General features: G+C 39.5%; 3 protein-coding genes across 3 annotated transcripts; all 3 read right to left on the bottom strand.

Moving 5' to 3' along the window:
• Nucleotides 1-50,307: 50,307 nt before the first annotated feature.
• On the bottom strand, nucleotides 50,308-59,555 carry fzd1 (frizzled class receptor 1). The gene has a single exon (XM_088006036.1). The coding sequence runs from the start codon at nucleotides 58,475-58,477 to the stop codon at nucleotides 56,831-56,833; it is 1,647 nt and encodes a 548-aa protein (XP_087862162.1). The 5' UTR covers nucleotides 58,478-59,555; the 3' UTR covers nucleotides 50,308-56,830.
• A 5,406-nt stretch (nucleotides 59,556-64,961) lies between these two features.
• cdk14 (cyclin dependent kinase 14) lies at nucleotides 64,962-240,452 on the bottom strand. The gene is made up of 15 exons (XM_014986276.2): nucleotides 239,429-240,452; nucleotides 232,669-232,700; nucleotides 189,859-190,104; nucleotides 176,513-176,607; nucleotides 175,898-175,977; nucleotides 164,484-164,578; nucleotides 161,896-161,958; nucleotides 149,647-149,770; nucleotides 140,769-140,889; nucleotides 134,453-134,546; nucleotides 120,905-120,968; nucleotides 114,802-114,850; nucleotides 108,544-108,683; nucleotides 103,049-103,199; nucleotides 64,962-71,102 (listed from the first exon to the last, which is right to left on the bottom strand). Exons 1-14 carry the CDS (start codon nucleotides 239,520-239,522, stop codon nucleotides 103,084-103,086), a joined length of 1,413 nt encoding a protein of 470 aa, XP_014841762.1. The 5' UTR covers nucleotides 239,523-240,452; the 3' UTR covers nucleotides 64,962-71,102; nucleotides 103,049-103,083.
• Nucleotides 240,453-242,185: 1,733 nt separating this feature from the next.
• Nucleotides 242,186-251,787, bottom strand: LOC106917357 (pituitary tumor-transforming gene 1 protein-interacting protein). Its single transcript, XM_014986252.2, has 7 exons — nucleotides 251,543-251,787; nucleotides 250,575-250,621; nucleotides 249,781-249,889; nucleotides 248,448-248,553; nucleotides 247,207-247,272; nucleotides 244,925-244,971; nucleotides 242,186-243,523 (listed from the first exon to the last, which is right to left on the bottom strand). The coding sequence occupies exons 1-7, from the start codon at nucleotides 251,661-251,663 to the stop codon at nucleotides 243,474-243,476; spliced, it is 546 nt and encodes a 181-aa protein (XP_014841738.1). The 5' UTR covers nucleotides 251,664-251,787; the 3' UTR covers nucleotides 242,186-243,473.
• Between the last annotated feature and the right edge of the window lie 36,571 nt (nucleotides 251,788-288,358).

Below are 288,358 nucleotides of genomic sequence, written 5' to 3'. Positions count from 1 at the left end.
AGATTTGGAGAGCCAGAGTTAAAGATCTGGACTATTTCAGCCATGTGTACTGTATAACCTACAATGTTACATAAAATATTCAGTCTGTTCATTTGATATTTTAAAGAAAGCTGAAGTAGAGTTTCATGAAACAAGCAAACAAAAAAGTTCTGGAACTGTCTTTGTTCCAGCTGTCCACCAGCAGTGACCTTGGGTGAGTTTAATTGGTTTCCGCTGGTCTGCTTTGTAGCAGAGGCCGAGTCTCTCTGAACCTCAGCCAGATCTATTTGGCACCCCAACCCCTTCACTGACTTCTGTTGCCTTGCAAAGGTCAGATGGATTAACACATACCTTTCAACTCCACAGCGGTGCAAGTCATGGCCTCTGTGCTATTTCCAGTGTCATGCATTGCTCCCATTGTCACAAGGAGCCCTTTGAACACACTCTGTGAGAACCTAACACCACAAATAACTCAGAGAACTGTGTGAGAGGTGCATCACATGTAGACCAGTCCTGGATTTGCTTTATAAAATGTTTTCTTCAGCTCAAGTTAAGTAGTAAATTAAATAATTTAATTAAATAAATAAATATTTAATTTAATTAAATATTTAATTAAATTAAATATTTAATTAAATAAATATTTAATGCCCTGCATAAACTGATGAGACACTTTTTTTTTGCTTAAGTTGCTTTGTTTAAATCAAAGTTTTCTGATCATAACACAGTTTATACGTAGATTAAGTCTGATAAAGGAAGTACTAAAATTTGTGATATAAAAATGAGATGAACTATAGTGGAAATCAAATTTTAGATATTATGTCTTACAAATGGATTCACATCTGACAAGGATGCTTCACACAGCATGAAGATGAGGTCCTTTTGGGTGTATTAGGAGTATGTTGCTTTAAACATCCACAAAACCTCCTCCACAGTAAGGATGTAATGGTCTGTCCTGGTGGATAACGTTTGCTAGTGCTTCGCATAGCATGTTAGCAGCATGCTGGCAGTGTCCACGGCACAGGCCCTTGGGAAATGCCTTAGCTTCGTTTTTATGAATTTCAAAGACAGGATAGACGCGCAACTTCATGCTGGTGTGGCCTGATCTTCCTGCACTTGTAGCTACATCCCAAATGTTCCAAGAAAGAATGCATGTGGGTTTTCCAGATGGTGCTGCTAGCATGTAGCATAGACTGAGTGTGCAGGAAATGTATCTTGTGAATTACCAGGAAGAATCCTTGTTGGCAAGAAAGACAACAAACATTCTAAAGGCTAGAGTAGCATAGAAAAAGATTTCCCTTCTGAGCCCTCTAATAAATCCTGTAGGGAAATGGGTAAAGGGTGATTCCAATTTTCACTACCTTGAGCGTCTTTAATATGTTCTACTTTAACCTTTGGGCATGCGAGACTCAAGAGATACAGTTGATGTCGCCTCGGGGTCCATGCGGACCCCGCAGAGGCAAAAATGACACAGTTGATGCTGACGCTGGGAATGGAGTGGGTGGTAGCTGGGCTCAGGGTCCGAGTGGACCCTGCCAAGGCGAAAACGACACACTTGATGCTGACACTCGGGGTGGTAGCTGTGGGGGTCTGAATGGACCCTGCCAAGGCAAAAACAAAACAGGAGCTCTCACATCGCAAGCAACGAAAAAAAAATTGTACTACTACATCCTACAAGCCAATCTGCCGCTGTTCTGGTTCATATTCAATGTGATACACACCATGTCACCAAACAGCTCAATGACTATTTGTGACTTTACACAAACACCAGAGTTCATGTTAGATGGAGTCACGCAGCTGACTGAACACAGTTAGCTAGCTACCTCCACTGTCCTGACTGTAATACAGTGGAAGCCAACCTGCCACTGTAACGGTGGTGTAGTGCAACACAAAACACAAACACCAGAATTCACGCAAGATGCCGGCATGCAGCTGAGTTAACACAGTTAGTTAGTTCCTGTGTGTTCCTGGCTGTAACACAAAGTAAGCCAACTTGATCCTGGCTGTTATGAACTAACACCACCACCATAACACAACAGTTATGCCAAGGGGAGTCTGATATACCCCCACCGTTGCACACGAGGGTTAAAAGTTAACATTCTTAAAACCTGGACTAGATCATTAATTTCTGACATCTGCCTCTTCTACCACAGACCCACTATACTGATTTTGCCATAAAAGTCACACAAGAAGTACAATATCAACAGGATAAAACAGAGCACCTTTGCTGTTTAGCCTGTTACCTGCTGAAAGTCTGGCTGTCTCTTGATCTTTTGTGGCCTGAATGATCCAGGAAAGTTTCCATTCATATAGATGTTGCTGGGGATTTGGATTCAGGTGTTTACAGATACACTGTGTCAAGGGCTGCGGCCGCCACCAAATACATCTTGTGTTAATTACTGCATACACTTCAGGGATGTTGCTGTTGTACATATTGATGTTTGTTTCTGTGGTTTCTCAGTTCTGTTTTCTTTTCTCTCTTTCTGCTGGTGGAGAAGCAGACTTCTTGTTTTCTTGTATTCTCTCTACCCTTCGTTCTCTCCTTTTTCACCCTATACATTTTTTGCCACATTCCTTTCCTTTTTTTGTTTTTTTCTCTTGCTTTTCCGCCTGATTTTGAAATAAACCCAAAGCAATTTCTAATAGAGTTTTTATGTATATATCAAATGGAGCATTACAGTAAATTTGTTGGGCTTCTACTTGCCACTCAAACAGATCTGAGTGTCCTGAGTGTTTTACATCTCTTGACATTGTGCTGAATTATACATTAAATTGAAAGACCTGGGTCTGTCTTTAAATACTGAGGCTTAGGGAATCTCTTCTATTTTTGCCTCATAAGACCACAAAACTTTATTCAGCAACATGAATCACTATGTTCACTTTGCTGCCAGAGGTACATCACCATGCTCCAGGTATAATTTCAATTTCCTTTATATACATTGGTTTTAGGTCACTATTATTTTTGTATAATATCCTCTAACTTCTGTAATTTATATAAATCAAAAAGGATTGAAGACAAGAACTGAATGTGTTTCCTTTTCTAAACTTTTGTTTTCTAAAGTTGGTAAAAAAAATCTATATGAGTTTGAGCTACACAACACAGCACTTATTTTGCAATGTGTTCATTTAACTATTCACCGGCATTATGTTAGCCTTTAAAGTTGCATGCAGTCTGTGCTACGGAACACCAAATGAATCAATTCTTAAAAAGATTTTCTTTTTCTAGAAGATGTTTATTTCTTCCAGTAATTTCAATATGGTCAGATACAAAGCACTCTTGTACCTTAAATAAAATTTCTAATATTGAGGTAATTTTTGTTTCGTCTCTTGGTTGTTTTCCAGCCGTCCTTGTAGATATTGTCACAGAGAATTGGAAAGGCACAAAGGTGGAGAGGAAAACCAGCATGTACTGTAATCTATCCAAGTGAAGCAAGCAGCTGAACTAATAGATCTGCTGCCAGATAGACAGGAAGACTGGATAAGTCATTCAGCAGCTGGGGGTGGGAAGAACGGTCTGGAACTCATGTAAGAGAATAAATACTTCCTTTTGCATGTTTGTTTAAAGACAGCCTTTCATAAAAAATCTGTACACACTCTACTTTGAGAGGTAAACTGTAATGGAGATCAAAGAACATTTAATTGATTAAAATGTGAGTTTCTCATGAGCCTTGGTTTAGCATTTTAACCTTTCAATAAGTTTGGGAATGGAATGTTAAAGGAACACTTCAGGAAATCCCCCTTTCCCTTTTAGTTACAACTAAGATAGTTTGAGTTCCAGCAAATGCATCAGTAATTTCCAGATGAACTGAATATCCCTTCTGTTGCAGCGTTAATGACAACAGTGTGGCATCAGCTGAATTCAATTAAATCCAACAACTACACTTACACTGCACCTTGACTTCGAGTGACCTCTTAGTCTTTAGTTTTTAGGCAGGAGAAAGAGTGATTAAGATGTAATCTAACTTCAAAATATGTAGCCTCTTCAGGAGGGCTCATGTGGTAACAATTCTAATTTATTTAGTACAAACTGTCACAACTTGTGCCTAGTCTTGTTTTCATATAATTCAGTTGAATGTAAATGTTCAGTATTCCACATTTACATTTAGTTAAAGCTTTCAGTAAGTCAGGACCCAGAGGTTTTGGGGCATCAAAGTACTTGGTTTTTAAATTTAAATAATGGATCCTTTGTTTTGCGGATCTAGTGAACACTTACTGCCCTGGCTACTGAAGTATTTTGTGGAGTTGCTGTTATTTTCCTGGGGTTAGCTTTAAGGACTATCCTTAAAGCTATCTACCTAAGGATGCTCAGGTGCACTGGAGCACTCTTATATCCAACTCCTTTAAGTGTGACCATGCATCTCAACTGGAAAAAGATGGATTGCTTCTTCTAGATTTGGGGTTACTCTTTGCCTCAATGGAGGAGTTCAAGTCCTTGGTGTTTTGTTCACAAGTGACAGCACAATGTAAAAGGAGACAGATGTATATGCAATCTAAATGTTACTGCAATCTGTTGTGAAGAAAGAGCTAAGCTAACAAGCAAAGCCATGGTGGCGACAGTGGTAGGAGTTTGTCCTGTAATTGGTGGGTTGCTGGTTTGAGACGCTGCTCCACCTGTCTGTTCTGCAAGACAGTTCACCCACCTTACCTGCTGGTGGTGTTCAGAGAGCCTTCTAGTGCATGGCAGCCTCACTTCTGTCAGACTGTGTGTACAATGTAGCTTGCCAAGCCTGGAGTTCTCCCTGCAGGTTGTTCAAGCTGTCCTGTGTTTCATCCACTTGTTTGCCACAGCACCCATCTGCCTCCATCCTGATCCTGCTGAAACTTTTGTAATGAAAGTTGATACATCTAACACAGTCATTGCTATCACACTTCACCAACAAGAGTGGGATGGAAAGCTCCACTCAAGGAAGCTTTGTCTCACTCAGAAGGAATATTTTGAGGGCGACTGGGAACAGATGGCGTTCACAATCTGATGGATTGTCTGATAGGCCATTGGAACAAAAGAAGCCTTCCTGTTCTGGACCGACCACAGGAACTGGATATATATTCAAACTGTAAAATAACTGCGTTCCAAGTAGGCTTGTTGAGCACTTTTATTGAATCTTACAACGTCCATCTAATGAATGCTAAAACAAGTTCTCTCTCAAGACAGTTTTCCCATATCACTCTGGACCCTAAGCCAATCCTTCCTGTCCACTGGTTAGCACCTCCTCTTTCTTGGCCTCTGGAGTCGTCCAGCTGTGCTGCCCTGCTTGCCAGTGCCTCATGAGACTCCTGCTTGTCATCTTTACATTCCTTCCCAGTGTGGTCTAAAGGTTTTGATCTGGGTCTTCTGGTCTGGGCAGGACCCACAAACTCCTCCAAAGGACACTCTGATGATCCTCCATGGGTCAGGACATCATTCAGGTTGTTTCTGTGCTTCCCATGTGAAGCTTAATTCACCTCAGCTATATAAGTTCTCTCTCTTTCTCTTCTCTATGCCATTCCCACTTCATGTCCAGTCTGTATGTAACACTGATTCCTTTCTGACTCTGCTGTCAGTGCCCAGGGTGTTATTGTTATTTGAGCAAAGTGCTTTTTTCTCCCTACCCACCACCAGCTCGTTTGGGTGTAGCCAGCATGGCACATCTTTCTTAGTAATCCATGAATCTCGCCCCACACTGTCTGCCATATTCACAATGAAGTCATGAGACAGAATATCCCTTCTGTTGGGACATGCAACTAAGACGATCCAGCTGCAGAACCGAACCCAAGAAAAACTCAAAATAACGAAGCTATAAATTTCTGCAGAACCGTCTACCACAGCACTGTGTCAGGATCAATCTCACCAATTAATGAATTCATACATTGATTAATTTATTGCATTGCATGAATATAATCACTATGTGTTTGTTATGAGCTGTTAAAAATCTTACTTTTGATCATGTAAAAAGCAATTAATAAGAGCAGACAGTGCCTTTCAGTCCAGAGAATTGTTGGTTCGCAAAGACAAGCACAGCTTTCCAAGCCTCTGATCTGTTGACTGATCTGTTAGACTGGGAAATGTGTGCTGCCACAGCAACACACACATGCTAGCTAAAAGAAAATCTGCACGTCAAAATGTTGAGGAGAAGGTTATAAATTATAGATCAGAAGCACACTGCTCCGAAAGTGATAGATTTTTTTTTCTGCCATCATTATTCGGAGCCATGAGAATAAACTTGTGCACATAGTTACGCATTTACACCACATCCATCCATGTTCAACAGTTTTGTGTGTACAAAGTAACACATGTACTGACTTTTCTCTGAGAGTGATTGTCAAGCTTTCTGTTGTAATGCCCAAACTTCCAGTTCCAGTCGTAACGCTCTTCAGCCATTGGAAGAGCAAAGAATCCCTTTGCATAGGATGAGGCCCCATGTTGCTCTGACCCCAACATGATGGAGTCAGTTTGGAATCCATCTGATGATGTAATTTTTAAATATTAATCGACTGATAATTTAATGAGGTACTCTGTACTTGGGCAGATATTTTTTTAGTCAAATAATTTTTTACTCTTTTTTGAGTAACTTCTTAGATGTCCACTTTTTGAAGTGCTGCTACTCTTTCTTGAGTACAGTTTTTGGGTACTCTACCAACCTCTACCCATAACCAACTTTGTCAGAAAAGTAGAGAAATATTATATTTCAGCATAAAAACTGGACCTGCAATGTGAAAATACCACCCTGGTGACAATGTATATCTTTGGTTTATAGATAATTGCTTTTCAGAATTTTTTTTTAATAGCACTTTCTTGGTTTTCTATATGTTGCTTTATGATGGTCTGTGAAAGGCTCTTAAAGTAACCATCCTTACTTACCTATTTAGGTTTATTAGAGAATTATATTATGCCCAAAGATGACTGTCATAATGAAGCTATCATTAGATATTCCACATTTGAAAAACTCAACCAAACCACCTTTACCTTACTTCTGCAGCTCTACACAGTTTTGTTTTTGTTTTCATAGCTCTAGTTTTTACTGACAGCAGAAGCTATTGCTCACTTTAAGTCAACCACCCACACATACACAAGGGCGACCTGTAATCACAGAAGACAGTGAAATGGCAGGGTTGCATTCTTCTTGCCCCGCTGAGCAGAGCAGCAGGAAAAAAATGTCTTAGATCACTGTTCACTGACATGTTTAGCTGATCTGATAGGAATCCACTGATAAGAGAGAAAAGATGCAGCTTGCCTACATCCCCGGCTAACAGTGTGAAAAAAACAACAACAAAAAAAAATATCCAGGCAGGTTTATCATAAACAACATAAGCAGGCCATGCCAGTCCTTTAATGGCTCTGTGTTTCTGGATGTTCTGATTACACGTTCTGTGCTGTTCACAACAGGAGAAACTTCCAACCTGTGTGAGATAAAGCCAAATGGCAGTCAGGGGATGGTGAATGATTCAGTGTGAGTATATGTAGGTACATGCAGAGTGTGTGTGTGTCAGTGAAGAGGTGGAGAGCAGGGCAGGGCTGGGAGTGGTGATGGGATCTGTCAGCGCAGTGAGACACAGACAGGGAGTCAGAAAGCTGCCAAATGAGACGTGGCTCCGCGCCGTCTCCCCGGTCCAAATTCCAGCTAGCTTAGATTGTTATCAGATCTGTCACCATGATCCAGAAAGACGGACCAAAACTCACATAGAATGATGTAGTTTAACGTTAAGATCACCTAAAACATCATGACTTGTAATGAAGTACTTATTAATTAATTTGAAAAAAAATAAATAAATAAATAAACAAATATATATATATATATATATATATATATATATATATATATATATATATATATATATATATATATATATATATATATATATATATATATATATAAAAAAAAAAATTCCCTTCTCACCCTCCGCGGGTGGTCTCTTTCATCCTCTGAGCTCGGGTCCTCTACCAGAGGCCTGGGAGCTTGAGGGTTCTGCGCAGTATCTTGGCTGTGCCTAGAACTGCACATTTCTGGACTGAGATGTCTGATGTTGTTCCTGGGATCTGTTTGAGCCACTGCTCCAGTTTGGGGGTGACTGCCCCGAGGGCCCCTATGACCACAGGCACCACTGTGGTCTTCACCTTCCAGGCCTTCTCCAGTTCCTCTCTGAGGCCCTGGTATTTCTCCAGTTTCTCATGCTCCTTTTTCCTGATGTTGTGGTCACTTGGTATTGCTACATCCACCACAACGGCTTTCCTCTGTTCTTTATCCACCACATATATATATATATATATATATATATATATATATATATATATATATATATATATATATATATATATATATATATATATATATATATATATATATATATATATATATATATATATATCTTATGCACATCATTGTTCTTCACCATATCAGACAGTTCAACCACAGCAATAATCTTCACCAATGATTCACAATTTATACAAATGGTAGTGTTTGGGTGATATTTATGTTACTAGGGTGATTCACCAGGAAGGTTACCATGGTAACTTACTCTAACATGCACTGAAACAGGTTATTTTCTAGATAAGTGATAAACACAGGTGAAAAATTTCACACTTGTGAAAAAGTAAACACACTAAAGTAAACACACTTATTTCCTGTCTACTTTTTGCCTTTCATTGCCAGGCATCCTAATGAATTATTTTATTGCTGTCTTGTATTATTTATGTTTGTGTTGTTTGGTGTGGGTTTATTTCAAAGAGCATTTTTGATAGCCAGGGGTGAATCTGAATGAAGGATGGCTTTCACAAACTGTGCAAGAAGAATACTGAATCACAGCGATGACATCATAGAAAGAAAATCCTGGGTCAAAACTCACCCAGGGTCTGTCTGTGAGGCAGGGGTCATGACCTTTGGGGGTCAACTGACAGTACCTCTTGGCTGCAACATTAGGGCTGCCATGTTTACTCAAGTTTTAAGAACAACAGCCTGGCCTCAAAAGCATTGGAGACCAACCCCTCAACATGCAACCCTACTGATAGATTAGCAGTTCAGTTTCCATAGTACTGTCCAATGTAATTAAATATACTGTAGAAAAGTAAATGTGTCTGAGTTGTGAAGCTCTGGTAAAGTGTGGTGGTAAGGGAACATTTGCCTCAAGCTACAAGAAACTTGAGTATAAAAAGAAATCCTGGAAGCAAAAAGGGCCTGCGTGTTTTACAGGGACAGTTATTGCAGCTGCACAGCATCCTGTTCAGTGAACACCATGTTTCAGATTGTCTGTCAGACTAAACCAAAAATCTTTATCATGATACAACTACAGCAAAGGTCTGAAAATCAGCCACTGCTCTGTTCTGTGGGGTGAGAGAGGACTGATCAACCCACCCGCCAGGTCACAGCTTGTGGTTAACAATAACTACCCCACTGTTGCCAATTTAGAGACTTCATTGCTATATTTAACAACTTTTCAAAAGAAAAAAATCTCATAGAACGAAACTGGAATCAGCCAGAAAACTGCAACCGGTTCACCCCTAGTTATTAATCTAGATTTAAATAGAAGGCCTCAAGGATGCATGTCCATCTGTTTATCCCATAGAGTATGAACAAATGTATAACAGAGGAGGAGGATGTCATTGGTTTTCTTGAAAAAATGTTTTTGTTAAACTGCAGAAATATAAAATAAATATTTAAAATCTGCTTTGATGATGTCCCATGGCTTTAACAGCCTCTGGACTCAGACACTGACTCACCTCAAACCAAAATCCAACCAGAATGAAACAGAATGAACCAGAATGAACTATCTCTTCTCCCGTATGTCAGGAAAAATAATGTCCATCTTTTGTAAAGATCAGAGTTTTCTGTCCTTGTGTTTCAGATCTCTATTAACCCATCAATCAAAAGCTTTTCTGAAACCAAAGAAAATACAAGGTTCAAAACAAACACACCTCATTCACCATCTGATCACCTTCATACATAAAAATAGATTTCAAGTGAGAATGTATGAACTGGTAGCTACACTGTAAAAAAAAGTCAGTAAATTTACGGTAAAAAACGGTAAAAGACCAACAATTTTTGACCGTCATATCCAAAAACATTTCATTACTGTAGAAATTACATGGAACTACCGTAAGTCGAAACTGCAAAAAAAGTCAGTAAATTTACGGTATGAAAATTGTGAAATACCAACGGTTACTGACCATATTATCCAAAACATTGTGTTGCCGTAGAAAATACATGGAATTACCATAAGTAAAATACTGGCAGTTTTGGTTGAAATACTGCATTTCCAAAATATGATAAAATACAAGTAGTTTCGATTACCAGAATTTTATTGTATTTCTAAAATACAGTAAAATACTCCAATTTCAAAATACGGTAAAAAACTGGCAGTTTTGGTTGCCAGAATTTTATTGTATAAAGACGGTAAAATTCTGGCAACCACAGCTGCCAGTTTTTTACAGTAAATTGAGGCCTTTTTTTTTTTTTTTTTTTTACAATGTAGCAACAAAGAAAGCACTTAATTATAACTCACCATATGGACAGACTGAAGGGAAAAGCAAAGATCTTAGCAAAGTAAAAAGGAAAAAACAAAAAAAAGAAAAAAGGTAATCTAAATGTATGAAACAAGCAAGGCCAACGGATAACTAACTAATTTAAGGAGTTAAAACTTTGCTGAAGAGAATTGTGTATGGTCTGCCAGTTTATCCTCCATGTTTAATCTGAACCCTCAGAAACATTTGAAACACATTCTAATGTAATGTTTAAGTCATTGCTTGACTCATTTTTCATTTTCACTGAGGTGAAAAAGCTTTGCAGACCAACCTGATCTTTTACTCTTCACAGGGCACAGTGCAGCGCTTTAACAAAGTTCGGCTCCTCTTCCTTTTCCTCTGCAACTCATTTAGTCCAACTAATTAAAGGACTGTGTTTGCAGCACAAGGTTAAGTAAAACACTGTAATTCTGGTCAGGCTTAATTCCTCCCCCCTCTCACTCACATCACATTTGCCACACACAAAGCAGCAGTTAACCACTAGTGTGTGCACGGTCGCTACCCATACACATTCTCTGTGGTTACGCCACTGCACACTATAGCTGCAGTCTGGTCTAGCTCAGCATCCAATCAGAGCTTTAGCTGCACAGAGTTCATTTTTCCCTGCTAACAGCAAAAGTGCACACTCAAATACACAACGCGTTTGATAGTTATTTACAGTAAACTGTGTTACACAGTGATACCACAGTGAAGCAGAGTCATGGTGATGGTCAGGCTGGTCCTGACCATCGCAGAAAAGCAAGCTGCAGTCAGAGTTTCTGTTTTTCTATTTTCACTGTGGAAGGACAGAGAAAAGAGAAAATAAGGCTCACTTCATTGTTCTTTGATTACTGGCTGCAAGGTCTGTCTGGCACAAGTTTCATCATCTGTCTCAGTTGGTGAGAATCTGTCAACTCTGTGTACCTTTGACTGTGTTCTGTAGATAAACTGAACTGTGCATGACAAGACCTTATGGGGCAACTAATGACAAAGTGTCAAGATCTGCAACACAAATAAGAAATTAAAATGTTTGAGGACTTACAAAGTCACTTCCTACATAGAACCACCTGAGTCGTATAGCGTTTCACCTTGTCATGTTTAAAGCCATGCATGAAAAAATAACCAAGAACAAAACAAGCAGTTTGTTAAGAAAGTATGGAATAATAAAGAAGAATGAAACTAGATATCAGATAATCAGCTGCTGGGTTTCCTTCAACTGGAAACGTCTTAAACCAACTTGAATAATGAACTGAGCTTGGATCAGTTGGAATGTACATGCGATTGAAATGATTTGTTCGTAAATTGGCTTGAGACAACATTTATTGTGAATTGATGAGATGAGATATAGATAAGCCAAACTGAAACTGAACTGAAAACATTTTAAACATAGAAATTGTCTCAGTATAATACATGAAATGAATCAACATCTCAATATGAAGATAAGGAAAAGAAACACCTTCACAAAATATGTGAATGCAAGATGTGTATATATATATATATATATATATATATATATATATATATATAGAGAGAGAGAGAGAGAGAGAGAGAGAGAGAGAGAGAGAGAAAGTTGTGAATGTACAAAGCAGTCAGCAGGTGAATGAGCCGATGATGACGCAAAGATGCAAACTTGAGCATCAAGATTCTGGATGAGTAAAATTTTTTCTGAAAAAGAATCAAGGATTCCATTATATACAATTTTATTATAAATCATCAGCTGTAGCTGGAGGCTCACTTTGCAGTAAAACACACAAAATCATAAAATAAGCTACAGCTCCTCCCAGTGACGGCTCTTACAAGCTTCCTAAGGGGAAAGTGTGAGCAAATCATGCAGGTGTTGTCACTCTGTCATCACATTAACATTCTTCTGGAAGACTTGTGTCAACAGGCGGAAATTCTTCGCCAAAGAAGAAGAGAAAGCTCAATAAACACAGCCCAGCTGAAACATAAAGAATTGTAATAGAAGTAAAAATACGTGACGCTGAAATACACAGGACACACTCATACTTATTTTCTTTATATTATGGAGTAAACAAGTAAAATGTTAGAGAACAAAACTTTAATTATTAGAAGAAAACAACATAATATAACGTAGTAATAATAATTACATATTCAGTTCTATGTTGGTGGAGCTGGGAAAAGGCCTGGAGACCCGGTCCACTTCACACCACAAGACCAGGACCAAAACAATGTGTTGAATTTCTGATTAGGCTGTTTTCTGTGGTGAAAAGTTAATGGACTGAAACCTTCAGTCTGGTTTGTTGGACTTCAAATTGTACCTGAGAACCTAAGAAAAAGGCACTCAGGAGTTCTGCAGTTAAACGTTCAGCTTCTTCAGATGTTTCACAAAAACAAACATCTTTAATGAGACTGATGAGACTTCGACAGTCTTGGTTGCATACAGTTTCTTGAGCTGCAGTCATTAGCAGTGCTGTCTTGTGGCCTGATATTCTAAGTTTGAATCCTGGCCAGCTTCTTTTCAGAGGGAAATCTCAGGTAAAGACATGAAACACTTCTACATCCAGCAAAATGGTTTAGTAACAGTGTCAGTTTTAATGAGCCATTTCGATAAGAACGGTCATCAATTATTCATTAGCAGAGATGACTTTTAACCAGGTGTATTAATAACAGACTGTAGCAGCTTACTATTTTAATAAAACAATGCCAAGAACAAGTGATGGGGACATTTTTTAAACAGGCTTTTAAAATTTTTTATCTGTGAGGTGGTGTAGTGAAGTGTCATGACAGCATCAGCAGGCAGTTCATGTTTCTTCTTGGTGGATTTTATTTTAAGTTCTCACCTGCTGAAATGTTAATTCTAGTTTTATACATAATTAACAGATGAACCTTAGTAGCTATTAGAAAATCAGTTCAAACAGCAAAATCTAAACCAATAAACAGAAATAATAATTAATCTAATTTAAAAAGGTGTACTCAAAGGAAAACATGGCAAGCTTAGGATAATCTAATTTTTTAAATGAAATTGTTAGAAAGTCCTACTCGCCACAAGCTTTTAATTTTAAACCTACAACTTGTTAGTTAGATACACGGCAGGATCTAACTAACGTGTCCAGGCTGCCCAGATGCTCGGATCTACATTTATAGCCTATTTTTATTTAGATACATCAGAAGTGATTTTCAGTCAGTTTATGCTTCCAAAATGGATGCCCAGGTCACATTCTAATGTATCCATGAGCATAGGCCCAGATCTTCACCCTGGCCTGCAAAAGTTCAAAACTGATAATTGATTCTTTGTTAGGGAAAAATGACTGACAGTAACTGAGTCTGAGATAGTGTTGTGCTGAATCATGTTCTGTATATCATCACAAGCCGTTTTTATGACAACTAATCCTATTTCATTTTGATCACTGTTAGGTTGAGTTTTTATTAGAATCTTCAAATGATTTTTTTTTTCCCATCTAATCTCAACTTCTGACAGCTCAGAAACTTAATTTTACATTTCAAAAATGTGGCGTAGCCTCAGTAGTGATGTGCTACTGGAGTGTCATGCAGACCCAAAGTAAGACTGAGTCTTACTTTGGGTCACACTAGTTCAGTTAAATTTCTGTTAAAACACTTTAAACTAACCATTACAGTAACATTTCCCCTAAAGAGCACCATAAACCTCAGATTGCTCTGCTGGCCCTGAGCAGTTTATGTAAATTAAGATCATATCAATTTCTCTGTGTGAGTCCTTTAAACTAACAAAGTGGAAGCTAAGGAAAAACTAAAATTATCCTGGTTCTGGTTAACAAAAACATGTGCAGACAGGCACACAGAAATGACAGATTTCAAAACAAAAACCTCATAAGAGGAAACATGAGACATGTTGGTGGCTGCATTCCTTTTTGGGCTCCTGTTCATGCAGTCGACTGAAAGCTTTGGATGTTACGTTATACAGGCAGATCCAATATTATCATGTCGTGAGAATTTCTTTTTTATTCAAAATCAAATAAATGTTTTTATTTGGTAATCTCCCACTTTTTGTTACTTTGCATTCACAGCAGAACAACTGATTTTTGAATTACAAAAGACTAATCCCAAGTGACATAAAAGAGCCAATGGAAAGCCTACTGTTGTACTTTGCTTTTAAGACTGGAGGTGTTACAACAGTTAAATCCTCCTATGAAAACATGAAGACAAAAGCACAAAGCATTATGGCTGTTAATAGAAGCATTTCGTTTTGCTTCACTGCAATTTTCTCTCTTCATCACAGGTGTTGTATATCTATGTCACTAGTATGTTTCAGTTGTGTTAGGATTTAAACCTACTCAAGTGGCTCAACATGTTGACGTAGCCATGTTGGGTCAGAAGGTCTACTGTGGGCTCTCTGAGCCTTATGGAACAACAATCACTGGATTTTTGGTATATTTATTACAATAATGTAATGTTTCAATTGTTCATTTTTGTGTTTTTATGATATAAAGCACTTTGAACTGCCTTCTTGCTGAAATGTGTTGCTGAAACCTTCGACTTATGTAAAGGTCATATAAATTGGGACAGAAGAGAATATTAGTAGATATTATAATTTGACCACAGACTGTTAAGTTTACTGCTGGTTTCCAAGCTAAACAGTGTGTGTGTGTGTGTGTGTGTGTGTGTGTGTGTGTGGGTGTGTGTGTGTGTGTGTGCAGGAGTGTGTGTGTTAAATTTGTATTAAACATCATCATAGAACCACACTGTGACCCTGCACCCATGGATGAACTATCCCTTTAAACAATTACAATTCACTGCTAATGACTTCCTGTATGCTATCCAATGGTATGTGATATGTGTTTATGTAATGTTTATGTTTAGTTGGTGGTAACTGTCAGTACAAAATAAAAGGTCAAGTGTGGTTGGTGTGTCAGTTTGCCACACAGACACTTTAGCATATGCAATTATTATGCTGACATAGTTTGAACCTCACTTCAGTCTGTGTGTGTGCACGTGTGTGTGTGTGTGTGTGTGCGTGAGTGTACGTGTGTGTGCGTGACGTGTTGATGAGGGTTCACTGTGGCTTTGGGTGTGTAGAATGGGCTGTTAGGGTGGAGAGGGCCCTGCTATGCTAAAAACAGGACAGAATTTTTGCTTCTGAACTTGTGACCTTTCAAATATTTCTAATATTTTTAAGTGAAATTTCAAAACTTACCACAATTGTCATATTAATGATTTAAAATCATATAATATATAAAAGTGATGGAGTCTAGCTTTAATGTTGGGTATGTTAAAAAAAATAAATAACTGAACCGTTTCAGTTTGCAAAGTTGAGTTATAAATATTTGCGGTATTTTATAGGGTCTGTTAAAACTTACAGTGAATATAAAAAGTATTCACCCCCTTTGATGTTTCAGCCTCTTCATTGCTTTCAGAAATCAGTGATGAGCAACAAATTTAGGCTGTTCGACAAAAGAAACACTAAGCTCCCACAAACCTTTGCCTGGTGATGACGCCATTCAGCAGCTGGATGCAGAGACTCTCCGTCTCAGCAAGTGAAGCTTGTAGTTCCGTCAGTGTCGTCATGGTGACCTGGTTTCCTCTCTCACTAGTCTACTTCTGGTATGGTCACTCAGGTTGTGAGCATGGCCTGATCTAGACAGATTTACATTTGGCCCATATCCTTTCCATTTCTCGATGATGGTTTCTACTGAACATCAGGGGAATCAGCCTTAGGGATTTTTTTGTTTCCATCCCCTGACATCTACCTAGGTCAGTCACTTTAAAGGGGAGCAAATATTTATGCAGTCACTTATTTTGTGTTTCATATATTATATTTTATTATCAATATTTTATAGAACTCAGTTTTCACTTTGATATTTAAGATATTATTTTTGTTTTTGTAATTTTCTTTTACAAAAAGCCACGACATGGTGACAATTCTAACAAATATGTAAAAAAAAAAAAAAAAGACATTTTTTAATGAAAGTTATGTACTGCAGCTTTAATAATCAACTAGTAAAGGGCAGCATGTGGAGAGCAGGATATGGGAACCAGCAGAGCATAACACATGAATCCAGATGTGTTTTGTTTCTGACCCTCAGTAAAAACAGTTCTAGATATGCCATCTTGTGCTGCACAGTGGAAAACAATATGAACTTTCCTCTCTACCTGGGTTTTTTTATTTTCCGTCTACCTGGAACTCTGTGTGCTTCCTTTTTCCCTTGTGAGAATGCAGAGAGAGCAAAGAAGCAGAACAAGCAAACAACTGAAAACTCTGAGGTGTTCTTCAGACTTACTTCAGTCTTTTTTAAGTGTGCATGTAGGCTTCAGTTGAGGTTTGTTGTTATGCTCCTGAGACTTTAAGCTCTTCATATTCTCTGTCTATTTATCAGTGTTGTAAAACAATCATTTATCCACGAGAGTGCAGCAGGTGAGGAATGTGATTCAAAAGCATTTTGTATAACTTTGAGGGCTCACAGCATGACTAATTCAGTGTATCATTTACGGTACATTCTGTATTTTATCTGATTCAAGACCCTCGACTTTATTGTGGCATGCTGTTCCTCCTCAAAGTGGATTGTGGGTTTTCTCCTTTTCATGGCCATCCAGAGACCTGATGAGGTATACTGAACATGAATGAGGAATCTGTGTGTTTGCTGAAAAGAATGCTGGAGTTTACTCTAAATTACCTGAAAAGATTTTAGACACATAAAGCACCAGCAATGCTGCAGCATTAACGGATTGTTCACAAAGGGTCCTGATTATTTCACCTGTTTACTGCTTTTCCGATTTTAAATGTTTTGTGCCTGACATTTCTGGGCTAAAAAATCTTGGCTGTCCTGAGATGTTTCTGACCGGTCATGTGTCAGTTTGTACTCACGTTGACAATGCTGAATTTCTATAATCTGATCATAGTACAGAAGAAAAGCTAGTTATGTTACTCCAACAAATGTACCCTCAGGACGGCACTTATAGTTCTCTGGTGTGATCATGTTTCATGTCATATTTTAAGAAAACATCCTGGTTTAATCAGAGATCAGAACCATGACAAGACAGTTTCTGTCTCTCTGATGAATACAATGGACTTCTTACAGCCTGTAGTGAACAACTCTACTGTAAAACAAAATAAACGTAACTATTTGCGCTGCTGTAATTTCCTCTCAAGCTTATCTATTTACAGTATATTTTATATCTGTATGCTGTGAATGTGTGAAACCAAAACCAAAGTCAAATGACTTGTTCCTGCACATGTTGGGCCAACAAAACTTATTCTAATTCTGAACTGAATTTTGATAAGATACTGGATTTACGTGGATTCACGGAGAGGTGAAATTTATCCGCCCTTCTCCCTTTTCATCAAAACAAAAAGCTGGTGCTGCAGGTCGCCACCAAACTCACAGCAGCAGAAAATGATGCAAGGCTGACATCAAATCCTGTCACGTCTGCTTGATATGAAAATCTGACACTTGTTTTCTTAAATGAATGTGAATGTAGTTCCTCAGGCTTAGGTGAAGCTAAAATATAATTTCCAGAGTATTTTGGGTGCATGATGCTACACACACACTCTAATTCAGACACAGTCTGCGCCTTTTCTACACGATTCGGCTCCTGAGGTCCACAGTGAGTTTGGAGAGGGCATAAACAACATCAAGTGAAACTGAATCCTGGGCAGAATCTAGGACAAGCCTCTCCCACAGGAAGCTGCATTGGATAATATCACTTGAAAGAGTGAAACCATCATCCGACTGTACATCACTTATTTTTCCAGCCGCTTCTGTACTGTGTTTCTTACTCCAGAGTCTTTAATAATTATTTTCATGAAGTAAAACCAGCTCTGAAAGAAGCCTTTCGACTGGATTTGCTTCTCATATTGTTTCAGTTTTACCTGCTGGTGGCGCTAAAACAAATCAGATCTTTGTAATCCCTGGTAGCATAATTCAGAAACTTCCCTTTGCCATGCTGCTCTAACAACAACCTGTGGATGTATACGCTCCTGCCATACTGACATCACCCATGATGACTGTGAAGATATATTTTCGACTGAATTTGACTTGAATAATTTTGCCTTTTTTAGAGATGCATGTCTTTCAGTGTGTAGCCATCCTATCCCAGGTGTTAGGGTCATGATTGGATTCAATTTTTTAATTCAAATGGTCTAGAGATTATGTTTAAATTATTAGACTAACAAATAAAACATTTATGTAAAACATTTCTGTAAGGAAATGTTTTGGTTTGGTTTATGCCTGGCATTTTCTTAAAAAAAATAAATCTGAGAAATATTGAAAATACACAGACCAGCATAAACCAGGTCTGTTTATGTGCAAATATGTGCAAATATGTACATATTATGTACAGTGAATTTTATAATAAATGTTTGCTCATTTTGAATGGATTCAGAATTCCCAGGACTTGTGGTTGTGATTCTTTACAGAATTTTTTTTTTCCCTCTGCAGGTCGGGGATGTCGTATTTTGGCTCTGCCTCCAGTTTGACCTGAAGATGGATTGTTGCGCTGTGACATGGAGAGCTGGGCCCTGAGGGCTAACACCATAACAGACCTGCTCAGACCTTCACTGGAGATGAAGGATCACACATACCACAGGCGCTGCTGATCTGCTTCTGCAGACAGAAGAACCTCCCAGCTTCCGGCACTCACTCAGGTCAGCAGCAGAGCTCAGCATGTAAACACACGGAGAGGACAGAAAGTAATTATACATGGTAACAAAGACATGGTGTAATTAAAGTGCAGTTACAGTAGGGGAAGTCAGCCATGATCAGCCTAGAGCTACAAGCTCTTAACACAACATCCTGCCTGTAGGATTATGGAGTCATCAGGGTGGTGGGTAACATTCCTGCCTCTCCACACACACCGGGCCACAGAAGTCGTTCCCTCTGTGTGCTGAAACATCCACCCTCTGCTATGTGATAGGGATACGTGTCAGTGTAGCGGCAGGATGAAAGATCATCACATAGTATCCACAACTCCCGGCATTACAGGCAGAGGCCTGAGAGGCGTGAGAAAATCGTCTGCCGAGCTGAGCTGCTGTTGGAGACGGGCAGTAGCTGATGTGGTGCAGCAGCTGCAACCCCAACCTTAACCCTAACCCAAGCAGGTCACTGACCTTTCCTAGACACAACTGCAAGGATTTAACTCTAAGATCCAAAACACACCGGATCCATTTTAGTGTCCGATCCGACAGAAAATCGGATCATGTACAGTTAATGGAGCCTTGTCACTAGTGATTCCTTGTGACTGCGTCTCCAGACCGAGGTAGACCTGAGGTGTGTTTTGTTCACTGCAATTTAAGGGGAATGTCATGAGTGAGACAGGAAGTGAACCATGGTGGCAAAGTAATTACAACTAAATTATTTTACTCACAAAACAAGCCTAACTGGGGTAAGATGTCAGAAGAATAGGAAAAAAATGAGAGAGTGAAATGGAGATCTTGTTGGAGCAACTTTCTGATGCTCCAATGGATGGAAGAATTCACTACATCAGAACTTGTTCATAAAACGTGTCTCCGTCTTCCCATTTGCACATTAACTCTTTTTCGGAAAAGCCAAAACCAACCTTAAGCAAACATAAAAAAGTTTTTTGTGAAAAATTAACCTTTTCTAATGCCAAGCTTGAAGAAAACCTTGATGGAAGTATGAGGTTGAATCACATATGAATTATATAAATATATGATTCATATATGTTTGATTTCAAATCTTAGTGCCTTAATATAATTGCAAAGAGTTTTTCTGCATGTAACCTACTCATTGTTTGGATGACACCATGTGCAACCTTTTGTTTTCTTTTTGGTTTTTGCTTTGTACCAACTTTTTTCACACTATAGTGGCGCTGGAAAAGACATCCTGAGTCACTCTGTAGAACCAATCAGTTGAGATCAATTTGGAATCTATGTAACACAATCTGTCTGTATTGGACTGAAGTGACTTTTCTTTCCTGTCTTGATGCAAAGCACAAAAGACAAACTGTTGGGAACTGACACTATATCAATAATTAAAATTGAATTACATTTTTTTACAGCTCTAACTTTATTAGGCTACCTAACATCATGGACCTCAGGATGGAAAGGCAGTAAATTCAAAATGTCCTTGTATAATGGACGATTCAACACCATGGCATATCAATGCATTTATCATTTGTGTAAATCCTGAAGCCTGATTTCTTTTTTAGACACGTAGTTGAGCAACAGGATAGTACAAAATTTTTAGATGCTGGTTTTTATCTCCAAAACAGTCAAAAATCAAGGTGAAAATGGGCTGTAGAGGAGCATAAAGCAGTATTATTACATGGCAGAGTGCCTTCAAAACAACATTAGCTTGAGAAATCACAGATCTTCAACTGTCTGATAAACCTATTTTCACATTGTGATCAGAGAAAGTTGCAGGTGGTCACATGATCTGTTTCTGGTGTAGAAAATGTCTCGGTGAGCAGTTCGGGTGTCTGATCTCAATTCCACCCACAGCCCCCATTGTTCCACTCGTCATCATGAGAAAACAGCAGTTCTAAATGCAGAAATGTAACCTGAGTCAAAGGAACTGCAGTGTGTGCTCCACTATGAAATGGGGATGTGTTTTGAGAACACCGCTTAAATCTGAGAGGGTAATCCTTTCTGCTTTACTGTGGGATACATTCAACCTAAGGTTGGATTAATCCCCCCCCCCCCCAAAAAAAAAAACAATGCTATTCATGGAAGCGTTCAGTATTTTATATGTGACAAACTGTCCAAACACTTGTTGGTGTTGTGTTCTGTGTTTTTCTGTGTAGTTATTTTGAGATTTTCTGTGTTAAGTCCTGTTTCCCTGTGAGTCTCTGTCTTGTCCTCCCTGTTGATTGGTTCCAGCTGTGTCTAGTTTACTGATTACCCTCCCTGTGTATTTAAGTCCAACTGTTGTCTTTGCCTCTTGCCGGATCCTCGTCGAGTGTACGTCTTGTGTTCATCTCTGTCATTCCCGTTGCTTCCTGTGCGGCCCGTTTGAATTCTGTTCCGTCTGGATTATTTCATTATTAAATCATCTTCATCTTCATCCTGGGTCCTCCCTGCGTTCTCCCTCACCACCTCACTTATACTACAAATCATGACAGTTGGAACAATATGCATACAAGCAGAATGTTCTTGTTGTAAATCGTTTTATAGTATTCAGAAGTTGTTTGTAAATGTTATGCCTTCTACTCAATGTAATTCCCAAGTGACCCAAAAATCAATCAGTAATTAGCATTTTTAGTCAGAAGTATAAGAGAATAATTTACAATCTACTAAACTGTTCAGTCGTGTGATTTTGATGAGCGGTTGATGACATGGCACAATTTCAGATGGATGGAGGGAAGTAAAGTGTCAGTGAAGTCAACCCTTGCAGAGACTCCATTAGATCAATACAATACAAAAATACAAGAGCAGAAATGAATGATTACGTTGGGTGTGACCTGTATCTCAAACAGTTTGCGATACAGGTCACCAGGTGGGTTCAGAGCATCGGTACCAAACGGCTCCAGGATGACTACAGGTTTGGTGTTCACCATGGCGAGTGTTATTTCTTTTACTATTTTATAAGTGGAGATGCTAGGTGCTAGCAGTTGTGGCTCTAATGTCAACAAACAAGGAACCCTCCATAAGGGCGACATTAGCCTCCTTTTTCTTTGGAGAGCAGATCCTCAGCTCTCCATCTGTATCTGCGCTCTCACAGTACAGCCATGTAATGTCACAAAGGAACCTATTTAAGACACAGGAACAACATGGAGCCACCTGCCAGAGGACGCTTTAAATCAAACATGCATCACTTCGTTCCCACTGATGTGTGGGTTTACCCAGCTATCAATTTACTTTATTTTGCATGAGTGAAAGAAACATGTGTGGGCAGGGCATGAAACCTGGCTCTAACCCAGGGAACCACATCCTCCTAAATCCAGCCCTGGCTACATGGTCTTATTTATGCTACTAAAATAAATCATTTTATCTGCAATTTCACTTATGGATACAAAATCATGGCCCCATTATCAGTTCAATAAGTTGAGCAAAATGTACCAAAAATGTCTTCACTGCTTGTAGTTAAGTAGTGACTTGAATCACGCAGGTTGATACAGCACATCGAAAGGGTCATTGGTCTGTGTGTATGTTTGGGTTGGGGGGGAATCAGCATATCACATGACAGGACTTCCTCCAGCAGGAGATAGCCTGTCTCACAAACCACTCGTCTTTGTTTAGGCCCCTGTTCTTCAGGCTGCATCGCTAAAGTCTCTTTCTGCCACTGACTAATTCCAACACCTGTTCACTCAGCCCAAACAACGGCAGGCAGACAGAGAGACAGCAGTAGTCATGCACAGACAAGCTCTTACTCCTATCAGGATGAACTTTGTGACAGAGAGTAATGTACGTATCAGAGGCATTTACAACCTCAGGTCCATGTGACGGGACAGTCTCCAATTTGAATGGGGCTTCAGAAGTAAAACATTTTTTGGTGATTTATTCAGTAAGCTCTGTCAGAAGTAGAGCTACCAGATCGAACTGCTCTCTACGACAGGCCTGACCTTCATGTCATTTGAAACAGTAGAAAATAAAATGAAAATTAAAAGTCTGTCAACATTCAGGTAGACCTGATTTCTGCTCTGGTCCTAACCATTGTTACTCTGACAAACAGTATTCCTATATCAACAAACAGTCGATAGAATCATTAATATTACCAAGTCGTGCAGCGGTGCATGAAACACAGAGGTAGTGAATGGAAGCAGCTGAAAATATCAGATTTCGGTACATAATCAGTCCGTCTTTTACTGGTGATGGTTCACCTGAATTATAATTCTGCAGCTGACATATTACTCTGAAGATAATATATTTTCAGCTCTGAAAGCCTGTCTGCAGCAGGGTTAATAGTTTTGGGTTTTTAACTATATTTTAGTTTAATTTCATTGTGACGATTTATTCATTTTTAGAGTGTGTTTGCTAATTTTTATTAGTTATTATTGGTTAAATAATAACTGAACTAAAACTAATGTAGTTTTGGTTTGGTTATTATTACTTGTAGTTTTACTCTTTTCATACTTTGGTTAATTTTTAGGAGCAGAATTCAAAAATGTCAAAGTATTGCATTGTGATTATTTACACATTGATTGGGTGATGAATACTCAATAGAAAATGTAACTTCCAAAAGTCATTACTGTTGAACAACCAACTGACTAGAATTTTCTCCCAAATTTTGCTGTTGACATTTTGTGGACATAAGTGCCACCAGGAGTATGGGGCGCCATGATTTGCCGACAGCTGACATAAACTGCTTGTGTGGTAGACCTTTTTTTTTTTTAATTTCACATCAGTTTGAAAGGCTGATAAATACATTCAGAAACATGAAAATGAAGGATATTATATGTGTAATTTCAGTACGTTTTAGTTTATAAATGGGCAACATAGTTCCAGTCCATTTTTGTTTATTTCAGTTAATGAAAATGTTTCTCAATTTTAGCTTTCATTATTATGTTAGATTTAGTTAAATGTAGTAACCTTGGTATGATCAGAACTTGACAACCTGCCATTTACCCAGTGAAATGGGAGGAAGGTCAGAAAGCTATAGTTTTTATAAAGTGGTAATGATTCCAGGCCTCTGTGACAGGAAGTGACCTCATAAATATTTGTTTGTTCACCATCCAGCAGGGCTGACTACATATCCATTAACCTCTGGCAGAAATAAACACCGTTCTGTGTTTTGTTCCCTGTTGCTGATTCACAAAGCAAACATGAGCTGGATGATTCTCTGCAGGCTTCCCGGCTGTCCTGCGTAGACCAGTTGCCTTCAGGGAGTAAAGGCAACTACGGTTCTGACATGTACCGTCTGCTGGGACCCAGCCATGAAGGACTGAACTCCAGTATAATAAAGAGACCAGTAAAACAACAGTATAGCATTCTGAGATCATGAATGCAGTACATTCATGATCTCAGAATATACCGCATTAAGCCACTTCTGGTTCTAGAAGGAAGAAGAGGAGGAGTTTCAGGAAAGGAAACTCCATCTTCTCTTTGTTGGTAGAGAACCTGCACCATGTTCAGAGGCTGTAGTCCTCCACACCACTGTCTTGGGTTTGATTTGGTCTCGGGCAAAATGCTGCATCTCTTCCCCTTCTTTCTCTTCCCTAGTTCCTGTGTATGAACTGTTCAATAAAGGCCGTTAGTACCTTGAAAACCTTAAAACAAAGGGAACTCTGTGATGTCAGAGGAAGTATATAACTGCCAGAGGAAGGACTTCCTGCCTTTTCTGTCCATAGTCATAGGTCAGACAGGACTTATGTGCCTAGACCTACCTAACCCCCACTTTCTTTGCTAGTGGAGAATTGAAATAAATATTCAGTCTAGTCTTTGAGCACCCGGTGACTGTATCCTGGTCAAATGAATAGGTCATGACCCTGGACAATTTATAATCCTGCAGAAGGAGTCTTTGAGTTATACATTCTCTGAGCAGAGATGCTGTCTCTGATTCTGTCTCTGAACTGATGCTGATGCCACTACTGTTGTGTTGGAAGCAGACAACACAGCTTCACACGACTGGACTACATGGAACAGGCCAAGGGCACTAGACTGAGCCAAGTTGGCCTTTACAGCTGCTAGCTAAACAGAACCACCCCTGCTTTCCAATCCGAAGCCACTCTGTAACGTTCCTATTGTTTCTGCCAGTGGTGCTGCCATGCCGGGGCCTCCTTCGTTCTCCGCTACGCAACTCACTGAGCACTGCAGATTTTCCTGTTCCAAAGAAAATAAATAATTTTGGATAAAAGAATTTAAATATTGTTTTTTATTGTGTATTTGATAATGTTTTTTTGTATTGATAATGCTTAAAACTGTTCCAAACAGAGTAGGCCTAGAGCAAGCTGGAGCTGAGCCTCAGTGATTATTCAATCTGCGTTCTAATGAGTGGTTTGATTCCTGACAGGCCTGTAACCTGAGCTTGTCAGTTTTATTTGTATATTTTCTTTTCTCTCTCCCATCTAAATAAATAAAATAGTCTTTAAAATCATGCAAATGGTAGGTGTGCTGATGCTAAAAGTAGCCCCATGCTCCAGAGTTTCAAAACAGCTTTCCTGCTTGTGGCACGGACAGCCATAATAGACTGCTGGCACTGGTAAACAATTAATATTGATATTAGCTGTGCTTAGAATACTCACAATGCTTAGAGTGATTCCTAAAAATCAAAACACTATAGCTTTTTGTATCTGTTTTAAGTCAACATCTTGTGAGTGTAACTTCTTATAAGATGCCATCTTGGAAAACTCAAAGCTAAATTAAATCCATCATGCGGTGACTGGTCAATTAAGAATCAACTGTCCAAAAGGTCATTGATTCCTAATTCAGCAAATTCTTTAATGAATCATTATTTGGTAACACTTTATTTGAAGGGGGTTGAATAAGACTGACATGACACTGTCATAAACATGACATAACACCTGTCATGAACATGAATAAGCCTTCATGAATATTTATGAATGTTGTCATAAAGTGTCATTTGGTAAATTATGACACTTTTAATACAAAGTTGACATTATTCAAAATGTCTTTGTTATGACAACTTGACATTAACCAATAAATCATTACTGATTAAACTTTACCTTTAATAACATAAAGTTACCTAATTTTTAAACTGCAATCAGTAATACTTTTATAACAAATTTATATCAGTTATATCAAACTTGTTATTCATCATAATAAGACTAAAAAATATTTGGCAGTTATTTCCTGATAATGAGGTTGCGTCCCGTCTTGGTGACTTTGATTTAAATGACTCATTTTGTTACTAATTGCTTTTGGCACTCATTCATAGTTATTCATATTCAAGCATACCAATTGTTGTACATTTGTACATTCAGATTGATAAAATCAAAAACTCCTCGACTCTTCGTTGTTTCAAAAGGCTAGTTTCAAACTTACCGGGTGTTTATTTTTTCACAGATCGTTTTACAAAACACCTCAGAATTGAAAAGAAGCTGCTGTCTGGACTTTGGCTGAGTCATAGCAACGTCTTGTAACTTTTCTTTCTTTGGCATTGACTCCTGCTGTGTTTGGAATCATTTGTGGTCTGTTAATGAGCTTGTTTGAACCATTTATCCATCCATCGTCTGTACCAGGTTTATTAAAAATAAACATTTTGTAAATGTCCTCACTTATTTTCTCTTTTGGAAAATGCAAAATATCCTTATAGGGGTGCAGTATCATGTGTTTTCATTTGATAGCACAATCAAGTAACTATATAACTTTCTGTTGTTAGAAGATATTTGACTTTGCATGACTACCATATCTGATCCCATAAAATTTGCCTCTGCCTCTTTAAGAACCGCTCATCCTCTCCATCACAATAATGCGTCTCCATTCCACCAACTGATGCCTTTTACAACAGTTCTTAGGAGTGTCTCTCTGATAAGCCCATCAGATTGCAGTTCCACCAGGTGTTTGCTAATTGCTGCTGCCACTAGTCTGTGGGAGCTGACTAGTGGCAAGGGAGGGGTGCATTTTGGGGCGGAAGTTAGACGGGGGTGAATAGGCGGCATGTTGTATAAACTGGCTTTGTAACTCTTATAAAATCCAATATGGTGTGAGACAGACAATCAGTGAAACATTTTTTGCTCCTCTTCCTTCTTCCAGTGCTAGTTACAGAAATACACCGCTCAGTCAGAAGTAACCAATCAGAGACAGGAGGAGGATCTTAGTGCTGCCAATCATGCTCATGGACGTTGCTGCTCTCAGCTTCCCCTTCTCTCTTCTATGTTACAACTAGTTCACCACAGCAGACACTGTCACGAATGTTCCAGCTAGTTACAGCACTGTTACAGTTTTCCTGTAACAGTGACATGTTTCTCCACTATAAACACATTCACAAAGTTGATTGACAGTGCTAAGCCCCTCCTCCTGGCTCTGATTGGTTGTTTTTCACTGGGATTGCATTTTTGGAGGGGGCAATAGTAGCACTGGGTGGAAGTGGAAGAAATTTTTACAGATCATCTGTTCCATATTACACTGTCACCATGGTGACACTTTTAACAAATATGATTTGTTTTTTTTCTTTTTTTAAATAAAAGTTACATACTGCAGCTTTAAGGCATTCCCAAATCGTTGCCATGGGAAACTGAAGTATTTCCTATAAACATGCATAAATTAGTCAAAGAAACACTCTGGGTGTGTGTTTGATGAGGGAATAACTTTATGAGTAGAGAGTTGGGGTTCAAACTAAAGTCATAAATCATCTGCATAAACTGAAACACAAAGACCTCTGATTGTTCCTGCTGGTTATAGGCACCAGCCTCCTCATAACCCTTCAAGGATAAGCATGGATGGATGGATTTATCTATTTTTGGAACAGCTCTATTACTAACTCATATGGTCTTTGGGAACCACTGGGTGTGCCCATGGGGCCCCTGGCGGTGCCCCGGACTAGAGGAAGCTCTTGTTTTTTTTTTTTGCCTCATTTAATATGATTCAAGAGGAGATAAATACAATTCAACAGTTTTGATATTAATAAAACTGTTGAAGTTAAATGGGGTTAAATGTGGTGGAGAACGCACCAGGATTTCAGAATTGAAGACGGTCTCCGCCTCTTCCTAAACTCAGTGTTGAAATCTTGTCTGGTGCTCTTTGGGAGGAGAACACAAGTCTGATGAATAATTATTCTTCTAACAGCACAATAAGTCTTCATAACAACAGGTAATCCACTTAAACATAACCCTCAGTATATTATGGTCTGTGCTGATATCCAAATTAAGCTCTGGGATTTCCTCTCTGGCTTGGGGAAACAGATACCTTTCAGGGGTGTTAACCTGCCCTGCAATGAAAGAATGGGCTTTCTTTGTTGGTAGAGGGAAAGTGTAGGCGGCCACAATGCAACTTCAACATCCATTGTTCCCTTTCTGAACAAGAGTTACTAATTTTTTCCCTCAGAATGGAGAATGACATGGATATATGGATGTGGGTTTAGTTTGAAAACAGTGCAGGTTCTGCTCCTGTCTGCCGCAGTGGAGGAGTTCAAGAAACTGAAATGAAAAAATATAGCTCTTAATTTACAGGTACGTCTGATATTCAACTATCACCCATGGAATTTAAATATGGATCATGAGCTTAAGAACATGACCATATTCTGTTCGACTAGAGAACTTCACTGAGCTCCAGCTCCTACACTGCATGGATAAAGAGACATTTCTTGGTTTTCCTGCTTAACCTGTTTCCTCTGTACTGGATAAGTTGGAATGATTTTTAAAATCAATTTCCAGTTTATTTCTTGATTTACTTCTGATATTGATTGTTTTTTTTTTGTTTGTTTGTTTTACCTTATGGATTTTTTTTTACAAGAGACAATATCCAGAGCTACTTTTAGAGTAGAAAAAAGTGAAATATTAATCCTGAAATGCCAAAAGGTGGTGAGGTGAGAAATGAAACAGAGTTATGTTTAAAATAGCCAGTGACAGACAGGTCTGTGGAAAACACAGTCCTGCAGCCCCATTCCTTAAGCAGAGTGAGATTTATCTGGGCAGAGTGAGAAAGAGAAGAAACACATCAGACTCACCACGGATGCATGAAGGTTGGTTCCTGTGGCATGTCTCTGTGTTATGGCACAAAAAGCTGAAAGAGAAGAAAAGAGGTCTTACAGTCCCGTACTATTATCAACGTTTGCATCTATTCTGACTCCGCTTGTGTGTGAACATCCATCTAGATTATAAACACACATTTAATGTTCAAATATCCAATAATTTTTCAGTATATGATATTAATTTAACCAAAGTAATATTAGCAGTTTCCCCTAATCAAAGTGTGTGTCCAGGATTAAGAGCCTCAATACATGTTATGCTACATCACACACACCACCCCAGCAAGTCATCCTTGATTCATCTTCTGATTCATCTTCTGATCTTCTGATTGTTGGACTTATTGTTGAAGTTCAACAATAAATATTGTTGGACTTCAACAATGCTTATTGATGTGGAGTGGACACCTGCCTATTTGTAGATTCACCTATTCATGGATTTTTCTGTGGAATAACTGCAGATTATTCTTGGAAAAGTAGACTAATTTTTAAATTCTAATTCAAATTTAAAAATACTTTGCTGATCCAACAAGAAAATTAAATAAAATAGAGAATGCATAAAATATATATTTTAAAAAATGTAGATTAGGAAGCTGAAATTCCAAGGTAAAATGCTGCTTTACATGCCATTGGTTGGGATTTGCAAAGCAGCCAATCCAGGAGCGGTATTCATTTTACTTTCCTCTGATGGGCTGAATCCCAACAGAAGAAATAAGGAAGACTGTAGATATTAGCTTCTGCTGTAGCGCCAAAAACAGTCTCCATTTTGTTTAATAATGATTATAACAGTATGTTAGGTGTTTGAACTAATAAAATAAGCAGCTAAAAGTGATTTTAGAGTGAATCTCAAGCATCTTTGGATTTCAGTTTTGCGGGCCGTAATCCTAGTGTTTACCAAAGGTCCACCTCATATCGACACCCGCCTAAAGTAATAGTGATTTTTTTCCAAAATTTCATATTCAAGTGTGCAATCTTTTTATAGGTAAAGAGTGATAAAGCCGTGATAAAACTTATTCGGCACCAATATGCCAAATAAGTTTTGATGTAGCAAACCTTTCTTTGCACAGGTGTGTCTGTGCGTAGTCAAAGTCCAAACCTCCAGTTCAGAGGGAAGGTTATAGCGCCAGAAAATTACACTGATAAAAATGCTGGTTAATTTGCTACAAAACAATAGATGGAAACATACCTAGTTCACTTTTGTGTCTCTTTTCTTGCAACATTTGAAGTTTGCTCAAAATTTGCAAAAAAAAAATGGATGGAAACATACTCATGGTTGAGTTGGATGGAGCAGGCATTTGCACCAGCAACCCTGTGGTCAGAGAATAAATGCCTTTCTTTCTCATCCACTGCTGCTAGGATCCAGTATAACCTTTTCAGACGAAAAGTTAAACAGAAGAAAACAGCTGAAGAATCAATCTGGTCCACATTAGGTAACAATGCCCAGTGTGAGTGATTTTATTAGTTTACCTCTCAGACTTTAGTCCAACAAGACCACAAAAGTATACATTCCTCCTCTGCCATCTCTCATCTCAGCAAACAAGAACTGAGCAGTAAAGTGCTCTTCAAATGGTGACATCACACTGGAGCTATCCATGGAAACATCATGAGGATCAAAGACGGTAAATAAACATAAAAAAACAACATTGTTGATGTTTTTCTCAATTTTCACCTTGATTAAAAAAAGAAATTTCATATTCAAGTCTGCAACCTTTTTATAGGTAAACAGTGATAAAAGCTGATTGTAACCAAACAACCTGCCAGCAACTCTACAGGCAGGTTGAGCCTCACAAGCAACACAAACACACACAGAAAATATCAGTTAGCTTTGGGGAACTTGTGAGGGATTATCAACATCAAAGTCAATAGAAATGTCAGCCTGGCTATCTTTGGAAATGCCAGCAACCCTTTGCATATCCGCATCACACTGCTGATACCTCATCCACACACACACACACACGCACACACACCCCCACACACACACACACCTATACACACACACACACACACACACACCTGCCCCCAGCAGAGGAGGTGATTAAAGCTGCTCTGGTGAGTGCGCCTTTTGATCTCCAAACATGCTGGAAAGCACTTAGAGGCAAAGCCCAGTTAAGCAGCAGATGACATCACACCCAGTCAGGGTCCCCTGAAGCCCCTCGGGGCCCCTCCCTCGAGAACTATTAAACAGATTAAACGGATTAAGCAAATACAGCCAGCTACAGTTGGTGTCGGTGCTGAATGTATTAGTGGTATCCAGAGGTTTTCAGGTCATTTGGATGAGGTACATGGAGTCAAGATATTAACAAGGATGTGTGTGTGTGCGCATGTGTGTGTGTGTCTGTGTGTGTCAGAACACACAGACACACCATGATGAATCACCATGGTTACATTGACAGTATCCACAGCACTGCTCCAGTTTATCAAGCTATGCAGGTATTAACTTTTTGCACAGATCTCTGAAGCTTCTACGACAGCACTGCAGTCAGGTGAATATATGTACTTTAACTAGACGGTTCTCCAGAACACACCCACTCCCTGCAAGAGCACTAACACACATGGGTTATCTTGTCTCATGAAATACCCTCCCCACTGCAGATGTACAGTTTTCATTCAGGACCATGGTCTCCTGTAAATAAACTCAATCACCTGTGAGGTGCAATGAGGTGATCTTGTGAATTAAAATTTTTACAGCTAATTTGCATTATTTGCCCTAATTATAGTGTTGTTAACTTTCTGTTTGCTTTCCAGAAGCTACATCTGGCCTAGCAGATGTAGCTAATCGTTCTCTTTTTCCTGCTATTAACTTTTGATAGGAGGATAAAAATTCTTATTGAAAGAATTGACTTGGATCCATTCAGCAAATTTATGTTAGTAATATCAATTTACACAACTCTATGGCTAATGGAAACGCAGCTAATGAAAGTCAGATGACCTGTATCCCCTCTTTAAGGCCTTTACAAAGAGTCCTTTAATGTGGAGCTGAACTTAGTGAGGGAGACATCTAGAGAACCTGAAACTGAAAATGTCTTCAGAACATTACCACATGTCTTCTCCTCAGGAGTAGCAAAGAACAAAGGATTTCTGTCAGCCTGCAGCTTCCTTAATCAGGGAAGTGGATCAAAATGAAATGGGTAAGACTAGAAATTCCAAAAACTGAGAAAGCTTTGATGTGAAGGACTGGAAGCCTGGATTCCTGACACTGATCATAAAACTGAAGTTGAAGCGTTTTTTTCCCGCCACACAGGGAGTCAGTGATGCCCTGATGTCTGACCTGAGCTGCTGCGGCTCCTCGGTTGATATGGAAGCCCACAAGGCCTTCAGGAGGACAAAATTAACCTGAAACAGATCTGCTAGATCTCATTTTCTTCAGCCTTGTTTAGGCTACGCTGAGAAGGAAGCTTTGCTGACCTCTGACCCTACTTCACTCATCTTCATTCACAAAGCAGTAACAGGACACTGCTGACCTGCTGGGTCTTTTTTAGGGACCTGTGTCACCCCAGGGGCTACCAAACCCAACACAGCTTGCCTCTGCCTCCTGACCTTTTGACCTCCCCTGCTGCCACAGTGCACCTCTAAGGCCAAAGAGGAAACAGAATTAATGATTTTGTTTGAACTTCCTGTCTCTGCCTTAAACCAGAACCTTGCCCTGTCTGAGACATCTGAAACCCAGAACCCAAACACACTTTGATACGAAACATGTTGAGCTCGATTCTAACATTCACATCCACCTTCTCATACTGTACAAGTCATTTCCCTCCAGCATCCATGTGTGTGATAAAACAATGCAAATACTGAAAGACATAAGCAATGAGGCAACAATCAGTCTTGGAAAGGCTAACAGGTTATTTCCAAAGCAGTTTAGATCCATCATTCTGCAGTGAGAAAGAAAACATTGTCAGGCTGCTGCCTGCCTCCCAGCAGACCCAGCTCAGAGACAGGATGTGATGCTCACTAGAGGTCAAAGGCCCCTATGGGACCATCAGAATAAGACTCATCAATATGACTGGTGTGGTAAATATAGGAACATGTCAGCTGTTATAATCTATGAGCTTTGGGATGTTTAATGTTAACATTTCATTTGCTTTTTAGTAAATTTTGATGTTAAACTAATGAACTGTTAACTGATTGTTTCATCAGCCCTCGATGTCCTGAGTTTATTTCACCTAGTGGCAGCTGTTCCTACTTTCAGTGAATCAGACTCACCTGTTCCTTGTCCCACTTTTCACTTCTGTCTGTATTTATACACCAGTTAAGTCATTGTCTGACTCTCTGTTGTTCACCTTCCATGTTATTTGCAGGGTTTTGCAGGTTTTTTTCCCTTTGAGTTTGTGAAATATTAATTCACCTCAGAAGTGTGAACTTGAGCAGTGTGACATGTAATCAGTGTTGGGATGTAACGAAGTACAAGTATTGTGTTTCTATATTTAAGTACATTTTTCATGTATGTGTTCTTGACCTAAGTAGACTTAATTGTGGGTACTTTTGACTTTTACTCCACTACATTTTACAATAAGTATCTGTAATTTGTACTTCACTACATTTCTATAAAGTGTTACGTTACACGTTACATCCAAGTTGCATCATGCTTTATTGATTTGTTAGTTTGAAAGTAATCAAATATTCTGGTACCATCTTTGCCTCCCTGAAAGCATAAACTTCTAGCTTTCAAAAATTCACAGTTGAATCTAAAAAAACATATCAGGATAAGTTAAAGTTGCTAAAAGCTGTCTGACTTCTGGGTGTGAAATTGATTTAGGATAGTGAAGTTTTATGTAATGTCACCAAGCTTGTTGAAATTGACTGTAATAAGTAAATGCACTTAAATTGTTATAAGCTAGTGTGAACTGACCAGTAACATTGATTACTGCGGTTGGGGCACATGGAGCGCAGCGCCTCCTGCCATGAATGTCCCAGGAACGTTAAACTCCACATCCTGGTTATTGAATTAATATTAGCGCCATCTGAATGATCTCCATCTCACATTAACATTTACATTCATATTCAATAAATTAGAATATGGGTACTGATGAGGCTCGTTTGTCAGATTTTGAAAACAACTTAGGCAGGTATTAAACATATTTTTCATTAGACTCATAGTTCTGCATCAAGTTGTTTTCATTAGCTCTAAACAACAAATTATCATCACTAACAAATAAAAGCTTTAAAACAGTTTGTGGAGAATTAATGTGTATCATGTGTTTAATTTATGAGCTGAGTTACTGAAATACATGAATTTTTCATAAATATTCTAATTTATTGAAATTGACTGTAGTTAAGGATTGGTAGAGTGATGCAGGTCGTCCCTGAAGTTCTGATGCAGAAAATCACAAATCTAAATCTAAACTGTTACAGAGAGTAAACACAATAAAACATGGTTGTCTATGGTTGAGAGATAGTGCCAATAATAGTTCAAGATGCAAAGATTAAGTGATTAATATGATTCATAGACATGAGACTTCCTCGACTGAGGAGCTGTGAATAGATGCAGTACTGGGGTAAGCTTTAGATGAGCTGGTTTAACTGGTTAAATCCAATCTGTTGAAAACACTGAGCTGGTCTGTCTCTAAAGATGTCTGCTTCAAAGTGAAACATAAGATTTAAACAGATGCAGACTGTCCTCCCTGACCTGCTCTTCCTTCATGGTTGTAGTGATCTCTATTGTCCTACAGTGAAGTTCAAAACATAAAACATTGTAACATGTTTCTCAGCAAATTCTCAGGCAACTCAGAGTTCATAATTAAATCCAGGAAAGTGGAAACTCATAAACTGCCAGTGTGGTTTACAGTTCAAGTGACTCTGCCATGGCAGCGTAGCGAGTGCTGGCCCAACTCTGCCTAATTAAAGTGGACAATAAGGAAGAGTGGCTGTGGGGTGTTCAAGTGCAGCCAGAATTATTTGAAATCCGCTTGTGTTTGTTATATTGGCAGAGTGGGGGGTTTCAAAAGGTCTTACAGACATCGAACATAACTTCAGCGGAAGGAGAAAGAAGAGGAACTGTGACTGTAAATTGTGAAGTACATGAGGCACCATATAAAAACAAATCTGGTTTAAATTCTTTTGAAAGAAAAAAAAGGTGATATCATTGTTAATACACTAATCAGTGTGTTATGTTTAATGGAATTTGTTCAGATCATATAACCCCTCCATGCAGAATCACACAACGTAGCTACTGGGTCCTCTGCTTTAAAGCATATTTGTGAATGACATATATTTTGTACTAGACAAGGCATCCATAACTGTACATGCTGATGTCAAAACTATTTACATAACATGAGTCGCAGGCTATTTCAGAGTGGGACAACAAGTTAAACCTGATTGCTTCAAAAACAAAGTGTATGCTCAAAGGTTTGATTTTTTTCTGGCCAAAAACAATTAATATACCAAGTTAAAGAAGTTAAGTCATTGGGTGTTGTAATAGATGAAATTCTTTTATGGTCTAAACAAATTAATAAGGTGGTGACTAAAATGAGCAGAACTATCACAATAATCTGGCATAAGGCGCATTTTATGTCTCTGGAAATAAGAACATTTGTAATACAACTTTTGGTACTGTGTCAACTTGAATGCTGTTCTGCTTTTTGGTCAAGTGCTTCGAACAGACATCTGGATAAACTGAGTGGTTTATCACTTAGCACTTGGATGTCATTTTAAAACTAATGTTAATTTTATGTGTCAGCGCCTGTCCTGGGTGAAAGTCCGTGACAGACTAACATGTCTTCTTTTCTCTGTGCATAAAATTTGAACCGTTTAGTTCTTCTCATAGTTGTTACCCACCTACAACAGACATTTTTTAATACAAGATGAACCTCTATTATCACTTTCACATGACCTCTGCCTCGAACCAGCGCTCTGAAAAAACAGAGCTGTTTCCTTTTGGAATATGTTGCCTTCTGAAATGACATTGATGGTTGATCATGGAAATGTTTAAAAAATTCTTTGAAAAGCTATATTGGAGAATGATTTAATATTGACCTGATATAATGTTTAAATTTACATTTGTAGTTTGTTATTGTTGCACTTATCTTTCAGTATATTTTAAGTTCTGGTATGGTTGAAAAGGTTTGTGTGGTGAGGTATTTTCTCATGTCTTCCTGTAATGTTTGTAAATTATTTAAGTAGTTGATTTGAATTTTATGTTTAATTTTACTTTGTTGGTGTCTTAAGAAATACCTTTATGTCTTTTTAAGAATGTTGATAATGGACTCTTAAAGTAAAGCTGACATGAACCCCAGAAATAATACTGAAGTAGAGACTAATGGGGATTCTTAAATAACCAAATAAGTAAATACAAATACAGTGCACACCCACCTATTCATTCATTATTAGTGCTTTTTTTTCCTGACAAATGTAACTCCAAACTAGTTGTGGAAAATTTGCCTTTTGGATTTTTGGAAAACATTCCTGAAATATTCAAAAGAAAAATGTAGCTTATCGAGTTAAAACACTTGGAGGCAAAGCTACTCTACACTTAGCTGGTGTTTGTGAAGCAGCCGGTCCAGGGATGTATTGTAACAATTTTCTTGATACATCCAGGAAAATACTGAAGGGGTGCAATGATGTCACGTGAACAGGCTTACCTTACAGCTGGACGATTAGACGCCACAGTTTTCTGTAAATGCTCTGATGTAGATATATGGATAATTGGCTGGTTGAGTGAATACAGAGATGCACGGCTGAGATACGGCCCCATCGGCCCCTGCATGTCTCAGGTTTCTGTAGGGGAGAGATGAGCAGCCTTTGTTTCATTGTCAGATTGTAAAGTCAATGTTCCAAACGAATGCTGGGCTAAGAATGTCTTCATACTGTGTAAATTAGCACATAAATGGGAATACGTTGATGACCATTTCTCTTGAAGAATGTGAGCCAAACTGAAAATAAAAAGGAAGGTATTAGAAAAGAAGGCCTTGATGGTGCCAGTCTGGCTCCTTCTCTGTTTTCTCTTTTCTCTCTCCAGGCTGTGGCACGCTTCTCCTCAAAACAGCTAATGATGGCCTCATTTCTGGCCGAGATTTGGAAGGAAAGGGAAGCTGTATGGGCCTCCACAGAGAGCTGGTTATAATACTGGGACAGCGCTAATAAACGCTGGTGCTAGCCTGGGATTCCACTTCTTGCTCCTCCTCTCTGCTCCCCACAGCATGAAGATGGGCTCCAGAGTGCAGGGCTAGAAAGAAAAAAGTGTTCTCCAACAGTGATGGCAGGCACTTAAAAAAAAATAATAAATGCCGCTGTTTGCTGAAATTCACTTCTCCTTATGTGTTATGATTCTACTCCCCTTGACAGCTGTTCTGTATAAATCAGAACAGTCACACTGCAGATTGTTCACTTCCCAAGTCTGTGATGAAGCTGCCAGCCACACTCTGGCACCGTCTCCCGCTCAGGCCTCACACTGTGTTAATACCCAAACAATCCATCTCCCGCCATCCAGCGTCTTCCTGCTCGGCCAAAAGTCATATCTGAGAGAGACAGCTTTTTGAAAAAGGCATCCGCTTTTCATTTCAGCCCGCCGTGTGGATCGCTTCTGAGAGTCCGCCAGCATCCAGACCTGCAAAACAAACCTGTCAGACATGTGGGAGATTTTGTGCAGTGCTCCATTTTTCATTTTAATTGAAAATTTAGATTGAAAATTATATTGTTTGTTTTAGCACAAAGTTGTTGTTTTTCTTAAATATTTATGTAAGATTAAGGTGGATAGAGGTTTTATTCCCTATGATTAACACAATTATTATTATGATTATAATAATAATCCATTCATCCATTTTCTGTGCACCCTTGTCCCTTGATGGAGTTGGGAGGGTTGCTACCAACTCTACTAATTATAATAATAATAATAATAATAATAATAATAATAATAATAATAATAATAATAATAATATATTTCAATATTATATTATAGTAATAATATATTATTATTATTATTATTATTATTATTATTATTATTATTACACATTATTATTATTATTATTATTATTAATGTATTTCAATATTATATTATAGTAATAATAATATATTATTATTATTATTATTATTATTATTATTATTATTATTCTTAATAATAATAATAATAATATATTTCAATATTATATTATAGTAATAATATATTATTATTATTATTATTATTATTATTATTATTATTATTATTATTATTATTAATAATAATAATAATAATAATAATAATAATAATAATAATAATAATATTGTGTAATAATAATAATAATAATAATAATAATAATAATAATAATAATAATCATTCTACACCGATAATTGATGAATGCTGGTGGAGATTATTATTATTATTATTATTATTAATAATAATAATAATAATAATAATAATAATAATAATAATAATAATAATAATAATAATAATAATTATATAGTGTTGGTGGAGCTCACCACCACTAATTTTTTTATTGACTTAATTGCTAGGCCTGCAATTAATCACATTTGACTCAAAACCATATTTCAACAAAATAGCAAAAAGCAAAATTTTTAATTCAAAAACCCTTTTTTCTGCTAGATTACTGAATAAATAGGCATATGAGCTCAACAACAAAGGTTCTTATTGTTTTTAATCTGTTTTTCAGATTACTCAGCCATCAAATTGATGTACAGTGCTGATATACCTACAGTCATATTCACTATGCATTCTAATTTAGAATTTGTCAGATTAGAATTACCTTTTGAAGTTGAATATAATTTCATATCTTTGTGTACTTTTTATCCAAGTTGACTTAAAAGTGAGCTTTTATTTTTACAGGTCAAGCTACTGAACTGTACGTTTGCGATGCACAGATACAAAAAATTGGGCCAATGTGTATATCAGATAGTAATACTGCTGTTATGACAGTGTTGACCAACATCATCTTTTTTGATTACTAAATTAATCATCAGAATAAATTATATACTACTCAATTACTAACATAATTATTGACAGTCCTAAAAGTAATACCATATTCAGATTTTCCATGAACCCTTTGTATTAATATTATGTCAATATTAATACAATGTTAATGCTATTAAATGAGTCAGATACAAATTCAAGTTAAAAAATATTTTTGAAGTGAAATTAAATAAGTTCATGCCTACCAGGAGTGTAACCATACACAAGGATCATAAAACATAATGGGTTCGCAAAAATGAAAAAAAAAAGAAAAAATCTTTTTCAGAGACCCAACAATCCCTTTGTAGATGTATTGTCACAACTTACGAATTGTGTTTTAAATGACTCAAATTCGTTGTACGTTCATTATTTTCAGGCCTATATTCTGTCTTTGTTTTGGTTTCCATGTTTGTCTCAAAACAAGGTGGTCCTCAATCTTTGAAAATGTTCTTTATGTCTTCAAAAATATAATATATTTAAATTTCTCCACCAGCATTCATCAATTATCGGTGTAGAATGATCCAATTGTGGCTCTCAAATCTAAGGTTCTTTGATTTTGAAGTGAAGAGAAATTATTTCATTTCCCCTTTAATTTGTTTGTTTAATTTGTTTATAAGAGTGCTGTGCAAACACAAATGTAATCTAAGCTGAATAAATTGAATTAGTGATAGTGGTAGGAGTGGTGGGTCAAATGTTCTCTATAACAAGAGGAGACACACAAAGTCACACAAAAGCAAATTCCTCTCAGCTGTTGGGCTAACGAAAGATGAAGTACACATCACTTGTGGATTCTCTAACATTTTCTTAAATACATAATGACATGATGGGTGGTGTCATGTTTCTGGGTCTTCATGTGGTTGTCTTAGGTAAGACAATGTTTACCCAGAACCTTATGCGTGAAAGAATGTAGAAAATTTTTATTTTTACTTAGAGTGGAAAGAACAGAAAATATGCTTTATTGAATGTGCTTATGGCTTACAGTGTAAAGATGGTTGCATACCGACCACCTCACTAGCTGCATTATCATTAACTAATTGTGCAAGTTGAAATTATGAAAATAAATTTGCTTAATTGTAACGTTTTCAATAAAAAAGTTGTTGTGCTGGGAGGATGTGGTTTTCAAGGCGTATCAAAATAGACGTATTTTGTAAAACTCAAATGGAAGCACTTTTTTCGCTCACAGTCATGTGATCAACAGTCAGCTGTTACTACTGTCAGAATCTGTGAAGAAGATGACAGGAAGCAGTAGGAGGATGATGATTTGTTTTTGGGTTGGCCAGCTGCTCCACCAGAGCTCTCACAGCGTCACGCACGGCTCGTATACGTGGCGAGACGAATTGTCGCTCCAACGCCTGAAGAAGACGCCGACGTCTCCTCTGATTGGCTAAATAATGAATATACTTCATGTAACTTTTTACATTCATCCCTGCCATGATTTTTAAGGACTTATTGTGTCATCAATCTTATTCATGTGTAATTTTAATTAATTTATTTAAAGGGCAAAATTGTGTTTTCTTGATATTAGCAGAATATTGACAAATATTTGTGCACATTCATAATGAAACGCAGCTACTGTGAGCGATCACATGAACCTGCTTCCATCATTAACCAGTGATGTTTTATCACCTTGAAAAACCTAAAGAAAGTCACATCTAGTCTGAGAAATGGGGTGCAGAGGGTGTGTTCTCCTTTATGGTATCGAGATGATTATTAAAACATGGGTTTCCTCTCTGATACTGTAGAAGGCGTGTTGTTGATGTGGGATCTGTCTGAGGCGATGGAACCCAAAGGTGAACTTCCTTCCATCAGCTCCATGTGCAGGAGAACAGGCTGAGCAATCCTAATGGGAAACACAGGCCTGGGTATAAATATCCACTCTGCAGTGTTCCTGGTAGCGTGTGTGCAGTGCTGAACGGGAGAAGCGAGGCAGCGAGCGCGCCAGCAGTCTGAAGGCTATGGTGAGCGTAATGAGAACCATGTTAGTGGGGGTTTGGCCTGGCTATATGACTCATCCCATAACAATGCTGCGTACCCCCAAAATGAAGTGTGGGGCCATGCATTTGATTAGTTTTAGGTCAAGCTTTGTGCTTTGTGTACATTATGAGCAACTAGTAATAAAAATATAACACAAGAATACTTTACATGGATTAGCACAATAAAAAACTGGAAGTTTTTTTTATAACTGGACTGGCTTATTTTAATTTTAATAATTGGATTTATGCCAGGGTGGCACAGTGGTGCAGTTGGTAGCACTGTTGCCTTGCAGCAAAAAGGTCCTGGGTTTGATTTCCAGCCTGGGGTCTTTCTGCATGAAATTTGCATGTTCTCCCTGTGCATGGTGGGTTCTCTCTGGGTACTCTGGCTTCCTCCCACAGTCCAGAAACATGACTGTCAGGTTAATTGTTCTCTCTAAATTCTCTTTATGCATATGACCAGCATAAGGAGAATTTAGGCTGTTTGTCCCATCTGTCTCTGTGTTGCTTAGCAATGGACTGGTGACCTGTCCAGGGTGACCCCACCTCTTGTCTGTTGACCTCTGGAGAAAGGCACCAGCACCCCTTAATGCCCCCACTAGGGATAAGGGTGTTGGATGATGGATGGATGGATTTATGCCAGCGTTGGATAGTGTTATATTCCTACCCCTAACCTTAACCAAAACTAAATTCACCCAATATATCTATCTTATGACCTTCAAACAGGGGGTCTGTCACATTAGAATTAATCTTTGGTTCCCATAGGGCCCACTGAACTTCAGAAGCTACTAAAAATACCTGGAGAGGTCATAAAGAGGCAGTATTGTGTGTCTTCCAGGCATATAGTGCCATTTTATAGCACTATTAAGCAACTAAGTTACCTTCAGTTGTTATAAAAGTAAAATAAAATATAACTTAAAAGAAATCTGACTTTGTAGTTTAATGTCTTGAATGTGGGCTTCTGTCTCATTTAGGCACTTCTGATTTTTCTGAAAGAATAACATATTAACATGATGTGAAACTCAAGAAGGTTAATTTTACCTAATACTGCCCCTTAAATTAGGTAATATGAATGAGCACACACACACAAATGCATGTGCACGCACACACAAGCACACACACACACACACCTACACACACAAACAGTATATCTTTCTATCATTACAAGAACTTTGCATTGACTTCCATTAATTTTTAGTCATTTCTAGAGTCTAACCCTAACCTGACCTAAACTCCATACACACCTTAGTCCTAAATATAACCCCTAATCCAAAAACAGCACTCCTTCTTAAGGGGCTGTAAAAGTTTATTGAATTGAATGAAGTTTACCATGTGGAAATCTTTCCGACAAACATGACATGAACATTTTCAGTAATCTACCTTCAGCAACAAACTAAGCTAAGTAAATGACTTCTTTGCTGAAGATATTCTGACAGATACTTATTGCTCAATCTTTCCATTGGAGACTGAATAATTCATCTTAAATATCTGCATTTTCAAGTGCAACATAAAAATCTGAGTCGGTTCGGTCATAGGGAGTTACTGGGTGTCTGGCCATGAGCAGCTTTATATTTCTGTTTTAAATCAGGCTTGAGGAGATTTTCCAGGGTGTAGTTTCCCTCGGTTTCCTCCTCCCATCTGTTGTAAACTCAGCAAAAAGACATAAAAACATAATAATACAGGCTTTGAATGACATTAAAACCACACAGCACACACGTTACTTTGACAGGATGGGGATTTTTTTTCCAGTAGAGAGGCCCTGACGTCAACCAGTATGGAGCCGAGATTCCAGCAAAGACTAAATTGCTCAGGAAACTTAGAACAGAAACAGTTCACCATGAAAAAGTATTTACTCCCTTTTTGATTTTTTTTGGTCATCCTTAAATGTTCTGGATCATCAAGCTGATGGAAACATCTATCCAACCAGACTATAATTTCACCCTAACCATTATAACCGCCATCAAATCCCTGTTTGACTGCCAATCAGTCTTTTATAACACGGCGGCTGAGTTTGGGCTCACTCTATTTTACTACTTCACAGCACAAACAAGTGCATGTCTTAAAAAAAGCTTGGGCCTTCTGGGAAATTTGAAAACTGACGTCAAAGCGACTGCATAAAGGCCATGAGTGGAGAAAATGAATTAATCGCAAAATGCAATTCTGTAATTTGAGGAGTGTGACTCATGGAGATAAACGGAGGAAACTGTGTTCCTAAAATAGAGGATGTTACTTAACAACACTTTACAGGATTATCATCTGCAAAACATTTTGTCTCTGTCTCACTTCTACCACAGAGTCCATAAGAACAGCAGCTCAGATAAAGCAGAGACAGGGACTGCAGCCCTCCTGTCCTCATGCTGAACTTAAAGGCCATCCCTCTACTCATGGCTGTTATCTGTTGCTGCCTCTGAAACAGTCAGGGTTGAAAATGGCCACCTTCCATTACCAAATTTCACGCTTGCATAGCTGCTTTCAGCTGGAGCTGCAAGACACAAAGAAAAGGGAGTGGAAAAAAAGGGATGTGGAGCTCTTCAGCTTTCTTTTGCCCTCGTACTTTAAGAAGCAGTGATGGTGTAGCTGCACTCAGCCTCCACCAGGCTGGAAACAACCAGACTTTTTCAGGTCATCTCTGCAGGAAGAAAACTTCAGACTGCATCTAATGTTATTTTAGAGTTCTGTTGGCCTCGGAAAAGACTAAAACGTATGGAGTTCCGCACTTATGAAGTTCTGTATTTTTAAAATCATGGTAAAAAGAACGTGGTGTGCTTCAGAAGCTGTGTTCCCATTACTAATGTGCAAAAAAATGTTGTCAACATTTGGCTAATGTCGAAAAAACATGACATGAACATTTTCAGTAATCTACCTTCAGCAACAAGATAGATAGTTGCTGAAAGTAGAAACAATCTACAAGAAAGTCAGAAATGTAAGACCTTTTTGCTGAAGACATTCTGACAGATACTGATTGCTCAATCTTTCCGTTGGAAAACACAATTGCGGTGTTTCCATTAAATAACATGATTAAAGACATAAATAAGTTGGTTCATGTGATAAGACATTAAAAAACATGCAGTACCATCATCCTCTTTCTATTTCCTGTCATCTTCTTCTTTGTGGTTTGCGACAGTAGCAATGTCTGATTTTTGATAATGTGACTCGTGTGATGAGTAAAAAGTGTTTCCATTGTAGTTTTGCTAAATAAACCAATTTTGATGTGGCCAAGAAAAAAAAACACCTTATCCTAGCACCAAAACTTTTAATCTATTTTTTAAAATTATGTTTCCATTATGCAAATTTATTTCTGAAATATCAAACTGTAAATTATATGGTCAGTGGAAATGCATCTAGTGACAGACTTCTTCCATAAGTTCAGAATTATTATTTCCAGCTGTTGTTTACATCTGAATTTACTGCGTCTGGCTTCATGTTCCTGTCATGATGTAAAAGTCGGATAAAATGCGACGTGACTGTTCAGACTGCAGACGCTTTGAAAGCAATCGGACTCATATAATAATAATAGTATTTTTCAAACAAATACTACAAAGTGCTTTACACAAAAAACATCAATTAAAACAACATAATAAATGAAACAAGAAACAAAAAATATACCAAATCAATTAAGATATATATATGACAAAGTGAAATAATAAAAATAAGAAAGAAATTCAAATATTAAAGGCCTTAATATAAAAGTCAATTTTAACTAATGATTTAAAAAAAAAGACACTGAAGAAGACAAAAGGCCTTTATAATATTTATTTCTAGGATCTGATTCAGTTCCACATAACAGATCGGAGATTTTGGCGAGTAAAAAGATATTGAACTTGAGACTCACTTTTTCTGCTCTGTGAAGTAGCCTAAGCTTTTAGTTTATTTGACATGCTGAGCATTAAGAGCCTTGTTAATCAAACGGTTCTAATAGTTTTATGTATGCTACATTTTCGTGACATTCTCATTTTTAATTGGATAATTCAACAACACTTGGAAGTGGCCCGTTTGGACCAGAATGGTGTCAGGATTTTTTCTCCCAACAAATAAGTAAATGAGGAGGAGTGAGTTGGTTCTGAATGCATGTGATGGAACAGCAACACAGTGCTTTACATGTTTTTATGAATTATGTATTTGACTCAGTGGTTTGATAAATATGACCCCCATTACTGCGTTGACCCTGTAACTGATCCTGCATTGAGAGCTGCTCTCTCTTCTCAAACAGCAGCATAACCAGAGTTAACAGTCCTCATTACGATGCATGCTGCAGAATTGACAAGTTCTCCTGAGGGACAGCTGCAGAGCGTTCCTCTGCTCCAGATGTGTTGGAATCTGCTGACATTGGCACAGACACAGGGCCAAGTATTGACCCTGAGAATCACCTAGCCTCACCTAAATTGTAATGCAAATGAAATGAGAGGGAAAAACAAGCTTTCACATGGAACTGACAGAAGGAAACGGATGAAACAGAGGAGCATGTGAACGGTGCTGATGTGACTCCTGCAGCAGGCGGTGACACTGGTGGGCGTTTGAGTGAAAGACAGCGTAAGAAGTGTATGAAACAGCACATCAGTCATCCACAGGTGGAGCTGTGCAGGTGGTGCCAGCTCATTTGATGGGATGCTGCTGCTACTGAGCAGAGTGGAGCTGACCTTCAGGCACTTTGAGATTCAACAAGGAAAGGTAAAATGGAAACCTCTCTTTGGGAGGAGATTCTTTCTTCATACAACATTCCACCAAATTCCAGGAAAATTTGCCCTTCACATAACAGAACAGACATAAAACATAAGATGGGAGAGATTAATATGGAAAAAACAAACACACTAGTGAAGGTTGACTTACTTTGTAATATAACCCGCATTTACTTTATTTAGCTGTACATTCAGAGTTTCCATTCGATGCGTCAAAGCAAAACAAAGGAATGTGTTCCTCTTTAAATAGCACAGCTCACCCAGTGTGATTCAAAGTGCTTTCTAGAAAACAAACAAACAAAAAAAAAAACAGCTCCAAAATGCAAATGAAGCGCCAGCAAAAGGAAACATACCTACAGATAACAGCAGGAATACGTGCACTTGGTTTAGAGCAGGGGTGTCAGACTTATTTTTATTTTTGGCCATATGAGAATCATAAATATTCTCAAAGGCAGAACATGTCAGCCTAGACCTTCTGGATGAAGCAAAGCATGGAACAAAGGTTTTCACCAGGTTAGTGACTCGTCCTTATGCATCATATAGAAAGCAAACCCTCCTCTTGTGCTGCTGGATACTACTTTGATAAACATGGAAGTCTGTGAGAAGAGAATTAGCCTAATTAGCAAGCGGGTCCTCATGGTAAACCTCTAGAGATGGAAATCTTTAGACAATCTCTGTTTCTATTTCATTAGATTTCAGAAGGCTATAATAAAATCAGTTACTCCCATAACAGATTTGTTCATATGTCTTGGAAGAAATCTAAATAAATAAACAGCTACTTCTGCATATGTGGGATTGTTGGTTCACAACGGAAGCAAGCCGACCTTGTCATACATGTAGAAACGGAGCGGGAATGTTTCTGTTTCAGTTCTGGCTGTACACAAAGTAATGACAGACATGGAAATCTGTGTACACAGGGGCAGGCTCAGACATGGCGCTCTTCTTTCAGACGACAGAAGCCTCTTTCCTTTTCTTTTAGACTTTTACTTCTCTACTGGTGGCAAGGTTAGTTCAGGTGAAAACAGAAATTCATGGAGAGAGTCATACTCTGTGCTGTAATCTGGTTTAGGTTGCTAGACTAGTTTGGTTTAGAGACTTTAATAAAGTGCAGCCTGAGGTGATTCTCACTGAAACAGGAAGAATGACATATGTTGGGGAAAAAAACACTCTACACATGCTTTCCACAAGATAAGGTTTGTTTTCTGTCTCTGAGCTGTTTGTGTCCTGAAGATTCCCTGAAAATCGGATTTTGTCTTAATGTGCAAATTCCCTCCATGATGACATTTTTCTACTGCAGGGGTCATGTGAATTCTATCCGGATCTATAATGAGATAATTACTCATTGGATTTTATTTGGCTGAACAACACCACTTCATGGAACAACTGATCTCTCTCTAAAGTGCCTAATAAGATGATGCTCTGCCATGTAAATCACTGTAAAAATGTAAAAGTAGAAGGAACAGAAAAACAGTGGTTTCCAGGGGCAACAGTCAGTCTATCACCATGAAGAATCTTAGAAACATTTATCCACTCGACCTTATAAAATTCAACAGGTCTATCAGATTGTGGAAATCATCTTGCAACAATAGGTTTGGCAATTCATGAACAAATGCTGAAAGACGACAGAATGAATTTAGATCAAAATGACCAAATCGAGGCACAGCTTGATTATCAGGGAATGGTCAAATAATTGTCAGTCTCAGTTGTTTATGAATACCTGCCTGAGGATTAGGTATTAAATACAGTAGATGAAGGATTAAGTTCAGCACTGATATTCTTGAACAGCATAAATATATAAGTTCTCTCCAAAATAAAAAAGTTTAACAAAAGTAATTCACCCTTCTACTTGAAATGCTTCAGTTGACCAACTCACTATGACAGTAATACTCAATTGAGCTACTAAGTTAAAATGAAATACTAATAATCTACCAAAAACAGTAAAAGTGAATTAAAATAAAACCCAAATAAATGATGTCACAGTTCAGTGTGAACCGTTTGGTTTGGGAACCTCAGCATCCCATCTTTGCTCCTCACGAATGATTTGGTTCTGTTGACGTCTTCGGTCCATGACCTTCAGCATGTGGAAGAAATCCACAGCTAAGAGGAAAGCAGTTTTGTTGCGAGTCAGCTTCTGTAAATACAAGGCTGTGGTTCCTGATGGAATAAAACATGGATTGCTCCATCTTGGTTGGGCATCAGTCCCTCAAGGTGATGAGTTTAAGCGTCTTGTTCACGACTGATTTTAGGGTAGAATGGGGACAAACGGATGGATTGGGAGTTCACCAGTAACATGGGCGCTGCACCACTCTGCTGTGATGAGCCAAGAAAATAAGCTCCTGATTTATTGTTCTCTGTAATGCTCACAACAGAAGACCCAAAATTTCAGCCAGCACACAGTTTGAAGAAATGAATGGTTTATTTAGAATGGGGTATATTGGATGACCAGAGGGACCAGGAACCACTGAGAATGGAGAAACAGGATAGTGGCTAGTAACTTAGTGTCAAATGTTCAAATAAGAAAGCCACTAACCTTCTCAGGAAGTTTAAAGGAAGCTGAGGTAGGTCCTTGGTTCCTCAGGGAAGCTGTTTTGACCAACCACCTCCAGGGGTTGGTCATCACAGCTGGGGGGAAAAATTCAGGAGAAAACTGAGCTCAGATGTTGACAGGCTGAGGCAGGGTCAGAACTAAAGAGACAGATAAGTTTATCTGGGGGGTCAGGCTGGAGTCCAAGGTCTGGGCACAGAAGCAGGTCAGGCTCTTGAAGGCAATCCTAGCAGACATTTCCAAGGGGCGAGGCAGAAGGTGAAAGTCAAGAGGTTGAAACATGGTCATGTCCAGGGAACAGAAATGAGTAGAGTATCCGACATAGGCCAGGCAAAGCAGGGAGATCCAAAAGGCAAAACATGGTCAAGATTGTGGTCAGGCAAAAAGAGGTAACGCTGGATATCTACTCACACCCAAGGGCTTTCAAAAATCTGGCACTGTCTGCCAGTCTGAGGCTGAATATAACAGTTGGTGAGCAGGTGAATGGAATAAGCCTGATTGCATTGCAGTGTAGTGTGCAGGTGGTCCAGATGAGCTGATTGCAGCGGTGAGGGCAGAGGAGGGAAACAGAGCAGGCAGACAGGCCAGAATCACAACATTCTCAGGTAACACTTTATTTGAAGGGGGGTGAATAAGACTGTCATAACACTGTCATAAACATGACATAACACCTGTCATGAACATCAATAAGCCTTCATGAATATTTATGACTGTTATCATAAAGCGTCATTCGGTAAATTATGACACTTTCAATACAAAGTTGACATTATTCAAAATGTCTTTGTTATGACAACTTGATATTAACCAAGAAATCATTACTGTTTAAACTTTACCTTTAATAACATAGAGTTACCTAATTTTTAAAGTGCAGTCAGTAATACTTTTATAACAAATTTATATCAGTAATGATTTCTTGGTTAATGTCAAGATGTCATAACAAAGACATTTTGAATAATGTCAACTTTGTATTAAAAGTGTCATAATTTACCGAATGACGCTTTATGACAACAGTCATAACTATTCATAAAGACTTATTGATGTTCATGACAGGTGTTATGTCATGTTTATGACAGCGTCATGACAGTCTTATTCAACCCCCGTCAAATAAAGTGTTACCCATTTTCATTATAATAACTTAAATGTCTCCTGACAGTCATGGTGAAGGCACTCTGAGAACAAGGGTGTAGATCCCATCTACGGGGGGGACGGGACGGGGTTAAACAGGAAAATTTCTTAAGACCAATTTTGGGGGGGGTCAGCAAAGTTACAGTGAAATGTAACGTAAAATGTGTTTTAAAACTTTTTTAAACCAGATTCAAGCCGCAGGACCAAAAATGACTAATAATGCACATCAAACATGTTTTTCTAAGTAAGCAACCTATTGAGGAAAACAAAACAAAAAAACTAAAATTCAATTGTTGCTTAGATACGAGTTTTTTTTTCAGTCTAGACTTTTCCAATATTGGGGGATATGATGTGGTTTCACTGTTACTACTGAACTGTTTGTGTCAGCTAGCTCCCATGTTATGTTAGAGTAGAATAAGGGAGAATTCCCACCAGCTCCATTAAGTCTGTTTTAATTCAACTCCAGTTTGTTTGTCTACAAAGCCACGTGTGGAGGTGTGAATGGACAATCGAGCTCTGACGTGGACCAAGAAAGTGAACTCTGGTTCACCTACCAACCTACCAAGTGGACTCAGGTACGGTTAGAATGCACATGTGAATGCCAAGTACACTGGAGACCGCTCCAAAAGCAGGAAGTGGACTGCAGCGCAGTCAATTCCCTAAATGATTCTTGGTGCAGCGCCCCTACAGGTAAGGGGAAAACAGGTTTTTCAAAAGGTTTGGTTCATTAAACACAGTGCAGTGTGAAAGACAACCACACCAGCTGAAAATATAACAAATGTTGGTCCATAGTCAAACCGAGTCTACATCGAGTTCCTTTAAATATAGACTAAAAACCCACCTGCTGAGTTTTGAAACAAACAGTGAAACATTAATCAACATTCTAATGAGTAAAGATGGCACCTGTCCAAATATAATGCTTCATTTGCTGATTGTGTGCTATATGATTTTATATTTTTATGATGTACTGTAAAACACTTTGAACTGCCTTGTTGCTGAAATGTGCTATACAAATAAACTTGATTGATTGATTGATTGATAGTCTACTAGACTATCAGACAAGCATGTGAAGACTAGCATGTTTTCTACCATGTGTGGAGACATACTAAATCAAAATAAGGTTTAAGATCATTATCTTACCAATGTTCCAATTATACTTCTATAATGGTAAATGCAATGTGTGTAAAAAGAGTCTTTTAATATAAAAAATCAGACATTTTATTTGATCTTGAAAAAGTTCTTGAAAATAAGTTAAATCTCTCACTTCCTTTTGTCAGATTGTGAAGTTTTCTACACAGAAGACAGACATATTTTTTCAGCTGCATATAAAGCAGGACATTTGTAAAACAACAGAACATGTGACCATATTCTGATCAAAGAGTAGAACCAGATGTAAGGATTCTGCTGCGATGAGCACAGGAGTGTTGATCTGCTTCAGGGTTCAACGTTTAACAACTATACTGTGCTGCTGTCACAATCACAGAGAAACAGTCTGTTCCAGATGGCCACATGTTAGCCTCACATTTCTATTTACAAAGCAACTGACTCAGTCAGTGTTGTTGTGTGAAACATATGTTCCACATCCCACCCCCCAAGGTCAGTCTTCACAGTTGTCAGATGTCTATGTTTGTGACAGTCCATGTCAGGAGTTGTTGGGGTAGTGGTGATGTAAAAGCTGTGAAACAGTTGAAGAGAGCAGGAACAATGGCTGTGGCAGCTGATGCCTCAACATGGCGGCTTTAGCAGGCTGGAGGCTGTTTTTAACCCTGAGGCTCTACTGTGGCAACACATAAGGTCTTCTCTGGAGCAAGTCACATTCCAGAGCTTTGGGAGGCATAAGGTGTATCACCTTTGTTGTTCATCTTTAATTTATTGACATAAGTTACACACAAAGGACATCCCTCCAATGGCGTATTAGGACCATTGTAGACGAAAAAAAAAAACAGGAGTACGTTTTTGCCGAAAAACAAAGACATTCTTGAAAACACGTGGAAGCTTCTTAGTTCCAAAAGTCAAAGATGTGCGATGACTTTTTTTCTTGCAAACTTTAGACTTTTCAAAGTCAGGAAAAAATGTCTGAGATTAATCTGAAAGTTTCTGAGTTGTTGGGTATTCCTTTTGTTTCTGTCAACCACAGCTTCAATTTACAGTCATAAGTTTCTGTGTCTTCTGGAACACGGTGACAATAAAATTTTGGATAACAGCTGAGTGATAAGAGCTGGTAAATCTCTAAATGTTAAGTCTGGTTGATATATGGAAAAGCAATGTGGTAATTGCAACAAAATGTTTTCTTTTCAGTCATATACATTTAAAGAGATTTTAAATTTCTTGCCAAAGAAATGCATTTCTTCAGACTGCAGCAGTTCAGAGGGGAGGAGGAAATTGATCTTTTCAGAGATTACTTGTTTCATGTTGTTCTGTCACAACATGGTACAGTTTTAACAAATACATAAAAACCATATTCTGTATCAGGGTTACATACTGCAGCTTTAAGTGGTTTAAGGTCAAGAAACCAACAAAGTAAACTCCTATGGCTCCTTATAATTTGCTATTTCAATTGAAATAGAAACAAACTTTATAAGCCGGTTACATTCGATTAGTAGCTGCCTCAGTGTTTAAGTGATGTGTGTTAAAGCTGCAGTATGTAACTTTTAGTTAAAAAAAAAGCTTTTTACATATTTATTAAAATTATAATTTTTATTAGACCGATAATCTATGAATAAAATCTAACTCCTCTGCCTTCTCCCAGTGCTCCCAGTATTAACTGCAGAAATACACCACTAAGTCCAAAACAACCAATTAGAGCCAGGAGGAGGGGCTTACTGCTGTCAATCAGTCTTGTGGTCATCCCCTCTCACTTCCTCTTTGCTAAGCGTCAGCTGATCCACCATTGGTACATTGAGCAGCGAGTACTGCTCAATGTACTCACAATGAGTTTTTTGAAAGTTGTCTTTAAAAAAAAAAAGACATTTTCAAAAAGGACAACTTAAAACTTTGAAACACTTTGATACCTTTGTAATATTGATGTTTACAAAAAATTATGTAAAATATTACTTGTCAAAATTCCATTCTTTCTAAATAGATAAACTGCTAAAACATGAATGTTACAGTGTCTGCATTTGAAAACATTTGTTCATGTTCATTTTTAATCCAAAGTTGTTAGAATTAGGTCACAGAGAGCCACTGCAGCTGCAGAGCCCCTACACTGACCGAATGTAGATCTAAGAAAAGTTTAAAGGTTGTTAGGTTTCCTGTCAAACACTAAACTCCTTCTATAGGAACCAATTAATCACCTTTACGATAAGGCTCAGCCTGGTGGTGTTTGAAGCAGCAAAGATTGTTGATAGGTGAGCTTATGCTGTCATACAGTCTGTTACACAGATTGTATGACAATGTAGATAGAACAATGTCTACACCGTCGTACTATCTGTGTAACTCTAAGCCAGGCTGTTTCGCTGTATGAAATGGAGCGTGTTTTTCACTTGATTTCCTCTCAAACCAACTTCTGGAAACAAAAAGGAATTTGGGTTAAAAAGCAAGCCCCCCTTAAAAAATAATAAATTCCAATCTTTACTGTCTGCATAGTTGAAAGTTCAGCAGCACATCTTTCATGTAAAGAATTTCCTTTTCCTCGCCATTCCTCTGCAGCTGCTCAGAGAGAAAATACCAAGAATGCTCACTGAAATCAGCTCGTCCAAGCCACATATTAGCTTCATCTGAAGGAATCTTCAGAGCATAACAGACATATAAGGCCGATTGCTGTACTTCTCTAACAGAAGAAAAGACATTAGACAAATAGCTCAAAAGTTGAACTGGTGAGTTTGTTTTTTATTTATAAAGAAATCAATGTAGTGTGTGCTTATATAAGATTTTTTTTCTATAAATATAAAATGTTCTCTTCATAGCAAAGGTAATGAAAATTACTTCAAAGCCATGACAACTGTAGATACGTCAAGACAAAAAAAGAGTTCTTAGGAATCGGAAGCACCGTGTGGAAGAGAATCTGACAAGGATACGCAGTCTGTGTGTGTGTGCTTGTGTGTGTGTGTGTGTGTGTGTGTGTGTGTGTGTGTGTGTGTGTGTGTGTGTGTGTGTGTGTGTGTGCGTTTGTTTGTAATACCTTGTGGGGACGATTTTCCTGACATATACTACGTTGTGGGAACCAATTACTCCTCGTGGGGACCGGAGCCTGGTCCCCACAAGGGGAAACCCTGTTTTTGGGTCAGGGGTCAGATTTAGGGCTAAGGTATGAATTGAGTTTTGGATAGGGTTAGGGTTAGGTATGTGATGGTTAGGGTTAGGAAAAGGGTAAAGGTAAGGTTTAGACTGTAGAAATGAATGGAAATCAATGGAAAGTCCCCACAAAGATAGCCAGATAAACATGTGTGTGTGTGTGTGTGCGTGTGTGTGTGTGAGTGGCCACTCTGCATTTCAACACAACGCTTCCTTTCTACAGTGGAAGACATGCAAGCTGCTGGCTGCGTTTCAGTCCTGCATTGCAGCCATGTTCTCCACAATCTGCACCTCACCGACAGACCTTTGAACACCAACTCAAACATTCAGCTTCCAAGTAAAAAACAAGGTTACATATTCATGGATCTCCCCCACCCTCACCTCCACCCCCAGCCCCACCCTGATCCCTCCATTACAGCATCCTGTTTACCCTCAGAGACCCACTATCCTATGGACAACACACATCTCAATAAACTGTCAGAATATTATTTTCCATGGTGGATAAAAATGAAGAGTCCTGGTGTTTATGTCCCTCTAATGCATCATCATGTGGCGCCCACAGCCTTTCACTTTGACCCAGAACGTTCTCAGAGCCTCGTTACCCATAAAATAACGCAGATTACATCCTGCAAGGCCAGCTGCATCAATAATTCTGCTTGGATTTACCTCCTTACAAATTAAAATTGCATCTAGCACATCTAACATTTTTCTATCATTTTTAGCTACATTTGTTTTTATGTCAAATAAAGACCCAGAAAGACTGCAATAAAAGCTCTAAGATCCAAAAACTTAATGGTTTACTTTTTTTTTTTGCTCTAAAAATAGTTATTATGAAACCACTCCATATTATTTTTCTTTAGATGTTCTGTTAATTATTTGTACAACTGTCAAAAATCTCCAAAGTTTGACAGATATTTGATCATTTCTCACCTGTGAGTAAAACCAGCTACTTTTACTCTTTAAATGAGTTTTGCAGAGAAATTTAAAGCATCTGCTGCTTCTTCATTTAATTTCATCAAAATATATTAATACTCTAATTCTGAGCTGTGGAGAAATAGATGTGAATCTGTGAATGATCAGGTTTTATTATATTAAATTATTAATTAACGTGGGTCATTTCACACCATCACCAGTTTCAACCCTTATTTTGGACCAACACAATCACTTATTAACGCCATTTTGTACTTGATAACTGTTTTACAGGTTAACTGTTATGGAGATATATAGTCAAAAAACTCTCAAATCACACATGTACCTTTGTTGAATCGAATATCCTCCTCTGAAATCTTTACTTTAGGGTTGTAACTAACAGTTATTTTAGTAATTGAATATTCTATCGATTATTCAGCCAAATAATCGATTAATCAGATGAAAACGGGCCCATTCTGCAGATTTTATCTTTTTAATTCAATTATAAATTTTAGAAATAAGAAAATAAACACTTACTGCATAAAATGCAATAACAGCATTCCTTTAGTGAATACTTGATCATTTGGAGCAAAGGATGAATTTCAAACATCAACAAGTGGAAAGTTCAGGCCTTTCAGCTGGACTGAACATCCATACAGCGCAGGGCCGATCTGGTGTTATTTATTAAGATTAATAATTGGACAGCAAGAGTTGGTTGAAAATGTTTTTTCTTTGTTTTTTAACCTGAAACTGCAACTTGAGTTCTGTGTCAAACATACTGAGACAGAAATGGTTTTAATCTGAAATCCAAAATATAGATTATTTTGTGCTGTTTACTGCTCTGAATATGTTATTCATTTAGGAAATGGTCTATGAGTCTGTACACTCTACTTGAACGATTAATTGATTACTAAATTAGTTGATCACTATTTCAATAGTCGATTCATCGTCATTAACCTGATTAATCCTATTAATCGCTTCCAGCTCTGTATTTCTGTATTCCCATTTATTTTGGTTGCTAACCCCATTTGAGTCAGTTGACTCAATAAAATTGGTCACATCATGACTCCTGACCAAAACTAAATAACTTTTTGCAGATCGTTTTAATTAGAACCGCTCCACCACATTTCCTTTGCCGGCCCGATTTATCACCAGTTGAAAAAGTTCCACAACAAAGGTTGCAAAAGATGAAGTTATTAAATGACCAGCAGCTTATTAAATTGATCAGTTACTAGCCTCTCACAGTAAGCAATAAATCAGTTGACCACATGATCAATTAAAATCAGCTGGATAATTTCCATTCTGATAATTAATGTTTTTTACAGAGCAATTCTCCTCATAATCCGTTTCATTCATGGTCTCGGTGGTGGGTGGTTTTTATTTCCATTTTGTTTCTTGGTTTTGGTTGGAGGCTTTTGGGGGAGAATATTTCAAATATCTTCCAGTTCCAGTATTAAGTGTTCTTTACTAAATTAAAGTTTATTGATCTTTGAGAGGGCAACCTTGCATTATTTTTGCCATTATCATTCTATTACTTGAAAATGGTCTCAAAACAACATTATTGTTTATCATAATAATTTCTAGGGCAATTTATCAATGGCCACAATTTGCCTACGAGTCACATGATTTTAATCCTTTAACATTTTTTATAAGTTCCTTGTAGTGACATCTAAAATCCCAAGGTGTCTAAAAAGCAAAATTTAAAATTATTCTATTTTTACCTTAGATCTCCTAAATATGTGGCTAAATGTGTCCGAAACTATTTCCAATCCCAAATCCCCTTGTTTTATTTGAATGTGCTCTGAAGATTATTTTGCTCAGGTTTGCTGTATCTCTGTGGAGGAAGGCATTTGGCACTAAGGATTCCCATATATGCAAAAAAAAAAAAAAAAAGAAGAAGAAAAGAAAAGAAATGACAGTGAAAACCGTCTTGATTCAGAGCCGGAGCTCTGCAGCAGAAACCTTATTTTCCATTTGCACGGCAATAAGAACTTCTTCTTTTTTTTTTTTTTTCTTTTTTTACTTACTTTAACAGAGGAATGTTACATCTGCAAGGGCCCATAAAATACACTGTCCATAACCATCTGTCTCAGTGACTCCTGATAAAAAAAATAGGAGTCATACACCGCACCGCGTTTCTTGTCCCAGGCGGCCAACGCGAGGCCTCAGAAAGCATAAGCTGCTTCCTCAGACACAAAGTGCAGCTGGTTAATCAGGATAAGAGGAGGCCACGAGGAAGCACTTGGGTTTCACGGGACTCTTCTTAGAATAGACCCTGCACTCGCTCACAAGTACTCCACCGACCTACAGACACAAACACTCTGTGTGAAGTACTCCCATGGGTGTCCACAGTAAATCGGGTCATGAGACAGACACCAGGATTCGCTATGGTTAGCTGGCTTTTTGTGATGTTTCTCCAACATATCCAAAGATGAAAAAAAGATGGACTATTTTTTTCAGCCTTTAAATACAAATATATACTTTTAAAAAAATCTCACAAATGTGTATGTACAATAAAACAGAGCGAAGGTCTTTGGCGGGTCCAAAAAACAGGAGAGAGTTTGTGAAAAGCCCGTCACACTGTGGTTTCGCCCTGCTTGCTGTTGGCCAGTCTTGTGTAAAACCTCCGCCATGAGTTCAGGGTCTTCCCAGACCAGATCCAGAAGCCGGAAGTGATTCCCACTATGAGAGTCATGAGATACTTGATCATGAAGACGGTGAAGTCCGGGCTCATGTTGGGGTGGTTCTGGATGGGGCACGGCACGGCGTACGTCTTACATGACTGGCTGACCCATGTCCTCTCCCACTGCTCGCGGAAGGCCTGCTCGTAGAAGTAGCAGGCGATGACGATGGTGGCCGGCACGGTGTAGAGCACGCTGAAGATCCCTATCCGCACCATCAGCTTCTCCAGCTTCTCTGTCTTGGTGCCGTCGTGTTTCATGATAGTCCGGATGCGGAAGAGGGACACGAATCCGGCCAGGAGGAAGGAAGTCCCGATGAACAGATAGACGAAGAGAGGCGCCAGGACGAAGCCTCGCAGGGCGTCCACGCTGTTGATGCCCACGAAACAGACCCCGCTCAGCACGTCTCCGTCCACCTGGCCAACTGCCAGGATGGTGATGGTCTTTATGGCGGGAACGGCCCAGGCTGCAAGGTGGAAGTACTGGGAGTTAGCCTCGATAGCTTCGTGGCCCCACTTCATCCCGGCCGCCAGGAACCAGGTGAGGGCCAGGATGACCCACCAGATGGAGCTGGCCATGCTGAAGAAGTAGAGCATCATGAAGAGGATGGTGCAGCCCTCCTTCTTGGTGCCCTGCACCACAGTCCTCATCTCTTTCTCAAAGCGATCATTGCAAACCACCTTGTCTTCCAGTAGGAATCCAGCAATATAGGCGATGGACACCATGGTGTAGCAGCCAGAGAGGAAGACTATGGGCCGCTCTGGGTAGCTGAAGCGCTTCATATCCACCAGGTAGGTCAGCACCGTGAACAGAGTGGAGGCACAGCACAGGATCGACCAGATTCCGATCCAAATTCGAGCAAATTTCAGTTCCTCCTCGCTGAAGTACATTATCCCATGAGACTTCTTCAGCTCGCACGGGGCGCCGCAGTTCTCCTGCCCCAGGAAGCGGTAGTTCAGGTAGGGGGGGACTACGAGGGGCCCAGGGCACCTGAACTGACCGTGTGTGGGCTCGGGCGGAGAGCGCGCGGTGGGGTAGTGCCCGGGCCCCTCCGGCTCCGCGCGGTCCGACATGTTCTGGCCCACGCACAGCTCGCCCGCGCCGTGCACCGGGAACTTCTCGCACGCGAGGCTGTCGGGCCACTGAAAGCCGAACTTGTTCATGAGCGCCTCGCAGCCCTGCCGCGCGCGCTCACACAGAGAGCGGCACGGGGGCAGCGCCTGCTCCAGCACCGTGCACACGGGTGCGTACATGGAGCAGAGGAAGAACTTTAAATCCGGGGAGCACTGCACTTTCACCAGGGGGTAGAACTGGTGGACCTCCAGTCCCGCATCTTCCTGGTTCGTGTGGCCCAGCAGGTTCGGCATGATGGTCTCGTTGTAGGCTATGTCTGTGCACAGCGGGATGGAGATCGGCTGGCAGAATCCGTGTTCCGGGATAGACATTCCTCGGTCTCCGTACTGAGCGTTGACCCTGAAGGAGGCGGGCAGGATGAAGGGCAGCAGAGAGACCGCCGTGCGGAGCAGTCCGTGGAGCAGCATTGCGAAGAAGGATCCGCGGCACGACTTTCTGTTTGTTGGGAATAACTTGACGTTCCCTCAGCCTCAGCAGCTTCCCTGAGCGCTTCTTTGTTGCCGAGCTGAACGCAGCGTCTCCCCGCGGTGCTCCTGTCCCCGTCCCTCAGCTTCTCATCCCGCGGCGGGGGAGATAAACGGAACAAAGATCCGCGATCCTCAGCAGCAAACCCGAAACCTTCATTTAAAATCCTCTTTGGAGCCGAATGAAGAGGTTTCCCTTCCAACGCAGGAGCCTCAGTATTCCGTCTGCACAACAGAGTCAGAGCGCCGATCAAACCCTCTGCTCTCTCTCTCTCTCTCTCTCTCTCTCTCTCTCTCTCTCTCTCTCTCTTTCTGCCTCCGTCTGGTTAGAGCCAAATGCACGTCAATGCATGTCCAACATCCACCGAGCCCCTTCAAAATAAAAGCTGTTTTACACCGAAGTCCTGCTAGATTTGATGGTTCTCTTTTATTAAGGATGTTCTCATCAGAAAGCAGTAACAGAAGTACTTATTTGAGCTTCATTTTAAAATACAACATATAAAATTGAAAAATATACAGTTTCATAAAATATATATTTTTATGTGGTCAATGAGTAAGTAGAAATTATAATTTTTGTGCATTTTTCTTTCCCTAGAGCACACACACAAAATAATAATAAAAAGTTTGCAAATGTAATTGCATTCCAAAAGAAGCCGCTGATGCTTTGACCACCATGGCTGTAGATGCAGCTGTTTCTTCTGTACAGCTCAAAAAAAAAAAAAAAAAAAAAATATATATATATATATATTCTTTGCATGTAGCCCCTCTGACTGGGAATACCACAAGCAAGTGGTAACCTCGATGAGGTCACAAGGAAAGGAGCCACAGCCAAATACCTCCAACGAATAAGGCTGAGAAGCCAGCTCAATGGCAAGAACAAGATCCGTCCAATAAACAGCTATGCCTTACCAGTAATCAGATACCCTGCCGGAATAATTAGCTGGCCAATGGAAGAGATGAAGGCCACGGATGTTAAGACTCGGAAGCTACTAACCATGCATGGAGGGTTCCATCCCAAATCCAGCACCCTGAGACTGTACACAAGCCGTAAGGAAGGAGGCAGAGGACTAGTGATTGTGAGAGCCACTGTCCAGGATGAAACATCCAAGATCCATAAATACATCAAGGACAAAGCCTCAACGGACGATGTGCTCAGCGAATGTCTCAGGCAATGGGGAACAGAGGACGAGGTGCTGGAGGTACCATCATGGGAGGACAAGCCCCTACATGGGATGTACCACCGACAAATAACTGAAGTGGCTGATATCAGGAAATCCTACCAATGGCTGGAGAAAGCTGGACTCAAGGACAGCACAGAGGCCCTCATCCTGGCTGCACAGGAACAGGCCCTAAACACCAGAGCAATAGAGGCTCAGATCTACCACACCAGACAAGACCCAAGGTGTAGGTTGTGCAAGGAGGCCCCTGAGACAGTCCAGCACATAACAGCAGGGTGCAAGATGCTGGCAGGGAAAGCGTACATGGAACGACATAACCAAGTGGCGGGCATAGTGTACAGGAACATCTGTGCAGAATATGGACTGGAAGCCCCGAGGTCAAAGTGGGGAACACCCCCAAAGGTGGTGGAGAATGACCGAGCTAAGATCCTGTGGGACTTCCAGATCCAGACAGACAAGATGGTAATGGAGAACCAACCGGACATGGTGGTGGTGGATAAAGAACAGAGGAAAGCCGTTGTGGTGGATGTAATACCAAGTGACTACAACATCAGGAAAAAGGAGCACGAGAAACTGGAGAAATACCAGGGCCTCAGAGAGGAACTGGAAAAGACCTGGAAGGTGAAGACCACAGTGGTGCCTGTGGTCATCGGGGCCCTCGGGGCAGTCACCCCCAAACTGGAGCAGTGGCTAAAACAGATCCCAGGAACAACATCAGACATCTCAGTCCAGAAATGTGCAGTTCTAGGCACAGCCAAGATACTGCGCAGAACCCTCAAGCTCCCAGGCCTCTGGTAGAGGACCCGAGCTCAGAGGATGAAAGAGACCACCCGCGGAGGGTGAGAAGGGAATTTTTTTTGTATATATATATATATATATATTTTACTGCAAAACAAGCCTGTCTGTTGCTGTATTCTCATCTCAGTCTGTTCTCCTTCTGGGATTTCTCTCATTGAGCTCAATTTCTCCCAACAGGAGGCAGAGTTGTGAACCATGACATCGATTTTCTGAACTGTTTTAGAATGAAGCCATTCAGTCTGTGTTGACTATTCTTCCAAATACTAAACAATTAGTCAGAGAAAGGAATGTTTAAGACATTTTGTTAAGATTTCATGGCCCTGTAATCCCTATGAGGTTGTTTATGGCGCATGCAGTTTTTGGTCAGCTTCATTGAGCCGATGCATTACATAAGCCACTGTTACATGTTAGCAATACATAAAACATATACAACTTGAACAAGATGAGCATGAATAAATAAAGGAAACATTTGGAGAAATAAATAAAAGTTCCTCAAGTTAGTCAAAATTAATGTACAAGAACAAGTGTGTAACAGAAAGATCATACGGAAAAATGCTAGAAGATACTTTCTATCAGTGAGTTCCAAAATAAGACAACATAATGTTCTGTAGAAACAGGACTGTTACAGTAAATCAGTTCAAATTTTCCTAAAGTCAATGTTAAAGCTATTAGTTTGATGCAGCCAATATCAGTCAACACATAAATTATTTTAATTACTAAATTAATTTGATGTTTTTTTAATTATTACATTCCCCACCCCCAGCCCTATAAGACATGTGCACAAAACTACACTCACTGAGTCTCTGCAAACAAAAGCCATTCTCTTCACATCTACTTCCTGTTTACTTCTGTCTTACTTTCTCCAGCTTTACAGCTTCCTCTCTGTCTTCCTCTCTCTTTTTGTGTCTATGTCTTTTTTACCATCTATCATTTTGTATATTAAATCCATCCATCCATATTTTATCTGACTGTATCCAGGATCTCATTCCTTCAGTCATGATCTGTGTCTCATGACTACAGCTAAAGGTTGGAATGTAGACAGACTGGTACAGTGAGCTTCACTTTTTGGTTTCTTTACCACAACATTAGTGGAGTGCAGGCTCCAATTGCTATCAGTCTCTTCTGCCATCACTTGGGAACCAGGCAAGGCCAGTTTATTCATACAGCAACATTCACACCCCAGGCAATCCAAAGTGTGTTACGGAAATTAAAAATTAAGCATAAAAACATTACATTAAAGATGAAAATGTTTACAGTTTGTTAATTGGACGTTTTCCATCCTGATTTAAAGGAAGCAACAATTTCTGCTCCTCTCAGGTTTTCCGCAGCTGAGGAGAATAGAAACTTCACCCGGTGTGGCTCTGGTCCAGGAACCAAGAAAGAAAGAGTTCTACAGAGACCAAGTTCTCATATTCTTCTGGTAACTCAGAAATGTGTTCTGGATCAAAACCAGTAGTGCTTTACTGGCCAATACAAAGCCTGTCCTTCTACACACTGAGAGCCAGAGCAGATATTTAAAAACTTTTGTAATCTCATCCATTTTCCTGGTGTTGGTCAGAACTCTAGCAGCAGCACTTTGTATGCCAGATTAATTCTATACACACACCAGTAAAAAGCAGCACTGTTTCTTATTTTAAGTCAAGCAATGGATCAGAAATACTTTCATGCCCCTCTAGTCACTCAGGCGATCACATGAACATGTTGAGCTGGTCATCTCAGATGTTAACTCTACTGAACATTTTTTTTCTAGTAATTTTATGACTTCCTTCTGGTAATATACTTTTTATCCAGCTAATATTATGACTTTATTCTCATCATGAAAAAAATAATTCTCTTAGTCTTACCTCTGCCGTTGTTTTCATCTCACTGTTACAAACATCTCCAGCTCCATCAGCTGCCTACTGTGTTTTCACCAGTGTATACTGGGCTCCTTCTTCTACTGGGTTTAACAGGCAGCCTGTTGGTTATTTTGAGCTCTGCTGCCACCTAGTGATCGGAGCCTTGTTTAGTAGTCAAACATGAAAAGACGATAATAGTTGCACAGTGGTGCGGTTGGTAGAGCTGTTGCCTTGCAGCAAGAAGGTTCTGGGTTCGATTCCCGCCCCCTGTCTTTCTGCATGGAGTTTCCATGTTCTCCCTGTGCATGCGTGGGTTTTCTCCAGGTACTCTGGTTTCCTCCCACCGTCCAAAAACATGTCAGGTTAATTGGCCTCTCCAAATTGTTCCTAGGTGTTGTGTCCCACATGTGTGTCCTGTCTGTCTCTGTGACAGACTGGCAACCTGTCCAGCGTGTACCCCACCTCTTGCCCGGAACGTTAGCTGGAGATGGGCACCAGCAAACTTCCTGACCCCATTAGGGACAAGGGAGTAAAGAAAATGGATGGATGGAAAAGACAATAAACCCCCCCTTCATCTTACGCCTCATCAAATAGCATTTGCTAAAGTCCCATTCCTCCCGACAGAACTGTATACTGAAGACCAGTCTGCTTCTCGGCTGATGTCTTAGATGTTGTTTCAATATTTTCACACTATGTTCTTTCCTCTATTTTATGATGATGAGTAAGTCTGCAAACTGTAAGTTTGCTTTTATTTTGCAGTAAGCCTTCCTCCTGCCTAAATTACCTTTCAGTCCATGTCGGTACATTTCACATTTGGATAATGACACTGTCGTCTTCACGTCATCTTGGTTTTTGTTCTGCACATTTTGGACCAAAAGACATTAATCTTTTGGTCTTCTTCGTGATTATATGGTTTTTGGACAACCCCATCATGTCCATCCTGCTTGAACAGAAGAACACAACAACTTGAAGCATCTGCAAACTGTCACCAGGATCAACCAGACTAGAGCAGCTCCATGATTCTCATCCTGATATCTTGGCTTAATTTCTTTTGAAACACACACCTGAAACACACCAGAAAGCAGTGTGTTTCAGGTGTGGCCTTAAAAATGTTCTTGCTAAGTTTTCTGGCATTAAGCAAAGAAGAATAATTTGATAATTCTAACTGACCTAAAAAAAAGAAGCTTGATCTGATTTAACTTCAGATGGCGAGAGAACAATGTGTCCGTGTCTTTGTATTTTGTGTATGTAAATATTTGGTTTCAACTCTACATACAAACCAGTGTGCACATTTAGAATGAGTTTAGTCACAACTTAGTAACAAGCTCTATCAGAAATTACATTGTGATTTAAAACAAATATTATTGTGTTATTTTCAGAACAGTTTACACGAGAGATGTTGAAGGAGGGAGAAGTGTAATAGGTAGCTCATAAACTTAACAGCGCGTTCCAATAGGCAGCAGTTGCCCTGCTACCCTTTGAAATTTTCCAGTTGGGAATTTTCCACTGAAGCAAGGAAGGCGTGCAGGACGGCTGCACTGCTCACAGCTCAACCCAGTGTGAGAGCTCCTGTCTGTCACTTTAAGATCATGATGCCATTTCATGTAATGAGCCTTTGCACCAGGATACTCAGAACCAAAGAAAAATCAGACAAAAGATGGAGAATGCATGAGTCTGTTCATGCACAGAGAAGAGAAGAACCACACCTTCATCTGTCTGCCAGAGACAGAGGAGAGCTGCATACTAACAGAGGAATGCTAGTTTTTACTTGGACTCCACATGTAGAGGAGATGCAGCCTAACCTGTGTCATTAACACCAGCTGGGCTCTGTCAGAAGGATCACAGCTACATGACACAGCCTACATGTAAGGAGTCATGTGCAGATTTCAGAGAAATATTTGTACCTTTACTAATGTCTATAATGTACCTGTTATCAAATGTTTTACTCTCTTTGTTTTTCTTTCCTATAAAAAGTACTCCTGGTCCTGTTTTTTTGTTTTTTGTTGTTTTTCTGTTTCCTTTTGTTGTTCTGAACCAACAGTAACACAAGGCGGTTCATTATGAGCCTGGTTCTGATGGAGGTTTCTTTATCTTAACAAAGGTTGTTCCATTCCACTGTCGTCCCATGCTTACTCAGACTGAGGGATTATTGAAGTGAACAACGCGACCCAGTCAGCTGGACTTCCTTAGACACCTGGCTTACGTCGTGCATGTGGAAAAGTCTCCATCAAGACGTCTTTTAATGTCCAAATGATACTGAAAAGGGAAGTGTGGGAAGTTGTCTTATTAAAAATGTAGAAGAGACATCTATGTCACATTACAACGTGCAAAAGATGTTAGCATGAAGGCGTCTGTTGGTATCTGAAAGGAATGGTCACTGAAGATAAACAGAAAAGACAGATTTTCTAGCCCCTTTTTCCTCTGGTATTCATACATTTAGCTCCTAACCTTTAGCTCCCACCACAGATTCTTTTCCATTTTTGGAATTCCAAAAGGCCAATATTACTTCCAGTCAACAAAATACATGTTGGTCAAGTTCAGATGACTTTAAAAATGTCCCATCTAATCTCTTTGTACAGAAACTTTAAATCTTTTCAAAAATAAAAGTCTGAATTCATAAGACCCTTGAAGAATTTTATTTCAGGTAAACAACATTAAACATTTACAGAAGGACATTACATCTTCCATAATAACATTACATAGAGGTTGTAACAAATAATGCAACAGCTATCCTAAAGTATACAATATTATTTCACCCCATAAAGTGATTGGCGACTCCAAACCACTTGTGAAAGGGATGTTTTTGTTCGGTTTTTCAGTGCAGCGTAGAAAAGAAAAGCAAACTGCAAGAGAAGCTTCACATTAAAATCTTGCAAACACAGATTTATTGATGAGCACAGCCAGGATGCATGTCAGAGCCAACCTACATGTTTATTATAGTCAAACCACTTATGTCCACGTGATAAATGCCAAAAATAGAGGCCTTTCATATATATATATTTATAGAAATATGTGTTATCATACATGACTTTTCATTAGCGCTAAGGAGACTCTTCCAACCCTGTTTACCACCATAAACTAAGCTTCCACCTTTGATATTTCATTTTGCAGTCACAGTGTTAAATATGCAATACCACCCCTTTCACTGGACCTTCTACAAAATGTATGAAGAACATTCCTGTTTGAACAGAGTTTCAACTCTGCCCACGTGGGACTTGAAAAGTTTTACAGCAAACTGCAGGCTGCAGAAGCTCCGGGAAACAGTTGGGGGGTGTTACGAAGCAACGCGCAGCACATGGAGAGCGTGCTCACACAGGGAGCAACATAGCAAAAATAATTATTCTTGGCTAATACTGCCTGCAATCCCTAAAGCCACTCGAGGCTGGGCAATCTTAGCGCAGCTCGATGGTATTAACCCTCTTCTGTCACGCTGCTTTAGTGGCATTACCCACCGCCTCTCCTCCCCTTTTTCCTGCTGCACAATCACAGCCTGCGGGTGACACTGAAAAGCTGAAAGATAACTTCAAGTAGAGCAGTTCTACCAGCTCCCCTCTGTCCATGTAAGGGTTCACATCCAGGGATGAGATTTACATTTGTGAGGAAGCCGGCCGGCATGCTCTGCATCCAGCCGAGCGAGAGGCATGAATATTTATGCGTTTATTGTTTAGGGAAAGCCAGAGAGTAAAGTGACCATACAGGCAATTTTTATTTAAAGTGCATTTTTTAAAATGCTGCTGGGTAAGTTAAGCCCATCATCCTTTTTTTTTTTTTTTTTAAATCTTTTTTAAACCTCAGAGGTTCGACTCTGTGGTTGGAAAAGCTGGATTGGAACGGAGTCACAATAAAATGTGTAAGTGCCTCATAAAGCCATCATTTCCCTGTTATTGGTTGGATATTCTGACCTATACGGTGTACTTGGATGTCATTTACAGGAGAAACAGCAGTCGCTGTAATCAACCTTACAAGCAACAGTCTCAGTCCCACCATTTATTCCCAACAGCTCCAGTTCAGCGCTTCAAATGTCAAACTAAAAGAAAGAAAACAGGTAAAGTTATTAAGTGGAAAATGGCTTGTTTGGGCTTTTATTTCTGGTGTGAAAAGGTGAAAAGGTTGTGGTTTCCCCATTTATTCTCTGTTTAGCAGCCTGTTACTGGATCAATATTGAGTGGGTCTGATAATTCCTCAATATGCAACATTTTTTCACATCTGTGATGCATTTGACTTAACTTCTATTTTTAAAAATCCTCTAGTTGAAGTCAGAAACAAACAAACAAACAAACATGTTGTTACTTTAAATGTATCACTACAGGTTTGGACAAACTTTTCTAAATGATTATTTTTTTGGTTGTTGCTATTATGAATTCATGGACTGTATTATTGCCATACAAGGGTACATAAGCTAGTAGGGATGGGCCATATAGGTATATTTCTAAGGTATTTATTTTGAATGCTACGTACCAATTATCAAACAGACTATACTTCACTATACTGACATTACCACCAACTTACTGTTTCCACTAAGGTAGAGCCAGAATGGAGGGTATGTATTTTAGTCTGAGATCTTGACCTGATCACAGCAGATAGATCAATAAATAAGACTCTTATGCATCATTATAGATTCTTGGTTAGTTTATCCATCTCATGCTGCACCCTCCCATCACCAGGAAGGAAGGAGACTGTGACATTTGGTTTAATACCAAAGCATGTCATTAGCTAGATTTGGGATATCATACTTAAAAATACAACAGTGGTTTGGATAGAGAGAACTTTTTACTGCAACAGTTGCATTAAGTAACCTTTTAGAAAAAAAACAAACGTTTTAGTGTGTTGAAAGTGGCGTTGAAAGTAAACTACACTGTAGCTGGAGCTGCAGACGCTGCAGAGCAGTTTCTACTGTTAGGTAATACAGCTGTATTACCTGGAATTGTGTGTATGTGTGTGTACTTGTTTAGCTATCATATTTAGGTCCATTTCTGGCATATTTACTAACCTTTTGAAGATTAATGGGCCTCATGGGGACCAAAGCCCAGTCCTAATATGGAGGACCCGTTGTTTAGGGTTAGGGGTTAGAGGTGTGATGTGAATTAGGTTTTGGTTTGGGAAAATGTCTGGGTTAGGCTTATATGCAGTTACTTAAATGAATGGAAGTCAATACAAAGTCCTAATGTGGGTTGAAATACAAACTTGAGCGAGTGCATGTTATTGTGTGTGTGTGTGTGCGTGTGTGTGTTTGTGTTAGAGAGGAATAGGAACAACATCTACAGTATCCATTTGTCCGTGGCTTTAGATTTGCAGCCTCATGATCTCGGCTGTTCAACAGTGCAGGGCCGTTATTATTGTCTCACTTGAAACGGACTAATAAAAAGGAAGCCATTAGTTTGATAGTACTTCACAATTATCACCAAACAACTACTCTGTAATATTCAAATATCTTTACACAAAAAGAAAAAAAAGAAATCTTAGCAATAGAAAAACTCATTTTAAACATATTTGCAAATGATGTTACTTTATATAGCTGAGCTTTGTTCAGTAGAAAGTTCCAAAACATCCAGGAAAATATGCAAAGTTTGGGGGGGAAGACATCTCATCTCAACACCCTCAGGAGAGAGTATGTTGGTGGTCTAGGGACGAGTCAAAGTTATGCACAACCTTCGCAGCACAGGCTCCACATAGACCCATCCTTCACACATTTACTTTGTCAAAGAAAACTCTGGTGTAGTCACAAGTCTTGACTCAGGAACAAACTGATACAGGAATCAATATGGATCGATCAAATTTTTTGGCATGTCAGAAAACTTGGAAGATGGATTTTTCAGAACTGGATCAAAACATACAGTGAAGCTTTTCAGCCTATTGCCTTGCTGCTTTGTCTTTATGTACATTAGCTCGTATTCTCAGATGGAAGCACTGACACTTGTATTGCCCATGTTTGTTAAGCTCAAACCTATGTTTCCACCAGAGCCGTTGTGGTCCATTGGAGTATTGCATCTAACAGCACTTTACGCTGTCCCTTCATCATCAATAGGTTCAACACAGATTGTTCAGGAGAAGCTTTCAGGTTGCAACATCAAGATCTGGTTCCATCATGGAGGTCCACTGACGCTGCCCAACCCAATGATAGTGTCCCATTTAGAAATATTAGACTACAGGAGCCTCATGTTCAAAGGGTGCAGATGATTGTCTATAAATTAAATAGAGAAGCATCAATATTTGACCATGACAGTGGAAACGTCATGGCTGCTGTGGGAGTTTCTATAAATGATAGGCTGTTGGTGAGAAAGCGTGCTGTAGGAAGTACCTTGAACTCCACTGTTATTATTATTATTATTATTATTATTATTGTTATTAGTTATTATTTTATTATTATTATTATTTTTAAAGGCTGTGGTAAACAGCACAGTGTGAATACAATATTGGGACATTTCAGTTTATTACTTTAATATTATGCTCATTAAGCCTCTGCGCACCAAACATTTTGTATTTGTTGCATCATCAGCGATTTGACTGAGTGATTACTTCATTTGTTTAAAGGTTAAATGAAACATCAGAACATCCTACAAACTCACAAAAACTGACCTGAAACATTATTATCTATGTACAGATGTAAAAACTACTATAAACTGTTTAAAAAACACCATCAGGTCACATTAGATTGAACTCAATAATCTTTTAATTCCATAGGCTGCCTTCTTGATATTGTCAAAAAGCAATAACTTTTAAATTGTTAGGATTAAAAGCTGAAAACATGAAAATTTAAATGCATGTCAAAAGGACAACCTGTTTTTCGTCTAAGAGTAGTTCAATCCAGTTTTACTTAAATATTGTAGAAGGATTTTAGAGTTGCTTGTAGTTCTGAATTCCAGGAGAGGACAAGCCAAACATCCAACAACCTGCCTGCTATCTGCTCAGAGAGTGAGCCGCTGATTGTCTTTTCCAGTCAACAGAGACAAGGCTGAGGGAACCACAGCCGAAATCACAGCTGGTTCCAAGAAACTTAACATGTAACCCAAAATGGAGGTACCCTGTTCTTTCTCATGATAAGGCTGTTTTCTGGCTCCCCATCATCAACGTTTCCCTCCGCAGTCTCCTGCCTTCATTTACAATAACAATGTGTGATAATGTTACTTTAACAGGTATTCAATTTTAACAGGTTTTACAAATCAACCTTTTAATCATTACTATCATTACTTATCCAATCTGTGCTTTTTTGTGCATCTATCTTATTAAGGAGAATCTCCAAATACCCTTTTTTCAATAAAGAAATAGTTTCTGATAATTCCACCTGCAGGGTAAATGGTTAGCTACAGTGGACTCCCAGCTATTTGCACTTGTGTATTCACTAAATTCTGGATTTTTCTTTGGAAGTATTCACATATTTTTCCATAGAGACTATCTAATAATAATAATAATAATAACAATAATAATTAAAAAAAACAGATTAGGAAGTTAAAATAACTTGGTTCAATGCTACCTGACACACTATTGGCTAGCATTTGTGAACCAGCCAATCCAGGAGTGCCATTTATTTTCCCAATTATGCCAAAGAGTAAAGATAAGTTAGATTATTGTTGACAGCTTCTGCGTTAGAACTAAGATGGTTTCCACTGTGTGTATAAATGCACGTTAAGATATATTTGGTGTTTGAATGATAAAAATAGGCAGATGTCAGGCTTTTCAGAAAGACTCTCAATTATTTACGGATTTCATCTATTTGTGAGCAGGTGTGGTCCCTAACCCCTGTAAATACTGGGGTCCTCTGTTTTTGGTTCAGCAGGAAATCCGGGCAACTCTTTGTACATGAGACCACATGTTTTTATGTTCTTTTATTTGGAAGAATTGGGCAGCTTTATCAGCTTCCTTAAAGAAACTAGCCAGGTCTTTTTCTATTTTATATTGACATGCATGATGTAGAGCAAAAAAAATAAATAAAATAAAATAAAACAGCAAAGCTAAATGTTTTAGGATAATTCCCTTTTTTTATAGCTGCTACTGTCTCCTTAACTCCCGGCAACCTTTGAAAAAGAGTTTTTCTTTCAGAAATATTAACCACAAAGACAAAAGTGATTCATAACATCACCAGGAAATGGGTACATTTTACAGCGACTGGTCTCGATTTGAAATATGAAGAATGAAGGACCTCCAACATGGCTGCCAAGGGATGTGTTGCATCACTTTAAAGCTCTCATCATCATCATCATCATGTTTATTGTTTTTTTCTCTCTAAAAGTCCACAAATCAGAGCTGAACTGGACAGAAATGAATCAGAATCCTAAGGACTCCCTGTGGTCGTCAGCGTGATTGGACTGAGCCTCCTGAATGTGTGTGTCTACAGGGAGAGCTTCCCTGGTGAGAGCCGTTCAGTGGTAACAAGCAATAATAATAAAACTGTCCTTTATATAGTTTCTAGATGATTACATCATACATACAAATATACATTCTTAAATAGGAGGCTAGTTACAAACACAAAACACAATATGTAGCGATAGTAAAGTTCTTTTGCTTCTACTGTGACAATGATATATGAGTTATTGGAACCTTATAAAAAGTAAACAAAACTTGCAAATAATAGTTTGAAATCTTAGGTACCATTCAAAATGCACACCTTTTCACTCACCTTCTGATGCATGCATACATCACACATACACACACACATACACACACGCATACATTTTGTGAAGGTAATAAATAGAGAGCTGGGGGTCTTCTCGATGTCACCATCTTCATCTTCACCTTTTCTTTTTTCACAGCAGCCACCTAGAAACAGACAAAGATATGATACAGTGTGTGAGTAACACACTCCAAACCACTGACAGTGTGGAGAAAACACACACCACACATGCTATAGTTTGTTCTCATGCTACAAGGGGTTTCACATGAGCTAACTGTGAACTTCTGCATGTGATGCAGAAGTTCAATTGGCCAGCTGACAGATAATCTGTGTAAAGTTTGATCTCCTCCACCTCCTTCCTCTGCTGTTGCAGTCTGAAGAAATGCTCCACTCCTGACCAAAAACAACCAATCAGAGACAGGAGGAGAGTGTTAGTGTTGTCAATCAATGCTGCTCAATATCCTAATGACAGAGAGACAACTTATTGTTCAAGGAAAACCATTGATCCGCTGACATAGGTACCCATGCTAACTAGCCTTAGCATTGGTGGCAGGCTATGTTGTGGTGAATCAGCAGAGAGCAAGAAGAGGGGATAAGCATGAGAGTGATTGACAGTGACAAGACCCTCCTCCTGGCTCTGATTGGTTGCTTTGGACTCTGTGGGGTATTTCTGCAGTTAGTACTGGGAGACAGCAAAGAACCTCAGTTTCTTTCCCAGACTGTGTGTCTGGGGAAAAAGAAATGCCTCTGTCTGAGAACAACAATTAAATCATGGAAACGGTCAAACAAATGTTTTGTATGGTGTCGGGACATAACAGCCTCCTGATCATCAACAGCTAATGCTATTTATAACCTTGATAACATTTGACTGATTTAGCCATTAGTGAAAAAATGCTCGTTTAACTTTACTAACACAGTTTACATATCGCCCTGCATAACTGGACACTGCCAAAAGATTAATTCATCAGTTGCAAAAACATGTTAATTTCTAAAATAATTCATTTGCTGTTTGTTTTTACTGGAAGAAAAGAAAATAACACAGCAGCAAACCCAGAGCAGAGGTGTGATGTGGCAAAAAGGAGCAGGAAGTGGTCCAAGAGAGATCAGAGGATGAAGAAGAGAAGCAGGGAGTGTAAGCAGGAGAAGGAGTTAAGGATGTCAAGCTGGTGAGAGTGAGGGATTGGGGGGTGGAGAGGATGAAGAGGATGAGCCAGAGAGGAACAAGAGAAGGAGTGATCAGAGGAAAAGGAGGATGAGTAAGAGGTTGATGTAAAGGAGGGATCTGCAGATTAATAAATAATACCTTGCCTCTATCTGGTCTGTTTCCTTATCCCCTCCCTTCTCCCTTCTCCCCATCACCCCCTCAAACTGTCTGAGGATTGGATTCTGCCAATCTTTGGTAGTCAGCTCTCAGCGAAGCAGTCCATTCCACATCAGGAATCCCAAACATCTGGATGAGTGCTCCTGTAGTTTACCCACTCCAAACATGAGCGTGTTTTATATTGGTGCATGTGACCATGAGAGAATGTGCTGCTGGTGTCCAGAGAACATAGAGAGCAAACAAGAGGCAGAAGATTTTTCATTTGGAACAGGAAGAATCTGAGAATCCTCGAGTCTGTTAACGAGAATCTAGTTCAGTCCAACAGCTGACCAGTTTAGAAACTAGAACAAAACCATTCATTTCAATGCATTTAAATTTGTAATTCAGTAAATATTTAAAAGACAAATATATTCCATCAGAAGATGTTCCTTCTGAAGGAAGTAAATCGACCTCTGACCTGATTTGGTTGGGAAGGTTTAAATACGCAGTCCAACTCTGGCACTAAAACAAAGCAGTTAAATGTGGTTCATCAAAAAACATAACCCTGTTTAAACAAAAGCAAATGTAGGGAGCGCACTACAACACAAAGCATTGTGGGTAAACAGAACCAAACCAAACCCAGATGTAATAGGATAGATGGGGGAAAAATGCCCCAAGTCAACGTAAGAAAGTGGCATAAGTTCTGACATAAATATGGACAGATGAGAACATGGCACAGCCTCTGCTGTGAACTTCATAGCAACAATGAAGTTTTCCAATTAGCAGAAAAATGGAGGCTGTGGGATTGACCTGTACAGGAAAGCAGGGAAAAGACTCTGCTTAAGATCAGCGTTCAAGAGAAGTAAAGAACAAGTTTGCTAGGCATGAAGAACTTAAACTTCCCCAAGAAATGGAAGAAATACATGAGTTTGTTTGAAGAACTGCATTCTGAATGCAAACTCAGACTGTGGAAAAACCCAATCTGTGTATTCAAAACATGACGGGTTTACCCAAACTCTAAACAAACAAACATACACGCACGTACGCGCACACACACACACCCACGCATACACACGCACGCACACACACACACACACACACACACACACAAACATCCATCCATCCATCCATCCATCCATCCATCCATCCATCCATCTAAAGGAAACATCGGTACTCTCACCAAACCCCCCACAGCTCCACTCCAACAGCAGCAGCAGATGAATAAATGTTTCCTGTATTATCAAGTCCAAAACTTAACAGGTATGGACTAAAGGTTAACAGGCTGCTGTCAAACCAAGGCCTGCACAAGGGTGAGGAGATACAGAAAGTGTGTGTGAGTAAATGAATGTCATCAGCTCCCTCTCCACACTGTCACACATCCTGTAAAGCAACAAGGAGTTCCTTGTTTCAGAAGGATTTGTCGGACGAAACATAGATGAAGGCTTCCGCTTTCTCGAGTCAAAAAGCATTTATGGGGAGAACGCATGGTGGAGTGGGGGGGTTTATGCAGATGGAGTTGGTGGGTGGGTTTTGGGGTTTTACTGATGGCTGGCCTATAATAGAGATGGAGATCCTCTCATCCGGAGAAAGAAAATCTTTAAAAATCTAAGTGTCAAAGCACAACGATACAACAAATCACACTAAAATGAAGCAATAATCTGTTTTAGAAATGTCTTGCCCAGATGACTGACTCTCAGACAATACAGCTCGGTAAATGTTTGTCTCAGGGTTTAGTTATGGGATGGATCATTCTCATGAGACATCCAGCATTTAATTATCGCTCTACCCAATTATAACCCAATCTTTCTTCAGAGCTATCAGTCACTGCAATCAGGTTCTTTTACTTCAGAACCACATAAAAGTTAACTTGTTTTCCTTGTGAGAATCATTTATATTATGTTGAACTGAAAGAAAGACGGAGCAGAGCAGAGGTCATAAACACTTTACATTCTTTGGTTGACACAAGTTTAAATTTAGGTAGTTCACTTACTCGAACCACTCAGTGTCTCGTGGATAAGAGTTTAAACATGGATGGAAAGATAGAGCATTCCAAGTATAAATATATGAGGAAAAAATCATCACCCAGAATTTAGAGAATATCAGTCTGCCAAAATTCAGATTGTTTCAATGGCTCATAAAAGCACCATTAGGAGAAAAAAGTTTGAAGTAATCTCCTCCCAACATGGTGGATGTTATAGCAATAGTTTTCGTCATCTGTTTGAAGTTTGCAGATACTTTGCACTAGTTTAAATTTAAGGTCTAAACTCATTCAGCACCTTGATCCTTTTTTTTTTTTTTTTAGACATTTTGTTGGAAACTACAGCCTTGCTGCTTGCATGGCTCATTTACAGATAATCTCATGATCAACTTTGTCTTGCCAGGTGCACAGGCTCTGTGGTTGTAAAGCAGCCCAAATGCTTCAAGTTGGGATATATATTTGTTGTGAAATACTTTTTTACTTTTCAACTTTTCACTACAAATACTTATAGCATTTGTAGTGATACTGTAGTGGGTATATGTCTCCACTTCAGCTTCTGCTGGATAATACTTTCGCTTATTAACTCTTCAAACTCAGATACATCATTCTAGACTTACCACACATTTAACAATCTGATGTGTTTTTCAGGCATGGTGTAACGTATGTCCTAATGCTTCATAAAGGTGTGCTTACAGTAGTATTTACAGACTGGTTGTGTATTGTGGTTCTTTTTTAAAAGCTAATGTAGCAAATGTGGCTCTGATTGTTGTGCAATCTGAAAGCTGTGGCTTCAGTTCCAGCTGCTTCCTGACAAATGTTGATGTGCCTCTAGGCAAGGCATCGTACACCATGCTGCCAGACGTTAAGTGATCTGTGTATCAGTGTATGATTGTGGCTCTAGTGTTTGTGGTCAGTAAGAACAGCAAATGTTCTATTTAAATTCAGACCATTTAAAGTTCCATTCCTTACCTTCACCTTCACCCCAAACCTCTGACCCCTGACCCTGCATTCTACCCACATCATGTCTGATCTTGTCTAAAGACTCTGTGTGAGGTCTAGGCTGTCCCTACCTCACCCAGAATGCCAAGAACTGTGAAAGTGTGCTGATGATGTCTTATGATAAGACATCATCAGCACACTCATAGTGTAGTGCTATGAGTGAAGCACTACACTGCCAGGTCTCAGTAAACATAAGAGTAAACATATCTTATTTAGAGTACCTGCCAACATTCCTTTTTGTTCAGCTTCGTCCTTGGACATCTGGCCTTGGACTTGACTTCAAAGCTATGTTTAAGAGCAGTGCACTCTGCCACATCTCCAACAAACTCTGCACTGTCTCTGTGGTGTGTGTGGATGATGAAGGAGAGTTGGCACAAAGACACAGGAAACGCTCCAGTTAACTGAACTCCTTACATTTGTATCAGCTCGGTTATCAGCATTAAATAAAGCCAACAGTCGATCATATTTGAGGATTTTTGCAGGAATAGAAACTGAAGTGCTAAAGTCCATCCAAAGAGAAAGACACAAAGTACCACTACGGTTTGATCATCAGTAACTGGGTTTAGAGTTTGAAACATTAAACAATGCCCTACTAACACCCTAACACTGAGCTTGTTAACTGGCTGACCGGATGCTTCCATTGGGTTGTTGGTTGGCTGACTGTAAAATGATAAAAACTTCTTGAGTCAGTGGTTGGGTGTTTGGCTGCTTAACGGGTTGAATGTGTTAAACTTGATGACTTGTTGGCTGGTTAGTTTATTTGATTTACTGACTGATTTGTTGGGTGGTTGATCCATAGCGGGTTGGTTGTTAAGATAGTTGGTTGACTTGTCGGCTGGTTGTTGGTAAGCTGATTGACTTGACTGCCCCACAGCAGATGTGGCTATTATACCGTAGCTTGCTACCATCAGCATGTGAATGTGTGTGAATGGGTGAATGACTGAATGTAGCATGAAGCACTTCGGACTCCTCCACACTTGGTATAGCACGATACAAGTACAGGCCATGTACCATTTGCTTTTCTGGTTGACTCATTTTCAAGTTGAATGATTGCCTGTGAGCTGAGTAGTTGGATGGGAAGCCTAGTTTCAAACCAGTTTACTAAAAGTGTAGCAGCTGATGCGATTATTGAGTATTTTTGTATATCTACTAAGCAATGTTGCTGCAGAAAAAAGAAATCCACATAAATTTAGTTATAAAAAGGAAAATAAGCACTTGGCTCCACGGCTTGTGTGCTCACTGGCTCTCTGTACTCAAACACAAACTCTTTCAGTGTTCTCTTGCCTCAGTTGCCTCGGTCTGAGCGTGAGCCTTTAAAGCGAGCGTAGACTCGATCATAAGTCAACGCTGCGCTGCATGTTCATGTGTTTCCTATTATCCTGCATACTGGCAACTTACCCCTTCTGTTCAGTTTCTCCAGAATCAGTATTAATTGCTAAAATCACAAAATCCACTAAGTCTACAGACACACATACACACACGCGCACGCACACACGCAGACACACATGCACACACACGCACACACACAGACCCCTCCCACATTCCCCTCACCCTTCCACATACAAACACTAACTCAGCAGCATTTGCAACTGTAAATCTAACATTCAAACACATTCCTGCCAATGCTCTCTTACACATTCTCGACCCACTGAGACTTGGCTCTTCAAGTGCAGGTGCAAATTATGATACACACATTCCTGCGTGTGTCGAGGCTTCAGTGGATACACATCTGCTTGAGAGGCCCCTTAAATGTGAACACTGCAATCATCATGCAAAGCTGAGCAAAACTTCAGAGCTACGGCTGGATGGACAAACTGTGCTACTTTGAGTTAAATATCTGTGGCATGTAGTGATATAATTGTGGTCCTGCAGAATATGTGTTTCTAATCTTGATGTTTCTCTCTCTCTTCTCAGGAGAGAAGTTTTATGAAGTGTTAAAAACTGCTTTAAAAGGACAAGATTTTAATTAACAAATCAAAATGAGATGAAATTATTGGGGGGAAACAACATTCAATCCATACCTTGTCGTACCTGTTTATTCACTCACGGTTGCAATGAACCTGGTGACTGGGTGAGAGGTGAGGTACATTGTGGACAGGTCACCAGCCAATCACAGCCCATAACATAAATGAAGTCCAATTACATTTGATTTTATTCATGTGGAAGGGTGTGATGGGGTGGAAATATAGTGAATGAGACTTATTCCTCCTGTGTGGTTCAGAGTGCATGTTTCCAGCAGATGTAGATTCTTGACTCCTGGCTGTTTAAGTTTAGTATCTTGATCTACCAGGAAAATCTACAAGCCAACAAAAAGTGAATGAATGACAAAATTTTGCATCAAAATTTGTCTCCTTTCACATAGAAGCTGTATAATTATTTCACTTTTAAATATTTCAATAATGTTATGGCTGGTGTCATAAAGTGCTTTGCTCCTCATACTGTAAGTACATTTGAGTGTACAGTCAGTGATTGGTGGATTCACAAGATTGGAGGCAACAAATTGGTGGACAAGGCGTTTAAGAATCGCTGTAGTGGACTTGCTGCCATCCATCCTCTGCTCATATCCTTAATTTTAGCAGAAGAATGAGATATTTCTGTTATGACTGGAAACATGAGAGCATCCTTACAGCAAATAGCAAATAGAGAAAAAGAAGAGAAGCAGCCTGACAGCTCCTGTCAGGGCCTCTGATCAAGTATGGTAAGAGATACAGTGGATATTCAGAGAAAGTAACATTTTCTTTGTGAGCCAAATGTAAAGAATATATAAAAGTTTAGTCAGAGTTAATATGATCTTATAGAAGGTGCTGCTGTGGAACACAGGATGCCTGGGAAAGCCGGTCTCTGTTGGTGAGGTATTCTGAACAGAGTGTAACTCTGCACAATCCAGGGCTTAATTTAAGTTATGGGTGTAATTTTTAAGAGTTGAGTCCAAGGAAGACTCATGGTGTGTTATATGGAGCACTGTCAGATACTTTTTCAGCTGTTGCTACCTTACTATACCCAGTTGAGGTTGATCCACAACACAACGTTTCCTCCACGGTTTGGTGGAAAGACTATCAAACCATGAGTCTCACTTTCTTTCCTTCTGCTACAGCTGTTTTGCATCTCCTCTGATTAGTTCATGTGGTTCCTTTGTCATTTTCCACCTCTGCCTAAGTATTTATGCTTGGGTTGTTAATTGTTTCTTGCTGGATTCTTCTGGTATTCTGCCTGTGTTCCATGACGTGCTCTTCTAGCGATTCCACACACACGCACACAAATGCACACACTCTAAAGTTCTCCTTATTTCATTCCTAAAGAACTCTGTTTTACCACAGTCAGTCTCTGCACGTGAGCCCTTATTGCTATGATAAAATTCTTCTATATGGAAAAATTAGGTGAACATAAAACGATATGAAAAGTACTTCTTAACTCTTCTAAGTCCAACTTTTAAAATGCCATTAAAAGCGGCATGTAGATCTGTGAGATCAGATAACACACATCAGAAAGCAGTTAAGTCATAAACCTGCAAAAACACTCTGACCTGCATCTGGTGCCTCTTTAATCACAAATCTGGACAGTAATATCCTGGACTAGAGAGTTCTCAGAGATCATTAGTAATCTCTGTTGGTTCTCTGCTTTCCTCCAAACACATGACGGTGAGGTTTATTCATCTTCCTAAATCACGTGTTTGTGTGCGTAGTATGGAGCTGGGACCTTAAAAACGTTAATTTTGATTAAGTATTTACTTGTATTTTAACATTTAAAATCTTAAAACAGTTAAGTACCTCTTTGTTTAATATCCAACAATTCTTAGCCGGAACCTTTGCATTGTGTTCTACGTTTCTCAGATGCGACATCCACAAACAGCGATGGACTATAAAAGTACTTCTCTTGGCCCTTCTCTTGGATCTGTTGCAATATCATTGTTAAACCACCTTATTGTATTACACAAACCATAAACAGAATACCACAGACTGATTCTCTCCCCCACAGATCTGATTAATAAATAAAACTCATCACTCAGAAGTTGTACTAGGTTACTGTCAGCAATTCCCTCATATTCAATATGCCTGTTGCGTTCATGGTGTCCACAGTCAGCATCAGCTGCATTCATGTCCGCTCACACTTCAGATTAAGTTCCCCCACTATCTAGGTGTGTGTGTGTGTGTGTGTGTGTGTGTGGGGGGGTGTGTGTGTGTGTGTGTGTGTGCGTGCGTGCGTGCGTGTGTGTGTGTGTGTGTGCGTGTGTATGCGTGTGTGTGTGTGAGTGCAGCTGACACACAAACGGTCCTGCATCACCTTGTTAGAAAGCTGTGGCTCATGCGAACATTTGCTCAAGAATTCATTTTGCAACTTTTCTTTCAAACACCACATCCACTTTGCAGATGAAGAAATTTGCCAATTCTGAAGGAAGGAAAATAAACATCATAAAATATTCATACCCAGTTGAAGATTTTACAAATCCTAATTTACACCGATTAATATTTAATAAGGCTTGATGTATCTGAATGGAAGAGGTTTCTGAAGATTTGCAGGCACAACTACATTGGGGAATTTATTTAGTAAATAATGGAAAAGTACTGCAGTGGGAACATTATTCCCAAGCTAACAATTAGAAATTATGATGACCATCTAGATGGGATCACAAAAGGGAAATATTTTCCAAATATTTAATGTAGAAGCAAATTAAACAAACTGCCTGGTCGTCTAAAGACATTTCAATCATGGGTGGAAATCAGAGTCGGAGGGGGTCCAACGCCCCCACCCCCACCCCTCCTAATTTTGGAAAAGTTTAGAATTACCCCCCAAAACAAATCATAGAAAACCTTTTTATTCAAACAAAGAAACAAAAAAGAAACAAAGGACGAAATAAATCCGTCATTCATCTAATAAAAAAGTAAGGATACATTTTTAGGTCCTCCCCCTCCATTGTTAGAACAATGGTTTAGTCCAATATGTAGGAAGAGCAACAACGGGCTCAGTCAGAGAGGAGCTAGATGTGGGGCTGCAGCACAAACAAAAAATCCTCCAGTAAGTAAATACTTAAAGCATCAATGTTTGGATTCTTAACAGTAATGAACAGGCTGCCCCTGAATTTGAATTTTAGAAATTAGACTCCCTTATTAATATATAGTCCAGTTAGCAAAACAACTAGCTGTAAAAGCTGGTTTTATATATAACAGTAGGGATGTAATGTTATACTTGATTCAGTTTTGGGGGACACTAACTGGTACAGCAGGATAAAAAAAACACATGATACATTTTTTGTCTTCTTTAATTTCATGCAGAAAATAATCCTTAGAGAAACAGAACCTGACTGGGATCTGTACTGGGACCTGCCTGGACAAGCTGCTGATTGACATCACAAACCCGTCGTTTTTAGGAAGGCTTAATGGTATTAAAATGGATACAGTCCAACCCTACTGAGCATTCACCAGTACTGAGGCATGAGGCTGCTTGAACCCCAGGGAGCAAATCCCCTCACTGCACTAGAAAATCAGTGTGATGAATAGATTTGCCTTGCAGCCAAACTGTGACATGGTTGTATCTCCAGATGAAGGCCTGAGAGCCTAGTGGGCTGATCTAGGCAACGTGGGGACAAACAGCCTGCTGATATTAAGGTTAGTTTTTAACTAGCTTGAGCTTCTTGGTTACATTCAAAGCTCATTTGGAAATCATGTAAGGGTTAAAGGACACCATGATAGTGACGGGACTTATGGCTCCTTCTTGCTTCATTGAAGGGAACCGAATCTTCAGAGTCTGTTCACTTCAAAGAACCGTTCAAATTTGAAAATGTAAATTTTTCTAAGAACAAGCTATTTTACCTGTCATATAATTATTTATATTCAATTTGTTTTTGTGGGTGAAGTTCACAAAAAAAGTTAAATAACCTCTATTTAATAAATAAAGTATGTTCTTGCAGAAAAAATATGGTATTTCACAAAATATACATTTAAAAACATAAATGTCAAACACAATAAAAGTGTTGTATTAAAAATTAATGGGTTTATTTTTCCAGGGGCTTTTGACAGGCAGAATTTTTCTCCAGCATTGTTTCTATTAGGATTCCAGTTTCGGCCAAGCTTGAACCAAGTAAACAATCAACATAAATGAAAGCAGCTACATTTCCATGATCACCATTCATCAGTCTGAGCCGCTATGCTTTTTGAAATGGGCCATCTAAGCATGTTAGCCTCCCTTCATATCAGAGTGTTGGGGCTGCTGTTGGTGGATGTGAAAGCGGTTTTATTGAGGCCTAAATGGCTGCATTTAGTGAGGAAATCAGCTTGAACACACTATTCTATTTCTGTACGTTCTCCTCTCTCTTTCTAATGGGATTATAGGCAAGTAGAGACAGAGGGGGCATGGCACATAGAGCCAAGTTAGCTATTTAGAATGGGGGAGAGAACATGAGTGAGAATCTGCATTTTCTTTAATTCTTTCTGTCTGTTACAGTACCACACATACACACATATGCATCCACGCACACACACATCTTTTAGGAGAGGGTCTGATACTTAGAGGGATATGAATACTCTTATATGTGCAGTTTACAGAGGATGGGAATATATGGAGCTGGGCCTCAGAGGTTTAGTTAATTACGGCCAGGTGGGTCAGACCGGACCGGACTTCAGCAGATAGGATTATCTTATATTGTTCTTTACAATACCAAGGTAAGGTATATTGATAGTTAAATGCGAAAGTGCATTATTTATTTAAGACAATCCTGAAGTATGTCACACTATTGACTATGCTATCAGTAGCCACGTTTCCATTGACCCCATACTTGCGCGATTTGACATCTCAAAAATAAATTTGCCTAATGGAAACACGCAGATTTCAAAGCTGTCTCATTTCTCGATATGTTTTGGTGCTGACATTAGTTGTTGTTTTTGACCAAATTGAATTGGGTTTATTTTGCAAAACTGCAATAAAAACACTTTTTACACATTGTACGAGTGACATAACGAACTACAGGATGTTACCACTGGCGCAAACCATGAAGAAGATGATGACAGGAAGTAGTTGGGGGATTATGGGATGGCGTGTTTCTTTAATGACTTATTGCGTGAACAAACGTATTTCTGTGTGATTTTAATTTCTTACTTAATGGAAACAACACAATTGTGAAATTGCGTTTTTTGACATGGGACTAGAGACAAAGTTTTGCATACATTTCTAATGGAAACGCAGCTACTAATGTATCTATTTAGGGCAAGAAATAACTAATGAACTGGTGCACCATGTTTATCTCATTGGATAGGCATGTAACTAAGATCTGGATGTTAGATTGTTGCCTTTTCCAGAATTTGTCATTGCTTGAGATGGACCATTGCCTTGATTTTCTTAATAAATATCCATAGAGGAATGAGACGACCTGCTTCTCCTTCATCAGAAAGAACACATACGAGAGCACATATGAGAATGAGGCATTTGACATTTGTAACCATCTTTATCAGTAAAGCACAAAATTAAGCCAGAATCTACTGACAGAAAGCATATAATTAAAGTAAGATTTACCTATCTTATCAATCTCTGGCAACCGTACTGTTTGAAAATTATGATGATGGCATTGAGAAGTAATGTTTTTGTCTATTTTTTGTGTGTTTTTGGAATATGTCTATAACAGTCTTCTGAGCTGAATAATTTTCTTTTAATGATAATAAAGGGCAGATATTATAAGTTTATATTATTTCTGCTCCTTTTCTTTCATGGTTCATTTTGGTTGTTACGTGAAATATTCATATTTATTATTGAGTAAATGAAATAAAAACAAAAATCAAATGAAATGAGTTAAATAATATAACATAGCTTGTTCTCACTGGTATTTTTATTGTGTGGTCTAACTAGTCCATCCAATTTCCTCTCTGAAAATATAAGCACCCCCCCACTCCCTCTGCATGTGGGCAAACCTGACAAGGACTCTCCCTTGGTGTAAACAAGAGGGTAAAAAAATAACTGTTGAATCTATTCATGCAATTATGAATTTCTTCCATTATTGTACACAAAAAAAGCAGAGATTACACTCTCCTCATTAAGTCTTAGGGAAGAGCTATGCAAAATGAGATGGGGACGGTCATTATAAGTCTGTATGTAATTAGGCAGTCTGACCCCCGCCTCCCCACCAGCTGAACATTCCATAATCCATATTCAAATGCAGCCCTGGCACAGAAGCACACGGCTTCACTCAGTTCAGCCTTCAGCTTACAGCTGTAGAAGCGGGTTTTTGGACTTGGAGGAACTTGGATAGCAGTGCTGCCGTGTCAGTGCTGCACCTGGCTGACTTCCTGTGAGATCCAGTGGCAGCAAGGAGCCGTCATGAGCTCCACCCCCACTCAGAGAGCGCTCCGCGTGCCGCTGCTGTGCGGCCTCGGGTTTCCAATTCTGTGTGATGAAGATTTAGTTCAGCATCACCCCCTCTGGAGAACACTATTGTCAAGAGTATTAATTAGCCTATTTTGTGTAAGTATAACGATCTGCATAGTTTAGTTAATTTACGGGGCATGCATAAGAATGACGGAGGAGGACTGCAGAGGAGGATATCTGCTTGGGAAATTTGTTTCATATTTACATAATTATTTAGAAGCTCCTGTTGATGCTGAAGATGATTTTTTTCCTTTGGATTTAATTTATTCCAAAAAGCATGTGTTTGCTCAGGGATTGTGCACAGGGACTCAGCTGGTTAATCAAGCATATGTATAATTCATTTTCCAAGCATGAGGTCTGGCACTGAGGGGGCTGTGATGAGCATTTCTAAATGGAATATTTTCACTTTCTTCCTGTGAGTTAGAAGACAGAGACTCTATATCAATAGAGCCTAACTTAAGCAACATGCTGCAGCATTCAGCCGCGCTTCCTTATGTCTCCCACCTCCATCACCACACTCCAGCAGAGATGTCCTAAACAAAGTCTGAGACTTCTTTTACAAACAGTTAGATGGCTTTGACCTCTAAAGACAGTAATGTTGCTTTCTGTCAGAGCGGGAGTCTGCAGCACCAGCATATACAAATGTAAACACAACAAAAAAGAAACAGAAAACTGAATGATGTCTGAGAACCTGTACTAAAAAACAACAAAAAGCAAAAAACCAATTGCTGTGCAGTGCAGCACCATAACCTGGGCTTTTAGTGATAACAGCTTGTTGAGGTGCTGCTACACCTGCAGTTCAGCATCAGCCTGAAATTAAAGGTGGGTTGAAATTTGCACATCCGAGCCAGAAATAATAATATACAATGTTATATTATTATATTGCAGTATGTAACTTATAAAAATATATATATTTTTGTAATTGTCACCCTGTTGTGACAGTATGAAACAGATACTATGAAAAAATGAGCTCCTCTGCCTTCTGCCAGTGCTAACTAGAAACAGCCAACCAGAGCTAGGAAGCAGGTCTTAGTTCTGCCAATCACAGTCTTGTGTGGCGTGTGTTGTAAATGCTAAGGCTAGTTAGCATAGCCACTGATTCGTTGAATCGCTGCGATGTAATCTGCCTTTTTTCAATATGAGTGAGATGAAGTCAAAGGAATCATAGATAAGAAATTATTCAAAGGAAATCTGGAATATTTTAAGACATGTCTGACCTTTCAGTAAACACCAGACAGACTGAATAAATCACTAGAGCTCAGTTTTAACCTTGTGAACCTTCAACTTCTGTTTGGAACATTCTGGATCTGAAAATGGTAATCTAAGATTTCATTTATCTGATAAGAATTTCAGCAGGGCAGCTGCAGGGATGGATGAGAATTTAGAGCATCCCAATTAAAAGCACTAACATTAGCACTGCATTGGCACAGGGGGACGTAACACGAAACCAAAACTCACATAAAACTCGTTTGAATTCCAGACAACAATGTTAAAGTTGTCTAGATGAAATGACGATCAAATTTAAACAAGCAGCTGTCCTGCAGCTTGCAGTGCAGACCCACACCAACATGCTGCATCCCTCAAACTGCTTCATACCCATCAGGACAAAAGTAGGTCAGAGCTGACTGGATCATATGACACCACTATGAATATTACAGTCATGATGCTGATGTGTTTGTGTGTTAGAAGCTGGTATCAGGAACGTTTAGGGGCTATTTGTGTCTGATGGGCCAAGCAGAGGGAAAGTGATGGAGAGTTGACTTTGAATCCTTCCCAAGGTGTTAGGATTTACATAAAAGAAAATGCAGAATGTTTTCTCTCTGGGTGAGGAAGACAATGAAGCAAAGAAAAAGAGAAATAAGCTAACGAAATCATTAGATCTTCCTAGATGGAAACGGAATAAAAATGTGGAGCTTTTTGGGGATAAGGGGCTGCTGGGTTTTATCCTGAACAGGAGGAAGACGCTCCATCCTGCTGAGAACAGAGGCATGGCTCTGACTGGGTAAACAGCGTAAAGGGTTAATAAGCCTCCAAATAGCCCCCGGTGCTGGGCTTTCCAGGAGTCCAGGCTGAGCTGGGTTGCTCCACCCCCTCCACACCTCCCAAACAGCACTCCTTTCTGCCCCAGAGTGCTGGGGCTTTAAGTCTGTCTCCCAGGTAACACACACAGTTGTTGACAGACAGGCAGACACACACACATTCCTAATAACAGGCCCCGCGGTGCAGAGAGCGATGCAGGGCCTTGTTAGCCAACAACCAGCCGTGAAATCACTGCACCGTACTCCCACCACGATGAGTCAATCTATACCTCCTGTTTCCCCTTTGTTCAGGCCTTTAAGTGTGTGCGTGTGTGCTGAAGATGAGTGTGTTTGCTGGTTTTCCTCCAGGCCATGCAGAGCTCCATCTTTGACTAGGCTGGCTGCCTTTGTTTCCACTCCTCTACTGCTCTGTTCTGACACACCTCATGCTGTGCATCCTAAGCACAATAACAGAGGATTAAGTTCACTTGCCTGACTTTAAATGAGTAGATCTTCATTGTGTATGTCTCCGTAAACCTGTACCTCAGCTCAGCTCAGGTCGATCTAAAACAGCTGTTGATATGTAAGACAAAAAGCTAATCATGTTCAGTCAACAAGGAAACATCTTGACTTTGGTCAACATGAGTTTAGTTGAATGTATTTACTTTGATTTCTTCAATGTCTAATTGCTTTGGCTAAAGTAACTTGATGTTATTTATTATGTGAACCAACCTTGACACAGATTCACCAGAGAATCCCCATGAATAACTGGAGAACGCATCCAATCTATACAGAACCAGACATGAACCTTCCATAACCCACCACAAGAATTCAGTGATTTGGAACTTTTACATGAAGACTTGTTTCTGCTCTTCTTAATGAAGGCGTAACCACGCATGGTGGTGTCATGGTTCTCACATCGGTTTGTTACCATTTTGTGGATCCAAGTGGGAAATCTAAAAATTTGGCTTCAGAAAGCCCTTTTTTTCCCTTTGGTGAAATCATGCAGAACAGTTTATATTTAGGCTAGAAAACATGAATAGAATTAGTTTTGCGTTGGTGGAAGTGTCAGTGCAAAAAGGTATTAAATACACTAAGCATTTTCACCATGAAAATATGGTAATTCATGGAATTATGCTGGTTGTGCATTTTGTTTTGACTCTATTCAGAACATGCAGAAAAAGCTTTTCTACTCTGAAATAGATTTTTGATAGAGTTCCATTTGTCCTGATGATATTAACTTTGAAAAACGTGTTCTCCTCCTCACCTGTGGTGGTGCTGCACCGAGAACCACTGAAAGACACAACATGGAAACCTGTGAAGAAGACACTGAGCGCAACTTCCTTTGTCAGGAAATGTGGTAGTGTCAGATTTTAGAGGGTGGTAGGATTTGTTATTTGGTGAAAGACAATGAGCCATTTTTCCTGCTAGCGCTATACCCATGTGTTTGTTTTGAAGCACATGGGTGTTTGTAAAATCACAAACACCCATGTGTTTGTGATTGTACAAATCACAAACACATGTGATTTGTACAATCACATGTGTGATTGTACACTTGTAACTTCTTGCTTTTGGAGCGGTCTCTGGTCCGCTTGGTGTTCACATATCTATTCAAACTGCACTCAAGTTCACTTCAGAAGAAGTTTGGGTTTGGGTTTTTAGGCGAACCAGATTTAGCTTCTTTGGTCCACATCAGAATTTGAATACACATTCTCACCCAAATGAAACTGACTTTTTAGGCAAAGGAACTAGTGTTCAGTTAAAGTGGACTAAACAGGGGTGGTGTGAATGCATGCTTAAACTTAGACTGTGAAACTAAAGCATTTTTGCTGTAAACTACAGAACTTGTTAAACAGCTAATTATCAATCTACCTAATAGTTCCGTTAGGTAGTTTCACTTGACTACAGTCTTCACATCATCCTAAATACTGAAATTAATGCAAATAGATAGCAAATGATTAATAACAAGCTTTTTCATGCAGCTAACTGGTAGTTGGAAGGTAGAATTAGTGGTTAGGATGTTCCTACTCCTCCCCTATTATTCAGTTTCCTCTCAGGTCTAGAATATTTGGCTTTATGCTGGCACCAGGTCTTTGTTGAGCCAAAGGAAAAACTTCTTTTCATCAAATGTTGAGGGTGGGTTAGCTCCAATTTAACCTGTCTAAGGCCAACACAATTAAAAACACTAATAGACCAGACACATGGTCTAATGTTTTGTTTTGAGTTTTAATATCCCCTGTTATGAAGTGAATAACGGTGAACTGTGCTTCCAGTTAATTTCAGCTGAATACTCTTTTGATAAACCCTATCAAGCCTCATCTCTACTGATCAAAGGTCAGAAATAGTGAATATTTTTTTATCAACAATGTTCACAAAATGCTTTTGAGTCAGATTTATAGATTGGGAAGTTGACATTAGGCTGAATGCAGGGCAGCACTGGCTCTAAAAAGGTTCTGTGTTTAAATGATTACAGGATTCCTCTTCTGAATGAATTTGCATGTACTCCCTGTTCATGAATAGATTCTCTCAGCGGACTCTGGTTTCCTCCAACAGTTCAATAACTTTACACATACTGGTCTCCCTAAATTGCGCGTAGGCCTAAGTGTGTGTGGTATTTGCAAACGAGAACAAAGGCAGAACAAAACAATGTAAAGCAACATGGAACGCTGAGATGAATGTTTGGAATCAAGAGTCAGAGAGGAGATCTGACAAAATTCCTCCACTTTAAATGTTCTTTGATAGGTTTGTTGAGGGAAGAAATACAAAGAAACTCTGAAGTTCACACACTTGCTTCTAGTGTGATGATGCCGTACACACACAGGAGCAACATAAACACCTTGTGGGTTCTTTTATCTGTTGGAATTCTTTACAGAATCCTAGTGAGTTCCAGCATCGTCTCAGTGAAGCTCTGCCTCTCCCCGTAACGCCAAAGTTCTCAGCTCCGGAATTATGCTAACGTATGCCGGCGAAAGAGGAGGGGCGAAGGCCCAGCTTTGATAAGTCGAGCATGGCGAACGTGAATGAGGCAGCGACAGGCGAGGCAAAACACACATTCATTCCCCTCACAATGCCGAGCAGCACTTTTAATTAAACCTTATCCAACATGATGAATAATGCAACAGCTTTCGCGCAATCCTCCGTCTCTTTTCTGTTGCTCACCACTCTGTGTTCAACCAGCCTAACCAGTCACATGCATACATTAAGGCAGAAGAATGGCACAGAAGAAAGGCTCTGCTCTCTGTGCTGCAACATAATGCGTAACAAAATGTTTTATAGTTTTGCCAACTGGGAGAAAGTGATGTGCTTATTTGTGCTGCAGGTTCGGGTTTTGTGATGTCAGACGTGAGTAGGAACCTGTACTGCTGTTCTGAAGAGAGAAGCAGGAAGAGCTCAGATCACTGAGACAAAGTAAAACATAATGTGCTCCTCATGGGCCTCATCAGATCAGACGATAAACAACTAACTCCACCCCCAACCTCCATCCATCCATCTACCTTAGTCTATAGTCATGGAGACACTCATGAAGGAACAGAGACGAGGAGGCTGGGAGGAAGGGTGAGGGGCGGGGGGGGGGGAGAAAAAGGAAAAAGGCAGCAAAAGAGATACTCAGAGCATTGAAGAGTGAAAGGATTGCATGGGAGAGTGAACCCATTACAGGACAGACTGGCCAGGGCATGGGAAGACATAGAGAGGGCTGTGGGGAGGTGCTGGCTTGTATTTAGCCCTGAGGGGATCAGGCGGAGCGCAGCTCTGCCAGGGAAACCTCTGGCCTCAGAGTCTTCACTGTCACAGGCAAGCAGGAGGCCCATGCAGAACAAAGCTGCAGTGTGTCTGCAGAGCTGATTAGAATCACATAAGACCTGATGAGGCTCTCGTTTTTACCATTAAGCTGTTTGGTCTGATCAGTCCCTCCAGACATGTCTAAAATCCCCCAGATATTCTGCAATATATCAGCAGATCCTGGATGTTGGGAGGACGGCTGTTGCCAACACGAGGAGGGGGTTTTTTGATACCAAAAGCATTGATCTTCAATGAAGTGATTGGACACAAATTTCTTAAAAGAGAGATTATGTGTTTTCCAGGAACATAGTGCACTTGTGTAGTTTCAGACACTCCACCTTCAGCACATCATCGTAGCAATGCCCCTGTATGATGCCACTCACCACCATTGTTAGTAACGTTGGACTGAGAAGTTGTTGTCAGTAGGTGTTTGCTAATTGCTGCTGCTGCTAGTCTGCAGGAAGTGAGGAAGGCAGGAGGGGAGGGGAGAATGAGATTATAACATGACATATACTCTCCCCAACACTCTTAAAGATCTTTTGATCTCCGAAAGTTCAATAAGACATCCAATGCCCCAACATGCTTAACACTAGCCACTGTTGGTGGCTAGTGTTCATTAGCACCTCAACAACAAGTAGGGAAGAGAGAGAAGTCCCGGTTCGGGGATGGGAATCGAACTCGGGACTGCTGCATCAATGACAGTAGACTTTGCATATGGTGCACCTGCTCTACCACTGAGCCACATGATGGTCTGTTTGGTGTTTTTGTTTAGTCTCAGTGAAGAACTGAGGTGAGCCGTACTCTGTGCGAATAATGTGACTTCTATTGATACTTCTTCTGAACATAAACGCACATGAACAGCTCCCCTGTCGCCATTTGTGGAACAAACCTAAAATGATCTAAAGCAGTGTTTCTCAGCTCTGGTCCTTGTGGCACTCTATCCTGCCTGTTTTAGACACCTGATTCAGTTGATTGCAGTTCAGCAAACACCTGTTAATTGAAATCACCTGGACTGAAGCAAGAAAACAGTTAAAGCATGCAGGGCAGTGTGCCACAAGGATCAGGATAGGGGAACACTGATCTAAAGGTAAAAGAGTACAAATTAATGCAAATAAATAAACAAAGCAACACAGTTTCAGGGAATAACTATTTACAAGTGTCAATGTTTCTCACATAACTGCTGAACTTCTAGGGCCACAGTGTCTTATTGAAAAAGCCTATTTACAGATCCTGCTTTTGGTATTCACCAAGTTGTCAGAGGGTGAAGGCCAATCTTTCCTGCTGGCAGAGTAAGTACACTTATCTCACTGCAGGGGCAAGTCTACTGAATACAACTTCAAAAGTGTATTAATAATCATAATATTTCCCTTCAATCTCTCTAAACTCCAGCGCTCTCCTGTAACACTCCTGCCTTTCTTGTGATGACTTTCAGCCTGTTCTGCTCCTCTCCCCCTGCAGTGTGTGCTCACGTACACTGGGCCCTGTGTTTGCAGGCCACTCGCTCTCATACAGGCCTGCAGTGTGCCGTTAACATGCACACTCAACTGCAGGAGAATAATTTGCGAGTCGTGTCCAATTCAAATCGAGTCAGTCTCCTGCTGACTTCCTACCTTGGCTAGCTGATGAACTCTGGGATAATAGATGTGGTGCTGAGCTGTGGTCACAAGACGTGTGTTTGGAGCCAGCAGCCAGTGTGAGGTACAACGTGACTTTGCTGTTACTGACTAAACCTGCAATTATTTCTCCTGAACCTGAGATCATCCATTTGAACTGAAGAGTCATAGCATTATGCAAAAAAGCACACGAGAATATGTCTGAGCGGTGGTGGGACTATATTAAAAATTTTAATCAAATTAATTGCAGATCTGTAATTAATTAATTGCATTTTAATTGAAAAATAAATATTGACAAAACAGGCAACATTTTTAGTTCAAAAACTCTTCGCTAGTAATTTATTGAATAAATAGACATTTGAGCTTAACAATAAAGATTTCTACTGTTTTTCATCTGTAACTTAGGTTCTTCCATCCTCAGATTGGTTCAAAGTTCCATTATATCCATTGAGCTTTCCAGTGTTTCAGGAATTCCTGAGCATTATTCGAACTTTGGTAGAAATGTGGACTGTGGATTCTGACGTTAGCGTTAGGGACGTCTGTGCTGCCGCTTCATGTTCAGCAGTGAGATGCTAATTTTAGACTTTTAGCACAACTTGAAGATAACAATAGTATTTTCCTGTGTCCAACAATTTCTAGAACCAACACTTAACCCCCAGTGGACCAAGGGAAGCAGCTTTGTCGTCCTTTGCTGTTGACTGTGGATGTTGCTAGTGCATCAGATTTATGGGCGTACCTGAAACCTAGATACAAAGGGTCCGGCTCGGTACTTTTGTATGTTCAGATTAATAATTAATTGCATTAAAATTTTTAACATGTTAAAACCTATGTATTTAATTAAACAACATGTATTGCATTAAAGTCCAGGCCTTAATAAGAACTCATCCAAACTGCACTGAACTGTCCTCTTGCCTCAGGTCAGGCAAGAGGACAAGCTGTCAGAAACATCCGTGAGAGATGCTAACCTGTTAGCATTACACAGTTAATCTTCCATGATGCAGATCTTCTGTTCCACCACAGCCCAAAGATGCCCAGCTGGACATCTTTCTGGTGACTGAAGAGGGCAGCGTGAACTCATTGTAATGTTCAACAAGATACCTTTAGAATGTGTGAGCTTTGTGACATTATGTATCATCGTGCTGTGGTCAGTGGCATTCTGGGAACCTTAGAAAATATTTTCCATGCCTTAACACCAAATTCTGACCCAACCGTCTGAATGCTGGAAAGAATTTTCCAGTTGGTTATTTGTCCAGTTCTAGTGAACTGTGGCCTCATTTACCTGTTCCGCGATGGCAGGAGTAGTATCTGATCAGCTCTTGTGTCTCAACCCTAACCTAGAGTCCCTCAAAATAAATAGAGGCTTAGTTTTCTACTAGGGATGCATGAGTTTAGAAAATCTTGCAGTGGTGATAATATTGGGGAATTATAATATTGGGGAATTATTATCCCATTATCCTGGATGATGTTATCATCCAGGAGAATAGATGATATCCTGTTTCCTCTATGTATCATCTGTTCTTCCTACACCCTGTGACCTTTAGCATTTTGGGCACTGTTAGTTATGTCTGCTGTGAGCATCTGCTGCTGTAAAACTCTGTCCAAATGGCTAAATATCATATTAGCATGAAAAATGCACGTTCAAAACACTTGTCATATAATAGCCAAAAATGATTGCACTTCAAACAGTTCTTTGTGATACGAATATTGCGATAATGATTTACTGGTGGTACATTGTGCAGCCCTGCTTTCCAGTGGCATATTTTTTCTATCATGTCAGGAACACTCTCCTGCTGTTTATCTTGGTACTTGGCAGGTAGCTGAAGAACCACCTCCTACCAGCTCCTTCTAGTAAATCTTTCTCAGGTTGGCTGTGTCCTCATAACACCCTGAACCGAGGCCATGCTGCAGAACTCAGAGCTCTTTAGGTTCATCTGGTGCACGTCTCCATTTCGTTTTGTGGTAGAGACTTATTTTGATTCTGATTGCTTCTTCGGTTTGAAGCTAGAATTTTTTTGCAAAAAACAATGTAAACCAGTGTGTTGAACTTTTTCTTATTTGTATGCTTTGGCATGATGAACCCTTTACATAAGAATCCTTCTCTGCATGAAAGAGTGTTAGTCAATTCCAGATTTTTTCTTAAATAAAATCCTTGAGAAAATATTTGCTAATAGAATGTGTGAGTGTCTGAACTAACAACCTGTTAGAAGGGTTTCAGTCACAGCACTGAAACATTATTGCTGAACGTTACTAATGATATTCTCTTGGCTTCAGATAATGGACTAATGTCTATTCAGGTTTATCTAGATCTCAGTGCTGCTGTTCACACAATTGCTATTAAATATTCTCTAGAATGACTTGAACATAAAGGTGTCAATGGAACAGCTCCAGGCTGGTTTAAATCTTATTTGTCCAACAGATTAGTCCAGTTTTGGATTTTATGTTTAAAATAAATAAATAATCAGCCTTTATTTATTTTAAACATAAATACTGATTATTTATGTTTAAAAGTAATTAGTAACTTTTCAAAAAAAAAAAAAAACATTGCACAACCATGAATACACTATAAACAATAAACCTTTCAGCCTAATTCTATCCGTTCTGCATATTCCTGTTTTAACTTCCCTCCAATGGCTCCCTGTCAAATCCAGAACAGAATTTATGATTCTCCTTCTCACACATAAAGCCCTTAATAACTTAATATTTAGTTCCATAATACATCAGAGATCTGATTGGTCCATATGTTCCTAACAGAGCACTTTGCTCTCAGACTGCAGATTTACTGTTGGTTCCTCGAGCTTCTACCAGCAGAACGTAAGGCAGATTTTCTGCTGTAGAATCAGCCCCCAGTTTTAGGCAGACACCCTGCTTACTTATCAGGCTAGGCTTAAAATGTTCCTGTTTGGTTTAGCTGTAGTTCCATAGAGGTATGTTATCCTGTGGTATTTCTGTAGTTATGCTGCCAGAAGCTTTGACCAATTTGAATATAAAAAATGAACTTGACTGAATTGTTTGATAACTAGGATCAAATTGACTTTGTGTAATTAGTTGTGAAGCGGCATATTATAAGTGAATTGAATTAAAATTTTATTAAAATATTTTCATTCATAGGCAAGGATAAAAAAAATAAATAAAAACAGTGCATGTCTTTGCTTTTCTGGTCCTTGAAGCCTGAGCGCTGCCTGCAAACACACACCAAGACCTCCAGCCCACACAAAAGCCCCTCAGTTTATTCAGACTACTTCAGCAGCTAAATGCTCACTGGACAAAAGCTCTGCTGTCCAATCGCCACTTCCTGACTTGGATGGGAAGATACACACGGCTATGAGATGTTGAACAGAGGCAAGAGTCACACTCATGAAGTTCATGTGAAGAGGCCGAATATGTCAGGAAAAAAATAGAAACAAGAATCACTGGATCATTGGAATGAAAAGGTGTTTGTGTTAATTAGGAAACATCTTTATTCCAGACTGCATGTGTCTGATTTGCATGGTAACTTTCAGGGGGAATGGACTAATTTGTAATATTGTTTTCAGATGTCTGAACAGAAAGTTTTAAATTCAGAAGAAAAAAGTCTAACCCTATTTTAAAGTGAATCATTTCCAAAATCATAGCTGCAGGCCTGAAAGATTTTTTTTCTTTCCCTGTTTTGAACTTTTAGCCTGAATCATTGAAGAAACTTTCCTTGATTTTGACAGTAATAACTGTAATTCAACTTTTAGAAGACAAGATTAACAAGTGAAACACTGACAGTCACGTGGCTTCCATCAAACTGCCATGCTCCATCACTGCAGTCGCTAGGAAACAAACATCAACTAAAGTTTCTCAACATAATACAATCTTTCAGAAAAATCTGGAGGTGGTCACTGTGATGGACAAAATGAAGCCACAAATAAAAAAATAAAAAAACTACTGATGATCCCCCATGTTGCCTGTGGCACAGTGATTATTAGCATGCTTCATTTGATACTCTGCTGGGCTGCTGCTGTTAGAGGAGCTGTTGGACGCATCACATAGGAAGGAATGGCTTTTCTTTTTTCCTTGGAGAAGCAAAAAAGGAAGGCGGGACGTGAGCAGCACTCATTAGGGGAAGCCATATGGTAGAAGAAAGAAACAAAAATGATGGCAAGATGGGAGAGATTGAGGAACAAAGAGATGGACTTCTACATTTCTAGAAAACCTAAGTTCACACTCCAACTTTGTCAGATCATTAACTGACTGTTTTAGAGGTTTTTCTTCCTGGCTGTCTTGATTGTCATGGCTGTGCTGTGTTGTGTACAGGTTGAATATAATACCTGGGAATGTAGCCTCTCTTTTTAAGAGTGAACACATTGTTTTCAAAGTAAACAGGGACTCTTGTTCTTAGCCTTGATGCCACTGGCTGTGTGACTGAGGGAGGGTTGAACGAAATTGACATATTAGCCACTGTTAGCTGTGGAAACATGCTGAAATGCTGTAGTTTTGAACGTGCCATGACAATTTACGTACAGTGTTTTCATTACATCTGGGTTTTCCCTCATTGCATGCAATAATCATTCTGTATGTAAACTTCTGATTTTGAATATATATTAATGAATAAGTACCAGATGTTTTCTTTCTCTCATTATTGTGTCATTTCTCATCATGTCAAACAAGAAAACAGTGAGTTCCAGGTGTGGAAGCAAAAAGGTTCCACACATGGTCAGTCAAGTGTTTGCTGATTCCAACTGACTAAAAGAATAAAAAATAAAAAATAAAAATTGGACTGATTTAACTCCAGACGGTGGGGGAAATAAAGGTTTATGCATATTTTTATTCTGTGTATGTAAACTTCTGGTTTCAACTGGGTGCCTAAATCTACAGTATATGCCTATGGACAGCTATACAGCACATAATCTAAAAGCATCACTTTCTATATCAAATACATGTGCTGGTGTATGGTTTATGTCAGGATGTAGCTGGATGTCAAATATTTCTCTCTTGCTGTTGCATCAGTATCAGAGGAGCTACTGGGAGAGAGACTCTGCCTCCCCTCTGACTGTGATGGAGTGTATTCATCACATGCGCTTCTCTGACCTGTCAATCAAAGCTGTCAGCAGAGAGACAATGCACAGAAATGATTTGATTTATTTATCCTAAGTGCTTCCCTGCTAATCTTATGTGCTTGGGGCTTGAACAGACATAATTACTGTAAAAAGAATGATTTGTGTAATCACAACTAGTAGCAGTATTTTGCCTGCAGCAAAACAACAGCAACATTTACCTGATCTGCTGCCCTGCTAAGAGCTTTGCAAATCAAAAAACAAACTTATGGAAAATCCACCCAGAGCTAATGTGCATGAAGCAGAATCCGAGTCTGAAATAGACTCCATTTTTCTGTGATGATGCAACGGCGAGTCAGAGCTGATGTTGAGAGAGTCCTGACAGTTTCCATCATGCAGAGGAGAGGTTCGTTTTCACTGCAGCTTGATTTGAAAGTCACGAGTTTCAGGTCAGACACTCAGTCATGACTCCATCATGGTGCTTCAGACACACTGAAGAGGCTCCGTTATTCCATCACCCCAGGATTTAGCCTTGTCCCACAAAGTCTTTTCTATTACTTCAAACAGCAAATTCTATAAGTTCTCTCCACTGTTTGCAGCATCCAATAATTTAGTTATTGATGTTACGAAGTGGGCAATATGGTTGGAAAACATATCACAATGTCAGAATTTCGTATCAGTTGCTATAGATAAATATTCATTTATTATTGTGTTAAATATCTGAAATAATGCCGAACTTTTCTTGTTTTCTCCAGTTTCCTCTCTGGATATTTTACTCATTTTCTGTCACTCATACAGTTATGAGACACAGTGGCAAATCCTGAAACTGCTGCTGTGCAAGTGTCTCAACAGGTTGTTGCTAGGTAACTGGAGCATGTGAGTTAATCGTTTAGCTGTTGGCAGAGGAAAGGCTAAAGCATTTCCTCTGCCTACATCCTCCAGAATGTTCAGCAAAATTATTAAATATTTTATTGAACCTATTTTCTATTGATATTGATCACATGTCTATTGTGATATATATTGTTATTGATTTATTGCTCAGCTCTAATAGTGATGTATCATTGTACATATTGGTAGGTGGGATGGGTGAACAAAAGTCTTTAAATGAGCTCTGTAAGTTCAGTCATTCAACCTACTCTTCCTCACAGGAAGAGGGGTTTTCTTCCTGAGAGGAAGAGCTCGGACACTGTTCATATCAGATTACCACTGAAACTACAGCCAGGCTGGACTGCAAAGCCTCATTCAAACCAATAATGTCCAACAGCTTTAACATTCCAGTTTCTCCGTCTGCATCAGTTTGGGTTGCAGGTCTAACATGATGGTGTCCTTGAATACACACAGTGTAGGGTTGCAGCTGACATCCGAAGCCTTTGCAGAGTTTCCCGTTGAAGACAGGATGAAATGGACGCCTGGGTTACTGACAGGCAATGAAAGTGTGTTTCTAGACGGCAGTAGGAAAGTAAAACCAGCTGATTTTACAGAAGGCTCTCAGTTTCTCAAGGCAATGCCTCCGGTTATCTCCCCCACCTCACCTAACCCACACCCCACTCGCTTCCCACTTCCCTCCCTTAGGCTCACAGCAGGGAAATATTTTAAATCGCTTTGTCCTCTACCCAGAAAAACTTCCTGACAGGTCGTTTGGTGGACTGCACAAATCTGTTTCTTCTAACTACAGAGCTGAAGTATATTCTGCTTCTGTCTTGTTGACTTTGGAAGTGCGGGGCAGTGACAGCTTTAGTAGGCAGACATCAGTGTAGAAATACCAGGGGACAAATAGTGCTTTTAGTTTCAAGAGAAATGGTTCCAAAGCAATGAAGCTTTCCTGCTTTTTATCTTCCTTCCTGCCAAAACACTACCGTCACAGAGAGGATTCCTTGGGCTGTTGTGTGTGTCTGTGTGTGTGTGTGTGTGTGTGTGTGTGCGTGTGTGTGAGTACGTGGAGAGAGAAATAGCTGTCTCCTCTACATTCTGGACAGTACGATCTCGTTTTGCCTGTAGCTGCTATCTTCAAAGCGACACAGTGATGCTTCAGGGCCGGAGCGTCCCGACAGCAACCTGTGATGGCTGACTGCACCGACTCCCTGTACAAAGGCTGCTGCTCTGTTTGAAGCGTGGCCAGGTGACCAGAACAACACACACACACACACGCGCACACACACACACACGCACACGCACGCACACACACACACACCCCCACACACACACACACACACACACACACACACACACACACACACACACACACAGGACATTGTCTTCAAGCCAATATAAACCCAAGCTGCACTGCAGGTGTGGAAATGTGCAATTCTGTTTGATAAAGAAATTCAGTTGTCCTAAACAAGTCTTGAACGTGCTCTCAGTATCGCTGCATGAATGTTCTCCTTGCTCCATTCCCTGTGTCCTTCTATTCTTGCTTCACTTCCTCTTTCTTCCATTTTCCAGGTACATGCCAACAGCCATTCCATTTTAAAACAAATTTAAAGGAGTGAGAACGCACCAAAGCTAAGTCAGGAAATGTCTGGAATTTCTACAAGACTATGAACCCTTGTGAACTGAAATTTCAGTCACACATGAAATATGCTTTGAATGCATCCTTGAAGACTGCAGTCAATGTTCTGCTTCACATTAACTCATTTTAAACATCACAATGCAGTTGTAAGTGTTGACATAAAATGCTAAAGTCAGTTTAATTTAACTGTCATGAGGACAGAGGTGTTCTCATGTAACATCAGTGTGACTGATAAGGCGTTAACATCATGCCCTGTCTTTGCTGTTTGTAGCTGTGTTTCCACTGACCTTAAAATTGTGGAAATTGGAAATAAGAAAATAAACTTGTTTGATGGCAACACAACAATTTCAAAAAAAGCATGTTTTCTGATCAAAAGTTTTTGTGCTAGAAGAAGATTGTTTTCCTGCTGTATTGATTCTAGTGTATTTTGCAAAAGTGCACTTTTTCTGCATTACATAAGTCACATGACCGATAAGAAGATGTTACTACTGCTGCAAAATATGAGGAGGGTGAGAGGAAGTAAAGACAAATTCATATTAATTGCAGTTTTGTTGCGTTTGTCCAACAACTCTGACTCATCTCTTTGGGCTCCTCCTCTGAGTTGCAGTTTCTAAGCTTTGGAGTTTCAGCCTCACAGAGCAGCCCTCCCCTGTCAGTCCCCCACTCACCTCCTACAAACTAGCCAGCAGCAATTAGCAACCACCTGGTGGAACTGAACATATGCTGAGCTCATCATAGGAGCTAGTTCTCAGTGTAACAGTGGTAAAAATAGAGGAGCCATGTTGTGATAAGGTAGAGTTTCAGAAAGGAGTTTTTATAGAGACAGAAGCCCAATTTTAATGTTTAATTAAAAAGTCAAATTTGTAATGTAATTTGTATTTGATACATATATAGCATTTTTATAACAACCTATGTTAACAGTTACTTGACTGTGCTATAGAACAGCACCGTGTGACTGGAAAGCACATAATATCCCCCTTTTAATAACTTCTTGAGTAAACAAACCTATTCACCGTTTCATGCATTTCTTATTCAATAGAATCACTGCAATTGCAAAATTGTGTTTTTTCGACTTTAGCAGAACATCAGCAAAGTTTTGGACACATCTGTAATGGAAATGCAGCCAACACTGGACACAAATATTCATTTTTCTAACAACTCTAATCAGGTTTATTGGCACATTTTGCTTTCAAAATAAAAGCTCTTAGCCTGCTGTTTGGGCTGGCAGACCTCTGACTGTCTGAGCGGGTTTCATGCTTTGTCATGCGTTCTGCCTGTGAATGCTGCATCCAGGCCCTCTGTGGTGAAGTGTGCTGGGGCTCAGTGACAGGGTAGCCGTCCCTGGCTGTGTGGTCATGGAGTGGACTGGTGGCGGGAGCTGTTGCGTACCCTGAAAGCCACGTTGCATCAGCTAATCTTGTGAATAATGTAGAATCATGAATAAACATAAAAGAATGCAGAGAATCACTGTAAAGGAGACCTGTCTTTTCTTCGTTTCCTCTCCTCTCCTCTCCATCCCGCCTCCCTTTTCTGTCCACTCCTATCTCTTTCTGCTCGTCTTTTTCTAAACCACAAAAACCTTCTTTCTTTCTTCCCTCCCTGCCAAAATCAAACACTCCCACCAGCCTTCCTCCCCCCATTCTCTTTCATACCACCTTCAGCCTTTTCTCCTCCTCTCTGGCCACAGTGGTGACAGACATTGTGCTGCTGTAGTAGTGCCGTGTCTCGGTGCGGCCCGGCCGGGCCCGGCCCTCGCTCTCAGCTCAATAGAAGCCCAGGTTTCCTCAAAGGCAGCCATCCAGCCAGCACAAAGCCTGCCCACTGGGAAAAGACCCACAAAAGAAAGGGGTGGAGGGATTCTCGCCGTCTTTGCTCCGTCTGAAGCGGCTTGCCTCCACCACCTCGTATAAATAATACAACACTGCCTCAACAACAACAATAAAAAAATAAATAAAAATAAATCCTGCACTGCTCCCACAAACCCCTGCCTCCATTTTCTCCGTCTTCTCGCCGTTAGTACTTGGGATTTTATCTGAGAAATTTCAGGAACAGACCGCTGCCTTTTATACAACACATACTCTTATTATTTCATCCATGGTCGGCAGAAGCTCAGAAAGACGCAGCTTTCAAAGCACAATTGAAAACACACAGCAGTTGGACATAATTGACTCTAAACAAAACCAGTTCAGCTCATTCAGTGGGATGAAGAGTTATCTTACAGTTCTTTGGGTTTGTAATGTGTGCTTTCTGGGGTCCATTAAATAACAAACAAAAAAAAAACACATTAAAAATCATTCGAATATATGACAGATTTAATATGCATAGCAATACAAATTAATTCTAGTTCATACAAAATGTTAATAAATTCATAAAATATACAATAATTAACCATTTGAGCTCTAAGAATGTTAGTCCTAAAAACTTTCAACTTCTTTTTCAAAGCTGACTTCTGTTCAGTTTTAGTAAAAGTTGATGGTAGAGAGATTTGTTGCACAGTAAGTAAAGGTGCGTTTGGGAAAATTAATTTTTGCCTGAGGACTTTGAAAACGTCCTTCAACTGCATGTCTGGTGACACAGTCATGTGAACTTATATTGTTCTTGAACAAAAAATAAACATTAACTTTGAAATTTAAAAATGCTCCATGTTGAGAACAGCTGTAAAGCTAACACCCTACCATGGTGCAGTCAAGATTTGAATGCATGGCATTTACTAATGTCCTGCACGAACAATTAATGCTAAACGGACAGCTTTATTCTGCATCAACTGAAGTTTATCTGAGGCTGTCTTTTCCAAATAATCTAAAAATATTCAGGCTCAGAAAAACATCTAAGTTTTTACAAGTTTAGCCAAACCTGAGTGTACATTACTACACCTGACCGAAACAGTCAGGTGTAGTAGAGCCCAAGTAACTTAGCTTCTGCTACTTGTTTGATAAGTGTTATTTATTGAAAAAATTAACGTTGGATCATATTTAAGGGACTTCTTTGAGCCAATTACTAAATGTTTTGTCTTTAATGTAGTTAATATTAACTTATTATCTAAAACCAATTGCTCAACAATTCCCAAGTCATTGTTTAAGGTAAAATTGTTAATTTTGCATATTATAAGAACTCAACAATCAGAAGAAGAGTAAAGTTTCTGCTTGAGCTTTGGTCTGGTACAGCTGTGAGTATGGGTAATCTGTCAGTGTGTTGATGAAAACGAGAGTGGAGGGATTAGGCGGCTGCTCTCGCGGCCTGCCGGCCCGTTAGCATGAGGCCGGGACAAAGAGGCTGATTTCAATGGGAATACAGCAGCTGAGAGGACACGGCTCTCTCAGTGGGGTGACTTCCACCTTTCACACAAACACATAGAAACTCCATTACCCTCCACATCAGGGAACACACACTTAAGCATACCCAGTGGAATAGAGGTATATTTTGCAGAAGCTGCAGTGAAGAGTTGACGTGGCTTTGCACCTGTCAGTGATTATATAGATAATCTTCTCCTCCGCCCAGTGCTGCTATTAGACCGTCCATTATCCCCCACATGCCTGGCTTCCACGCCCCGTATTACATGCAAATAGCAGCTCTTTATCCAAGCTGTGAATGAAAGATCCATCTGAAAAGAATGGAGCTCCCTGCTTTCCCATCAGACCCAAACCTCCATCCCTTACTGCCTTCCCTTACAGCTTCAGTGCAGAGAGCACAGATCTGATGACCCAGCTGGGGCCCAGAGGGGAGCAGAGGAGTGACTTGAGCCCCACTGCGTCACTGTCTGCTTTAAAACACGTCAGGTTTAACGGAGGTTACACCTCATTTCTTTTTTAAATGTTGAAATGTCAAGTTGACTTTTTTAATCAATTACACATTATCAATCAACACTGCAAATAAAAAGCTATGGAGAGCAAAGTTAATATAAGTAACAAACAACACCGATAAAATGACAGGAGCTGAGTTTTCATTGACTATAATTGTGCATAACTGGTAAAACAAAAACAAATTTGCTTAATAGAAACATGGCATGTGCATGGGGTGACTGTGGCTGTGTGGGTAGAGTAGTCGTCTTGCGATCGGAAGGTTGTAGGTTTGATTCCAGCTTCCTTCTGCCACGTGTCGATGTGCCCTTGGGCAAGGCACTTGACCCCAAATTGCCTACCCATCTGTGTATCGGTCTATGAATGTGAGCGTTTGTGAGTGCGAATGGGCGAGTGTGACTCTAGCGTAAAGTGCTTTGAGTGGTCAAAAATGATTGGAAAAGTGCTATATAAGTTCAGTCCATTTACCATTTAAAAACCTGACATTGTTCACTATTATAGTTCTGCTGTGCCATTTACCAAGAAACTTACCTTCAAAATAAATAATAAAATCTAAACACAGCTGTGGGTCCTCTGAATGAGCAGTATTTCAATCTGTACAAACACTTTTTTTTTAGTTTTTGTACAAAATACAGGTTTACCACAGAGGTGATGTAGTTTACGTTTGTGTGTTTTGCTGCAGCAGACCTCTGTATGTGTGTGTGCGTGTGTCCATGCTAATGAGCACATACCCGTCAGGCAGTCATGTGCAGGATGCTGCCACAGGTCAGTGCTTGCTGCCAGATGATGCCTTTCCGTGGCTGTTCTTCCGTGCGCACACCTGTATGCTGTCCCCGCTCTCTGTCTGCAGCTTGACATTTGGTACAGTGAAGATAGAAGACACTGCAGGGGGAACAAATGCATGAAGATTAGACACGAGCCGGCTGGAAGCGAAAAGCATTTTTCAAGCAAGCATTTGAAAAAAACATCCATCCATTGTTTACACCTGCTTGTGTCTGCAGGGTCACAGTGGGAGGCTGCTGCATTTCACCAGCAATCATGGAGGTAAGAGGCAGGGAAGAACCTGTATCCATTTAACCAGTTGTGTTGAGACTGAAGGGAGAAACTGGAGTACCCAGAGAGAACAAACTCCATGGAGAAAGATCCCCAAACCCAGTATGACTTAAAAAAAACTTGACTTTGTAATTGAACACCTTGAAACTGGGCCTGTCTCTTTAAAATTCATATTTTTTCTAAAACTCCTCCTTCAGGAAGTCATCACCACATCAATCCTCTATTAACCCTTTAGCAATGTTTTTACCAATATTTCACTGAGAAGAAACTCCTGTAATGAGCTCAGCAGATGCACAGCTCCGTCAGGTGCTTGCTAATTACTGTTGTCTAGTCTGAAGGAGCTGAGTGAGGGAGGGTTGCTCTGTGAGGCTGAAGCTGCAGCTCTGAGGAGAAGCTGTGCCTCGTAGACGGGGCTAGATCCATCCAGGCGTTTCGCACAGCTGAATGGTTGCATTGGAGATTAAAGGATTTTACAGAACAAAGACACATTTACTCATTAAATCTTCCAGGGGTTTTGTTTTCAGGTTGAGCGGCCGCCCCATACATAAAGAATATTAGTCTTCAATGGAGCTGTCCAGAGTTTGATTCTCGACTTTAGGACTTTTCCTGCTGAAAATGCTAGTGCCAGAAAAAAACTGAAATGACACTCATGGTGTCATTTCATCATTCCATCTATTAGGCTCACAGAAACATGGAGCTCATAGTCCATCCGTCCATCTGTCCAGTGCCTTCTGCTTATCTGAGTTGGGATCTCAGTAGTAAGAGGCCAAGGTAGGAAACCCAGACATCACTCTGCCTAGCAACACACTGACTAAATGTGAGGGATCCCAGGGCGTTGCCAGGGCAAAAGAGATATCTATTCCCTCCAGTGAGGCCCGGGTCGGCTCCAGGCTCTCCTCCCACAGGTAGATGCTCACAAATCCTCCACAGAGAGGCCAGGAGATGCCTGAACCCCTCATCTGATTCCGTTTGATGTGGAGGAGCAGCAGGTCTTTATCAAGACTCCCTGGGAAGTTTAGCTCCTCTGCCTCTCTCAGGCAGAGTCCATCCATCTTATTTCAGCTACTAGTGAGGAAGATTTGTTCTGATCATGATCCATGTCTCACGGGTGTAGTTGATGACAGTCTTGTAAATAAGGAGATTTTCTGTTTCTGTCCTGTTCTGTCCTCTCTTTTTAATCACAACAGACTGGAGCAACACCAGCTCTACTCAAAACAATGTTCCTCATCTATCTCCATTTAATGATTACGTCCATCTGATAGAAATCCAGAACTGAATTTGAATTGAGCTGAAATGAGAGTTTTCTGGATGATAAAAGACTCTAAGTTTGAGAGGTTCAGCTGATGAGAGGAAGGCTTCAGGGTGTCCAAGAGGGTCCAACAGTGATCTGGACGGTCTCCTACTGTCTCCAGAGCAGAGAGTGCTTCAAATAGACAACAGCATCACTGATACGTCAAAGATACCCATTTATTTGCACCTGTTTAATCACTGCTTCCTGACTTCAGCTTGGAATTTCCATTTGGGAGAAATTGATCCTCATCATTCACTGTGAAAAGAGCTGATGTTCTTCACAAACTTAGAGCAGAGGGACTGGAGGAGTTCTGCTCTCGGTCCACATCAGTTGATCCTCATCCAATAGGAAACTACTCTTCCTATTGTTATCCCAGGCTTAGCATTCGGCCCCTCCACTCTCAGACACCCACTCTGTCACACTCCGATCAAAATGAAAATGTCACAGTTCAATCCCCAGAGCTCGGAGCTCAAAGAGGTTTATGGTTTCAATAAAGCAGGCATTGTTTATGATAATCACTCTGGGTTACATGATAACACATAGCGGGGAAGAGAAATGAGAAGATTATTTCTTTATGGAGAGCATGAGACATTTACTTGACTTTATATTGGCCTTCTTTAAACAATAAGTCGGTTCATCTGTCTGCTTCACATGAAAGCAGTCAGACAACCTCGGATGTTTCTATTGGCTGCTGGGCAGTTCAGAGAAAAACAACTGATTCTTCTTCACTTCTCCACCAAGATGCTAACATCATGACTTGGCATCATGTCCCAGCATTCATCATAAGATGAATGCAGAAGCCTGGTTAATAAATTAGAAATTATTTTGTTGTTCTTATAGGACAGATTCATTCCAGCATTGTGATCAGCAATCATTCAGTGGGCCGCAAGTAGCTCTCGGGCCACACTTTGGAAACCCCTTAAAGATAGCAACTGTCTTCAACATTGCCCAACACTGGATAGAAGGCAACATGATCAGCTAAAAGGATTTACAAAAAAAACCAAAAACAAACTTATAGATATGTTGTAATAATGCTGTATTTTTAATAACTATTATTTCTTACATAGAAACTCCGACCAAGATTTAAACACAAACACCTATGACTGACAAATGATCAATTCAACTCAGTTGATCAGAAATCATCAGTTATTTTAGGTTTTTGTTTCTTTCCTCTGAATTAAAATCCATTTGGAACATCAAACTGGATGTTTTCTTTGTGTTCAGGTGGAATAAATGACTACCTACAAATAATCACTTTTAGCAGATCTTTTTCCTCTGTCCCACTGCTGCAGCCACTTCACCATTTGAGTAATTAACTAGTTTTTAATCTCACGTTGCCGTTTGTTTGAAACAATTCAACACATCCATCTCCACAAAGAGGCAGAGGGAAAACACAGGCACGAGGTACTTTGGTTTGATCCGTTCCCGTCCTGGTTGTGGGAACGGTTTTATTCCTCATTCTGCTCTGCTGCTCTGCCTGAAGAGAACACAGTGAGATGAAGGCAGAGCGGGGAAAACAGGAGCGAGTGAGCATGACAAAAATCTAAATGAGCCATCTCCTTCCTGCCTCTCTGTCAGTGACCGCTGTTTTCTGCTTCTTTTTCAACATGACAGCCTGCTGGGAGCTGATAACAGGATTAATAATGCAGAAAAATCCTAATCGGGGGGAATTAAAAATGGAATTCTCCAATTAAAATTACCACCCTGTCAGTGGTGGCACACTCAGGTCTGTTGAGCTGGCTTTTCACTGAGCTAATGAATAACAGCTTAAGGGATTGCTAATGTGTGTGCGCAGCGTGTCAAAGAATATGGATAGGTAGTCATATCTGACTACTTTGATGCAACAACCCAATTCTGAAGGATTAATTGAAATAAAACCTGAATATGAAGCCGTGGCTAAAGCCTCTAACTTGGAGATTCAGAATGCACAAGGGAAATGTGCCTCCAAACCCCAGGCATGCTGAAAGCTACGAGTGGTAAAAGCTAAAAGCTGTGTGTTTCTGAAATTTCAGAGCCCTGGCTTATTTAAAAAGAGCCTCAGTGTACTTTTCTCTGGGCAAACAACCAGTCAAGAAGACAGAAAATCAAACCGAGAACACTTGGAGGAGCCAGCAGAGGACCGGCTGGGCTTACTGTCCCAACGGCATCCGCATGATAAGACCGGCTTTCTGTGCATGATCAAAAAACAAGCCCAGGTTGCTCCTGGCTGTCTTCCTCACAGACAGACAGACCAGTACAGAGTGAAGACTCAACACAAAAGGAAAGGACTGTACCAAAGCACAAAGCAGGGGAGAGAAAGAAAAAAGGAACAAATAGAGAGCAATTGTGTGACTGTCAGTCTCTTTACCTGCTAACCCTGGAGCCAAAAATGATGCTCAGACAGAAATACTAAACGCCAAACAAAATGATCCACCAGGTGGTTACTCAGCTCTAAGATTTCAGTCAGTTGGACCAAATTCATAATCTGTGTAGCTTTCTAGCTGTGTTTTTCTTTTTTTAGTTCATGAGTTCAGTCAGGGCTGCACAGTGGTGCAGTTAGTAGCAGTGTTGTCTTGCTGCAAGAAGGTCCTGGGTTTGATTCTTTCTACATGGAGTTTGCATGTTCTCCTTGTGCATGTGTGAATTCTCTCCAGGTACTCCGGCTTCCTCCCACAAACATGACTGTCAGGTTGATTAGTCTCTCTAAATTCACCACAGGTGTGTGTATGATTGTTTGTCCTGTTTGTCTCTGTTTTCCCTCATGGCCGCGATGGCATAATGATGTATGATGATGAATGGATGGAGTTCAGTCAATCAGCCCTGTTTACATGTAGAACATTGAAAGAAGGGAGGGCTAAGACAGAATCAAGGTGGACTTTGGTGAAGTGCAGTACCCACAATTCATCACTGCATGTGATGTTTTGAATTAAAAGGCATAAACATGGCAATGTTCACTGAGCAAACTGTTGCAAAAAAAATTCTGTTTTCAAATGTGAAGTACTGAAATAGTAACTGTAGCAGTGTGAATGAATGCTATCAAATGTTTCTCTTTAAAGAGTCATGAAGCACATTTGAACTGTCTGTAGTAACTCGGTTTTTCTCTGGTTTATAGAAAGTAGTTTTAAAAATCAATATTCAGCGGGTCAGCGTCTCTCGATGATTCCTCTCCTGAACATGCTGCCAAATCTTCCTCAATCCAGGAAGATTTGGTGAAAAGGAACCAGAAAACCCATAAAGAAGTTCAGTCCCACTGGGTCTGGCAGGACTGATCACTTTGTGGAGATAAATGGTTTCAATTGCACATTTGTGTGCACTTTTGTGCAAGATACCTTTTTTTTTTTTTACCTTCAACCTGTCTCCAACTTTCTTTAAGTCAAAACCTCTTTTGACGTTCCAAATCTGAGGAACGTGAGGAACCACCAGACCAGAACTGACAGTCTGTGTGGCGTCCTGGTTTAGAACACCAGCTGTTTGTTTTCCCTACCAAGAAGCACCTCAGAACCAAAGTCCAGTTGTTTCTATGAGTGACACAACAGACCAATTTTAATACTGACACTAGACGAAAGTGGTAAAATCCTGGTGAGAACCAGAATCCATGTTTGCTGGTCATTAGATTTGTAAGTTCTTCTTTAACTCAGTCATTAGTACATTGTCAATAGTATGATTAACAATACATGTAATTTTATATTTCACTGATTATTTGTTTCCATTGATTTTTCTTACTGTATCTCAATAAAACTAAATGTTGAGATTATGAAACTGACTGTGTTAAAATCCTGAAGTACCTAAATAAACCTTTGTCTTCAACTACACTCTTCTACTCTGTGCTTCTTGTGCAGTGCAGTGCTTTACAGCTGAAGTGTAACAGTGTGTAAAAGTGGTGAGACATTAGGAGTTACATACTGTCCTGCAGCTCCCAGAGCCGTGGAGGAAGGTTGCTGAAGTATTCATGGTTGAGGGCCGCCTGCGCTGACAGCCGGTTCTTTGGGAAGCACTGGAGGAACCTGGAGGCCAACTCCTCAGCGTGGTCCACGTAGCCCAACCTGACACATAAAACACACCTAATTAGTTCAACTGATCAAAGAAACAAACATCATACAGAGCGTGGCACTCTGTTCCTCTTCACTCACAGGACTGACATCCTCCAACTCATAGCTGCTGACTGCTGCTCATTACTTTGAAGGTTTACTGACTTGAGAGGAGAAACACACACATGCAAAGGAGAGCGCATGCCACGACTTTCTCCTGTGAGCTCTCATGATGACTGGGTCACTGTAAGATAAAAGTCCTTGCAGCAAGAGCCAAAAAAGAGACATGAGTGTGTGAGTGTGTGCTGACAGTAGTGAACTTGTGAACCAGCCGCAGCTAGCGACGCTGAGGGGGAGAGAAAATAAACAGAGGTACAGAGTAATTAGTCATCAGCTGCATTAAATAAACATGATGTTATTCAGTGGTACCGAGAACAACTGTAAAATCCTGAGGGTTCTGTTCCTCCACCTCCCTGCCCTCCACCCACTCTGACAGCTGCTCCCTTGCCTCCTAACAGGGATCTAAACTGGACTTATCAGCAGAAAAAAAAGACGTGTGAGGGAATAAATCTCTGCTCTGTAGTGCTCTGCACAGATGCAGAGATAAAGTTAATGAAGTCCATCAGGGCCTCTGCTGGGTTCTTTCCCAAACAACTAAAGAACTTCAGCACAGACTTTTTTTCTTTTTAAAGAGTCATCAGAGTTTAAACTGATTCGTAACTACGGATTGCTATTCATGTTAGCGCATGCTGAACCTGTCAACGTGTCCTTAAGATACAGTTTGTTGGTAAAAGTGGTCACCTACCCCTACGAATCATTGAATTCAGTTCTTCCAATCACTTCCACACCCACAGGTGCAGAAAATGCAGCAGCCAGACATACAGAAAGCTTCTAAAAAGTCCGTAGAAGAACAGGTAGCACTCAAGAGATCAATGAATTCCAGAATGGTCACTTGTCACACTTGTAGTTTCTTGACTTAAAATACTACACGCTCAACTGTTGGTGGTATTGTGACAAAGTACTGTAGAAATGATTGGACATGACAGATACTCCGCCATGAAGTGGTAGACCCACAGAGCTGGGTCAGCACATGCTGCAGAACAAAGTGATCAGAGGTTAACACTTTTCTTCAGAGTCTATGGTTGCAAACACACAAACTTCTTATACCCTTTAGATTAGGTCAAGAACTTCATAGAACAGGTTTCTATGGCTGAGCAGATTCATGAAAACCTGAAATCATGAAGTGCAACACAAAACATGAGATGGAGTTGTGTAAAATATGCAGCCAGTAAAGCAGTAGAGACATCAGTCTGGATTTGGTCCAGGGAACACTTAGGGGATGACTCCTTCCTGTTCCAACATGACTGCACCAATCAGAGCTCCATTAAAGCTCCAGAGCAATTAAACCTAGGAGTTTGGTGGGGAAAAAATCTGACTGGCCTGACCAGACTCCTGACCTCAGACCAATAGAATACCTTTGGGATGAATAAGAGCAGAAACTAAATCCAGGTCTTCCGGTCCCACATCAGTGTCTGACCTCACAAATGCACTTCTGGAATACTGGTCAGGTATTTTCATAAACACTCTTAAGGCTTCCTGCTTGCCTTTTGATGGTCAATGAATAAATATTTTTTAGCTCTGTGTATAGTATACACAGAGCTGCATGTATACACATGCAGGACCTTCCACACCATTTACACTCATTTAAAAGATGTGAGAAGGTGGGAATGGTGTAGGGATGTCTTTCTGCAGAAGAAACTCGGTGAGTATTCTGAATAGCGAGTATGACTTAGATACGGAGTGGTTCTTGATGACATCCTATCTACTCTAGAAAGGGACCTGAGGTGACGATTCATCATGACAAATGATGAATAGCTCTAATATTCAGCAGAGATCTGAAGCACACAGCTGGTCCAGCCAAATCCCAGAGTTAAATCCAACTCAGCATCTCCAGTAAGATCTAAAACTATCTACAATCACAGTTCTACCAACCTGACCCTGAAAACATGTGAGCCAAGCTTGGTGAGATGAAGTTGGGATTGGTTAAAGCTGCTTACACAAAGTATTGAGCAAACACTGAGAATATTAGTGTACATAAAATTTTCTAGTTTTTATCTTTTTTGTTTTGCAGTTAAAATCCATCAAATATTTAGCTTTTTTGGGGGGGAGAAATTTTGGGGGTAAACGCAAAGCGGCAGAAACAAGTTTTACTTTCATGTTTCTCTGCAGCCGGAGAGTTTCAATTCAGATATGAATCACTGTGAAATCACCTGGCTCTCGTGATGGTCTTTGGAAGTTGATGTACTGTGTGAAAATTCCTTTCTGCTCTTATTTCTATCCAGACCAAATGATTAGGGAAAGTCTGATAACATCTTGTTCAGTCTCATCCAGGTGATGAGGCATTGTCAGTATGGTGAACCCTGCCTTCTTCACTGGAGTGTTACTTCTCTGAGTTTCCACCAGAATAACCACAGAAACAAAACAAAACTCAAACACCCCCACCTCTACTGTTCCCTCACTGCTGCTTTTGTGTTTCTGATTTGTTATGTGAAGAGCTTCCAAAGTGAGGTAGCCTTAACAATGCCTGTGCTGTTTAAAGACAAGTGTGCAATCAAGAATAGCAGGTCAATACATGCAACTGTTCTGTGTACAGCAAATGATACATGGCTTAGGTTGCCTGTTGACATTCTGCACAATGGGAGGGACCTGTGTGCTCAGTGCTGGTGGTACAAGAGGGAAGGTGTAGCAAAATCTCACACTGAGGAAGGGTGAAGGCCAAAAACAGCAAGAACAAACAGGGTGTGGCCGGCATCTGGACACAGACCCAAGTGATCTGGTGTGAAACACGGAGGACACAGGAAGTCAATATCAATGACATTGGCTACGTACACACAGCAGATCTTGTTGCTAAATTCAGATTTTTTTCCTGGAATTTTTTTGCATGATTGTTCAAACTACTGATAGATGTGACAGCAATCAGACTTCAGTGAGAGCAGTTTACATCCCCAAAGTGACCTGCATGCATGTCCCTGGGACATGATCAACAAAGACAATAAATACTTGATCAGAGTTCTGCTTCTGATTGCGAAAAAGTGTATAACGTATGCTTGGTTAAGGCCAGAACCTCCCAGTATTACACAGTGGCGAGATAGGATTAAAAAAGTCTATATAATGGAAAAAAAAACCCATCAAAACTACAACTTAAGATGGAGACCTTTGAAACAAGATGGAGACCTATAACTAAATTTTTACTTTAACCTTGACACCCCTATTTATCTTCTTTTTGTCTTGTTCATGTACTTTTTGAATTTATTTTATATTATCATTATTATACTTTATTACTAGAGTTTGTATTTTCAGTATCTCTATTGTGTGTATATGTTGATATAAAACAGTTATTGAAAATAAAGAGTTCAAAAAAAAAAAAAGGCAACATGACCGTTGCCGAGGGATACATGGCCAATTCAGTACCACATACAGACGTACAGAAGATATTTCCATTATAACTTTTTAATTCTGATCATTTAATTTTTGACTTTGGTTCAGCCCTGAATCTCATTCTGCATCACCACATATAACCACATATAACCACATATAACCACATATAACCATACAGCAATGAAAGGAAAAGGATCAAGTTGTGCTGCTGTTGTGGAGACAAAGGCTAAGTTCACCAGTGAATCCGACCCAAATCTGATTTTTTTGCCCATATGTGACCTATATCCAGCTTTTTCATGGCCGTCTGAATAGTCCAAAGAATATAATTTGTGCCACTTGGTTTCATGAGATAGAACTCAGAAAATATTAGCTCTGATCAGTCATTCAAACAGCTTCTGAGGTGAAAACCAGATTGGTGTAGGAAAATGTTTTAAACCTTGTTTGCTTTTATTTTGAACCCAGTTGACATTCAACCTATAGGAATAGATTTAAAGCCACATAAAGTTCTGCCATTTTTGAGTAATGGATTTACTGTAAATTTACAAGAGAACAAAGAATAATAAACAACTTTACATGTATGGACATTATGAAGCAGCTTTTGAGTTAAAGCAAAGGACGGCAACCTTTATGGTCAAACTAAAATGTGCTGTGAGAAATGTCTGACCGTATGCTGCATAGGAAAAAACAAAGATAAACGCCATGAACCCTGGAAGACCGGCTGCAGAGATGTTATGGGCATTTTCACAACTGGAGGAAGAAAGTGGCTGGAGAAATGGCTGATGGGAGAGAAACACGAGGGGTAAGACGGGGTGAGCCAGCGCTCAGGGCACAGACAAAATGATTGTATATATGTTCATATCAAATTCAGCGTTTCCTGGCTGAAGATGAAAGGCAGCAGAGAGGAAGTGATTATCATTAACATTCCGCTTTGCTTTCTTTGTTCATATTTTGATTTCCTCTTGGACGGGAGCCGGACTGGGGAGTGGAGCTGAAAACAAAACGCCAAAACTCACTTTCCTCACAATCCAAGAGTTTTACTTCACTGCCTCTGGGAAGGAATTGTTTCTCAATAGCAGAGTCCAGACCCTCTAGATGAAGCAAAGTGTAGAATATGGGTATGTTTTTTACCAGGTTAGTAAACCCTAGAAGAGGTTGTACTTTCCTCATATCACCACTGTCGTGTCTGGGAATGTCTGTCAGACAATCTTTATCTTTGACTGTAACCTCTCCAGGTTTTATGAGCTTTGTTTTCTTGTCAATATTTTAACAGATAGCCACTTCTCTGGTAGCACTCACACTGGAAACAAATAAAGTTCATGTACAGATCTGTTACATGTAGCAGTCACCAGCTGCATTTCTATTACAAATGTGCACAAATCGATATTCTAATGTCAAAAAATCCCCACAACTGCAGTGTTTCCATCAAATAACAACTAAGTGTTAAATCACACGTGAATAGGTTTGCTCAGGCAAGTCATTAAAGATCATGGCAGCAGTGGATGTAAACAGTTACGTGGAACATATTCAGAATTCAGCCAAGGCTCATCACCAGCCAATCAGAGGAGACGATGTCATCTTGGAATCAATAAAAAGATGACTTGAGATTCTAATGTATATTGCCACAGACTGGCGACCTGTCCAGGGTGTATCCTGTCTCTCGCCTGAAACGTTCACTGTAGATAGGCACCAGCACCCTTCCAGACCCCACTAGGGACAAGAGTGTACAGAAAATGGATGGATGGATTTTAATGTATATAAAAAGGCAAAAAAAAAAAAAAACGGAATATTTGGTAGATGGCAGTCAGTGATTTGTGGGAATCTATTTACTTTACTGATTAGAGACGCAGAAGATCCCCAGAGGGATTCATGACACAAATGACCTCTTTAGTTATCCAGAATCCCAGGAGGCACCGTGTCGGAGCAGCCCTGTGTGATGAGGCTGTTAGCTTAGTGGGGATGTCTCTTTACTGTAGCAGTTCCACGGTGTGATCCCAGCTGATCAGACTGCTGCAGTTTTACATAAATCAGTTTCCCTGTGGAACACAGACACACTCCTCCTCTGCCCTCTGTGGTTTTGTGCTCCAGATGTTCGCCTGCAGGCAGACAGCAGCAGCCCAGACGGTGCCACCGTGCCCTTTTTGTGCCATATGGGCCTGCTGTCCCACAGCAGAAACTCTAGCTGTGGTTCAATTACAAATGTGCACAAATCTTAGTCAATATTCTGCTGATACTGAAAAAACAAACACAAAAGAAAAACAATTGTGTTTTTCCATTAGATAGGAAATTCAAATAAAATCACACCTGAATAAGTTTGTTCACTTGATAAGTCATTAAAAATTATAGCAGCGGCCAATTTACATCCAGCTGTTGGTCATGTGACTCATATGACGCAAAAAGGTGTTTCCACTGCAGTTTAGCAAAATCCATCTATTTCAATACGGCTGAGAAACCACCTCATCCCACCGCAAAAATGTATCATCAAGAATCGTGAGTTTTTATTTTAAATTAAAAAATTTCCATTAAGCAAATTTATTTTTGTAATTTCACACACACGCACACACACACACACACACACACACACGCATACACACGCACACACACGCACGCACACACACACACCCCCACACACACACACACACACACACACACACACACACACACACGCACAGAACAGGTGATTTAAGTTAAGACTTACTTATTCCACGCTTGTCGAAGTTTCTTGGCGCTGTACACTGTAAAGCGTTCTGTAATGAAAAAAAGAAAAATCACCTGCTGTTAATATCTGAACAAAATAATTAGTCTCACAACACAAAGTAGGCCTACAGATCTCAAACAGTAACACATCATGTCCAGATCTAAAGGAACTGTTCCTAAGGCTGTAGGACTCCAGAGAACCATTGAGAACTGGTATTGAATGGATAATGGGTGGAACAGTGGAGAACCTTCCCAGAAATGGCTGATCCACTAAAACTATTCCAGGAGTTCATCAACAACTCCCCCAGGAAGTTACAACAGAACCCAAAACAGCATCACCGTCTCAGTTCAGGTCAAAGTTCATGATTCAATGATAGCAAAAAGAGACTTAATCACATTTACAAAACGAAAACAAAACAAAACAAACAAAAAAAAAAAACAAGGAAAGAAAAAACAGATTTACAACCAGAAACATGTCAATACAAAGGTTCAGGCCAGAATCCTATTTTAAACAAGTTGGTTTTAAATATTTGTGATAAAACCATGATACTGCATAACCATGGTATCTTTACTGAAGGCAATCAGGCAATCATGTCATGAAAATCCCAAACAGAGTTGGAACCAAGCAGTATGTGAGGACTCAATGTTATGAAGGGCATAAACCAAGGCCTTCTGGCTGTTAGGTTGGAGTCTAACTGTGTTAACAAACACAGTTTGTTAATGTTAGTATTTATTAGCACTAAATACATGCTAATAAAGTACAATCTCATACAAGTGACAAAATGACAAGTTTCTGCAGCCACATCCAGATGGAAGAAAACACAAGTTTAAATAAGAACGCTGAAGTGATGCAGTGGTTAGGTAGCAAGAAAATCCAGATGTCCTAAAACAATATCTAGACTGATAAAATGCTATGAAAACCCAGGCAGAACACTTTCTGCAGTTTCCTGGAAGAATAATTTTCATTTCAGGGTTGTTCTGCGTATAAATCTGCCAAACTGAAGAGTGTCTGATATCAGTTCAGATATGTTTTTAAATAATACCATCTGAGCTATGTGCTTCAGCTATGAGGCCAGACCACATGAAATTGTCATATTTTTGCAGAGTTTGGTTAGGCAGCCTCTTGCTTTTTCCACAGTTATGTTTGCTATGCTGGGAGACTGGGAGGCTCAGCCCTGCTCTCTCAAGCTCAGCCAAAGCTGCCATGTGCACTCACAGTCTGCCTGCCAGCTGACCAGCCACCACACAGACTTCGCCAACCACCCAGCAAGTCAGTCACACACTGACGCCCTAATCCTCCTCACCAAATACCCGGCCAGGGTCCGGCATCAGGGCCAACCTGCCAGTGCTGAGAGTCCAACCTCCCAGCTCCCAGCAGGGTGCCAGCCGAACAGAACCCAACACCATCGTTGTGTTTTCTGACTGCCCAAACAGTAGCCTGCTTATGTAACAATCCCCATGTGTATTAAAGAAAAGGCCTGTTCACAACCAAGATGGTACACTATGATAGTGAGTAAAGAAATGCCCTTTAAAGAACCACACAAATGTGTCAAGATCAGGCAGAAATAACTCCTCCAATCAGAAGTGAGGTCTAAAGTGTGGCTGCAGTGGATTCTGGGATCAAAAGAAAGGTAGAGAGTATTAATGAGCAGACACAGGAGTAATGATGAATAATGTGATGAATCATGAGCTGAATGTTTGTGATTCTGTTCTAATGGGCACTGACCGGCGGCTCAGAGGAGCTCAGCGGTCCAAAGTGTTGCAAAGCTGCCATCTGCTGGTGATTACTGTCTTTGCAACGAGTCAGGAGGTAAATAACCACTGAAAGACAACCTTCCAGAACAAGTCATATCAACATAGTAGAGTTTTATTTGTTTCAACTACATGACCAACATAAGGATAAACTGGTCAAACTAATTGATAAAGCCTTCTGGATCCCCTGCTCCATGTCATACCAACAGAACCATCTTGCTTTGTTGACTGTAAGATTTGTTTCTTTCCCACATTGCAGTCGGGTTCTTATTGTTCACATACAACCGCTGGCTGCCTACAATCTGTTCAATAGCTTGTTATCACAGAAATAATACATTGCAACTTTATGTTTTTGTGTAAAACATTATTACAATTGTACTCACTTGTTTTCATCTACTTCAGAAAGCAATTATTTTACTTACTGTACATTTCTGAAGCATTTCATGTCAGCTAGTCTTTTGTAGGAAAGACGTTGCATAAAGTAAAATTTAAGGTGTACTGCTCTTCTCAAACAGTTCTAACTACTTCAAACACATGAAGCAAGACTGCAGCATTTTTCACTGTTAAAGCCAGTTCTCCAGTGAAATGTTGGAATGGTAATAGAGTCAGATTCATTATTCGTATTAGTTTCAAAATAATCCCAGATGGTTGTGTTTTTCCCTACACTGTAATTATCATAGGCTTCCTGGAACTGCCAGCATGCTGGTGTTATCATGCCGAGGTATTAATCACACTCTGTGGCTTTCCAAACACCAACATGTGGTTGTGTTTCAGCAGAACATCTCAGATAAAATCTCATTCTGCCTATATCTGCTGAAGGCAAAGTCACACAGAGCTTGAGGCAGTGCCAGGCTGAGCAAAGTGTATCAATGTATGGTGACATGAGACATTTGCTTCATTTATACAGTGCCTGGTCCAACTTCAATTTGCAGTGAAGTTCATTCCATTGCTCAGATCCATAAAAAGTTTTCAACCTGAGGAATCCGAACAAAGTCTGGGTTTGAGGGGACAGAACAGATCAGGCTGGTCAAGAAGAACTTTCTATGTTAAATAAGTAACAACATAATGTTACAATAAAAATAAGTAGAAGCTCCTTTACTGGCTTCAGCTAGAACAGAAACACATAAACACATCAGTATTATCACATGAAAGAGAGAGTATGTGTAGCTAGTGGCAGCAAAGCTCTCCCAGTGGCTTTCTCTAAAAGAGAAACAGGTTAAGCACATAGAGTGTCATCATCTACAGAGACACCGTGAAGTTATTAGTTTTTATGGGAAATGTAAATCTTTCAGTGTCTTGCAATTCAATTCGATTCCAATTCTTAGGGCTAAAATTAAGTTCAGAAATGATTTTTCACTAAATCAATTTCTCAATTCAAATGGTCTAGAGATTCTGTCTGAGACTGAAAAATGAAAAAAAAATTACATGAAATTCTGTAACTTGAATTACCAGTGTTAGGTTAGCTTAGTTGCTTTGCTTTTTATTAAATAAAAAAATATTCAAAATATATCTGGTGGCTGAGACGGCTTCTGCAGAGTAAGGCAATATGTCACATTACACACCGCAAATACGAGCGGTACAGATGAACAATCTAAACTTCAAATCGATTTTTGAATCAATTCAGAAATCCGACTACAAACTGTGATTCTTTATAGAATTTATTTTTTTTTCTGTACCTCCCTGCAGAAAGCAGTCACAGACTAATAATGCTGTAAAGTTTATGTGGAGAGAATAAAACCCAGAAATATTCAGTGACTACAACAACTGCAGACAGTCATGAATGATTGGAAAGTAGTAGGAGAAAGTAGCAAAGTTGGTAAAAGTGTCTTCCAGCAGGGTGACCAAAATCTTTCCAAACAGTCTACAGATGATGTTACAAAATATGTAAAAAAAAAAACAAGTTTTTTTCTCACTTTTATTCACTATTCAATTACTGTGACTCTTGCTCAGCATAAATGTTGCCTCCTACCTGCTGATTTTACCTGGTTTGAGTTCTGTGGTGGAACATTTTGTTATTAGGGTAATATATTATGACTTTGTTAATGTGATGTTCATGTCATAATAAACGTCGATGACATTTTTCATAACAATCTCATCTTTTCATTGTAGGAAAATATGCACTATTTTATATTAATCATACATAAACTTTTATTTCATCTCCACAGTTCTGAGGAGTTTTTGCAGCAGTGTTTTCCACAGCAGGGCTGCTGAAGGGTCCCCTCAGTCTTTTTCTTGTGAACAGATTAAATGAGATTCAATTTTTTTCATTTCTTTTCTCATCTTTCCTCCAACTTTCTGAGGATTAACAGGGAGCCACTGAATGAGAAATACGAGTTTTGACTGATGGTAGTTTTGAATGTCTAACACACCTGTGGTCCACCTACCTGCTTCCAAGCCAACAATGTCACCATAGAGACAGGACGTGAGCTCACATTAGCATGGGCTATGTGTGCATGTTGGTCCCTAATTGGCCACTGGAGATTGGAGTCTGGGTCACAGTGTACCTTAGGGATGGCTGCTTGCCCGCCACCCTCACCTCTTTTTATCTGTTCCTGCCTGCCTCCCCTCTCCTGGATCAGCTGACACTAATCTGCAATCGGCCCATAAAAAGCCCTAATGAGCTCCCAGAAGGCATGGCTACCAGCTGGAAGAGCTGGCCTGCTGCAGCTGCTGCAGCTGCTGCTGCTGCTACAATAAAAGAGAACAGTCAGTGTCTCATGGTGTTCTCTCATCCCTTTCTTTATTTTCAACACCTGCTTCATCCATGCGGGGTGGTGTAAGAGCTGCTCCCCGTCTCCACCAATCATTTGGGTGGATAGATCGTCAGTCCATCACAGGGTCGGCTTCTTTCTCAAATTCTTTCTTAAGGAATGGCAGCATTCAGGGTAATTCAAAGTGTTTCACAGGAAGAACAAAGGAGCAGATATATAACATAAAACAGCTCGAGGCATAATCGCGTAAAGGAAAGAAACGCTAAGATTTTATGTCTCTTTCAAATTTTGGCAAATAAAAAACAGAGGACACATGAAGGCATTCTGTATTAATCTTTGGCCTTGATGGGTTAGCTGCAGAAAACAGTCCAGATGATGTTTTCAACCTGATTTAAAGAAGTCAACAGTTTCTGCACGTCAAGTTTTCATGCAGCAAAAACGCTAAACGATTCCTTATCTCAGCAGGTAAGAGGTGTGACGAGCAGTGGGATGTACATGGTCTGCACCTGACCAGCAGCTAGCTTCTTCAAACACAGTGACAGTACAGTGATTAAGGAACTGGTGGAGTGGAACGTTAACTCAGCAGGTCTTCATGCTTATTGTTATTTTTTGCATGGTCGTTCAAATCATTCAAATCAGCAATCAGACTTCTGTGAGCGGTTTAACCTGGGATGTTACAGTCGGTTTACAGAAGAAAAGTCGGTCGCTATGATTAACCAATTACCAGGCTGGTTGACTATAATTGATTCTTCATGATTAAACTGATTAATTGTTTTAGCCCTAGACTAACACACACTAGCCTCAAATAGCCAGAAAGAAAGTCTATTTATTTATTTAATGTGTCCTTCAAAGTATGCCACTTTCATTCCTGACTCCAATGTTCTATAAACTGATTTTTTTTTTTTTTTTACTTTTTTTTAATGTCTGGATCTAGTCTGTCTTTGGGTTTCCAGAATAAGATGCTGAGTTTAGCTTAAGAGGTGCCAGGCTGGAGATTACCCCCAAAGAGGCCAGACAGAGTAAAACAGTGTGGCAGCGCCCTCATTCATTGGTCCTTAACTCTTATATATTGATGGCACCATGGAGGGTCCAGCTTCCTGGAGGTGATCCTAGAAATGATCAAGAGGTCTTTAGTAAGTTTGACCACTTCCATAAAATATGTGCAGCTCTGTAGAGTGTTTACATATTGCCAGGGATGAATGACCTCATCAAAGGCTGCTTTTCTAAGACCAGGGAAAGTTTACAGGATCAGTTCCAAACTACTTAGAATCCAGTGGAGAACATTCCAGACATTTTTGCAACTCCTCTCTAAATAGTCTAAATATTCTAGAGTCTAATGTGAGGTCATCTGTCAGACAGATGAAGATTGGCTTACGTTGAATCTTCAATGTCGTCAACGTTGAGATATAAAGGCCTGCTTCACTGCTCATCTGGATTAGATTAACTTTCTGTCTGGTTTCATCTAAAATGATGGATTGTATTTTGCTGTTAAGTTTCTAAGTTTTTTAAATAAAGGATTATCGGTGCATCCTTTGAGATATAAACCGGACTGGGTTTTAGAACGACGGCTCCAGGTCACAACCATGACCCATAACAGATGCTAACAGCTCCAGCACAGCTTCAAGAGAAGAAATGTCCCACCTGCTTTAAAGTGAGGCAGGGAGTTAACGCCAGGCCATGTTTCCTCAGACGGAGTTCCAAGAACCTGACAGAGACATGAACAGAGAAGAAGTCAGCACAAGAAAATAAAACATCTTCATCACTAAATACTTTAAAAGTGGTTTATATCCCTGAACTTGTTCTGTTTTTTGATAAACTGCAGTAAAGTTATGCATAGTGTGGCTGGGAAGGAAAATAATTAATGGTTTATACCGTTCTAACGTATGTCTGGCTGTTTGTTCACAGACTCGGGTCTTGGATTTAACTCTATCCATTCAAAACTGAAAATCGCAGGTAAATGTTTTATGTGACTTCTAAAGCCAGCTTGTTGCACCAGATTTCATTTAGGAGTGTCAGAATAAAGGAAGCTAAATACAAATGAAAGACACACTTTTCAGATTTTCATTTGAATTGAAAATTAAAATTCATCAATCATTTTCAGTCTTATTCACAAGTACAAACTATTTTGTGTTGGTGAGTCATACATTTCAGTTAAGCACATTAAGCTTTGTGACAACATGTGAAAAAAAGCTCAAACACCAAGAGAATTCTTATAATATGTATTATGAAGCGTAAACATATAAACATATCTTTGCTTGTGAACTACAGTATTTAACAGTTTTCATAAATCTCAGAGTGACATTATGTGTTGCTGATAATATGTCATATGTACAACGGACACAAAATGAGTTTTCTCTCAGAAATGTATATGGATGTTAATCCATCTAATTTTAATGATGGTAATCAATAACACGATTTTTAAAAAGTTTTGTGTTGTTCGTAGAATATTCCTGATTGTTGCAACTTTTATAGGCGACTCAGCCTGAGTTCTCACGCACACAGGCTGGGTTTATGATGAGAAAGCACAGAGCAGCGGACATGCCTTAGACATGATCCATCACAGCTTTACAGCATAATAGTTTCCAGATTGCCTGCATGTCTCAGATCAGCAGCACACTCCGCACAGCAGAGATTTAAGCAGCTTACTAAGAACACAACCTATGCAGAGATTGGATGAGAGTGTGGTTGTGGGAGCCATCTGTTTCAGGCGAGTGTGTAGGAACAGCTGAGAGACAACAAGAGGAGAAGAACCAAAAGAGGCAGTATGAGGTTTTCTCTATGCACAGCAAACATGGCTCTGCTTAGAGTCTGGCCTGACTGGACTCATTTTAGTCTCAATGTATTATAGACTGACGAGTCAAAAATATTTTCTCTTAAAAGACACAAAAAAGGCAATGATTTGATGCAACCTAGACAGTTGATGCAATAATAACAATCACCCACCAGAGGGCAGTGTGAGCTCACAAAACAAGCTTCATATCATCAACTTGCTAAAATAATGGCCCAAGTCATCTTTAGTCAAAAGTGATTCAGACAAAAACAAAATAATCTGTTGTTTGCCTTTTGGCAAAAAATAACTTACACCATTGTTTTAGGAAGGTGACAATATGACATGAGAAGAATACAACCTTTAAGGATGAGTTTTTTTGTTTGTCTGGAACAAGAACATCCATCCATTTTCTATACACCCTTGTCCCTAGCGGGGTTGGGAGGGTTGCTGGTGCCTCTCTCCAGTTAACGTTCCAGGCAAGAAGCGGGGTCACCCTGGACAGGTCGCCAGTGTGTCGCAGGGCAACACAGAGACAGACAGGACACACAACCATGCACACAACTAGGGACAATTTAGAGAAACCAATTAACCTGACAGTCATGTTTTTAGACTGTGGGAGGAAGCCGGAGTACTCTGAGAGGACCCACGCATGCACAGGGAGAACATGCAGAAAACCCCCGGGCCGGGAATCGAACCCAGGACCTTCTTGCTGCAAGGTGCGACCAACTGCGCCACTGTGCAGCTCGAACAATAACATGCCCTGGTGAAAACATGTACAGAGCCAGTTTGGATGATTTCAAGGATCAATACAGTTTGTATTTGTTTAACTTTTCTGTTGTTTGTATGGGTAGATTTTCTGAACCAGATTAAACTGCTAGAGTTGGGGGTTCAGTGTGGCATGTGAGTGGATCTTTGGTTGACAGAGCTCAGCCTCTTCTGCATTATTGATGCAGCACTTTGCTGACCTTTAAAGTGATGGGAGGGTGGCAGTGGGTGGAGGGCATGGCGGTGAATGTTCAAGGTTTTATAATGATGGAGACGAGGAGCAGCATCAGCAGAGCTCAGGAGGAAAACAGACCTAAAGATCAGCCATTTAAACTGGCTCCCTTCCTGCAGTCTGAACACTAGCTCAACTGAAACAAACACTGATGAATGTAACTTTATGTAACCCACAAGTATACACTCATAATTAAAGAGAGTATTGAAAGTTACATTTAAAATTCATATATGTTATGACCAACTCCTATAGAAGAGGATTAGTACCATCTGAAATATTTGAACATGTCAAAGAAAACAAGGTAGAAGTTCATATTTATAAATGGGAAATTTCTTAGCACTATACTCTGGTTCCACTGGTGTTTTGAAAGTGACTTGTGTTTCTGGTTTAGGCAATCCTCAATGTCTGCATCCTCGAAGGAAAGAAAATGTCAATGTTTCTCCAGGCCAGTGAGCTCCAGGTCAAGCACAGGCAGGATAAAGGATATGATGAAAGCCAACGATCAGGGAGCCGGGAGGAATATACTCATCCAGGAACATGAGCCAGCGTCGGGACGAGGCATGTCAAGATGGAGATGGCTTGTTTTACTGAGGAATTCATGTGAGGTCAAAGGGCATGACCCTGAGCTCTACACACACAATCTGCTGCACACATACCAGCCCTCCACTTCCGTCACACACCCAGGATAGGTTATAGACCACCCAGCCAGGCGTATCTGACCTTCACTCTGGGACCCCCAATTATATTTCTGTTGGCAGAGAGGGGATGAAGAGGTTGGAGCGGTGTGGCTGGCGACTGCGCTGAAAACAGGTCAGGACAGCTGACAGACTGACAGGAGGTGTGTGAGTGTGTGGACTGAATCTGGGTCACGGACTGTGTCCTGCCTCCAGTTTTACTACCACAGGATTCATTTCCCATAAGACAGAATCAAAAATCATTCATCAGAATGCGTGGGAAGGTTTGAAATCCATCAAACTGTATTCCCAACAGCAGGAAGCGTGGCTCCACATGAAGATCATCACACTCACATCCTCAGCATCCATTACAAGGCTGGTTGAATATGTAATGGTAATAAACAATATTTTTATTTAACAGCCATGTTAACCACAGGAAATACATGTTTTGCCTTTATTATTCCTGTAGAACATGAGGGTTTGTTTGGTAATTTAATCATGGATGTTGGAGAATCACCGTTTCTGACTCAGATGTGACTTTCTTTAAATCAAATGATCTCCTCTGATAATTTGGTTTGCCCATGAACATTCATGTTGGCAGATAGAAGCTTCATGATGATGCCCTGTGGAATCAATTTGATCAGAAAATTCAGTTTATGCATTTATATAAATCATTTGTTGATTTGGTTAATCTAGAATTACTTATAAAATATTGTAAGATCAAAGCTTGTACTACTGTAGTTGGATAACATGGAGATCTCTGTTTCAAAGGAGACATATTTTTTTATTTTATAAAAATTATTGATAATTAGTTTTTTATTTGACTTGTGTTTGCTGGTAACAGAAACCTTCATTGTTTTAAGTTCTCTTCTTCTTACTGTTTCTGCCAAACAGAAAAGCTTTTAAAACAATTATATAAATCTCTAAATTAGTAATTATTATGGAGGAAGTTATGACTGACTTGTTTAAAACCCAAAAATAAAAGCTTAGCACTTGGACTCGACTCAGTCCCACCCGTACCACAAACATTGCTCTGACCTCTTCCACATCCATAACCACTGGAACAGGAACAGCTTCCCTTTGTTCCATAACAGTTTTTATGCCTCATGCTAACAGAAACTGGACAGCATCTCTGCAAACAGACTTCACTGTTATCTGAACTGTTGCAGTTTATTTTTTTAATATCACCAGATCTACTCACACTAAGCAGCAGTTCTGTTTCTGTGGAAACTGAATGTTTTCTGGGTTTTTCCGGTTGGAATTGAACCTTCCTCACATATCAGCTCTTTAATCCCAACATAAACTGACCCTCTGACCCCGGCCCAGCTGCATCCCACTCTGCCTCATCCATATTCTCTAACACTATGTCCTATAGCTGACCCCATGTCTCAGCTTCTCTGTTCCAAAACTAATCTCCCACTCTCTTATTGGGGTCACCCCTGGGGGGCCGCGGGTCAAACCAATCAGAACCACAGCCAACTGGATCAGCTGTATCCCACTGTGACTGGGTGGAGTGTGTTCTGTATACCCTAATGCAGGAGATACAAACACAGTGGCTGACTGTTGGTGAAATGATGCTACACACATACACACACACACACACGCATGCCCACGCACACACACGCATACACACTTCTCTGTGGACAGCTATGGGTGCCATCCAGTGCCTTTATGTGTTGTGATGAAGTCCTTCATGGTTTTTCTGAACTGCATCTTGTAGAAAATATTCTACCTGAAGTATACACTCTCTCTCCAAGAAGCGGCTCAGATATGGTTATGATTAGAGATGTGCCGATCAGGTTTTTTCCTGCTGATACCGATACCGATCACCGAAACCAATCACATAATTATTTTTTTTTTTATCATAAACCCTAATGGTTACATTATGTGGAAAAAGGAACCATGAATTCACCTTAATTTAGACAAAAACTTGTTTTTAATAACTTTTTCCAAGAAGAAAACTAAACAAAACAGGCATTGTGCAAATTGTACTGCTATTGATAATACTATCTTTAACAGACTGATAACATATGAAGGCTCTGAAGAGGCTAAATAATGCAAAGAGCCAAAATAAAACCTCAACATTGCCAAGAAGTTCAAGTATAAAACTTAACATTCAAAGGCAAAAACAGGTTCCATTACAATAAACAATGCAGAGTTACTGAATGAAAACTTCCTGTTAGCATGGTGGCTAGCTGATTACTGCTAGTTCTGAGTGGCTGTTTCTGACTGAGCGGAGTAATTATGCAGAACAGGGAGGAGATCGATAATTTTTTCAGAGACCATCTGTCACAGGTTAGGACAGTGAAAGTTTTAATACGTATGTAAAATGTATTTTTTAAGTTAGATGCTGCAGCTTTAAGCAGAGGTTCGGTGTGAGAGTCACTACCAGGTGGAGCAGAAGCGAAACTCCGTCTGTGAAATATTACTACCTGTAGTGTAGCAGCGGTTCAACAGGAGAGCAGAACCAGCGTCTTACATCGCAGCTCGAAGACTTAAATAATTTCGCGGGTTATTTGTTTAGCTTTCTGACCGTCATGCTAATCCTGGTGAGTGTTTGTAGCTGTGCGCTGCTTTACCTGCTATCTGATCCTCCGTATGTCTTTTTTACTGCAGTGAGCCTCGATGTAGCCAAACTCCGTCAAGTATCTCATTGTTTTTATGCCATATTAGATTCGTGGTGTTGACGCATTTTGACCTGCTTCAATTTTCCGCCGCAACACGCAAACTTCCCCATTCACTCAGTGCGTTATAGTTACACATCGCTTAGGATTTGTTGCTGCGCGTTTGCGCAGAGTGAAGGAAAGAGGAGACCAGCTGCACAGGCAGGCTGCGAAATGAGAAGCAGGTGATCGGTATCGGCAACAAGAGCCAATGATCGCCGATCACCGATCATGCACTTTTTCACGGAAATCGGCCCGATTATGATCGGTGACCGATCGATCGGCATACCTCTAGTTATGATTTATATTTTTTTCATATTCCTTCGCCACAACAGACTGGAAGAAAGCTGAGCTGATCAATCTATATTCCTACCCTCATCTATGGTCATGACCGCTGACACAAGCAGCTGAAATCAGTTTTCTCTGCACAGTGTCTGCCTCTCCCTCAGCGAAAGGGTCAGAAGCTCGATCATCTGGAGCGACTCAGTAGAGCCACTGCTCCTTCATGACGAGAGAAGCTGATTGAGGTAACTCAGGCCTATGATGCCTCCTGGACACATCCCTGGTCAGGTGTTCTGGACTAGCCTAGTGCAAACCAGACCTCAGCCATTAAGAAACAATTGCTTCATGGAGCCATGGATCTGATTTGCCATATCGCTAACATTTGCCGTGTCGTATGTAATGCGCCAGCTGTGCTATGAAGCTAACTGGAAATTAAGTGCGCTGCGAACAACCATCGGCCACTGTGAAGAGAGACGTGCTGAGCCAAATTACATGTTTGCCAGGAAAAACATGTCTTACTTCAACTTTAATTTCTCAATATTTAGAAGGTTGCCAACACAAACTGAAAGGCCTTATTCACTTCTTTTTGCTAACACTGCCAAGCTACAACAGGCAGACTAAATCCAAATCCTCAGTGTCACAAATACAACAGTTTGATCTGACCAGTTTCCAGCCAAGCTGTTAACTGTGGGACACAGAGTACACAGCTATAAAAATGTACCTTTGTGCAGACATATCCAAGGTACATCCACTTTGAGATCGCATTAAGTCCGCCTTGAGTACAAGTGGATATCTGCGGGATGAAGTGTGTGTGTTTGGCCACAACATATTTGCCAGCAGTCTTAAAGATTCTTCTTGGTCTGATTTTAACTGCTCAATATTAGGAAGTGTGGCCAACACGGACTGAATGACTTCCTTCACTTCTCCACTGCCATTACTAAAACTACAGGCAGACTGTAATTCTAAAACAGAGGAAAATATACATCAGTTGTTCACAACTAATCTTTCTGTTCACTGATTGGCCCGGTTGAAACTGCCCTGGAGTAATCCTAGTCAGTACTAGAAAGTCCTGATGGAGCAGTGAAGGGAGATGAGAATTGAATGGAATAGTTGGAAGGCAATGGCCAAAATACCTCAAACTTAACGAGTCGCATGTTCCCAGATACTCTCCATCCAGGCTGACTGAGCCTGATGCCCCAAAACACCTGCAGAGGACAGCAGCTCATAAGGCTGAATTAAAACACAAATCAGTTTTAAAGCTTCACTTTCACAAGGCACTTTACAAATGTTATGGAAAATTGATATTTTAACATCTCATACTGTAGTTAGTGAGAGTACAGGTTATATCTGCTTCAGTCCAACAAAATATGTTTTATTTTATGGATCTTTAATGATCAAAACCATAACAGCACATATAATGATTGTAACCCTTATGTAGTGTGAATGAAGCTGGAGCTATTGGAATGCAGAGGCAGTGTTTACACATTAATCATAGCACAGAAATAATAATAAAACAACTAAAGTGTTTTATAAATAACTTGAAAACAACTTAATTGCAGTAATTCCTCACTCTTATTAATTACCTTAAGTGGGATATTATGATCACACACAGTCAAAATCTCACAGTAAATCGATGTTATGGACAAACGTGAGCTATCACGCCGTCCACGGCTGTCAGCGCTCATACTTCACCAGAGTCTGCTCCATCTAATACAAGGAGGCATGTTATTGTCTTTGCAGCACAAACACACACACTCCAACACCAACCACACACACTTCTCAACTTGACAGGTTATTTCCTGCAGATAGACCTGTCCATATTCATGTACACCTTCCACTGGGTGGAATCTGTAGTGTGCTGACAGCTGGTTAACCATCGCCAATCAGCCTGGCCTCATCCACCTATGCTTTAATTCACACAGACATGCGTGCGTGTGTGAGAGTGTGTGTGAGAGGTAGAGGTATGGAGGGACACAAAGCCTTGATAACATCCATCCAAACAAAGATTCTGGCATAAATTGCACGACTGCAGCTATTCCATTACATGCTGTAGGGCAGACAGAGACAGTGGAAATAAATAAAAACATGCCTATATATCATGCTTAATATGACGCGCACATGTGGTCATGTATGAATACTGATCAGCTCAGAAAATGGCTCTGACTCAGCGCTGTCAAGGTGAGGAACCCTGAAGATTTGGGATTGCAGTGAAATAAGTATTTCTAAGGGAATACAGAAGCCATTTCTTCCTTTGTGTATCAGACTAAAGGAACCCTTTCAGGATTTATTAGTGGTCATTAAAACAGGTTTACTTGCTGTATGCAGCACTGGATGTTAGTGTAAATTCAGTTGACACTTTTATTTCACCAAGATCCCATTAAAAAGCTGAAAAACAAAATCAGCACATCTAAAATTCAGATGTCAAGCTAAAACTGCCAGACAGAGTTAATTAACCTGCAGCAACAGGAAGGAAGTGTAATGTTGCTGTAATTAACACATAGAGAGAGCCGGAGAGAGAGAGGGGAAAATAACTTTATCTGTAGGATCAGGACAAGAATACAGACTCGGCAACAATAATAGCAAAAATATTAAATAATACTTTACAGCAATAGTCTCTCAACTGGGTGGGCAGGGGGGCATCGATTTTTTTGGGGGCAAAATGAATGTAGTAGCTGAAAATAGACACCGGTAGCCTACAAGGTACTTGTTAAGCTTAAGGTTCTGTATTGATATTAGCTAGTCATCTTTTAGCTAACATTACCTGCATCCAACAGCTTTACTCAACTCAGTCGGTTAGTTTGGAGGGAAAAACTGTGAAAAGTTCTTTGCGTTTTGCTGGTTTGCTGCCGTGATTCTAACACAAACCTACGTAGCTCCGCACAGCAGCAGCAGGTCTCCTTCACAGGTGGAAACCCAGCGCGAGCGTCGTAGCGCTCATGTTGCGTTTAAAGGCGGCTCGGAAAAACAGGTTACAACATGTTAACAACGGATTAAACAGTTTTAACTGCTGATAAAAGTGACAGAGGACACAAATATGGGAAGTGTGGAAGCCTCTACTGCATCAAATTGACATAGGAATAACAGAGTTGGCCATTCTAAGGTAAAAATCCAACGCATACAGTGTTCATGTTTTGTTTTGTTTTCATCCAGACGGCTTCCTGCGCCCCCCCTGCAATGACACGACGCCCCCCTAGGGGGCGCGCCCCACAGTTTGGGAACCTCTGGCTTATGCCATGAAACGCCTGCAGTGAAAACTCACAAACACAAAGGTGAAGGCCAATTTAGTTTGAGGAAAACGCAAACACCACAGCACTATGACACACAGATGAAACTTTAAATTGCTCCATGTCCCTCAAGGCCCATGAGACCCCTGCTCTGAGCAGAGGCAAACACAACATCCCAAATCACTGAAGGTTTCGGCCACCTTTAACATTCCAGCTTCCTGTCCTGGGCATCCAGAGCAATGTGCCGACTCGGCTCTTGGCAGCATGCCTCTTAAACTTTGATTGAAACTGACCTTTCCCTCCCTCTTATCAAACAACGTGGCCTTTCCAATGCCTCTGACTCCGCATAATTCACTGATGGTGCCCTTCACATGGGTCTCTGACCTGCCTGACAGCCTGGCAGTCGACATGCTGGGCTGCAGAGAGCAGCGGGAAGGATGGATGGAAATGCCAACATTAGGACAACTGTGATGGCTAAGCAGCTTCTTCAGGGTCAGAGACCTCAGCTCCATCTTCAGCTGAACACTTAAAGCAGGGGTGGAGATTTAGAAGAGAAGCAAAAGAAGAGGCTGTCAACTCAGAGGAATATAACGGTATGATGTACATTAGGATAGAATGGTAGAAGAAAGCAGCAGCAATAGAGCTTTGCATTGATGTTTATTGGTTTTAGAAATACTCTTTAGCTCTAACATAGTCATATGACATATTTTAAAGACAAATTACAAGAACAAAACATTTTGCTCATTTCATATTTGTATTTTCATAAAACAGAGCAACAGTTAATAGTCAGCCCACTGCTGTCAAGTTAGTGACTTTGTTGGTATATGTAGCAAATTGGAATCAGCAGGTATGACATTTTAAAGATAGGCTGGCAGCCAGAAAACTGCAGTAATTCATATTGTCAAGAATTACAAAGAATCAACAAATGTTTTTAAATCTAAATTCAATAACAAATCCCACTTCAAGCAGTTTTCCTTTTTTGGAGTTTCTGGCACTTGAAGTATCAGTAACATTTTCTATTTTCCATTTTCCTATTTTTTTTGTTGTTGTTGGAAACTAAATGCTTTTTGTTACACCACTTTCCACAAATATCAACTTCCCATAGAGAAAAATTGATCCATTCTTATATTTTTATTAGTAGTATTGTAGATACTGTAAGAAGTGTTACCTGACCTTTAAAAAAAAGGTCAGGTAACACTTTGGCTCTAATCAAGTCCTATTTAGCTGGGCTGAGGGGGAAAATGGCTCTTTAGATTGTGAAGGTTGCAGAGCCCTGGGCTAGCCTGTAGGGGTCCCTGATGTCCCTGACTGGGGCCCCTGAGGCCTCAGGGAGCCTTGCTGCTCTTGTTGAGAAATATGGCTTTACAGTGATACCCACAGTACTGTAATCAGGGCCTAGAGATGCTCCATCCTCCATGAAGTGAAAGCAGATGTGTTGGAGCCAGCTGACTGCTGTCTATTCACTGAAGGACTCTCCTTAACTTCAGCCTCCACTCTGCCAGATTCAAGATCCTTATGCTCTGTGAATCAATAGACCGTTAGATTGTAAATGAGCCTCTACTCATTTACAATCAGCATGTTGAACATTGGCTGACTGACATGGTTCACCATCTTTTCCATCGTTACAGTGTGGGGTGCCAGTCAGCCTTGGATGCCACCCATCAGTCACGCCTGCCAGCTGGCCCTGACCCCTGATCCCTGGCCACCAACACCCAGCTTTGTCTGTGGCCTTTTGTTGCCCACTGGCTTCTACTGACCAATGTCAGGAAGCTTTACATAAAAGGTACTAAAAACAGCTTTGGCAACTCATCAAAGAGATCTGTCTGTAAGATCAAGTAGGTTTGGTGACTAATTGTCAGCTCTTGAGACAATTTAGCATCAAAAGTCTAAATTCATACAGCAGCATCCTATAGTTGGACCCAGAGAGAGGTCTATGTTATCCTGGGATTAGGAAAAATACTTCAGTTCATAAACAGTGGGCAGAAAAATATTTTCTTCTGCTTTTGCTCATTTAATGTCCCCTAAAACAACTAACTTTAATGTCTCATATATATATATATATATATATATATATATATATATATATATATATATATACACACACACACACACATCATGAATTTCTTTCATGATGTTTTGCTGTCTTTGGTCCTTAAGTGAACTTCATATTGTTGGAGACATTCCTATTAAATGTCTTCTTGATTCCACAACCCCGGCAGCATTCAGACCTTGAAGTGGTTAGGGAAATTAAACGGAGCTTTGGAAAAAGACAGTTAATTAAACTTAATAAATGATTCATCATGCATGTGTTTATTTTTTCACATAGAGCCAGGTTTGTTTGGATAGTGTTTTTCCCTTATTCCAGTAAATGAAATCATCATTTGAAAGCATTGTTCTGTATTTAATCTGATATCAGTCTGATGGTCTGAAAATCAGCCTCAGCTTCTTTGTGTGACAAATCTGGAATAAACTTCCAGAAACCTTCAAAACTGCTGAAACACTGAGTTCCTATAAGACTAAAAAGCTCCCTGTTTATTTTTATTATTATTATTATTATTATTATTATTATTTAAAGCCCTTTGAACTGCTATGTTGCTGAAATGAATTATACAAATAAACTGAATAGGTTGAAAAATGTAACAGAGATAAAAAGGGAAAATATGAGAATGTGAAAGGAGGTGAATACTTCCCACACCAGTGCAGCAGGAAATGACCATTTGTTTGGTTTGAGCCAATTGTCTTTCAGCTGCCTCCTCCACACCCTCTGCCAGTGCCAAAAATGAAAAACCAAAGTAGAGAGCAGTGTGCAGCTGAGCCTCATCAGTCTGGCCAGCAATCATCCCCTCCCATCTCAAAGGGTCTTTGTGTCTAAGAGTCTGGTTGAACCGGGGGTGGGGGGTGTCTGGGGCTCCCTTTCCTCCCTCTGGCATAAAAAACAATCAATAAGAAGCATTTTTCTCCATCTCCCTCTGCCACCAGCTTTGGGAGAGAACCTGTCTTGATTCACCTTCACCTCAGAGCTGACCAATCTCCCATGTCTGTCTGTAGCCTTCAGCCCAGAGGCCAAACGGCAGCCAGCAGACTCTGTCTTGGCTCTAGACAATCTCCCTTGTTGAACCCATTTCATACTCTCATCTCTGTAATTTTTGACATTAATTATTCAGGCCCTTCCAGCCAACAGACATAAATCCATTATGTCTGCCGCAATTAAGAGGCTTGTGGTGAAATTAGAAGCGAGGATGGCAGGTCTGCATGTTAAAAGGATTTATGAGAGCTCATGTCACTTTAAATATTCATACTATCCATCTGATACACAGAAAGACACACATTTTCTGTAAATGCACATACAGGTATTTATCTATTGTTTATTATATAAATCCTTTATCAGTGTTCAGGCCGGTAGTCTCACTATTCTGGTTCCAGACTTTAATTTCCTGGTCTTGTGCTCACAGGAATGTGTCGCTGCTACCAGTGACACTATGAACTCCTCACCACTGGAGGCGCTAGACGAAAACAAGCTGGACAAGCACAGATACACACACACCATATCTGGATGGAGGAAAATACAGCTTCACATCAAGACTGGCTAGAACTCAAGATTTAAAAATTGCTGTTAGTAAACCTGACTGAGCAAAGAAGAGCGAGTAAAAATAGCAGATGGTAGTGATGGTAGAGACAAAACAAACCAGCGGCTCTAGAAACTGTTACCTCAGGGGGATCAACACAAATGCATGCTACAGTTTACTAAGAAATATCTGAAAAACATCACATTCTTCTTCTACTTTGTGTTGCTATATGACAAAGTCTGCACTGTCCTAAACAACAGGCTGTTTGTTTCTAGTTACCATGTGAACGACATCTGTTGTCCAAAACTCACAAGAACTGTTCATGTTTAGGAGTCAGCAGCTTTACAGTAAAATACAGGTGCGCTTGATGACAAAGTTGTTAAAGGTGAGGACTCATCTAACCACAAGAGGCTTCATAAATGTGGGACTGCTAGCTGAAGCCACTTCCAGGACTCCTCATGCTGAGGTGAGTCTAGACAGAGAATATACGTTTCAGTGACTCTGTAAGTTCCATGGCAGTGGCACCAGCCTGCCATACAAAGGGCTCTCTCTCTCTGGGTTGTAATTTGTAGAAATTCAGCCTAGTTCACATGATGAATGCTGATGTCAATTCAATATTTGGACGCCTTCAATCACTTCTTCAGACTACAATCCTAAGCCAGCACAGAAAATCAACGTCACCATTCACAACTTCTACTTCAGTTGGCCCTGTATTAGTTCTACCGGTGAAATCGAGTTCAATGGAACAAATCCCAGATGGAGCATTTAAGGGAGATGGAAATCGAGTGGAATTCTGTATGAAAAAGCCACATATCTTCACGTAGCCCACAGAAAGACAGGTGTAAGGATAAAAAGTGTCATAAAGCTGCTTGAAGTAAGTGAACAGAGTCTGTATGAGATGTAATAACAGAAGGCTGACTGAAGTTTTTGCAGTGGTTGAACAGAAACAATGTGGCATACAGTATGCTGTTCATTAGGAAAGTCTCATCAGTTCATCAACATCAGAAACTCACCAGGAATATCCTCTCCAGTTGGTCCTGAATGTCCTTCATTCCAGGAAAGGCAGCCACTCCCTGGATCATCTCGATGAAAATGCAGCCCACTCCCCTGAAACAGAGCAGGACTAGATCAGTGGAGCTCAGCTGAAGCCTTTACGTTGTTCAACATAAACCTGGGCTCTTCACTTCCTTAAAGCATATTAAGTTTACATGATTTTAACTCCAACAGCCAGACAGAGAGGTGCTGATTTTCCTTCTCTATAACCTTCTGGTTGGAAATCCTGAGAAATCAAGCCAAGTGGAAGGGAGAAAGAACAATCTTTCTCACTGTGTGCAGTCAGAGCTCATTTATCAAAGCGCTGTGGGTTTTTCCTGACAGATTCACTTTCTGCATCAGTGAACAGCAGCCATCAGAGCAAAGAGACAGCAATATTACCAGTATTTCTTCCCTTCAAACTTTTCATTTGGACCGTTGAATGGAAGCAGACAGCTTCATCTCCATGCAGCTCTGACCCCAGCATCCACTATTTCTGCTGGCTCAGGTGGAGAGAGGTCAGCTCAAGGACAAGAGCTTATTTCAGGCTCGGCCTTGTTCCATTATAAGGTTTTTGGGGCCATTAAGAAGCATTATAGTTAAAACTGAAATGTTGTTTAGTAAATACGTGGAGTACTGTGACGTGTTCTGATTGACTTGAGTCAGGTCTCTGTTTTTCTCTCTTTCTGCAGGTTTAGAGGAGGACTACTATGGTGTTGATTTGTGATGCTTCTTTTTCTTCCTCTCTTTTCCATCTCTGTGTCCATTACTTTTGAAATAAGTCCAAACGTAATGAGCTTAATTACTGTAGCCCAAATCAATTTGTAATTGCTTTGGGCTTATTTCATAGCAAAAGCGGTAGCACTCCACTTGAAAAAGTCAATTTGTTTGGCCTCAACTTGACATACAACAGTTGTGAGAGCCACCCTGCCAGACAGAATACGCTGAAAAAATAAAAATCTTTTTTATCAAATGAACATCCTCAGAAGATTAGGTGCAGTAAATCCGAGGCTATTTGTTCTCAGAGAGCTGATCCTGCCTGAAGTCTGTCAGAGTGACGTTGATCTCCACAGCAGAGTGAAGGGATTCAACCTGCTTAATTTTAGTCATTTAATCATGTTTTAAGCAAGACATGGATAATTTCACGTACCATCAAATCAGACTTTTCCATCCAATCATCATGACTCTGACTGCCAGGTGGATTTTAGGCTTTTAAAGAATTATTTGAATTTAATAAGTGCTTTTGGCACGTTGCACATCAACCACATGCTCTTTGGAGCTACGAACCATTATTATTCTGGATGGATATTCTAAAAGTAATTCTAGGCACAGTTGGTGAAGTCCATTAAAGATATCCCCATGTATTTTCAAAAGGGGTGAGGTTAGAGCTTTGGGCCTTTCCAGATTATTGGCTGGCTTTAGCCACTCTAAAAAAGTCTTGATGTGAGTTTGGGATTAGGCCTGTCGCGATAAACGACAAATCAATTAATCGCACGATAAATTAAACCTGTCGACCTCATTTTAATTGTCGGCTTTATCGTCTCTTCCTGTCTTTTTTTCTTTCTGTTGATGACACTGAATGAAAACAGGCTCAACTCCGGTGCTCTTCCTTAGTGTAATGTCCAGCACACACTATACGAGTTGTTGGCGGACTGTCGGCCCATTTTCAAAACCTGACAGAAATCCGAGGTATAACAGTTCGATCGGGTTTGTCGTGCCGTGTGGTGTCAAGCCACATGGGCACAAAATAATGGCTACGAGCTCAGTTAACTAATTTTAAAACCAGGCATTAATCAATGCTTTACTAGAATCTACCTGTGATGCATGTGGCTAGAGTCAGCATAAAGTCCTGAGCTCAAGCTAAGCTCAAAAGCATTCATACCCTGATTTTTATTCAGTCAGGAAGTTTTTTCTTCCAGGTAGAGGGTGAAAAAGATCTCTCTCAAAATATTATATAACACAACAGATCTCCTTTAAAACATCTGTTTGTGTTTATATTTTAAGATTAAATGGCATGTAAAACATGATTTACACCTTTCTTAACGAATCTGAAAATATGTATTGGCATTGCAGCAATCAGATCCTTGATGTAATTGTTGAGCAGTTTTTTACAGCTCTGATATTTTGATGATTTATCTTCACTGATGAACTCCAAGCCTTTCAGGTTAGAAGGCCTCCTTGCAATCACCCTAATCTTTAGCCTTTAGCTCCTTCCACAGGTTCTCTATCCAATTCAAGTCAGGATGTTAGGATTACGTCCAGTCAGGAGAAACATGATGGTTAAATAAAACAGTACTAAATATGCTGTTTTATTTAGTACTGTAATTTTGGGCTTCTGTATGGTTATGACTCTGTGTCACTTAAAAATCTGCAATAAATTCACATTTGGAGACCCAAATCTTGTGAATAAAATATATTGTGCTCATGGGTCGCATTATTATTTCATCTCACAAAACCAGTGATTAAAAATATCCTTAAAAATTAAAATTAGTTTTTAAGGATTACTAATAAACTAACTAATTAAAGTTAGTTTTTAAGCCACAGCCGTCCCTTCTGATCTTCTTGAACAAAACCTTTATGCCTTAACATGGCGATTCTCCTGTGTGAAAGGAGCAGTTGCAAATAGATATAAATGGTGTATTAAAAAGCAATAAAAATGATGAAAATCCATTACATACCGAGTGAAACAAGTTGTGGTTTGAATTTCAAACCACAACTTTGAGACAGAATCTTGTTAAACACTGTGCCAGTTAGCGGAGGAAACACTGTGAAGGCGTTTTATAGCAACAAACCTGTGATTCTGTCAGACCAGACACAAACGTTAGTCTTTAGTTTAAAGATGCTTCCAAATGTGATGATTTTACAACACACTGTACAGAAGCAATGTTGGAAATAAATGAGGTAGATTATTTTTTATTATTTTTGCCGTTCACTTATTTACCAAAACTCAGAGCTGTCCTCTGGTGCAAACCTTTAAATGTGATCAACACATACCAGATTAAAGTGTTGACTATGACTGGAAGTGAAATTTGCAGCTCAGTGAAGTGCTGATGAAGGTAAAAATAGAACAGTTCCTCATTCCTCCTCCTCCATCACATTTGTCTTCCTCACAGCCTGTAACCCTGCAGTCGGAAAGATGGATGCTTCTCACCACAGGAAGACAGATCTGTGTAACCTTTAGCAGTCCTGCAAAGGATGCTTCCTCATGGCAGCTGCTTTCTGAAGTGGCAGAACAGGGTGAGTGGAAGCGTGTGTCAGGGTGATTCTGGGTGGACCGGAACGACACCCTGTGGAATCGGCCCATCCCTGAAGGAGACAAGGAGCCACTGCCCACCCAGTCCTGCAGCTCTGCTCTGTAATGAGGAAGCACTCACTGCATCCGGGTCTGCAGGGATTTCCCTCTGTCCTCACAAACTGTCACCAACGCTTGAGTAACCCAGACCAGGTTCACACCAGTGCAAATCATTTTCTGCAGTAGTTTAACTCAGATGTTTTTTTGTTTTTTTTTATTCTTAAACTTTTCATAAAAGACTCCTACTAAAATCCTGGTTTAGTGTTGAAGCATCTGGGGAACTTTGAGATGACTTTGTAGAGGATTTTTTTTTCCTGCTTACTTGAACATAATCCAAAGGGAAGACCAACAAACATCTCTTTGTTTACTTCCTTGTTGTTGTTGCAGCAGCTTGTAAAGACCTCATGTGGTTTGGTGACAAACAGAACATCAAACCAAAGAACCAAACTGTCTACGTTAGAAGGGCTCTGTGGCACAAATTATGTGTACTTTTATTCAGGTAAAGATAGCAAAACATCAGCATAAAGACGGCCATTTTACCCATCATTCTGAAATCTAATCCGTTTTTCGCTCTGGAGATGTGAGTATCCGCCTGCAGCAAGAAAGCAGCTGAGTCCCTCACATGACTGCCGGCTGTATTTCTGTCATTAAACAGCAAACAGTCGCCTCTCAGTAAGCCCTTTGCTAATCTTCAGCTGCCTCTCATGTCTGAAGTGCTTTGCCTGTTTGTAAGTGTTCTGCAGTGAGCTGTATCCCTGCTTCCTTTAGGGCTCAAGGTAGAAATCTGCTGAAGGAAGCAATCAAGTTCAAACAGCAGAGAGCCACAAAGAAAAGGACAATATAAAACTTTCTCTTTCATCAATGTCCAGAAATCCTTCAATCTGGAAGAGCTTCTTTAAATTAAAGACATTTTAAGGCTTTTACATTAGACACATGAAGACTTTTTAAGACTTTTCAGGATACACAGACACCCTGGGCTTCGACTGCATCTCATTCACATTGTAACGTCATATTATTGTAAACTGCACCACAAATTCTCCTGTTAAGACTCATGCTTGGAAAAAGTCTGCAGAGCCCACATCTCATCTGGTGGGGTTATCCTCCTTCTAACTGCATTTCAGTCAAACGTTTGTCTTTCTTCTAAACTCTAAATGCTTTCCAGTATTAAACAGTTCTCTGTAAAGTATCGGTGTTGGTTACCAGTCATGTTGGATGGGCCTCATCCAGCTGAGTCACTGTTAACTTTGATCAATGAAGGTTTTAGTGTGTGTGATGTGAGTGTTTCATCCTGAAGCTGCTGCAAAAATCCCACAGTGACGCTGAAGGATCTGCAGGAAAGGCCAAGTCAGCTGAAACCAGTCGAATGCTTTGTGTACCGATGGCATCTCATCTTTTACTGAACTTTTGTTCAGGAAGTCTAAAGAACATCAGCAAAAATAATTCAATTCTCTCAGGTACTGTGAGGGAAAACAAACTTCTAGTTCCTGTTAAAGTCCTGGCTGAAAAACTGTTCAGCTTCATTTCAACTCTTAGCTTCCCAACGGAGAAAATGTATAAAATATGATGAATTTATCTCCAGTCCAAAAGGCAAACTGAAGATAGGTTGAAACAAACATGTTCAGTTTAAGGGCTGCCATGAGTTCTGATGTACAGGTGTAACTGAGCAAGCATTAACAATATATATGCGGTCAATGAAACACAAAAAGACAAGCTACAAAACTATGCAAAAAAAAACAAACAAAAAAAACAAAACCCTTTGCTGAAGCAATTACCTCCAGGCATAAAGTTTGTGGACATGTAGAAACAAAGAAGCTGAATTGAGCTGCAGGAACAGCTCTGCTCTGCAGAACTCTGTCTCCAGTTTGTTCTGGCAGGACGGTCCAGCCCAGTGCTGTGTGAGGCAGGCCAAGGAACTTTGATGTACTTCATGTATTGTTATGGGAACTCATATGACCCGTATTTGGGTCCAATGAAAACTACCATGTACAAGAGCCAGGATCATAATTTACACATGATAACAATGCCAGATATGAACAGCTTGGATCGCTTAGAAGATGTCAGAAAACATGAAATGCACATTTTCACTTTAAACACATCTGGGTACATCTGGGAACTGAAAGAAACATGAGGAGTCTCAGTTCATCGCAATTAATAATAATAAAAAGATTTACACTTGATTGACATTGAACTCCATCAGAGCTGCAACTCAGCTCCAAACCTTTAAAGATGGAAGCATATGATGTGTTTTCCAGGCATATGGTGCCATTTTATAGCACAATCAAACAACTATGTTACCTTTAGTTAGAAAAGTGCTACATAGCAATATATTTATAACAAAATTAAAATAAAAAAGAAATGTGACTTTGCCTCATAGCATAACTTTGCATCTGATGCCTTGAAATTTTGGCCTCTGTTTCTTTAAGAATCTCTTCCCATTTCCAGTACTCCGCCTTCAGCGGAGTCATCACATTAATGCTTCTCCATGATGCCATTCACAACTATTCTTAAGACTGATATGTAGTTTGTTGAGCTCAGCAGGCGCTCACTTCCACCTGGTTTTTCTAACTGCTGCTGCCGCTAGTCTGGAGGAGCTGTGAGGAAGATAGGGGGGGGTGCTAGTGGAGTGTCTGTGTAGAGTAGTAGCCTTAACTACACTTACCTCAACTCTTTTTTGGCGTAAATTATCAACATGATTCACTGTTTTTTTGGTATGCCATAAATTTTGAACGAAAAGATAGATTTGTTTTTTAGAAATAGTTGAAACCTGTAATCCATGGGGTTGGTTTCAGAAATCTACAAAAGGTTAAAATTATAATCCTACAGTTGGTGTAGAGTTTACAGCACACAGAAAGTAAAGAACAGGTAGAGATAAATGGATTTCAGTTGTTTTACAATTAATTGTGTTTTTCAAGATCCCCAAAGAAAGTAATTCTAGCTCTACATCTCTACCTCTATAAATCAAGACTAAATAAGATGAAAACAGGCAGAAGCCAGCCAGTACCCACCACATGTCCAAGCAGGTGGAGTAGTCAGTGGATCCCAGCAGGACATCTGGAGGCCGGTACCACAGGGTCACCACCTCATTGGAGTAGGTGTGACTGGGGACTGACTTGGCCCTGGCAAGGCCTGAGAGGGCACAGGAAGCACAAACACAACAAAAAACTTTCATTTAGTCTGAATCATTGGCATTTACAGTTTGCCTGGTACAGATTTTGAACCACTGTTTAGTCTGTGTAATTCTGAAACATTGAACTCAATGCCTGATTGAAGTCTTACTACAAAGTCTTTTGGGAGACGTGTCTTTAGACTGATTTTTGCATAATCAACTGAAACAAACCTAAAGTTACCTTTTCGGTGGAGATAAAGATTTAAGACCTCTGAAGTTTCAGTAAAACACAGAGAAACAAATAGCGGCCAGATAAACCCAAAGGATACATAAAACTCTTGTTTCCATGCAAATATGATGGTTACTAGGGATTTTTAGACCAAACCTATAGGAGGTGTAGAGTTTAGTCCAATCTAAGGTTCGTCCATGGTGATTCCATGGCTAGCCCTGCTTGTCTTACTTGAATCTTTAATGTTTCTCAGGGGTTATATTTCATTCACCAGGTTCCTGATCTTCTAGCATTTATCAGTTTGGTGACAGAAACCCAGTTAATGGTAGAGCAAAGTGCAAATGCACTGAGCTTTAATGAGGCTGATGGCATTACCCCTTTGTCTCTTCCCAAGTGGTAGAAGGGCTTAATTAAAGCATTTAGCTTTGTAAAAAAGAAGGAGAAAAAAAAGACTTCCTGCCCTGCAGCAAGTCCCCTGTGAAAGGGAGGAAAAAGGGCAGAGTGGGAGAATAAATGATAGGAGGGGAAGGTATTTAACATTTCCTTGTGTCAGAACACCCACAGGAGATGGGAGTTTCAGCCGACAGTCATTACCCACCACTGTAATTTCCACACACTGATCTAACACAGAATGGAGGGCATCAGACCACTCATGGTGAGAGGCTATCATCTCCACCGTGTGTGTGTGTGTGTGTGTGTGTGCGTGTGTGTGTGTGCGTGTGTGTGTGTGTGTGACAACTTCATGAAGGAGGTTATAATGGTTGGAGGTTGGCATGCTTTTGTAGCTTATGCAGCTGTTGTTTGCTGGAGAAACAAAGCGTGTGTGGAAAGTCAGGATGAAGGAATACCAAGCCGTCCAGCTTCCCACTGTTCCCAGCACGCCTGTCAACACTTCCAGCTGAACCATATGCTGCTGGGGCCCAGTAGGTGGCACACACACTGGTGCTGCTCTGAGGGCTTCAGATTGAATAATGCGTTGGTCTCTTTATCTGTGTAATGACTCTCATCCATCGGCTGGCAGCAAAGCTTAGTTTTTAATTATCTAATATTTCTCTGTTTTATTTCTGAGAGATAATTTCCTCCACGACTTTGATTATATATCACATCTTTTAATCAGCTATTTTCCACACTCACTTTATTCTGCTTAGGGATGTTGGGATGATGGAAACTATTCCATTTCTATCTGGTTCCTGAGCTAACAGACACACATCAGGCAATAATCCAGCAGTTCCCCAACTGATAGCAAAGCCAGCTGGGTAGTAGCTAGATAGGATTAGCAATTAGTGACAAGTTGAAGACCAAGCTCATCAACCCTGTATTCTAAGACTTAAGCTAACAAGCTGAAGGTAGTGAATGGATAGATGGATGGAATAGCTGAACTTCAGGCTGAAAAGCTAATTTCCATCATATGAGTATGTTTTAGCTAATATGTGGAGTCAATAGAGACAAGGAGTCAGGCTCTTGGCTACAGCAAAGATTTGAAGGAAAAAAAAGTGACTAAAGTGCTTGTGGTGAACCAAATACAGCTAATGACACAACAAGCATCTGCAATCAGCAAGACTGCACATAAAATTAGTGATGGAGCTGGTTCTCTGCCATCACTGACCAATGGCAAGTTTGTTTTCCACCCACAGACACTTTAAATGCAGCCAAATGTCTTAGCTCACTGTGTTCAGCACACACTGGAAAATATCTCATTTGCTCAAAAGCCTAACTCCCTGAGCGCACACAAAACTGCCAACATGCGTTACCACTCTGTAGCGTAAGAACATCTGGTTCACCTTGGGCACATCTACGTGGGTATGTTACAGCAGATATAATGGCAACAGAAAAGACAAATGGATTCAACCTTCCCCCTCTAAGCCCCCTGTGTCCCATCACAAAGAGGACACTACTTCAAAGGTTGACCTTTGGATTCAAACACACTCAGACCTTCAACCACCTTCACTTGGAGCGCTTCTCCAGCTAACCTCCTTCCTGTGCAGGTAGCAGTCCAAAGGAAGGTCACATGTTAATTATACATCACTATCTTACACTTTTACGGGTTCAACAAAAATACAGTGGTGAGGGCGGGAGGGAGGACGACAAGGTGGACAGAGTGAAGGAGGATGGTGTGGAGAAATAAAAAGGGCTGCGTACCTCTTTGTTTCATCATTTGGATACGGTTAGGTTGTGAAGAAGTCCTGAGAAAGAAGATTCCTGAAAATATGCCCAATTTCATGTATTTCCAACAAATAATATTGTTGAGGATTTATAAAATACCTCTTATTAACAGACTGACCATTTTGTGTTTGACCTCGTCTGAGTGTCCAGTCGTAGCAGGATCATTTTGGCCCTTCACTTCCACTTTTTGATGTTTGCTGATGCACATGTATGCACAGTTTTACAGGCTTCCTTTGCTCTCTGATTCTGTAACTTCTGCAAGTTTATTATTTGATTTAACAAATCTAATCTAAAAACACTGAAATATGACTGCTGTCAGCCACTGAAGAGAAGTAGAACACACTAAAACCTTAAAATAGTTACATTTATTTATTACTTTTTAAATTATAGAACACATGTAAAACAGGGTTTCACCAAAGTATTGAACAAGAAGAAAATCAATAAGTCCAACATGGTAATGTTTTGGACTGAGCTCTTTTGGTCTGTTGGGTTTGAGCTCTTGAAGTGGTGAACTGGATGGAATGTATGCATGATTGGACTGAACTGATTTTTAATAAAGTGCCTTGAGATGAGGTGTTGCGAACTGGAATTATGTAAATAAACTGAACTGAGCTGAATTGACAAAAAAAAAGAGTAAAATTGAGAAGATCAACTTTACAATCACTTTATTCAATTTAAATTGATTTTTGTGGAATATTGATCAATATTTTTATATGTATTTGCTTGATGATTGTGATGACGGCATTTGACAAAATGTAATGTTTATTACTTGTTTCATGATATAAAATACATTGAACTGCTTTGTTGCTGAAAATGTGCTTCACAAATAAACTTGAACTTGACTTAACATACAAGAGCTATTAAAGTAACCAATAAGCCAGTGGAAATAGTGTGAAGGTCATCAAAACAATTAAAAGAGTCTAAGTAACTAACTATGGTAGTCAACCAGGCAGAAAGCCTAATGTGACTTAAGAAGGTTTTCAACTTCAGAATTTCATAGTTAAAAGAATCGTAGGCAGCAGTGTTGCTGAGTGAATCATTGGTGGAAATATTATTATTCAATAATTCAGGGAGGGCACAAAAACAACATTTCTGGTAGATTTTCAGATGGAAAATTTGAGGCCACTCCTGCTCTGACCTGATGGGGGCAGTATACTCTTACTCTGATTTACAACAAAAACAACATTTAAAGGTGACACTTTTTTGTTCCAGTGCTAATCTTTTTACACAGATCCCTTTGTTCAGTGAAGCAGTTTGATTAAAAACAACAGTTGCTTGTGGCATTTTTGATCTGACAAAGCAGCTTTTAAAATCAATTAGAAATTAGAATCCCAGAGTCTGGGTTTTGTAGCATCCCTGGGCTTAACATACCGAGTATACAATAGCCCAAGTAACTGATCCAAAATAATGCACATATCTACATATACATGTTAATAAATTGGGAATACACCACCTGCCGTCGTCAAAGCTTATTTGCCAACACAAGGCGGACTGTAACGCGTTCTGCATGAGGGTACAGTAGTCTGTAATGAGTCAGCTCAGTAATTACCAACCACGTTCATCTCAGCTGCTCATTTCAGTTTATTTCCAAGTTTGGACCAAACCACACAACCTAATGGACTTCAAAAAGACCATCTGCATGTGTGTTCAGGCCCAGTGGTGCTACTACTGGTGCAGCGAGGCACTGGGCCGAACGTCACACTGGGGAGATCCAAACAGTCCGATCAGGTGCCTGGGACATTCCTCCAGCTCCATTGTCACATTGCTTCCCACCTCACACATCATTATCCCAGCAGCTATTACTCCACAGAAACTCCCCACTATAACACACACACACACACACACATCAGTGATTGTCTAGCTACAGCAGCTCTCCTACACAGGAGAAACTAGAGTAAAGCTTAGAGATTTTTCAGCATGAATGTCAGCTGAGTGTGAAACAGATACGTATACCTGATCTTCCTTCTCACACCTGACTGGTATGTAGTTTAGATTTGCTGTTGAAGAACAGAAGCAAATCTAAGAACAGAACGATGTGAATATTTTGATGATAAAATAACGTCCAGTGACGGCTTTAACCTTTCAACTTTAATTTATAAAAAACACAAATTAAACTGAACTATTCAGGTAATGTAATATTTATAGAAGCAAATATATTTAGGTTGTTAGTGTTTTTTCAAACAAACACTGATGATTTAAATTCTCATGTTGAATGACTTTTCAACAACTCAGCAAGAAAAAATAAATTAAATTCTGGTACACTTGAAATAAGACTAAACTCACAAGTAATTCTCAGCAAGATATAGGATCATGTCTTAAGTCATTAATTCCTCAATAATGATAAAAAAACAGTGCTAGTTCCAGCGGCAGATTGTTTCACTTATAGCAGGACGTTCTTCATGTTTTAAGTGAAATGATAGTGAAATGAAATGCTGACTCAAGAATCTGTGGAGTTTCCTTCTGACTTGTGTTGGTGCTGCTGTTGGACCTGTAGCTGTGTCCTACTGTGGAAATGTCCTGAATGGCAAAGGGATCCTTTCTACAGGAATGGTAAAATATTCTTCAGTCAGAGTCTCTTTCAGATTTGCTGGTACACAGACAGCTATAGGAGACCCTTCCTGCCCTCAGCTGTCAGCATTTACAAAACCTCTGAAGAAACTTTAGTTACATTTAATTTCCCTCTGGATCAACAAAGTATCTGAATTGAATGTATGTCTTAATAACCTAAAGAAATGCAGGAAATGATCCACTGTATTATTCCTAATTCAGTCCAGACTGATGTTTTTGTTCTCTCTGACTATAACCAACAAAAACCTACAGCACTACTACTGTCCCTAATGTATCGCGGTCATTAAGAAAACACATTTCAGTGTGAGATATTAAAGTAAGTTAATATCTGACGAATCAGTAAATCCCCCTGCCGCCTCTTACTTCACCCAGACCCTACAGCAGCTGACACAGCTCAGGGGGAAGTTTTGGGAGAAACAAAATCAGGCCTGAAATAATCACCTGTAGGTGAGGAAGGTGTGTGAACTGAGAGATAAAAGTAACTTTAATAGTTCACACAGCTGCTTCCACACAAACAGTACATATCAGAAGGCTTAGCTGGCCTCAATTAGCTGTGTCCTTGATATGAAACACAGGCTTCTTAAAGCCTCATTTACAACGCTGCTGCTTGTTTCTGCTCATTAAAAAGAGAGTAAATCCACAGAGGAGCAGAGAGGAGCATCTGGACCGACCCACATCCAGCAGCGGGATACAGAACCCTGGCTTCTTTGGCTGATGAGAAACTGTTGCTCTGTGGTTAGGCTGAGCCTTATGAGCCCCCTGCACAATGCAGATAAGCATGGGATGATTCAATAATAATACCAGCAAGTTTAGCAGGTAATGTCCAGCCTCTCAACTCCCTGGATTAATATCAGGCTGCAGACCCTCAAAGCCACTTTCACAACTCTGAGCTCTACCAGTCTAATAACGCCCTTCAGTTCACACAGGCTCAGAGGAAATCCACTCTGACTTCATTTCAGTTCTTACTTGCACTAGGGTTGAATAAATGCTATTATTTAAGCGCTGCCACATTGTTTCCTGTCTTCTTCTGTGTGCTGGGGTTCCAAACAGAACAGCTCTTGTTTTGGTCCAGGAAGAGATCAATGTGATGGAGTCACAGTGGACTACTAGAAAAAAACAGCAGAGCACCACAACTGGAGAAAACCTGGGACAAGCTTTCCTGGAAAAAAAGGAAAGCTTCGCAGGAAAGTTGTGAAGATGAATCCAGGAGGCTACAAAGTTGTTCTACTGCCAGAGCTTGGAAATAAACTCAATTTCTTGTTAAAATTGTTGTTTCACATGCAGTGAATCAGGGCAGGATTCGAAGCAATCACTAAGCCCTCTGTACCTGGATCACACACTCTACCACGTGTGTCACCTTAAAATAAAAAAGTTTGCTGTTATGAGACAAGTTTTATATATTATCGAAGCTTTCTTGTTTAACGAGATATAAAACATACTCTCCTCTGACAGATTACGACGTGTTAAAAATGCATAAAACAGTTTGCTTTGACTCTCCTCACCCCGATTCCTCTAGAAGTAGATGTGCTGCTATTTCACCGTTACAACCTTTCTTATTGAAAAGAGAATATATGTTGGTTTCAATGAAATACGAGTCTCATTATAACAAGTTCTTAAAATCTTGCTAAAACAAGAAAACTTTCTTGTGGTAAGGTTTTTTGCATCACATTATTTCTGTTTTAACGAGATATTGTTCCTGAGTTTCTTTTCGAGCTCTGATAGTTAAACGCTTTTGTACAAAATAACCCAGAATAATATCTAAAGGTTTTGGTTTAGTTAAGGTCAGCATTCATAGATCAACAATAAAGAAAAAGAGAGAGGCAGAAAGCACGGCTGACCCAAAAGAACACAAAGGCCCGTCTCCTCCAAAACATATCTTGATGATGTGGGAAAATGTTCTGTGGACTGAGGAGATAAAAGTGGAGTTTTGTGTTTGTTCTGTTACAACAGGAACAGAGCTAACACAGAACCAGCTTCAGCCATAGTTCTACTGTCTGCAGCTGAACCAAGCAACTGCAGTAACACTGGAGGAGAATCAGCCTGGTCATCAGTTCTGGTAAAGCTTGTGTTTTCCAGCATGATAATGATCTGATGCTCACCAGCAAGACGATCAAAAAAAAAAAAACAAAAGGAAAAAAAAAAAGAGTAGACGCAGACAGAATAAACAGAAGCGATGATGCTCCAGCTGTACAGATTATTTTATATACTGGAGAATAAATGTGGAAAGGCTGCAGCGACTCAGACACTTTAGCAACATGACAGCTAAAGCTGTCATAAGGTTGAGAATGATCCACTAAGATCAAACTGAAAAACAAAAGCAAAAGACTAAAATACAAGATTGATTTCTATAATTAAAGGAATTCAGGAAGGTTGTGGAGAAACTCCTCATATATGAAGCTGAATGAACTTTGAGATTCAGAAGAGAAGACGATGAAGAAAAGGAAATCCAAAGGGATGGGATTCTACAGATGATTTGTTGATGATTTAAACCCCATTCTAGTCAAAGTCTTTCATTATGACCTACTATGTAATAATATCCTAGTTGGAGGTTTCATGTCAGTGACCTGCAGGGTGAAGAGATGAGATGCTAACTATTGTGGGTCAGGCTGGTCATGTTCAGAGTAACAACCCAACTTCTATCTTTACTCAGTGTCTGCTGCCTGTCACTGATGGATGCAGCGCTCTGCCGCCTCCCATCGCCAGCCTCAGCTTCCTCTCCATTGACGCCCCCCCTCCATCCCTCATGCGGACCGCAGCCAGAGCCACAGGCCTCAGCTGTGGACTGTTAGTATTCCTGCTGCCAAGCAGAGACCCCCAGAAGCTCTGGAGTCACACACACCTCACCCTCCTCATCCAGCCCCCCTCCGGCCAGACCTGACTGCGTGCGCGTGTGTGCATGTGTGTGGATGTGTGGGTGTGTGTTGAGCTCCCACAACAGTGGGATTTTCATATTTGCTCATTTGGTATTTTGTCCATTATTTTTCTCTTCCTCATTTCCTTCACAGTAATGTTTCTGCACTAATACAAGTTTGCATTATTGATGAAGCACACACACACACACACACACACCCACCCACGCACACACACACACACACACACACACACCCACGCACACACACACACACACACACACACACACACACACACGCACGCACACACACACACATGCACACCCCAATCCTCCTCCCATCTGTCTAAGCAGAGGGATAGAGGGGCGGAAAGGTGCAGAAGATGGATGGGCAGAGAGGAGGAGGAAATGGGTGGAGAGATAAAAAGGGTGTGCTGGACAAAAGACATGCCTGGATGGACGGATGGATGGATGGGCAGACAGATGGACAATGCTAAATGAGGCAGCCTGACCAGTTTGTCCCCCCAGGAAGTAGACTTGCTGTACATGAATCCAAGTCATATCCCACACACACTATTATGTGGATAGGTTCTAAAACCTATCCACATAACTCATTGATTCATACATTTACTTCAATCAAGCAACTTTAGTCATTTTTTGCATGTGCTTGTAAGAAAAACATCAAATGTGGCTGTTTGGGAGGGTTAAGAAGGAAGCATCTTCTCTCTTAAAGCAACAGAGCATCATGGTTTGGGGTTACAAAGCTGCATCAGAATGAAGGAACTTCTGGAACAATGTCATGGACAAACAAGAAGAAAGTAGAAATGTTTGGCCATGAAGCACAACGCTACATTTGGAGAGAATCAAACACAGCATATCAGCACAAATGGTACATGCTAACTCTTGTACAAAGAGAAGAAGGGAGAAAATCAGCATCAACGTCAGAGGATCAGTTTGCAGTCCACTCACCGAAGTCGGCGAGTTTTAGCTCTCCAGTGTCGCTGATGAGCAGGTTCTGTGGTTTCAGGTCGCGGTGAAGGATGTACCTCTGGTGAATGTAGGACAGGCCTCTCAACAACTGGAACAGGAAGAGCTGGAGAAACAACAGAAAAACAAATGAACAAAGGGAAGTAAGTCGGTTCATAAAACACAACAAACAAGTCTGTTGTTTTCTCATCTTTCAGTCGTATTCCGACCCATTTGAATGAAACCTGAACCTCCACGTCTCTGGAGGCTCAGGACTTTAGACAGTGTTATCTGGAGAGATTCATTCATTCATCAGAAGCATAGAAGCATTAGCAACTGACACAGAGGCAGGACAACAATCACTAGCTGTGTTTCCTTTAACAGAGCATAGAATCGGCAAATTGAAATTATGAAAATTAATATGCCCAATGAAAACACACACATAAAAAAACCTCAGGTTTTTCACAAAAAAAAAAAAGAGGTTTAGCGTGGTTTTTCAACCATACTGAAATAGTTGCATTTCGCAAAATTGCAATGGAAACACTTTTTTAGAATCATACCAGTCAGGTGATCAACAGCCTGATGTTACTTCTGGTAAAACCATGAAGAAGACGACAGGAAGCAGTAGGAGGATGGTGGTTTGTTTTGGGGGTTTTTTGGACAATGGAAACACCGCTGGCTCTACCAGAGCTCTCACAGCATCACACTCCATTAAAAATTGTTTGTCATTCCAATGTGTTGAATCCAAAGCTCTTCTGTAAAATGGCCGACTACAATTTTCCCAAAACACCACATACGTAGACACTCCAACACTCCTTTGGCAGATGATGAACGCTAGTGTCATGGCTGAATATATCTCATGTAACTGTTTATATCAGTCACTGCCATTATTTTTAATGACTTAAGCTTTTTCAAATGTGATTTAAATTTCATGTCTTGTTTGATGGAAACACCACGATAGCAGAATTGTGTTTTTTTTCAACATTAGGAGAATATAGACAAAAATTAAAATGGAAACGCATCGACTAACTCTTCCAGTTTACTTACTGCTGTGATTGGTCAGAGCAATGTTTTATTTCTCCATAATCACGGCCTCTACTCGATATTTACTCTGTATGTTTTACACCTTCAGGAAAAAATAGAGTGAAAAGCAGAACTGTGTCAGGATAGATGTTGCTGAAATGTTGCCAGGTTGGGTTTCTGAGATTCGTTACTGCAAAGGGAGGAAAATCGATGGACGAGAGCATGAGAGGACTGCTGACAGCATGGAGGAAACGGCTCACTGCTGGAAGACAATCTGACCTTTGAACCAGAAGGGAGATTTTATTCATTCCTCACTACATTGGGACATGTCTCTGTTTGCATCAGTCGCACTGCTGCATATTGGATTTTTTTAATCAACTGAGCTGCATGCAAATAAAAACTGTAGCAAATGAATTTACTGCGGTGATGTGCTGAAAGCTTCTGCTTCCTTTTGAGCTTGCTTCTAACTTTGTGCTTCGAAGAGAATTTTTATTTGATTTGCAATTCAAATCTGAGGATGAATAGCATTTGTGATTTTAAAGCTTTAGTCAAGCTTTAAAACTACAACCATAGTTGGAAGTGAACTGTAAATATTTGTTTCCTGGTTTTGTAGATTTGCAGCTGAGTTTGGGACTAATGTGGTGTGGTATGACCCAGTTCCTGTCAGAAGTGAGCTGACTGACAGCCTCATTTTTGCACTCTGGAATACAGTCAGCTCTATTACTGCAAGCCGATTGGCTGTAAGACAAGCCCCTGTCATCACTCCTCCACTGCTGTGCTGACAAACTGCTTGTTTGTCCCAAATTCCTGCCTGGTTGTAGCCAAGCAACTCTACTTTTGATATGATGCAGGACCAAAGACCAGAGAAGGAGGAAGTTAAAAGCATCTCTTCCACCATAACACAGAGATTTAAAGAGGAGCAGCAAAAACAGATAAGGAGGATTAGCAGAGCTTGTGACTGCATCATACAGGACATGTTACTGTCCTGGATGACTGTAACATGTCATCCAGGTCATCCACACTACGAGATGATTAATACACTACAAATATGATATTCTCTGCTCTCCACAGAGCAGAGAATATCATCTCTGTGGAATATCATCTCTGCTGCCTGGATGCTGAGTTGTTAGCATATTATACAGCAGCAGCATCTTCAGTCAGAGGCTTTTTCAGATTTGTTGCAACGAAATTCTTCCTATTCCTAGAATCACTATCCAATACACTCTTTGAAGATATGTGGATGATATGAGTTATGACATTTAATTTCCCTTTGGGATCAATAAAGAAATTTAAGAATTGAACTGAATAACTCGACTCGGCTTGATTTGCAACAAAAGTGACAAAATTAAAGGGGCGTAATCATAGTACATGAAGGCGTTCCTATGATGTGTTCACCAGAAACACATCAACGCAGCAATTGGCAGACACCTGGTGCAACTGCACCAGATGTATGTCAATTGCTGCTGCCACTAGTCTGGAGGAGCTGAGTCACAGGAAGAGGTGCACTATGAAACAGAAGCTTGTTTTCTAGTCCATGGATGGTTGCAGTGGGAGATTAAAGGATTTCTCAACAGCAGCAGCACTCCAAGTATTTTTTAATGAGGGAATAACATTATAACATGATGTAAAGCTCAAAAGAGTGGATTTTACATATTACAGCCCCTTTAGCAAACTGTTGCACCAATGAGACGCATCACTCAGCTCCAGGAAGTGCGTCATGGGGATTTTTCTTGTTTATAGTCATAATGTTTTGGCAGATTGGTCTATTTCAGATGATTTGTTTCCTGCATTTGCTAATTAAAGTTTGTTCTGACACAAACACATACAATTAAATTGGTTATTTTACTTCAATAAAATGCCCAGAAAAATCTTATCAAAATGTCTCAATTCACATCCACTGACATGCCAACCAGGAAGATTAAATTACATTTAAATTTACAATTTTAATCCTAGTTAAAGTGCTGAACCATTTCACAACGCTCCTCAAGCCGCTTCCAGTGATCTTCAACCCAACATGAAGCGCCAACGAAAATGCTGTTTTTAACACGTTTCCTTCATAAAGTACCTGCTGCTGTCACTCTGACAGCTTCAAGAGGTAAACAAAGCCCTGAACCCAGAGTCAGAGCTTGTTTTTCTTTTTGTACCTCTGAGATCTGGCGGCACATCACCCCGCTTCTGTAGACACGTCAGTCAACAAATAAGGCGTGCGCCACGCAGCTCTTCATTTTATTCCAATTCCAGCAATCCACTCTCGTCTCTCTCCTCTCACTGATACTCTAGTTGTGGCCAATTAAGCTGATTGAAGCACCGTGGAGTCCAATCAGGGACGGGGGCCTTGTCTGGCATCTGGAGCCACCGGGTCAACAGCTTACTATTCCTCCACTCGGCGGGGCAGAGACGAGCCACAGTGAGGAAAATTAGCATAGAAGTGTGTGTGTGTGTGTGTGTGTGTGTGTGTGTGTGTGTGTGTGTGTTTGCTCATGTATATCAAAGACCCTTGTGAAAAACTCTCACCCTTTCATGGCTCGGATAAAAAGGAAAGAAAACTCTCTTTTCTTCCCCTTTCTCTTCAAACCGGGCAATAAAGGAGCGTGATTCTTTTTCTACTGCAAACACCTGACTTATATTTGCATTTTAATATTATAGTGATGGAGGATGAAGGAGGCTGTTTATGCAGCTTTGACTGGAGTAACATGACTCTGCTCTGCCTCCAACATGAAGCAGGCTTCAAGGCAAATAACACACAAAGTCCTAATATGAGGCCTGAAGGTTGGGCTAGCGTGTCTATGGAGCGTGTCTTGTTGCTGGCAACGGATTGGAGGATGAAGGAAGTAACCACAAGTGTGACGACATAAATAAACCATGGAAACACACAGGTACATTCAATATGCCAAATTAATAGCCGAGGTAGAAGAAAACTTTTTCTATGGAGAACGAGTTTAAAAGAACAACAAAGAATATTTCAAAATAAAGAATGAAGATGAAATAATGAATCACTTCTTTGGGTAGCCATAATATAAATGATTCACACAGGGAAATAGCAGATCTGCTCTCGTGTCACAGTTTTATATATATATATATCATTTGAGTCTGGTGAGTCTGCAGGCAGCATTTGGACTCGTATAACTCAGGTTAATGGATAATTTGGTCTGCTGCTTCCTGATTTCCATACAAGTAGTTGTTTTATGATGTTTTCCATTCCTGGCCACGAGTTTGAATTTCCAGTTCCAGTTAAATCATGAGTGCTCCCAGAATTATGTCTTGAAGAGTTGGGGTTTTCAAAGCAGCCCAAGCCTTAGATCCTGCCAAATTACAGTGAGTCTGTGTTTGGTGGTAGATGTGCCCGGGTAAAACAACAGAGTTAGTCTTAATGTTTTGGCTCATTACTCTAGCTCTTTGTTATTGATTGAAACAATATCCCTTAAGGATCTTCTTCTTCTTATGTTCCATGTGTGAGTTTGTTTAATCATGATGCGTTATTAGTTCCTTACTGTGGGAGAAATGAGCTGTCTGATTGGAGTTAAATCATCCATTAACATAATCCATCACCTGAAGAATGACCCCACTGCACAGAAAATAATCCATCATCAGCACACTGATAAACACGCTGCCATTTCTCTAATGATTAAATACTTATTGCAGTCATACCCAGGGCAATCAGAGCTCCGTGTCAAGATAAGCATTATGAAAAAGTGGGCTGCCTCTGAGTTATCCATGTATGGAATGTAGTGGAGTGTATGTTTTGTCTGATACTCAATGTGCAGCAAAGAATGAGGCTATGCATCAAAGTGACAGCAGTACACTGGGGTTCATAGTTGGTTGTGTACTTTCTCTAGAACAAAGTAAGGGAAAATGGAGTCAGGCAGTTTGGCAGCAGAAGTAACATGTCAGACACGAAGATGAAACATAGCAATCCAGCTCCCACATCTGGAGACGACATCATCAGAACAGACTGCTAGATGCCTGGTAAAAAAGTGTCCAAGTCTGGGAAGCAGTAGGTACTTACTCAGAGTATGTATGTCATTAGATTAATCATTTCTAACCAGAGACTTCATGTACAGAGATTTCAAAATTGAAAATATTTCAAGTTTGGTTGCTGTTGTTGTTGTTGGATTTGACTCTGTGAAGTGGAAACTTTTGCCTGTCTCTTGTCATTCCTCGTGTGCTGAGCCCTTAAGGCTTCAGGAAGGTACTCCGGTTTGCAGAACATTCCCAGATCAGTTATCCACACCACTGCTCTGGTATCGGCCAGGTGGTGATTCCAACGAGTCTCTGGAGAAAATTACAATGCCCCTTTACAGACTCCAGAACAGAACATCAGACTAACATCTAGTGAAGATCTGCCTGCACTGATTATACTGACTCTAAAATAATACAAACTAGAAATAGAAACAGGTTTGCATTTAAAGTAGGTAGTACTCGTACTAAGCAATAACCATGGCTGCAGTTTTAGTTACCAACAGTGAAACAAGAACTAAACCCATGAGATGTTCCAATAAAAAAATGTGCCTCACAAAATGCTATTCAGCTGTTGTTAGTACATCCGATGAGGTAAGACTGAACTATTATTATAAGCAGGTGTGAATGTGATTGACAGCTTACTTAAGACTCTGTAGTAATTATTGAGTTGTTGACAGAATGTAGTTTATTTTAGTGTTTGTGTGTTTTTTGCTAGAGCTGCTGTCTGCTTTGTGACTTCCATCTGGTGCTAAACGCATATTGTCATTTGACATAATGTAGTTTATTTTACTACTACAATTTTTCACTGTGGATTTATTTGCTTAAATAATGCATTTGACAATTTTTGGTAACACTTTATTTGAAGGGGGCGAATAAGACTGTCATGACACTGTTATAAACATGACATAACACCTGTCATGAACATGAATAAGCCTTCATGAATATTTATGAATGTTATCATAAAGCGTCATTAGGTAAATTATGACACTTTTAATACAAAGTTGACATTATTCAAAATGTCTTTGTTATGACAACTTGACATTAACCAATAAATCATTACTGATTAAACTTTACCTTTAATAACATAAAGTTACCTAATTTTTAAAGTGCAATCAATAATACTTTTATAACAAATTTATATCAGTAATGATTTCCTGGTTAATGTCAAGTTGTCATAACAAAGACATTTTGAATAATGTCAACTTTGTATTAAAAGTGTCAATTTACCGAATGACACTTTATGACAACAGTCATAAATATATTCATGAAGGCTTATTCATGTTCATGACAGGTGTTATGTCATGTTTATGACAGTGTCATGTCAGTCTTTTTCAACCCCCTTCAAATAAAGTGTTACCCAATTATTTAATTGGTGGTGCCTTTTTTTGGTCAAAACCTGTTTTGGCAAAAAAAAACATCTTAATTCATTGTCTTAGGAAAGTGGCAATATTTGATTGTTGTTTTTCTGGATCCTGAGCTGGATCTGATAAACTCTAATGGAGGTTTTAAACAGGACAGTCCGGGAGACTTGGTTCGCTTTCACACTGCACTGTCAAACAATCCAAATTCTTTGGGGAACCTGCTCACTCACCTGGCCTGTGGGGGCGCTGCACCAAGAACCACTGAAGGAAACAACATGAAAACCTCTGAAGAAAACATAAGCCTAAGTCCTTCCTTATAAAATGTAAAAAAAAATAAAATAAAAAAATGAAGTGGCATGAGAGTTTGGCGGCTGTAGAATTTTTCTTTTGTTTTTGGCAAATGTGTCAAACAAACATTCCTCAACAATAGGCTGAGCACAAGCTAATTAGCGGGTGCTAGACACATGCATTTGTCTTGGTTGTATTTACCCAAAATGCCCTGCATTATAGTCTATAGTCAGCTTGGTTTCAAACTCAATCAGAGTTCTACCAGAGGTCACTGTTTTCAGCTGCATCAGAATTTGACTGCACATTCACACTTCCCCAAACAAAACCCAACTTTCTAGAGTGCGTTTTAGAGCCAGAGTTTGATTAAAGGAGACTAAATATGGCTAGTGTGAATGCTCCCTAAAAGACTGATTCAGCTGACCTCAACAAGGTCAGCCGAAAATTCTGTTTTCTGAAAATCCAATTTTATTGTTTAGGAAGTTTGTTTTTTCGTTGTTGGGTTTTTTTTTGTTTTTTTTTTGCAATTTGGGAAATAAAATGGGACAAGTAGGAAAATCCCCGAGACTGTGCATATCAAACTAGGCCGGGATTAATAAGAATATGGATATAAACATTTACTTTAATCCCAGAAACAGGCTTAAAATATAATTGCCAATGTTTAAGTTGCAGTAACACCAACTCACAAATATTGTTTTAATCTGAAAAAAGGCCAAAAATTATACTTTTTTTCTGTTCCTGTAAACAGAGCCAACGGGATACGCAAATTCAGACAGTGACAGCACAGACGTTAGCATTACAGAAACAAATGCTCACAGTTACAGTCTCCCCACCCCCCAGCACCGGTTCACTGAAATGAGTAAACACGATGAAATCAGTGAGGGAGAGATCAAATGAAGGAGTGTTAAATGGAGTGAAAGACTCGACCATCTGCCAGCAGGCACAGAAAAGAGCCTCCATCTATTCCACTAAGCATCAGTAAAGTGTTGTCTTTAATGGGCTGAATCAGCGACAGCGTCAACCTGCTCAACCTGAGGAGCTGCCAGCAAACGGCTGTAAAGCTCCACAAAGACCCAGAGTCATTCTTGGCACATGTTTAAATGTTGGGCCGGGGCGTATCGCAGTCATCCGCTGTGTGATTCTACTCCTGCTGGAACAACTCAACTGTACAAACACAAGAAATCACTTGTTGGGTTCTGTGGAGATGTTCTGAACAGCACCATCAAACCGTCACACCTAACAGTGGAATGAAAACACTGTACAGAAGGCAGAAAAATGAATGGAAGAAGTCAAATTTGGATTAGGAACTTGGTATATTTGTATTATCTCATCTGGAACATTTGGCTAAACTTTATATCCAAAATCAAAGAATCTAACAAGGCAAGAGATTGAAGCAGTATGTCTTACAATCCCTCATTAAGGTTGTGGAAAACTTTTTGCTCATAAAAAGCAGCTTCCACATTTATTAGAAATGTAAAAAATCATCTTTTGTGGCAGATAAAATTAATCTGCTATTACCCTGGTAAAAAAAATAAAAAATACAACCTTTGAAGTGAGAACATTTCCTTAGCAGATTTTAATGTTAGCAAGGTTATATATATCACTGGAGGCGGACGTATTGCCAGTGGGACAGAACTCAGTGGTCTCTAACAGTCACAGAGTTACACAGAGAAGGATCTCCAGCTCCTGATTGCATGGCAGCCTCGATCCTGTCAGTCTGCCCCAAAGCAGCTGAGGCTACACTGTAGCTTACCTCCATCAGTGTGTAAATGGGTGAATGACTGACTATTATGTGAAGCACTTCGGGGTCCCCTGGACTAGACAAACCTACCTGAGTGAAGTTGCCCCCCCCCCCACCTTCTTCAAATCAGACAAAATTGGAGTCAAATGTTTGTGCTACGTTTGTGCAACAAAAATTTTCGTTTGTGCTGCTATCATTTTAAAGATATTAAGAAATGTTTCCAGAGGTCATCAAAGGTCAACCAGCCCCCCCACCTTCGTCAAATCAGACAAAATGGGTGTCAATCAACTCGGCTACATTTGTGCTGGTTTGTGCAGCAAAATTTTTCGTTTGTGCTGCTTTGGCTTTGAATATATTAATGAAAGTGTAAAGGTCAAAAGGTCAACCAGCCCCCCCACTTTTATGAAATCAAACAAAATTGGTGTCAAATGTTTGTGCTACGTTTGTGCTGGTTTGTGCAGCAAAAACGTAGCACAAACGAAAATTTATTTGTGTTACATTTGTGCTGGTTGACCTCTATAAACTACTATTAATATCTTTAACAAGCACAAACATAGCCGAGTTGATTGACAGCCATTTTGTCTGATTTGAAGAAGGTTGGGGGATGGTTGACCTTTTGACCTATTCGCTTTCATTAATATCTTCAAAGCCAAAGCAGCACAAACGAAAATTTTTGCTGCACAAACCAGCACAAACGTAGCCAAGTTGATTGACACCCATTTTGTCTGATTTGATGAAGGTGGGGGGGCTGGATGACCTTTGATGACCTCTAGAAACATTTCTTTATGTCTTTAAAATGATAGCAGCACAAACGAAAAAATTTTTCTGCACGAACCAGCACAAACATTTGACACCAATTTTGACTGATTTGAAGAAGGTGGGGGGGGGGCACTGCTCCTCCAGACTAGCAGCAGCAGCTGTTAGCAAACACCTGGTGGAGCTGCTGAGCTTATCATACAAGCTACAATAGTCCTAATAATAGTTCTCACAGGCATCAATTAACAGCATAGAGAAGCATCGTTATGATAATGTGGAAAGGCTAGAAGACTTAAAGAGACGGAGGTCAATTTCAAGGTGTCAAATATGGCTGTGATGTCAAATTTCTTTTAAGTCTTTTAATATATGCAGTATTTTCATAGCTGAAGAGGTTTTTAAAGCCTGATTTTGGTTACAGAACCTCCTGAAAAAACAGCTACCATTCTGACATACCTAACTGTTGTTGTGGGAATACATGGTGAGCCAACATGCCAGTCAGCTGCATGTCTCTGTCAGTGAGATTTCTATTCAACTTCCTTGCCATCCTCACTGAAGAATGTATAAGAGGAATGTTGCTATGCGTTACATTCCTGTCTTCTATAGATCACAAAATGAGGTGCATGTATTTGAATAATTAGTAATGCAGATGAAATATGCCAACAGGGTTATTTTAAAAACTAGTGTTTCTTGGGAATAAAGTTGCTAATTATGCTCCCACGATACAAGATGAACTATTTCTTCCATATTTGTACCCGGTGTGCTAACAATGCTGACAACTGAAGAGCTGTCAGTTTTCACTAAACTTAATTATGAGGGACAAATGCTCCCTGATTCTGGGTTTGTGGGCATCACTTTACCTTTGATATATGAGAATGTCAGTGAGTCAGGCTCCTTCATCTAACTGGGCCTAATGTAATATAAAGGAGCACTTCAGCAGCGGTCAGGGTGAGGTCATCCTGCCTGGCGTTGGATTACAGCCGTCCTGCTAACAAACTACAGTCAATGGGGCAGGAAGGGTTAATGGCGATGTGCCGTTTCCACTGGGTTTCACCCAGGACCAACCAGTTCAGGTGCAGACATCAGATCAGTTTGAGTGGAGCTGCAGTGACTCTCGCATGCTCTCACCACTCTGCTGATGGCCGTTAATTACAGCAGCAGGGACGGTTACGACTACGTCCCCGCATGTTAATTTGGTCAGGCAGCAGAGACACTAATAGCTTTTATGCAGCTGATTAGTAAACAACAGCACATCTGTGTGACATTAACACTCCTCGAGGTGCTTCTGCTCAGGTTGGTGCTGGCCTGTGGCTGAACTAAACATTAGTCTGCCTCCTGTAGGCTCAGTCTGAGGCTGGAGGGGGAAGATAAAGTGAAAGAGTTCAGTTAAAATGGGTGAATAGGTTAAATAGGTTACATTCCATGTTTGTATAGAATATTTTTTAGTGTTCAGTGTTCTATTAAAAAGTTACGTTAGTGTTATATCAAAATAGGAAATTATGTGTTATTAGAGGGGGTCATAAGTATTTTCAGATTTTAGTTAGCTGTAGGCGGCTACCACCACGAGTACCAGATGCCTACTTTCTATATTAATATTACAGGTCAGAAAATCACACCAAGTCCTAGTGACCAGGACCACTTTAGGATATAAAACCTTTGCAGAGTGCTGCACATCTAAAACATGCAGAGCAGGGGGGCATGAGGACTGGAATTGAGAAGCACTGGACTGTAACAATCCTCATAATGATATGTGGTTCCAATTCACAACATGTCATGTCTGCATAAAGTCACGAACCCTATCAACACGTTGGAAACTCCGTGGCAGGAGTCTCACTGTTAGGTAACAGAGTTGATGGGTGTGAACACCTCGCTCGACTCTCCTGCAGTAATCTCACATCATCCATGTGACTTGCACGGCTGCTGGCAGCAGGAGAAACACACAGAGCTGTAAATCTGTGGTGTTGAAAGGTATGAGCTGCTGCATGACAGATGGAGCCTGAACTGTCACCTCCCTGCATGACAGAACATCCCAACACCCCCTCCACCACCAAGTTGCCTGGTTCATCACATTATTGCTTCTTCCCACCTGTTAATTTATGTTAGCTCGGTCCTACAGTCCTGCAAACACAAGGCAGTGACTCAGAGCGCTGCACGGTCATACAGGACAGACAGGACAGGCCCGCAGTTTCACCAGCACAGGCTGCCATCCCTGTGTTGTCTAAAGGAGGTGAAAATGAACTAATCACTGTTTAAAGATGACAGAAAAGTAACTTTCTGCTTTTGTATTTGCTGCTGATGGATTCAAACAGTGGAGCGAGCTGAATCATCCTCCTGCCATAGTTTACCTGCTATATGTATGGCAGGTATCCTGCAGATTATTTAGCAAGAAGTTTGCATACTTTTCAGTGATGTTCTAATTATTATTACACACCCATATGTTGTTTGTTGCTATGGTTTCACAATTATTGTTTTTTTTTCTTTTTCTCCAGGTGTAGAAGTACAGGTACACTGACAGAAAAATGAATTCTTAATCTGTTGGTTCTGTGGTTTTTCTTGGTGTTTGCAGATCTTATCCATCCAGTCTGACTGAGCTTGGCTGTTTCGCAAAGACAAACGAACAAAAATTTCAGTCTGAAGATTTTCACGGCTGCTAGAGACAAACCCCAAAAGGTGATTCTACAAAGTATTAAACATGAAAGAGCTGAATGCATACACACACCACACTTTTCAGATCTTAATTTGTGAAGGTTTGGGAAACCATTCAACATGACATTCCTGTAACCTTAAGTCAATGTGAGCATGCCTGTTGGGACCAGCAGCCTGTGAGCTGTTTACTTCTCTCTCAGAGACCCAACACAGTGGCTACAGAACTCTGTCACAGGATGATCATCAAGATCAGCAGCACAAAACAAGAACCTCTGAACTACCAGAACAGAGAAGCTTCCAAGAACTGATCACATGATAAAGTTTCCAACCCTCAAGATAAAGTTGTAAAATTATACAAATAATGAAAACCAATATCTGTCTTCCTGGTAGGGGTTGGAGGTTGTGTTCACTAAATCCAGGTTGATCACTGACTTAGAGAAACAAACTGGATAAAAAATCCAGGCTCTAGAAGAGAAGCATTACCTTCACGTTGTCTGGGTGGAGACCGCCTGGGTGTTTGTCCATGTACTGACACAGGTCTGTGTGCTGCAACATGAAGACAAGAGCAGTTATCATTTTTATTTCAATCAATTTTACAAAATGCTTTGCTTACTACAGTTGACTTGTCCTGTACTACAGCTGAATACAAAGTTCACTAAAGCAGCAGGAAATTCAGATTGATCAACAGATTGATCTATATGTTATTTTAACAGCAGCAATGAATGAATTGTAGTTTTTCTGTCTTTAATAGAGGAACTCAGATCAGAATTTGATACCTGTTGATCTCTAAGCAAAGACACTTCATACAGTAATAATACCTGCATTAGGGCTGAAACGATTCCTCGAATGATTCGAGTACCTCGATTACTAAAATTCCTCGAGGAAAATTTACCTGCCTCGAAGCTTCGTTAATTTATGTTTTATTAGTTAGCGCACCGTGTTCCGGCCGGGACTTCATTTGCGTTGCGCGGAGCTCTCACTTCCGCCTCTGAGTTGTTGACAAAAGCTAAGTCTCAGCGGCATAAAGTCCAATCTTCAAGATTGGCCCGTGGGGATTTTATTGATTGATGATAATGCCCGACTTTTTATCGTTTTTGGGGAACCAATAAGCATCCTTAAAATGACTGGGGAATGCCTGGAGTACGGCAGCATTTCTCCTCCGGGGCTGCTGGTTGAAAGCGAACGGCGGGAAGAGCGCTGAGGTGAGCGGATAGACTGAACAGGGCGGGCGGCTGAGTAGCTGATGCTTACCGTGTAAATGTAGCTTTACCGACGAACCGCACAATAAATTTCATATCCCGGTCTGAAAAAACGGGTGGCGGAGCGCATCGTACATGGCTGGTAGATGAGTTTCTGAGTGTGACCAGTGAAGGTGTCGTAAATATCCCGTATTGCTTCCCCCCGTGTTCGTCCCCCGGTCTAACGGTTCGTCAGTCCGCTGGTCTATTTCCTCCCCTCCACCCCATGTTCGTTCATTCGCCCTCTCCTCCCACTCCAGGCGGCATTTCCCGTATTTTCAAACCCAAAGCGTGACAGGTTAGGTGGCAAGGTGAGTTTAATTAATCTATTAAACTCACTGAAGATGAATACATAAACTAAAAGCTGGATTGTAGACATTTTTTATAAGCATATTTGTGAGTCTGCCTCTTTGTTATTAAATTCAATATAATTTCAGATTTTTCTATAACTTTTCTTCTGGTTAACTTAGAAAGTGAGCTATTATTGTTACAGGTTAGTTTCTAAACTACAAAAAAGCAACTGTTAGGGATGCTCAAATATGAAAAATTGGACTGATTGATATCTGATAGTAACACCGACCGGTATTATGCCAGATTTACCAATATTTCATTTTATAATTTTTTTTATCCGATTACTCGATTAATCGTAAGAATAATCGATAGATTACTCGATTACTAAAATATTTGTTTACAACAGCCCTAACCTGCATTTCTTTTCTTTGCAGGGGACCACAAAACAGGAAGAGTGTTTGTATTTTGTCAAAGTTGACCACATGAACCGACAGAGTCCGGACATGTTTGGCAGGCAGGCAGCGTTTTGGTGCTTTGTGAGCAGATTTATGGATAGAGGAGGCAGTGGTTCGGAAATCACAGAGATATTTACAATCTCCCACTGCTGCTCACACCAAAGGAGCCTGCTAAATAATTCACATGCAGACATGCCTGTCCATCTCCCACAAAGCCATGCACCACATCTCTGTTTTCATCTTTCCCCTTTTTATTTCCATTATCTCCATCTCTCTGTAATACTCGCCACTGATTTAACCCATCGGTTTTCTGTCCTCACATTATGCCCTCCTGCCGTCACTCTCCATTAGCTTTTAGAAAAATCTATAATGTCTTCTTCTACATCCTTATGAGCCGAACTTGACATTAACTTGAAGTTTTCCACCAACAATAAATAAACTCACCCCTAGCAGTCAGTCTGCTGCATATGGGAAGGATTTACTGTTTTGAACAGAAGATAAGAGAAGATCCAACAGGATCAATAATCTATATATAACTTATATAAACCTATATAAAAAGAATTTTCTGAGTTCTACTCATATCTCACAAACAGAACCAGATTATAAACCGCATCAGACCACTCCATTTACCTCACCCTTGCTGAAAAGCTGAGTAAGACGGAGGAGGGATCCGGATCTGCTCTTCCCCTCACAAGCTGAGGATCAAAGATTCATCTGAATAGAAATGCAGCCCTGCAATGGAACAGTGACCTGCCTAGGGCGGACCCCACCCCCCACCCAGTGACTGCTGAAGAGAGCCCCCCACCCACCCAACAACACACACCTTTATTACTTTAGTAAAACCTGAACAAAATCCATGAGAGCTTTTGTTTATAAAGGCCTGTGAACCAAGTAAGTGTTTACCAGTTAAAATATTCACAGCTCGTGTTTCAGAAAAATGGATATGAAAACCTGAAAAGTCTGACAGAGCAAAAAATAAATATAGATACTCATCAGAACTATAGTTTCCCTGAAGTCAGACTTTTAATCTACATTTGGAGCTCTGTGGTCCACCCATCACACAGCTGGGGTCAGAGTTCAAACTCACCACATACTCAAACACCAGAGTCAGGGTTTCCTTGGTGTGGATGATGTCATGGAGGAGCACGATGTTGGCATGCTTCAGTCCTTTCAGAAGAGACGCTGCAAGGAGAGAGCAGCAGAATTAGAGACAGAATACGATGTGTTACAGTGGATGATGCAGCCAGATAACCAGCTGCTCTATGATCATTAGCTGGACTGTTGGAGCGCTTCAGTACCTGCAGGGATTAGGGAAGGATTACAACATACACAGAAAACAAAGGCTGGATTCAGCTTCAGAGGTTCTCACACTCACTTTTTAACACATTTATGAAGTAAGAGGTGTTTCTAATCAGCAGTGAGGAGATTCTCTGGAGGGATGCTTCATTTACCAACTGGATTTATGCTTCATACAAGATTTGGACATGGAAATGTTTTCCTCAGTTCAAATATTTGTAATGTCATAAAGTTGACATAAAACCCCAGTAATCCTTCTGCCAGCACATCATTAAACTGATGAAGGCAGAGATCATCTGGAGCCAAAGTGACTTGGATCATACCAGTTCTACAGTGCAGTGGGTGGGACAGAACTTTAGCAGTTATTTTTAATGTTTAGTTTTTCTTTTACTATTTAAGTAAAATATAATGTCAATGAACATATTTGTACATTTGTCTTACTGCCAGGAGTTATTACATTTCTTTGGGAGCAGCTGTTCTGTGTTTAGGTGAAAATAGATACAGTGTTCTACTGGCAGCAACCACAGAACAGAAAACTGACAACAAAAAACAAAGATTCTTTAGAAACATGGCCACCTAATTATCCACATTACCCTACTTGTCGCGGCCTTCTAGTTTCCAAAAAACAATACTCCAACAAAGGCCGTGGGTGTTGACAGGTGGTTTCTGATTAGAACGCACTTCCAACTTAATTTGTTTGAAAAAATATATTATTTATTTCTTGTAAAAATAGCGACAAAATAATTACCAAAAAATGTCCTACAACTTAGTCAAAAATGAAGGTAAAAGTGGTCAAAAAATCATTTACAAAACCTCCCATTCACACACCAAACATTTGCCAAAACCATCCATCCACCCCGGACCCGGTGTGTTTTAATTACTTAAATTAATGGGAGGGTCTAACCAATTAACATAATCAATTCAAATATACAAATTATCTACAGATTGTGGATCTAAACTTAACTTAAATAAATTCTAAACTTCCCAAAGTGAAAGACTAAATTAGTAGAAATTATAAGTTTCAAACATTACATAAATGGCCACCACATCCCGGCCCCTAATTCATGTACAAGAATTATAATATCTGCATACGAGGCCATTACCAAATACAAGATCAATATTAACATTAGCAGATTTTTAGCTCTTCAATGTTTCTGTATCAATGACAAAATTCACTTAAACATCAATTTATGCAGTAGTCCACAATGTTTTTTTTTTTTTTTTTTTTTTTTATCCATTTGTTTTAGAAAAAATGAAAAAGCAAAACAGTCAATGTGTTCCATGACTTCCAAGTTAGTCTTGTCCATGTGCATGGTCTGTGTATGTATAAAAAGGTGTATGTAGCAGAATGTGATGTTCAGCATGTCAGTAAATGAGCATCAGTGTAAATGTAGAGCCAGAGGTTCCAGAACTTAGCTCAGTTGGAGACAAACATTTATTGTTGTCTCTATACAGCCTCCAGCAGGAGACATATCTTGTTGATAGGCTTCTCCAGCTCATTTGTTCTTGTCTTGACTCGAACACGTCGAACTAATCCACTTGCATCTGCCATGGTTTCTGTGATGCGTCCAATAGGCCAAGAATTTCTCGGTGCAGCCTCGTCGACAACAAGCACCACATCATCAATGGCAAAGTTTCTGTGAGTCTTGTTCCATTTCCGTCGCTCTTGCAACAAAGGAAGATATTCTTTCACCCACCGTTTCCAGAACAGGTCCACAATGTACTGGGCTTGCCTCCAACGTCTCCGAATGTACAGGTCCTCTTTCTTGAACAAACCTGGCGGTAGCACAGGCTTACCCTTTAACTGGAGCAAATGATTTGGAGTAAGAGCCTCCAAATCATTGGAATCTTCAGAAGAAGGTGTAATCGGGCGATCATTTAATATAGCCTCCACTTCACAAAAAACTGTGTGCAAGCCTTCATCATCTAGTACCTGATGGTTTGTGATGGAGCACAGCACTCTTTTTATTTCCTGCACCAGGCGCTCCCATACACCACCATGATGGGCTCCATAAGGAGGGTTGAAAGACCACTTTATGCCATCTTGTGCTAAGCATTTTTGGATTTTGCTTTGTTCTAGCTCCAACACGGCTTGCTTTAACTCACGATTTGAGCTGACAAAGTTGGTTCCGTTGTCCGACCTCATTTCCTTTACTTGTCCTCTGCGGCAGATGAATCTCCTGATGGCGTTTATGCAGGAATCTGTGTCAAGAGAATGTGCCACCTCCAGGTGAACTGCACGACATGTTAGACATGTGAAGAGAACTCCATATCTTTTAACAATAGTTCTCCCTCTCTTCACTGCTATTGGTCCAAAGTAATCAACACCAACATAAGTAAATGGTGGAAGATCAGTTAAGAGTCTGTCAGTAGGAAGATCTGACATTTTTTGCTCACCTGGCTTTCGTCGTTGTCTTTGACACATCATACAGTCTCTGATTATCTTTCTAGCTGCTGAATTAGCATGAGGGATCCAGTACTGTCGTCGAAGAGTAGAAAGCATGTGATTTCTTCCTCTGTGTCCAACCTTTTCATGGATATGTTGAAGAATGAGCTTTGAAACATGGCTTTCTTTAGGCAATATTGCAGGATGTTTTGTTTCTTCTGGTAATGCTGCTTTGCTCAGTCTGCCACCCACTCTCAACACACCATCGGTAACAACAGGATCAAGCTTGTACAGATGACTTGACTTCTTCACTGCACCAGAGCTCAGGGCAGCCATTTCATCACCAAAATGTTTTCTTTGCACAAAGCTCACTATGGCTTCCTCGGCCTTGAAGAGATCATCAGTTGTAAGATGAACATCCATTTTGTTGTCCTGATCATTACACATTTTATTTCCACAGTGTCTGGTTAGCAACTTCTTTGTTTGCATCTTTTCTTTTAGTTTCAGGATCCATGCTACACTTCTTTTTAGTTTTGTCCAACTGGAAAAGTACATTAGCAGCTTAGTAGTGGGACACACCTTTTCCAACAAAGCTACGCATGTCAGGATCTGATCTTTAACCTCTGGATCAGGTTCCAAATGGACAGGTCTTTCTTTGATCACTGTTGGCCATTGAATCTCAGGTTTTACGAGAAATTCTGGTCCACTGATCCAGGTGGAAGACTTTAAAAAAGGGCTAATCTTCATGCCTCGAGAGGCTGCATCAGCAGGATTTAACTTTGAGCTAATGTATCTCCATTGAGTAACCTTTGTAAGATCACGAATGATGGACACTCTATTAGCTACATATGTTTTAAACCGTGTTGTTGTGTTTGCAATGTACTGCAGGACGGTTGTGCTGTCACACCAGAAAACTGAGTCGCTCAGGTTGAGTTCAAGTTGAACTGACAGCATTTTGTCCAGACGCACAGCTAAAACTGCAGCAGCAAGTTCAAGTCGTGGTATGGTGACTTGTTTTAATGGTGCTACCCTTGCTTTGCCAATAACAAAGGAAACACACACTTCCTGTTTGTCATTAGATACCCTAAGATAAGACACAGCACCAAACCCAGTTTCACTGGCATCACAAAAATGATGCAGCTGTGCACTTTTTATCTCTCCAAATTCTTTGGGTGTGATGCATCGTCTGACACTAAAGTTGTCAAGAAGAACTAAATCTTCGACCCATTCTTTCCAAATTTGTGCCTTTTCTGGTGGAATTTTCTCATCCCAGCCAAACTTCAGTTTACATAAATGTTGAAGAATCTGTTTAGCAGGGAGAATAACTGGAGCTAAGAAACCCAAAGGGTCGTAAATAGAGCTGACAATGGACAGAATACCACGCCTTGTTAGTGGCTGGTGTTTGTTTACAATGCTAAAGGTGAAAACATCCTGTTCAACATCCCATTGCACCCCCAGGGCTCTTTCAGTGGGAAGCTGGTCCCGGCTAAGATCTAGCATCTTTACACCTGTTGCTCTATTTTCCTCCAGGATCTGAGAGAGGACAGAGCGCTCACTACACACCCATTTATTGAGCTTAAATCCCCCCTTGGCACACACCTCAGTGAGCTGTTGATAAAGAGAAATGGCCTGCTCAACAGTCTGGACAGACCTGAGACAGTCATCTACATAAAAACTGTGTCTGATTGTATTAATAATCTCTTCTGGGTACAGATGTTCGTTGTCATCAGCAGTCTTTAAAAGTGCATATGTGGCACAACTAGGGGAAGAGACTGCACCAAAAATATGGACCAACATTCTATGCTCAACAAGCTCTTTTGTGATGTCACCGTTGGGCCACCAGAGAAAACGTAGGTAATTTACATGTTCTTCAGCAACTCTGACTTGGTGGAACATCCCTTTAATGTCTGTCATAAGTGCTATTGGACCTTGCCGAAAACGAATGAGCACACCTAATAAGGTGCTAGTCAAATCTGGTCCCTGCAACAGCTCTTTGTTCAGTGATGTTCCAGCAAACGTTGCCGCACAATCATAGACAACCCGCAGTGTTTTCTTGCGGGGGTGGTAGACCCCATGATGAGGTACATACCACACCTTTCCTTCCTCATGTTCCACTTGATCTTGTGGAATGATTTCTGAATGTTCTTCCACACTGATGTTATGCATAAATTCTTTGTACTCTTCGAAAAATTGCTTATCCTTCTGAAATCGTTTTAACAGACATTGCGCCCTCTGCTGGGCCACCTGTTTGTTGTTGGGCATTTTTACTTCAGGATTACGAAAGGGTAACTTCAGGTAATAGTGACCGTCTTTAAGCACCGCTGACTTTGACATAATGTCCATGAACTGTTTGTCTTCTACAGACATTTCAGCATGCTCATTGAACTGGTGCTCTACAAAATCCTGGTTATACTGACTGACCAGCATTTCTTCCAAACTACTTATAGACACACGGTTCACCTGGATAGAACCAGCAACATGTCCATTTTCTTCACTACCCTGACTGAGCGGACCATTAACAACCCAACCAAGACGTGTTAGCACAGCATAAGGCCCACTACCTTCACTGTTAACTATTTTCCAAGGTTCCAATGCTTTAGGAGCGTTTACACCAATGAGCAGCCCAATGCCAGCATCTATTGGCGTCAACTCAACACCTTTTAGATAAGACCATTTTCTTAAGTCTTCCTCTTTAGGGATATTTTCTTTAGTGACAGGAATGGATTGTTGAGTATATACGTCAGGCAACTTCAAGTACTCATTTTCTTTTAAAGCAGCTACTTCCAAACCAGATAGTCTATAGCTACTTACAGGCTTTTCCTGACCCATGGTTTTTAGCATGATTTCCACTCTCTTTCCAGACGCATTTAACTGCATCATCAAAGCCTCTGTACAAAATGTTGCAGAGCTGCCTGGATCTAGAAAGGCATAAGTCTCTACGATCTTTGTCCCCTTTTCCAACTTTACTTTTACTGGGACAACTGACAGAGCACATTCATTAGACCCGGCCCCAGTGTAGCTACCAACATTCAAAGATACAAGAGCACTTGAGACTGGTGACTCTTCATTCTCAGTCTTAACTGTTTGATGCTGCTGCTCTGCTGGTGCAATATGCAGAACCGTAGGGTGACTTTTATTACAGGTGAGGCATGTTAAACGCTGTGGACAGTTTTTACTCATATGCCCCTTCTGTAAGCAGCCAAAGCATATACCTTTACTTTTAATGAATGTCACCTTTTCTTTGTTGGTTTTCCTCTTAAAGGAGTCACACTTTTCCATGCAATGACTTCCATGACAGAACAAGCATAGAGTTGTAGTCATCTTTACATTTTTATGACTAAACTGGACCTGTTTGTCATTGCTTTGTTTAGAAATTACAGCAACAGAAGTGGCAAAACTGCTGCTTTTGGTTTTAAAAGGAACCTTTGATGGTTTTAAAGCCATCTTTTCTTTTGCATTTTGACTTTCTCCAAAAACAGGATCTAATGCAGCTTTTGTTTGTTTTTCCAAAAAATCAAGAAGATCTTTAAACTTTGCTCTACGATCGTATTTTTCTGCTATGTCAACCACAATAAGTCGCCATTTGTCACGAAGTCTAAAAGGCAACTTTGAAACAAGAATTCTCATATTAGTAGAGTTTTCAAGCTCATCAATAAACCCAGCTTCATCCATTGTGTTGAAACAACTTCTTAGAAATAATGTATAAGCTCTTAAAGTAGTGGCATCATCAGACTTTAAAACTGACCAATTCAGAGCTTTGTCTATAAATGCAGATGTTATTTTTGCTCTGTTACCAAAGTTCCACTCAAGCTGTTTTTTGGCTTCTACATAAGCAGTTTCTGGACTCATGTGCATACAACTTCTCACTAAAGTTTTTGGCTGACCTGAGGTAAACTGTTCCAAGTAATAAAGCCTGTCCTGCATGTTGTCTGTCTTAGTTTCTATTCCTTGCTCAAAAGCCTTAAGAAAGGATCTAAAATGCAAAGGATCGCCACTAAAAACAGGGATTTCTACAGATGGCAGGAATGACAGTCTTTGCTGTTTTACAAGCATCTCAGTGATTTCATTCTGCTTCTTCATGATCTCTGTTAAAGCACTACTATGAACATCAACCTGAGACATTTGTCTTGGGCTTTCCCCTTCCGGTTTCACTAATGTTTCATTAATAGATGTCTCGTGGGGCATTGGCAAAGGTGCAAGAGTTGCCGATCGCTTCTGTGTTCTTGGAGCCTTTTGAGCTGTAGCAGCGGGTATGAACTCAGTAGATGCTGTGGAACCTGATGTTTCCTGGCTTGCGACGTCAGCGCTGGAACTTTTCTGTTCTTGCGCAGAGTTGTAGATTTTCATCTTTGCATCCGCCTTCACCAGCTTGGTTCTCAAAGCCAATGCTTCTTTTCTTGCTTTTAACTGGAGTTCTTCCAGCTCGAGCGCATGTTTTTCTTGCAGCGCATCCGCCTCCGCTTTCAGAGCTGCTCTTTCCACCTCGGCTTCCATCAGCGCCATTGAAGCCGCACGGGAACTCGAACTCCGAGCACTAGAGGCTTTACTCATTATACTGGGCGCCGTGCTGGCCGTCTTGCTGGCTGGTTTAGCTGCGGACCCAGATAGCCTTTCAAAGTTTTTGCTGATCGTTTGTTGCGCAGTCTGTGAGACGCTGTCATCCGGCTCAACGTCACGGTCATGAGATGCCGCCTTTGATTCAACATCAAACGCTGAACATACTTCGCTCTTCTGTGCATCAGGATCGCCATTCATCCAAACTTCGATCTCATCCAAGAACTCTTTAAAACTGATCAACTTTGGTTCATACCAATCGCCGTGATCGGTTTCCTTTTCATCATCGTTCAGAAGTCTTTGAACTGAAGATTGCAAGTCCATAAATTCTGCTAAATAATTATTAAAAGTTTTCATATGCTCATCTATGGAGGGTTTTGATTCTCCAGCATCAATTAAAGCATGAATGTCATTTCTTTTTCTTGTCAGAACGCCGAGTTTGGCTCTGCGCCTTTTAATTAAATTAAAGAGTTCCTTTTCCTTTTGAAATCCTTCATCTTGTTCATCCATTTTCAACACAAATTTCGTTTCTCTAAATCCAAAAGATAATTGTCCAAAACAAACTTTTCAATTTGCACCTCAGCGTCTCTACTTTCTTCAACAAAGTATCGCATTTACTCACGAACTTTGTGCGTCTTCTCCAAGTCCATTCCATGAAGTTTCAGTCGCCCAAGTGCGATCATCCAATCTTCCAAGCTTTTCCAAGTCTTTTCTAATATCCAAACGTTCCAAAGATGGTCCAAAAAAATGATTTTTTGACTTAAATGTCGCGGCCTTCTAGTTTCCAAAAAACAATACTCCAACAAAGGCCGTGGGTGTTGACAGGTGGTTTCTGATTAGAACGCACTTCCAACTTAATTTGTTTGAAAAAATATATTCTTTATTTCTTGTAAAAATAGCGACAAAATAATTACCAAAAAATGTCCTACAACTTAGTCAAAAATGAAGGTAAAAGTGGTCAAAAAATCATTTACAAAACCTCCCATTCACACACCAAACATTTGCCAAAACCATCCATCCACCCCGGACCCGGTGTGTTTTAATTACTTAAATTAATGGGAGGGTCTAACCAATTAACATAATCAATTCAAATATACAAATTATCTACAGATTGTGGATCTAAACTTAACTTAAATAAATTCTAAACTTCCCAAAGTGAAAGACTAAATTAGTAGAAATTATAAGTTTCAAACATTACATAAATGGCCACCACACTACTTAAATGATGAATAAAGTTTACCTTCTTTTTTCTCCAACATTAATTTGTTCCACCCAAAGGATTTAGTTCAACTTTGTCTTTCACTCCCATGACCACAGGTCTATAAAATACACTTTCTTCAGTCATTATCTACAGACCTCCAAACTCAATGTATTTTTAGCCTAGTTTCTAGTGTATATATCTTAGTTATAAATCTTACATATAGGAGCTTGTTTTAAGTCAATAATTCCTTACAAAAGTACTGGTTCAACTGGCAGATAATGTCAATTATAACATCTGAAAAATCTCTTGCTATAAGTGAAATTATCTGCCAATGGAATAAGTACTTTTTCATCAATATTAAGGATTTTTTAACTTACAGCAAGCTCTTGAAGAGTTACTTAGAAGTTTGTTTTCTTATTTCAGGTCTTCTAAAATATTTCCACTAGAATCTAGACTAAATACCTGTTAGGTTTTGCATTTCTGCAGTGCAAACTTATGAAAAGCAACAATGAAATTTGTTACAGTTGCAAAAAAACTTAATATCACTCAAACTTGTGTGGATAAAGGCAGACAAGGGAAAATTATAACATCATATTTAATAGTGCTGCTTTGATTCTGTCTATTTCTGTTTGCTGATTTAAAGAGAAGCAGGAGAAGGATTTGTGTTGTTTTGTCTCTATAGTCTTACCTTAACTGTTCTGAGGTCAGTGATTATTGATCTCTGATCATCTATTTGAACTGGCAAAGGATCAATGAAATAAGAAGTTTTCACTTGTTTCCTTGTTTACAAAAGCTCTACTGTACTGACTGAACATCAGCAAAGACTTCGAAGCCTCAATAACTGAGATACAGTTCAGTCAAACAGCAGTAAAAGGAATCTGTTTTATTTGGACCAAATATTAGAGCAACATAAGCTTGGTTTATATCCACAGGACTAAGTGGGTTTTCAGACGGTTACCAATAGGATTAATGTTTAAGTTCTGTTTCAAAGGCACATGGAGGCTTTGATGGACAGATCGTTGGAAAGTTGCCTGGTGCCAGAGTCTCATGAATGCATTCATCCTAGAGGAGAAGCTAAAGGTTGTTCAAAATAATAGAAGCAGATCAAAGACAGAACTATGTGTGGATCTGCAGCCTGATACTTCCAGGATCCTGTCACCAGCTTGTGGAGACGTGCCCAGCCTAGGGTGGATACATGGACACACACACACACACACGCACACACACACGCGCGCACATGCCCACCCGCACGCGCGCGCACACACACACACATATGGATGGAGTAGTTTACAGAGGGGTAATGCTGGTCACATATCTGCGCTGTGCGCTTCTTACTCAGAAAGTGCTGAATTAGTCCAATTTCAAAGCACCCATCTGATCTGTTCTCAGGGAGAGCTGAGCCTCTGTATGATAGAAGCGTCTTCTCATCTCAGGTTCATTTCCATATGAGCGCGTCATGTGGAGCAGAGGCTTTTACTTTCAGCAAAGTCAGGAAAGTCAGGAACTTCTGGGGCGTTTTTTATTTTTTTTATTTTGTTTTTACAGAACCTAATTACTGAGAACTTTCTGAACGAATCAGACTTTTTCTAGTGTGCATATCCAGTGTGAGGGCTAAAACTAACCACTTACATGGACTACACCAGCTGATGCTGAGAGGCCCCTCCTCCACCAGACCATCCACTGCTGTGGTAGAGTTCAGAATGTGAATTAAACAGAAGCTTCAAAGCAGTTATTGGCTTTAAAACCAAACACTGTCACTCTGAAACTTGTGTGAGAATGTAACTGGAGCAGACTGGAAATAAAGATGACAGGCAGCCCATACATGTCACTACTGAAGACAAATGTGACACGTGAGGACATATTTGTTACTAGAATAAAAAATAACCTAGTTAAATCTACTGTACTGAACTTTACTGTGTAAAAATTTACAACCCCAAATCATAGGAGTTAAAAAGGAGACTTCATGATGCAGAGCAGAACCAAAGAGCAAGAAGAGAAAGACGAAGTTCAAATGATGTTTTCTATTGATCAAAACGGGTAATGATCATATCCATCCCTGACCTCCTGCCTGGTCAACTGGTTTTTTTGCCTCCAAATCTGAGCCATTTGATTTGAGTATCGGCATATTGCATATTGGCTCACATGATTCAAAACTAGCAAGGTAAAAGTGGTTAAAAATACTTGCAACTACTGAAACATGTGCCAAATTAACTCCACCACCACTAGCTCAGCACATTGGATAGGTTTAGTTTAATCTTTTTGTGATGCATCGCTGTCTCCCTCCCTTGGTGAGCCATTTGTTCTGAGTGCTGTTTATTGGCCATGTTGTGATTTGTTGCTGTAGTTGCTGCTGTTGTGGTTTGCCTTCTTGCTAGAGTATAACAATCATATTAAAAATAAAGCACATAAAAATAAATATTTGAAACAATTATAACTACAAGTAAACATTATGAAATTACATAATAATTACAATTTAATAATGTAAATACTTTGGCTGGATTAAATCAGTTCTATCATAAATGCTCATAATGTGGGTCTCCCCTCTGCTCTGCTGCAGGCTGCTGTCAGTCAGACCGACCGCCTGTATGCGCCTGGTGTGTGTGAGGGGCTCTGCAGCTCTCAGAACTCGTTGTAACTGCAGCATTATCAGGGCTTTCCCATTTTAACCCCGGTCTTCAATAATCCTGAGAAAGTTTCTAGATTTGTCTGTAGTTGCTTTTTCTTTTTTCAAAGAAAAAGAAAATTCATTGGAGGCATCAGAAAAGTTGCTAAATACAACTATGAAAACCTTAAACTATAAACTACAGCACAATTCCTGTTTTAACTCATACAGCAGTGTATTTATAATCATCAAATACTATTCTAATTTTACTTTCTATGCTTTTGAGAATGAAAATCCAAACACTTCAATTAAACATTACTGTGTCATTAAAGATTGTAAACGAGTAAACTTTTAATTTTTCAGACTTTGTTACCAGCTGCCCTGTAGACGGCTGGAGGAACATTCCGCTTACCCTCCTATGAGCAGGAAGTGAACTGGGATTCAGATTTTTTTTCCACTTACCCTCCCTTATGGCTGTGAAGGGTGTTCCTTCCTCCTCCTGCAGACGGATCACTTTCAGAGCCACCAGCTTCCCGTTCACCCTGATGACAGCACAAAGAACAAAGTGCCATAATCTGCTGGACTTTCTTCATTATGTAGAAAAACAAGAAATTTCAAAGTCAGCAAAGTCTGAGAACAGAGAGAGGAGAGTTAAGTCAATGAAAAGTAATTTAGCAGCACTGGAGTGAGACTTGGGTACAAGGGCGCAGCACTACAGCTGAATGAAGCTCACCAATCAAAAGAGACACGAAATAACATCATCAGGAAGAAGATTAGAGGCTGCAGAGGTTTGTGCGTTTACAGCACCGGAACTTTTCATTTCTCGCAATTTAATTAGAAAAACCTAGGAGAAAAGCACTGAACCATTAAGAGAGGGAAAAAAAATGTCCATTCTCTGGTAATTAAAATACAGAAATCTGCACTATGTGTGGGATTTTACATTAAAACTAGGATCTGCAACTGTGATGAGCTTTTCATCGACTTTTGATTCAATTACAGCAGCGGTATCCAAACTTAAACACATCATTGAATGCATGGGTGAAGGGAAAACAGGAGAAAAATGTGAACAGTGCTTACTTGCTCTTTCCCTTGTAAACTGTTGCATATGAGCCCTCGCCCAGCTTCTCCAGCTTCTCATATGAGTCTGCCTTTCCAAACTTGGGGCTTGTGGGCTGAGTGAAAAAAGGAGAGACAGAACATATTATTTAAATGGATGAATTCAGGAAAGAAGAGAAGAAACACCTCTGGGATTTAAAAAAAAGACATTGCAAGAGTTATTAAAATCCAAAGGTTCCACACTGCATCATCAGGAAGGCGTCACTGGGAGGGGAAGTCTACTTAGCAAACTTTCTGAGAAGAGCCTCTTTTAAAGTTCCAATGAGCCTGTAACTTTCAGACACTTTTCACTGATTGATGGTGAGAACTGCAGCTGTACGGCAATAAGAACTTGAGATGAACAGCTTGAAATCTATCTGGTAAAAATCAGACACAAGCAGAATGTAAACATTAACACATTACTCACTGAAACCAGGTAATCACCAGATGAGCTTCCAGAAGGAATGGTCTGACTTATGCATGAAGATCTACGGAACTCCCTAGTGGATATGGGTGGCGCTTTTTTTATTTTTGAATTAGATCGGAAAACTATTGCATAAATATTAGTGTGCTCTCGCAATAAATCAAATTTCAGCAGCACAGCAGTTCAAAGTTCTTTACATCATGAAAATATAAAAAAATCATAAACACATCATATAACCTCCTGACTACCAGGAAAAAAAAAGGTCCAATCACCTTTTTTTTATTCCACAATCTTTGAAAGGTAATTAGAATACTGAAAACATTTTTGGGGGGGGGGGAGTTTTTATTTTTGAAATATGTGTCCACTCCAGTGGACATCGGAACCCCATACATTTGAAATTGAACCTTGATGGCAACCAGTTTGTCCCAAAGAAAATATCCAAACAACATAAGAATGAATTTCACATTGACAAAACTGTCCATCATCACAGTTATTTTGCTTTCCTGTGCCTAATTGCTATGATACTTCAAAAAGCAATTTCCCTTCTGGGAAACACAAAGGAACACTTTGCACTTTGTGCACATCACATATGTTTTGCTTGTGCAGCCAGGTCTGCAACACCTTGACGCAAGTGTTTCGTCGACCATCTCTTTCAGATGGATGGCACCGTAGTGTCTCAGAGCTGCATTTGGCTGTGGTTTCCACTTTTGGCGTGGAGGAGTGTAGTCATCTTCACTGTCACTTCCGATTCCTGTTTGGGCCCCGAATAATCAACTCCTCACCAAGGAACAGTTTGAAGCTAAGCAACTTCAGTGGTTTCTTCCCCAGAAACTGGCAGTCACTCTTATACTGAAGCCATGAGTTGGTGATTGCCAGGTCAAAAAAGTGGAAAACTGCACGCACTGTCCATTTCCGAGGGTGAGAAGCCATCCTGTAGAAACTCAACATTCGGTTAACCAAGTCCACGTCACCTATGTTGGTGTTGTACTCAGCAATTGCCAGTGGCCTTGACACCTGGACAAATCTTTTGTCTTTCTTGGACCATCTTCTGCATGTGTCCTGAGGTTCAATGCCATAGGCAGAGGATGCCATGACAACTGGCTTGTTGTCCAACCATTTTATGACAGCAACTTCAGGAGGGCTTCGACTGACAACCATCTCTGATTCACCTCTGCCATTTCCTCCTGTAACTTGGAAGGTATTCTTACCTTGGTAGACTACAAAGTCCAAGACCAGACCAGTTGGTGCAGCCAAGACAAACACTTTCAATCCAGTTGGATGTGGTTTGCCTGGTATATACTGGCGCACTGGGCATCGACCAGTAAATGGAACCATTTGTTCATCAATGCACAATTTCCCTGTTCTAGGCAGACTCAAACATCCTTGTCATACTTTGGTCAAGAGTACAGTTGTGAAAACCAGTGACAGGCATTACATTTTGTCAAGTGTCATATTCAAAATCATTAATGCTCATCTGATGTGTTGGTCACTGTTCCATTAATTATGGTTAAAAGTCTTGATTTAAAGGAAGTCTGTGTTTCAGCTGTTTTGCACTTTTCTGGAAGTTTGAGGTGCATAGAAGCTGAATGCTGCTCAAATTAGTTTTTAGTCACTTTACATGTTTCTTTTTATGAACAATAATGTTTCAGGAACAATGTATGCTTTTTAGGCTTATTTAGCATACTTCCACCATGCATTATTAACGAGTATTTAAGCAGTTTCCATGTATGTGCCTTTAAAAGCCCTAAACCGAGTTCAGCATAATGTCTCTTCCATCCACATCCATAGCTGGGCTGCAGGCGCCCCGTTCCCACCAGATGCCCCCCTTACACCTTATGCCCCTCCCCTCTTGTTATCTCTCTGCTCTCTGCAGCGCTAATAAGCTCAGCATTTCTCAGAGCTTTTCTAAACAAATTACATTTTCTCCAGGGATCAAGCAGGAAGTGAAACTCTATCTGTACACTAAACTCAAAAAGTAGGATGTTCACGTCCAGCCAGCCTCTCCTCTCCTTCAGATTAACTATAAAGCATTCCCTTTTTTGTTCCAAAGTGTAGAGAAGACAGATCCTGAATTTGAAGAAGGCAAACCTGCTTTTCTAGCCAAACAAACCAAATATTACTGAAACAGAAAATGATACACTGAATCATAATTCTTGCACAACAAAATTCTATATTATCCCACAGGTCAAACTACATAAAAGTACAACATTAGCTTACAATAGATTTTTCAAGGTTTTCAAGTTGACTGGAACAAAATTAACAGTTGAAATAAAAAATCCAGCAAGAAACAATGAAAATTTCTCCCGTTTCATTCAAGTACATTTGTTATTATGTTCTTTGCTTATTTTGCCATTTTTGATGAGTTTGTTGACAACTGTTTGGATTTCTTGCTATAGCTCTTAGAAAATACTTCTGTGTAAAACCTGGTTGTGGAAGTGCCCCATAAATACATTCTGAACAATTGATAACAATTTTACTGGGGTACTTATGAAATGTTGGTTGAAATTCAAACATGAAGAACCTCCTAAACAGAACACCTGTGTAGGGCACAATTTACAGATTTTCATAATCTGGCTGAAACAATTCATTTGTGTCTCTGGCAGGGACTCTGACAGGAAATCAATCAACCTTCATATCTGTCCTATTAAGTCTTGTTTGTGTTCATATTTATTAGGTCGTTCATACTGGGAGCTAAATTAAAAAAGGAACCCTATATGAAAGCAGAAAATCTAATTTGCATGATTAGGAAATGCTTGTTTCAATTAAGCTCAGGAGGAAAACAGCATGCTATAAATTGGTTATAGACAAAAGAATAACAGATCAGCTAAAGCTGAGAGAAATCAAACAAAACTGGTGATCAGCTGATTCAAATCAAAACCAACACAGATTCAGAATGCATGTTGATGTTTGCGTGACGGAGGAGCCGTCACGAGCCGGGACCTAATTATGAGACCGTGTCAGCATGCGAGCACGCCCACACACACATACACAATCGTTAACTTACTTTTTGTTGCAGCTTAAACTGACGCGGTTCATCGTGGGTGTACACGCGGTGTTCCTGCTTCAGTTAACATATCCATCCCAACCTCTTGTTTTCAGTTCCAAACATTTTCCCGGTTCTATTTTCAAGTACGGTTGTTTCCGGATTGTGGCGAGCCAGGAGGGAGTCATGTGATGATGTAGTGATGTCATTGGATCGGAACGTACTGAGTGTTTTTTTTTTTATTAAATTGAGTATTATATTTTGATCACATGTATTTATATAGCTATATTCTATTTTTTTTTCTTGGTATTATTTATTATTACTTTGTTTACTTTAAGAGTTTACTTGAGTTAGAAGTAATCGTTTAGTTGTTTTTGCTTGCTTGTTTTTTTGTATTTTTTTGCTGTGGGCACAGCCTGTGGCTTTAAAAGCAGGGCTATGTTCCACTTTGAGTCAGTCTGTGGGTAGACATACTGAAGGTGATGGACTTTTGCATTTAAAGGTACTGCTGTTTGTTTGATTTTAACCTGTCTGGGACATCCTTTGTACATGATCTGCACCTCTCCAAGTTGTTCACCTGAAGAAAAGCTTAATAAATTTCACTAAAGAGATCTCTGGCCCTGGGCAGTCATTTTTGTTAGTCCAAGTCATAAGAGAACCCTGTCACAGTTTGGAATTATATAAGGCAGTGGTTCCCAAACTTTTTCTTCTGCAGTTAAACTCTAATCTCATTTTAAATAGAACACAACTGTCCAGCAGTCATAACCAGCAAATTCTTGAAGTAGTTATTGCAACATTTTGAGAAAACAACTTTCAGCTTTCACCAGATAGAAACGTTTGCTTCCCGCTGCTCTTCAGAGATGCAGTGAACTTCACATTAAGGGCTGACAAAGCCTGGAAAGCTTATATATTACATTTCTCTTTGACATGTTACAACTGTAGTTAAGAAAGAGCTTTTTGGATAAACCTTATCAAAACCTAGCTGTCTTTAGTGCATCCACCGTGGAGTCCAGGTGTTGCATGTCAGTGTACTTTGGGAGGAACATGTTTGCCTTTCTTCATTCTTTAAACCACAAAACTGAAGGCATGTTCCCTAATCATTCATCTTGAAAGCCTGCGCCTGCTGAGCCATCACCACACACTCCCCACAGAGTAATAATCAAGGCAGAGTGTGTCCACATCTTGGCATACACCTGTTATACATGCAATCACAACATGTTGGCTTTGTCCTGCAACGGATGCAGAGCTCACAGAAAGGGTTTGGAAAACAAGGCAGCATTAAATAATAATAAATACACTTAAAAACCAAGTCTTCATGGGCTGCTCTTCACTCAAGATTTCAGATTTTTGTTCATATTTTAAATTTATTGTTTTATAACTGATGTGTTTTAAGGGAACGTCTAAAGCACTCTAGAGCTACATGATGGAAAAGTCTAAAGAAATCAGCCAAAATACTAAGAAGGGAATTTTTGATCTCCAAAACTCTAAAATCTGAAAGAGGGGGATGCAGGGCAACCTGGCCTCCTCCGCCATCCCATAATGAGCAGAGGATGATGCTGAAGCCACTGTACGTCCCGAGCTGACAGGAAAGAACACAGTCCGGAAAGATGGCATGGCATCATCAGGCAAAAAGTTAAAAATGGACACAAACTTGTCTTCCAAATGACAACGACCGTCTGGAAATCAAATCACCAAATTATGTACAAAGTGTCCTAAGGACAACAAACACAATGTTCTGGAGTGGCCATCAGAAAATCTTGTTCTCAATTCCACAGGACATTTGTGAGCAAAAGTGAAAAGGTGTGTGTATGAGCAAGGAGACCAACAAACCTGACCTGCTTTCACCAGTTCTGTCCGGAGGAACGGATTTCCCACATAAACTGAGGAAATGGTTGGAAACCTCAGAGATTTCAAGAAAGTTAAAATGATTCTCTGAGATGTTTTGGGAGTCCTAACTGACATAAACAGGAAATGAAACGTTATGTGTCTTCCTTTGCTGTTTATGTAAACATCTGGCTTTAACTGTGTGCAAATCATATACAAGTACTTGAGTGAATATGAAGGAGTTCATTGCAAGCTTTGCTTTGCTTGTTGTGGCAGTACAAGATGGGACTGAGTCCAACAGAGGACCATGGTGATAATTGTTCTATATTTAAATAGTTTGTTGAAGGGCAAATACAACATGACTAATTGTGAACAAAAGAAAAGCCTCCCAAAAGCAAAAAGCTGTGTTTCCATGGCAACACCTTCATTACTGTTGACTGCTCTCTCGCCCATTGTTGATCAAACAGAAGTGACTGCTCATCGGCAGCATTCCAGATGGTGTTCTCTCTTTTCTCTTGTTCCTGCGAGGACGGTGGAAATTGTGGACCTGGCAGCAGAGTACGATCACTTCTCGTTTTTAATGCAGGGGAATACTCATCTCAAATATATCCTAATTACACTAAATACACTGTAAAAAAAAAAGTCAGTAAATTTACGGTAAAACACGGTAAAAGACCAACAGTTTTTGACCGTCATATCCAAAAACATTTCATTATCGTAGAAATTACATGGAACTACCATAAGTCGAAACTGCAAAGGAAGTCAGTAAATTTATGGTAGAAAATTGTGAAATACCAACAGTTACTGACCGTAATATCCAAAATATTTTGTTACTGTAGAAAATACATGGAATTACAGTAAGTAAACACTGCAAAAAAAAAATCCGTAAATCTATGGTAAAAAATGGTAAAATACCAACAGTTACTGACTCCAAAGCATTATATTACCGTAGAAAATACATGGAATTATCATAACTCAATAAACATATATCCTAAGTAAGTTTGACAGTCATGAATGTAGAAAATACAGAAAGATATTGTAAAGATATAAGTAATTGTAAAGTTCATAGAAAAATATTGTAATATTGCCAGCAGTTAATTACCCTAAACTTAACAGTACTAATCAGCCAAAATTACAAATTTTGCTGATATTTATATCTACAATGTAAATCCGTAAACGAGACTGCAAAAGTCATTTTTACAAAGAACAGAATGCTGGTGTGATATTTTGGTTTCTTTTTTAATAATGCCTTTAACACACCAAACTGAAATCTCAACAGTAGACCAGGCATCGATCTGGCGACCCACTGATTGCAAAGCAAACTCCTACAGCCAACGCCACCATCATTTATGAGAGTATTTGATTAAATGATGCATTTGAGATTAATTTTATGCTGACCATAGATTTCTTATACATTAAGAGAACTGTATGTTAGCCCCTCTTGTTTGGATGAAGCTGAAGTTGGTTTCCATTTGCTGCTTCCAATTTGGGAAATGGCTAAAGGGCAATTCCACCTAATTTTTCACTACCATCAGCATCTTTAATTTACTCTAGCTAAAACACTACAACAGTTAGACTCTTCAAATCTAGACTAGATTATTCTCAACTCATATCTGAATATTTAAAGCCAAGTGTGGGATTTGTGAAACCTTTATCTGATTTGTGAAACTTCAATAAAGAACAATTCTAGTGTTATCCAAAATCATAAAAGTTGTGAAGTCGCCCTTCATTGAAGTTTCACAAATCCCACACTTGGTTTTAAATATTGTGCTATTAGGAGAGAATAGTCTAGAGAGTTTTTCATTTTCTTATTGCGATAAATAGCAGGGTTTACAGTAAATGGAGACTGTAATTTGTCATGTAAACAAATAATTATATAGTTTGTATTGCTGCTTGATCCTTCAGCATCAGCAGCAAGATTCTTTTATGAACTCTGTTCCTGTAGTTGAGCGTGGCTCAGGATACTGTGGTGTCCTGAACTCAACACAGTAAAGTCACTGTGCGCTAGCTAAAGCTGCTAACTAGCAGGTGCTTGCTCAGGGTGCTGAGAGCATAGACATAATATAAGCATAGACGCCTCATGGACCGCTCCGGCGCAGGAAATACGGCGGCCATCTTGGAGCGGTATACCCTCCTAATTTGCTCAATCAAAACAGCAGAAGATGCCTCAGCACTGAGGGATATTGTTGTTCTGGTCGATGGATTATTGATGCGAGGGCTCCACAGACAACATTTCACAAGTAAGATGGACATATTATTGTGTATATATTGTGATTAGAATATTACTTTACTGTATTTATGTCCACCGGCGAGATACCAGCTAATATTAGCTACAATGCTTGGTGTAATACGGGTTCAGCCCCGCTATGAAGGCTAACTGAGATTCCGTAAATCTAAAACAAATAATTATTCTCTAACATTGACTTAGATTATCTGTCACAAGGGCCTATATTAGAAATGAAACAATATAACACATATTATAAAACGTATATTATGTGTTATAACATTCACCAGCAAAGTTTACACAAGTGGTAAAGACTATTATTTATATTCTTTCACTCTGTCAAAAGTAAGATACATCCTAAATCTTCCGTTTTTGTTTTGAAAGTTTCCTAAAGACACGATGTGAGGAAGAAGAGGGAGAAATCTATAAAGAGAGACGGATTCACTGCAGCACGGATGAATCTTACATCGGATTTTGGACTCGTCGGCTGAAAAACATATATATATATATATATATATATATATATATATATATATATATATATATATATATATATATATATATATATATATATATCAGTCCAGAAATGTGCAGTTCTAGGCACAGCCAAGATGCTGCACAGAACCCTCAAGCTCCCAGGCCTCTGGTAGAGGACCCGAGCTCAGAGGATGAAAGAGAGAGACCACCCGCAGAGGGTGAGAAGGGAATTTATATATATATATATATATATATATATATATATATATATATATATATATATATATATATATATATATATATATATAAAATTCAGTATTAATCATTATTTGTGCCATTATTAATCTTTATTTATTAGTGTTTGTATAGTTATATAAAATATGTATTGATATTACTAAATAATTTATTAAATAAATTATGAACGGCTGTGTGCTTTGCAATATGCTCTTCATACATCGATATCAGAATATTCCATTCCTATTCTATTGTTATAGCCAATAAGCATATTTAAATATGATGAACTATGTATTAAAAACATACTTAAAAATACAATTGTTTATAAATGTTGCTTTGATAGATGTTTGAATATGGTTTCCAGTAACAAAAAAGTGTGTTATGATCGATTAAATCCGCTGATACGTCATTGAGCTGCTAATACATAACGCTGAGTGGAGTGGTGTACCGCTCCAAGATGGCCGCCCTAAATCTCGTCAGCGACAATAGGCGAGAGCGGTCCATGAGGCGTCTATCCTTATATTATGTCTATGGCTGAGAGCCCAGTAGGCTTGGTCCTTGTCAGGATGCGGCTACTGTCTTTGAAATCAAGTTTCTGCTATTTTTGCGCGTTCAGGAGGAGGAGAAGGAAACACATCTCTGCATCACAGGTGAGCTCCTTTCACCGTTTTAACTGAACTTAGCTAACTTTAACCAACTGATAAAGAAATGTGTAATTTCTGAGCCATGCTGTTTATGTACATGCACTGCAGCTAGATATTTTTACAATATGGAACATTTAATTTTCCCAGACGCAACACTTCCATTAATGTTTCTGTAGGAACGACTGCATAGATTACATTTCTGGTCTACTTTAGACTGCATGTGCTTAAAGTTATTGTTAATGGCAGAAGCAACTTTTTCAAGTTTGGTTCAGTAATTCATTTGAATTACTTTGAGTGTGAAATGTTCATGCATGCAAGTTAAATCTGTGAAGAACATGTTAGCTTTTGTTTCAATACTTTGGTAATACTTAGAAGTATAAAGCTTGGCATCAGAGATAATATTTAATATTTTCCTTTGACCTCTTGACTCTCACCCCCAAAATACTTGCACTAAAGTCATTGGGTCCATGACAGTTGAAGGGTTTTAAGATAAGGAAATTTAAATATTTATATTTTACAGATTTCCTCAGTTTGGGTGCATCTCTGAGAACAGAATTGAAATTCTTAAAACTACCTGTTCAATCTTCAAATTACTGTCACTTCTGCACATCAAAAAATGAGTTTCTCATTCCTTTTGCAAGTTTTGCTTTTGTACATCATGTAATTGATTATGTGCACTTCTTTGCTTTTCCCTCATTGTAATTTGCTTTAATCGTGTTGATCAAAATATGTTAAACGTGTCTGTGTTGAATTCTCAACTCTCAAAACAGCTAAGTTCATTGTGTAAGTCTTAACATGCATAAGTCTTAAAGTTTTCATAATGTCAATCATATTTTAATTAATTTATATTCAATTCTTTTCTAAATATGTTCTGAATTGGTAAATTGCCCCCAAGTGAGTCCTGAGTTTCTCTAACAGGTTAATGTATGAACAATTAGCTCAACCAACGATCAACCAGTTTTCTGAAAACAGATTGAAGGTGCATCTTGTGAACCATCAGTTGGCAACAATATGGTGTATATAGCCAGAACACAACAGAATGTTGTGAGAACTGATGAACAAGTATCTGGACAGAGTAAACAGCCAGAGAGAAGAAGAGGAGTGAGGCTGAGGAGGAAATAGTTGGGAGGGAAGCAGAAGAAGAGGCTGAAGACATCTGACAGTTTCCGTCAGTCCAACATCAGGATATGGCTCCAACCCACAACATGATGCTGATGGATGTCCTCCCACCCTACTGTTCATTCCTTAACCCCACTGAGGAACCTTTGTCAGCATGACGATGGAAATTAAAATGTAATGTAATTATGTAATTTCTACAGCACTGTACAGTTTTCCATGAGGAGATTGTCCTATGGTTCCTTTTCTACTTTTTTTGTTCTCTGCATTTCTGTCTTTTTCTTTCTGAATCACCATGGCATGGTCCATCAATAAACTACAGCAAAAGCGTAAATGTGAATTTTGTAGTCTCTTCCCATGACTAATCAATTTGACTGTCTCATCTGTACATAGAGAAACTATAACTTATTATTTTGAGTCACTGATATGTTAACTGACAGAATTTTGAGAGCTGAACTAAGGATTTTTCAAGCAAACAAATGCTATTTTTACTGTTTCTACAAATTGTTTTGAGAAATGCGTTTACTGTTTTGTAAATGCCAACAATGACTTGAGAAATGCACCAAAAGTGACTGAGAAAAACTAACACAGCATAAATTGTCTCAGGTGTTTGTATACATTTGTAAACGTTTTATACGTTTGCCTGTATGAAAAGTGTTCACATTTACAGCTTTGTTTCTGCTAGCTTGCAGGAATTGTAACTTACATAAATGGTTGAAGACAACTTATTGGGCTTCATGAGACTCGGATAAATGGTGAGTATCTATTTCATAAATTGTCTAAAACAGTTATATTTAACTTTTAAAGTCAATTTGTGTTTTGAAAGTTGGACGTAAGATTGTTTAACATGTTACAAGGGTTCTCTCTTGTTTGGGGACATACATTTGAAAAAAGAAGAAAAGGATTGCTGCTCCAAGACAGAGCTTTGTATAAACACCTGTTGACAACAAACAAAGGTTTAAGAACTACTGACTTTTCAGTCAGAAATGATCACACCGCCTGGTTGTCTCCACCAGTCTCCATATGAAAGTCAACAAAGGTGAAACAAACATTTAAGCGAATGGTGCATTTATGTGATGTTCATGTAGTGCATCTTTCTAACTTTTGCTTTGTTTGTTTTCCAGCAGAGAGGAAACACCTGACTGACAACATGCGAGTCTCAATTTCAACCTGTGACTGGGAAGACTACAACCATCCTGAGCAAAGTCTGAACTCAGTGACTTGTTACTCTCAACCCAGAACAAGAATCTTTTTATCACTGGTTTTTCTTCTACAATAGCTTATCTCTTATGTGGACACATGCTGTTTTTTTGTTTGTTTTGTTTTCCAGATCTCAGTAATACCGTGAGGAAACTGGACAGAAAATAGAATCTTTTTTTTTTTTTACTGAATTTTTAAATAGAAATTGTTTCTTTAAGTGGATTACTCGTAATCTGTATTTTTTGTTTAATTTGAATAAATATTCTTTATAACTTTCTGTATAGAAATGCTGAAAAGTTACACTTCCTTGTGTGTTGTACTGTCATTTTTATGGTAAAATTTTGGTAAGAACAGCGACCGGTAATTTACCATAAAAATTTTTGGGTTCTGGCAACCAAAACTGGCAGTTTTGGTTGCCAGAATTTTACCTTGTTCTTAGAAAACGGTAAAATACTGCATTTTAAAAATACGGTAAAAAAAAAAAAACTAGCAGTTTTGGTTGCCAGTATTTTACTGTATTTTTAAAATACGGTAAAATACTGCAATTTCAAAATACAGTAAAAAACTGGCAGTTTTGGTTGCCAGAATTTTACCGTATAAAGACGGTAAAATTCTGGCAACCACGGCTGCCAGTTTTTTACCGTAAATTGAGGCCGTTTGTTTTTTTTTTACAGTGTAGAGTCACTCTGCTACATTACGAGTTTTTATTTGCAGGGGTTGAATTGAAAGAAGATCAGTTTGGTGTTTCATTTTATTTAAGGAAGCATGGTGCAGAGTGCTCACTTTGTAAAACAAATGGGGGGCAAAATAAGTTATTCACCAAGGCTAAAAATATGTTTCAATGCAGGTAAGACAGGACCAGTCTTTTGTTATATGGCCATTCAGTCCTCTTCTATTGAGGTCCACATTCAAAATAGATACAAAACTAAGTGCAACCTGGACTCGAGTGGTTCATTTTTCAGAACAATAAAAATGATCGGGTATTTATTGAGTTGTAGAGCTATTTAAACATGAACTCAAGTACAAAAGTAGAACAATATCAGACTCTACAGGTCTCAGTTAGTGTGGTAAATGTGAAAGTTTATGACAGGACAATTAGGAAAAACAAAACGTGGGTTGTTTGTCGTTTCAAAAAACAGAGCAGCATACTTATGGTGCATTCACACCAGCCCTCTTTATTCCACTTTAGTCAAACTTTGGTTTGTTTGCTCAGAAAGTTCAGTTGGTTTGGGGAAGTGTTAATGCTCAATCAAATTCTGATGTGGAAAAAAAAAAGCAAACTGTGGTCCACCAACAATCCTAAGTCTGGGTTCAGTTGAAGTAAACTCTAATTACATATGTGAACGCCAAGTGGATCGGAGATCACTCCAAAATCAGGAAGCTGACTACAGCGCAGGGTATTCCGGGTAAATACAACCAAAACAAACATGCAAGTCAAGCATCAGATGAGTGAAATCCTACAACCGCTAAAATCTGATGTAATTCCATTTATATTTATATTTAAGTATCTTCTTCAGACAGGCGAGGGGGTAAACAGATTTTTCAAAAGGTTTGGTTCATTTGACACATTGCAGTGTGAAAGAGAACCACAGCAGCTGGAAATGGAACAAATGTTTTGGTTCCAACTAGAACCAAGTCTACTTTACTATCAGGGGTGAAAATGCCCTTACAGAGGAGCGTCAACAGCAAAGGACTGGATTAGCAGACCTTGCCAATGATTGATGGTGTCATCCAGGAAATGATACTGTGGAATATTGCCTCTGCTGCCCAGATACTGAGCAACTTAACAGCAGCCCTTTGTCAGAGTCTTCTTCAGATGTGTAACTATACTACTCAGTACCACAGTTTCTTCCTGCCCACAGCATCACCATCCTCAACAACTCTTTGAAGATAATAGGAAAGTAAGAGGAATGACATTTAATTTCCCTTTGGGATAAGTTAAGTATTTTTGAACTGAATACTACCTGTGAAATTTCAAGGTATTTCTTTGGAAATGGTTTAAGACCCATCAGCGTTTCAACACATCTGAGAAACAACAGCATAAATATGTGAAACATACTGTTTCACATATTTCTCTTTAAATAAGTAAAGCATACTTTTTGTTTTATGGTCATTCACTTAGTGGTAATACAGCATTTCTAACAACAAATAACCCATAACAATAGCTGGTCATTAATAACACCAAAGCAGAAGTACACTTACAGAACTTGGGCTGGAGTGCCTGCGCAGTTTGGGCGACTCTTTCCCAGTAGACGAGCTCTTGGCGGTAATGCAGGCATTGTTTTCCGAGTGGACCCTCTTCACCTGGCTGGCAGGCTTCTCAAACGGGTCGAAGCCGCTCTGCGTGCGCTGAACTCTCACCTTCTTGTCCTCAGGGATGGTGTCCAGGGGCTTGATGACCGAGTCTGTTCCCTGGCAGCCGCGTGTGGACATCTTTGTGACACATATCTGTCAAAATGGGGATGTGGAGAAGAAGACAAAAAGCAGGGTAAGGATGAACATAATCAATGTCAATATTAAATAGCGATTAACCTGACTGTAAGTCTGTCTTCCACATCCTGTGTCAGTCTGGGTCTGTCTTTCTGCTACCTTTCTGTTAGAATGGGAGCCTTTTATCTGCATCTCTCCTGTATCTGAACAAAACAGCTTCAGTCAGCCGTCAGCTCTGCGGAATACGTGGCTGCCGCTGTTCCCAAACATTCACACGTCTCCGCCTTATCACTGACACACATCTACAAACCCATGGATTACCATCACACATTAATGCTGCAGAGAGCTTCCAACAAGACCATCATGATCAGGAACTCACCGTCTGCACAATCCCAATCTGTTTTAATTACAAAGCATCTTACCAGTGGCTGTTGCACGGTGGACTCTGTAAATTGGACATAAAGGACTCAGGCGGCATGACATGTTTGCCACGGCTCCCTTAAGATTAAATATTTAAGCCTGGGCTCCCCAGCAGGAACTTCTAATTACTCTAGCACACAAGCAGGAGTCATCTTGCAGCTCACTAGTTTGTTCTTTAACATCACCCAGAATCTGTTGGACACAATGAAGTGTTTCTCAAATAAATGTTCTCACACTTAAATATGCCTGAAATCTACATAAACCAACAATAGGGCCACATGTACATGCAGCAAAAACTGATGATGAGGTTCATTCATTGCTGACTATTAGTGTGTCATAGTTGCAGGTTTTCTCATACTGGTTGAAGGCGCCACCAAACAAGTCCATAAGACAGCATAGTAATTGGAGGAGAATGTGTAGTTCTCATTTTTCTCATTAAGGTCTTAATCCTGATTATTTTTATTATAATGTAATTAAAAAAGATGGCATGAATATGTGGTTTTGTCTAAGACAATGCCCGTGTTTTTTTCTGGTGTCAGTGGAGCTGACCAGGTGATGGCCAGAAAATTTCCTATAATCACACTGCAGAAGAGTCAAAGCAACTATTGCGCAGCATATTAAACTCTGTGGATTACGCCTGTCTGATCCCTCTGTGTTAGTGTTCCTCAACCTCCAACACACACATACATAAAGTCTGTGTAGCTTCACAACAACGATGCAATGACTTCCATTAATTTTTCACTCATTTCTATAGCCTTATCCTAATCCTAACCATTAACAGTACATGCCTAACTCCAAACCAAACCTGGATTAAATTCACACCTTAGTCCTAACCCTAACATGAAAATAGCTCTTCGTCTTATGGGGCCTGGGTATTGGGCCCTATAAGGAGCAGTGAGTCCTCACAATGTGCTATTTGTTGAAAAGATGGGCTGTACAACATATTAAATGCAAGGCCACACATACACACACATGCACACACACACACATCTCAAAACAAATGATCTCCATTTCCCTAAGAATGTCTCATACAGCACATATATTGGACAATTGGTATTAGTGTGGCCAGAGCATATGACACTAGCATTTTTTTAAATGTTTATTTACTCAAATGCATAGACAATTATTGGACACAAAATTACTATCCAACAATGAAAATTAATCTGCAGTTGAATATTTTTAAATGAGACATAATCAGTATTTATAGCCAATGAGCGTGCAAATCAGAGGCAAGAGACACAAAGAAACATGCCAGGAGAACAGAACAGACTGACACTGTCACCACAGCTCTTGTCCACATCATGCATGACCTTAGTGACAACAGCTGTCATCTGGAGCGGCACGTTAACCAACAAAAGCTAATGTCTTCATTTAGGGCCTATTGCACTACGAGCCATCAATACTTAATAAGAGTGTGAGAAGAAGACTCATTCCAAGAAATTCAAAACAGAGGATCACCAGAACAAAAGCTCCACAACACAAAGCAACATCACTGCAGTTCCTGAAACAAATTCTGATTAAACAGAAACAAGCGTTGTTCCTGTTGGAGACTTAAACAGCCAGAAGAAAGGGTCGACTGTCTTACCACAATTTAAATATTAACCATTGACAGCTTCAGCCTGGCAGATTCTGTTTCAAACGTCCACACAGAAACTGTAAAGTCTTTCGGGAGGTGGGGGTTTAACTTTACTTATTGGCATTATTTTATTCAACTTTATTACTACTATTCTACTGAATAATAAAAGATGTGACTGTCCTCTTGCACAATGGAATTTTCTGATTATTTTTTCGGTCCAACCTACTCTTTATTCACTTCCTATGCACTCATTCTGAATAGTTTGCATATTGGGAACAAGGGTGTGGAAATTGTTTTCTGCTATTTTCATAATGGATGTGATGCTTCTGTGATGACATTGCCATCTAGATTTATTTTATAACATTTTTCTTAAAAGATAAAGTAATGAACTGATCACATGGGAATAAAAATTCTGAATTTCAATAGTGCCATCAAGTGGTCATGTACTTTTAGCCAAATAATAAGAGACCAGGTCTCCCTTTCATGCTCTAGGACCCAGTATGTCAACTTTAGTGGATCCTTATCAGCCCAGAGAGCACAGGCTGAGCTTAGGTAATATTATTGAGTCACTGCTCTGATAGTTGAATCATAGTGGTGCATGTGTGATATTCACAGTGTGTGTAATAGAATGTGTAGACATCCATCTATACTAGAGTGTTACATTAGAGTTAGATGATGGTGAAGTGTTTACTATGACATCATGTCTTCCTAAGTCACTGAAACAAAAGGCAGATACACAGTAATGCGACTTGGGCCTAATTGAAGAAGTGCATCTATAAAACATAAACATTTAAATTGCTAATGTTTTTAAAGTTTTCCTTTTACTCTCCAACAATAGAAAGTTTGTCTTTTACAGCAACAGTCATTGTGAAAGGCTAGTACATTATAAACAAAGTCATGCAATATTTACAGTTCCTGTCAAAATTGCCAAAAGTGTGATTGTGTTTGATGTTTTTTGTTGAAATGGTCTAGTAGCTAGAACATGATCATGCTAATGTTACCGATCCCTGTTTGCACTGTAAGCATGCTTGGAAAGCCTTGTGTGTTGGCTTTCCTAGAAAGTGTAAAAGTGTCCTCTAAAGTATCCCTTCACATCGCTCTTCCTTACCCCACTACATCTGTTGGCAAGTCAGCATTTGAAGAAATGAACCTGCTTTCTCTTTCCTACATGTGACAGTGGATGATAATATTAGCACACACAGTAGCATTATGGTGACAGATTCAGCACAGGGACGTGTCACATCCAGAAGAGCTGCGATAGATCCAAATCCCGCAGAGATGTTATGCATGGCTGCCTTTTTCAGACTCAAGTCAGCCCTAAAAAGCAATGTCAGCCATCAAGGTCAAAAAACTATTTCTCCTTTAATCTAGAATCATTGTTTTGCTCTCTTCAAAAACAAACAAACCATACTGGTATAGAGAAATGGACATAATAATGTGAAAGATAAAAAACAGGTTTCTTTAATATTCACAGGGTCAAAATTAAACATCAGAGATGCACCAACGAAACTGTAATTGATCGATACAGACTTTGGCATTTCTTTCTGGTGTGAACAGATGATTCTGAATTTGGCCAATTCAGATTAATGTTTATTTTATTATTTTTTTATTTACAGGTATTATTAAAAACCTCACAATTCAATTCAATTTCGATTCTTTGGCTCATAATTTCATTTGATGTTGATTTGATGTTGATTTAAACAATTCAATAATGAATGAGTAGTATACAAATAATTCTTTGGATTATCTATTAATATTTTTATACATTACTTTTTTATTTTTCTTGCCTAGTATATTACTTTAACAGTGTATTAACATTTTTGAGCAGCAACATCTGAAAATAAAGAAGTAGGCATGATGTAGACGCACTCAATGTGAAGTACAAAGTTAAAAAAAAAACACAGTGCTGTAACTGAAAATTATAAATTGAAGTAACTCATTTACTTACTCCTTATTCCTTTACTAAGATAATTCATAAAATTTTTGAATTATCATTTTTAGGCATATTTGGAAAATATTGCCATTCTGACCCTCACTCGTCACCAGCTGGTGGTGGTAATGCACACCAAAGGTTTGCCAGTAAACTCAAGAAGAAGATGACTTCGCATCAAAGGATTTCACGTGACACAGAGCTGATATAGCGAGCAGGAAGTTGCATCATAGCCACTCTTTGCGCCGCCATTGGTTCAAAGAAATGGTGCTGGCTGAACAACTAGCTCATCAAACTCACTTCTATTGAGTTCCCTGACAAAAAGTGTAGGAAATGTAGGAAGTGGTACACTCAACTATGAAAAGTCAAACGTTTCTCCAAAGTATTGCTCACCATGGCGCAAAGCCGCTGACCAATGCAATATTGATTCAGAGTTTTCAGAATCTATATTATATTGGAAGAAAATTAATTGCATTGCATTGAATTGATATTGTTGCACACCCCAAAGGATTACAGAACTAAAACTATCCATATGGTAGCATGTGGATAAAGTGAGGAATCTCAGTTTCCATCGTCAACAAGAAAACTAAACTCCACCAAGGATGCAATTATCCCACATTGATTACCTATAAAGTACAACCTCTTTAATCTCTAATATCCCCTGCCATCACCACCATTAACAACATATGCATTTACAATCAGCAAGGAACTGTATTGTTTTCCTATTTATAATTCATTTTGTACTGCTGCACTGACCCCACGGCCCCACAGGGATCATTTAAATTCATCTTATCTTATAGCTGTCATGCAATAATGGAAAATGTGGGCAGTAACACGGCAGGCAGACCCAGGCTAATTCAACTATCTCCAGAGGAGTAGTTACTGATGGCATTAGCTTGAATGATGACAAGAACCATGGAGGCCATAAAAGACCAATCAGCCATAAAGCCTACTTGTGTGCCGTGTTAACTCAGGACTATCAGCAATGTTAAGTCGGCCATGTTGTGAGCGTGAATGCATTTCCATTACACTGAGACAAAGCAGAGATATCTGCTTGCCTGGTCTCATCACTCCAGCCTCAAGACGATAGTGAGACGATACACCAGAGGAGAGAGCGGAAAAAAACACCTCATCCTCCTTCCATTCACACAGTCTGCTGAGCACAGGCCTTTGTTTCATTGTTGAGTGGCAGATAGAACACTGCATGAGTGCATGTTTGGGACTTTATATGCTGCATCTGTTACCGTGATAAACACGGCAGGATTTGCCTTTGTCAGGGCCTTCTGAGAGAAACCTGAGTAACAGATGACAAAACCGCAGGAAACAGTCAAATAGTGACATGAGGAACTCATTGAAGGTTAGACTGGCATATCAGTGTGGTGAAATGTAAGTAACAACAAATCTAGTTTATCTCGAACCATCTGAATGTGCAAAGCGAGGGGTCAGATGACACACAGGTAGCCACCATGTATATTTTATATTCTGATTTGTTAAGCGTAGATTGCTCAGGTCTGGACTCCCACAGCTGCTCTTTCATTGTAGCACCTTCACACCGTATCAATGCGTGCTGTCAAATAACAAGTCTGCATTACAAAAATCAGAAGAGCAACAGCAAAGTCAAGTGTTTAGAGCTGCAAGTTCCACTGGGTCAGCTGATTCTCATTTGTGGCTTACTCAGAGAAATAGCAGCTTGACCACTTATTCTGCCTATGAACCATACAACCACAGAGACAGTGGATGACGTTACAACTGTCTGAACAGGCAAAGGTCTACAGATGGATAAAGATCTGCACTCGTGATGTGATCCTCAACCTAACATGTCATAAAGCAGAGTAAGTCCATGTAAAAGAATAAAACAAATGGATAACATGGCGGAAATTACTTATTTTGATCAGCTCTACATAAAGAAACTGTCTGCAGATGAACATAAAAAGTAGATGAAATTATTGCAACAGAACGTTTCTGAATGTTTTTTTCTCGCCGCTCAGTTCTCAACTGCAGCCCGAATCTCTGAATAGTCCTGACTGAGTATGGATGGAAGAAGATGTTCAAATGGCAAAATGTGCAAATGATCCATATGTTCTTGGCTTGTCTCAACACATGTCTGCATCAATGTCAGAGTGCCTCTCCAGTCTGAGCTGTAATATATTCAGGAAGTGTTTTCTTGTAAAATACTGGTGTTTCCAATTTGGACTCAGTCCTGGTGTCCCATATCCTTGCGTTCCATTGGCCAGACATCAAACCCAATGTGACTTTCCTCTCTGAGGCACTTTCATTAAGTGCCTGGCAGAAAAAAAATGATGTAAATTAATCCAAGGGATATTTTTGCATTTTTGCTGCAGTGACTTTTTATCATTTTTAGCACACCCTGTAGATAAAAAAGAGGAGGAACGAAGTCATTTTATGTGGTTGGAAGATGTTCTAACTGATGAACCAGACAAAATCACTATTGTAACAATTTGCTGGTCTAAATTTTAACAAGATCTAACTGCATTGGGACAAGTGGCAAAAAGCAAAAAAAAAAAAAAAAAAGAGAAAGAAAAATTATACTGAACACAGTAAATTACTAACCTTTAACACTGACATGGTGTTTCTATCCACTTATAGAAACACCATGACAAGAAGTGGCCATTGTTGGTTGTTCTAGTGGCATTCTGAAGGCTTCAAAGTCATGTGTTGGACTTCAGTCTAGTTCTGGTACAGCAGCCTTGTCAGAGTCATTTTCTGTTTAGAACACTTAAAACCCTAAAAACAACCTTCCATCCATCTTTCTTCCTTTTAAGGTTGCATGGGGATTGTGCCCATCTCCATTGGATAAGAGTTAGGACAGTTCATCACAGGGCAACACAGAGACTGTGTCATTCCCACACACCCTGCCCGAGGGCAGCTTAGAGTAAATCCAGTAAACTTCCAGTAAATCAAATGGTCATGTTTTTGGACTTAGAGGAAGCTCAGGCAGTTCAACCACTGGCCAATTGTGCATTCCAAGAATCAACCTACTTTAATAGGTATGCACAATATATCAACACTAACATTGGTATATGATGATATTAATAGTTAGTGTTGATATATTGTGCATACCTATTAAAGTAGGTTGAACATGTCAGTAACGGTCCCATGAATAAAAATGGGCTGATATACACCCGATATTCATTTTCATGTTGTTGGTGTTTGCATCTGGAGCGGAGAGAGAATAAGGTTGGTCATGTGACAGTGATAGTGAAGCAGCAAAGGATTGTGGGAAGCTTAATTGAAGCAGAGAAGTCAGCAGTTGTGGTTGTTTTGTTCAAGGTGCACTGCAACTTATAGATAGGGGTGAGCAATTTGGACTTTTTTATCACAACATGTTTATATTAATATGTCATTTTATCAGCCTCACTTATAAACATATAATGCTTCAGTCTCCCACCAAACTGCTTGTCAAACTGTTGTTATGACAGTTATAAATTCAGCCCAGGGTAAAGCATCTCTCTCTGTGTGTCAAGATTTTGTGAATTTTGTCTTCATTGCTAAACCATCAAGTAAAATTAATAATTTTTTTTTTAAAAGGAACATAAACATATCATTAAAATAAACCAATAAAAAGTGCAAGTCTGACAAAAAAACATCTTGAGATTTCTATGGTGCCTATCTCTGTCAGTCAACAGGCAAAAGTTGGGATTCCAGCCCATTACAGGGTCAATACAGAGATTAACAAGCATCCATACATGTGCCAATGTCTGTGTCCACTTGTGTCACCAAATACACATCACATGGATGTTCTGGGACTGTGGCAGGACAGCAGCACACTCAGGGAAACTCTACCCAGGAGAAGCCAGGACCTATTCTGCCTTAAGGAATGGTGGATTCTAACACCACTGCAAATCTGTGTTTGCAGTTTGAAACTAAAGGCAATCCTTTTGCATCCTGAAACTGAAAGGGTGCAAACCAACCCAGCAGATTTTAGGAAGCATTCTTTGTGTTTGCATTGCTTTTTCATAAATTCATAAACTCATGAAGTTTTCTGACATCTAGCAAACGTCCTGGAAGGGCGAGGTGTTTGTGACGAGCTTTCCAGCAGCCAATTAACATCAGGCCGTTAATTAGGATGGTGGAGAACAAAAAGCTCCGACATAAATGACTGATTTGGCTGGCTTCCCGGAAGTTCTGGCTTTAGGGGAGCACATAGTCATGATTGATCACAGTATGGCTCCTTACCTCATCGTCCTGCCCTGTCCCTTACTTGTCTCCTCAACAACAGCATCAACCTCGTTCATCCTCAAACACTGACAAATAAGGCGGTGAAGCGTAATGCAGGACAGCAGCAGTCAAATCAAAGTACTGTCTGTCTAGATATGCAGATGTGCTGCTGGCATTTTGTTCCCCTATACCTTTTAAGATTAATGATGCCCCATAGATTCAGATCAGTCTCTAAATATCATTAAACCAGAGAAGGATTTCAACTGGTTCTCAAAATGAAAACCTGTCTTGACACCATGTCTGTTTGAAACTCAGAAGAAAAACACATTCATAGGACACTATGCCAGCGTGCCAGTTTTGCTGTTCCTGTGAATCTCAGTCCTCTGAAGTTGTTTGTGCTGCTGCTGAAGACATGTCAATCGTCCTACAGAGCACCTCTAAGGCTTGTTCTAAAATGCAAGCATAAGAGTTTATGACTTTCTTCCAGCCATTTGTTGACAAACTATAGATTTGTGAAGAGTACAACTCCTCACAAATCATCTGAGATTACATTATTTTGTCGTCTCAAACAAAATAATGTCTGAGATGACCTGCAGTTCCACTGCTCCTCCAGAGTCACCATGAGCCTTCTGACTGCTTCTCTGATTAATGCTGTCCTTGCCCAGTCTGTCAGTTTAGGTGGACCTCTGTGTCTTGGTAGGTCTGCAGTTGGTCCATCTGCTCTCCATGTTCATATGATGGACTGAACAAAGCACTAGGATATTGTTCTAGAACCTAACCATGCTTTAAACTTATCCACAGGTTTCTCCCTGTCCTGTCTGCTGGGTTCCAAAAAATTAGACAATATCTTAACACTTTTTTGCTTGGTAACTGGAAAAAATAAAAATTTCCTCCAATAATTTGAATAAGACTGTTGCTCTGTTGGAGCACAATCAAAACCAAATCCAATTAGTAGCTGAAGCACAATAATCACAGTAGGGCATGGAGCCCTGGTGTAGGTATTCAGATGATCACACTGTAGTGTGTGCGACACATTTAAATAGAATTTCCCATCTGAACGACAGTCCACCTGAGATTAGTCTAACAAAAGCCGTTTAACTGTGTATAGATTTCAGGTCTAATTGGGTGTTCATGGTGAACTCATTATCACAAGTACCTCTTATGTAAACACCTTTAGTCAGTAGCCACTTGATATGAATCACACCAATGACTCTGTCTCTGGGGAGTTGCATCTGATTAAAGCCACTGTACCCGCTACTATTCTCCCGTCGTCATGGCATTGTGTACAATAGATCCAGTAAGGTGGAGGAAGTTGCTATCTGTTTTCCCAGTGAACCTGATGTAGGATGCTCTATTTTGCAACTACATGGATCGCAGTTAAGTCAAACTGTTTTTGACTTTAATATGTGCATACATGATATGTCTGGACATGTCTAATTGTTTTATTGTCTATAGCTGCAAAAGTCAAAGCTTAACTTGAGTTAAGTGTGTGTGCTGTGTACAGGATTAACCCTGCAATTGGTGGTTCAGATCTATGTTTCTAATACTGCAGAGGGCCAAATGTAACTTTTGATCCATATCAGATTTTTTAGGATAGTCTGAACAGCACAAATCAGATTGGATACAAATCTGATGATTTTCACAGCAAATTAAATCTGAATGATTTTACGTCAATAATGTGTGACTGGCAATTTTGCACCAGCGAGTTAGATGCGAACAATGGTTGAAACTAGTAGGACTGGGATTGTCGATGGAGCGAGTCATAATGTGATTTGACTGTACAGAACCTTCAGAACTGATACACATGGACTGCATGTGTTGCTACATCTGCTCATCTCACGGTTGCAGAGTGTTCATACTAGAGTTTGAACTCTAGTGTGAATTTAGATCAAAATGAGAGAACCAGGAAAACATTGAGTGTTAGAACTAGTGTGACTACTGCAATCTCAAACTGCAAAAATGTTTGTTAAAAATAGTCCAAAACACAATGAACTATAAGCATATGTTACAGCATACAGAAAACCTGATTTATGTAACAGGTTTTCTGTCTTGTTGCTATTGAATAACAACAACAGCTGGAAAGATATGAACAACTTTTTTTGGAGACAAGGTAAAACTGACAAATAGTGTAAGAATAAAGGAAGATTATTTAGGCTAATTCCATACAGAAGAGATTTTTTTTCCCAAAAACAGGTTGTCAGTTTCAAAAATACCAACCTCCCGCGAGTCTGTTTCCAGAAATGATTTTGTCCACACAGAAACACCTAGAATGGCTTAAAACCCTACTCGCTCTCTCTTTGCTGTTCACATGAATACACAAGAAACCTGTCTGGTTAAAAAAAAAACTGTGGGTCTTGTAAGCCATTTCTTAAGCCATTTTTGTGGGGACACAAACAGTTAAAAACATTCCTGGTTTTGAAAAAGAAAAAAAATCCCATGTGAACACTTCATCACTGTTACAGTAACATCTATTGCTTGAAGAGGTCTGGTTCTAAGACTCCAGAACTCCATAAACAGAACAAGAAATAAATTTTACCTTCTGCAAACATTGCTGCTGGTGGCCATGTTGTTTACTTGCAAGTTTCACAGCCTGGGGGGTCAGGTTGCCAGACTGAGACAAATTCAGGTTGTCTTTTCTTGATAAAAGAAAAGTTTTTGTTGGTTTGGGTGGATTTTATTGACAGCATTTTAAGAAACACACTGAGTATCAGTAACAGAGTTCTGGTTTATGGGGACCTGAAACCTGGCCACACTCAAATTTAAACACTGAAATCTTATCAATGTACAGAGAGAAAGAACAGTGGCAGCACTGCAGTGTTTTGTAGGTTTGCACTTCTCAGTTGGGGCCGAGACAGAACAAATTACTGGATTTCAACCATGGATATTTTTCTTAGAAGTGTCGGTGGTTCTTTATGAACGGTTGGTGACCGGGCATTGCACATTGCAGCATCAATGTGGGCTGTTCACAAGAAAATTACAAGGGTGCATTTTTTGATGCAGGTCTCACACTGGGAAACATGTTGCCTTTAAGACTATTAGAGCTACTTTAAGCACATAATTGCTGCCAACAGATAATAGCATAGGAAGGTTTTCATCCTGAGAGACATGCTTTCTGCCTCTAAAAACAAAGACAGTTCTTTTTTTTTTAGATTTCCAACATGCATGTGCCAGTAGTTATGCTACTTTGAGGTCAACTGGATAATTGCACTAAGCTGTCAAGTATGAAGGTCTGTTTTGAGCTTTATGATCCAAGTGACAGAATCTGCTTTTCTTGTATGAATGGTTGACACACTGGAAACAGTAAGAAAGAGCTGCGGAGTCGTATTTCATTAATAATTCCATTGCCTCTGTGCTTGTCTGGATGTCTTTTCTGTCATCTAAGCCTCCAGCTGATGTGGACACCCTGAACCTTGGTGTCCTGTAGGTTTCCTCTTGTCGTCCCAAGCTTGTTCAGGATTGGGAAAAGCAGCAAAATGGTTTCTTCCAGACAACAACTTCTTACAAACTGCCTATTTTATTTTCCTGAATCTGACTGCTTTATAATAACATTAAATTTTGAACCCTATGTTGCTGGACTGAACCATGCTGACATTGTTGCTTCATGACAAGTAATTAATGTGGTTAAAACTCTAGGCCTTCAACTCTGGAGTGGTTTTCATGGATAGTTTGTATGCTCTCCCCATGCATGAGTTTTCTTTGGATATATCATTTCACCACTACAAAATGATTTACAAGGAAAAGCATTAAAAAGTGAAAGCCATTCTTCCCTAGACTGAATATCCCAGCCCAGGATTATCCCATAGTCAGACAGTCCAATGATCAAACAAATGAGAGCATCTCATACATGTCTACATGTCAGACTGTATGAGGTCACTCAGTATGTTGAGATCTAGAAAAAGAGCAAAGCATGTGTGGATGGTTTGCGTTGGCTAAAAGAGAGAGCCTCTTCTATCTAGAGAACAAGGCAGAACAACTTAGTTTTACAAAGTTGCAACCCAATGAACCACAAGAGTCCTAGAACAGTTATCTAAGGAGAGACCAAAGTAGATGTTTGAGAAAACCAAACAGCATGTCCACAAATAAATTCTCATAAACAAAGATATGCAAGGTAGTGGAGGAATTATGATTTGAGCTTGTTTTACAGCCAGTGAACCTGGGCTTCTTGTAGTCACTGAGACCATAAACTCAATGATCTCATTATTCTAGAGTCAGATGGGAGCTCATCTGTCTCACTGCTACACCTTTGTGGAAATCAGTCATCCGACAGGAAAAAACTGCTCACTGTAACTACTTGAAGAATTCTTATTCTTATTCTTAGGGCTGACTGTGGCTGTGTGGGTAGAGTAGTCATCTTGCAATCGGAAGGTTGTAGGTTTGATTCCAGCTTCCTCCTGCCTATGGATCTGTGCATTGGTGTACATGCATACATCAGAGTATTTTTCAACCTTTTTGAGCCAAGGTACATTGTTTTAATTAAAAAAATCACGAGGCACACCACCAACCAAAAATGTAAACAAAGGTACTCTGTAGCCGCCTATATTACATATATAGTCATTCTTATCAAAGTGTCTTGAATAGGAATCAAATAAACAAAAATTTACGTTTATCATATTTTACATTTCTTATTTCAAATTGCACTTAACAAGTCCACTTCAAAAATACACCTGAATAGTGCCACAACACTGTCGTGTGTGATGCATGAATGTAGTAACATTCATGCATCACTAATTCTCTTGTTTTAATGTAAAATGCTCTGTACCTACTGCCATCTAGTGATAATAAAATTACATGATTTCGCCGCTAGTCACTACTACAGCAAAGACACTCAAAGATGGCATTATTTGCAGATAATTAATTCGTTTTCAAAAAATCTTTTAAGACCAATTGTCGTATTTTCCAGACTATGAGCGCACCATACTATAAACCATACCCTTATTTTTTTGAAGACCCCCCCTCCCCCTGGAAACTTACATATATCAGCCTCACCGGGCTACAGGCCGCTGGTATCTCGGTTTCCCATAAGGACCCAGCAGAGGGCTGCGTCCTAATAACTGCTGGATATATTAAGGACGCAGTTTTCCGTCTCCAAATCCGGTTTTGTTCACGCCGAGTTTACATGCAGCGGCTTTATTTCCCTCCTGTGCTGTCAGATCGATACTCCTCAACTTAGAAGCTGCATCATATGAGTTTAAAAACATTTCTCCGTCGTGCCTGCTTCTAGCATGTGCTTGTTCTAAATGAAAATTAGCGCGTTCTTCTTTGATTTCCAACTTTGACTTCCAATGATTCACTTCCTGCTAAAGAGCCCCCTGGTGGTTGAAGAAAAATCCACAGAAAAGCCGCATGTTCAAAGTGTAGGAAAAGAGTAGCAGCTTATAGTCCGGAAAATATGGTAGGTGAAATTGGATAATTTCCACGGCACACCTGACGATCACTCACGGTACACTAGTGTGCCGCAGCACAGTGGTTGAAAAACATTGGCATGCATATATATATGCACATATGCATACAATACATCTGTATAGAATACACACATATAAATGGGTGAGTGTAAAGTGCTTTGAGTGGTCAAAAATGATTGGAAAAGTGCTATATATCAATCCAAAGCTTTGGCATAGATGTTGAACTTTATTTAACTAAAAGGTCACAAAATAAAAACTTCTGTAGTTGATGCAGATGTAAGTAAGATAAACATTTTCAAAGTTAGAAAAAATGCTAAAGCACTAAACCAAAAATTAGCTCCGTTATTAGCATATTAGTAGAAGTATGCCCACCACTGCATCAGTCTACTCCAGGGGTGCCCAAAGTCGGTCCTAGTGGCCCGGCATCCTGCATGTTTTAGTTCTCTCCCTGGTGGTAGTAACAACCTGTTCAGTATGTCAATGTTCTTTTTAGGCCTCTAATGAGCCATCATTTGAACCAGGTGTGTTAAACCAGGGAGAGACCTAAAACATGCAGAATGCCAGCCCTCGAGGACCCACTTTGGGCACCCCTGGTCTACTCAAATATTCCTGCTGATCATGTCAATCCCTTTACAGAGCACAGTGTACCCCAGTGTTTCTCAGTTCCGGACCTCACACCCCCCTGCCCTGCATGTTTTAGGTGTTTCCCTTCTGCCACACACCTGGATTGAATCTGTGAGTGATTAACAGGCTTCTGCAGTACTTGATGGTCATGAATCATTTGAATCAGCTGTTCTGGAACAGAGGCACATCTAAAACATGCAGACCAGGGGGGCCTGAGGACTGGAATTGAGAAGCACTGGTGTACCCCAGCATCACATCATGTCATACCGTTTTCTAAAAGATGACAATAGTGAATGGCCTCCACAGCCACCAGACCCTAAGTCCTGCAGAAACCCTTTGGGATGTAGTGAAATAAGATATTCTCATTATTGATGTTCAGCTGACACCTTAACATGAAGTGCATGAGGTTTTTTTATAAGGACCAAAATCTCTGAGGAATGCTTCTGACACCTTCTCTGGCAGTAAACCTGATACTAACAATGCATACCTGATAAACTGGCTTTTGTGTATATCCAATATAAATTAGAAACTGAAAACTTTAAAGTTTTAAAGACAGTCTTTCTGCCAATCTGAAAGAAATTGAATTTGTTTGTGGCCATTAAAAGGCTGTTAAAACTTCTGTAGGATCACAAGAGAATCAACTTCCAAGTAAACTTAGATCTTAGTGTCAAGTTGTTGCAGTTCACATACAAGGTAGAGTCTCTTCACAACTGAACTAAGTTTGTACCATAACTGCCCTCAGATGTCCATTTCAATTACAGTTGCTGCTTTCTTTCTTCCCCTTCTCTTATTTCTCAGCCTGCTGTCTTCCCTAGGACCTGCATATGGCCCTGCAGAAAGTCTCTACATGAGTCCAAGGCTCTCGCAGATGGCTTGTCCCTGTTTCTCTCCCTCATTATCCCCACAGTACCCAAAATTCCATTCCTGTGGGCTTGGAAAAGAGAGGAGTGTGTTGCAAATTTGCTTGAAGCAAGATGACATATTGTAGAATGAGCAGAAAAATGCTGCAACGAGGGCATCCCGTCCATTAGCCCAGTCAACATCAGCACCCATTTCACCACTGTAAAATAAAATGCTTCCTGTAAGTGCAGAAGAGATGGTGGCAGCAGGGAAGTGGGGCTGACAGAGCTGACGTTATTCCAGGCAAATGGGAACGCTGACACTTTGCTGCACGAGCTGCAGAGACGTATGCACAGATGCACAAACTATCGTCCTCTTTTCCCTGCAACTTCCTTCCTATCCACACAGTGTCTTATCACATCCACCTCAGGTGCTCTATCCACAACCAAGCTGGCAAGCTAGCATGACAACCCATCATCAACCTCTGGAAGACAAACCTCTACACACATGCATCATACATGCATGCGGAATCTGCTTGCATCTAAGCTACAAATGCACATTTGCCAACATGCCTGCACATCTGCGAATCGCCTCGTACAATATGACGTGTGTGTGATGTGTCTGGGGAATACTATTCACACTCGTCCACACACGCATGCAGAAGGACTGTATTCGTAGCAAGGGAAGAAATGGAACTGGGATCATGGATGTAGGACACAATCAACACCAATCTCAGTCTCCCTCTTACCTTCCAGGAGGAAACAGCTCACCTGGATGCCTCTGAAGCACAGACAGATCGCATTCAGGCCAACCTCTCTCCCTGCAAACCAGCTCAAAACATCTCCCTCCCTCCCTTCTCTGTCATACACACACACTCTCTCCCTTCTCTCTCTTCCTCTCCCTTTGCAAGCTGGAAATGACAAGATTGTACTATAAGCTGAGGGGTGGGGGTGAAATCTAAGGTAGCTGAAGGAGACTGCGTTGTTTCTGGCCAACCGCCCCGAGTGACTGTGAGCTTGCGGGTAAAAAGGGATGGAGGTAGGGTGGCCGTGGGATGGGGACACATTTCAAGCAGCAGAAGAGTGAGGAAAAAAGCTCAGCAGAGACAACCTTCTTGAAACCCAGAGGACCCCTGCTCTGCTCTGAAATGGTACAGCCCAGAAGAGTTTAAGGAAGTAGACAGCATCAGCTATCAGTTTATAACACAATCCTCTGTGAATCCGAGCTCAGCTACAGTAAGGGAAGGTGAGCTGTGTTTGGTAACTTGGTTACCTCTGATCAAATGTAAAAGCTCTGGATCTGGCCAGCCCACAGCTTTCACTGCTGTTAAATGATGCTTTAGCTCCATTTGTCCTGCAGTATGTCATGTATTTGCAAAGCAGTTCTTGCCTCTATCAACTGTTCTCTTATTTATTGCTAAGGGTGATTGTTATTTCTTTATTATGACATACTTAACTATTCCAAAAGAATGTGATAAAATGTGCAATGTATTTCTTGTCAATTGTAAATCTGCCTGGCTGTCAAGACTCTGTCTGAATGTGACATTGGCTGCAGAAGTAGAAGACTTCCCATGCTCAACATGAAGAGGAGTTCATTTTGGCTGACATCCTGTTGTATCACCAGCTCATTCCCCATCATTCTTTCATTCTGTGATCAATGTTCTTTATATCTCATGATCAACTGAAAGGTGCCAGCACGCAATGGAGTGGGTTGAAGTAAATAAACCAATATTACATTCCTGTTGCACGATCTATCCATCCTAAAACAAATATGAATGATAAGAGGTGATGGAGGACTGCAGACTGGGTGCATTGTGCAAAGACAGCAGCAGCTGTTTAGTCCACAACTGCCCATGGAATGGAGACATCTTCTCTGAGAAGTATGCTGAACACGTTCAGACAGCATGAATGAGGATCACAACTCAGAGCTCAGTCCTGAGGAATCACCCAGGTGAAGCCTGGAAGTTGTCAGCCACGCCCCTTTGATTCACCCAGGTGAAGCCTGGAAGTTGTCGGCCACGCCCCTTTGATTCCACAATCACAGCTACATGATGTGAAAGCTCACACAACCCACAGTGATGGTCCGATATGAACGTTTGGGCAGATATTGACATTTAATATTATTCCATATATTGTATATAGTATACATATTTCACTACCCTTCCGATACCTTGACAGAAACAACCACATGCTGACCTCACCACTGCTTCTCTGCTTCAGCTAGTCTTCCCACAGTCCTGTGCAGCATGACTCACATCACTGTCACATGACCAAACAAACGTCACATGACTAACCTCTTTCTGGAACCCCTCCGGACAAAAAACAATAAATAAATATTGGTTGTTAATATCTGGCCATTTTTATTTATCAGACCCATACTAATATGTGAAAAATGACTGATATCGGTCAATACCAATATTACTGATGATATATGCATCCCTAATTGCTTTGTTTGTTAAAGGACAAACATATGTAATGAAGGGTGTCTGTCTTTATGTTCATTGTAAAGCCATGATGTCTGTTTGAGGCTCCTATTTTGAAGAAAGAAAGGAATTAGTTGTTGAGATATACCACTAAAGTTGGTTAGTACAAAGTGCTAGTTGTGTTGGTGGATGACAGTCAGACAAAAATGTAATAAAAATAACCTGAACATCCAGATACTGCAGAAGTAAACTTAAGTGATTAAACTTAATCACCTTAATTTCTTTGCTTCTTAGTCCAGCTCCACTAAATGCTGAATCACTTTTTCACTGAAGTGACTTTTATTAGCAACATGTGAGCATCATCTCTCTCACCAGTCTGCAGTGATACACGTCCGTGCAGGGTCAGTTAAATATGTACAGTAGCATTATTTTATTGTGTTGTGCAACACTCCTTTCAAGCCTCTGCGACATGAGCTCAGTGTCATCAGTTGTCACTGAAACATGTTTCTTAACGTTAGTTACATTTTTTTAACTATTGAATTGTTATAAAAAGTAATCACTATGATTTACCCAATGCAAACATCTTCTTCTTGTTTTCCATATCATTAAAGCTTCAATCCTGTAACTCTCTGCATAGGTTCAGTTCTAAAACAAATAAATAGGAATATGTTATTCAAACCTCTTCATTGATAATTCATCCTGAAATAAACAGAAATGTCAGATTCTGTTTGATCTAACCATTGAAGCTAAAACATCATCCTTATTTTAGAGCTTTGTGTAGTACATAGTTCATTCTTTAAATCTAACATATATGTTGATGTAATATAACAGCACTGTAATACATTACATTACACAATTACATACAATGCCTAAGCCCATTACAACTTCTGCTGACTGAGGCACAATAATCAAACTTTTCAGATGTCTGTTTTCAGTTTTTTTCCTTTTAATTAATAGGTTTTGGCCCCATCAACATTTGATGAAATGACACTTTGTGATTGATTAAAAAAAGAACATTTTACAAATATCTTTCTCATTATTTAGACATTTGGCAGATACATGTAGTGTTGTTAATCCTAACTGACCTGAACTCAACACATATCAGGACCCCTGCTGTTTGCCTGCTGTGAAGCTGGACTTGAAGACAACATCTGGTTCTGTTCTGGTGACCTCTGTGTATCGTCTGGAGATTATTGTGCAAAGATGAATTCTTCATTAAATAAAGAAAGTTATGCAGCTTCATCTTCATCAGACTGTCATAGCACAACAGTGTGTCTCCAGTCTAAGGCTTTTCCAGACCTACTGTAGCACTGACTACTACAGGAGATTCTTCCAGCCATCTACAACAACTCTGAAGAAAATTGGACAGTTTGAGTTGCTGCAGTTATTAATTACTCTTTGAAATTAATATTATATTTGAATTGAATCATATTGAATTGGTCTAAAACATAATATATATCATGTTATTTAATAAGAAAAACTGGTAATATGCCTTTTTATACACTGTAAATGTGTTTTCAGCTGTATTAGCAGGCATGTAAAATATAATTTGTTAGAGGAGACATGAAGGAGCAATGTGTCCCAAAATATATTAAGAGTTAAGCTGGTTTACTTGCTGCCACACAAACACAATACAGTAATCTATGTTATCAGTGCCTGAAGGAGGAAAACCTGACTCCCACAGAATGTCACCCTCTGTCACGCTCCACAAGAGAAATCCAGCACACATATTTCCTTTCATGTTTGTTTTTTTCACACTAAATTACCAGTTTTCCTATTTTCCCATTGCCCCTGCTCTCTTTGAAAGGTAGCCTTGATGGACAGGCCGGTTGCTACAGGAAGCACACCATGCTTCTTACATTAGAGTGAGGCACTAAGGTGTGAAATCCAAAATAAGATTGGATTTAGATTGGACCTAAACTGGAGTCAATTTCCAAGCCAGGGCAAACAGTAATCAGTTGAAACCATGACATGTGCAGTGAAGGCCATTTGCATTTTAACAAGATTAAAACTCCACAAACACAGCGTGTACATTCCCAGTCCTCAGCTGCAGTTTACGTAAATATGGGTCAGCTGTGGTCAAAATGCTCAGTTGGAGATGGAGATCATATATTCCACATAATACACAAAGCAATCCACACACACTTTTTAATATGTAAATTCCACAAAGAAAGCCCATCCCCCACCTCCCCCGGTGGGAATTAAACCAAAGACTTTCTTGCTGCAAGGCAGCAGCACTGCCTTCTGCTTCACTCTGCAGACCAAATTCAGTTCAGTTAAATACATTCATAAAGCAGGAAGTAAAAGCAGAACACATCCAAGGGCACTTGAAATAAAACAAATCAGAAAATTGAAATCATATCATGTTTTATATTCACATTCATCCCAACTACTGCAATAAGTCCATGTTGATCCTGTTGAGAAGCAATTCCAAACAATCAGGTTCAGGCCAATCAATAAACAGTAGTAAACTAGAATGTGTGTACAGAGCTCATATCACTGATAACAATATGATACCAATTATTTTTATTAAGTTTGATATATCATCAAACTTTTGATCTTCAGGTATTTTAGTGGTTTTTCCTTTGATTTATTTTGTTAAAACCTAGGATGGTATTTGGCCAAATTTTATAGGTGTCTATAAAATATTTTAATAACTTATTAACCTAATAAACCAAAATAATAATAATAATAATAATAATAACTAATTAGTGTGTAAAAAACTCATTTGAGAGCAAATCAAAACAAAATCTCTTTGAGAAGCTACCAGACAAACATAAAATAAAATTTCAACAGGGAATCTGTAACCAAAGTATCAATCTTACCACACTAACATCTACACTATACTGGGTATTAATAATCAATATTTTGGATCATTCTGCTCACCCCTACTTCACTCTGATCCAATCCCAAATCTAAGAATGAACAAAACTTCTCCACTTAATGTTCACAAGGAAAAAACCTGTTCCAACTGTGAATCAATGTGTTCCCACCCCGTCATTAAACTGCAGCAACAGTTTATATCAGTATTTTGTTTGTTACTGTGTGCTCTGATGGATTTACTGTATTTCCAAAATAAAACATTTTTTATATATTTTTTTCCTTCATCATAATATATCCCACAAAACATCATGGTGACCCTTCCTGTCAACATTTCTCCTCCTCCCCCTCTATCCTGAGAATGAACAGAGGGACAAGTCTCCATTTAACAGGAGGACATGTGCAGCAAACCAGACCCAGGATAGACAGACATCTGAAAGGACAGACATCTGAAAGGACAGACATCTGAAAGGAGATACTGATATTTGCTAATTATTTTTACTGCATTTGATTCCCAACCCTAACTGCTGCCCCCGACTGGGAGGACATCTCACACTGCTTCTGCACAACGGCTTGGTTTCTGCTAAGTTTATAAAATAACAAATCAGTTCCTTTTTTAGCTGCTGTTGTAAATATTCATTTATGGTTCCATTTATTTCTATCCAATTTATTAAATATTTATTACTGAGTAGTTTTTACCAAATCTGGAATGGAATGGAATTATTTCACTCAGAAACTCTAGTAGGAAGTTGGGAAATAATACGCAAACATTAACTTTGTTCATCAGAATTTCCTCTAATGATGCAGTCGGACCATAGAAAGATTGGTCTCGCTGCAGCTGCAGAGTAAGTCTGTAAATAGGCAATAAACCACACACAGTCCAACCACTGAAATGTTGCCTCATTAAACAGAGGCCACACTGTGGGAGACCCATATTGATTCATCCATCAAATCCTAATTTCAGTGGTATTTGCTCCTTTATTTGGCAACCTGGTGCTCTGATGTGGACTCGGGTCGATTAAATTCAGCCGAATATTTGCTCCCCCAGCCCACCGCCCTCTCTGGCCTGATGAACCTGACAGACCTCAGCTTGGTCTGTCTGAAATCTGATCCTGTTGCAGGTGTTGGGTTCAACTCAACTCAACAGATGGGTCAACATAAGGTCTGCTCTTGGGTCTCCCACAGGCCCTCTCACTGGGTTTTGTCTTTTACAGCCAAATATTTGAGCTGAAAGACAATAGACTCGCATTAGCAGAAGAAATGATTATTTCCTTCCATGCGATTAAAATGAACCTTGAAGATTGGTGTCTTTTGTGTGTCTTGATGAACACAAGCAGGTCCACGTAATGTAGGCATTCATCTCTGCATGCATCTCTTTTGCTGTGGCAGTATGAACTTTTTCTGACTTGTTCATATATTTTATATTTCCTGGTGAATCTGCATAATGCACTTTCCTTGTGAGGTTTTAAAGGGGAGTCTGTTTTCATTGCTGTTTTCAGTTAGTATTTCTACAGCCAAGATAAATCAGATAAATGCACAAAAAACACAGTTTATATTAAAGACTTGAATTATACTGTTTCAAACTGTGTTGCCCAGTTGAGAAATTAAAAGGTAACACACAGGCAAAGTGTACTCTTCTTAAGTGGTACAAAAAGTTACTAAATTATGAAAAAAACTGTCTTTTATCGCTGTTGACAAATTTCATGTAATTATGTTTCTATATTCTGTATTTATTTTTTTAATACAGTCAGTTTTTTAAACCATAAATTGATGTATTTCCCCCTTTAATGTTTCCTATTTCCATTTACTCCCATCCAGTTTTAATTTAAGAGTTGTGTAATGATATTTCTTACCATTATGTCCTTTTTATCATGTAAACAGAAGGAGAAAAAAACAATCCGCTTCAAGAACCGCCCCCCAAAAAACTGGCAGTACATATCAGGAATCAGTTAGACTGATGTAAAAATAATCGGCATCAGCCTTAAAAGCCAGAATCAGCCCATTTCTAGTGTTTCCCTCAACTGCACTGAGTGATGGCTTGTTAACATAACTAAGGTAGAGAGAGTGGTTTCAAAGCCCACTTCAGATTTCATAGTTTGAGCAACAGGACTTTCCAGTTAAATTTAGAAAACTTAAATTATGCTGGAAAACCTTGAGAATAATAATATATTTTCCTAATTCTTATTAAAACTGCAGCAGTAAATGGTTAAAACGGGTTCCCTTTTGAAGCTGTGCCTGTACAAGGGATATATTAGCCTAAAAAGGTCAACAGCACCATGAGTGATTTATGGATCTGTCACTCTAATGACTTTATCATGTAGTAGATTGATAACTATATCACTGTGACAGGCCATGTGCTGTATCATCCTGTCATTCTGGCCCACACATGAAGCTCCTGTCTGGGTGTTCAGACCTGCCGGTCCACGGCTCCGCTCTGCCAGAGAACTTCCACATTATAACGAGAGTTCAACCTGATCGCACAAAGTGAGATGAGAGCAGCCGTCTGCCCGGGGCTGCTGTTAAAATGTGTGCAGCGTGTTCACACTCGGAGGTGCGCTGCATCATACCCCACGCTGCCTCTGCTCATAATTGGCTGTCCACCCTGCATGAGCCCGGAAACTTGTGAAACACACTCAATCCCAGATTTTCACAGGGTGCAAAGCGAAGCGTGAGCTGATGCGACGCAGGATGTGTGTGTTTGTTCCAGTTGCTGTTGTTGTTGACCTTGACTCTCCCCCCCCCCCCCCCAGTCTCCCCTCCCCACAGTACAAACCCAGCTCAGAGCCAGCACCTACCTTTCTGAGAAAAGATCCAATCGACTGACAAGGACAGAAGCGAATAATGCCGCAGAAGCACCAGACCCATTTAATGCTGGCCATGGCGGAGAGCACAGTGACCCAGTGAGGATGCAGCTGCTGCTCTTAACACTCCAGCTGTTTAGGTGGCTTTCTGGGTCTGTGTCTGTTTGTGTGCGCATGTGTGCTTGTGCATGTTCAGTGATATTCACACCCCTTCCTGGCCTATATTCCCTCTGAGCTCAGAGGGTGTGTGTGTGTGTCTCTGCTTCAGGGATCCAGACCCTGCAGATGGCCTCCCTCCATCACACTCACTGTTATTCTGCAGCTCATTTCACATCGGCTGCCACCTCGGAGCCAAACGGGTCAATAGATGAGCAGAATACATCACAAAAACAAAATAGTGTGCAGGTGAAGGGATGGGGAAAAACAGCCTTGCTAATTGATAGAACAGCAGGTTGGGCCAGAGGGGTGCTAGCATGTGGATGATTCTTCACAGCAGAGGTCTGAACCGCCTGTCATTTGCGTGCTGTCAGGGATAAACCGCCGCTTTGTGCAGCTGACTGGCTTCAGAATGCAAATCAACAGGATGACACGACATGAGCTCATGAGACAGACAGGGCTGCTGCAGAATTTAAAGAAGCACTATAATCCCTATTCATCTCTAAGCACACGGCTTCAGCCCCCCAGATTACTGTTCACATTATACCGCCGCAGACCTGCACAAAGTGCCAAAGTCTCAGAGCGTGTGCTGCTGTGCAAATGTGGCTTCTGAAGCTCCACTGACCTTGGCATGACTCTTATCTACACACAGTCTGGCAAGCTTTAGAAACTAAGCAGAAGGAGTCTAGAAAAAAGCTGTGGTGGCTAAGAGAAATGTCTCAGAGACTTGACCAGTAAGTCCCTCTGTGTTAAGGTGTGAGACAAAGATCCAGGCTATGTTGGAGCGACATTACTGACAATGATGACAGCAGAGTGGGAAGACTAGAGCTTTCCACTCCACTGCCAGCAGATGGCAATGAGTCCACTACAGGCTGCTGTCACTAGTCTTCAACAGCCATGCTGCATATGTATCTACCCTATCCGTCTCCCTGGAATCTCATTGAACTTATTGTTTCTGTTTGGAAGGTAATATGAGAAAATTCACATCGCTTTTTTACCAAGCAAGTGACTAACATATCAGTCAGGCTGGAACTATTAGAGTGTAGACTGCAACTGTTACTCCACCTGAGGGAGGAAAGGTGGAAAAGCTTGTATTTGATTCATGTCTTAAAACTTCTTACAATTGATTTTAGAACATATCTGCAGTCAGAAAAAAACATGCTGGACTCAAAGTTTCCACTCAACAGACCATCTCTCTCTACAAAAAAACATGGACTGAAAGGATATTACTTGGACAAAAAAATATCTACAATTTGCATTAAGATGAAAACCGTCTTTGCCTCTAAATCTGTTCTAAACAGGACTCCTCAAGTGGCAGATTTAGCTTCAGCCAGTTCAAATATTGTAAAAAAAAAAATCCTGTGAAGCACCTTTTACCAGTGGTGGAGAAAGTACTCAAAAAATGTACTCAAGTAAAAGTCAAAGTACCACATTAACATTTTACTTAAGTAAAAGTAAAAAAGTACTGGCTTTTAAAAACACTTAAGTATTAAAAGTAAAAGTTCTTGCTGAATACATAACCTAATCGCTAATATCATTAAGTGTGCCGATAGTATTTAATTTGAATACATCATAAATGTGCCATTTTAATAAACAATGTCACAGATTAAACATGTTCTTATTGTGTTTATTCTCTGTAAGAGTTTAGACTTAGTTATGTGATTCTATGCATCATAATTTCAGGGATGGAAACATCTTGTTTCCTGTCCTAACGTAGCATGAACTTCATTAGTGACATTTATTTAGAAAGAAATCCAACTGAAAGGGGATGGAACGAAGGTGTGGGGGGGAAGACATGCAATCGAGGAGCCACGTAGCAGAGTTGTAGTCAAGACCACTGAACACGAGACCAAGACCAGCGCTACATGACACAATAAAATGAAGTGCACCTATCAAAATTGGTTCTCAGATTGATCTGAAAGATCCACATTTCCATAAAAACACCTAGATATAAATACTTAGAGCTGAAATATATTTAACCAGTATCAATTACAACTCATTTCATTCTGTTTTGCTTTCATCGCTGTGCTACAATCCGCAGAGGTCGCCTGCCATCCCTATAAAAATAACGCCCTGGGCGGTTGCCCATATTGCCCATGTCAGAAACCACAACTGTCTGCACCATTAAACCATGAAACATAGCAATTAACTGTAAACAACACTATGAACACTGTCCAACGGCGCAACAAGCAGAAGGAGCACCGTGACTGTTCTCATCCTCCCTCCCACTGCATGTTTGCCACCATGACAGGAGACAAAATCAATCAATGAGCATGCTCTGTGTTCATACGTTCAACTTTTACTTATTCGGCAATTAAATAAATGTGTGTGTGTGTGTGTGTGTATATATATATATATATATATATATATATATATATATATATATATAGCTATTGCAGTGTACACAAGAACAAAGAACGGCTCTCAGTGAGGCTTCAGTCCCATCAACCTTAGTAAAGATCCGTCCAGAAGAATCGGATCGTTCCTGAATCCACACAATAATTCAGTGCAAGAGTGACAACTTTTTTTCATCGCAGATGCAACATGTGTGTCTCAGTACAGCTAGCTTTGCTAGCATCACGTCCACAGATCTTACCTTTCTTTAAGCTTTCCTTCCAAGTGACGCTAAAAGTTGGACAAAGTCCCACCGTCTGTGAAAGCGAAGCGCTGCTGGTTTTACATGTCGTCATATCTTATGATTTATGCAGCTATTATCGAATAGTTAGACATCTTCTCCCGTTCAGAGGAAACCACTGCGCATGTCTGGAGCTCCGCGTTCGAGTAAAGGTGGAGGCGATGGGTGACAACAGACACCAAGTCACGTTATTGCTTGGATTTTACGGCGCCACCTTAAAACCCTGAACTTCATATATTAACGGACAAAAAGAGAGCAGTGCGACTTGGATGTAACGAGTAACGCGACATTTTTGTAGAAATGTAGTGAAGTAGAAAGTACAGATACTTACTGTAAAATGTAGTGGAGTAAAAGTAGAAAGTACCCATTATTAAATCTACTTAAGTAAAGTACAGATACATGAAAATTGTACTTAACTTAGGAACTTAGGAACTTAGTGGTGGGAAGTGGTTACTTCCCACCACTGCCTTTTACTATATATATATATATATATATATATATATATATATATATATATATATATATATATATATATATATATATATATATATATATACAGTGATTCTTGAGAATAGGGACAAAATGGGTTTTAATTTTCCCATATTTTTTTTTATTATTTCTCAACCTTATGTATGCAAATATGACAAATAATGTTTAGAAAATATGAAGATGCTAAGGTACAGGCTCCCAGTTGCGAATTTTTTTTAAAAAAATTACATTTTTAATCGACCTGACCCAAAACTTTGTCATCACCATCTGACAAAAATAAATCTAAAATGATTTTTAAAATACCCCATTAGTGATATTTTTACTCAATTTACAGACAAATGCTTCTCAAGAAATAAAATAAATATTATTTAAAACAAAAAACAAGAAAAAGTCCATCTGATGGAGTTGACAGTGCATGACGGAGTTGACACAGAACTGAAGGTGGTGACAAACTAGTGAATAAAATGAAAAACTTGATACATGTGAAGTAATGCAATTCATGTAAAATAGGCTACATTAAAATGAATTAGTTGCACAATTAAGTGAGATTTGACAACAATTTCACTGAAAGAGTCAGAAAAACTCTGACGGAGTTGACATCTGACGGAGTTGACGAAATGCCAAACTACCTCAATTTATATGATGTTATTCTGAAGGAGGCCATATTGTAGCTCGTCAGGTCCATTAAATCTTTACAGTTTACCAAAATTAAGCTTTTATTTCGCAAAATTTCATCAAAGTTTTGTAAATTGTCAGTTATGGAGTTGACACATCATGGTTGTGACAAACAACTTAGGAATAAAACAGAAGAAAAAACTAAAGAATAACTTAAGCTAACCGGAGCTAACTAGCCCTCCTAGCAAAGGAAGAGAAAAGACAACGTCATGGGGTCCTCAGAAGTTCTGGTGCCCCCCAATAATGCCTGATTTTTTTTACATTCTTTTCATTTCTGACGGTGTTGACAAAAACTAAGGACAAATTTTAACGGAGTTGGAAAATATCTAAAAATTATTTTTAATTCAATTTATCGATACTTTTATAATTATTTATATGACTACTTATACTTAATTGTCATAATATATAATTTTAGTATTTCTTTAATTGTTTTAAACTATAAGAATGTGTTCAGTTCTGCTCCTGGACAAGGGCTTTTACAGGCATCATCCACCGACTACAATGTTTAAAATAAAAAAATATTCAGCAAAAAAAAGAAAAATATACATTGTTGTGCTCACATGACCCAGGTTAGTTTAGTTAGATATTTGAAAAAAATATATTTTGTGTATATTTTATTCAAATTTCATGCTTTATCCATAGGACCTGTTTTGTCCCTATTCTCAAGAATCACTGATTATATATATAATATGGATGTTACGTCAGGCAGCAAGGAGTGTTTCACATGTTGAGCATTGTTTTACCTGCAGATGTAAAACTGCAGGTAAAACAAGGATAACTAATCCTAGCCAAGGATTAGTCATCCTTTCCTATAACTAATCAAATGTTCACTAAGCAATGCTGATATTAAATTTTGGGCAATAAGTTGTTTTTCTGCTTTAAAAAAGGAATTGAATTATTTGTTTATTTGTATTTTTATATGTTAATACTGTGTAAGACAAGCTTAAGCAGTTATAAATCTGCAGAGTATCCCAATTTTTTAATGCAATTAGCTGATTATGGTGGAATACTTGATTACAAAAATAGTACAATAGTTGCAGCCTTATATAGAATATGTTACACATGACTAGGATTTCTTGATATTGATATGATTAGTTATTTTACACATTTTATTATCACAAAAAATACATTTAACATTAAACTTTCATGGAATTTTATATATGTTCACTTTTAGGCTGGAGACAATGGGCTGTTAGATGCATACAGTATATAGTAATGAGGGTTACGAGTTAAAACAAAAAACTGAATGAACACACATAACCATGGTAACTCATTCCAAATCACGACAGGTTTGAGCCGATGTCTGCATCTTAAACAGCTCTCCATTTAGATGAGAACGAGCCTTGGGTGGTGGTAATCTGTTGAATGACAAAGTGCTTTATCTAGAGTTAGATAAGGGCTGGTTGGAACCTCACGCAGTTAGCAATTCAGTCTCTGGGGATAAAATAAATCCTTTGTTGCCAACCCAGATTCAGCCAGGCAGCCTGTCAACAAAGCAGCTCTTTCAAGTTTGCTGCAAAAGGAAAAGAAAAAGCTGGAACCAAAATAGTGATATGGGAGCCTCACTTGTCTATGGGCTCTAACTGCTCAGGTGTTTAGTATGACAACATTCATTTCCATTTTGGTGGAACAGAAGCATGAAGTAATTTGCATTTTAAGTTAAAAAAAAGACACCATCTGGAGTCCAAAGTAAATGGTTTGATAACAATCACAGATTTAGAGTTCTGTGTCTTGAATATGATTCCCCAAGGAGGTTAATTGGACATAGCAAACAACTAGAAAGACCTGCACACAAATTCTCTGTAAGACTGAGATCAAGTCTTTGTGATGACCACATCAACAAGTTGATTTTGCAGTTTTGATGCCACTTTCTAACATTGGCTGGATGGGGAGGGTTACTGTCCATTAGGAAGACCAATCTGTGACAAAGCTTTTGCTTCCTAGCTGATTTCTTTTGACTTTTCCATCTAGTTTATACTTGTGTTTGCTCCCAAGGATGAACCGGATGTCTTCTTGACATCTTGTCAAGAAGAAAATCTTGACAAGATTTTCTTGACCAGTGCTTTCTTGTTTATGTCAAACAAGAAAGCACTGTGGCCTTAAAACACTCCCACAGCATTTAAGCTAACTGGAGCGAACCTCCAGTTAGCTTAAATGTGTCATCAGAAGTTTCCAAAGCAGAATCATCAACACAAATTTTAGATACATCACTGAACAAATCTCTGACATATTCTTTCTCTCGTTACTGTGGCACTTAGCAAATAATTGACCCAAAAACAAATTTGGTCTGATTTAAATTCAGATGTTGAGAGAAAATCTGAATGTCTTTTTGTTCAGTGTAGCTAAATTTCTGATTTCAACTGTATATAACACCTAGCATGTGTAACCTTCTAAAAGTTGTTTAATTAGCAGTTTGATTTCCAAGCAGTCTCGAGAACTGCCAGCAGGTGTTCTATGACCTATAAAATATTCAGACTTTGACATTTTTCTGTTGTATCTGTTGCATATTGTGTAACGCAGAGATTCGGGAGTAAAACACATGCCTGATTTTATTCTTGTTTCTTTGATTCGAATGCAGTTTGAATGAGGAGCTCGAGTGGCCAGCAGTTAGCTACTTTAATACAGGAACAAGCTGCTGGTCATTTAATCACCGGCATCAACAGGAGCAAGAAGCACCTCTGGCTCTGTGTAGCTACCTGCTACCTACACCTTCATCCATCTTACTCTGCATAAACTCCCTGCTCTTTCACAGCATCACATTAATAAAACAATACTGATATAGAAAAGAAACAAGTCCACAGAATAGACTTGGTGCCATGGCAGAAAGTTTATTCTGACTTCTAGTTCTGGAATGTGTGTTTCTGTCTCAAAAACATGAGTTAAGGCAGTACATGCACCCAGCATTTGCCCCAGTGGAATCAGGTCACACATCAAAACTATATGAACTGTGAGGAACCTATGAAAATGAAATTCTAGCAAGACACACAACTACAAGATGTAACTTTGTGTATTTAGCTCCAGCGCCAATTGCTGATTCAGAATTTGCAGATTTTCTTGCGGAATGTAACTACAAAATATCCATGGAAATTTTCCAATTAACAGATATTTTTGGTAGATCATATGTGAAATGTACAACATTTTATATATCACTCATAGTTTTGATCACTTCACATTAAACTGTGGAACAGAGCGGTTTCCCCCACACATGCAGACTTTTGTGAAGCTATATTTGTTTTATTCAGTGTGATAACTAATTTCCAAGAAGTAGTGTTAAGGAAAAATATTTATGCAAAGCATGTTAATTTGTCTAAGACTAATTATTTAAGTTAATTATTGCAAATTCTTATGTTTAATCCCAGAGTGAAAGTAAAACCAAGAATTAAGTGCTGAAGTCCTTAAACATTACAGTTTAGTAAATTGTTAATATTGAGTCAGTCTGAGTGTACTGTACTTTACACTATGTCAGCATAGTAGTCTAATTTCTTATATTCTCTCTCTCTCTCTCTCTCTCTCTCTTTATATATATATATATATATATATATATATATATATATATATATATATATATATATATTATAATGTATATCCATGAATCAAATATTTTTGATTGATGTTAAAGCTCTATTGGAGAGAATGTAGTTCAAGATACTACAGATTTGGATGTTGGTTTATTTGAAATCTGGAACAAATTTCCAGAAAACTGTAAAACAGCTGAAACACTGACTTCCTTTAAATCTCTACTAAAAACCCACCTGCTTAGAGTTGTATGGAAACGTAATCAATTACGAATTTAACGATGACTTTATCTAATGTTTTGATTGTTGATTCTATGTTGCATGACTTTGTGTTTTTGTGTTTATGATGTAAAGCACTTTGAAATCCCTTGTTGCTGAAATGTGCTATACAAATAAAATGTGATTGATTGATTGATTGATTGATTGATTGATTGATTGATTGATTGATTGATTGATTGATTGATTGATTGATTGATTGATTGATTGATTGATTGATTGATTGAAATGTCTGGACATTTTATTAGAGACTGAAGGAACAATAGGAATTGGAGCCCAGGGAGCCAATCAGGCTAGGACCGCCTCTGTAAGGGTCGCAGCCTGAGTGATGTCACAATGACAGACAATCTGAGCAGCCACTTAGTGGCAGCTTTAAGACAAACAGCAAATGGAGGTTTTGATGCAGATAATTTCTTAGCAGGTTGTAGTGAAGTTTGAGACAGAACAGATTCTGAACTTCAGCCAGGGATCGTTTCTTCTGTAAGTGATACTCATACAGAACACAGAGAACATCACAGGGTGTTGCACTGTTGATGTCTGTCAGGCAGGTCATGTATAATGTCTGTATGTGTGTCTGTGTGTGTGTGTGTGTGTGTGTGTGTGTGTGTGTGTGTGTGTGTGTGTGTGTGTGTGTGTTTGTGCGTGTGTGTGTGTGTGTGTGTGTGTGTGTGTGCGCTTTAGCATATTGCTAAATGGCTTGATTGGTGAATTCTGATTGGCCAGTCTTCTAAGAGAGATCATCTTTGTGGCGATATGGTGCAATTTTTAAAAGAGATTATAAGATTAAACTTTTAAAGTCTGATTGAATTGATTGCCTTTGTAGTTTTTATGTCCGTCAAAAGGCTTGGAATTACCTTGTCACACAGTTACAAAAGTTCATTTAAAAGCCCAGGATGAACACCGTAGCTTATCTGTAGAATATTTTTGTCTCCCTGTCAGTTACAGTCTGCAGTCAATAAATCCAACTCAGTGTTCCCATGCGCTTATTCCATTTGTGGCCATCTAAAAACATCATGCTTTCTCTAAAGACCTCCTCAGTCTGTGGCTGGGGACAAACTGCTCCAGCAAATCTTTCACAAACACAAAAAGGTACGCACAAACACTCACACACCATGACCAAGCCATGAACCCTTTCTGTAATAGCTATGGTGAAAGCAGCATCAAAACTATTCAGACAATATTCAGACAAGGAGACAAGTTATGTCTCTCCAAAGGTTAAAAATTAGGTCTTTATTCCTTTTTTCTCTCACATAAAGACCATTTTTTAAAGGTAACATTTAGCCTGGCATTTAACGTTGACATCAATTCTCATGGTCCAGCACAAGTCTGGCAAGAATGGGAGTATAATGACCAAAGCTGACCCAAACTAATCAATACTGATCTTTTTACCTGTGTTCACTGTATGATGGGTTTTATTAGACAGCAATAAATTATGGGGTGAAATCATATTCAACGAAGTTTGAATTGGTAGAGAAACATGAAATTATGAACATAAGTTGTAAACAAAATCCTGTATTTTCGCAATTTGACGATAACGGCAGAAAACTGAAACCTTTAGAAGTCTGTTGCTCCCTGACAAAGAAAGACAAGTTTCCAGTTCAAAGCCAACATGAATCTGATGGTGTCAGTAAGCTTTACAAGTAATCAAAAAAAAAAAAGTCACACATAGATGTTTTAAACCACCACTGTGACCTTTTGTATCACTGTACGTGACTGGAACCAGTACAGTAGTTCAGCCTGTTGGGAGTTACAGACAGCCGCTTCCTGCTGGAAATGATAAAACACGAATTAAACCTGAACTGGAGTAACTGCAACAGCTTTAAAATGGACATGTTTAGTTTTTGTGACGTAACTGCTCAAAAATACTTTATCTGAAAAGGAAATTAAATGTTGTCATAACTCATGTCATCCAAGTTGTTGTGGATGGTGATGTGGGTGGGAATGATCTCTGGTACCACTCTGAATATGAAGAGACCTCTGACTAAATGCTGTTGCTGTATGTTGCACGATATTCCACAGTAACATGTCCTGGATGACACCATGGAAGCTCTGCTAATCCACTTCAGTTGCTTTTGTTGCTCCACTTTAAATCTATGTCTGGTTGTTTGAATAGAAAGGCGGGCAGAGAGATGTTGGAGGAGGGGATATGATTTGTGCCTGTTACAATCAGTGGAAGAGATGGTTTGAACTTCCTTCTTCTCTCTCTGCTGAAACTGAAGATATTTCTGAAAAGACTGAACCAAACAGAAAATGCAGTTCATGGAATGTACATATTTAAAGTTCAATCTTATCTCACAGAGGATACCTCCTACTAGGTATGTATGCCATTATTCTACTACCCCCAAAGTGAGTTAACTTTACTTCACAGCCCTTAGTGCTCTTAAGACTATGTCCCTCATATAAGCCTGCATGAGAGCAGATAATATATTCAACTGTAATTCTCCCTCTAATGCTGGAGACACCATTAATATAATCTATTCTCTTTGTGAAATGAAAAACACATGCCTGAAGGAAAACAATAGGATTTTATGACTTATCAGGAGATACAGGCATGAATTTAAAGCCACAGGATTCTCCAACAAAAAAAATCATTGTGTCAATTTATCAAAGACTACAGTATGAAAGTATGATAATACTGCACTTGCTTATTTAAAGCTGTCAAGTTCCTTGGGTGTGTAGAGCATTCCTCTATCTTAGTGCCAGCAGGAGTTTAGATGGTTAGTCTTACTTCACCTGAAATCTGCAAGGGTAATGAGCAATCTGCATGACTGCCAGCCGAGCCTCCAAAACCAACTGTTAAGCATGCCTGGCACAACTGCCAGGCTGCTTAACAGCTATACCCTGTTCCATTAACCGTCACATGACTGTCTCCAGAAATCATCTCCTGCCATCATTATTTTGTGTGCCGCCCAGTCAGGGTCCATTTCCTGCCTGCACACATTAACAACATTGAACCTGGGAGCATATGGAGGAGCACTACAGCCTTCAACATGATGGATGCCAGATCACATCCATAGCCGTAGTCCCTGCATGCTTTGCGACGGACGCCTACCAGGCTGGTTCCTCATCTTTATTTCCATTTTAATACCTCAGCAGTATTTTACCCATTAGGTTTCCTTCGGGGACGATTAGTGGAGGGTTAATTAAAGATGTGATTAGTCGTCTAGTAATGTATAATGGGAAGCTATCCCTGCTCCAGTGCTAACCCATGGGTCTTCATATTGACCGTCAAGACTGAAAGAAGTATTTCTAATATACACAGATATGCTAATCCTCACATTGCAGGGAATGGGAGGATGAAACTAAAGCCAAAATTATATTAGTTGTCAATATGAACTCTACTCCATCGGAAAGGTGAGAGCCGAATGAGTGCATTTAAGGATAAAGGTCGTCCAGCTCTGCTGTCATCCTCAGACAGAGAAATCCTCTGAGCCAGCCCTCGAAGGCCAGCGCTCACAGATAAGCCAGCAGCTGTCACAAATCAGACTGATGGAGCCAAATAAACACGGCCAACGGCAACAACTTGAACTGTGACAGTCAGTCAGGCTTAGCCACTATGGTGGGAGTCATATGGAGACACACACATGTGCAGCACTCACAGTTAATGAGTTCACTGAAGCTAAAAGGCTTTTAGCTAAGTTTGGGTCCATGGCACAGATAGCGGTTTGTCATATTTATACTAATCCCAGCATCCCAAAACATTCCAGTCCTCAGTGATTGGCTGTAGAAGAGAATGGTTTCTCAGCCATCGATGGACGTCTCAGGGTTTTGATTTAACAGAAAATTTTATTCGGTTAAAAAAACCCCAACAAGACTCAAATTAGCTCAGATGGATGAAAGTCTGACACAAGATGTGAGGGGACAAAAAGGCCCCAAACTCCATGACTTTCTGTAATATAAGATATGTCAAGCATGTAAACATGGTACCAAGAGAGGCACTCTAACCATAGCCGTCAAGCACTCTTGTCACTTCTAAACAGTATTTTTGTAGAAATGAACCCAAAAGAGCGGTGGTGTCCAATTATGCAGTGGTTTTTAAGTGAACCTCTGACTCTTGTCACGTCTGGCTGAGAACATTTCTGCATATATGAATGCAGAAGTTAGACAAAAACATAGTGTATACCAATGCAGTGATGAAAAAAATACTAGAATTGGTGAATCTGATGTAATTTTATCATAAAGACTCAATAGCCAGTGTGTTTCTACACATGTGTGTGTAGAAACACACATGTATGCACTACAATATCCTTATGTATGATTATACAAGCATGTTGAAAATTCACACTGAGGAGAAAAATCACTGAACTGACAGAAACAACAAACACCAGACAAAGTAAAGAACTCCACAAGCAAGTTTTAAGCAATTTGAAATTGATTTTAAATAATCCATATATTATTTTGTTGATACAACAAAATATTTGAAAATTAAGTAGAGTTTAATTTATCATCGGCTAACCTCTAATAGGTTCAGACTCTAATGTTACTCAATTTTGCTACGCTGTTGTCTGTCTTGTTGCAATGTGACTTTCCAAAAGATTACTAAGCAACTCTTGAAAACCCAAAGCTACAGTGACTAACAACAAAGCTAAGATTGCTTGCTCAGTAAATTTATGAATTATATCTCAAAATAGCCCATATGACACATGCTAAATCAACAGTTTTATTATGAAACCTCCTAACTTTAGGCCATTTGAGCATTTCTACTGTGCACACTGTGTGTTGACCAAGATAACCTGAGTAAACATAAAAAGAGTTTTTAGATCACCACATTAATTAAACATTAAACACCCATCTAAACCAGCCTGGCCATTAATATAATCCATTGTTTTGTTTTTCTACTCTCCAGCTATCCATCACATGCAGTCACTCATAACATTAACAATATTTTTCTTGTCCTCACTTGGCCTGGCTGTGAGACCTTCCTGGGTAAAGTCCAGTAACTTTATGTTATTTTCTATAGATAACCTAAGGTTATCGGCCCTGTCTTCAATGTTTGACCCTGTTTGACCCCCCTCTCTCTTAGACCAACCATGTGTGCATTTTTATCCTATGCTTTCTCATGATTCAACCATGAGAATAATTGATGGCAATTATTACAGGACTGTAATAGAGAAGCCAGTCTCTGTTGCTTAGCAGACTGACGTCAAACAGCCGATAGAAATATTTCCATCTCAGAGAAACAGTCAAGTTTTGATAACAGCTTTGGATCAAACCTAAAGTGACAACACAGCAGACTGTAGAGGCTCCCTGTCATTCAGTACTGTGGGGACCCAACAATACCATCACATCAAAGGGCCCAGTCAGAGAGATGTCCCTGAGCCATCGCTGTCAGCATGCAACCCAGATAAAAAAAAAATAATAAAAACAGGCCTATGTTAATTTCTTGAGGCTGCACAGTGGTGTAATTGATAGAACTGTTGTCTTGCAGCAAGAAGGTCCTGGGTTCAAAACCCAGACTGGGTGCTTCCTTTGCATGGGCTCATCCCTGGTTCCAAAAACACAAAAGTTAGGTTAACAGGGGTTTTGAAGCTGCGTATTAGTGTGTGTGTAAAGCTGATTGTTGTGTGTGTTTCTGTTCCACTGTGATGCAATAGCAACCCGCTGTACCCCGTACCCCTGGGCCCCTGCATTAACCTGTGAGGATAAGCAGGTTTGGTGCTCAATGGTGGATGAATTTTCATTTTTTGACAGAACAAGTGACAGATTCAAATTAGTCTCATATTAAAATGCAAGTGTTTAAAGTAGAGTGATCAGTGAACATTTTAGTGAAGGGTGAGGTGATGATCAGCTATGGAAACTCTTGTTCTCATTCCTGCTGTCGCTGTTTGGCTGTACTGTGTACTTCCACTGTGGGTAATAATGCAGAATAAGGTATATTTGGTGACTGAACTATTTTAATTCACCATATTGGACGTTCTAAGTATTTCAGAGGGGTCTGAAGTATTTATGGGCCAGCTATTTTCCAAATAGGCTCCACTGCAGTGACTTTATTTTTGAAATGGCTTCACATTGAGCTTTCTCGCCACATTCAGGCCCACAGAGTGGGACACACTGACCTCTCTTTGTCTCAAAGTCATCCTTAAACTCTTCCCTTTCAATAGTAATCACAATCCTTTTAGTCCATCTGATCTCTCACTATCATTCTAGATGACCTCAGAACCCCGCTTGATGAAACTCAAAAACCTGAGCTGCAGGGCTGATAAAAACCGGGCCCCAAATGTTTACAACAGGGCAAGCAGCACAGGACCGTAATGTTCCACAGCAAGGTGAGCGGCTCCTGGGTGGGGGTCACAAACACTGTTATCACAACTGAGGGGGAAGCTCTAATCAACACCACAAAGTGTTGAGCGCTGCAGGTTAAACTGCCTCCAAACCACCTCCACCCCTCTCACACTTTGATCAAAGCGCTTTTATCTCTGTTGATTCAAGGGCTGATAAGTTGGAGAGCTTCCTCTCTGTTGATTCCCCTCTCTCACCCAATACCTTATTGGATTCATGTCAAGGATTCCATCCATACAGCACATTAAAGCTTGTGGATCTTCTGAACATGAAGCAGATAGTGCTTTAATCAGCAGCCTGTTCTTTGTCATTTCAGAGGCCCCTACCAGCACTCTGCAATTATTGCTATTTTCAAAGCTGTCAAACTAAACAACTGAAGTTGATCCAGAAAGGAATATATTAAATGTCCATGTATGTATGCATATGTTCTGATGGGAAATACTGCAGGCAGGAATTTGCAGGGATTTCTAACATATGGAGCTTCTTTCCTATTATATCAATATAAATGCTGCTTTTGTCAAACAACTTTATTGAACAAACAGCGTCATAAAGACCTAAGCATTTCAGTTTCAGTGGAATGTTTTAGATTGCTGGATATAATGTTCTAGAATGTCCTAGTCAAGCTGCAGAGCCAAATCTTTTTATAAATCCATGGCAAGACTGAAAATCTATTTTTACAGATGCTCTGTGTCTAATCTGACTGAGATTGAGCTGATTTACCGCAGAAAATCAGAGATGTGCCGTTTGTCTCCACATCGTAGCAGCATCTCTGTCACTTAGTTGCCCAAAACATAGAGATTAATACTCACCTAAAGTCAAGTTTTAAGACTAAACTTAAAAGTCTTGTGCTAAGATACCATTGAATAAACGGTTGTTTAAATAATGTTTATCTACATTTGTATGGAAAATGATGAAAAAGTCTGGTTTGATATAACCCTAATGCAAATGCAGAAGGAACATTAGGATTCCAGACTCATGCAGGGACACAAACAAATAAGAGCAGCAAGAATTTTGATGCAGAAGAGCTGTTAGTTAGTTTTATTTGTTTGTTTTTTTAGTAGAACACTCTCCAGAATTCATAGGAACAGATGATACAGTTTTGATTCTAATGGATTCTCTGAGAACCTGAGGTAATTAAAGAACAAAAATTGCTACATCAATTTTTGATAATGACAGTACACAAGAAATAATGTGGCTCCCTTTAGAATGAGAATCTAATTGGAGCAAGACAAAGGCAGAATGGAGAGGGACGTCAGACAAACAGAGACACAAAGGAACAAAGGTCCAAAGATGACTGGTGAGAAAATCATTTACCATAAAATATTCTGTAAGCTAACAAGAAAACTGCCAATGTGAAATTATTTGGATACACTTAGTGACAGGTCATAAAAACAGACATCTAGAGGGGGAACCTGGCTCAGCACGGGTTTTTATTCCCTTCAGTCGGTTTTTGATGAGCGTAGCACTTTCCAGCTTTCTGAGAAAGCTTTGCATCTCAGTTAAATAGAGACAAAGAACATAGGGCAGCGGGATCTATAGACCAAGAAATGACCAACTGAATGACAGAAAGAAAGACGGAACCGCATTTGTAACAATATTCAGCTTACACAATCTGGTCAAAGATTAGCTATGTTTCAAAATCTAAAACTTTTGTAAGTGTCAAATTAGGTATAGAAATTTGCAGATTCTTCAAAATACAATTTGTGCATATTATTGTTACTTTCCTCATAAAAATTAAAAAAAAATTAAAAACCAAAACACTGATGTGTAAAATGATAGAGAATGGCATTTATCACAAGTCCAAACTAATGCTTTTATCACCTTTTAGTAAATGTAGTAAATATAAGTACATTAGTAAATGTTTTTCAACAAGTCAAGAAGGAAAACAAATCCTGCAAAATCAAACATTTTTGGTAACTCAATAGGATTATTGACAAGAAGGTCCTGGGTTCGATTCCCGGCCCGGGCTCTTTCTGCATGGAGTCTGCATGTTCTCCCTGTGCATGGTGGGTTCTCTCTGGGTACTCCGGCTTCCTCCCACAGTCCAAAAACATGACTGTCAGGTTAATTGGTCTCTCTAACTTCTCCCTAGGTGTGAGTGTGTGTGCATGGTTGTTTGTCCTGTCTGTCTTTGTGTTGGACGCGACAGACTGGTAACCTGTCTAGGGTGACCCTGCCTCTCGCCCGAAACGAGATAGGCAGGGTGTACAAAACTCGGCCATATTCTGATTTCAAAAACTACTGAAGGAGCTCACAGTTAGAAATAATGTGTAAGGGACACTGCAACTGGGAGTGTACAGGGTGAAGGAGAATTGAACTAACATTGAGACTTTCTAAGTTTCATTTTTTGCTTGCTAGGTTGAAAAATTATTAATCATAAATAAATAAAAAAATAATAAAACTGTGTGGATTTGTCTGAGTGCAGATTGCTTGGGGAAGCACTTACTCCAACCTGCTGAACCATTCAGACACATGCTTTTGCTTCAGGAAAATCTCTTTAGTTTTTAGTTACCATGGAGACTCAAGATGCAGACTGGTGTAGTTACCAAGGAGTTGCACAGATTAGTTACTGTTCCTCAGGAATGAGGAGAAACAGTGGGTGCTGCTCAGCTATCAGGACTTGGTTGATCTGAAGGAAGTCACTACTTCATCAATATCCTCCAGATAAATGTTTTATTACATATTTTTTATACATATAAAATTAGAAATGTATTTTTCACTTGTTCTACAAGGACATCTACTGACTAGAAATTGTAGTAGGTTGTGTTTGTTCTGTCTGTTAAATGTGGATGACCTGCAGTCAGATCGAATGATCATGAATCCAACAGGAAGTGGAGGTAAACCAGAGCTGCTGTCCGTCTGGCTCCCATGCCGTTAAATCCAAACATCTTCATGTATTGTGGCTGCGGTCTGTCATATTACAGAACAGGAAGACAGCTCCCCCCCCTCGGATTCTTCACATTCTTCTTCAGCAGCGAGTCCCATTTATGGCAAATGGTCAAGCTAATTCCCATGCTACCAACTTCTACAAAAGGTCTGTTTCACTGCAGAAGTGCCTTCATGACCAGCAACACAGAATGCACAGTCCAAATCATTTTGGGGAATTGTCCAATAATATGTGAATATTCATGTCTGCCAAGAAATATGAAGACATCGGTGGGAAGGGAAGAAATTAGGAAGCAGCATGGTCCAATCACGTTCCAGTTTGAGTTCATTTCACTCAAGTTTTTAATTCAGCTTATCCGAAGTAATTCCACCAACATTTAAAGAATTGCACTCATATTTCAGTAATCCAGATTTACTGTGATTCAGATTGGAAAAAATAAATAAACACATCTCTTTGACCTTAATGTAAATGTAACAGTTACTGGTGATGACAAGGTTCAGCAGTCCTCCTCCACTTCCTTCCTATTCATTTTCCACCCATGCAGACATTTTGTATTCATGTTATTAAGCCATGTTGTCAGCTTTTGTTAGAAGTTCAGCATGTTCATGGATTGTGGACGTAAACTGTAATAACGATGCTGTTATCCAAAGTGTTTAAATTGTGTCATTGTCTGAAAACTTCGTGCTGCTCTCAGTCTGAGTTCACAGAGCGATGGTGAATCATGTTGAGCAGATTTTAATCAGCATCCGGTGGAGATTTTTTTGCATGTGTGAGGTCTGTTTACATAACAAACACAACAAGAAAACAATATAAATTTGTTATTTGTAAATGCAGCCCAGCATGCAAGTACGTACAATGATATTCATAAAATCAGCTAATTATCAAAAAAAAAAAATCTATTCCAGTAACTCCATCAATTGGTGAAGCATTATGTAGGTTAATTACAGACAGACTGGTGTTTTCAAGTCTTTTTTTGTTGGTTATGAGGATTTTCTGATTATGGCTAATAAAACCTGGGATATAAAAAATTATATCAAACCAAAAAAATATGTATAGAGATATGTGAACTTACTGAAAAATATGATTCATGTCTGATTAAGGATTATTTTCGAAAAGGTATTTTTAATCTGTCTCACCGTGTGATCACGTTTCTTTTAGGGGAAAAAATACAGTAACTCATGCAGATGTAATAACCGTCTCAAATTCAGATGAAACAAAATGCATAATCAGTCTAAGTCAGGCAAAGAGTAAAAACACAAAGGAAGGCAGAACTATGAAGAGTTCCTGAGGATGAAACCCTGAAGCAGTTCTGTGTCAGCTTGTTGCTCCATGGCTCCAGGTTTCAGCTGAATAGTTTTACATCTGCATGTAAAACTTTATTTGTTCTGCCTAACAGAACAAACAAAGCAACCACACAGCAGCAACACAATGCATGCAACCTCAACACAAAGACTGCTGCCGTCTTATCACTTATTCATCAGGCAGCGTCCCTGCAGACCATGAACTGGAAGAGTTCCAAAGTGGAGAAGCCATGTGTCTGCTGAGGAGCAGGGGCAGCGCTTCAGGAAGCCGTCTGCAGCAACGCAGCAATGCTGCGCTGCACCTAAACCCAAGCCAGGCATGATTTCCTTGGAAGCACAAACATGGCGTCCCAGCAGTCTGAGAGCCATTGACTGCCTCATCAAGCAGCTGACTATCACACTGGAGCTGAGGCAGAAATGGGAGAAATCAATCCAGGTCTGCAATGTCAGACCAGCTCAGACCTGCTGGCTCGATAAGAATCAGGGAAAACTGAGACTGACGCGATTTTCCTTATTTTCACACAAAATAGAAGAATTGAATTGTATTATTATAAAACAACACACACACACCAAGCAGCTTTTAGATTTGTTTTACCATCAGGAAAAATGAAAACGCAGCAAAAAAAAAAAAAAAAAAAATGTTTATTAAATGTTTATAAAATGTTTTGCCATTAGGATGAGGTGATTTTTTTTTGGCCATATCAATATTGGTTTGATCAACTAGATGTTTCCACTGGCGCAAACCATGAAAAGTAGTAGGAGGATTATGGCACAGAATGTTGGTTAATGACTCATGACACATTTTTTCATGTGTGATTTTAATTTTGTTTCTTATTTAACGAAAACAACACAATTGCTAAATTGTGTTTGCATTTTAGTTTAGCGGAATAATGACAAAGTTTTGTGCACATTTGTAAGGGAAATACAGCTAATGTGAACAAGAGAATATTACAAGAAGATCCTGAGCTAATTGAATTGTTTGAAACACAACAAGCAGGGAAAACTCAGGCGTTCCCATGAAGGAAAATAATACAATACATTTCCATCTGAGTCCTGAGAGCAGAGCCAGTCTGGTTTGGTGTCTCACTTGGCAGGCCAAAGCAGTCCTGTGATGGTGACTGACCCAGGGGGATGTCTCTGAGATGAGAGCTGAATATATTACACACCATATGCACCAAGTTCCCACAGGATCCACAGGAAACTGAAAAAAATCAACCGCACTGCAGTCCTTCATGACAACATCTGGCCAACGAGACCTTGAAAAATCATTTCAGGCAAACACATCGCTACAGCCCAGCCCTGAAACGGGGCCGGGGATGGCACTCGCTCCCCAAAACCCTACGATTTCAACCTACCTCATCAAAGCCGCTGTCTTCCTTCTTGAAAGCTGCAAGGAGAAACAGAAAACACAAATTAAATGCTAACTGGACTGACAGCAGAATCAGCTTAAAAAGCATAAAAAAGGTATAAACACACATTAGCAAAACATCACATTCCCATCTGTCGTTCCTGAAAACAAAACTGACTGCTATATCACAAGTGTGTTATATCTGAAACCTGTAATCTACATTCAGGGTAAGAAATTATACAAAAGCTTTGTTCCCTCTGTGTGACATTAAATAAGACAAAAACATTTCCTGTTTTAGGTCAGTTAGAAATATTAACACTGCTTCTATTTCTGACTGCTGGAATAATGATTTTTATGTAATGAACGGGTTCATGTTTTATTTTAGAAGTTTATATACATTTCCTTGTGTTGATCTGAACGAGTTGCGAAGAGATTTTGATAAATGAAGACAATACCTGTATGCCAAACATATTCCACCTCTTTCATTCCACCAGTTCAAGCCTGAATAAAGCCGAAGTTTGCCGTGTTAACAAATGACCCAACACTTCAACACAACAACATGAGAAGATTTTTGTTTCTAGTAATCTTTATTCGTTAGTAGCTGGAGAAGAAAGGGAAGATGTCCAGTAAACAGGGGACAGGATTCTAACCTAAGATTAGGTTAGAATCTGTGTTGAGGACTCCAGCTTCTGAACATGCTGAACCACTGATCCACAAGACACCCATAATGACATCTTTTGTATGAATATGCATCGCGTCTTATCAACTCCAGAAGACCCCAAAGAGTTTCAGACTACATTCAGTCATTCATCCATTCACACGTTGATGGTGGTAAGCTACTGGATAGTAGCCACAGCTGCCCTGGGGAGGTCTGACAGAAGTGAGGCTACCATGTTCCAGACCCACCAGGCCCTCTGACCAACACCAGCAGGCAGAGCGGGTGACGTGTCTTTTTTCCCCAAAGACACAACGACAGAGGTGGATGGAATTGAACCTGCAACCCACTGATTATTTAGCTGCTGGCTAAAGAACACCTGCTAGTGTTTCTGCTGTCCTCATGAGAAGTCAGCATATGAGTTGTATCTTCTGACTTCTATCCTCTTCATTTTAATTCTGTTGAATTAGAAGTCTAAATCATATGCTAACTTCAGTGTGGTGATTTCCATCTGAAGCAGATGTGAGGTGATGCTACAGCAGCTTTAGATGAGTTTACCTGATTTCCATCAGCTCTGTAAGACGTGAATGTAAATTAGCATCTTTAGCAATATCTTTGATGAAGATTATTATTTGGCTTCTTTGAACCATTCACATAGACTACCAATCATGGAAAAGGAAACATAATGAATTAGTTTTCTATAGAAGCTTCTATCTCTAAAATCTTCTAGACCAAATTTTCAATAAAAGCACAATTAAAAATGGTCATTACCGTTTGATCACTGGGAAAATATGAGTTTCCTTAAAAATGCAATCGCTGATGATACATGAATTTGTCTGATGCTGATAGGAGACAGAATGTGGTGAAGCTGCAGTTTGAGTAATCTGGTCCTGATCAATCCAGCTGTCTACAGCATTGGAACAATGGCTCCCATGGTGATATGTTTCCCTCTAAACTACAGAAACAGGACAGAGTAGTGACTGACTGCTCACTGGAACCAAACCTCTCTTTGACTTTGAACAACTCTTTTTGTTGCAGCCACCACAGCACTGGCTCCAGGCAACAGACTGGATCTGAAGTTGCACCATCTCTTCCAGGCAAACCCTCAAAGCTTCCAGGATTCACACAGTGTGTGCCCATCTTTGGAATTTTACTCACAATACCCTCACTGCAAAACCTAAATATGATCTCCTGCCACAGAACCAGCAGCTACAGAAGGCAGAAAATGATACAGGACAATATTTATTCACAAAGCACGATGGCAGTTCTGGTACCAAATCATCAGGTCAGAATCGAGTTTCAATCAATCCATCAAGTTTATTTACTTTTTAAATGGTTTACTCAAATAAAAAAAGCTCAAATGTGTCCAATGCCTTAATTACTGAATGACATTTATAAAATTATGTTCTGTAACAATTAGTCATATACTGTAAGGATAAAATAGAACAGTTTGTTTCTTGATACTGTTGGACTCCAGTGATCATTATGCAGAGAATCACTGAGGTGGTTTTTCTTCAGATCCCCAGTTTGCCAGTTTAGCAGAAGCATGAGAGTTTGTACGTCCTTATTCACATCTCAGATCCTGAAGGTGGAGCCTCACTCTGATCCTGTGGTCACTGAGCAGCTGCTGGGGTTAATAGCCTTGCTCAAGGACACAATGCCGCCAGTAATGAGGGAAGAAAAAACTCTGTTAAATCTTCAATGTTCTGACTGATTACAGTGTGTTGGTTTAATCTTCATCAAAGCTTTATTATTTATGTTTCCCAGCCAGATAGCTGAGTATCATAATCCATTAAATAAGGCCAGTGAATAAATGAGGTGTTGCTCTGAAACACAATCTGATTCAGTCAGTGAGTTTATTAGCAGTGCTAACAGTACCAGGTAGGTCTGAATAGATTTTTTTTTTAATAAATAAAATCTTCGTTTAAAATTAATCCTTGCTTTATAATAAAAGCTGTTTGATTATCTGAATCATTTAAGAATAAGTAATGGTGCATTCACACCGCTTTCATTGAACTCCAGTCCGTTTGGCTAGAAAGTCCGATTTGTTTGGGGAGGAGTGAATGTGGACCAGAGAAAGTGAACTCTGGTCCACCTACCAACCTCGGTCTCGGCTTGGACGAGTCAAACTCTGGTAAGGTTTGAATGCTTATGTGAATGCCAAGAAGACTGGAGACTGCTTCAAAGGAAGCGGACTACAGGACAAGGCATTCTGGGTAAATACAACTAAAACAAACTTGCAAGTCTAGCGCTAGCAGGAGAAGTGAGTTCAGGTTTTCTGCTAAAGACAAAAGAGAATTCCTGCAAACTCTAAAATCTGACTCCATTACATTTTTGTTTACATTTCCTGAAGAAAGAAGTTGTGTTCAGTGCCTTCTTCGCAGATTTGTATGTTGTTTTCTTCAGCTTTTTCAAAGCATTTTGTTCATTTGACACAGTGAAGTGTGAAAGAGAACCACAGCAGCTGAATATGAACAAATCCTGTAAATTAGATCCACCACCGACCCGAGTCTGCTGGACTATCAAGGGTGAAAAAACACCCCCAAAATCAAAAACAGAAGAAATCTGAAAATGCTTTTCCTCGACACTGCAACTCAAACACCTAAACTCTGTACACAACACCTGTCCTGGTGACCCAAAGTGGCAGAACTGGACACTCAGAGGACATTCAGTTGTTCCTGTGAGGGCCGGGGAGACTGATGCTCCCTGCCGGGAGAACAAGTACAATCAGCACTGGAGAGAATCAGAGAAACTGGTTTTATTTGTTAACTAAAGGCAAAGATGCAATAACACAGAAAAAAACTGCACCAGCTGATATATTGTTAATATTAATGTGTGCTATTTAGTCTAATACTATAGATGGGCTGGACTGCAGCTGGCCCAGAACCAGAACCAGGATTCCAGCTGACAGCTCAGAAAGTGAGATAAAATCATCTCCCTGTCAGGGAACCTCTGAACATCCATGATGCTTAAAACAACATTCTCCCTTTTCCCTTCATTAAGTAGATGTGAGGCTGCTGCAGTTAAAACATCCACCTCGTATTCTGCTGTACGGAGCTTCAGTTCAGTGATCTGTACCGTCTGGTCCACTGGGACCAGTCGGATCAGCCATGCAACAAAGACATAAACAATACGGCTCGCATTCTTTGTTAAAGCATCCGTGGAGAGGAGGAACCGGCCGATCGATGCTCAGATGTGTTGATCTAGATGGGAGGAAAGATAGCCGATAAGAGCCGTGCATCAGCACACAGGAAAAGTCAATGCCAATCTTTCTTTCTCTCGCAACATTGACCCCGACTCACTCCTGTTCATTTCTGATCTTAGAGGCTGTATACGTCCTCTAGGAAGACACAGTCTTATCTTTGTAAGGAAATATCAGATCTGATGTTCCTTCTTTCAGGATCCTTCAGGCTGCAGTGTTGATATTAAATGACCTCCAAGTTTGTCTCTGTCCTCCTCCCAGTTTAAGGAGAATGACTGCTTTCAGAGAGGAAAGACGAGTATGAGGGCCCAGTGTGTGACTGCTTAACAAAACACACAACAGACCAAGAACAAACAAATTAAGAGCAAACCCCCATAAATATTGTACCAGCTCCTCCGTCAACTCAGCAAAATCAAGGAGAGGAGAAAAATAAAAACATTTGCTGCTCTTAATCTGCAGCATGTTCCGATTTATCCACAGAAACACCAGCCTTGTCCCAGTGGTTGTTTTTGAAAAAACAACAACCACTGCTGGCTTCATCACTGCTTCTCTGCTTCACTAGACTCCCAACAATCCATTGCCGCATCACTATCAATGTCGCATAACCAAACAAACAGCAACAAGATGGAAATAAATATCGGTTATTAATATCGGCCCAGTTTTATTTATCGAGCCAATACCGATATATCATGCATTCCCACTTCTTACATTACTACATTGCTGTGTTTTCTTTGACTATGGGCAGTGCCACCTGGTAATGATCAGTTATGGGCATTCACTAACTGGAAAATGATTGGGTTTTTGAGTTTCCAACCAGCCGGTTATTTTGAGGTACCAAGCAAGCTGAAAATGATCCATTTTCAGACACCAGAAGGAGAGAAACCTTACTTCTTTTGTTTTTAGTGCATAAAAATGCTGAACAAAGCAAACAGCTTAAAGAACTGCATTTAGTAAAAGCGAGGTTGTAGAACACTAGATTCAACATATTTTTACTCTATTAAAAATATCTGATTTTAATAATCTCGTAGTTTTCTGATCATGCAAGGTATATTACAGTAAATCAGAACATTGTTACATTAAATACACACAGCAGCTGTTTCTATTTGGATCTGTGAAAGAGTATGTCTTTGAGGAGACGTGGATCTCCACTAATGTGTGAGAAAATCATTGACCCATTTAAAAAATGGAAGGTGGTTTAAAGAAGGATTGGAAGGGATTTGCATATTTCACCCCAAAGTAAATCATTGAAGGAATTTCAAAGTGTCATCAGACAAACCCAACCTGGACCCCTGATGTCCATTAGGGGTCCATTAGTCTGTTCTGCAACAAGAACCGCCACCAATCAGCTACAAGACAAGATCTACGGTAGTTTGAGTTCTTTTAATCTTTCAGTTTCTTACAATAGTTTAAAATAAGATATGGCTGTCAGTGAAAAAAAGAACACAGCAAAAACATGTAAACTGCAGAAAAATCAGAAATACTAACTTGTTTACTTTCGGCTCCCTGATCCTAAGCAATACTTTTTAGGGCTGAGATGATTAATTGGGATGAATCAATTATTGAACTAATTTAGTACATTTATATTCGAGCCAAAACTGTATTAATATATACATTTTTAATCAAGATAAAAAAAACTTCTTTATCTGTAAATCAGGCAGTTTAACTTCTATTGGTTCAAATTTTGTAAAAGGAAAAAAAAGAAAAAAAAAGTCTCATTATGCCCCTTTTGCTGTACAATAATTAATCTGTTGATCCAAAATCCTTTATTTCAAATGATCAATGAATAACACATTATTAAATTTTACCCAATAAAATGTTTATTTAATTATTTAAAACAGATATTGGGTTATTTGTTTATTTTCCTCTTTTAATTTAAGGCTTATCTGCGAGAAGGAGCCCATTTTTTAAATTGATCAACTGAATAATCATCAGAATAATCCATAGAATAACTGATCACTAAAATAATTGTTAGTTTAATATATTATTACAATTGTGATGTATTGACAAAACAAGCACTAAATACCAACAAATCAAAATTCTATCATTTTGAAAAGCAACAAATAAGGCAACAAGTTCATTAATAATATCAATAATAATAATTATTATTATAGAAGATTCAGACTGAATTGTTTTAAAAACAAATGTTTAAGTAGTTTTTAAAAATGGTAGCTCAACCAATGTACCAAATAAATAGCAAATAATATATAATTATTCCAAAAACTTTCATCTCTTTGATTGAATATGAGATTTTTATTCTCCAATTTTAAAAAAGAGAATATCCTGGGTTCAGGTCCACTTTTCTGCTGTTCTGCTGTGAAGTAATTCTTAAAAATCTTGGAACTCTCTTTCATAAATGACATCAACTAAAACTGTCATTTTTGGGGGGTTTGTCAACAGAATCAACAACCTGAAGAATTTTATTTGCGTTTCCAGTGACAGAAAGAAACATATTCCTGTTGGAAAGAAGTTTTTGAAAAGAAAAATGCTACTTCAATGTCTCTGGAAACACTGAACCTGCAACTATCTTTATTATGTTTATTATTACTGATCAATGAAGAGATATTAAGCATGAGTAACTGCCTGGGCTCAGACTTGCTGGTTTACTGCAGAACCAGACTGGACTCTCGGATGATCACTTTCTCACATGTAATGAGTCAATGTGGCTTTTCTGTTCCCCAAAGCGACTCCCGGAAGTGGGTTAAACAGATTAGAGTAAAATGTAAAATCTGAATAATGTCATGGGGATCTTTAGAGCGTTTCTACGACTAGAAACCATGGAGACTTGGTTAAAAGCTAAGCTGAGAGCAGAGATCCCCTCTGCTGTTGGAGGATTTCACAACCAACTCTGGTTCTGGCCCAAAAAGTGCTGATGGAAAAACCAGTGGAGGGGGGAAAAGTCCCGTTACTCACCGATACTTCTGAAACTCTCCGACAAAGTTCTCCTCAACTTTTTCATCTTGCCTATCTTCTCAGCGGGCTGGGAGGCCGGCATCAGGTCGCACATTTCGGGACCAAGGCAGCGGGGCGGCTGCGGTTTGGAGCGGGGAAACGGTTGCTGATGTTCGGCTGTGCAAAAGCAGCTGCGGCGCGATGCGGTGCTCTGCAAAACGGAGCCTTAGCGGCTCAGAACCTCTCATCAACTAGTGAGGCTGAGGCTTTTCTTTTCTCAAATATACAACTACATTTCGAAGAAGAAGAAGAAGAAAAAGAGACAAAGAGAAAAAGTCTCCAGAGTCTGGAGGCTCCGAAGCGCTTGATCTGGGTTGAGCTCCTGGAAAAGCCTCCGCTCCAGATTTCACTTCTTTCCCTTCTCTCTGGGTCCCAGCCGCTGCCAGCTTCGCCGCAATCTAGATGTCATTTTTTTTTTTTTTTTTGGGAGGGGGGCGGATGAGGGGGGGAAGACTCTCTCTCTCTCCCTCTCTCTCCCTCTCTCTCTCTGTCTCTCTCTTTCTAGGACCCCGCCCTGGATGCGGGGATTGGAGGAGTCCCGCGAAGATGCGGACTTCGGTTCGTCCCGGGGACCGCCCGTCAGAGAGCGGCGCCGCCCCGTAATGTGTTGCAGGAGGAGGACTGGTCCAGGTTACTGCCCTTTGGACCGGGTCATTTTACACACAGTCTAACACATCCCAGCTTGTTTTTATTGCTTCTTAAGATTATTCTGCATTTTCACCTCTGTCCACCGCTGCTGAAGCAAATCATGCCCACAATAACATCATGTTTCCCTGTCAGGACTTCCAGTGGAGTGGATGGGTTAAAAAGAGCGGAGCGAGCAGTCCAGAGCCCGCATCAAATAATTTAAGCCCAGTGCAGGAGTTCCTGTCAGGGCTTTGTGTGTGAGCTCTCATCTCCAATCTGATCGTAGTGTGTGTGTGTGTGTGTGTGTGTGTGTGTGTGTGTGTGTGTGTGTGTGTGTGTGTGTGTGTGTGTGTGTGTGTGTGTGTGTGTGTGTGCTGCAGTCACCACGGCAGCGGTGCAGCTCAGCTGGATGTGCATCCCATGTCTCAGTGAAAGCATGTGAGGAATGCAGGCGGCTTTTTAATGACTTCCACTGCAGCTCGGGGAGAATGGAGACAAATGTGTCCCTTTATTAGTCTGAATTGCTCCTTTATTAGTTGTGTGGCTGTTAATGAGGCGACTACAGGATGTACAGTAACAGCACAGCTGCATTCTGAAACATAATGAAGGCCCAACTCTGCCTTTGTTGGTGTTTCTTTATCATTGTAGTTTGTGGTTAGTTGAGTCAGTCTTAAGTAAATATATCAAGGTCCCATGGCTGCAAAGCCAGTCTGAATGATGAGCTCTCCACCACCGTGCTTGACAGTTGTTGAGGTGATGTTTGAGCCAATATGCAATTAGTTTTTCTTCCAGACTTATTGCATTATGAACAAACATCTCTTTTTTGGCCATGTGTATTCATGTTCCAGAAGCTTGCAAACCTCAGTGGTGCTGGTAGGTTTTGTTCTTAGGAAGACGTTGTCTCCTGGCAACCCTTCCAACTCACTTCAATTCAGTTCTGTTTACTTGTATAATGCCTATTCACAACAAATGTCATTTGGAGGCACTTTACAAGACAGAAGGCTCAATTCAGTCACAGATACATTCCCTTTTATCCTACTTATCAAACAGTGCTGTAATGAGAACACCAGGCAGGGAATAATGCACAGGAATTGTTCAACTTTATACAAAATATTTCTTTATTTATACTACTTAAAATCTTTTAAAGAGGAACCACAAAAAATGGACATCCAAGACAAACAGGAAAGAAAACCCACACATGCAGAAATCATTACTGACATAAATTTGTTATAAAAGTATTACTGATTGCACTTTAAAAATTAGGTATCTTTATGTTATTAAAGGTAAAGTTTAAACAGTAATGATTTCTTGGTTAATGTCAAGATGTCATAACAAAGACATTTTGAATAATGTCAACTTTGTATTAAAAGTGTCATAATTTACCGAATGACGCTTTATGACAACAGTCATAAATATTCATGAAGGCTTATTCATGTTCATGACAGGTGTTATGTCATGTTTATGACAGTGTCATGACAGTCTTATTCACCCCCTTTCAAATAAAGTGTTACCAGCTCAGTTTATTATTTAAATTAGTCTAAAAAGTTTTCTGTCTAAGGAAACCCAGCAGATTGCATGGAGTCATTGACTTGCAGCATTCTCTCCTCCTGGATGACAACATAGCAACAGTAGACAATCACTTGTGTTGTCATTGACTTTACAGCAATAGTAATCCACTGGCTGCTATTTCATCTGTGGATTAGACATCAAATTTCAACTCTTGCATTGCTTGAACCAAGATGTTTTGGACCAATTCAGCTGTGGTTCCATAAAGCTAGCTGGTTAAAGTCATACCCAAGAGTTAGAGCTGTTTCACCAGGTGGGATAGTACTGTGCCCTCCTTCCCACAGCCCCTCTGTGTTCCAGTCACTATGGTAGCTCAATGTCTGCCCAGCAGGTTGGGAGTACCAGGGGATCTGGATACAGGAAACCCCCTTGGTTAGATGGACACATCAACCAAGGGGGACACATCAGGTCCTGGCTTCAGGACGCTCTCTTAAAGACAGAAGCACTCTGTGGTGCACTGTGATTCGAACTGTGACTCCAACTGTATAACACACGGTCTCTCCCTTCTTGGTTCTGGGTCGGGGGTTTTAGTAATCTGTGGAGGCCTGTGGGCTGATGCTTCTTTGTTCTACTGCAGACCTACCTCCATCCCAGGCTTTTAGCCATCCTGTGGCGATACCTGCTGTTTGTCTGCCTGGAGCTGAGGTCGAGCTCACAAAGTCACACAAACACACAATAAAAATGGCTGAAGATCAAATAAACACAAGTTTCATTAATGCTGTCTGGATTTAAGGGGGCAATATGATGTCTTTTCCAAGAGCACATTGGTATTTTATAGAATAATCAAGTATCTATGTTACCTTTAGTTGTTATAAAAATGTCTTATTTTCCAAATATGACAAGAAATTTGACATTGTAATTTAACGCCTTGGAATTGTTTACTCTATTTGAAAACTCCTCTTTCTGAAACTGAACCAAGTATTAGTACCTTTGGCAGTGTGTTCAGGTGCCAAATCCTGCTGAAAAATCCTCTCAAGGCTCCAGTCCTCCCTGTGAAACCGTCATTCTGTTGGGCTCCCCTTGGTTATGTTGCATTTTAGACACTAAAAATGTTTTAAGAATTTGGTGTTAATATTCTGATAATAAAAGCTTATCATATTACACTATGTCTTATAAATCTATTTGATGAGTTTATATTTCTAAATGTAAATGACAAACAATATTGCACCTTTCATAGCTGTACCTGGAATCAGCCATGATAACTGAAAAGTGAATCAATAATGAGATTTTTCATATCTCACTGCAAGCTTTAGAATTCATGCCAACATTTTTCAGAAGCAGATTTGATCTGGATGATGCTAATGGATGTACTGAGAAGTGGCAGTAGAAGGTTAGCAGTGTCAGACTTCTACTGTGCTAACTAGTCACAAAAAGAAAAAAACAACTCAAAACACTTTTTTTGTTTACACAACCTTTCTTTATGTGAACACGCCAATGATGATAATTGTGTAATTTATAAATTTCCTTCATGTACAAAGTGCAAAAAGACTAATGTGAAAGTAGGATATCTAAAAAGAGAAAACATTTCTGAACACATGAAATTAGGGAAAAAAAAATTAAAAACAGGCTTCACATTCATCCAAGATTAAACAGAATCCTCCCAGACCCAGTCAGTCAGTTAGACTGACTGACTGAAATCTGTGTTCAACAAACACAGATTTGTGTTTGTTGAACAAGAGGAAGTGGGCTGGGCCTGGATCTGGGGGAGTGTGTCCAGCTGTGGTCTGCAGAGTTAGCATCAGGAGACAAAAAGGCAGAGATTTAAGCTAAAAGTGAAAACATGAGAGCAGCTCAGTCCTCCAGCTCAGCTGCTTCACTCGTTCTCAAACTTGCTGTATGGGTGGTCCGAGTCCCCCATGAGGCCTGCACAGAGACAGCAGAACAACACCAGAGGTCAAGTCAGGTCAACTTCTGATACATGTTCCTACCTCATCTCTGAGGAAGGCTTCATCAGTGTCGACACAGGGAATGGAATTTTACTGGACACAGCTCTGCTGGACTGCAGCCATTAATATATTGTTATTACAATATTTAACTGTTTTATCAGGTTAAATTATTACTACTAGAACTGATCCTTTGGATCTCAGACACTTTAGGTTTAATATGGAACAGCAGTCATCAAACAATGTATTTTTGTAAGTGGACCAGTAATGGCGCACTCCACACTTTTCAGATTGTAAACCACTTGGGAAGAAATTGCTGAACACCTGAAACCTTCATAATTTTCCAATACTTTGTCAAAAAAAAGGAGTAAATAAAACATATTGAAGCTTGTGACTGTCATGTGACCAAACGTGAGTGGACTGTTCACAGGGCGAATGCTGCATTAGCTGAGCCACTTTACAAGCACGCACGCACCCGCACACGCAGGTACAAACCTACGTTCTGCATCAGTCTGACAATTCCTGTAATAATCTGTAGAAATTGAGGCTGAACTGTTAGGACACAGGAAGTGTCCTCCTCTCCAGACTGACTTCTAGTGATGAAGGCAGGAGGCCAAACAGCCTGGACATCAGTCACTCTCCTGTCTTAGTGCACACACAGACACCCAGCTCTCACTGAGGACCAGCGTTTTTACACCCATCTAATTTAAACGGATCAATATATTGACCTGATGTATATAATTCATGTGATCTCATCTTTTAACTGTATTTAGGTTACACAGAGCCTTTTCTAATGAACACACACTCAAATGTCATTTCCTATTGTGCATAATCACCACAGATTCTATATGATTACAAATACATGCACATGTTTAGAGGGGCCCAAAGAGACCGTCCCGTTCCCAGCTCCCAGGGAGACCCATCGTTATCATCCGTTATATTTCAAAATTCCTGGTTGCTTTGGATCACACCATAGTTTCAAAATGGACTCACTACAGAGACAGCAGCTTCAGGAATCTCAGACTCTAACCCAACATTTTGGTGGGGGGAGAATAAAGGCAAATATCAATGATACTGAGCAAATGTAGTTAGTAAACTGGAAACTTTTGAATTTGAGTAAAGCTACAAAAAAAGTCTAAAAAATCTTATCTCCAAGTTTTCTGGCATTTAACAATTAGAAAAGATTTTGGTAATTTGAACTACGCTAAGACAAGTAATATTTGGTCTGATTTAACTTCAGACGTCAAAGAAAAATTGTGTTTGTGTCTCTATATTCAGTCTATGTAAATGTTTGGTTTCATCTGTGGCTACCATGAAAATGACAGAGCTCTCTGTCCTTTGTTAGTGGGGAAATGTGAAACATTAAAACATTAATACGTACCATACTTTCTCCGGATCTCATCGTGTTTTGACTGTCTCTCCACCTTCCTGTAGGAGACAACCAAAGAAAACAGAAAGGTCATCCTGATTGTCAGGACAGATTCAACCAATCATGTCTGACTAAAATCTAAACTGGTCTCTACTGCATCTATTTGTACTGACTGGGCTAAAGCCTGGAGGAATAAACTGCTGCCACATCTGTACACTCAGTAAAGGATTGAAATAATGTTTTCTAGAAACTTGGTGCATTGACAGGCAGACAGATAGACCGACTTGTACGGAAGTGAGCCCTGGTACTTCTGCCACAAAACATGGCTTCCTTCAACAAGCTGGAAGTGAAAGCAGAGGTAGAGGGAAGAACACAATAAAAGTCTGATCCAGACCTCAGCTGCAGCTTGTGAAACTGAGAAGTTCCTTCCTTATGCTAAAGGCTGAGAGTCTTACAAGTTTGCAGTCTCAGGATGATCAATGGTTAACAGTTAACACAAATTCTCTAGAAAAATGGGTCAAAACAGCCCTGATTGTTGGAAGTGTTTCCTATAAAATGAAGTTTATAAAAGTGAACTCTGTTTGGGATTCATTTCAATTCAGTTCAAAAATATTTTCTTTTTATCCCAAAGGGACACTAAATGCTCCCACCAAGAATGTTGTAATTCCAGAGTTTGCAATTTGCCTATAAATTGATTAAAGAAAATCAAACCTGCCTGGCATGTGCACCAGTCAGTTTTCAGTCCTGAACCTACCATTTTCTCCTTCACAGGTTTGCTTTTAGTTATCTGAACCCAACTGAAGCAGCATCCTATGAGGTTGTCAATGTTTTTTAAACAGCTGCTGTGGTTTTAGAAAAGGGATGGAAGGAAACTGAAGAACATCAAGAACAACCTCAAGCTTCCTCAGTTTCTTCAGTCAGAGGCTTCTTCGGTACAACTGTAATACAGACTGTAGGAGAGTCTTCCTAGCCACAGTCAGCAGCATCTACGACTCTCTGAAGAAACTTGCCTGAGTTACAATAATATTTAATTTCCCTCTGGGATTAATAAAGTTTTTCTCAAACAGGAAGAGGAGCAGACTGGAGCTGGACCAGTCACACATCTGAGGTGTTCCGGTGTTCCACACATCACTGGGCTTCAGTTTTAGACTATTTTTTATTACAGAAACTGAATTTCAATGAGAACGTATCTGAAGGTTCTGCCACTTGTTAGCTTTGAAGAAAAACTGACAGAAGGAAGTAATAGTGAGTTGATCAGCAGCATCAGAGCTCTGCATGGAAGTGGCTGCAGCTTGAGGGAGTCCAGGAAGCAGCAGTCCTTCTTCAGAGCATGACCTCCATCTCCACAGGTCATCCAGAGATGTGATCAGCTTATTATAGCACTGTCTCTTTAAAGACCAGGACCTGATCCACAACAGAGATGTTGGTCTCCCAGGGCAACAAAACTTTGTTTAATAATTAGTTGCTGTGGGCAGATATACTAAGACTTGAGTTGTTGAGAAGTATGATAGATTTTTGCTCTTGTTCTTGCAGTTCAGAGTAGAACTAACTCCTCTGTTCCTCAGAGTGTCTGCTCTAACAGAGGACAGCCCTGGACAGGAAGTAGTCCTCTGGTTCTGAGCACATGACCAGCAGCTGCTGCTGACACTAAACAATCCAACTGGAGGAACATTGAACTCCTCTGGGGCTGGAAGGAGCCAGACACCAGCTGCTGGTTCCTGAACATAATACATAGAAGATGATGCTGGATCTACATGAGATCTGAACACGACTAAAGCTCCACATCGTTTTTAAAGCTTAAATATGGAAAAAAAAAAAAAAGTGTGGAGCTCTCAGTTTTACCTGTAGCTGGTTGAAATAATATTGTGCTGACAAACACACTCTTACTGAGATTCATCAGCTCCTTAACAGACTCTCTGCTTTGCCACTGGAAACCTTTCAGTCATGTAAGGCAGCAGTTATAACCCACTTAAAACTTCTACAATAACAGCTTTGTGCTTGAAGATATTCTTGGGAATTCAAAACTTATTCCATAAACAAAAAGGAGGGAGGGAGTGAGCAAGGGAGGAAGAGAGGAAGGAAGGGTGGAAGGATAGAAGAAAAGATGGAAGAAAGAGAAGGAGAGACCACACTAAGCTTTCTGTAAGTTCTGAACTGAGATATCATTAAAGTTTCTGTTGAAAAGCACTGATCTGACCCAGCATCAGTACTGACAGGACCAGGACAGCTGTCACATGAAGCCTGTTCTGATGTGCTCCGGATGTTTCTACGGAGGCCTGGAGGGAAGTTCTTACCGTTCCTCAGCGCGCTGTCTGATCTCCTCTCTCCTCCTGGCAAATCTCTCCTCATCTCTGTCAGGCCTTCACATAAAAGAAACATGAGAATCACTGCACATCACAGCTCAATAAATAACAAAAAGCCTTCAGTTTACTGGAGCTATATGGATAGTTTCACTCGCTTTATTCTAATGCAAAACAACAAGGAGGTTCCAAACTTCATTATTACATCGTTACAGATGCTGAACACATTGAAAAGTAAAATCTAAGTGAAGCAGAAGTGAGACAGTGGAGTTCCAGGAAGGTTTGATTCCCACCAACAGTTCTGTCAGTGACCAACAGGCCAGCAAACGGCTGATTGACTGATGGGATGGTTTTATTTTCACTGCAGCACAATGACTGAACACCACACACACAAACTTAAAAGCCAAATTCAGTTTAGTTCCTGCAGATTCATGAATGCCTCAACCTTGTGAGACTGAATGTAGGAGCTTCTTTGTTGTCACGATACCAAAACATTAATCTCCATCCTGACTCCATGAAAAATACTTGTCTTTGATGCTCATTTTTGGGGAGTTCAGAGGAAGGAGAGGCAGAAAGTTCTTTCTAGCAGAAATTGGAAAAATATAGTTAATTACTGTATCATCATATTTCTGTTTCCTTAATTAAAGCAACGAGAAAGTAGCAAACAATCCAGCAGCATCTGCAAAAAAACATGTAAGCAGGAATGTTTAGCACAGGAGCAGAGAAGAAGATGATAGTATTTGGGGCAAAGTGTTCGAAACTGACCCACAGTCTCACATGGTTGACAGTAAAACTGCATCAGTGAGCTGGTGTTGGTGAATCATCAATTAGAAACTTCAAAAAACAACCACACAGATATTCATCTTTATGAAATGATCAACATTTAAATACCTACATGATCCTATTATAAGATCTTTAGCTTGTTGTAGTGTGATAATGTCTTCACTATCCTGCTATATCAAAACATACAGGCTTAAAATGACAATCGCTTTCTGTTGAAATAACTGTACAGATAATTATGTGCTTGGGTTAGTTTATTGAGACTAAATTTTAATTATTGATTATATCTCCAGCTAAAATCTCAAGCTTGTTTTACGTGCTGAAAAAACAAGAAACGTCACAAGTTGGACTTGTTGAAGTGACCAGTTTGCTTGTTCTGTTGATGTTTTGATACAATAAGGCTTGAATCTTGATTTGTTGTGATGTTACAGTATGATGCAGTCATGTGACCTCACCCTGAACGTCGGCTCCTGCAGCAGCAGCAGCAGCAGCAGACGCTGATGCTGATCAGGATGGTTCCGGCCACCACTGCCAGGGCGATGATCAGCGCTTCAAAGTTCACTGAAACACAAACACAAATAAACTAGCATAAAACATTTTCCTGTTCAAAAGCTCCTTAAGGTTCAGCAAGAGATTAAACATCCTGCATCACACTCAACACGTTTAGCTCCAACTCCACCTGCTGGTTTATCCATAACACCGCAGGTTTTTCCCACTAAAGTGAAACTCTAAGTTTCAGTTTCCAGTGAAATGCAGAGTTCAGAAGGGCCTCTGATCAGGTGGAGACTATAATTACTTCATATTGTCCCCTGACCCCGCAGCCTAACCAGTGGCTGAACACAAGACTACAGAAAACACAAAGTCAACATTAGAGTGAAATAAATCGCGCCATTGTGGAATGTCATGGTTCACATTAAGTCCTAAAAGTGAGTCAGAAATAAACAAGTTTTTTTTTTTTTTTTTTTTCATGAAATAATTACATTTGATTTATACAATAGGATGACAGTAAATTTATTTAGATCTGTTTTTCTCACTAATAAGTTGGTTACCATGTCCAAAGATCAATATCCCATATAAGAAAATGTAGACATCTTTTTGTAAAAGTTTCATGTTTTTCTTTATACTAAAATAAAAATAGGAATAAAATGGGTGCACTTTAAAAATGACAACAGATTTTCTATCATATACATTGATAAAAAATTAGGAGATGTTTTTTTTTCAAAAGCTCGGGTAATATTTGTGGCTCTAAATGTCTTACTTAGATGGACTGAGGGAAAACATGTCTGTATTGGAAAGGTTTTAAACACTTAACTGATGAAGTTTCTCTCTTCAGTTCAGTGAACATGGGGAACCCCCAATCTGCACTCAGTTTCAACTTACAACTATAAAACAGCTGCGTTGGACTTTTAAAAAGAAATAAAGAGGAAGCATGTAGATTGCAGTTAGGGAAAGATATAGAGCCAACAGATATATCAGAGACAGTGAAACAATTCACAGTTAGAGGAAGAGAAAGTTCTGACTAAAACATGTCACTCAACTGCTGAGGCCCGGAAACAAAAACAAAGAAGGGAAGCCTTGAGTTTGCCTGTTTTAAACAGGCATGTCTATTTAGAAAGGATTTAAGGTTCCACATGTCAGGGTGGGTTTTGTTTGGTTTAAATCACACCAATAAGTAATTCCACCTTAAATTTAATCAAACTATAAGAGCAACTCCCTCTTCCCCGAGAAGGCAGTCCGAGTTTCTCTGAAAGTCAAAATCAAACAGAGAGAGCAACAAGACCAACTCACACCAGCACACCCCCCACCGGGCCTGGGACAGCGGGCACAGCGATGCTGGGGGCAACAGCCAGGTCACGGGGTAATCTGTGCAGTTGTTGGTGGCAAAACACCAGAGACACTGTGGAAACAACATGAAAACATCAGACCCAGAAGTTTCATTTATTACAGTTCACTCACTGTCTGCTGAGTTATGATAAAACAATAAGGACCTGTTAACCAGCGGGAGGATATTCTGAGTTATTATGGTTTGATCAGAGCTCTTTATTTACGTAATTGGAGTCAAATACCCCCTCAAAAATAAAAACAATAGAAAAATAAAGTAACAGAATTACATTTCAAGTAAATACTAATCTCTCTTAATATATAAAACATAGAAGAAATAATGTTCTACGTTATCTTCTATAAACATAAGAGAAAAAGTCGGATACACCAGAGACGAGTGGAACATGACACACCAGAGTGGTGCAAACAAATATACTGACAAAAGCTCTTCATCAGGAAATGTTACTATGACAACATGCTGAATATTTGACTAAGCAAAGACTAAGACATAAACAGAAAACTACATGTCTTATTGAAATATTGTTTAAAAAAAAATTCAGCATCATTATTAGTTTTGTAAACCGAACATATTTTAAAATTTTAAACATATTTAAAATATTTCACGCTAACGAAACCATCAAAGATAAGATATTATTTTAAGAGAAAGATCAAAGGTCAGTAAAACCATCATTTATGACAAGTGGAAAAATTATGCAGGCAAAGGTCTGGATTTACAGCAGCTATAAAGTCTTTTCACCCACCTTAGCATGAGGAACGCAGCTGTCACAGTTCTTGTTGATGGAACATGCTGAAAAGAGATGAAAAATAAACTTGATGAGAAAAATATAATTTACAGCAAATATTCAGTATGAATGGTCAAAAGTGAAGGGATAAGTTGAAATGTGCTAAAAAAGCCAAAAGGAAGAAATACATTTATGTTAAAACAATAAAAAAGCAATACAATTAAAACAGTAAATTGCAATTTACATTGCTAACACAGTATTAATCTAATCAAAAGAAATAATTCGAACTGCAGTACAGAAGAATATTTCTGACAAAGACTTTGACCCAGTTGGTTTCATATTGGCATGAGCTGATTTTATTGTTCCAGCGTCAGAAAGGACAACAACAAGGTTAATTATTATGATTCCTTTATCTTAATAAGCTGCGTTAATATTTTTCGTGACCTTTATAGCTTCAGAAGTGGAAGGGATGAAGACTGCATTATAAATTCATAAACACAGTTATTGGAAAATCCCACAATGTGGGACAAAGGACAGATTTCGCCACATCTGGAGGCAGGCATTTTTTCATCAAAAAATGACTTTCACAAAGAAATACTAAAATGTTTAACTATTTAGTTACAACCCGGAGTGAAGAGTGTGAAGTACTCCTTCAAAGAGCACAAGGTCACTGAATCACCTGAAAGCTTCTGGAAGAAAAACAGCAAGTAATAGAGCTAAAACACCAAACGAAGTTTTAGACCAAACAAAATAAAGCCTTTTGGAGGTCAGAAACAGACTACCAATGTGTACGCACACACTCACACAGACGGACGGAAGCGCGCGCACACACACACCATTAAGCTATGGCGTAGCTTCAAATCCAGCTAAATATCTAAAGTTCATTTGCTCTGAAACGTCAGCAAACTGAAGTTAAGTTTTCATAAACATGCAATAATAATTCAGCACGTAAAAGTTAACTTTAGAAAGAAAATGTCGGAGCTTACGGGGTGGTGGCGGTGCAGTTGTTTGGCATTTGCCCTGGCTAACAAAGCTAACAAGCAGCAGCCCAACAACAGACAACACAGAAAAAGTCATAGTAGCTCTGCCCGGTAGTAACATGGACATAATGAACGGAATAACCAGACGACTGGACACGGGAGCCGCGTTTAAAACACTTGATTATCCGCTGGTTGACAGTGAACGTCTGCTGCTCGTCTCTGCCGTTTCTGTTTACTTGGACTACGTCACTTCCTGAATTGACGACACTGAAGTTAGCTTCCGAATCTGGGTAAGAGCAAAGGGACATTTCACCGCTTTTCAGCAGATAACTGCAGTTCATTTTTGTCTGGTAAACACCTTTCTATATAAAGACTGATTCTTCTTTAGATCCATCCTGAAAACTTGCAACACTGACTAGTCAGAGCTAGATTTATTTAACACAACTTACACACTGTTCGGGTTTCTATGACCTTGTTTAATGTTGTTTGATACAAAATACATAGAAATAGCAATTATTGTGTTTCTAAAATAGCTGTTTTAGATTGGAAGCTATGCTTTTAGAAAGTTCTGTAAAATAGTTCAGCCAGTGTTTGACCAGTTCAATAAATTTAGCATTTTCAAGTAGAGAGAATAGGAAGCCTTGAATCAGAGTCCAACTTCAGCACCGTGTAGAGGGTTGTTGCGTTCAGCCTCCCTCTACGGGAGAAGGTATGTTTAATCGAGTATTCGATTAAACATACATTCCCATAATTCCCATAATTTTGACATTCAGGCATAATAATTCAGGATTCTTATTCTCAGGGAAGAATCTTAAAAATTTGGAAACAGAGACAGATGCAAAGAAACATAGTGACAGTGGATTGTAATTCAGATATAAGCTATTTTTACATCTTTTTCACTAAACTTTATGCAATTTTTTTATATATGTGATTTCTGTGTTACAGATGAACAGACCTGATAGTGAGGCAAAAGGTCAAGGGCATTAGAAGATGGTTTTACATTTGGCCTGTTTGAGTTGACTCGAGTGTGTTTTCTTTTACACAGAGTTTAAACAAAGTTTTTTTTTTTTTTCTTGACAGTGTTTTCTGTCCGTTTGCTGTTACATATGCAAAATGAATGTTTTTCGGAGCTCAAAAGTATGTTATTCAAAGAATTTAAGTGATTCAAAGATGTTATCAATGAATTTAAGTTATTCAGCATTTTACTACTAAAAGTGTTTAGCATAATTTCACTGCTGCAAAAATTTGAAAAGTTTTAAAACACATTGAAATATTAAATAATGTAGTGGTTATAGGTCTGAGAACAAACAGAAACCATACAGCTGCACTTGTAAACTCACAGGTAAATTAATAAGGACATGAAAATGAATATCATTCATATATATTTATCTTAATATTAGTTGACATATATTATCACATTTACTTATTAAACTGCAGCAGAGCCACAAAACTACGTAGATCTTTTACACAGTTAAGATAAAAGTAATATTTCAAACTTACTGCAAAAGTGCTCAGAGTAGAATTAAACTCTGGTGGGAAGTCAGAAGCAGGTTGCAAACAAGCCAGCAGCAAAGGGGTTGTGTTGGAACATACCCAGTGGTGGAGAAAGTACTCAAACAAAGTAAAAGTACAAATAAATAGACAAATATGTACTCTAAAAGTACCACATTACCATTGTTTCTTGAGTAAAAGCAAGAAAATACTGGCTTTTAAAAGTACTTAAAATATTAAATGTAAAAGTACTTGCTGAATGCTAATACAATATCATTAAGTGCACCTATAATTTTAATATATCAGTAATGCGCCATTTTAATGAACAATGCTGCAGATGTTTTTTTAATTGTGTTTACTCTGTGACAGTTTAGATTTAGAGTTGTGATTCTATGCATCAGAATTTCAGGGACGACCTTCGTCACTCTAGCAGACCTTAACTACAGTCATTTTCAATAAATTAATCAAGTGAAAACATTAATTGACCAGAAGGTGGCAGTGTTTATGCATCCACTATCAATCTGTCAGCAGGGAGTTTTTTTTAAATTTTATTTTGTATTATGTTTAAGTATGTAAAGTCTGTCACTTCGGCAAATTTTCACAAGAAGATGGAGATACCTCTGCAGACGAACAACTATACCGTGATTTATATGAGAAGTGGTGTATTTTGTGAATCCGAGGCAGTAAAATGCCTCTGATTTGAGCTCTATTGAGTTTTTAAAACTAAACTAGAGTAGAATAGAAATATGATTTGTCCTTTAGAGGGGAAATTTATATGTTGCTGCAGCTGAATGACACACAAGTTGAAGCGAGCAGATTTACACAAAGGTAAAAAATATAAAAACAGAAAATGAAAAAAGAGACTGTACAGTGAGGAAAAATTTACAACAAAAAGAAAAGAAGTACCTGTATTAAAAATAACATACTATTTTCCAATAAATTTCCGACTGAGTAAGCACATAATAAATAGTAAATGTTCATACATATCTGTACATAGAAAACAGAATATTACAACAAATTAAAAAACTAAGCAAATAAGAGCAGGCATGTGAACACTTACAGAGTTTCTTGGGAGCAGTGATGGTTCTAGAATCTGACAGCTGCTGGGAGGAAGGATCTGCTGTAACACTCCTTTGTCCACTCGGGCAGCAGTCTGAAGGAGCTCTGCAGGTCAGCAGCAGCTACACTCATGGGATGGGAGACATTGTCCATCAGTGATATTGTGTTTACTCAAGAATAACTGTAACAGAAAATGATCTAAACACAGAAAGATGAAAGAGGATGAAGCTGCTAACTGATGTCTGATAAAAAAGCTTTGGTTCGCACAAATGTAGACACTGGCACAAGTAAATATAGAACAGTGGAAGGATTTGTAACTGAAAGGTAGAGACTCATCATACAGGCTCCTTTATTAGAGCTAAGTATAATAGAAGTTCATATTGGAAAACTTTGTAGAGACGGCCAAAGAAAACGTGTCTTCTGATGTATTGCTCTATCTGTTGTACACAGAATCTCCATTCAGCTGTTTACTTTTATCTTCTCTTATTCTCATCTCCAGCAAAGGTAAAAAACACTGGTCTGTTGGGATCAGCTGCTGGGAGTGGATCTTTTCCCCCAATTTGTGGAGAGAATTAGCTTTATTAGTGCTGCTGTACAGGAGTCGCCAAGGTGAAAAAAACAGCAGAAACATATCATGAGTCATCGTTTTCTGATAAGAAGTTGTTTACAGCTGTCCACCAGCTTCAGGAAATGACTGCATTCTTCAGAATTTCATAAAAGGTTCCATAATCTAATAAAAAGGGGTTCTTGTTAGATTCCAGCAGTGTGTTGCTGCTGATGCTGCTAGCTGGGTGGCGGTGAAGTAAAGGGATAAAATGCCATCGGCCAAATCACATTTCATCCCTTGCCCCTAACACTTAATCCTGTCACTGTCCTGGGCGGTCATGCCATGGTGAGTGTGTTCTGACTCCACACTCATTCTGGGATGGAGGGAGAAGTTATGAATGTAAAACACCTTTTAGAAGGGACATTTTTCAAGGAACCATCACAACAAAATGAAAGAATTCAGAGCATTCATCTGTTTTCTGTATGAGTTTGAATGTTGTTCTAATTGAAGGACGGGGACAGAAGGTGTTTGGGGTGGGGTGAGTGGTAAATGAGAATGAATAATCTCTGGTACCAGTCAGTCTTGCAGTGAATTTGAAGACGCCTTTGACTGAGGACTATTGCTGCACAAACATTTCACAGCTGTCGGAAACAGCTCAAATTCTAAACATGCTGTAGTGCTTGCCATAGGTGCCATATACTATCCCCTAGAGTTTAGCAGAGATGACCCGAGCAGAGTATAAACATTGTGCCGGCTTTATTCTGCTCTGAATGCGTCGGGCAGAAACCAAACTTAACCCAGCTTCCCTGTCCCTGCTGCAGAAAAGCTCCTGATAACATGATGCTACCATGTTTCCATTAGGGTATGGTATTCTCAGTATGCAGGCAGTTGAGAACATGAGCACCTTCTTCCAACAAAGCTATACAGTGGCAGCTTCACCATAATGCTAGATGTGATGCTAAAAGCTTCATATCATTACTAGAATAGCAAACCACCAGCTACTCTGTGCGAAGTGAAAATTATCCATATAATTCCATATGGAAAATTTTCATTCTAACCTGGTGACTAATTAGAGACTAGAAACATGACACTTGATGCACAAATAAATTTTTTACTCATATATATATATATATATATATATATATACACACACACACACATATGGATTATTCATTTATCCAGTCCTTCTCCAGTAACTATCTTACAGAATGAGATAACGGTCATTTATTTGTTAGAAAGCAGGTTTTCTCTGCTGGACATAGGAAGCACCAGCTTCCCTCCATGAATTCGTACAACTTTTTAACATTTTCACAGTTCTGCTGTGCAGTATTGGTCTTCCATATTTATGCAGCAGTGCATACTAAAATGCAATGTAAAACAGTTATGTAGCATCTGCAACTGTTCTGCATCCATCTGTCTTCACATGCATTAAAACACAGACATAATCCCAGAGAAGTCTTACTTAGGAACGCTATGTCAACCTAAATCCCTAACTGATTTGTTAATCCAGTTTTCTTGAGAATGGTTATCTTAAAAAAATAAAATAAAATAAAATCAGTCAAATTCATAAGAAACTAAGAAAAAAAAACTTTACTTCCTTATACTGGTCACAAGGTGGCATAAGAAGCCTGCAAAAGTAAAGCAGACTTTTGCAATCATGCAGAAAAACAATCATCTGGAAACAAAGGGGCCATGTTAGCACCAGTACAATAATTTAATCTATTAAAATTCTACTTTACTCTTTTTCTTTCTTTTCCTTATTTATTTATTTTTTTTTAGAAATCTTTGCTCAGGTTGACCTGTAGAACGATGCAGAGAGAACAAAACCTACACTGAATACTGGGTTCATGTGGATATGATACAAAGGGGTGAAATAATTTCCCTTTGCAACCAAAATTGCTAAGCTAATGGCACCCATAATTACAAGGAATAGAGATTTATCTCTATTCCTTTGCTGATCTTTGAACCACCATTTTTAATAGACTGCCGTTTTCCTCCTTTTCTTTGTAATTTCCAGGCTATCAATGAGACATTTACACTCATGGTGGGATTTTTAATAATAAAGTCTTTACTGTTATTTCTTCATCTGTTTAAAGTCAAAGTCCTGCTGTGTGCAGTTTCCTTGCAGTCTGCCTCTGGATTCTCCAGAGCTGCATCATACACCCTCTCTCCTAGTTCCCACTTTAATTAATTTTCCTTATTACAGCCCTCTGTAGGGTGCCTTGTCTCATTTTAAAGTCTGTTTAAACCCGTTTTAATATCTTTCAGCTATGCTAAAGTGTGCAGCGTTCAGGAAGGACAGGCCTTCTTCACAATGGCATAGACACATGCAGGAAATCCTTTTCTGTTACCTTGAGGTAAAGACAAGAAGTTCTTCTTCTTCAGTTTGAAGCCATACCAGAGGCATAAAGTCAAGCAGAGGAGAAGGAGGCAGGTACAAATTTGTTTGTCTGCATCCTGTCTGTTCTGTGCAAGATGAAGATTCAGACATTAGCCTGTCCCTCATTCAGTGACAATGAGGAATAGTTGCAATGTTACGTCCTGTTAATCCCAAGTTTTGAGTCCAAGTCTGATCTTTCTTCAATCACTCTTCTTTCAGATTCTTGTTTTCAAAGCTTCAAGAATTTCAGGATGGAAAGAAGGAAGGACAAGTGATCCGGTCCAGCTTTTGTGATTCCTTGAAATATAAAAAACAAATCTGACTGAGAATATATCTTACTTATAGTTCTGTAAAAAGTTTGGACCCTTTCTTCTGTTTCTGCATGTTTTTATTAAGCTGAAATGTTTCAGTTAGCTTAGACAATGAATGTCTGAATAAATCCAGAATGTTATGCTCAGTGATGGTTTCATTTATGTTTCAGTGGTGCATAGTAGCATTCAGCTTCTACACCCCACAAATCTGGAACAAACTTCTGGAAAATTGTAAAAATGCTGAAACACTGAGTTCCTTTAAACATAGACTGAAAACCCACCTGTTTAAAATGGTTTTGACCCATAATAAATGAAACACTAACCAACACTTTGATGTGTAATGATGGCATTTAGCAAAATATAATGTTTCACTTGTTGATGACTTTGTATTTTTGTTCTTTTATGATGCAAAGCCTTTTTGCTGAAATGTGCTATGCAAATAAACTTTATTGATTTACTAAGGGAGAAACGTCTCTAAACCAACCTGGTGTATTCTGAACACACAGTAAGCAGGAACGGATAACAGGCTGAGCTGAATGAGTGCTGTGCTCCTCACTGCCCCATGCAGCTAACAGATAATTTACACTCAGTTTGTTCACATCAGTTAATTCAGTCTTGTTAAGGACAAGAATCCCTTTCAGCTATTTTCCATCCCAAATCATTCCACTAACAGATTATTTAATGACAAAATCACTATGAAATCACTATCACTAATCACTACTAGATCAGAATGGAAAATATACTAAACATTCAGAAGAGGTCTATGGCGGTGAGAGTGAACTGAACTGAATTCTTCAAGATTTTCCAGTAGGGAGCAGAATTCATGAATCCATTGATAATGACAAGTCTTTCAGGTAAAGCAGCAAAGAAGCTGCAGATCATCACACCACCACCACTGTGTTTCACTGTAGGTACCATCTATTTCTGAAATACTGTGTTAGTTTAACTCCACTGGTAACCTTCCACTGTCTGATAGATTCTTCTCTTGTCTTGTCAGTTCCCAGAATATTTTCCTGAGAGTCTTCAGGGTAATAAAGATAATTTTTTTTTGGTTGAAACTGAAGATGGAAATTTGCGTCTCCGCGACCCTCCAAAGAAACATTATTTATTAGGATCCCCATTAATTTCCACTGAAGTGGTTACTAATCTTCCAAGTAATAAAACACAAAAATATTTATACAGCATATGAGACAATTTCCTCATTAACATAGAATATGCACAAAATTAGTCAGACATCACATTTTACAAATTACACACATGAAAAGAATAAGATTTAATAAAAATAAGATTTCAGTCCTCTTTTTAAAAAAGTGTGCGTTTTAAATTTTATGTGTTTAGGTTATTTATTCCATTCCAAAAACACAAGAGTGGATGGATGGATGGATGGATGGATGGATGGATGGATGGATGGATGGATGGATGGATGGATGGATGGATGGATGGATGGATGGATGGATGGATGGATGGATGGATGGATGGATGGATGGATGGATGGATGGATGGATGGATGGATGGATGGAATACAAAGAGTACTTTGTATTTCCACATGCCATCTTCTCTGACATATTAATTTGCTCATCTGGAACCTGCAAATCTGACAAAAAAAATCTGAAGAGGGGCAAACATTTTTCTACAGTGCAGCACCTTAACAACAGTGAACCTCTCTGCAGTAGAACAGGTCTGCATATGAAATGTTGCCTTGCAGAGGCTAATACACAGCCACATAAAGGCACACAGAGTTGATTATGGCTTATTTTAGACCTCAGGAGTCTGCAGCAAACTTCCATATTTCCAGTCATCAGCATGCTCACCACGTGACACCTCCCCCACCTTTTTCTCAATCTTTCTCCCTCTCCTCCGCCTCCTTCTTTTTCCCCCTCTCTCCTGCTGTGTGTCTCCCTCTCTCCCCTTCTCCTCTGGCTCAGTGGTGTGTTTCCAAGAGATAAGACCCTTGCTCATTTCACACATGAGGAGAGTGCAGTTGGAAAAGGCTCTATATGTATGCGTGTGTGTGCGTGGATATACCTGTGTTTGTGACCGTGTGCGTGTATGTGTGTGTGTGTGTATGACGTGGACGCTTATGTATGTGTTGAAAGTTGGAAAAAAAGAGAGCAAGTACGGACTGACTCAAAGTTTTCTCCACTTGAAGCTGCCTCCTAACTCTCACTGATTCGTCTATCCTGCAGAGCAGTCTGACAGGAGCAGAAAGCAACAGCCGCTTCCCTGTTAAAGTCCCTGTTTTCACTCCAGTGAGCTTTAAAAATACAGATCAAAGTCGAGGCTACCATTTTTGTTGTGCTGCCGAATGCAAATAAAGTCAAGATTCAAAAGGTTTTGCAAAACCACTCTGTGTTTCTGGGTAACAAACTGGTAGAGGATCAACACCAGAGGGGCGTCAGCCAGGAAGCAAAGTCGGCAAGGTTAAAAAACAGAAACAGGAAAACAAGATTAAAAGCATCGAGGATTGCTTGAGGCTCAGCGAGGTCAGGTGAATGCACAAAGTTGCTAAATGCTGTCAAGTGCCAATAAGCCAAAAAAAAAAAAAAAAAAAAAAAAACTAGCAAAAAGCAAAACAGAAGCTAACATAATTGGGTTCTGCTTAAATGAATCCCTCAGGTCGTTGCATGCCACCCACAAATATTGCAATGATGTTGCATATGTGTTGATATGCTGAAAGAAAATGAGAATCTGTTTTGGTTTCTACAGAGAGAGTCAAGTTGACACTAAACAGGGAGGTTAACTTAGTGACATTCATTCTGGATGTTAGTAACGGATATGCAAACCTGCAGCATTTCATTCATGAGCGTCACAACATCCAAATATATGACGCTGTGCATATGTATGGACTTAAGCACAGTTCCTTAATATACATTTCCATATGCAGATACATGTAATGCCTATACGACAAGGTCAAATACACAGAATGTGAAATTAAGGGACGCCGTTATGTATTCTTCAGGCACATAGTGCCATTTATCAGCACAGTCAAATGTATGTGTTACTTTAATGATATACTTTATATCTTAAACATAATAATTTAACACTTTATTACTAATAACACAGGTCTGATTTGGAATTGGGCCTGTGTCTCTTTAAGAAGGTCCTTTTCCTGTTCGGAAACCATCCATTGTGGTGGTTTCAACTGTTCTGAGGAGTGTTGGACTGAGAAGTTGCTCCTATGATGAGCTCAGCAGACACTCAGTTCCACCAGGTGTTTGCTGCTGCCACTAGTCTGGAGGAGTTGAGAGAGGGCGGTGTGCTCTGTGAGGTGGAAGCTCAGCTGCAGACTGCAGCTCTGAACACGAGCTTTGTGAGAGAAAGCGTTTAAGCATCCTCCAAATGGTTACTGTGGGAGATTCAAGGATTGATCAAACATGCATGAAATAATCAAAGCAACACTCCAGGTATGTTTGTAACATTATGACATGATGTAAAGCTCAAAGGAGTCGATTTTATATAGTAATCCCCAACTCCTCTCTAACTAAGGTGTATAAAAACAAAAACTACTAAAGTAATACAGAAATGCAGACATGCATGCCAGCATATTTGGCATCTTTTCATTAAAAATGGAATGTAAACACAGGAAGCTACAGTGAGGTAATATTTTTTAAACTGCAGGTATGTGAAGAACAAAGATTATTTTTCCTCATCACTTCCTGAGCTAAATGTTTCAGGAATAAGAACACCACTTCTCAACAATTATTTTCTACAAAGCAAAACAAACAAACAAACAAACAAACAAACAAACAAACAAACAAACAAACAAACAAACAAACAAACAAACAAACAAACAAACAAACAAACAAACAAACAAACAAACAAACAAACAAACAAACAAACAAACACCAAAACTTGCCTGCAATAGGCGTGAGTGTAAGCCATTTGTCACATTTGTGTTCTTTGTTCTCAGGAGGAATTGGGGTTTTGATTCAGAACCACTCAGAGTGCTTCTGTGAAATAAAATGATCCAAATAATTTATCTTTATAAGCTTTGTTTATTTTCTCTGCTCTAGAAAAACAACATCTGCCTGACGTAACATGTTTTAAACTCGGTCATTTACACTGCTCTCTTTAACCTTTTTGTCTACTGCAGCAGAGTCTATGCAATGCAGCTGAGTAATAACTTCACAGTTTTCTTTGTCCCTGCTTCTGGCTTCTATGGCTACAGTTTGGCAGGAGAACAGGTGTTCATGATGGCGCTCATTTGCACAATCTGTTTGGCTCCTGAAGAGCAGAGAGGAGGCATCACTTCTGGGGAACTTTTGGACATATTAGAAAAACCCACCTGGCTCGTTCAGCAGAGAGCATACTAAGGCCTGGGTCAGACTCTGGTGTGTCGGGCAACAGACACTGACCTGGAGATGTAGTCTTCAAAAACATTTGACCGGATCCAGAACATTATAATGAATGAGACAGTCCATTGTGTCGTTGTGCACACCAACACCTCCGATTTGACCTTCTAAGTCATCAAAGAACTGCTTTTCCACAGGACACTTCAAAATGTCCTGCCAGACCAGCTGTCCACCAACATGGCATCCTGGGACGCCCCAAATATTAGAAAAATGCAGTGTGACCTTGTATAGCATTAGCTCACAAAGCTTTATCTGAGTGTGTACCTGAATAGTTTAATTCTGCAAATTTAGGAATGTAAGAAGCTAATTAATTAATTCATGATGTAAATGCCTTACTTGCCAATAATGTGTCAAACCTTTGGTGTGAGCCTGTTGTCTTTTTTAATGAATAAATTGGATGTTATTTACATAAATAATGGTGTGACAACAGCCTCAGTTATATATTCTGATATTTTGGTTCTGATTTTTTTTCTTTTTCATTAGTGGTAAGCAGAAATGGTTAACATAGGTATCTGCTATGGTTCTAAACAAAACCAAAACATCACAAATATTAAATAATCTCACATTCAGACAGTCAAGCTGCTACAATAATTCAGCAGGAAATATCTTGAAGGACAATTCAATAATCAAGACAACTGTAAGGGTGCTGAAATACTGAGTTCCTATAATTCAAGGATAAAAGCAAATGTCTCCAGAGTTTCCTTTGATTCCATGTAACTGTAACACTGATCAATATATTTGATGTATTTGAAGATTATTTGATGATGGCATTTGATAAAATGTAATTGCTTGTTTCATAATAGGCTAAGATATTATGTTTCTATAGTGTAAAATAATATGAAGCGCCTTGCTGCTGAAATGTGCAGTACAAGTAAATTTGAATTGACAGAAAACATTTTTGGGTCATTTGCAGAAGATACTTGTCTGCATTGATGTGTCATTTGGCTAAATTAAATTCTGATAAGTCAGACCAAACCACTTCACCTCGTCTCACCCTGACTGGTGAACGAAAGCTTCAACCAGTAGTCACTTGGAATCAGATGCCTTTGATCACAGAACTTTGACTCGTGGCAGTGCAGAAAGCTGAAACTGAATTCATTACTTCCCATAGGAAGAAAGCTACAAGTGCCATTAAGCCAGAGTTGCTTTAAAAACCTTAAACATGCATGCCAGTTTGACATCCAGTGTTTGCAGGACAGGCAGACATGTTTAAAAGTTGGATTTAAAATTTTGAAATCAACAGTACAGTAACCAAGCTTAGTTAAGTCAATTAGGTCCTCGAACACTTAGAATATAAAACAAAGCTTAATTCAGTGTATGAGTCAGACTTGAAGGACCCTTCCAGCAGGTAGAGCTGTCACTGGTGGGTGGACACTGGGTCTGACTAAAGATCTCACACTTAGTTAAGATGAAGTCTTCTTATTCATTGCCATGGCAAAATATAGCAATCCAATGCGGTGCTATTTTAGGAAGTGTCAACATAGTGCCTTATTCCTCTAAGCTTTGGTATCTTAGCAATCAGACACCCACAATGAGTTATATTCAAACTATATGGTTAATATCAAATAACACTTTTGTGCAGTTCAGTGCCAAATGTAAATGCCACTGTGTCTCCTCTGAGGATTCTGTCATTTATGGAGCGTACGCAATGATATCGCAGACCTTCAGTAGGAGGCTTTATGTAAATCCCACTCACTGCTTTTCTGAAGCTTTTACTGCATTTTCTGGGATTTATTCCATTAATTTAACTGTTCTTGTTTAAACAATCCATTTGAAGTTCCAATATATATAAAGTGCTACAATCGGCATGCAGAAATTGTGTGAATTACTCAGAACTTAATATGTGTTATAATATTTCATATCTTTCAACTTGAAGGACCAGATCTTATGAAACCACATCATTTTTGTTGGCATTCTATCATGTGACACCAACATATTTCTCATCAGAGCTTTGGCTTTTATGATAGTTATGTTAGTTTTACATGTGGTCTTCTCATGGAATATATTTTTCTAATAAAGTGAAGTTTGTGTTAGTTGAGTCAATCAAATATGGAATTGTAAACTTACATCACCACTCAAAAGTGTATAATGGGTTTATTAATCAGAACAAAAGACATTCATCAGTTTAACATCTATAGATCATTTAAAAATCTTGGTAAAAATCTACTGATGAGTTTTTGACTTGTTTTTTTAGTGGTTTCGTTTATTTTTACACTGAAAAAACTCCAAGCAAGTAAAACACATGAGAGCGTTCAGTCTATTTATCTAACATATGAACCAAATGTCAATACAGCAAGAAGGTGCTAAATTAGTAATTTTCTGGCTACTATCTTAGTTTAAATTACCTGAGTTGTATGTCATATGGATTTCATAAAGACGTCTTGATAACTGTATGCACAACTTTAAGCTTCACAAAAAGACTGCTGGCTAGTCTTATGAAGTCTTTAAGTGAAGGAAAATAGCAGTATGCTAACATTCACTATGTTAAACCAAAGACTTGCCATATGTTAACAACCTTTGGGATTATTGTCGTCATCAATTAGTATTTTTGTATCAACTGACATATACAATATGTGTACTTCAGAATGCATAGGACTGACCAAGGATTTTTACTAACGAACCAAATAAGCTCTTTAGGCATGCATCTAAGTTTCTTTTTTACTCTGATAATATTAACCAGTTTCTAGAAAACTTTAATGTCCCCAAAGCCAGAGCCTCAACTGCAGCAGAAATTAATGCAGCTGGAAGAGGTTTTACTTTCAATAAAATCTTTATAATTTGCTGGTTCTGATAGGCTCCTCCATGGCATTCATTAGAGGATCCATATTGCCTCCTTCCTGCCTGAATCATTTTTTGCCAAAAGTGATTTTGGTAAGAAAAAAAAAATCACTTTTGGTTAAAATAATGACTTATGACTTAGGTCATTATCTTAGGAAGATAACAATGAGGAACTGGTTCTACTACTGTTTTTAAGGATCCATTGAAAGATGGCTCTGTCTCCCTTAGAAACTCAGTCAGTCTTCTATTTCATTACTGTTTAAAGAAAGAAAGAATCCTGCTTGCTGTAGCTCCTATAGAGCTGTAAGTCTTTTTAATGTAGGTGTTAAGATTTTGTTTAAGCTGTTAGTGCCTCCCTTATTATTGGCAACCCTTCCTTTTTCTCTGTGACATATAGGGAGCCGTGTTGTAAAACCAGGGTTGTCATCGTAAAAAACATTTACTGTTTCTGCTTCCTCCAGTGGTATTCCTAGCAATGCTAAATGTTGTCTATGGAGCAAGGAATGTGCGCTGATGAAGTGTGGTGTACGATAGCATAATCATCACAAAAACCTTTTAGCTCCTCTGAAGTGTACTGTGGACTTTTGTCTGTAAGCAGGATGGTTGGGATGCCCTGTCTGCTAAACTGGTCTGTCAGTGATAGTATGACTGCACTCATCTTAAAGTTCATCCAATCAGTTTTAAGTCTTTATTGAAACTGCAGATACTTGGGAGAAACCATCATCTCTGACTATTTGCATTTGTCTCTGAGACACTTAATACTCAGGAATTTCTATGGCTTTAGCAAGTGTCAGATCCTCACCTCTATAAAGGAGTCTTACTTGCACTCTTTTTTTAAGAACTCCTGAAATTATGACATTGACTATCATGTCATCTACATCAGCATACTGAGTTCATTATCAACAGCCTTAAATCCTTTACAAAATAATCAAAACTCTCATGTGATAGATATCAGCCCCTTGCAAAGATGACAGCTAATTTGTTTTTAACTGTTCACTTAAAGGTGCAGTATGTAAGTATTATGAAAAAAAAAATATGTGTGTGTGTGTGTGTGTGTGTGTGTGTGTTTTACATATTTGTTAAAACTATCACCAAGTTGTGACAGCATGTTATGAGACAGATCATCTGTGAAAAGATTGAGCTATACATTACAACATAGAAACCAAAACAGAATGCAATATGTAACTGAAAGCAACAACTATAATAAGACCAGTTGGGGGAACAGACGTCTTGTTTTGTATCAACAGTGAAGCATCTAGACATGATGCATGAGGGAAGATTCTTCTTCACTATCCTGACCAACAATAATCACAAAACACAAATAAAGGTATGGATCAAATTGACCAATAATCCAGGTACAATACAATACAAAAACATTCTGTAATGTCTCAAGGGAAACACGAAGAAACATGATTTAACTTTATGTTTAAACAGATTCGCAAAACAGCAAATCAGCAGAAGAAAAGCTGTGAAACACAAACACGTTAAGCACTAATTAAGCAGTGGAGATGTATGGGTTGAAAACCTGTAATTTTCCACTCTTTACAAATGGAAGGGGCCGGACTCATTACAGTCGTCTCTCAGATAAGCTTCAGGCTGCTTGTAAGAATGATATATTTTAGCATTCAATTAATTCCATTTCATAGAATGCATACATTATGAATTGGACAGAATATTTATAGCAACCTTCCAATTACATTCCGTCTTCTCCAGGCTGACATTGTAATTGAACTATTACAGACTTCACACTGAAGGCTTAAGAGATGTATGAGACTGTGATGGTAGGTATGCAAGTTTCCGTCGTTAGCTGACAACAATTAAGTTTTGCGGACAACACTGCCAAAAATAATTGTCAATTATTATTATTTTGATCTTATATATTTTGCAATTTGACTAAACCACAAAATAGTAGGTGCCTGCAGTTATCATGTTAGCAACTTGAAACACTTTGAGTTTCTTGAATGTTTAATTAAGGCTTCAAAAACACTCATACACAGGACCTGTCTTAAGATAACCATCCCCAAGACACCATGGGTAATATGAGATACCATTGATATAGGCAGATTAATCCAAATAAAAATTGCAGACAGGATTTCAACTGAGCATGGTAAGTCAAAGTAATTTTCACCTTTTCTTGTTAGCTGTGTTTACTGTAGTCATTTTACCAAGACCTGCATGGTTCCTTGAATCTGTTGGCATTTCTCAATACTTGTCTTCATGATTTTTATGATTTTGCAATTCAGTGAATTGGTCTGGTAAAGAATAATACATTTATGTGACACTGTTCAAATAAGAGAACCTAACAGAATGGTCTGTTTGGCAGAAACTGAGCAGTGATTACACGACTCGATGGCTGGCAGTGCAGCTGAGAAATCAGTTTACCACAGACCTGCTGCTAACTAAGTGGTTAATAACTTAAGGTTAAGAACGCTGCCTTATTTAGAACTTCAGAAGGATGCAGTTACACCAATGACAATGACTTGGTTCATTTATTTATTAATCGATGGTGACATTGGGTGGGGATTATTGGAACTTCTGTACTGACTGGGTAGTGTCAGGATCCGTGTTTTTGTGTGTTTATTTTTGAGTTTTCTGTGTTCAGTCCTGTTTCCCTGTGAGTCTCTGTCCTGTCCTCCCCGTTGATTGCTCCCCAGGTGTGTCTCATTCCCTTAATTACCCCGTGTGTATTTAAACCCACCTGTTGTCTGTGTTCCTTGTCGGATCCTCGTCGTATGTGTCGTAGTCAGTGTCTAAGTCACGTCTTGTGTTCGCTCCAGTAGAACTGTGAAGTCCTGGAAAGCGTTAGCTCTCGTTTCAGTCCGGTGTTTCAGTTGCTACCGGTATTTGGCTGTGTGCCTGTTTTTCTGCCGTGCTGCCTGTTTTGGACTGTGAGCATCATCATTAAATTCTTCATCTTCACCATAACCTGGGTCTCAGCGTCTCTCCTCACCACCAACCATACCACACCACATGACAGGTAGAAGCTTAAACTGTGAAAGTCAATATTAAAATTAGCAATTACCTCTGATCCAGCACTTAATTGGTTTGAATCATTTTCAAGAACCACGGTGCTGGTTTTGTTGGACCCCAACACAGCCTTTGACACTGTTGACCATGACATATTACTGAAACGACTGGAGAGTTGGGTAGGACCTTCTGGTTGAGAATTACATTTTTTCAAATCTTACATAAAGAACAGGAATGTCTTTGTTTCAGTAGGTAACTTCTCATCAAAGCACTGGAATGATGCAAGAATGACTTTACATTATTCCAATCCTTGGATGTGCCTTAACTTTCTCCAGCTGAATGGAATAAAACCAAAGTAATTATTGTTGGTCCAAAAGAGGAACGATCTAGAGTCAGCTTCAGTTATTACAGCTAGAAACCAGCGACCAGGCCCGGAAACTTAGTGTAAAAATGGACTCAAACCTGAACCTTCAGAGACACTTAGACAGTTATATATTCGGCCTTCAATCACCTGAAGAACATTTCCAGGATTAGAGGACTAATGTCTCAGTGAGATCTAAAGAAACTCATCCAAACATTTATCTTTAGTCACATTAATTACTGCAGGAGTGTCTTTTCAGGTCTGCCTAAAACATCAATCCTCCAGCTGCAGCTGATCCAGAACGCTGCTGCTGGTGTTCTGACTAAAACCAGAAAGATAGAGAAGATCACCCCAGTTCTAAAGTCAATACATTGGCTCTCTGTAACTCAGACAATAGACTGTTGCTAGTTTATAAATCACTGACTGGCTTAGCACCGCAATACATCAAAGTTATGTTATCAACCTTCAAGACCTCTCAGGTCTTCTGGTTCTGGTCTGCTCTGCATCCCCAGAGTCAAAACCAACCATAGAAAAGAAGCATTCAGCTTCTATGCACCAGAAATCTGGAACAAACTTCCAGAAAACTGCAAAACAGCTGAAAAACTGTGTTTCTTTAAACCAAGATTAAAAACCCAGCTGTTGGAACTTCCTGGAACTGGGGCATTAATCAGTATACCTGATGTATGTTTGCTTCATGATTGTGATGATGGCATTTGACAAAATGTAATGTTTATTGCTTGTTTCAAAAATGGTCACTGTATTATGTTTTTATGGTGCAAGTTACTTTGAACTGCCTTGTTGTTGAAATATGCTAATGGACAAATGAACTTGACTTAACTTGACCTTTGGCAGAGTTGTACATGTGATAATGTGGTGTTAATGTCTTTGACAAGCAGCAGAGCAACACAAACTCCAGATCTTGTACGTTTACTGTGTATCTTCTGTGGCTGACAGAAAATAATTAAATAGAAAATAAATTACATTAAATGAAGTCCATAAATCATGTTGTTACTTTGTCAGTGATTTACAAAAGCAACACGCCAACAATCAATTGCTTAATTATCTGAACATGACCTGGTTAATAATGTTTTCCCAGGGTTGATCAGTTGACCTGTTACTAAGATGTTTCTCACAATATATCTAATAATTAAACTGCTCAAACTGCTTTGCATCACTCAGCATGGCGATGCTTCACAAAAATAAAACAACAAAAATATGAGCACATGTCATTTGATTGCTTATGGTGTGTCATATTACACACAAAAGCTGGGCACATGGTTAATAGTTCTTTTAAAAAACGACTGTGGAAGGTCCTCTGGCCTTTCCTGTTTCAGTATTTATTTAAATGTTTTTGTTTTTTTTACACAGTATATTTATTTATAGTTTCATTTTTTCTGTGGCATTGCATTAAGATGTTTGCTATTAAGGGTGCACATGTTTAGTAAACACCTTTATGTATATTTGGATCACTAATTATCTTTGTTTATCAAGGACAGGCTAGACTGGTTGTGAGGCAAAGGAGCAATCCATCAAGCTGCTGCACCAACGGGCTTCTACCTCTGTCTCACAATACTGTAACTGTTAAACATTTTTAGTGTTCGGTTGTTTTTGTTCTCACATTTGTGTGTCATAATGTGTTGTTTGAGGTAGCTGTTTAAGTTTTTCCATTGATTGTCTTGGCCTCCCCGTCTCCCCACCTCGTTTTGTGCAGTTTAGTCTTTGTTTTCATTGTGAGGTCAGTTCTTGTTTGTTATCCTGCGGCTGGTTTGCCTTTGTTGTGTTATTTTGGGCCCATATTTCTTGATTCTTGGGATTTGCTTTTGATGTCTTTTTGTTAATTTTTGCTTGAAAAATAAGTGGAAAATATATTTTTATACCTTCGTCTTTGTACCTTACTGGTTGGACCATGACAAAGACATAATAAAACCCCTACAAAATAAAATATATTTACCTAAATGTTTCTTTTTGTTTGTTTTATTTTATTTTATTTTTTACAATAACATGAATTCATGCAGTTTGCCATTTACAGTTAGCCCCACAATAAACCTTATTTCTTAGACTGGAGGCAACTGAAAATTTTCTATAAGCATCTACATCTACATCATCTACTGCTGCTGCTGTATTTCAAAATGGATTGAATAGATTTATTGTACCTTGAAATTACATTTGTTGTGAATTGGGACTATGTAAACTGAACTGAATTGAAATACTTAAGCATTTCAGATTATGTGCTGGATGACTGAGAATCTACATCAGTAAACCCAAACAATATTTTTATAGAAATAAAGGTATTGAAATCTGTGTGAATTAAAGGCTCTCTACAAAACAGTTATTTCTGCTTCTGCTTCCACAGTGTGACTCATCTCTGCTGCTGTGGCTTCTTATTGTGAGAGACTTTTCAATTATCTGTTATCTGTAATTTGCGTTTTAAACTGCACAGCTTCCTTTTTATTTATTTTTCTTGTTTCTTTAATCTAACAGCTATTGGTTTTACTTAAGTAATTTCTCTTCAGCTGTCCAAAATGGCAACAAACAAGGAAAACTACCTTTGATGGGCCAAAATAACCATGACCTTTGTCCTGAAAATATTGAGTTAGATCATTTTGCCTTGTTATAGGAGTCAAATAAGTAGATCCCAATTTAAATGAATGTCAAAGTTCATCTTTCAGAACCAATCATGGTTCTTTTCTGTCATCAAGGTGATTTAGCCAAGGCTTCCCTGTTCTTCTGGACAGAATCCTAGAGTGTGCCACACATTCATCTATGCTGGGCCACATGCTTGTTTTTTTCTGCTCCCTTTGCACTTTTATTTATATATATATATATATATATATATATATATATATATATATATATATATATATATATATATATATATATATATATATATATATATATATATTTTTTTTTTACCTTTTCTAGAAATTAAAGGTAACTATATGCAGGTAGTGTGGGACTACTAGCGCCTACTTTTTAATATTTTGTGTAATAAAACGAGAGAAAAACAAATACAAAGTAACATTCACATGCTGTTATAGACCGCATGAATGTGTCTGAACAGCTTAATAAGATCATATATGACTGTATTGACAGTCAATAAATGACAGATATGACTGTCATAACTGTTAATACAGACTCCAGGCTCAGACCACCTCTGACTAACTGACTTTAAGATTTGTCGCTCTCTTATCTTTCCACAATGCTGCTGTTGCTCCTGATAGAGGGCATTGTGATGGGAGCCTGGTATTCAGCTCAGATCCTCTCTTCATGCTGGATGGATGCGACGTCTATGACAGAGAAACTGCTTCCACAAGGCTTGTGAAGCTGCTCTACAGCACCTCAGCTGTCTATACTCAGAACTTTCTCTGACCCCCTGGGACACTACAGTTTTTTATAGGTTAACAATATGTACACACACATATTGGGTGTACATGCTCGCATCCTCCCCCACCCCCCACACACACACCAAGATCTCTGTGACAGTGGATGTCTTGACAGAGATTCTGTCCAACACAGTGACAGGAGACTGCAGTCCTTTGACAGTAGGGTCGGGGTGATATAAATGTGTGCAATCAAGCATAATTTCCATTCATGTTGGACTTTAAAACAACATGAATGTTGTGGGTAAAAGCCATGTTTTACCCACCTGTTCTGCCCTGACTCAGACAATGGTTTAGGGCCACAGCAATAACCTGAAAGTGCACCTTATATATTAGATCAGTGTTTCCCAATCCTGGTCTTCAAGGCACACTGCCCTGTATGTTTTAGATGTTTCCTTGTTTCAGCCCAGGTGATTTCAATTGACTGCTGAACTGCAATCAGCTGAATCAGGTGTATTGAAGCAAGGTAACGTCTAAAACGGTCAGGGCACTGGACCTTGACGACCAGGGTTGGGAACCACTGCATTTGATGATCTATTGTGGAAAACCTTTAACTGTTAATAACCACCAACCTGTTCATGGTGAATTTTGTCTGTTGGCAAATGATCGCTGGAGATAGGCACCAGCCCACCAAAAACATAGGGGATCAAACAAAATGTGCAACAGCCTGGAGAAAACATTTTTAAAAATCCTGTTGCCTGGGGGCCAGCAAGACAGTTTCACAGTTTTCACTCCTGAGATGCTCTCCTTATCTCAAATACCAGAGAAAAGATTTTGTACCACCACCAGACTTCTCATTTCACATCTTTTCCATCTTAATGGGATTGCTCTAGAAATAGTCTCAGACCGTGATCATTGGAGCACAGTCTGAATTCTCATCTAGTTTTGTTAGTGACAGCAGTAGGACAGTTTGTCCTGTAACTAGTGGGTAGATGGTTGTGTCCTTGGCCAACACACTTCACCCCCCTTCCCTGCTGGTGGTGGTTAGTAGGACGGATGGCAGCCTCACTTCTGTCAGACTGCTGTGGCTACAATCCTGAAGCTTGCTATATGTGTCAAAGGGAATGAGTGATTTCACTGCAAAGTGTCTTTGAGTGTCCAGAAAAGTGCTTTATAAAACCTGATGTCATTTCATTTAAAAGTTTTCACCTTCATTCTAACATGCAGCGTGAGAAGATTCAGGAGGTGGAGGATTCATCCACCTATGAAAGATAAAAGTTGTAATGTGAGCACAGTTAATACCAGTTTTTAAGGTTAAGCTCCACTGTATAGTTATAGTTCAGCTCTTTATATAGTATTTCTAGTGCTGTAAAATGATTGTAGTTTCATTACATCATTGCTATAAGATAATTCTGTAAAACATCTAACAAAATGAGAATGCTCTATAGAAAAGAGAGTAATAGTTGACTACTTCAGTAGTTGATGTATTTTAATAATTTAGATAAAGTTATCATGAATTCCCCTTAGAATTTAATAATGAGCCCTAAAACATGCTTAAATGATACTGTCCTTTATTAGATCATCATGTTTCCTCTGTGTGTGAACACTGCCAATCACATCCCAACCACATGCACATCTTCCAATCCCAATACAGTGTGATCCCGCCCCTCAGGGGGTCCATATGCCCACAGGAAAAAAAAAATTAAACTGCCCGTTTATTAATTTGTTTTTTAATTGAATTTCTCCTGCTATTTCTTCGCTTAGTTAATCCCTGCGCTGGCCTCTAGGCAGATGATTGGCGTGTAATTACCGGCTGTTGCCGTGTGCGCTTCCTTGTGCTTCTCTTCTCTGAAGGCTAAGGCAGTAAAATCTTTGGCCCATCTCTCCTCTCCATATCGGCCCCATTATTCCCTGCTATCCACAGGCTCTTTCTGCCATCCCACAACTTCTGCCATCCCTGAATCTAACCAACATCTAAAGAAACATCAGTCACATTTTTTTTTAAAGTGGAAGATTTTTTATAGGATTAAAAGAAAAAGAAAGATAAGATATAATATATATATATTTTTTATTTTATAATCTTTTCATTGTGCTTACTGTCTTGAAATTGGCATCAGAGCAGCAGCTGAGTTAAACTCCTCTTTTCTTTGACAACACATGTTAATAAAACAGCCAGCAGATAACAGTAATTACCTCTTAGTGGCTTCTGCTCCTCACTAGGGAACGCACGGCGAGACTGAGGTCTGCCTCTCCACGAGTCTGTACGTCCAAAAGATTAATTTGGTTTTTAATTAGAGCACACCCTGAGTGATGCACCAAATGTGCTCTTCCCTCCGTCTCCCCCCATCCCGTTCCTTCTTTCTTCTCTGTCATATTAGCATAAGTAATTAGAGACTCCTGTTTGCATGCGTGGTCCCGCAGTTTAAATTGAACATGTTGATCTCTTTTGATTCTTCCATAGTTTGAGGCTGCCTGACATGTACAATTAAGATAACATAGTAGAGGGTATGGGGGGGGTAGTGGGGTGGTGAGTGTGGTGGTGAGGGGTGGAAAACCTCCAGCAGCCACTCCAAAAGTGTTATCTCTCATTATGTTGAACACTCTCCAAAGCTCTGCAGAGATTTAAGAGGTATAGAGTGCATGTTAAAGCTGGAGGGCTGGCTGCAGCACTTCAGCATCAATGTCCTGCTGATGGTCGGCTCCAAGCCTTTGATTGACTTTGATTTAAAAAAAAAAACTGAAAAATGAAGCATCTGTAAGATTATTTATCTGAATAAAGAGGAAGTGAACAGACAGCAGCTTTAGAAGTGCTTGAGTTGTTGCATAACTTTTTATAGCAATTGAATTTGTTCAGATACAGTAGATTAGCCTAATGGGCAAATTAAACTTGAACATTTGTTTAAACATTTGAATTAAACTTGAATTACCTCCTCCTCAGTCAGGAGGAGGTAATGAAGCACATCTGGCATTATGAGCAGGTCACGAGATTCAGTCTATTCTTACAAATCATTTGTGTCTTATTTGTCACTCTGTTTTGTTTTTTTTCTAATAAATATCCAAAGTTCTGCCACATAAAAAAATGAAATAGAGGCTTCTTTATGTTGGAAACTTCAGATAAATTTGAGGTTTATTTAAATGTATTTATTCAAATCTGAACATGGACAGTGTGGTGATATAGGTGGCTTTTGGTTTTGTCATTTTTTGTGCTCCTTAGTTTTTTTGGGGGGCTGGGGGGGTGAGGGGGGGTTGTCATTTTGCCTTGTTTCATTTCTACTTCAGTTCTTCCTTAGTGATTCTAGTTTATTTCTTGTTACTAGTTATTCTTTGTCACTCCAGTTTAATTATGTTTCTTTACTCTGGTTATTCTTTAGTGTAAGATTTATTTCCTGTTCCCCTGTATATTCTCCCTCGCCCCCTGTGCCACTTTCTCCCTCTCTCTCCTCAGTCTGTCTCCTGCTCCCTCAATCTGTTAGTTCATCATCAACCCAGGTCTTTTGTTCAGCATTCAACCTCTAGTATTTAAGCATTTCATTCTTGCTCCCTACTCACTGGATCCTCTTGTCTCTTCCTCGTTTCCCCTTGTGTTCTCCTTGCTGGTTTCCTTCTTGTGTATTTTTGCTTTTTGTTCTAATTCCCTGTTTCGCCATCGATTTTTGTAAGTTTTTGTTCTTATATGTACATTAAATTCATCATCATCTACTCAATGCCTCCATCATCTGCATTTGGGTCCACCTACAAAGACATCATGACAATAGGTTTATTTTTATAAATGTTCTGACCCAGAGGCTCGTACTCCAGAAATTGTGGGTTCAATTGCAGCTTTCCCCTGCCATATGTCAACATACCTCAATGCTAAATGTTGTCTAAATGCCGCATATTAGAGTATGAACGGTGAGGCTTTAGAATAAGGTGGTCAGTGTGATTTGAGAAGGGCTGGAAAAATTCATTCTGTTTATCACTTGGAGAGTCCAGACAATATACAAATCTTTACAGACCACATATGTTATAAAACAGCTGAATAAATAACAACACCTCTGAGGTTGAGACTGCAGCAGTAAGCCAGAAGAAAAGAAAAACCCTCTAAATCTTTTGCTAACCTGTTCAGACCAAACTCTAATGTTCCATTTGAATTAAACTTGTTCCCCATTAGTTTTTTTTTAGAAGTACCACAACAGCAGCGCTTTATTTAGTGAAAGCGCCAGCCGAATGTGTTTGTGTGTGTGTATGCATGTGTGTGTATGTGTGCCCCACCTTTGCTGATCACTGCTGATCGATCGAGGGCGGTGAGAGAAAGGACGGGACCGGTGGTGCCTTTTGTGAGCTTAGCAAAAGGCGTTCGGCATAAAAGTGAAAAAGGGGGAGAGGGGCCATTAAACAGCGACCAGAGGAGTGTCTGCATGTAATGGCTATTGAACAGGCTCGCTCAAAACGAGAGGTAATCAAAGACGAGTGCAATTACACACTCCTCTGTGCTTTTCCAAAGCCAGGCCATTGTGCTCCGAGCTCTCCATATGTAATGACACAGGTAAAGAATCAAGTGGAGCTGAGGGCGAAAAGTGGTCAAGCAGGGATGTAATTATGCACCAATTACAGGATGGTGCTTGCAGTTTAGCCTCACAACAACAATGAATGCAAGGAAAAATAAAAACGTTAAATAAAAATGAAATCAGAAGCTAAATGTGATGTTGAAAGATGATAAAAAAGAATTCCATCATTGTCAGTCTTTGAGTTATTATCACTAATACTCATGCTCACATTCTATTGAAGCAGTCTTGATATTGACAAGGCCAAGAAATGAAAACAATTTCATCTCCTCACAAATCCCAGGGCAATGTTCAGAAAGAGTAAACATGCTGGATTAAAGTCTGGCTTCATGACTGTCTAGAAGAGATGATGAAAAAGTTTTTCCATCACTTGGAAGTTTCTGTAATTGATCACCCTGCAATCAGTAACTTTTAGCACTTCAGTCACAGCATGGAGTCAAGGGGTAGCTCATGTTTTCCTAACAGACTTTACACAGTGTACAAAGTAAGAGGGGCACCACCTCAGAACCAACCAGCTCACACAAGTCAGAAAATGTTTTAGAATGTCAGTCAATCAAAATTGATTCAAATAAAAGTCATAAAATCAACATACAGTCAATAGTTGAGAAACAAACATTACATTTTGCCATCATCAAAATCATCATTGCACATCAAATATGTGTATTATTGTTCTAAAGCAACTCTAACCAGGTGATTTTTTTAGTCTTGATTTTAGTCAGTGTTTCAGCTGTTTTGCAGTTTTCTGGGCATTTCTTCCAGATTTATGGTGCAAAGAAGCTGAATGCAGACCGACCTGGTAGTTGATGAGAAATATAGATCCCATTATTTTTTCATTATGGTTTGTTTCCTTCTTCACAGCAGGGACAATACTTCCTGCTCTGACTACTGGGGTCAGTAACTGGCTCTGTCTCTGGGCCAGGGTGGGCCCAAAACCCTCAATATTACTTGTGTAGATGCTGCTGATATCCTGCCCCTTTCTCTTTGCTATGCTACAGCTGGTTCAACACAACAGAGCCTACCATAAATGTTCAGGCTAGTCAGCATGGCCACTGATGGTGGTGCATACATAGTTTCCCTGAAACGGTAAGTTGTTTATCCTTCATTAGCACATTGAGCTGCATTGATTGACCCTCCTCCTGGCTCTGATTGGTTGTTTTCAACCAGAAGGGCTGCATTCCCGTAGATGGCAAACATTACACACTGCAGTTTTAAATATAACATTTAAAAGATATCTCCATGTCACATGTCCTGAAGGCTTAATTACAACATATTTTTTTCCATAATTTCTTCTTCCATACGCTAGTGCCTGAAGATAAACAACTGCTACCTAAGAAAAAAGTTGGTGCAAATGGATTCCATCAGTAGGACTATGTGGCTGGACGGATCTTGCAGGCACAAATGGTGCATTTGTTAGTACCCCAAGTGATGATACTTTCTATACCCCCTTTACAAAATTTGCACTGAACTATAATGTGTTGCTCAAACCATTTGCTTTAATTTTGCTCTGGATTCACAAAGTGCTAAGCTAAATTGTGCTAAAATAAATTATTTCTTAACATGGGACTGCAATAAATGAGAAATTTATTCTAAGGCTTTTTACTCATCCTTACCAGGGGCACCAATAAAATGATCAGAATCACATGCACAAACAAATATGTTGCTTCTTATGACAAACTAAATAAAGAAAATATCAAACTAAATAATTTTTAAAACCCGGATCTTGATACAAAGAAGCTGTGTGATGATTTGCTCACATTCAGTTTTTTTCTTCATCAACCAAGTGACGGTGACTACAGAGACCCATTAGGCCGGAAAAACTAAAGACATGCAGGAACCCAGTCACAGAAAAGATTTACCACAGATCTGTCCTGTAAATTCACTGCAGTGACATCTAAGATGGCCAGAACTGATTGAATGTTCTAAATTGAGGTTAGTTTTATTGCTTACAAGGATGTACACACCCTGAAAAGTGTAAAGTGAACATCTGGACAAAATTGATGTAAAATTTGAAAGATTTATGGATCATTTGTTCTGCATCTCAACTAATCAGAAAGTACAAGATCAATGTTAACAAACCCATACAGAATTTGCAGTGTGACTCTGAAAAAGTCACAACTCTCTTGACAGCATGATAAAGCTCCTCTACGGTCTGCAGCGGTAATCCTTTCCATAAAGAGTTAGCAGTGGGCAACAAGAGAAGAACAGAGTAGTCTTAGGCATGTAGAAAAAGGGCATTTTCTTCAACTAGTGTGTTTCGGCAATGGCGAGCTTTCTTATCACAGAATGTCAGAGGGAGCGCGAGGAGCTCAGCTAATCCAAAACAGCTCTTCTCAGCTAATCTCAAATGAGATGGAAATCCAGACGATTCACTGGGCCAAAAAAACATGCTGCCTCCGTCATGTAAGCGCTCGCCTTCAGGGGGTGGGAGCTCAAATCATTTGCAAATATACCAAATATACTAGGCAGCAGCAAATATACCAAATATACTAAGCAGCAAGGAAATAAAAATAAGTTAACAGCTGTAAGGTAGTATGATATAGTGGGAGTTACTACAATCAACTTCTATTGTAGAATTTTTGATGAAGATATTTTCTCCAAGCGTTTTTGTTTTCAGGAGAAACTATTGTTGTGCATTCAGACTGTCCATTGACTGAACACAATTAAACTTTAACCTGTAATGAGTGCATGGGGCATTGCTAACCCTCTTTGAAAGCCATTGAAATTTGTGTTTGTAAAATTAATTAAAAACGTCAAGAAGCCAAAGCACTCTGGTCTTCACCTGTTTGTTGGTTACCAAAAAACTATTGGTAATCAATAGCTTGAACACAGTGGTGTGATCATATGTTTATAGAGACCTTCTGCAGTAATGAATAGCAGAACAGAGTAACAGAGTATCACTGGATCACCATGCGTGGTGTGCATTTCTTTTCAGTCCCTCTGACTTAGTCGAACTCAGTCGAACTCGGTTCGACTGAGGACCAACGTTGCAACTTTCTTCCATTTTCAGCTGCTGTGGTTGTCTTCCAATCTGCAGGTGGTTGTCTACGCATCCACCTGAGTAATGTAGCGCGTGTGCTCCTTCACCTTCATGTACCTTCCTTCGGGTGGGGGGGCCGCGCTAAATATGTGTTGCATCCACCTGAATAATATGTAGTTGCTACCCTGTCTATGAGGGGCCGTTTAGGACAAAATTTACGTTTTGTCTCTCACACACTACCAAAACGTCTCGCATACTCCAAAAAAGAAGCCTCGCATACTCAAAAAAATTACGTTTCGTCTCTCACACACTACCAAAAAGTCTCGCATACTCCAAAAAAATAGCCACGCACACTCAAAAAATACTAAAATGTCACACACACACAAACGTTAACTTTCTCGCACACATACACTAACAGCTCGCACATTCACAAACGTTAACTGTCTCGCTCACATACACTGCTACCAGCTCGCACATTCACAAACGTTAACTGTCTCGCTCACATACACTGCTACCAGCTCGCACATTCACAAACGTTAACTTTCTCGCACACATACACTGCTACCAGCTCGCACATTCACAAACGTTAACTTTCTCGCTCACATACACTACTAACAGCTCGCGCATTCACAAACGTTAACTGTCTCGCTCACATACACTACTAACAGCTCGCACATTCACAAACGTTAACTGTCTCGCACACATACACTACTAACAGCTCGCACATTCACAAACGTTAACTTTCTCGCACACATACACTACTAACAGCTCGCACACACACACAGACGTTTATCTCTCACATACACAAGACTAAAGTTGAACACACACACACAGTACTAAGACTCGTTTTTTGAATGTGTGAGAGCGAGACTTTTTTTGAATGTGTGAGAGTTGTCACGGAAGAGGCGGGGCATAATTTTTGGATCAAACTGCGCATGCGTAGATCCTAAACTATAATTTTCCATTTTTGACTCACTGTATGTTGTATTACTTAGTATATTTGTGCTTTTAAATATATATAAATATATTGAAACTATCTTTCAATAGCTACCTTATATTAAACTATGTTAAGGACAAATGTCAAACATAGTGCAAATATTTTGAAAACAAAGTAAAAGATCTTGCAGGTATATTAATCTCCTTCCTCCTTCATCAGAAATGAAAAATTATAAATGCACACTATGTGTTGGGAACCTGTGTTTGTTGACTGACTTTTATTTGTCAGGCTTACGAGACAAAAGCTGAAAAAAGATCGATTTTCTTCGCTTTCAAAATAACACAAAACAGCGAAAAAAGACCTCCACACCGGACCTCATTCATTTATGTATGTATTTTTATTTTGATAGCTGCCGATTAAACTGAAAGTTACACATTGATATGATCATATGAGTAGTTTTTACCGAGAAATCGATCAGAAGCGCCGTGAAAATGGTCAGATTCACCGGATCCACGTCTCTGGCTGCATTGCGCGCTCCCGTCACAGGGGGAACAGATTTTCACGGGGGAACAGAATTTCTCACAAGACCTCTTAATAATTCCTGTAATGCTGGCACCCAGTGGACAGATTGTACTACAGCAATTTTGCTATTTTTAATCAATCAATCAAATTCATTTATTTCTATAGCACATTTAATCTACAAGAAAGTTAAACGTTCTATATATATTTAAAATATATATAGCACAAATATACTAAGTAATAGAACATACGGTGAGTCAACAATCGAAACTTAAGGTTTAGGATCTACGCATGCGCAGTTTGATCCAAAAATTATGCCCCGCCTCTTCCGTGACAACTCTCACACATTCAAAAAAAGTCTCGCTCTCACACATTCAAAAAGAGTTTCGCTCTCACACATTCAAAAAAAGTCTCGCTCTCACACATTCAAAAAACGAGTCTTAGTACTGTGTGTTCAACTTTAGTCTTGTGTATGTGAGAGATAAACGTCTGTGTGTGTGTGCGAGACAGTTAACGTTTGTGAATGTGCGAGCTGTTAGTAGTGTATGTGTGCGAGAAAGTTAACGTTTGTGTGTGTGTGACATTTTAGTATTTTTTGAGTGTGCGTGGCTATTTTTTTGGAGTGTGCGAGAGTTTCTGGTAGTGTGTGAGAGACAAAACGTAATTTTTTTGAGTATGCGAGGCAACTTTTTTGGAGTGTGCGAGAGTTTCTGGTAGTGTGTGAGACAAAACGTAATTTTTGGAGTGTGCGAGAGTTTCTGGTAGTGTGTGAGAGACGAAACGTAATTTTTTTGAGTATGCGAGGCTGCTTTTTTGGAGTATGCGAGACTTTTTGGTAGTGTGTGAGAGACGAAACGTAATTTTTTTGAGTATGCGAGGCTACTTTTTTGGAGTATGCGAGACTTTTTGGTAGTGTGTGAGAGACGAAACGTAATTTTTTTGAGTATGCGAGGCTACTTTTTTGGAGTATGCGAGACTTTTTGGTAGTGTGTGAGAGACAAAACGTAATTTTTTTGAGTATGCGAGGCAACTTTTTTGGAGTATGCGAGACTTTTTGGTAGTGTGTGAGAGACAAAACGTAAATTTTGTCCTAAACGGCCCCTCATACCTGTCTCCAGTGATAACCCCAACATGCTCAGGTGAGTTGGCCGTACCTGTACCTTCATGTCAGGCAACGTGTACAGTGATCCCTCGTTTCTCTCTGGGGTTGCATTCCGAAAATAACCCCCGATAAGTGAAATCCGCGAAGTAGTTACCTTTAGTTTTTACAATTATTATACAGCATAATTAAATACTCTACATTGAAACCAAAGAACAAAACCTGTTTTCAGGTCAGTGGATGTGCGTGCACATCAATCGGGCCTTAATGTGATGTGGAGTCATTCATTCAAGCATCTCCTCCAACCTGCCCCGCGAGATTCACAGCTGTATCTACAGCAGAGCGATGGATCTCGTCAAGCGAGCTTCCGGTTGGGTTTTGAGCTGATTCTGGCCATAGTTTTTTCCAGCAGGCATTCAAAGTTTCAGTTTTCATCTCCTGAATGGCCAAGCTGTATTACTTTTACTGTATTTAAATACCGTAACGTTATTGACACACAGGTAGAGAAGGAACTTGCAGACTGTTTAGCCAATCAGGACGCATAACACAATGCACTGTGAAAAAAACTGCACAAAAAAGCGAGGGATCACTGTACTGTCAGAATTTTGTACTTCAATTTCTTTGTGTGCAGCAACATCAGCATCCGTTAGAGCAAAAAAAAAAATAAAATAAAATAAAATAAAATAAATGCCAGGCTATTTTGCATTCGCAGTTAGCCTGGCATCAAACCAGAATTTCCCTCAGTGTATTATAAGCCTGGCGGGCCACCAGGCTTTACTTGTGCTAAGAATTGCTTATTTATTTAAGTTTTTCTTTTAAATGTTTACATTTTTAAGACTTTATAGTTTGTGTTAAGATATTAGTCTTCCAGTCTTCCAGTAGCACATAATTATCAAGTGATATTTTCAAACTTCCTGTCAACTTTAAACATTAAACTCAAAAACACAGATGGCCACTGGATGAATGACTGCCCTAGCACCCAATCACCAGGCTTACCAAGTTTTCTGGGGGAAACCATGTCAAACATATCTTTTGATTTGCATTTGTCTAGGAATCCATTTTTGGAAGCCACAATTAATTTAAGTAGAATGTATTTTAAATAATGATTCTTTGTGAAGTTGATGTTATCTGATTCTCAGGAGACATCATTTCATAAGTATAGTCAGGTAGTTTCCAGTCACACTAAAAAAAATCAGCCCTTTGCTCTAAGCTTTACTTTGTCCAGAGAGTTTGGGCTCTCAGTTATTGAGAAATGATTATTTCCTGGAGAGGTAGACTCTGTTGACATTTTAAATGTTAGCCAAATGCTAATGTTTGTCTGTGACATATGTAATGTGCCAGTTTGATGCTATGAAACTTACAGAAACAGTATGCACTGCAAGCAATCATCCTCCCCTGCCAAGAGAGAAGTCCATCCATCTATTACCATGCACGCTTATCCCAGGTGGGGTTGTGAGAGGGGCTGGTGCCTATCTCCAGTGGCCAACAGGCGGGTCACCCTGGACAGGTCGTCAGTACATCGTAGTGCGAAGAGAGAAGTGCTGAGCTGAACAAGGCACTGTTAAAGTTAATTCATTATTTGGAAGAGTTGCCAACACGGATCGAACGACTCTGTCACTTCGTCCACTTAGAACGAACTTAGAACGAACTCACGGCTATATCTGTCAGACACGTCATTACCATATCATTTTATTTAATTAGCAACATAGAATCATGACATAGATCATCATACACTTTATTAACACTTGTATGGCAACCTGACTTAGCGGTTAAGTAGGTTAATGAGTTTTACACGGGCGTGTGTTGTAGTTGACTGCAGCTGCAGCCAGACCTTGCTTTAAATACACCTTGAAACCACGACAACGCATGTATGTCTATATAATTATCATTGAAAACAATTTAATGAATTATTTTCGTCAGAACTTGCTGCGTATGGTTAACTGACAACTCGTCTGACTGTCGGACTTCTTAATGCACATGCGCAAGCCTAGTACTCACTGCATGCAGTGGCGCAACTACACATTATTCAGGTGGATGCGAAAACAGAAATCGGCGCCCCTCCAACCCCGAAGGAAGGTTGAAGTAGCGTGGAAAACATATCCTAGACGAAGTTATGTGAAGGGTAAAACTCGCCACATTTACCTCGTCACGTGCGCGAGGTGAAGGAGTGTAAGGCGCGGTGAAGTGTATGGGAAAACATAATTGGCGCGACGCCCCCTCTGGTGCTGCGCCCCTATGTGGTGCATGCGCTGCATACCCCCTTTTTGCACCACTGACTGCATGTATGCTATTCTGACAGTATATGGTAATCTGATAGAACAACGGTGTTCTGCTAGATCAGCATACATTGTCAGATATTCATACGCTTAGCTCAGACATGCATACGCTGTCATTACCATATGATTTTATTTAATCAGCAACATAGAATCATGACGTAGATCATCATACACTTTGTTATTAACAGCTGTATGGCATCCTAACTTAGCGGTTAAATAAGTAAGTTAATGAGTTTTACATGGGCGTGTGTTGTAGTTGACTGCAGCTACACTTTGAAACCACGACAACGCATATCTATCTAGTTATCATATTATATGATATTATAAACAATTTAATGACTTATTTTCGTCATAACTTGTTGCCTCTGCTGAACTGACAACTCCTCTGACGGTCGGACTTCTTAATGCGCATGCGCGGGCATGCTACTCACTGCATGTATGCTATCGTGACAGCGTATGGCTATCTGATAGAACAACGGCTCTCAGCGACACTCCAGTCCTATCTAAGAGACGAGCAGATTAATCGTACTGTGCCTGAATGTCGCATCACTATATTGCAGACTTTTGGACACAGCGTTGTCCCATATATGCGACAAGTCAGTCAACACCTCCGCACAATAATTCAGCGCAGTGAGTGATAACATTTTTTCATCACAAATAACGTGACTCTGTACAGCTAGCTTTGCTAACATCACGTCATCGGAGCTTACCTTTCTTTGAGCTACTTTTCTAAGTGACAAAAAAGTTAGACGTCTGTGAAAGCGAAGCGATGTTGAGTTAGCTGTGGCCATCGGATTTCTTATGATTTATGCAGCGATATTCCATTACTAACGATTAGAAGGCATCTTCTGCCACTCAGAGAAAACAGCTGTGCATGTCTCAGAGCGCCGCGTGTAAGTGAAAAATGTGGGGAGGGGAGGGGGAGTAACAGAAACACTTTATTGGTTGGATTTTAATCGGTGCGTTTTGCATCCAGTGGAAACAAAGATGTTAACAAATAAACTGGACAGTATGCTGTACGTTTAGTGATATTTTCACAGTTGCGGTCTCGACTGGCCTTGAAATAAAATGCCGAGTCCTCAGCGGCCGAGACCGAGACCAAATGCGGTCGAGTCCGTGACAAGACCGAGACCATCAAAAAAATTTGTCTCTAGACCGGTCTCGAGACCAAGACCGTTCTCGAGAACTACAACACTGGCCTGGACTTCAAAAGTCCTGTGAATTTGACATGATGGAAATAACCTCACTGTGCCTCAGGAAAATCTCATCTCATTTCATCCTTGTGAAATAGAACTAAAAATAGAACAAACATATCCCCCGTTTCACTGTTTTATGTTAACACTAATGCTTTAAGGCCCAATATTTAGTTTTAGTGTTGATGATAAGAATATTCACTCAAAATACAAACCTCAAGGTAAATAAATAATGTATCATGTGGGTCAGTTTGACAGTGTAAAATGAACATGTGACTATATCCTATTGAGACTGGAAATAGCTCATCAAAAGACTTGGTACCTGCATACTCCTTACTGGAGATTTGTTCTGCTTTATGCTTCCATCCAGAATTATGTGTGAAGAGCAAACTTTTTGTCTCCTTGTAGGAACTTTTGAAGGGCAAGCTTTAACGGTGTAATTGGTACCTTTTCAGGCTTTAATTACACATGCCTGTGAAAATTTGAGATTCTCACCTACATTTGAGGGAGAGTGTGTGTGTGTGCGTGCGTGCGTGCGTGCGTGCGTGCGTGCGTGTGTGTGTATGTGTTAATATGCAAGTGCGGAAAAGATGGCTGTACTGAAATAATGTTTCATCCTGTAATGCCTGGCAGCAGAACCCCCTGTCACTCTAATGGTGGTATTTATTATGCAGACACCATGTGGTCACATTCTCTCATTTACAATACCATTAATCTTACACTTAAGGTAAACACAACCACTCACACACATCTACGCACGCACACACAAAAATGGTCCCCACAAGGTATTACACACACATGCACACGCACACGCATGCACGCACACACACACGCACACCCCCACGCACACACACACACACACACACACACACACACACACACGCACACACGCGTGTGTGTGTTTCTGCTACTCCATCAGATATCTGGGGACCTCAAATTTCTTTACATTTAATTTTATTTTACTGTGTTTATGATCCATGTACATTACTAGTGGAGACATTGCTATTTTTAAGTACCACAGATTACCAGTAAGTGCTGCTGGTACAAATTAGTCTGTAAGCATTTTCACAATCTGAAGAAAATTTAGCTTTTGAAGCTCAGTTGTCTGATAAGTTTTTACATTATTTTCTCTCATTTATTTATAATTGATGGGGAAGTTGCCTTTAGATGCACACATCTTTGTCCGTTATAACTGGCCCAATAAGGGAAGCCACAAGGTCTGTATAGGAATTACCCCTTCGGTCTACAACAATGACCTTCGACTTTGGTTCCTCCCATGTCAAAAGAATCACTAAGTGATACTCCACCAGTTACTTCATCAGTGAAAGTGACATTAACAATTTCAGCCTCAAGAATAACATCTGTGGTCTTTTTTTGTCTTTTAGCTCTAACACATATATTCCTTATTCCTGTCCTTCTCAGCTATGACCACCAACCATATGCATATTTAAAATGTCTCCATCCAGCAATGTAACATCTGATTGCTGATGTAATACATGTTGTTATGGCTTTGGTTTCTGTTGCCCCAACTTGATTGAAACTATGTCCAACATTTCCTGTGACCACATAAAGCCACAGAGAGGATCAGTGGAATCTTTCAAATCTTGAGAATGTCTCTTGGTTTATAGGTACAGTCTCATTTCCTCCTTTTTACTTTATCTTATTTGTACAGGTCCTTGGCTGTGCACTCTTGGTCAACTTCATTGAGCTTAGAAGGTTATCTGGAGGGAGCTCTGCTAGTATAGTCCTAAACCCTAAACCTAACTAGGAAAAGGTCCTCACCTCCCATAAATTACCTCCCTTTATAGGTGAAAATGGTGAAAGTGATCCTCTTTATGTCTTATATACAAGTACGCACACACGTAGCCTCCTATAATACATCATGCTTTTTGCTGTGCAGATATGATGGATCATCTGTTTTTTTTTATGTTAGCAAAAATATGTTAAAAACCTCATTAGATCCATAATGTTTCATTTCCATACGGTCAGACTGTACCTGACTTTATTATTATGACCACTAGAGGGCACCAACGGTCTTTTCTTCCTTAGCGGAACCAGCCAGGCAGGGCGTGTTTCTGTGAAGCTACATGCATGCTTCATGTCCTAAGCCTCCAGGGGAGAGTCAGGAAATTTTTTTTAAATGCAAAATAAGACTAAATAAATATTTAAAAAAATCAGGTTTGGGTCAGTGCATATCTGTGTAAGTGCTGCAGTGTGGAAAAAAAAAAGCAATTAATGTTGTCATTGTAATCATTTGAAATTTCTAGTGACAAATCCAACCATATTTTTTCTTAACTTAACTAAATTAAGGTGTTAAAAATATACTGTATTTGATGCTGTTGGCCTTCTTGTTTACATATTTAACCTCTGTTAAAGATGTAATAGTAGTGGATGATAATGGAGGAGTTGAAAAAAGGTAAATGTCAATAGCATTATATTAGAATTTTTTGACTTCGTTTACATGTACCAGCAGAAAAAAAAATATTTCTTTGGTTTGTCAAATATGCATTTAAAGGTAGTTGATCCACAAAATGCCAACAACCCAATGAAAAACAGAAAGTTCATGTATTTATTAAATAATTCTGTGAATGCTCAATCTGGGCAAGTTTATGCTTGTCATCATTTTGCATCAGTTGTACTTTTAAAAATAACCTGTAAGCAAAACTGAAGATCCTGATAGTTGAGAAATGGTTTTCACTTTGATGCCTTTCCACTTCAGACATAGCATAAATAGCCATTTTTTAGTCAACAGAAAAATTCCAACATATTTAGACCAACATGTTCAACTAATCCTGTATGACTTTAAAACAGCAACACCTTCGGAAGATAGGGAGCTCAGCCAAACTGGGGGGCACTGTTGTTTCTTTTTCTTTTAGGCTATTTATTCATAATTAATCAATAAAATAAGCTAAACTAGATATGATGTCATTGAATTCTTAATATTTGGTACCTGTTTGCAAAACTGCAGCCCAATTTCCCCAGGAAACTGTAAGTTTTATTTCAGCACATTTATCTAAGTCCCTCCTCCTCATGTTTTATGTGTGGACCTGTAAGCTATGACATTAAAAAGTCATGCCATTGCCTCAGGTGATTCAATTCAGTGTACTGAATGTATTACTCCCTGCATTTTAAGGTGGAAACAAAAAATGTGAAATCTTTTCTTGGGTTGGGGGGCGACTTGCCCAAGGATGAGACAGAAGAATGAATCCAGAGTAAAGCTCAAAATTTCTGGGTCAAAGTCAGCACAAGGTGTAAAGGAGGCAGGCAAATAGAGCAAAAAGGTAAGGCTTAGATCGATGTGTAGAAAAGAAGCAAGACAGGTCACCAATGGATACGGCCGAAGAATGGTATAATGACAAACAAAAATAACCTGACAGACAGTCTGGAGGCCATCGTTCCATGTGGTGGAGGGCTAATGAGGGGAGCAGGAAGAGAAGCAAAATGAGCTGTTTTTTATCAGGAAAGAAGAGGAGACAAATCTGCAGCAAGATGATTTTAAGTGAAAGAGAAAAGCACAATGAGATCAGCAAGATTTCTGAGAACATGGAAGGAAAATCTTGTTTTTCTAGTATACTGCTGTTTCTCTCTGTCGGCTTCCTGAAGAGATTTTAAATTATTCTTGTATGTACAACTAATGATAGAGTTTTTTCATTTTCAAACAGTAATTTTAGTTTGCAGGTTTAATCGTGGCACCAACAGTAATAGCTGGAC

This window comes from Poecilia mexicana, unplaced genomic scaffold (genome assembly GCF_051168715.1).
Source record: "Poecilia mexicana isolate PSO_F unplaced genomic scaffold, ASM5116871v1 scaffold_6, whole genome shotgun sequence".
In the NCBI taxonomy this organism is placed as follows: domain Eukaryota; kingdom Metazoa; phylum Chordata; class Actinopteri; order Cyprinodontiformes; family Poeciliidae; genus Poecilia; species Poecilia mexicana.
This window is presented reverse-complemented; position numbering and strand designations above follow the sequence as displayed.

Coding starts and splice junctions, on each gene's coding strand:
- fzd1 (XM_088006036.1), bottom strand. CDS start 58,477: ATGCTGCTCCACGGACTGCTCCGCACGGCGGTCTCTCTGCTGCCCTTC.
- cdk14 (XM_014986276.2), bottom strand. CDS start 239,522: ATGTGCGACCTGATGCCGGCCTCCCAGCCCGCTGAGAAGATAGGCAAG. Junction 149,771..161,895: donor TCCACCCAGACAACGTGAAG/GTAATGCTTCTC, acceptor TTGTTTCTCCAG/CTCTTCCTGTTCCAGTTGTT. Junction 134,547..140,768: donor TCCACCTGCTTGGACATGTG/GTGGGTACTGGC, acceptor GCTCTGTTTCAG/GGGAGTGGGCTGCATTTTCA.
- LOC106917357 (XM_014986252.2), bottom strand. CDS start 251,663: ATGTCCATGTTACTACCGGGCAGAGCTACTATGACTTTTTCTGTGTTG. Junction 249,890..250,574: donor GCTGCGTTCCTCATGCTAAG/GTGGGTGAAAAG, acceptor TTGTTTCCACAG/TGTCTCTGGTGTTTTGCCAC. Junction 248,554..249,780: donor CCGGTGGGGGGTGTGCTGGT/GTGAGTTGGTCT, acceptor TTTGTGTTTCAG/TGAACTTTGAAGCGCTGATC.